Below are 245108 nucleotides of genomic sequence, written 5' to 3'. Positions count from 1 at the left end.
GGGTAGGTTCTGAAAATGGAACCTATCAAGGACATACAGACGCCTGGATATCAGTACTCTGGCCACCTCGGTCACCGAGAGGCGGGGACATGGTAATAACATTAATCCTCGCTCTCTGTCCCATGAGCCGCTAGTCTAGGGTTCCACAACTGCTAAGCCCTGCATCCGTGTTTGTCCTTGTGGGTCCCTGGATGTGTACCCGCTGCTGTGCCTTCCTGCCTTTCTTAGCTAGATAAGGCCAGCCACAGGCCGGTCTGACAACTCCAAGCCTGGATGTGCAAACAGATTTTAAAAATCATGATCATAATAGGCAAAGATGGGAATAGATGAAAGGGGAGCCAGGAGCTGACCTTCCTTTGCCCCCGTCCGACCCCCAGAAGCTCTGCAGAACTCACTGACGCCCCTGGAGCCGGTCCAACCCCCACATTGTACAAATGGGGAAACTGAGGCCCGGGCTGAGCAGCAGTTTCTCCTTGAGGGGTAACTTGGAGACATCTCCTCTGTTTGCTGCCTTTCTCATTGTTTTCCCCTGGGCTGGTGAATTTTGTCTGAAACATAAGCCAGCAGACCTAAGTCCCCCCCCCACACCACCCTGTAGCCACCAACCTGTCCCCCCCCGTGTCTTCCCTACAGTCCCCTTTACCTCTTCCCCCATTTGCAAAGGTTTTCAGCCCGCTTCTCCTCCCCTCCTCTTGCCTCTGTTCTGTCCTTCCAACCCTCCCTCCTGCTTCCTCCATGGGCACACAGCCTTTATTGACCTGGAGGTCCCTCATAGGTCTTCCTGATGCCCAGAAAGTTCTGGGCATGAAACGGAGGTCCAGCTAGTGGCTCCCAAGAAAACCTCGGTGCCAACATCCTGGCCAAATGTAGGAAAATTACACACAGAGGAAATAACCCCCACACCCCACCCAGGCTGAGTTCTTTCAAACTGAAGAGGCCACGTGGCCTGGGGATGAGGCGAAGAGGGACAGGTCCCTCCCCTGCAGGGACAAGGTTGCACAGGCTCCCAGCCCCCTCCCTCCCTTCCCTCCGTGTCTTCCAATGTTTCCTGTTCGTGGTTATCATTCTCATCGCTGAAATCACAGTGGTCCTGGCCTTCTTCCCCATTGTAAGTACAATGTTGCCTCTCCCACGGCACATTACAAATAAATCGAATCAGTAGAGGCACTGCCCCTCCCTCCCCCACTCAGTGATACCTGGCCCACGGGTCCCTGGGACGGGATACCGGGTCTCCACAAATGGGGTGAGGAGCCAGAAACCTCCGCTGTCCCCTCAAAGCCCTCAAGAGACTGGCCGAGTTAATTTCACCATCTCTGCTTCTCTCCTGCATTTGGTGGTAAGGTATCAGAAAGGAATGGGGGAAAAAATAAGACGAAAAATAAATTAAAAATAAAGGTAATGGGAAAAGCGGTAAAATTTGTTGGGGTTTTGAAACGTGTTAGAAACAGAGGGCTATTTAGCAAAATCCGTCAAGATGATGAAGCGTGGATGCTTTGACCCAACTGTCCCATCTCTAGGAATTATCCAAGGATTTGCTTGCTCAGGTGCAGAATGACATATAGCTCAGGGCGTGCAAAAGACTGCCACGGGCCTCGTAAGCCTCAGGAGGAGGGTGGCTAATTTATAATAATGCATACAAGGAAGTCCAATGCAGGGGGAAAGAAGGAAGTAGGAGGCTCCCCATGCACGAGGTGGCGCCTTCTCCGGGACAAGACGCTCTCCTCCATTGCATCAACCCCCCCAGAGGCAGACCCTGAGACGAGGTTCTGCAGGTTCATGGTTTATTAGAGAGGTGGTCCCAAGAAGCACCTGTAGGGGACAGGGGAAGTGAGGCAGGGCAGGGGACGCAGCCCTTAAAGGGTGACACTGCAGGGCTGCCGGGCTCATCGAATGTGTGCCCCCACAGGGGACAATATTGACGTACCTCCCATCAGGATTGCCTGAGGGCCGCCCCCAGGGTACCTGTGGGCTGAGAGGCCACAGAGAGCCAGCCCTGGGTTGCTGGCCGTGTGCGCAGAAATGACAAATGCCACGGGGATGTGAGCAGGGCACCGAGAGCAATTTCTACTCTTGTTAAGAACAGCCAGATGCCTAGGGCGCCTGGGTGGCTGGGTCGGTTAAGCAGCTGACTTCAGCTCAGGTCAGGATCTCACAGTTCGTGAGTTCGAGCCCTGTGTCAGGCTCTCTGCTGTCTGCTCGGAGCCCGCTTTGGATTCTGTGTCTCCTGCTCTCTGTGCCCCTCCCCGCTCTCTCTGTCTCTCAAAAACAAAGAAACATTAAAAAAAAAAAAGTTTAAAAAATAATAAAAAGAACAGCCAGATGCCGACCAGTGAGAATAGTTACAAAGCAAGGAGAGGAATGAGGAGAATATGCTTTGCTTTGACACACATTGAATACCTCTTTTGGGACACAGGAAACAGTAACAGTCACCGGCGGCCGAGTGGGAGGCACTTGTTGGCTGGGAGAAAAAGGTGGGAGGGAGACTTTTTCGCCGCGTCGCCTTCTGTGCTTTGTGGATATTGTGCCACGTGACTGTTCCACCTCGTCCAAAAAGCCTGTTTTATTTAGACCCTTATTTAAAAAAAAAAAAAAATAGAAAATTACATTCGCCCCTTTTGTGCGGAGACCGATTCCGCGGCTAAAGATGATCGCGGAGGCTTTAATGGAGTTACAGCCAAATCGGGGGTGTAGCAGGCCTGTGGGCGATTCAGAAGAGCAGACGATTCAGGTTTGTGATGGGTACAACCAGATGCACGAGCTCAAGACCCACGCTCTTCTCTGGGGGGGGGGGGGGGGGGGGTGGTGGTGATGGCAGCCAGGATTTATCCTCCTTCAGTGTAGACCCAGAGCTCAGGCAGGGCATGGGCTGTGAAGGGGGCAGAAGGAGGCAGAAGGGACACCCCCGCCTCGCCGCTCTGTCCCCGAGAAACCTCACCGAGCGGGGCACCTTGCGCTGCCGTGTGTCCGTCACTTCCCTGTTTCGTCTCTGAGGTTCAAGAAGTGGCCTTGGAGCACGTCTTCGCGACGCTGAGGAAGAATCTGTAATTACAGTGAGCCAGACGACTGTTCCGCGGAATGGAACTTGGTCACGGGGACGGTGAGGCTCACACCTTGTGTGTGTTATTGCGGCAAAAGACACGCCACATAAAGTTACCCGTCTCAACCGTTAGAAAAATAAAAAAAAATTTTTTTTTAAATGTTTATTCATTTTTTTGAGGGACAGAGCGCAAGCGGGGGAGGGGCGGAGAGAGAGGGAGACCCAGAATCCGAGGCAGGCTCCAGGCCCCGAGCTGCCAGCACAGAGCCCGACGCGGGGCTCGAACTCGCGAACCGCGCGCGAGATCAGGACCTGAGCCGAAGTCGGACGCTCAGCGTCTTGGTGTTTAAGGAACCGGACCGGCTGGCGTGTGGCGTCTAAGCTCTTGGGGCGGGTGGGTTAGCAGCGTCCCTGAAGCCAGGGAGGGTTTGGAAGGAGAGAGCATTCCCTGTCTCTAGGGGTGTGTCACATCCGGGGCTTGGGCCCGGGAACTGCTGTGGGGCCACGTTCAGGCTTGGGAGGGGGCCCCACCATGGGTAGGCGGCCTCCCGCATCCCAGTTTTGGCTCCCGAGGCTCAAGACGGGAGAGAACGTCTCTCATACATTCGTACGGCCCTTGCCCTGATACTTATTGAGCACCTACTGCGTGCTGGGCACTGTTCAGGGCTCTGGGGACACAGCAGGGCACAGAGCAAAATCCTTGCCCGGTGTTCCTGGCGCTTAAGTGGGGACACGGTCGAGAAATCAGTAAGTGAGCGTGGGTGTCCGAGGTGATACGTGCCGTGAAGAAGAACAAGGCAGGGAAAGGGCAGAGAGAGTAAGGGTCTTGTAGTCAAAGGTGCTGTGTGTCATCCATTGTCACCACACCGTGGGATGCCCTGTCCTGGCCCCTTTGTGGGGGTCCTGCCATGCATTCCGGCCAATGAGCCGTGGCCGGAAGTCTTGTGGGTCGCTTCTGGGCCAAATTATTTAATTGCCTGTGCAGGGCCCCCCCCCCCCCCCCGAAGAGCTCTCTTTCCTCCTGCCACAACCGTAGGACATCTGGACGGTGGCTGCTTCCTCAGCCTGAGTCCCTGAGTCATTCTGATAAAGCAGAGCCCCCCTGCCAAGCCGTGAGGGGCGTGTAGCATGCGTGGGAAGTGAACTGTGGAGATTGAGGGGCCATCTGTTACGCAGCATCACCTAACTCCGCCTGGCTGATACAAGGGCTGTGGCTAACTTGGAAAGAGGGTTCCCCGGGCGGGACGTTTGAATAGAGAGCTGAATGAAAATTGAGTGAGAGAGCCGAGCAGGTATTTGAGGGCATAGCGTTCCAGAAAGAGGGAACAGCCTGTATAAAGGCCCCGGGGCTGGAGCTGGCTAAGTGCGTTTGAGGAACCGTGAGGGGACCGGCGTGGCTGGTGCTGAGTGAGTAAGAGGGTGAGTGGAAGGATGGAGGGAGATGAGGGCCTGGGGGTGACTGGGCAGGTCGCGCAGGGGCTCGTGGGCCATGGTGAGGAGTTCAGCTTTTACCGCCCAGTAAGATGACTAGGCACCGAGGGCGCCTGGGTGACTCAGTCATTCCGCATCTTGACTTTGGCTCAGGCCAGGATCGCACGGTTCACAAGTTGGAGTCCCACACTGGGTGAGCTCGTACCCCGCTTCTCTCTCTCTCTCTGGCCCTCGCTCACTTGCACCCTCTCGCTCTCAAAAAAATAAAATAAAATAAAAAGATGAACACCCAGGGAGGGTTCTGAGCCTTGAACGGCTAGAGGGAGGGAGGCATTTAGCACGAGAGCCCCTGGCATAGGCCTGTGTTGCCGACTCTAGACCGTAGCCATGGTGACCATGCTTTCTATTGTGTTCATTATTTCCAGAGTTGATGAAATGACTGCTGGTCCCTCGGACCCCAGGGGCTGCAGCCCACAAGGGTGACACCATCCACCAGGGGGTCACTCAAGATTTTGTTGGACCTAGATAGACCTCCCCCCCCACCACACACACCTCTGCCCAGGGCTGGTGACTTTTATAAAAATTGCCTATTTGCAGGAAGCCCAGCAAAAAAGGTCAAGGGAGGAAGAACATAACTGGAGTTGGGTGTTCAGCTCATTCTGACCCCACAGCCTTGGGGGGGGGGGGGGCGGTCAAGGTTACCACGCCCGTTTTACAGACGGGGCAACCGAGGCTCGGGGAAGGGACGGCTCAAGGTCACGTGGCCTCGGCAGAGCTGGGTTGGAAGCTGGGTTCGGGGCTACACTGCCTGCCTTACAGAGGGCCTGAAATATAACGATAACGAGGAACAGAGATCACTGTAGGATAGTGACAGCGGCCACAGGACCAGGCACTCAGTTTGTGAGTTCAGTCCCCATCACATACCTTGAGGTGGGGACTGCTTTGCTCCCATTTTACAGAGGAGGAGACCGAAGCACAGAAAGTTTCCAAACAGCGAATCGGCACCTTGACAGTGTTATTGCTGTGTTTTTCACCTGTGTTCGCCACTCAAATGTTGGCTCGGCCGAGGCAGGGGTTACGTCTTGTTTCGTACATTGCTGGGCTCCCAGTGCTTGGCTCCCAGCAGGCACTCAATAAATGCCTATTAAGTGAAGGGGGACGGCCAAGAGCAAGGTCAAGGCAGCTCAGCCTTCCGGAAGCAAGAACTGCCAGGGGCCTAGAGAGCGGAGCTTCTCTGTGACTGTCCCCTCGCCTGCAGGTGGCTGTTCCGCCCACACACCGGGGCTTCCGCTCGTTGGCTCTATGACCGAGGTCAGGACCCCAGCCTCCCTCTCATTTGTAAGTTTGCGCTGGCCCATTGTTGAGTCGCTCGTGATGGGGAGGCCATCCGAGGCTTCGCACCATGTCCTACCCAACTGCAAAGCCATGAACTGATTCTGGGAAGTGACTGTCACCAACGCCAGGGAGGTCCTGCCCAAGGGAAGGGTCCCAGGGAGGCAGTGGTGGAAAGGGGATGACTTCTCCGTCATCTTCTTCTTTGAGGTGCTCTCCCTCTCTCTCTGCCCCTCCCCTGCTCGCGTGTACATACACACACTCTCTCAAAATAAATAAACTTTAAAAAGGAAGAAAATCTTTTGAAAAATAAACAATAAAAGCTTGAAAGAAACGAGGCATGCAAAGAAACAAGAAAGTGGGGAGAGAGAGACAGAGACAGACAGACAGACAGCGTGAGTGGGGGAGGGGCAGAGAGGGAGTGAGGGAGACACAGAATCCGGAGCAGGCTCCAGGCTCTGGGCTGTCAGTGCAGAGCCCGACGCGGGGGCTTGAGCCCGAGAACCCCTGATCTGTATTTTTTAAATAGGCATTTTTTTCATTGTACAAATTTATATTGCATCTATGTTTACAAAGGATACCACACCCTCTTCCCCAAAGAGGTCCCGATAGTCAGGATCCCAGCAGGGAACAGAATCGAGCCCCGAGGTGGTCCTTTTAAGAAATGTTCAAGGGCGGGGCACCTGGGTGGCTCAGTCAGTGAAGAGACCAACTTCAGCTCAGGTCATGATCTCACTGTTCATGAGTTCAAGCCCCGCATCAGGCTCTCTGCTTCAGCACAGAGCCCGCTTCGGATCCTCTGTCTCCCTCTTTCTCTGCTCCTCCCCAACTCATGCTCCATTTCTCTGTCTCTCAAAAATAGACATTTAAAAAAGAAAAAAAAGGAGTTTTCAGGGGCTTCCTTGCTGAGGTGCGGGCAAGAAAACGAGGGATGAGGCACCAAGAGTCTAGCAACATGGGGAGCTTTTACTTCTAAGCCTGAAGGGTAGGGGAAGAGGGGCCATCCGACCTACGGCTGCAGTCTTGGAGGGCTCAGGATGGGCAGAAGAAAGGAGGGAGTGGGGAGGAAGTACTCCAACTTTTCCTCCAGTCTCTCCCATCTCCTGAAGGTGTTTCCTATTGGCCAAAGCTAACAGGAAGTGGAAGGGCGGGAGATTCTGGGAAATGTAGTTTGCAGGACCCAGGGCAGCGCGGAAGAGAGCGAAGATACGTGGGAAACAAGGGGAAAACGACCAACGCTCATGATGAAGGGCCTCCACTTGATTGTGTAAACAGAGCAAAGTCGCTCCAGCCTGACCGTGAGGGACCTTCAGCTCTTTGTCAAACCCTGCCCTTTACTTTTCTGGAAGAAGATGCTTCCCTTCTCAGTGTCTCCAATTTGATTTGGGTTCCAGAGGTCCCTCAAGTTGGTTCAATATCTCTTTCTTTTTTTTTTTTAAGTTTATTTATTTATTTTGAGTGTGTGTGTGAGAGAGAGAGAGAGAGAGAGCAGGGGAGGGGCAAAGAGAGAGAGAGAATCCCAAGCCAGTGCAGAGCCCGACTCGGGGCTCGAACTCATGGACTGCGAGATCATGCCCTGAGCCGAAACTAAGAGTCTGACGCTCAACCGACGGACCCTCCCAGGTGCCCCTGGTTCAATATTTCTTTCTTCTCCCCTCCCAGCTGCCAGGAATTCTTGCCACTTTGCTTCTATTCATCAAACTAGGCTGACAGACCTGGGGACAGGCCATCTGGCCCACCGGGCTGCTGGAGATCTTGCCTCATTGTTTCTCTGTGGCACTCACTGCTTTTTGGAAGGGAGATTGGTAATAAAAGATTTGGGAAAGCACTGTTAGCCTGACCCCTTTTTCCTTCCATTTTTTTATGCCAACTGGCAGTGATTTTAGCCCCAAGGACCTGAAAGAGATAACATGGCCTCCTTCTCATGAAATTGTCTTGTTTTTTAAATTATTTTGTGGAAAGAAATCTGTTTTTTAACGTTTATTTATTTTTGAGAGAGTGCAAGCAGGGGTGGGGCAGAGAGAGGGGGACAGAGGATCCAAAGCCGGCTGCGTGCCAACAGCAGAGAGCCCGACTCGGGGCTCAAACTCACGAACCTTGAGATCATGACCTGAGCCCAAGTCGGATGGATGCTCAACCGACTGAGCCACCCAGGTCCCCAGTCTGTGAAAGAAAATCTTAAATATTCACAAAAAACAAAAGAACTTGTCCAAAAAAACTCTTATATACGCATCACCCGGATTCAACAATCACCAAGAGCCCGACAGGTTTGCTTCATGATTCCTTTTTCCCCTTGAGGGAGTATTTAAAAACGGATCCCAGACAATGTCATTTCCCCCTTCGTACTTCAGTACACATCTCTAAAAGTGCGTACATTTGTATCAACCCCAGTGCTCTCATCGCACCTGACTAAATGTGTCCCCCCAAATTCCCACGTTAACCAAATACCCATTTATTTTTGCGAGAGAAAGAGACAGACAGAGCGTGAGCAAGGGAGAGGCAGAGAGAGAGGGAGACACAGAATCGGAAGCAGGCTCCAGGCTCCGAGCTGTCAGCACAGAGCCCGACGCGGGGCTCGAACCCACGGACCGCGAGATCACGACCTGAGCCGAAGTCAGATGCCTAACCGACTGAGCCACCCAGGCGCCCCGTGAGAACTTTTGAGATGTGCTGTCTTAGTAACTTTCAAATATGAATTAGGGTATTATTAATTACAGCCCGCATGCTGTCCGTTACATCCCCAGGACTTACACATTTGGTTTCTTTGAATCGGATCCAAATAACGTGCACACATCATGTCTTCTTGTCATGTCTCCTAAATCCCTTTTACTCAAATTAGAGCGTGCCTTAAAATCCTCTGAATAGTCTGTTCAAGCCCAGAGGCCGGCGGCCCCGCCTCCAGGGCTTCTGACTCCAGATCCGGAGTGGGACCCACGGCTCTGAATTCCAAACAGGTTCCCAGCCGGTGCTCCAGAACATGCGCAGAAAACCGCTGTTCCGGGTTCTTCCTCCTGGTCTCCAGTCCCACCAACCTTCGATTTGTGGCAGAAAGAGCGGGGAATACTGGGGAATGCCATGCCTTCTGGATCGACTCCTCAGTGCTGTTGTGGTCCCTTTATCTTCTTCCTCCCTCCCCCATATTCCCTGTAAGTCACTTGTTGCCAGCCCTGGCTGTCCCTTAGAACCTCCTGGAAGCTTTCACAAAATACCCAAGCCTGCACCCCCTCTCCACCTTCTGGTTTGATTGGATTGGGCGGGGGCCTGGGACTCTGACTGAATTGGATTGGATTGGGCTGGGGACTCTTACATTTACCAGACGATTCTAAGGGGGTGGCTACGGTCATTGAGGAGAATCAGTAAGCGAAGGGCTTCATCCAATGACCTCAGCCACCTGGACCAGTTCTGTCACTGGGGATTCCAAAATGGCGGTTTCTCTCATCTCTCCATCCTTCCTTTGGGGGGATTTGGAGAAAGATAAAATGAGCACGTGTGGTGTTTGTTATTGCTGCAATCACTTCCCACTTCAGGAAAGGAGGCTCCTGCTTTCCTCTGGAGCCAGCCCACCTCTCCGATTTCCATCCCCTAAGCCTGTCGGGCAAGTGGTCTCCGTCAGCCAATCAGAATGTTCCAGCTTTCTGTCCCGTGTTCTGGTTCAGGCAAGGGACCCAAGCTGGTCAAGGATGCTCGGCTTGGGGACTTTGGATACGGTGCCCCGCTCCCATGAAGCTCACCTCGCCTCGTGGGGGCAAGGCTTCAGAGCAAAGGCACTGGGAGCGGCCGAGAACCCTGGGACGGTATGCAAGTCCCTGGACCCAGCTCACTCTTGAGCCCTGCAGTTCATACATTCACTCAACAAACATCTGTGGCGTGCTTGCTGTTAAGTCACAAATGAACCGTTTGTACTCACAACACTTCTGGCACCGCGCGCGCGCGCGCGCGCGCGCGCGCGCGTGTGTGTGTGTGTGTGCGCGCGCGCGCGCGCACATGCACGTGTTGGGGTTTCACAACAAACAATTCTCTCCAGGGACCAACTGGGTGTCCTAGAGTTCAATTCCGACACTACCCGGAGTTTGAGGCAGATACCAAAAATGTAAAGACTCAGTCCCACGAGACTGCCCCCACTTCAGACACCGGTTACAAGTATTGGGTCCCCAGGTGACCTGTACTGTCTGACTTGGCCCCCAACCCCAGGCAGAGGGTTCCGACGATCCCCCTTCCCTTCAGGCTTCACAATTAGAATGACTCACAGAACTCAAGTAAGTTTGTCAGTTACTATTGTTAATTAGGCGGTTTAAAAAAATTTTTTTTAATGTTTTCTTTATGTTTGAGAGAGAGAGAGAGTGCGAGCAGGGGAGGGGAAGAGAGAGAGAGGGAGACACAGAATCCGAAGCAGGCTCCGGGCTCTGAGCTGTCAGCACAGAGCCCGACGCGGGGCTCCAACTCACAACCCTGAGGGATCAAGACCCGAGCTGCGATCAAGAGTCAGAAGCTTAATGGACTGAGCCACCCAGGCGTCCCAAATGATGAAAGGGTGTAAATCAGGAACAGCCTAATGGAAAAGACGCACCGGGCAAGGTATGGAGAAGGGGCACGGGGCCTCTGTGTCCTCTCCAGGGGCGCCCCCCACCTCCCTAGCCCCTTAATTGGCCATTGGGGATGAACTCGATCTCCAGCTCGGGCCTGTCTTCCCTCCCCGGAGGTCAGGATCTGGGCTCAGAGTTTCCACCCTCTCGTCTTGGCTTGTTCTTTCTGGAGACCAGCCTCCATCCCAAAGCATACAAAACACACTCTTATCACTCCAGAGATCCCAAGGGCTTTAGGAGCTGTGTGCCAGGAACCCCAGGACAAAGATCTAATATTTCTTTTTTATTCTGTCAAACAGGAAATGAGCTGGGGGTGGTGGCGAAAAATTTTTAAAAATCCCTGCATTTGAGGAACTGTCATTGTATTGAAAGAGGCGCTTGTTTACGTTAAATAAGTAAATTGTATAGCAGTTTCCATTCTAGGGGCTATGTGGAGAGGGACACAGGGAAACGGACATTAGAAATGCTGCAGAGACCCTCTCTCTCTGCCCCTCCCCCGCTAGCACTCTGTCTCTGTCTCTCCAAAATAAGTAAACATTCAAAAAAAATTTTTTTAATGCTGCAGAGAGGTTACAGCACTAAACGCGGGGAGGGAGGGAAGAGGGAAAGGGGGTCAATGAGAAGGTGAGGTTTGCACAAAGAGGGCTTGAGTGAGAGGAGCCATTTGACTTCAGGCAGGGGGCATAGCCAGTGCAAAGGCCCTGGGGCAGGGGCCTGGTGTGTTCAAATAGCAGCAAGGCCAATGTGACTGCAGCATTGCAAATGTGGGGGGGGCAGGTGGGAAGAGCTGAGGGAAGGGAAGTGACAGGTCAGATCATGCAGGACCTTGTGAGCCGCAAGGAAGACTTAGGCATTTACTCTAAGTGGGAGCCATGGAGGGTTCTGAGGAGAGGAGCAATCTGCCTCGACCCGGGTATTCACGGGCTCCCTCTGGCTGCAGCGGGGAGGACAGATGTCTTACCTCGCCCCCCCCCGCCCCTCCCCACCACACAGCAAACTTTCCAGGGCCCAGGTGGTGGGCACGAACCTTGGCTAGAGGCAGCCCCAGACCCGAGCCTCCCTAGCCTGATTCAGGTTCTGCCGCAGAACGCACGGCCCTCGACCAAGCATCTACTTGGCTGATTCAACCCCTCTCTTCCTGGAAACCACGGTTCACTAATGGAAATACAAGAACAAGGGCATCTGGGCGTAACGGCTTTATTTTCTCTTGTGGATAAAAGTGCTCATCTTGCCGAGTGGACATCAAAGAATCGCTTACACAGGAGAACCACATCCAGTAATACAAATGACCGAGCCGAGAGCTCCCTCCGTCGTGTTTCCGGATGGAGGCGAGAAGCCGGTTCGTGGCCTCTCCCGACTCCACTCTCCCCGGAGAAGCGGCTTTCCCGCAGCTTTTGGCTTCGTTTTGGTTTGTAAAACTCAACAAATCTCCGTCCCCCTGCCCGTGATCTTCGAGGACATTGGTTGCGGTTCCCCAGAGACCATCGTGAGTTAAGCCTCCCACCTAAAATTATAAAATAACCACTTGCATTATTTTTAGAAGAAACAAGCCAAAAAAGAAAAAAAAAAATCCCTCTCCTACATAAACCTAGTCTTGAGAAAACCCAGAGGCAGCTCGCTGTCTCAGGGCTACTCAAAGCTGAACTGTTCAAAAATCTTGTATAAACACAAGGCTTAGCCCACGTCAGGTACGAGACACAGGTTGGTCCGCCCCTTTAAATAACAGCAGTCTGGTCCACTGTTTTGGTTTTTTTTTGTTTTGTTTTCTGGCAGCAGCCTGAGAAAGTGGGCTGGCCGACAGACTCTTGATAGACCATGATGCATCTTAACAGGCTTTTTCCTAGCTGCCTTAATTTCTCTTTTACGCTAGAGCAACTAACATTTTTGACTCCTGCCCCGAACGTTCCCCCAACTCTCTGTGCGTGTTTCCAGAAACTTGTCCGTCTCACCCCTGTTGTCTGATGTGTTGGCTTACAAAGCTACCCTCGCTTTGAAAGCTCTTAAGGGCAGCCCTCGGCAATGGGATGAACGGGGCCCTCTAGAAAGAAATTCAATCCACAGCTTCTACAAAGGGAAGAGCTAAGTTGAACTTCCAGCAGGAGGAGGCTGAGATCTTTAAGGCTCCAGGAAGTCATTTTGGTGTCAGGGGCTGGGAGTGGAACACGAACCATCTGTTCAGGCCATCCTCACAGGGCCTGTCAAGTTATGGGAGGCTAGTTGGTGTGCCGGGGCCCAAACAGGTGCCATGCCACCGGAGTTCGGACTTCAGGGGGTAGGAGGGACACTGAGTTGGGGTGGGGGATGGAGGTCCAGATGTAGATCCTCAAACTGCACATAACCTCCCAGCAGGAGCCTCCCTGCCGGCTGGGGACCCCAGTCAACCGGGGAGACTGATTTCCAGCCCGCCCCCATCAGCCTGCCCCTCCCGAGCCGTATCTACGAATCCCATGTGGCAGTAACCATTGCACAACGCTGCCTTCTTGCCTCTTCTGCCCAACCCTAAAGCCTCCCTTAGAGGGACGCCTCCATTGTAGGAAGCATCACATCACTGGGCCCCACCACTGATGTGACTCAGGAAATGGACTCTGGGTCCTCAAGGGTCCTCGATGGGGAAGAGCCCAAGTCCTTCCGTCGGCAAGCTGCCAGCAAGAGCAGGCTATAGGAACATTGCTCAATTTCCTTTTCTAGCAGGATGTAGGATGTGGAAAGACCTTGCTTAAAACATCGCCGGGCAAACGGGGTCTGGGAGAGGCAGGTATGGGCAGGAGGGCCGGGGCTCCTGGCTCTGAGGCTAACTCCTGGCAAAAAGTCCCAGGCAGGAACACCCAGGGTTGGGCCATTCTCTGCCCAGCCTGATGCGGCCCATAATTCTAGAATTCAATCCAGGGATCAGAGATCTAGCGAATAGAATAAAACAGTGGCAGGGTTGTGGGTGATGTGGAATACTGGGGAAGCTCAGAAGGCACTTCTGGGGTCCCTGAAGCCGGCGGGGGGGCAGGGGGGGTGCTGGGGGGTGGGGCTCTGATTTCCTGTCCCTTTACAATGGGAAAACCTGCTTTAATACTGTGTTCACAGGCAGCCGATCTGCAGGCCAGAAGGGAAGGGTCTGTGCGGGCCAGAATCACCTCCCCGCCTTGGAAGCTTGAGGTCTGAGGAGGTTCACAGGCAGGCTTGGGACCACCCCGGGGGACCCTGAGAAAGGAGTTGCCTTCCACATCTCCGAGGGTGAACTCTGAGGACTCACACCGCAGGAGGGAGAAGACGAACGAACCAGCTTGTGAATTCCAGGCAACGCCCAACACAGAATGGACGAGAACAGTTCTAACCCAGAAGGCACTGTGGATGCCCCTCCTCCAGACGGGGTGGGACAGGCCGCCCTTGCTGCCTCCATTAAAATGGCTGAAAAGCAGCAGGCTCGCGCACGTCAACATCCCCAGACCCCGCCTGCCGTGCAGAGTCCCCAGGGTCTGGAGCTCATGATAAGGCTGCTTTGGGCAAGTTGGCGGCCATGGCGAGAAGATGAGCCATGCGGGAGTCGGGGCGGCTGACAGCTGGGGGGAGGGAAGGGGGTGCCCTGAGCTTAGCAACAGCCCTTGTGGCTCATGCCTCAGTCACAGTCCCTGCCGAGGCAGGAAGGGGTGGACAGGGGTTGGGGGCCATCTCTAGCAGCTGCAACCGCTGGGCTCGGGGGGTGGGGTGTCCCCCAAGGCCGGGCCTTTCCCATTGCTGCCCGGGCCGGAGCCGGGTTCTAGGGACTCATTCATCTTCTCACAGATGACGTCCACCAGGCGCTCGAAGACCTGCTTCACGTTGATGTTCTCTTTGGCACTGGCCTCGAAGAACTCGAAACCTGGATGGACACAGGGTGGGAACACCAGTAAGCCCGGGCTGTGGCATCACCCAAACATGGCTTCCGAGCCCAGGTCTGCCCTTCGTGCAGCCGTGGGACCTTGGCTGAGCACCTCGATCTCTCGAAGCCTCAGTTTGCTCATCGGTAGGATGGGAACAACGCTGATGCTGATAAGACCTGTGGCGGCAGCCCCCCGTGGGGACTATTCTAAGAATCTCCTTGTCACAGAGCAGTGGCCGCAGGTGACGTTCTGGTGCCCAGCAGGCACGTAAGGAACGGCAGGTTTCCCAGGGGTGTACGTGATGCATACCGTTCTTGACCCACAGAACGGGCTAAAGATGGTAATAAGGATAATACTAAATAACAACAACAACAATAATAATAATAATAATAAGCAGTGCTGACGTCACCTTACTATGGCAAGCGCTTTTCTCAGCATTTTCTGCAAACTGACTCATTTCATGATGCTCTGAGGTTCGTGCTATTAGAGTCCATTTTACAAATGAGGAAACCAAGGCACAGAGAGGAAAAGCCACTCATCCAAAGGTATCACACGGCAGAGCTGGGATTCACACCCAGGCCGCCTGGCTTAAGTGACGATAGTTAATAAACACGAAATACATATTTTGGATCTAAATAAATAAATGATGATAAATATCCCTACGGTCCCACCTTGGGCCTCAGGAGGGAAGACACGCTGGTTGAGTCCTTCTGGGGAGGAGGACACGAGGGTCCTTTATATATGTTTTTTTAACACTTATTCATTTTAGAGGAACGGAGACACAGAGCATGAGTGGGCGAGGGGCAGAGAGAGAGGGAGACACAGAGCCCGACGCGGGGCTTGAATCCATGAACCGTGAGATCATGACCTGAGCTGAAGTCAGATGCTTAAGCGACTGAGCCACCCGGGCCCCCCAGGATTTTTTTTTTTAGCATTTTATTTTTAAAGTAATCTCGACACCTAACGTGGGTTCAAACTCACAAGTCTAAGATCAAGAGTCGTATGCTCTACCAACTGAGCCAGCCAAGTGTCCCTGAATATATTCTTAGCATCAGAGTGACCAGCATACCTGTCTCTCATTTTAAAAAAGCTTGTCCTGGGGCACCTGGGTGGCTCAGTCGGTTAAGCATCCGACTTTTGATTTTTGGCTCAGGTCATGATCTCACGGTTCGGGGGTTTGAGCCCCATGTCGGGCTCTGTGCTGACAGTGTGGAGCCTGCTTGGGATCCTCTCTCTCCTTCTCTCTCTGCCCCTCCCCTGTTCCCTCTCACTTTCTCTCAAAATAAATAAATAAACTTGAAAAACAAAAAACAAAACAAAACGAAACTTGTCCTCCCAAACGTGGAAGGTAGTAACTATACTTTGGGGACTTGCCTGTCGTCCCTCGGCTACAAAAAGCGGGCTGTCAACCTAAAAATAAGGGCGTACACGTACATGACAAGGCTTCCCGCACCCCGGAAGGCTGGCTCAGGCTCTGCCTAGGGGTCCCCGATATGTCCGCACCCACCACACCTGCCAAGTTGGGCCAGGGATTCAAACACCCACCATACTATGCACACAGCACCGGGCAGACAGGCCTCTCCCAGCACCTGTCATGCCGCACTATAAAAATGTAATTGTAATTAAGTAATTACGTGTGTGATTACCCATTTACTATCCGTCTCCGCTACTGGAATGCCAGCTCCAAGGTGGCAGGATTTCCGTCTGCCTCGTCTGGTGCCTGGCCCAGAGCAGGTGCTCAGAAACTACTTGCTGAATGAATGAATGAATGAATGGACGAACGAACGGATGACAGAGGCAGAGCATGAACTCAGATCTCTTACTCCAAGCCTCGTGATCATAAGTGTCACTCCACTGTCCTCCTAAGCAAGACTGGCATTTCCTTATCTGCGTGCAGCTCTGTCTCCAACAATCTTAGTTTTTTTTTTAATACTTTTTTTTGCTGATTATAAATATTCAGTGGAGAAATCCACGGAAGAAGTTAGAAACTCCTGAAAACTACCAAGACAGAAAAGCAACCTGTGATTTTATCATTGAGAAACACTTACTATTGGTGTCTTGATATTTAGCTTTCCGCTATATATTTTTTTAACATAAATACACAATCATTGGGGTTGGGTCTGCAGGGGGTATGTGTGCGCGTGTGTGCGTGCTTGCATGTGTGGTTTTTTTAATTTTTTTAAGTTTTGAGAGAGAGAGTGCAAGCAGGCGAGGGGCAGGGAGAAGAGAGAGGGAGAGAATCCCAAGCAGGGTCCGCGCTGTCAGCACAGAGCCGGACGCAGGGCTTGAACTCACGAACCGTGAGATCTTGACCTGAAGCGCAATCAAGAGTCGGACGCTTAACCGCTGAGCCATCCAGGTACCCCATGTGTGTATTCTTTTCCCTACAAAACTGGGGTCAAATTCTGCCTCCTGCTCTGTATGTCAATATTTGAAACTTAATGCCAGGTACAGACACCCACCCCCCCCCCCCCAGATGTTCTCTGCAAGGTGTGGGCAACATCCCCAAGTGTTCCAGCCCATGGCTGGGTCATAGCTGATTTTTCCCGGTTCCGGGCAAATTGGGGATCTAGTCCCCAGCAGCAAAAGCTGACTCCCCAGCATACCTGCAATTGAGAGCCAAAGCCAGAGCTCCCAGAAAACACAGGGAACAAAGGAGCAGGTTAAATGACACCGCGAGGGAGCAAAGAGGCAAATCTCAAATGGGAAATATTCCATAGAACAAAGACCCAGTTTGTCCAACAAACAGATGGTAAGAAGAAGAAAAAAAAAAGAGAGAGAGAGAGAGAGGGGCGCCCAGGTGGCTCAGTTGGTTAAGCATCTGACTTCAGCTCAGGTCATGATCTCACGGTTTGTGGGTTTGAGCCCCACATCGAGCTCTGTGCTGACAGTTCAGAGTCTGGAGCCTGCTTCGGATTCTGTCTCTCTGCCCCTCCCCTGCTTGTACTCTGTTTCTCTGTGTCTCTCAAAAATAAATAAACATTAAAAAAAAATTAAAAATGACAGAGCTATAATTAAAAAGAGAGAGAGAGAGAGAGAAAACCGTTCTAGTCCGGGGTCCCTGACCTTTCTCTGTAAAGGGCCAGGTAGTAACTACTTTAGGATTTGCAGGTTGTTATATGGTGCCTAGAGTTTTTTGTACAAAGCATCAATAATAGTTCACAATCATGCTAGCTGAGATTACGATACATTCTACGTGCGTGCCCGGCTGTGATACCTGCTTTGTAGGTCGTAACTCATTTAACCCCCGCGACAACTTGACGCGGTGAGGCTGTTACTAAATCCACTTCACACAAGAGGGAGTGCGGGCCCAGAGGGCTGAAGTCACCAACACAAGAGCACAAACCGATCGAGAAATAATACGAGTTAACGTTCAAACGGGGCCAGTGTTGGCTTATTTCATCTTTCTAACAGCGCTAGGAAGTAGGCACAGTTTTCACTCTGTTTCCCAGATGGAGAAATGGAAGCACAGAGAGGGGAGGCGATGTGTCCAAGGTCACACAGCTAGTGGGTTGCATAATGGGATTCTAGCTCCTGAGTCTGGGTCCTTAACCCACCTTCCCCTACAGTGGTCACACCGTCTCCTGCAACGGGAGTCCTAGGCAGGGCTTAGGATACTAGAATACTCCAGGCCAGATTCCCTTTGAGCTTAAATTTCCATTTACCTGATTCAAAAAGGTAGGCTGAAAAAGCCCTCCTTCCATCCTAGTACCCTGGCCCCCAGTTCTCGGACACACACAGATCATTGCTGTGACTAGATCCTTTGTATCCTCCTGGAGTTTCTTCAGGCAAACATAAATATATATTCTTATTCTTACCCTTTTTATACACTAATGCAGGGGTCAGAAAACTTTAAGTCACAGGCAAGATCTGGCCCATTGCCTATTTTTATAAACAAAGTTTTGATGACAGTCACACTCACTCATTCAGTTATTTTCTGTGGTAGCTTTCAAACAGAGCTGAGGGGCGACAGAGACCCTAAGGCTGAAAATATTTCCTATCTGGCCCTTTAAGAAAAGATTGGCTGATGGGGCACCTGGGTGGCTCAGGTGTCCAAGTCTAGATTTCGGCTCAGGTCATGATCTCTCAGGGTTGTGAGTCTAAGCCCTGTGCTGGGCTCCACGCTGGGCTTGAAGCCTACGTGAGGGGCGCCTGGGTGGCTCAGTCAGTTAAAGCATCAGACTCCGGCTCAGGTCACGATCTCACAGTTCGTGAGTTAGAGCCCTGGGTCGGGCTCTATGCTGACCGCTCAGAGTCTGGAGCCTGCTTGGGATTTTGTGTTTCCCTATCTCTCTCTCTCTCTCTCTCTCTGCCCCTCCCCTGCTCACGCTCTGTCTCCCTCTCTCTCTCAGAAATAAATAAAACATTAAAAAAATTAAAAACAGGGGCACCTGGGTGGCTCAGTCAAGCATCTGACTGCAGCTCTGGTCATGATCTCGCGGTTCGGGAGTTCAAGCCCCGTGATGGGCTCTGAGCTGACAGCTTGGAGCCTGGAGCCTGCTTCGGATTCTGTGTCTCCCTCTCTCTCTGCCCCTCCCCTGCTCACACTCTGTCTCTCTCTCTCTCTTTCAAGAATAAATAAACATTAAATAAAATGTAAAAAATAGATAAGTAAAGTTAAAAAATGACAACAACAACACTTGCTGAGCCACAGACTAAAGGAAGCAGCCAAGCCCATTTTTCCACAGTAAGCATATAGCCCAGAGATCTTGCCAGAGCAGAGCATAAGGAAAGTGCTCGCCCTTTTTCACAGCTGTGTAGTATTCCACAACGTGACTATACTTTATGTTTGGCTGCTTCCCCCACCGTGAGACATTTAAGAGGTTACCGAGGTTCCCCTCCTGCCAACAGCGCTGTGACTCGATATCCTTGCCACTTCCCACATGCATGGGATGTTTGTAGGATACATTTCCAGGAGTGTTTTGCAGCAGGGAGGTGGGGAATACCTGTAACTGAATTCTCTGAAATTAAATGCGGAAGGTGCCGCACATATGGGTATTTTTCCTAGCAGATCCTCAAAGGGCAAAGGGTTGCTGACTGCGGTTGGACCTGGAACCCAAGGGCGGGGACTGGGGTTTGGTCTGAGGGGTCCGGGGCCTGGGGCCCAGGCTGGGCACTAACCAAGGTCATCAGCGAGCCTCCGGCCGTCCTCGGTAGGCACAACACGCTCATCCTCCAGGTCGCACTTGTTCCCCACGAGGATGACCTGCGCGTTGTCCCAGGAGTAGGTCTTGATCTGAGTGGCCCTGTGGAGTGTGAGGGCCATTAGGCTAGAGATTGAGGGTCAGGGGGAGAGGGCGAAGGTCAGGGCGTCAGTGGTCAGCAAGCACTCACCAGTCCTGCACAGCGGTGAAGGACTCCTGGTTGGCAACATCATACATGAGCAGGAAGCCCATGGCGCCGCGGTAGTAGGCCGTGGTGATCGTGCGGTAGCGCTCCTGGCCCGCCGTGTCCTAGGAACACAGCAGGGTCAGGCGGCTAAGTGCTACTCTGCTACCCACCCCCCCCCGCAGGGTCCCAAGCGGGGCACCACCCCGTGCTCATAGCCCCCGTCTGCCGGAAGACGTGGCCCTGCCCCTGAGGAATTGCCAGTCTGAGGCGTCAGTGCCTCCCACAGACTTGTAAGCTCCCTCGACCTCGTCTCCAAGACCAACGTGGCGACCAGGGTCAGAGAGCGCGGTCTTGACGCAGACACCCCGGGGCTCAATACCATGACAATCATCACCAGCAGCCTCGCTGGGAGGGAGAGCATCTCCGAAGAGCGCAGAGGCTCAGCGGGGGGACCCTGGGCTCGCCCCTGCGATGGTACCCAAACCTCTGCCCCGCTGGTCACCAGGACATCTAACCTGCCTTGGATGGGCACTGTCTGCCCCTCAGACCCCACAGGGCAGGGCCTACCCCCCTCATCTTGATGAATTCATCTCATAGATACTATCCTCCTCCTCTTCACCTCTACCCCAAGCCCCCTCCCCAACTCTGGACCCTTCCCCACAGCCCCACACCCTATCATGGACATCCTCGGAGGAATCCCAGGCCCTCCCGGCCCGCAGACAGACTCCCGTCCTTTGCCACAGACCCACAACAGCTGCCCGGCCCACCCAGATCTGCAGCTTGATCCTCTTGTCATGGCGATAGACCGTCTTGACCTTGAAGTCAATGCCCACGGTGCTGACGAAGGCAGGTGTGAAGGAGTCGTCCGCGTAGCGGAACAGGAAGGACGTCTTGCCCACGCTGCTGTTGCCGATAAGTAGCAGCTTAAACATGTAGTCGAAGTTCTGGTCTGCTGCATCCCGTGGGCCTGTGGGGGGGTCTCCGGCCGATGCCATCTTGGCAGAGAGCCTGCTGGGGGCGGAAGGGCTGTCGCCCTGCAGAACAATAAAACACCAGGAATGGCTGCGGTGTATACACCAGACCTGGATTCAAATCCTCCCTCTGCCACTTGGAGGCTATGCGGCCTCCGACGCGTCACTTGCTGTCCGTAGGCCTCAGTGTCCTCGTCTGGAAAATGGGGACGTTTATCAAGTGCAAGGGCCCAGGTTGTAGGGGGCACATGGAGTGCCTCCTGTGGCCACTGAGGAACCAGACCCTGCAGAAGGCGCAGGTGTGGACTTTGCCCCACAGTGAGCAGCTGGCTGGGCCCAGGTGTGAGATGGGGGGGGAGGGGGGGCCTGCCAGCTGGTGGATAGAGCCCCCCCCCCCCGCCCCGCTCCTGGGCCTGGGTGTTGACTTTGGCAGGGACACCTGCCGTGACACCCCCTCCAAAGCTGGGTTTAACCCCCTCCCTGACCTCCACAGGGAGGGGGGATTTCAGTGGACACAGTCCAGGCTTAAAGCCCAGATCTACCCCCAAATGGGTACTGCCACCTTCTGTTTGTCAAAGGGGTGGGCCCGTCTCCCTCCGGGCAGGGCTGACTCACCCAGGCCCCAGCCCCAGCCTGCAGAGGCTGCAGTGACAGTCCCCAACTCCAAGGAAGCCACACAATAAGAACCCTACCACCACCCCTCCACCCCCGATCCTGCCTTTCCTGGCAATCTGTCCCCACAGCTGGGCTGCTTCAGCTGCGTCAGGGACCCTCCCTCAGCCCTCACTGCCTCCCTAGGCCTCAGTTTCCCCAGCTGTCTACGGCTACTCCCTGAGCTACACAAGGAGGCGATCCAGGAGGCCTGGTTGAAAGGAAGGCACCCGGGCGGAGGAACCCTTAGCAAAGCTATTTCTCAACTGCCTGTGGAGCTTTTTTCCATTTTAAAAGAGGACCGAACCTGTGCGCTTTCCTGCCCAGCCCTCGGGGCCCCACCCGGTGTTCCGGGAGAACGAGTTCGAGGAGGGGAAGACAAGTGGCAGGAAACCTTTCCCCATGCTGGGCAGGGCCGCCAGGCTGGGGCCCTTACCCCACCCCCCAGCCCCAGCCCACCTGTCAGCCTGTGCCACCTCTTCCTGACCATCTGCCCACCCTCGCTCACGCCCGGCACTAGATGGGGGTCCCCGGAGGGCCTGGCCTTGTCCCTCTGCTGGATTCGGGGCGCCCCCGCCGGTGCAGGGGGGCTCAGGAGGGCTCAGGAGCTTCCTCCCATCACCATATGGTCCCATCTCCGGTTCCCAGCTGGACTCTCCGCCCCGCCCGCGCCCCACTAGCGCTCCCCGGGGAGCCCAGCTGGGTGGGGGCGAGGGAAGAGGCGTTCCCCCTCCGCTCGCCTTTGTTCCCGGGGCCCCGGGCCCTCCCTCTAACCCCCGGCCCCCCAGACCTGCTGGGAAGCGGATGTACGGGGCAGGCTACGCTCCCTCCGAAGGGGTCACCTCGCGTGGCGGAGGCGCTCCCCGCGGGCGTTCGTCCTCCGAACTCGCTGCGGCCCGGCCCCCGCCCCGACGCCGACCCCTCAAGCCGCCGCCGCTGCCACCGCCGCTGCCCGCAGCCACCCGGATCCCGCGCCGGCTCCGCCCAGGCGGGGGAGGAGGGGCCGCTCCCCGGAGAGGGCGGGGCGGGGCCGAGTCCGGGGCGGGGCTTGTAAAAGCCCGGGCCGTGAGGCGGCGGGGAGGGGGTAGCAGAGGCTGGAAGTGGTCCTAGGCTTGGAGCAGTCTAGAGCGCTCCCGTCACCAATAAACTTCTCATTTTTCCTAACTATATGTAGAGCGCCTACTACGTGCACAGAAGTGAAGAGCGTGGATTCTGGAGTCGGGTTCGAATCCCCGCTCCATCAATGTCTAGTTCTGTTCCACTTTGGACGTGTTCCTTAACCCCGCGGGCCTGGTTCCCCAACCGTCCAGGGGTCCATAACAAGAGTCCCTACCGCACAGCGCTGTGTGAAGGCTCTGATCGGAGACAGTGCTTGTAAAGTGCAAACCCTGACCCTAAAGCCGGCTAGTCCCTGCAAAATACACTTCCGGGCCCTTAGAATTAAAACCTTTTACAGATAAGGAAATGGAGGTTCAGAGCCGGGCAGTCCCTTGCTGGACACACTTGGCATCCAGGCCCAGCTGAGGCCCCAGAGTTTTTCTCCAAGCCATGAGAGGATCTGCAGGCTTTGCTGGGATCCATACCCCAGTAACTGCACCTGAAGCCACTTCTCTGGGTCCCCTGTTGCTTCTAGGAACAGTAGTAGCTCTCTCTCAGGGCTATCACGAGAGGGCCGGGCATGCACGATTCAGGAAGGGCCGCGTGGGATCCATCAGTGACAAGCAGTCCCCGAATCTCCATGGCACTCAACATCCAAAGCGTGCTTCTCACTCACCCTGGTCATTGTGGTGAAGGGGAAAATGTGGCTAACCGTGCACGGGCTCCCACGCCCGTGACTCTTCACATTTCCGTGGCTTTGGCAAGTCCTGTGGCCGTCCCCGATGTCGGGGGGGGGGGGGGCGGGAAATACGATTGTTCCCTAGGGATCAGAACCAGCCATTGTTACAATAAGACACGGTTTGTGCAACGGTCAGCGCCGTGTCCGGCACACGGAGGAGCCCAGTCAATGGGCCCTGTTATGGGAAGAGCTTGGGGGCTGTGATGGTAACATCCTGAATCATCAGGCCATGTGAAGGAGGTAGCGGAGCTCTACCCTGGCCCCCGCCTCTGCCAGCTTTCCGGTTGGGAGAAAAATGACAGCAGCTGTTTCCAAAGAAATGTTTATTGACACCGGGGCCCTCAGCAGGGCCAGAGAGACAGCGGGTGCTACAGGCTACTGAGGCCCAGGGCGAGGCCTGCCAGACAGAGCCCGTTGCTCAGGACGCAGCCCAGGTTGCACATGGAGGACAGGCCGTGGTAGCGGAAAAAGATCTGGCGGAGGACACCGTACTTGGGGTCCTGTCCCCGCAGCTGGCGGTAGGGGTCGGGGCCCTGGTGGCTGCCGGGCACTTCCCCGCCCAGGCCCCGCTCCTTCTCCACCACGTGCAGGGCCCACATGGCGGCCGTGGTGCGGGGCTCTAGCCAGCGGGCGTTGATGGTGGACAGCGTGAGGCTCAGGAACAGCAGGAAGAGCTGGCGGGGTGGTGGAAGGGCAAGGTGAGTCATGCGCAGGAGGCAGGAGGGGTCCCCCTGCGTCCTTAGAAGCCCAGAGAGGGTGGAAGACAGCATTAGGTCAAAGCAAAGGCCTCCCTCTCCTTCCCCGAACCCAGTTTAGAGGCCCCAAACGGAGCTCTGGCTCTCAAACCCTTGAGGCCAGCAGCTCCTAAGGAAAGGCTCTATCACTGTCTCTGTTCCTCCCAACACCTTCTGAGCCTCTCCTCCTCCAATACCCAGACTGGAAGTTTCCACAACACAGCCTTGTCTCCTCCCTTCCTGTTCCCCCAAACTGGGGGCATCTCAGGGCAGAACCTCTCTTTCCCAAACAGAGACAAAACACCATAACCTTCCCCCCCCCCAAAGAGAGACGAAGACGGGGTCCATCTCCTTTGTGAACCCCGCCCAGACTTCAGAAGCCGAGACTGGGCCCACAGGGAGCGAAGAGAAAGTCCTGTAAATTCTAGTTACAGATAGTCCTACCCTGTCTCAGTGGGATTATTCTGGAAACCTTTGTCAGGCCTCACCTGCCTACAGCTGCGGAACATAATGGGGGGGCAGGGGGAGGGCAGGATAGAGAAATATGAGATGCAGAGATGGTTCCCTGCCTTGTGGCTGGGAAAAAGTGTGGATGGGAGTGGGGAACTGTAAATTCCCAGTCGGGCTGGTTTTTAAACAATGAGCTGGGGTCACTGCCCCAACCCAGCTGAGTCACCACAACTTGGCAACGGGCCTAGCCAGGGAAAAGAGAGGGAGCAGCAGCCAGCAGAGAGACGCTGGGGGATAGACAGGGCTACTAGTGATGGTTGTGCAGGCTGTGCACTGCTCAAGGGTATCCAGAGCCCAGCTTTGTACCCACCAGGAAGGTGCAGATGCTTGTTTTTTGTTTTTGTTTTTGTTTTTAGTTCTCACAAAGGTATAGCCATGGGTGCTCAGTGGGGTCTTGGGAACGAGTCTCCAGAGGGCAGTGGAGCCCAAGCCCGCATACCTGGCTGGCTTCCCAGAATGTGAGCTGAGCCCAGGCATGTTGTGGAGCCAAGATGCAGAGGTTGATGAAGGCACAGCCCATGGAGATGTGAAAGTAGAAAGGGAAGAGTTTGCTCTGCACGAGGCCGAAGGTATGTCGGGGAAGGCTTCGGAAAAGCAGGAAGCCTGTGGGGTACAAGGGACCACACACCTGTTAGGACGGTTCCAGGTCCACCCCCCCCCCCATTCCTGTCTCCACCCTGGGCACCCATGATGTCCAGATGGAGGGTGCCTACCTGAGACGAAGGTCACCCACATTTGCATGCCCCAGGCCCCTGACAAGACCAGTAGATGGACCATCTTAATCAGGCTTCCTGGATTCCCACTTTCCTCCATCCTGCAGGCCTGGGAAAGAGGCACCGGGTGGCTCAGAATTTTACCTTTGCCCCATGGCCTTCAGCCTGTGAGCCTGCTCAAGGCCAGGGTCACCGCCAACCCAGCAGAGATCAAGGGATACCAGCCCGGGGAATGGGAGTGGGGAGGACCCAGAACAGTCCTGTGACAACCTCCAACCCCATCTCTCCAAATGTCAGCCTTCAAGATCTCAGGCTCTCTGGACCCCAGCATCCACGCCGCCTCCGAAAGCTGAAAATTTCAGTTAGGCCCAGGAGTGCAAATTCACAGCCCTGGGTATTCAGAGGTCTTCCTAGTGATTCCCCCCAATCAGCTCAGGGACCTAATTCTGACAGTAAAGACCCCTGTTCTCATCTCAGGATCCCGGATATCACTACGAAGATCCCCACAGCACCCCCGGAGATCCCGTCGAATCCTGGGAAACCTCAAATCTCATCCCGAGGACACCGACCCTACCACTGCACCCAGACCTCAACCCGCAGCACCCAGGAGTCCGAGAACAGAGGCACCCAGGCCGTATCTCGTAGGGCAGGTGGCCTGGGCTTGCTACCTCACTCCCGCGCTCCTAGGTGGCCCGCAGACCTCGTCAGCCACCTCTCAAGAATTCATCCCGCCTCCCAGCGAAGTCCGAAGCCAATTGGATCTTAGATCTGCCGCCCCCCCCACCCCCCCCCGCACCACCTTAGATATTGACTAATCGATTAGCGGAAACCAGCCTGGAGTCCCGCCCCGTCGACTAGATTTTATCCAATTACACCGCGGCTCCTAAGATCGGCGGAAGCAGGAAGGCGCCAATGAGGCCTTTGGCTGCATCGGAGGGGGCGGAGCTAAAATGTCAGCCACACCCCTCTCTGTGACTCTACCTTTAGGCTTTGCGCGTTTTAATGCGATGGTGTCCCCACGGGATCAAATTTCAGCGTCACAGCTGGGGACTGGCTTTGCGGTCCCTGAGGGGAGAGCATGAGCAGGTGGTATGTGGTAGGTGGGGGTGGAAGGGGGTAGGGAGCCAGGAGGGCGCAGGATTCTCGGTCCGGAGGGCGGGGCTCAGGCTAATGACCCCGCCCCCTTCCCCCAAGAATTCTCCCCGGGACAGCGGGAGAAACAGATGATGTGGGAGGGGTAGGAGGAAGGTTATGGGGAAGGGAGGGGGGCTCGACTGGGGACCTGCCCGCAGTTGGGGCTCACAAATGCATCTTTCCTTTTCCCCTTCAAGCCTCCCAGGGCTCCTATGGTTTCCCAGGTTCTCAGCGTGACGTGGGAGGACAGTTGCCCACTACTGTATGTCAGGCACTGGCATAGATTAATTTACTTAATCACAATAACCCAGCAAGGTGGATAGTATGACATCCCATTTTTATAGCTGGGGACGCCGAGGCATGGAGAGAGGTTCAATAACTCTCCAACATCACACAGCCAGGAAGGGGCAGAGCTAGGATTCGAACCCAGGCCACCCAGCTGGAGAGTCTCCTCGCTTAATCACCATGCTCTACTGCCTCTGGAAGTGCGGGCCTCCCGAGACAGTGATTCTTGAAGGGGTAGCCTAGAACATTTCGGGCAGAAGAAAAGCTCCTATATCGCAAAATGGGTATAAAGACCCAGTGAGTGCTTATGGTGGTGCCCAGCACTCAGTGCGGTGCTCAGAAAATATGAGCTTAAAAAAAAAAAAAAAAAAAGACTAAGGAAGATTTTACAAAGCAAATGCTGAGTAGAGTTGTGAAGGGCATAGAGGAGTCTTTTAGGAGGACTGGGCCAGAGGAAGGGCACCAGCCAACCCAGCAAGGGCAGAAGGAAAAGCCCTGGAGTGTGGGCTTTTGGGCTGAATGTGACTCAGGACAGAATGCCTTTCACCTGGGAGTTTTTCCAGGCAGACCTGCCCCAGGTCTCCATCTGTACCAGACCTGACAACACTGGAATGTTGAACAGGGGGCATGAACACCAAGAGCTGTGTTTTTAAACTTCCCTGCTTGGCTTTCAGTGCCTTGCTTGAGCTGCCCTGCTAACCTCCCGCTTCCTCTTGGACCCTACCTTAGCCACCCTGAATTTACCAGCACAGAGCACGCGGTTCCACACCTCCATGCTTTTGCAACACGCTCTTCCCTGCCGGGAATGCCCTTCCTTTAGTGCCCAATGCCAAGATCCTTTTTTGCTTTTAGGCTCTTCTGAGGCCTCACTTTCTCCTGTGGGGGGTCTTCTGGATCCTTCTCACTACCCAGCCAGTGCCTGGGGCTGGAATCATCTTTCATCCAGCTTCTGCTCCTGCCATAACTGGGAGGCCTTGGGTTCAGGGCTGAGGCCTCTCTGGGGTATTAGGGGAGGTCTGGGGGTGTCAGGACATGGGGGCTGGTCTCAGGGCAGCCCCCTGTCCCCCGCCTTGTTGAAGCGACCCTCTCCTGGCTGGCCTACCCCAGGACCCTGACTACTCTCTGCCCTGCTCCTCATCTCCCTTGCCCTCCAACGTGTGTGTGCCTGCTAACGGGAAGTGTGACAAGTACTGGGGTTTGTTGAGGCACTTCCCTAGGGCTGGGGAGCTGGGAGGGGCTGGAGGGCTCTGGGTTGGCCCCAGAAAGCCCTCACCCCCTCATTCTCCCACCCCCACCCTCTGTTCAGACTCTTCCTCAGACAAGACCTTGGACTATACAATTCACTGGTCCAGGACCCCAGAGCCAGAGATCTTGGGGCCAGCTGCTTCTGAGAACACAGTGCGGAGTATAGACTGGAGGCCTGGGAGGGACTCAGGGCCTCAGTCGTGTGGGTCTCCTCTCATCCAGAGCCCAGACTCACAGGAGCAGTGTAATGACCAGGACCTGAAGAGGCATCAGAGCATCGCTAAGGTCACCCCCACCTGGGGAAACCCCTCCTGGCCACACCACAGTCTACTGCTCCGGGACTTAGGGAGGGAGCCATGGGGGAGGGGGACGGGTCCTCCTCAAGATGTGTGTCTTCAGCACCCAGAACAGCACCCGGTGCTCAAAAAAAATGTCTTTTTTTTTTTAATGTTTATTTATTTCTGAGACAGAGAGAGACAGAGGATGAGTGGGGGAGGGACAGAGAGAGCGGGAGACAATCTGAGGCAGGCTCCAGGCTCCGAGGTGTCAGCACAGAGCCCGACATGGGGCTCGAACTCACAGACCGCAAGATCATGACCCGAGCCAAAGTCGGACCCTCAACCGACTGAGCCACCCAGGCGCCCCAAAAATGTCTTAGATGAGTGGACGAAGGGATGAATGGAAGGGACGCACGATTGTTTCTCTGTGGGGCCTTGTGATTGTTTCTGGGTATGACTGCCTGTGTGTCTGTGGTGGTGGTTGTGGTCATGCGTCTGAGATGGAGGCGGGTGGATGCCCTGGGTGTTACCACCTGGCGGGCATGGCTGTGTCCGAGCTTGTGTGGCTGTAGCTGTGTTTCAATGATCGTGCGTGGTTGTGCTTTGGGGCTGCTGGAGTTCCCCACAGGCATGGCCTATGTCATTTGCCCCTAAGGAGGAGGGCCGTTGCCTGAGCCCAAGCCAGGGACGGGGCTCTGCAGGCGTGTGCTGTCATACAGGGGCAGCCCCCGGGCGTGCGCAAGTAGGGGACAAGCCACCCGAGTATACCTCTGACCGTGTGTGGGCCGGTCGGGGGGTGGGGGTGGGGTGGGCGGTGGTGCGCACAGGTGCATAGAGGCAGCTTTGCCTGCACGCAGGGTCCGGGACACCCAGCACTCAGCAGACCCAACTCATGCCCAGCCCCACACACAATGGGTTGGGGTGAGCAAGGAGAAACACAGAGATGAATTTCTACTGCCCTCATGTCCCTGTTTCCTAGAAGCCCTTGGAGGCCAGCTCTCCCAAAGCCAAAGGTAAGAAACCTCCCTCCCAACATGACCGTGTGTGGAAGATCTGCCAGGTCCTACCTCCACCCTCTGCCCTGGCCTGGGAGGAGCCACGCCATTGCTGCCCACTTATCCCTGCCCCAGCATCAGCTGGAGTTTTGCCCTTGACCTTGTCCCACACGCCTGCCTCTCTCCCTCCGCCTCCACAGACCCTAGCTCTTTACTTTGCCCCTGCCCCTCGCTCTCCCCTGAGTTTCTGCTGACCCCTGACCCCACCTTGCCCCCCGCCCCCACCCCCACCCCTCCTGGCCTCGGCTGACTCTTACCTCTGCTCGTAGTTAAGTCCACCGTGATGATTCCTGACTCCCAGAAGCACCTGCGATGCGAGCTGGAGTCACTCAAGAACCAGCTACAGGCCCAGACCAAGGTGTGAGCCACCTCTGTCCCGCCCCCAGCAACCTCTGGCCCTGTTCTCCCGCTCCCTGCCCCTGTCCCCAAGCCCGACCTCTTCCTCGCAGGCTTTCGAGTTCCTAAACCACTCCGTGACCATGTTGGAGAAGGAGAGCTGCCTGCAGCAAATCAAGATCCAACAGCTTGAAGGTGAGGACTGGCCAAGGGTCAAAGTCAGGCTGGGGGCTGGTCCTGTTGAGGTCAGCTGGGTTAGCCCAAGGTGAAAGAAGTTGGGCGAGTCTAGGGTCAGGGTCAGGGTCAGGGTCTGGCCAGGGATAGGGCAAGCTGGGTTCAAAGCTGGGCGCAGGCGTGGAGGGGGCTCAGTCAAGATCCCAGTCTCATCTGCAGAGGTGCTGAGCCCTGTGAGCCGCCAGGCAGAGAAGGAGCGACACAAGTGGGGCATGGAGCAGGGACGGCAGGAGCTGTATGGGGCCCTGGCTCAAGGCCTGCAAGGGCTACAGAGGACCCTGCGTGACAGTGAGGAGGTACAGAGGGCCCGCACCACTCGCTGTCTGCAGCTGCTGGCCCAGGAGATCCGGGACAGGTGGGCATCGTCAGGAGGGCAGGTGGGAGATGGCTGTGGGGGGGAGGCTCAGGGAGAAGGAACCGAAGGTGGGATGAGGCGGGTGGGAGAGGCCTGAGTAAGGGGGACTAGGACTCTGGAAGACTTGGGGGACAGATGAGGGGATGAGGAGGCAGTGAAGCAATGGGGGGGGAGGGGTGTGTGGGAAGCTGGAGGCCAGAAGGCAGGGAAGACAGGAAGCTGGAGATGGGATGGGGAGAGAGAGCAGGGGATCAGGAAACTGGAGGTGACCTGGGAAACCAGAGGGAGGAGAGGCTGAGGGTATGGGAGTAGAGTATGGGAGGCCAGAGGGGCAGAAGGCGGGAGACGGAGGCCAGGCAGCAAGAGGCTGAGGCAACGGGAGGCCGGAGGTCAGGAGGCGAGGGGAGGACGAGGGGGAAGGATTGGAGGTGGGGGAGTAGCCGTAGGAGGGGCAAAGTGGGCTGGCAGGTTGTGGGAAGGGGCAGACCCTGGGAGGGTGTGGGGGGGTGGTTGACCAGATGGGAACATGGGAGCTGGAGGCTTGAGGAGTCAGGCTGGCAAACGGGAGGGCAGAAGGTCAGGAAATAGGAGGCCGAAGGCTGAGCAGGGACTGTGGGTCTGGGCTGCACTGTCCCCTCAGCAAGAAGTTCCTGTGGGAGGAGCTGGAACTGGTGCGGGAGGAGGTGACCTTCATCTATCAGAAGCTCCGTGAGTGCCCGGAGCCCACAGCCAGGAGGGGGGGTCCTTCTGCAGCTCTGGCCCCCCTGAGTCCCCTCCCCCCTACAGAGGCTCAGGAGGACGAGATCACCGAGAACCTGATGAACATCCAGAAGGTGCAGAAGACACAGGTGAAGTGCCGAAAGGTGAGCGGAGAGGACGGGACCTTGTGGGAGTTGGGGGCGGGGGAATCTCTGTCGGCCTCCTCCATAGGACTGGGGCTGGAAGATCTGGGTTCAAATCTCAGCTCTGCCACTTACTGCTATGTGACTGTGGTCAAACCACTTCATCTCTCTGGGCCTCAGTTTCCCCATCCATATAATGGGCATAACAGTCCATCCCTACCTGAAGGAGTAGCTGCATGAACCGAATGTTAAACGCTTTGAGGGCAGCCTGACGTGTAATACACAGGGAGCGTTTTTCACCATGGCCATTGTTAGTACTATTGTACTAACATCCCCCGCCCCCCATCCCCACCTCGGCCCCAGGTCCTGACCAAGATGAAGCAGCAGGGGCATGAGACCTCCCACTGGCCGGAGACTGAGGAGATGCCACCAGGAGGCAGTGGCTCCTGGAGGGATGACCTCCAAAAGGAGCTGAGTGACATATGGTGACGCCCTGCTCCCACCTAACCTCTGACTCCTGACCCTCACCGCCCCCCCCCCTGCCCTCCCACCAGTCAGATCAAGCAGCGACCACCAGAACCCGGAATCCACCTGAGTCCAGACGTCCCTCTCCTCCCAGGACTCACCTCTACCCGTGTCCCCACCATGGCCCTCCTGCCCCAGCCCTGAGCAGCCTGGAGTCCGCCAGGGCCCCCACCTCCCCATCTCCCTGCAGGTCCGCCGTGCACTTGCTGGAGAACTCCTTTGATGGCTTCACCAGGTCCGCAGGGGGCTGCCCCAGGGCCTGGAACCTCAGGGGTGAGGGGGATGAGATGCCCTCTGGGGAGGGGGGAGGTGGGGGGGGTTCCTTCTCCAGTTTCACACATAGAGGTCACGTTCAGAGGCCGTGTTCAGGGGCCACATCTGTTGGATCTTGTTCTAGGGTCGTATTAAGGATTTCCATCCAGGGGTCACTCAGGGTCACTGGGATCTTTTTAAAAGATCAGTGGGGTAAAATTCAGGGGTCACTGAGGTCATACTTTGGTATCGTGTTGGGTCACATTCAAGTGGCATAATCAAGGGCCACTGGCCCCTGATCATGATGCCACTCAAGGGTCACATTCAGGGCTCATGGGTAAAAGGCCAGAATTGCACCTGTCCCTCCTGCAGGCTACAAGGGGCACCGATGCCTGAGCCCTCTGTTCCCCTCCTGGGACTCGGACTCAGACTCAGACCAGAACCCTTCCCAGCCACCGTTCAACAAGTGCCACTCCTTCCCACCTGGTGCGGATCCCCCCTTGCCTCAACCCACCCTTCCCCTCTTGGCCCGCCCTGGAATGGACCCTCCCAGCTCCCCACCGGGGCATCGGCTCCCTGACCTCCAGCTCTGAGGTCCTCTGGGCTAAGCCGGGCCCTGACTCTACTCTCTCTCCACAGCCTGAGCAGCCGGGACTGCTCTCCCTGAAGACCCCTCCAGAGAGAAAATAAACTAGCCAAGACCCTCTTCCACCTGTGGACTTGCTCCTGCTGCTTCCTATGCCTGAGAATGATCCTCAACACCCACCCCCCCCCCCCCGCCGCTTTCCCACCCTAGTTTACTTCCCAGGGTTGGGGGCGGTGTGGAGACCCCAGAGGCTGTTCAGGATATGTAGGCTTAGGGTCAGGGGACAGAGTGAGGCCAGATTTAGTATATAACAAAGTCAGGGGTCAGTCTGTCCAGATAAGAGTGTCCAGACAGGCTCGTTATACTAGCCACCAGAGTTCCTTTGGGGGGGGGGGGAGGGGCCCAGGCCATCCAGCCTGCTGCCTGTACTGCCCCAAAGGGGAAACTGAGGCACCGGGAGAGGGTCGAGGCCCAGGGTCACCCTCTCACACCCTGCCCTCCTCTTCCCCTCAGCGCCCCCACCACCTAGTTCTCCCTCCACCTGCAGCCCTCATTCCCTCCCGAATTTGTTCTAACGCTCTGGGTCCCCAAGAGCAACGGTGGTGGCCCCGCCCGACCATGCTGATAAGACGCCTCGAGTCCCCGCCTCACAGGGTTATGCAAATGAGGCGCCCGGAGGCCCCGCCCCTCGCCCCTTCGCTGAGTCTGCGCGGCTCGGCGGGGCCGACGGAGTCTCCCATCTCCGCGTCCGCCCGCCGGGCCTGCCGTCCGTCTGTTCGTCCTGCTGCCCGGGTGACTTCTAAGCGGAGCGGGGGCTCAGGCGGTGACAGCCTCGACCCGGTGAGGGAGAGGGGCTTGGGGCGCCCCCTGCTCCCCCCCCCCCACCCCTCGCGGGCTTCCGATCCTCGGTCAGTCTGTCTGGCCAAGGTTCAGTTCCTGCGGGTCGGGTCCCCTGTGGGTCCAGCCCAGGGAGGGGGAGGGGAGGCAGTGAGCTGGGGCTCGCGGACCGGGTTCGGGGAGGGGAGTGTGGAGAGGGGACCCTGGACCCGAGAAGCCAAGCGGCGGTGGTGAGGGTGACTGTGATCGTGTGGTTGTCATTCTGTATCAGTGTGTGGTTGTGTAACTGCAATTGTGTGGCTTTGGCGATGCCTGTGTGGCGCGCGTGTGACTGTCTCTTGGGGCTGTCGTTGTGTGGCTGTCGTCACGGGGTATCACTCTGAGGGTGTGTGTGGCTGTGTGGTTGTGTGCACATGACTGCCATTGTGTGTTCCTCCTGATGGTGTGGGGGGGCCCATTTCTATGTTTCATCGTGGCGGTGATCACGCGCCTCTCTTGTGTGGCTCGGCGTGCAAATCCGTGTCACGGTCCGTATATGTGCCCTTGTGTAGCCGTGTGGCTGAGCTGGTGGATGACATCGTCTCCTATGAGTGTCCGCGTGGATGAGAGATGGTTAATGTGCGTGGCTGTCATTGAGTGCCTGGCAATTGGGGGCGTGACGCTGTGCCCGGCCGATGACCCCCACTGTGTGTGGTGACTCTTTCGGATGTGGCTCCGAAGTGTGCTGCGAGTATGTTCCTGACGATGGGGGGCGGGGGTGAGCGCTTGTGTGGGGCTGTATGCGGGGCTGCGAAATGTGTGAAGGGCCTCCTCTGGTGTCCCTGAGTCTGTGTGTGTGTGGGGGGGGGATTGTTTGATCTGTGTGGGTGTCTGTGACAGGCCGTGTGCACACTGTGCCGTGTGTGTGAGTGTACCGTTGTGTGCGAGTGGGTGTTGGGCACCTGTCTGAATGAGCAGGCCCGTCTTGTTCACCACAAGCCAAATGCCTAAAACCCGGCAGGCCCTGGATCCCTGTTTGTGGGATGGACAAACGCTGTGCCATGTGTGTGGTGTTGGCCACGGAGGCTGTGGCTGAGTTGTGTACCCTAGGGATGCCAGCACGTGTGGTTGTGTCTCTGGAAGGGTGAGGGGCCGTGGCCAGGTGCGCATCTGAGATATCTGGTGACCCTTACCCCACATGTCACACTGCAGAGCAAGCTGCGTGGATGGGGCACTGGACCCAGAGTGCCTACCCTCACCTTCCTGGGCCTCAGTTTCCACCTCTGTGCAATGGGGTTGACCATCCCCGTCCTGCTGGCCGCCAGGAGCGGCTGTGAGTCTGTGGGTGTGGCGGAGGCCTGTGGGAAGCCATAGGGCCTTTTCACAGGTGAGGTCAGCCTGGGAGAATGGGTCGAGCAGGTGTGGCTGTGTTGGCCCCTCCGTGCTGGGGACTGAGGTTACATATTGGGGAGAGGGGGCTTGTTGGGAGAAGATAGCCCCCTCATGATCCAGAGAAGCAGACAGGCTGGGAAGAGGGGGAGAGGGAGAGGCAGCTGGGAGAGAAGGAGGGCCTGGCCATCAGCCCAAACTAGTTAGGCACAGCCCATGGGGACAGGAGAGAGAGGCTCCTATGGGCCATGGGGGAAGGCGTTTAGAGGAGGAGCCTGGGAGGGGCGGGGGCCACGGAGCATGGGGGTCCCTTATAAAGCACACGGAGAAAGAGGATGGGGTCCCCTAAAAACCAGTGGGGGCCTAGATCCCTTCTAAATGGATCCTTCTCTGTGGGGGAAGGGTCCCATTAAGCGGAAGAAGCCTCTTCCAGAGGCTGAGGGGAGGTGACCTACAGGGTAAGGAGGAAGACCCTCCTAAAACACATGGGGTCTGAATCTCCTCTGTGGGCTGTCGGGGGAGACCACTGGAGAACCTCTGGGATCCCTGGCAGAGGCTGACCGCTGGTTGGGTCAGAGGAGGCCGGAGCCTCCGATGGGCAGCGTCCTGGATGTCCAGAGTCCGGGCCAGGAGGCTCAGTGGGTGGAGCCGGGACTCCTTTGTGGTAGTGTTGGGGCCTAAGGGGCCCAGGCGACCAGAGCCTCCTCCTGGGCCCCTCCCTGGCCGTCCCATTCCCTCCCCACGTCCGCAGGCCCGGCCTTCACCATGGCAGGAGGGAGACCTCAGCTGAAGAGGAGTTTCTCCATCATTCCCTGCTTTGTCTTTGTGGAGGTGAGGAACCCGGGAACTCTCTGCCTGCGCCTGCGTGCCCCCCTGACTCGCTCCCAGACCCTCAGCGGGGAGGAGGTGCGTTCAGGAGCCACACTCCCAGAGTTCGAATCCCGCTCTGTCCATCCTTCCCACAGAACCCTGGGTACCTCGCATACCCTGCTCTCGAGCCTCAGTTTCCTTGTCTGTCAAATAGGCACATAGAGTCCCTTTCTCCCAGCGTGGTTATGAAGGTAAAATGTGTTATAATTCACGGATGAGGGTTAGTATGACAATAATGTATGGCAACTAATTACAATAGATAATTGTACTATTATCTTCTCCCCTGTTGGTCTGTCCTCCCCCCACCGACTGACCCTTCTCTCTGGTCTGAGCCCTGGCCCAGTCCTCACTCTCGCTCTCCCTAATCTCATCGCCTCTTTCCTTCCTATTCTACGAGTCCCTTCTCTTCCTCTTCTCCCTTCCCCTCCCCTCCTCTCCCACCTTCTGTTTCCATCTTTTTGTGTGTGCCAGGCCCTGACCATTCTCCACCTCCCTCTCGCTCTCTCTCACCCTTTTTATCTCTCTCAGTCTTGATCTCTCTGTCTCTCTCCCCCCCATCTCTGTCTCTCACCACGGCCCCAGCTTGGACCTGACCCTGTCTCTTCTCTATCTCTCTGCCATGACTGGGTGGCAGTCAGTGCTTCTGGGCATCGTGGTCCTGCTCGCTTACCGCCTGGAGTTCACGGACACCTTCCCCGTGCACACCCAGGGGTTCTTCTGCTATGACAGTACCTATGCGAAGCCTTACCCGGGGCCTGAGGCTGCCAGCCGAGTGCCTCCTGCTCTCATCTATGCCCTAGTCACTGCTGGGCCCACCCTCACGGTGAGACTGGGGGTAGCCTTGGGCAGGCCCAGGCAGCGGGAGGGCGAGGTGGAGGTGTTGGGGTGGGGGGAGGGTTGGATTTGAAGGCCAGGAAGACCCTGCCTTGATCCTGCCCACAGATCCTGCTGGGGGAGCTGGCGCGTGCCTTTGTCCCCGCGCCACCCTCCACCGTCCCCATCATCGGGGAGAGCACCATCGTGTCAGGGGCCTGCTGCCGCTTCAGTCCCCCACTGCGGAGGCTGGTCCGCTTCCTTGGTGAGTAACATGGCCGGCCGGTCGGCTGTGCAAAGGAAACATGGGCCAGATTCAGCCATAATAAGAAGTTTATAGGGCAGAGGGCCTAGAACTCTCATGACGGTGACTTCCTGGAGCAAAAGGGGACTTGGGCTGAGGCCAGGCATGATGGGGGTTCTAGGGACATGGGTGGGGCCTAAGCCAACCATGATGGCAACCGGGAGGGCTCCCAGATTGCTACAGGGAGAATCTCAAGGCAGAAAAGGGGGACACAGGCCCAGCCCAAATACCATCCCACCTTCCACCGCACCCTGAACAGGACGGTGAGATCCCACTGTGCTTTAAGGGCGATCCCAGCCACAAGTGGCGGAGAAATGTAAGAGAGGGGCAGAGCTCATCCCAAACGGTGGCGTCTGTGACAGAAGGCTACAGATACAGCTCTGGCTAATTGTTCGTCCGGGGAAAAAGTGATCGACTCAGTGAGTCCAGGACAGGTGCAGAAAGGCCCAGAAATGCCATCAGGATAGTCCTAGGAGGTTCCAGGCCCAATCCTGATGTAATGCTGTTGAGGGGTCCTGGGCCTGGATATATGGGGGTCCCAGGGGCGGACCCCCTCCTGATACAGCAGCAATCCAAGAGAGAGGCAAGATGCTCAGAGTGCCATCAAGGGAAGAGGACCTTGGCCCAGCTGTAATGTGCTATGGCTTTAGAGGGATTCTCAGCTGTGCTTTAATGACGGTCGCAGCAGCAAGGAGACAGGACGCCCAGATGAGCCATAGGGGCTCGCAGGAGGCGGGCCCCTGGCATCTCAGGGGCCCAGCATGAACCCTGTCTCCCACCCCACCCCCAGGGGTCTACTCCTTCGGCCTCTTCACCACAACCATCTTCGCCAACGCTGGGCAGGTGGTGACCGGAAACCCCACACCGCACTTCCTGTCCGTGTGTCGCCCCAACTACACAGCCCTGGGCTGCCCACCGCCTTCGCCCGACAGGCCGGGGCCCGACCGCTTCGTCACCGACCAGGGTGCCTGTGCCGGCAGCCCCAGCCTGGTGGCCGCTGCGCGCCGTGCCTTCCCCTGCAAGGATGCTGCCCTTTGCGCCTACGCGGTCACCTACACAGCGGTGAGCCCCAAAATAGGGGCACAAAAGTGGGGGGGGGGGCGGCCAGTGGGCAGGAGGCCACCCTGGCCTGGAGCCTCTGATTCCTTCCCAGGGTAAGGTCATGCCCCGGTGCTGTGACACGGTCCCTAGGGTGGCCCCACCCCTCTGGATGGCCGGTCCCAGAGTCTGAGCTTATTGCTGTGTTCGTGACTGCCCCTTTTGGGTCTGGCCACGCTGCCTGACCCAGGAACGCTGTACTCAAAGGAGGCTGTTGGCTCCGCCCTGCGGGACCAAAACGCTGTTCCTGGAACACTGGACTCCGTTTCCGGGAACCTAGCCATGTCCCCATGATGCTACAGGTGCTAGATACTGGCTGGGAGACTGGACAGAGGTGCTTTCAACTTGGTCCCCTGGAGCCTTTTTGTCCTTGCCCTTTGTTGATGTGGCCATGTCCCTGACTTGACCCACTGGGACTTCCTTTGTCCCCTGCTTTTCCCTGGTTCGCACCTCCTGTTGCTTTGACTCCTTTTTCTGGTGTTCATGACTAGCTTCTATTCTTGTCAGTGGTCCGGGGCTTTGGGGATTCCACTTCCTGGAGTTCTTGGACCTGCCCCCTGAGCCTTGACTACACCCTTTGGGCCTGAAGCTTTGTGTTAACCTAGCAAGCGTCTTCCCCTGTCTCTGACTGGTCCTGGGGAGACCTGGGCCCCAGACTCTGTCCTCTGCTCTTTGGTGCCCTGGCCACTCCCCCATCCCTCCAAGGGCCCACTGGGAGTTCACGACTCCATTCCCGAACTCCCGTTCCCCTGATTCTGTTCCCTGGAGCCCCTGGCCGCAGCCTCTTGCCCCAACGCCGGTCCTAGAGATTCTGGCCACGCCCCCAGCCCGGAATGCCGTATCCGGTTCGGCAAACTGCACTGTGTCCCCTGACTGGTTGGCTCCTGCAGATGTATGTGACGCTTGTGTTCCGAGTGAAGGGCTCCCGCCTGGTCAAACCCTCGCTCTGCCTGGCCCTGCTGTGCCCCGCCTTCCTGGTGGGCGTGGTCCGCGTGGCCGAGTACCGCAACCACTGGTCTGATGTGCTGGCCGGCTTCCTGACAGGCGCTGCCATCGCAACCTTTCTGGTGAGCCATCCATCCATCCCGATACGGGAGACCCTCTGTCAGCTCTGACCCAAGAAGCAGGACCACATGATAGTGAAGGGTGTGGCCTCTGTGTGACCTTGGGCAAGTCCCTTACCCTCACCCTGCCTAGATGTTCTTCTCATCTGTGAAATGGGATAACAGGACGAGGGTAAGTAGAGTGAGGTCCTCGCTATGAATGCAGAATTTAAGGGGGCACCAAAACACTCAGTAATCAAGGAAGATAATGTCTTAATGAAATATTTTTAAAAATCACAATGAGTGCAAAAACACATAATGTCCCAAGCATCGAAAACTTAAAGACAGGATCAGATCCTGTCTTTGCACAACTTAGCTTTATTTGTCTCGCCCTAGTCGTGGCCCTGTGGGATAAATAATAATAGTACCTACCTCTTAGTAAAGTAGAAAGAACAGGGCCTGGCACATAAATGTACTGCTAAAATGCTAACTGAGGTTAACTGAGCCTCAGTTTCCCGATCTGAAAACTGGGGATGGTATTTACACAATGCCTACATATTGGCTTCAGGCTTCGAATGCACCTCTCCCTCTGCCCCAGGTCACCTGCGTTGTACACAACTTCCAGAGCCGGCGGCCCTCTGGCCGAAGGTTCTCCCCCTGGGAAGACCTGGGCCAAGCCCCCACCGTGGACAGCCCCCTCGAAAAGTTAAGTGTGGCCCAGGTAAGGGGGGCCGGGGTCTGCTCCCGGCTGGAGAGGGTGGTGGGTGGAGGGGGACCAAGGAGGCAAGGAATTCGGGCAAGAGGTAGGGGTCTCTGGGCCACAGGGAGATAAAGGGATTGCTCGTCTTTGTGGACCTAGGTCCCGGGGGACAGTCACACAAAATAGAAGAATGTGTCATGGTTAATCTGGAAAACTCTAGTTGTCTTTTCCATTGGGCTCTCTGCCCAAAGAGCCCCTCATGGCTGTGGCCGGTGGGGCCCAGGGGGCCGCTAGCCCCTTCCCTCTGCCTCTTTGTCTCAGGAACCCGAGGCCTGCAGGCCGCATTCGACACCGGCACGGCTCACCCCATCCAGTGAGTGTCGAGGGGGTGGGGGGATAACCGGGGGGACTGCCAGGTCCCAGTCACTGCCACAGAGGTCTCGCCTATGCTCTCGTGGCCCCCTCCCAAGCTTTCTGATCCCCTGACCTCTGACCCTGACCCCCAGAGTCGCAGAACTGTGCCCGCCGTGGCCACCTGATCCCCAGCTGCGTGTCCTCCAGGGCTCCAGCCATGTGTTCGTCGCCCCGTGTGCCCCGCCCTCGATTGAGGTCTGAGCCGACGCCCCTGCCTCTGCCCCTGCCCCTGCCAGCACCAACCCCCAGCCAGGGCCCCTCACCCTCCTCCCCTGGGCCTGGGGGGCCGGGTGGGGGTGGTGGACGTGGTCGGAAGCTGCTTCTGCCCACACCCCTGCTTCGGGACCTGTACACCCTTAGTGGACTCTATCCCTCCCCCTTCCACCGGGACAACTTCAGCCCTTACCTGTTTGCCAGCCGTGACCACCTGTTGTGAGGCCCCACCACCCACCCAGAATCTTCCAGGTCCCCATTCCTTCCCTGCCACACGTGAGTGTGCGTGTGCCATGTGAGTGCCAAAGCCCCCTGTGCACAAACCAGCCAGGCCTAGATGTTAGAGGCTGGCTGGAAGGACATTTGGGGGGCCCCTGCCTCTCTTGCCCTCTGGAACATCCAAGTGGGCATAACTGGGAGGTGGGCCCTTGCCCCCAGGATGGCTCTTTTAGGGCTCAAACCTGACCCCATTGGCCATTGCTGAGCCAATGGGAGTCCCCAGTTCTAAAACTTCTACTCAAAAGGAGTTTACTCCAGCCAATGGAGCCTCCCCTCACGTCTTAGAATCCTCAGGCAAGAGGGTAACTCCAGTTTGTGTTCAGTGTCTGAACAACCAATAGGAGTCCTTGGTTTTCAGAACTTCTAGGATGGGTGGGTATGATTCCAGTCAATGGGGGACCGCCAATGTCTAAGCATGTGCAGAGGAGAGGAGGGAGATGGGGTCATCCTGTGTCATTGGGTCCTCTCTCAGAATCAGAGAGTCCAGCTGGAGAATGGGGGGCAGGCTCCCCCGTGGCAGGGTTCTTGGAGCACCCCTTCCTCTCTCAGCCCCTCCCCCATGTGCAACCTCTCACTCAGTCCCTCCTAACTCCCAACTTACACAGGGCTTGCCCCAGTTCAGAGGTTTTGGGGTTCAGGGTGCTGTCTCTCCCCTTGTCTGTGCCCAGGTCACCTCAAACCCCTCTGTTATTAGGGCTGTGGGAGGGACTTTTTTTGCCTTGGAGTCTGTCCCTGTTCTTTACACTGCCCCCCACCCCGGGCTCCAGCGTCATGCAGATGTGCCATCATGGGGGGCATGGGTGGAGCAGAGAGCGCTCCCCTGCCCCAGGCAGCCAAAGGCAGTGGGCAGAGGAGATACTGCCCCCCTTTCCTGCCCCCACCTTATCTTTAATAAAGACCTGTTTGTAACAGAAGTTTGGCCACCTGCCTTCCTCCTCCCCCAGGTGTTGGGGTGTGGAAGACTTTAATTGTGGGTCTGTAGGTGAGGTTGGGCGAGGGTTTATTGTCACAGCGTATCTGAGAGGGATGTGGAAAAGCAGTGTGGGGCCATTGAGCCAGCGGCTTGGGTTTAAATCCTGGCTCAGCATTTCCTGGTCGCGTGACTTCAAGAAAGTTAATTAACCTCTCCGTTCTCTTGTTTCCTCATCTGTCAAACGCAGACAGTGCCACATGTAAGGCACACAAACACATGGTGAGCAGCCTCACACGACCGCCTCCTCCAGGCAGTTGGCCTGCTTTTGACTATGGTCAGGTGCAGAGGACCTGGGGAATAGGGTGAGGGCACTAGGACCCCCATGCCAAAACCTGGCTTCATGGATGAGAGCAAGGGTTCTGACTGTGAGGTTGTGCTGAGACCCAACCCTTGAGGACCCAGTGGAAACCAGGAGGGTAGGAGGGGCATGGAGGTACAGACCTCCCCACAACCCACTGCAGGTCTGAGGGGCTTCAGACAGGCCATTCGGGCCATGGAGTTATTCCGGAGCCAGGAAAGGGTTATCTGCTTCCCTTCCCCCCTTATTTCATTCATTCATTCATTCATTCACTCACTCATTCACTCATTCATTCAACAAACACTATGGATCAGCTACTGTGTGCCAGGTTCTGTGTAGTTAGGCACAGAGGTTGTAGCAGTGAACAGAAGAGACACAAATTTCTGCCATCAGGAAGCTAATATTCTAATATGTGAGAGACAGACAACAAGATAAATACACTAGACCAGAGTCACAACTCCAAATTTCAAAAATGTCTGAAAACCAAACTTCTTTCATAGCTCATTTGTGGCAAAGCCTGACCTTTACTGACATACAGTTATTATAGCTTTTATTTACTGAACTTTATGTGAATATTCTTTTTAAAATAAAGTTTATTTATGTATTTTTAAGAGAGAGGGAGAGAGAGAATCCCAAGCAGGCTCCATGCTATCAGTGCAGAGCCCGATGCGGGGCTTGAACCCATGGACTGTGAGATCATGATCTGAGCCAAAATCGAGAACTGGAGGCTTAATCATTTGAGTCACCCAGGTGCCTTTTGATTTGAATATTCTCATGTTTCATTGCAGATAAAGGAAATTGTTTGATTTTGAGATGTTATCCCAGGCCCCACTAGGATGTTATGCAATACATAGTATTTATACCATAGTACCTTTCAAAAAAGATCTGAAGAATTCTGAATTCCAAATTCTAGGATCAAGGATTTAGGTCAGGGTTTGGGATCTCTGATACATTAGATATTGACAAGCGATAGGAGAAAATTCAAGCTAGAGAGGACAATGGACACCTTTGGGATGGGAACAGAGCTTGCAACTTAAAGAGGCATAAAGGGGAGCCTGAGTGGCTGAGTTGGATAAGTATCTGACTCTTGATCTCAGCTCAGGTCTTGATCTCAGGGTCATGAGTTCAGGTCCCATGTTGGTCTCTGCACTGAGCGTGAAGACTAGTTAAAAAATAAATAAAATATAGATAGGTAGGTAGATATAAAGAGTTCAGGCCCTGAGTTGGGCTCTATGCTGGGCGTGAAGCCTGCTTATAAACAAACAAAAGCATGAGGAGGGAGGGAGACAGCCATGTAAATACGCAGGGGGGAAGGAACGTTTGAGGCAGAGGGAACAGCAAGCACCAAAGCTCTGAGGTGGAAACCAACCCCCTGTGTTCAGGGACCAGTGAGGAGACCTGTGCAGCTGCAGCTGAACGAGGCAGGGGGCAGATAGGAGAGGAGGTGGGGTAGGTGGCAGGGCTGATTGTGGGCCATGGGGAATTATATGGGGGCATGAGAGGGCTTAAGGCAGAGGAGAGAGAGAATCACGGAGCCCTCTTCTTCACCGAACAGAGCTTCTATTTCCAGGGATCCCACCCCTGAGACCTTGGTTCCTTCTGTTACACAGCTACCTCCACACGGGCCAGGAAAGAAGCAAAACTTCAGCACAGCGGACAGCGTTTCAGCCAAACCGGCTAGCGCTGTCCGTGGTCCTGAAACCAAGTGCTGGCTAAGAAAGGGTAAAGTGAAGGCCGCCGGACACAAAGAAGTGTTTGGGCCTGCTAGAGGGGGTGGAGACGGCCGACCTTACCTTGTCCACACCCCATCCCAGGATGGATAATTTTAGGTAGAAAACCCAGACCAAGATATATGTACTTACTCAAAAGATTTGTTGACATGCCCTGTACGCTTCACAGAATCTCAAACTCAACTCAACCAAAACTGAATTCTGGTTTATCATGCAAGTCAGACCACAACCTACCTCTGCTCAAAACCTCTCATGGCTGGTTCCCATGCATCCTGGTAAAAGTCAAAGTGCTCCCAGTGTCTCAGGGCCTTTGCACTTGCAGGTGCCTCCACTTGGAATGCTCTCCCTCTGTGCTCTACATGGTTTACTCTCTCAGCTCCTTCAAGCCTCTTCTCAAACGTCACCTTCTCATTGAGACCTGCCTCCTCCACCACCCTCTTTAAAATGGCAAGAAACAAACAACTGGTCCTTTCAGCTTTTTTCCCCCCCTGGGCAAAATTTTTTGCGTACACTTATCCACTCATAGACTACTTAAACTCCTCTTTATGCTTAGTGGCCATTACCTTCCCCCTCACTAGGATGTCAGGTCCACGAGGACAGAGACTTCTTTGTCTTTTTACTGCTGAAGCCCCAGGGCCTAAAACAGGGTCCGACACACAGTAGGTCCTCAATAAAATTTTGTTAAATGAATTAATCACGTGATGCTGAAAAACAAGGGAGAAACACAGACTGACTGAGATGTCTACTCCCCAGTCTCCTCACCCTTTGGTCCTCCCTCCCAGGACCTTCTCTGTGGTAAAAATCCTTCCATTGGGATATGAAGACAGGCTTCTGAGAAAAGAAGTACTGTGTGTATAAGAAACATGCCAAACCTCTGCATCTCTGCCAATGTACTCAGTCTACACTTATGAGCACCTGCTGTGTGCTGAGTACTGTTCTAGGAGCTGGGGGCCCAGCAGTGAACAAAAGAAAGAACCTCCCTGGTGGAGCTGACATTCTAGTGAGGAGAGAGGCAAGAAGAACAAGACATTGGAAATGATAAGTTATTTGAAAACAAAGACGGTGAAGCCGTTAAAAAGTGTAGGGCATGCAATGTTACACAGGTGATCAGGGAAAGCCTCTGTAACGAGGTGATATTTGACCATGACCTGAATGGTGTGGGAAAATGAGCCACAGGGATATTTGGGAGCTGAGTTCCCTCAGCAAGGGAATAGTGAATGCAATGGGGCTGTGTTGGACATGCTCTTGTGTACATAACTACACGACGACGTGATATACGTGTCACTACTGGGTGTTTGTGCATTTGGAGTGTTGCGAAGTGAGGTGAATCATGGTTGTGCATCTGCTGCGGGGGGACTGAGGTGATGCCTCTGACAAGGAATGCAACACGGTGGGGTGTGTGTGTGTGTGTGTGTGTGTGTGTGTGTGTGTGAAGAGCTGCAGTCACATTAGCTAAGGAAATGTGTCTGGGTGTGTGCGTGTGCGTGTGTAATAGCAATGGTATGGTTGTATCAGGGTGTGTTCTTGTGTGTGTGCAAGGGAAGGAGTGTGGGGACATAAGAGTGAGAGAAAGTGTGTATGGGATGTTTTGTGTTAGGATAGGGCTGTGAGCATGTGGGTGATGGGGCTTTTGAAAGTGGAATATAGGCAGAGATGCGTGTGGGTGTGCGCGCGCACACGTGTGTAAGGGGGGGTGTGTGAGGTGCCCAGCTGTGTGGGTGGATGTATTGCGGGATGTGGCGGATCTGTTTTCTGGCCCCAGAGGGAGAGAGAAAGCCCAGGAAATATCAGTTCCACCCCGCCCCTGTGTCTCCTGGCAACAGCACCACTTTGAAGTTACCAGGAGAGAGTTGCCAGGGCAACAGGGGTGAGTGGCAGCTCTGGGGCGAGGTCTGGGTGAGGAGACCCAGCCAACCCTCACTTAACCACTCACCTTGTTTCTCCTCTCCCAGTTTCTCAAAAATCCTATCTTCCTTTCTTCACTCATTCATTTAACAAGCATATATTGAAAATCTGCAACCATCTAGTCACTGTTCTGGGCGCTGGAGACACCTAAGTGAACAAGACAAACAAGGTCCCCTGCCTTGGCTGTCCCTTAGTCTCCCACCCCCTGTCTTTTTGTCTCTCCTGGTGCTTCTTTGATCTGTGGTCATGCCCACCCCACTTATTCCAAGCAAAACCCAAGGAGCCCCCAGGCCAATAAGGAAACCGGTTGAGATTCCTCTTCTCACAGACCCTCAGAGACGGCTGCTGATGTTTTGCACGTGAATGTTCCTGAGCCTGCAAGCCTCCAACACAGCTTGTGCAGATACTAAGGTGCAGAGGGAGACAAGCACACAAGTGCCCCCCTCCCTCACTTCCTCAGTTGTCATTGGGTGACATCAGCAGAAACACACACAGACAACATTCCCATCACAATAGTCCTCTGAGATATCACGAGCTCCATTTTATAGGTGAGCAGACTGAGGCTAGGAGACTTTAAGTAATGTGTCGGTGATTCGGGCCTGCTTCCTTCAACTCTCAACCCTCGTATGTGTCTAATTAGCTGATTAATTCACAATAGTAATATTCGCGTTGCTTCCTTCAGCGGACTCGCACAAGGGAAGGGCAATCTCTCCTTCAAGCGCCTCTATACCTCCTCCCTCAGACTTTTATTTGCCCCTTCACCAGGGGAGGAGCCAGTAAAGGCCGATCTAACTTTGATGGCAGATCCATGGACCAATGGAGACGCTAAGTGCATTGTAACCAATGAGACCTCGGCTTGGGCGGGATTAAGGGCAGGAAAGGGCCGCTGACTGGACAGGAGTATCTTACGAATGGCGGAGACGCTGAGGCGGGTGCTAAACCTAGGCACCTCTGCAAGGTCCGGGGAGGAGGATACAGCTGAGGCTGGACCGCCTTTGCTGCTGCTCGGCGGCCCAGGGTCTGGAAAGACAGCGCTGCTATTCGCGGCGGCCCTGGAAGCGGCAGGAGAGGGCCGAGGCCCCGTCCTCTTTCTGACTCGAAGGCCTCTTCAAAGCCTGCCCCGCGGGACTGGCGCAGCCCTCGACCCCCTGCGGCTACAGGTAACCGAGGGGCGGGACCGGAGGCGGGCTAGTTAGTACTGGGCGAATTGAGGATTGAGTGACAGGTAGACAGACCAATGGAGGAGAAGAAGGAAGAGCGAGCCTTAGCGGCCATTGTGGGGCGGAGTCATGAATGCGCGGGGCGGAATAATAGGGGCGGGACCATAGGAAGCTTTGTTAAGATTGGGAAACCGTTTGGTGAGGGGGCGGAGTTAGCGAAGAAAGGCGGTGCCCAACGGGTGGGGTTAGTGGGGGGGGGGTGAGTAAGGGGTGGGGCTAAACCTGAGTCCAGTTTGAACGCCAGCTTTTCCTTTGGAGGCCATCAGAAGGTCCGACTAAGAACGCTATGGGCAGGTTTTCCGTGGAAAGATTGCCTTAGATACTTGGTAAGAAAAACATACCTTGTTCCTAGCTAACACCGGGCAGTGATAAATGCGGGATAAAAAACGGGGGTGGGCGCAGAGCATGTGACTCTTGAGCATGTTGAGTTCCAGCCCCACATTTGGCATAGATGACTTAAAAATAAAATCTTGTTATTAAAGAAAAGGGTGGTGAGTGGGTACGAATTGAAGAGCATGCGGCCATTCTGAACTGCTTCACTCGGAACCAGCTGTCTGGGGTCTGAGAGCCTAGTGCAGGGAAGTATATACAAGGAAGCAGGGCAGCTCTAGCTTGGAGCCTGCCTTCCTGAGCTGAATCTGGCCGTTTCCTTTTTTCCAACCTCTAGAAGATCCGCTTCCAGTACCCACCCTCAACCCATGAACTCCTTCAGCTTCTGTGCTCTGCCCATGAGGCCCGCGGTCCAGCCCCCTCCCTGCTGCTACTGGATGGCCTTGAGGAGTACCTAGTGGAAGACCAGGGACCCCAGGACGCCGCCTACCTGGCTGCGCTGCTTCTGGACACAGCTGCCCACTTCAGCCACCAGACTGGGCCTGGCCAGGGCTGTGGGCTCATTGTGGCCCTACAGACCCAAGAGGAGGGAGTCAGTGGGGATGCCCTGCAGGTGTCACTGCTCCAGCGGTATTTCCCTGCCCAGTGCTGGCTGCAGGCAGAGACACCAGGCCCAGGACAGCACCGCCTCCGAGCCTGCCTGGATCCAGGTGGGCTGGGGCCTAGGGCAGAGTGGTGCGTGGCTTTCCGACCAAATGGAGAGATGACAATCACCCCGTGGCCTACCCAGGCTGGTAACCTCAGCTTAGACAAAGGTTCAAGCTCTGGAGGCCAGCCTTGAGCTTTGGTGTGTGACAACCTCTCTATGCCTCAGTTTCCCATGCCTGGAATACTTACTTCAGGGACACATGCAGATTCAAAGACCTAAAGACTATAAAATGTTTTTTCTCATTTAAAAGTAGCATTATCAGGGAACCTGGGTGGCTCAGTTGGTTAAATGTTGGACTCTTGATTTTGGCTCAGGTCATGACCTCATGGTTCGTGGGATCGAGCCCCACGTCGAGCTCTGCACTGACATCATGGAGCCTACTTGGGATTCTCTCTCTCTCTCGGCCCTTCCCCCACTCCCTCTCTCTCAAAATAAATAAATAAACTTAAAAAAAATAAAAATAGCATTATCATGAACCTGTTATGCCCAATTAGCATTGTTGAATTTTGCTGTTTTGAACTTTATATAAAGTTTCATGATAAATGTAATCTTCTGAGACTTCCTTCTTTTCCCACTCAACATTATCATTTAAGATTAGGCCAGTTTTGGGGTGCCTGGGTGGCTTAGTTGGTTAAGTGGCCGACTTCGGCTCAGGCCATGATCTTGCGGTCCATGAGTTTGAGCCCCGCATCGGGCTCTGTGCTGACAGCTTGGAGCCTGGAGCCTGCTTCAAATTCTGTGTCTCCCTCTCTCTCTGCCCCTTCCTTATTCGCACTTTGTCTTTCAAAAATGAATAAATGTTAAAAATTTTTAAAAAGATTAGGCCACTTTTTAGTTCACTGCTTTCTCCCTACTTCATATGGTTCCATGGGTGACCATATCCCAATTTATTCATCAAAGGACATATCTGCTGCACACATGTCCTGGCTCACGCGTGTGAGAGTTTTTAGGGTATTTAGCTAGGGGTGGCTTTGGTAGAGCTTCTAGAAGGCCTGCATATGCCCATCTTTCCTAGGTCATGTCTAACTTAGTGATATCATTATTATTCGTGGCAGAAACTAGCCAGAGGCTCAGGCAACAGCTTTCCTTCCCCAGGGAGCACAGCCAAACTGCGTTTCCGCCCCCCGCCCCCCCAAAACGGTCCATGGATCAAGCTGGGGTCCTGGGACTGTTTCTAATCCCTAAAATGGCCCCCAGCATCTTCTGTTTTCTCTTTGCTGCTTGGTTAGCAAGATGCCGGGGGTCCATCTACAGACCAGCAGGGTCTGGGCTTCTGACTCATCCCAGAAATGGCTGCCTGCCTGCTTGCATTGAAATCTGAGAGAGAAACCATTTAATGTGTAAAGCCAGTCATATTTAGGAGGTTTTTTTTGTTTGTTTGTTATGGCAGCTAGTATAATATATACTGAGTCCTTCATTCTATTAGGATTATTATTCATATCGCCAGGTCCAGAATTTCAGACTGAGCTCGAGGCCTTTTCCCGTTGCCCCTATGGTCTGGGCCCAGGGAAAGATGGGGCCTACAAGGATCTTTGTAGAAGTCATGAAAGGGGGGAAAAATTACATACGCACACAAACACACATACACTCATACAACTCTATACATTTTAAAATACTCCAAGGTTGTACTGAGCAGGACGGATTGGGCAGAAAGCCGAGGTTAGCAATGCCCCTGGTCCTGAGGGAGCCCTCAGCAACCCTGCTCAATAAGTCTAGGGCCTGGGCTAGCACTTGAGGTCACGCTGGGTCCCCAAGCATCTGAGGGCTGGAGTCCTAGGAGCAGGCCACATAGCTGGGGGGTGAAGGCTCAGTGGCTGGGATGAGGCTGTTCTCATAAGGGTTCAAGTAGGGGCCAGTGGATGAGTCCCCCTGGGCTTTCTGGGAGCCCCCTGAGCTGTAGTCCGTTGAGATGCCAGAGTCAGACACCATGAGGTACAGGTACTTTATGTGGGGTGGGGTGGGGGGCAGCTCAGGGGGCAGTGCTCTTGGGCGCAAGAGCTGGGAGCTGGGATCCAGGATCGTGTACTCAAAGCTGGCACCCAAGGCCCCCTCTGGCCCAGGCTTCAGGGACAAGGCAGATGAGCAGGAGGAGGCTTCTGAGCCTTTATCCATGGCTACCATGTCCAAACTGCCATCAGGCCGCGGGAGATCCTCGCTGGGTGGGTTCCGGGGCAGCAACCACTTGTCCAGCACCAGGTAGGTGTCTTGGGTATGTTCACTGCCCAGCGGCTCCAGCAGGGGCCCCTCCTCTGCCCCCGGCTCCGCTGCCTGGGTAGCCCCCCAGCAACGCTCAGAGAGGACTTCCAGCGGGGAGGGTGGGTCCTCTGCAAAGGGAGTGCAGGGGCTCCACCAAAGACAGCCCTCATTCTGGTACAGCCACAGCTGGGGAAACAGCACCAGCCTGCTCAGAGACCTACGGTTCAGCCACAGGAGCAGGGAAACCCCAGGCCCCGAGGGGACAACCAGGCCACCTACCTGGAAGTTACCCTTGTGGGTGGTGAAGAGGCCCTCAAACTCACTCTCGGGGCTTGGGATACCAGGCCAGATCTTCTGCTTCAGAGTCCTGGTGAAGCCAACAAGAAACAATTACATGGGTATGTGTCACTGAATGCTCACCAATACCCCCCTAAAAAGCAGCCACAGGGGCACAGATAGTCCTAGTCCCTCATAATCACAAGGCAGAGGAGTGCATAGGGGCTGAGGAACAGAGGCTCTGGCTGAAGCATCTGCAAGGCCCTACAGATGGGTGACTGGAACAGGGTTTTGAAGGATGCATAGGAGTTTCACATACACTGCCTGGTGCTCTCCCTTAACCTGGCCCAGGCTTGTCTGGAGGTTCATTATGTTACTTCCCTTCTCACTCCTTTCCATAATTCCCCAAATGTACTCAGAATAAAATTTGGGGGCACCGGGGTGGCTCCGTCGGATGGTTGAACATCCGACTCCTGATTTTGGCCCAGGTCATGATCTCACGGTTTGTGAGTTCGAGCCCTGCATTGGGCTCTGCACTGACTGCAGAGCCTGCTTGGGATTCTCTCTCTCTCTTTCTCTCTCTCTCCCTTTCTCTCTGTCCCTCTTCATCTTATGTATGCTTTCTCTCTCTCCCTCTCAAAATAAATAAAGTTAAAAAATTAAAAAAAAAAAAAAAAGAATAACAATCTCTTCTCCACAGCCCTGCAGACAACCTTGCATGTTCTGACCCCTGTGACCTCCCTCACCTCATCATTCACCACTTCCTCATAATATATTCTGCTCTAGCCAGAGATACCCTCTTGGCAGCTGCTTCAGTGCTCCCAAGCTCATTCCCACCTCGGGGCCTTTGCACTTGCTGTTCCGTTTCAATTGTCTCGCGGCTGCCTTTGTCCAACCGTCAGGTTTCCACTCTGATATCATCTTCCAGAGGCCTTCCCTGACCATTCTGTCACGGCCCCACACCCCATTTGTTTCTGTGATAGCACTTACCACAATGGATAATCAAATATCTGTTGGTGGGGTGCCTGGGTGGCTCAGTCGGTTGAGCAGCCAACTCTTGATTTTGGCTCTGGTCATGATCTCATTGTTTGTGGGATCAAGCCCTGCGTCGGGCTCTACACTGACAGCATGGAGCCTGCTTGGGATTCTCTCTCTTTCCTCTCTGCTCCCGTATATGTTGGTACCCTTGTTTGCTATTCGACTCAGCTTTGAGATACACAAGGTCAGAGAGATGTTTGTTTTCCACTTTCTCCCCAGTGCCTAGCACAGAGTTGGCACTCAGTATGTATTTTCCAACCAAATAAATAAACAAGGCCCTTGAAGACAACAGAATACTGCTTGGCAGACAAGGCAGGAAAGGCATTGCAGGCAGAAGGAACAGCATGTGCCAAGGCTCGGGGGTATGAAACCACATAGTATGAGCTATGAATAACAAAAACCTCAGGATAGTATGAGCTATGAATAACAAAAACCTCAGGATGGCTGGTCCTACCATAAACAATCTAAGGAGCTTGATAACAGAGGCAGGAGGCACTCAGGATGTTAAATCTTTCCATGCGGCCCATCTGGGGATTTTACAAAAGTTGATGAAATTGGGAAAAGGAACAAGCAAAGGAATTAAAAAAGGAGCAACCGCTGAGGTTCAAGGAAAACCAGGTGAATGTTCCCAAGAATTTTAACTAAGATTCTGGATATGGTCTGGCTTGCATCCCAGCCCTGCCACGGACTCCTCACTGTGTGTCCCTGGGCAAAGTGCCTTTCCGTCTCTGAGCCTAGCTTTCCACAGCAAAAGGAGAACGTAAGTGCGTTGGAGTCTGGGCTAGGTGCCCGAATGGGGCGCTCACCGGCGGTGGGAAAGCAGGGCGAGCACGGCCAGCAGCAGCAGGATGAGCACGAGGATGAGTGAGAGCGTCAGGATGAGAGGGTCCAAGTCTACAAAGCAGGGAGGAAGTCAGGGCAGTAGGATTACCCCATGCTCCTCCCCAGGCCCTCCTAGCTCCTAGCTGGGGCCTCACCACTAGCTGTCAGCAGCGACGCAGGCTCGGACCAGGCGCTCCAGAAGCCACCGAAGCTCGGCTCAGCCATACGCGCGCGAACCATAAAAGTGTAGCGCGTTCGGCCGCGAAGGTTGCTCAGTGCGCACTCAGTGCGGCCATCCAGGATCTCCACCTGGGGGCGGGGCCTGGGTGAGAGGCGTGGTCAATAGGGGCGGGGCGAGCAGAGAAAAGCTTGTGGGGGCGGCACTGAGCCAATCAGAGAAAGGAAGGACAGCTTCGCAACACTGCGGTGAGGGGGAAGGGCAATGAAAGCAAGAGGCGGGTTCCAGGAAGGCTCGGGCCAATCAGGACGGAGGCCCGGGAGCAGGGGGCGGTCTCGGGCTATTTAGGGGCGTGGCCAGGGAGCCAAGGGTCGGGATGTTGAAGGGGTGTAGTATTTGGGACAAGGGGGTAAGTGGGCTTTGGGCTTGGGTCCAGGTGGACTGGGAGGCACTGGGAAGGAAGACATGTCAGTGGGAGTTGATGTGTTTTGGGCAAAGAGATGACGGGCGTCAGAGGTGGGCCTGGAGGGCGAGGCCAGGAGGCGGGGCCATGCTGGCCATCGGGGCGGGATTTAGAAGGGGAGGCGGGGCTGTCCACCACACAGCCTTTTGGACTGGCGGTCGGGGCGGCCTCACCTTCTGAGCGCCCCCTGCGACGTTGCCTGAGGAGATGTTCACTTCGTAGCGGATCAGACTTGCGACGGGGGCTCCAGGAGGCGGGAGCCAACGCAGTACCACGTGGCCGCCCTCGTCGGCCCGCCGCGCCAGCAGCCCCGCGGGGGGGTCCAGGAGCACTGCGAGAGGGGTTGATCAGGTGGGCGGTGACCGAGACTCCCTCACCCGACAATTTCCCCATTCCCTGCGCACGTACCCACTTCGTTGATGTGGATGATACGGTGATAGCGTGGAGCGCCCGAGGATACAGCTGTGACGCGCAGCTCTAAGGGCACAAAGCTCGACGCGTCGGCCGTAGGCAGCGAGCACCAGAAACGCACAGCGCCGCGAGCCGTGGGCGCCTGGTGCAGGCTGCATGGCTTCCACGGTTCGCCCCTGTGCGCCAAGGGGCCAGAGAGGGAAGGGAGCAAGTTAGGGGTGGGGGGTGCGAGAGAGTTTGTATTGCCTGGAGCTGGGGCCCGGTTTGGACACTACCACCAGGGGGCGTCCGGCCCCCGACTACGCGACGCCTTCGTCCTAGTTGGAGGGGTGCTGTCCCTGCCCATATGTTTGGGATCGCTCCGCAACAGAGATCGCGAGACTGTTCCGGCCCCAGCCACTAGGGGGCGCGTCGGCACTGACCCCGGGGCTTCCCACCAGTGACCGCCAGTGGCCTCCCGTCCCACCAGTGTCCTCCCGCTCCCGACGCCAGCAGATGTCCCAAAGTGTGAGCCCTTCCCCACCCGCCCCCTCCTCAGAGGGTGGGGGCGCTCCACCTGCCCCGTCGCACTCACTCGAGCTGGTAGAAGAAGCTGTAGTTGTCGGGGCCGACCCCGGCGCTTGCCGCCTCCTCCCAGAAGCACACCAGGTCCTCCAACCGTTCGGTGAAGCACAGAAGCTCTTCGGGCCCGCGGGCAGCCAGCAGGGCCGCTGCGGGGGGAGGGGGACACGGGGAGGGGGTCGGGAGAGCCCAGTCCTCGGGCCACAGCAGCCTCCCCCTCCCTCCCGCCGCCTGTGCGAACCGATAAGCAAAAAGCCCCGCCTCACTCGCTAGCCCAAGCGGGGGCCCTCGAAGGGTCCGCGGAGGTGGTGCCCCCCGCCCCGAACTCCGAAGCGCTGGTGGCTTGCCTTACTGTTCCCACACACGCCCCCGCCCACCCCACAACCCGCTGGACCGCGCGCGGCTTGGAGGGCCGCGGTCCCCCGCTGCCCGCCCCGCCCCGGCCCAGGACAGGCGAACCACTGGACGTGCGCGGAGAAGGCGGGGCCCCCTATCGGCCCCGGCAGGCTGCCGGCAGCCCGATAGCGCCAACCGTGAACCCCTCCCTCGCCTCTTCCCTCGACCCGGCAAGCCGAGGCTTCTGGCGCCCGCATACAAACCATGTTTACAGTCGCCTGAGGCCCGGCCCCTCGGCCTCGACGCGGGCTTTGTCCTCCCTCCCCCGGTGGAGGGTCGGCCAGATCCCCTCTCCTGGGGACTCTAGATTTCGAGGCCTAGACCCAGCACCAGCCCTGCCCCGTTAGGATTTATTATGTCCCAGGCTCCCTGAAAAGATAAAACGGGAAACTTATGCCCCCCACCCCCCCCCACCCCCGCCCACAACACAGTCTGGAGTCTTAGACCCCAGCATGCTACGCCAGGTGCCACTCTAAGGAGGTTCAGCCCCCAGCCCCCAGATCCTAGACTGTAGGGTCAGAACCCGGCGTGGCTCCCAGGACCCAGGCTGGAAGTTCAGGCCTCGGCATTGCCCTCCAGGAACCATTGCGGGGGTCTACACACAGATCCATCCTTACCTTTACTTTCGAACTTGGGGTCCAGGGGGTTGGGTGGGGGAGCCCAGGCGGCCCCAGCGAGCAAGAGACAGAGAGAGCCGACTCCAGGCCAGAGGGGAGCCCAGAGGTGATCCATGATGCAACCCCCGCCACGGGGGGCGCAGGGCCCCTGCTCCCCTTCCGCCCCTGGCACAATCCACAGCTGGGTCAGCAGCTGCCTCCGCCGGACACAGCTGACCAGGCCCTTCCCGGCCAGGCGCCTCCAAGTGGCAGCTCCCCCGAGGGGGCGGGACCACACGCAGCCTGGGCCGAGATAAGCGGGAGGCGGCCGCCCCGCCGCCCCGGCAGGAGGGGGCGGGGCCCTTAGAGACCCCGCGACTGCTTGGGGGTCAGGGACAGTGCCGGTTTCTGCACTTTCTTACTGTGTGACTCTGGACAGGTGGCTTATCTGAGCTTCAGCCTTCTCATCTATCAAATCCGGTTTGGCACATAGCAAATATTCCAAAAATGTAACATACTGGTATTATCGTGCTAATCAACATCTCTTCCCAGTCTGGGTAGGAATAAATAATCATAATAGCGACTGGCGGTTGAGTGCGCAGTGCTAGGCAGTGTGGCCAGACGATATATACCATACATATATTCTGGCATGTTGATAAAACAACATTCTGGATGTTGAAATTTGTGATTTTTAAAAAAGTTTTTATTTTTGACAGAGAGAGAGACAGAGAGAGAGAGAGAGAATCCGAAGCAGGAATTCCAGTACAAAGCGTGAAAGCTATTTGCTTGGGCTCAGCTTCTTAAACTAGGGTTAACACCAGAACAGAGGTAAGGGCTTGGGGGGAAGGGGTGGATACTTGCGCCTGCCCTGCCCCAGAGTAGCCAATCAGAACACTCCATTTTCTGGAGCACCGTGATTGGTCCAGCGTAGGCATGTGACCCAAAGGGATCCAATGAGCCTCCGCCCTGGGACTTTACTCAAAGTTACTGGGAAAAGGGTGACTGTTTCTATTGGGCCATGAGGGCGTATCCAGAGATATCTTCTCTACTAAGGAGGGGAGAAATTACCTGATGGTGAAGCTAACACAGGCTTTTACACCCTGTTACCTCTATCTGAAACTCTTCCTCTAAATATCCACGGGGCTCAGTCCTTTATTCAGGCCTCTGCCCAAATGTCACCTCCTCAGTGACATTTGCCCCCTGGGATGACCCCAATTAAAATAGCAACCATCTGGGGGTGCCTGGGTGGCTCAGTCGGTCGAGCTTCCGACTTCGGCTCGGGTCATGATCTTGTGGTTGACGAGTTCGAGCCCCATGTCCAGCTCTGTGCTGACAGCTCAGAGCCTGGAGCCTGCTTCAGATTCTGCATCTCCCTCTCTCTACAACCCCCCCCCCCCCAACTTTCTCTCAAAATAAATAAACTTAAAAAAAAATAGCGACCTTCTCATCCCACACCCCTGTTGCCCTTAAATGGATGATGGTGATGATTTTACATTCCCTGTTTATTATCACCTAATAAGCATTTGATGTGCTGTTACTGATTTGCCGCCCTCACTAGTTCGTTTTGTTCATTTGTGTATCCCTAGCACCTAGAACAGGGCCTGGCACACAGTAGGAGAAATAGTTGTGGAGGGGTACGTAGGTGGTTCAGTGGGTAAGCTTCCCACTCGATTTCGGCCCAGATCATGATCTCCGGGGTTGTGGGTTTGAGCCCCATGTCGGGTTCCTCGCTGACAGTGCAGAGCCTGCTTGGGATTCTGTCTCTCTGTCTCTGCCCCTCCCCTGTTCTCTCTCTCAAAATAAATAAATATATCTGTGGAGTAAAAGATTAGAGAAACACTAAGCCAGGAGATGTAAAGAAATGGGTGATACTGTGTCAGCCCCTGGATACAGCTGTGCCTGAGCGCCCCTGAACTTAAAAACAAAAAAAAAAGTCATAGTGATGCAGCAGTAATCCCTCCCTCAGGAAATTGGCCTTTGCACCATGCGTGAAAGAGCGTGAGAGGCAGAAAGTATAAGCTGTGGTTATGAGAGGAAAAGTAGCCCAGTGTGTTTTTTTATTATTATTATTAAAAAAAGTTTTTTTAACGTTTATTTATTTTTGAGACAGAGAGAGACAGAGCATGAACAGGCGAGGGGCAGAGAGAGAGGGAGACACAGAATCGGAAACAGGCTCCTGAGCTGTCAGCACAGAGCCCGACGCGGGGCTCGAACTCACGGACCGTGAGATCATGACCTGAGCCGAAGTCGGATGCTTAACCGACCGAGCCACACAGGCGCCCCAGTAACCCAGTGTTTAAGGGAGGGCATGTGTTCTGGCACATCACACATCATTCAGGTTTGAGCCCCAACCTTGCCACCTTGGATAAATTACTTAATCCTCACTAGGCTCAGTTCTTCATGTATAAAATAGACATATGGAATGTATGCTATTCCATAAAGCTAGTATCAGGATTTAGTGAGATCAATTAGGTAAAGTTCTTAGGACAGTACATAGTAAGCCCTCAGTAAAAATAAGTTATTTTATTGAAATATAACTGACATATTACATTACGTAGCAATTATTATTTGCTTAAGCTATTTCAAGAAGGATACTGTTACTTACGTCTGACTGGTCCTATGGTCTTAATATTCATAGCCACAACAACAAAAGCCTGCAAAATAGCATGTTCTGTTCTGTAATTGGTCTTTTCCCAGATGGTACGTGATGCTTAGGTTCTCCTTTTTGTTGTTGTTGTTGTTTATTTATTTTATTTTATTTTTGAGAGAGAGAGAGGGAAGGCGGGGCAGAGAGTGAAGGAGACAAAGCAGAGGATCCAAAGTGGGCTTGCCCCTGACAGCAGACAGCCCGACCCAGGGCTCGAACTCACGAACCATACATTCATGATCTGAGCCAAAATCAAGAGTCTGATGCTTAATCTACTGAGCCACCCTTCCCCTAGTAACAGTACTCAAATGTAATTTCCATGTATGCGCCCTTCCAGGCTCTAGTCTTTGTGATCTGAAGTTGCTCTTCTGGCTCAAAGCATGGGCACAGGACCCAGACCTGGACAATCTGCCTATTAACATTTCTCTGAGCACAGTGATTGGTGCAGGGGTGGCCACGTGACATGAGTTGGTCCAATGGGCATCTGTTCTGGGACTTTTGCTTGACCTGATGGAAGGGAGGGGCTCTCCTTGCATGGGAAGGTGTGAGCCTGCCTTGCAGTGGGGCTATATTAATTAGATGCTATTTTGGCTACTGTAACAGACCCAAATAATAGTGGCTTAAGTAAGATATACATCTATTTCTCTCTATGGAACAATCCAAGTAGCGGCACAATATGGCTGCACCCTGGTCTAAGAGGGCCAGGCACTTTCAAGTTTGTTGCTCAGTTATTCAAAGAACATGAACCCCCCTCAATCCAAGATGATCCACTCCACTGCTTCATTCTAACCAGTGCGGGGCGGGGGGGGGGGGGGGGGGGGGTTAGAAAAGAGGGAAGGGGAGGACACAGGCCTTAAACCCGGACTAAAATTTGCTCACATCCCATTGGTCAAGACTTAGTCACATGACCACACTTTGCTGCAAGGGAGACTGGAAATGTGTTTTCTACTCTGGGTGGCCAGCTAAAAATCAGTGGTTGCTCTATTCCCACAGATGGTGGCTAGATTTGGCGGGGGGGGGGGGGGGGGGGGAGGGTACAGTCCCCTCAGCAAATCAGAGCCCAAAGACCACAACAAAATCCTGATATGTTTGGAATCCCTGGATCCAACGGTGACTGACGCTGGACTCAACTGAACTTTTCGAATACACGAGCCATTCGTTTCCCGTTTTGCATGTCTGTTTGAATTGGGTTTCTGAACACTCGAAGCACAAAGAACCCTGATTAACAGTGAGATATATAAAGCCCCTAGTTGATGTACAGCATGGAGTAGAAGTTCCTACGTGAACACACTATTGCTAAGAATGCGGTTGTGGCGGGCACCTGGGTGGCTCAGTCGGTTAAGCGTCCAACTTCGGCTCCGGGACATGATCCTGCAGTTCATGAGTTCAAGCCCCGAGTCAGGTTCCGAGCCCCGCATCGCACTCAGCACAGAGCCTGCTTGGGATTCTCTCTCTCCCTCTCTCTCTCTCTCTCTCTCTGCCCGTCCCCACCACACACTCTCTAAATAAATAAATAAACTTACAAAAAAATGAATGTAGTTGTTTCTGTTGTTACGACTGTGTTGCAGGTGGCCTTATGGGTCCCTTTATCTCTACCTGTTCTGTTTCTTCTTCCTACCCCAGCACAGAGAGACAGGGTACCCCTCTCATCCTCACACCCCATTGACTTAAGGGTGATGATGTTGTTTGTCTCAGATGCCAGTGGAACTTGACTTCTTCAGTCTCCCACACCCATGGCGGAAAAGCAGCGTATCGCCCCCCTAAATGTTGGGGAGTCCCGCCCCCTGCGTGTGTGACAGCCCCTCCCCCTCCGGCATCCGATCATGTCTCGCCCAGACCCTTTCATGAGGCCGTTGGGGTTTTTTTCAGTTTTTGTTTTTTAATTTTGATCTTGATCAAGAGAGAACACGAGGCACAGAACAGACAAGACCCATCTCCTGTTTCATAACCTTGGGCACTGTTTTCATCCACTTCCGTCCCCCCCGGTTGTCCGATTTCTCTGGGGAAAGGTCTGACCCCCCTGCCCCCATCCGTGCCCCACCTGCCTTCTATGTTTATGGGATGAAACTCTTCATCCGGCCACTCATGGGCTGATGGCTTTGGAATAAGAATCAAGTACCAGGAGTGTCAGAGAGATGGCATTTGATGGAGTTGGGCATGGGGGGTGGGGGTCACACGGTACAGAGCACAATGGCTTTATTGGGGAATGGGACTTTTCTGGGAGAGGAGGCCTCTCCCCACATCCATGGTGGCAGGGACCAGGCCCCTAGAGGGAGAAAAGGGCCCCCTCAGGTCGAGGAGATGGTAGCTGTGTGCCGGGCCCCGTCCTTCCGCCGCAGCACAAAGTCTCTAGGGGCGGCTGGACTCATTGCATAGAAGACATTGGCGTTGTCAGGAATCGGCAGCTCTGGCCAGGGGTGGACATGATGGTAAAAGGCCTGCACCACCTCATATCCCACCACGAAAGACCGAAGTAACCTTCTGCCATTTACTCTGGCACGACAACCTTGGGTCCCTTCAGCCAGTGCTGAGCCGTCCTCTCGTGGGGAACCTGGACAACTTCCCACTCAAAGCCTGCACAACCTCAAGTCTCTCCCACCATGTCCACCACGGACCTGGACAACCTCCTGCTATTTCTCTCTGGAGTCTATGCAGCCTGTGCCGGAAGGCTGGACAAACTCGGGTCACCCATCCCAAACAACTTCCTTTTCACCCGGCCAGCTCCCAGCCAAGTTCCTGCCGCCCTCACCATGAACTTGGACACCTTCTGACTTCCTACATCCAGCCTGTATAGTCTGTGGCCCTTGCACTTGATAGTTGAACAATTTCCTATATGCCTTCTTAACGTCCCCCCAAACTCATGTCATGTCTTCTCCTTCTTGAGAACTGGGGAACCTTCGATCTGTGTCTGGATTGGGCATCATCATGTTCCCCCTACCCTGAATTTCAATACCACATGGCGTGCCACATTCAGAGACTTCAGGGTCCCCATGCTGACCTGGGACAAACCCATTTCTTCACAAACTCAAGCCCAGACCCCTCTTTAGACCCCCACCCTGCCAGGCTGAGCCTGAACAACCTCATGATCCTACAAATTTAAGCCAAGGCAACCTCCTTTCCTCCCTCTCCCATGTGACCCTGGACAATTTCATTTCCCCACAGATCCCAACAAGACACCTGTCATGTCCCCCTTTCTCTCACACAGCCAGGGCAACCTCATGACCCCACAAAATCAAGGCACGGATATTTTACTGCCTCTTACCCCCACCCTGCTTTATCTTACCCTTACTCTGTGTCCGACTGGAACCACCTCATGGCCGTGTTAAGGCCAGTCTTGACCCTCGTCAACCTGCTGCCCTCCTAGCTAATCCCCAGTCCAGCCTCCAAGCAGTCCCTACTCACCCCTGTCCCCCGGAAGGACTTGGAAAAGCTGGTAGTCACGGGCCCAGGGCTCGGCCACATTGTGCTTTTGCAGGGCTCGCTGCACCACGCTGGGGGCCTTGTCCTGACTGGTGAGCTGGGAAGAGAAGGTGGGTGGTGAGGTGTGACCGCCAAGTTCCAAGGGCAGGGCTGCCCCGGCAGGTTCCCAGCTCAACCCCTCACCAAGATGCTCCGATACAGGTTCCCGTGGTCATTGTCAATGCTGACGCGGATGACTCGAGCCTCTGATCCCTGCTGCCCCGGTAAGGAGATGTGAGAGCTGCTCAGAGGCAAAGACAAGGGCCGGGGGCCTGCCAGGTCTGGGCTCAGGGGCAGCTGTAGGCAGTGGGGGTGGGGGCTGAGTGGTGGGAGCCTTATACATCCCGCTACACAACTGGAGCCTGGGGACGGGCAATCAGGGTGCACTCACGAGCCCACATCTACACCATCCCATCACATACAGACCTTCGTGCCCTGTTACAAAGACAAACTTACACATGGCCAATAGACACATGAGAAATCCTATGTACACGGACAGCAGCAAATACACACATACGCTTATGATTGTTGTACATCCACAAGTCCATCAACAGCCCCGTTCACGGTCCCGTGGATACTGGGGATATTTATGCCCATGTTTCCACTCTAGGTATGCGGATTCCTGGGGACACACATATCCTTGCAAAGGTGTGATCACACCCAAAAGTGCCCTGTGGGCAAGCTGACTCATGGGTCCAGGTCCGAGCACAAGCCAGACTGAGGGATAATCCCTCAAACAGGGCCATGGAGATGCACGGGGTCTCCTGGACAGACACCCAGGGTGCTCAGCCAAGCACGTGTACAGTCTCTTATGTACATGCCTGGTCATGAAACCACACACGCACATGCGCGCACGCACACACACACACACGGTCCTGGGTGCCCACAGTCCTACACGCACACAGGCAGTCTCGGTACCTTGGTGGTGGGGCTCTGGGGCCCTGGAGAGGCCGGGGGACTGCCAGGAGGAGGGTCTCTGGTTCTAGGACTAGATGGTGGGGACCCTGGGGAAAGACTGAGGGAGATACAGAGCCTGAGGTCAAGCGGCTGCCCTGACCTCTGACCCTGCCATCTCCACTCCTTTCACTAACTGGAATACTCACCTGGAGGTGGGGGACGAGGGGTCCCCAGGACTCCCACCAGGGGATGAGCCCTTCTCTCGGGACAGCTTTCTAAAGATAGAGACGAGGGATGAGGAGGAGATCAGTCTCTGGCCCAGGAGCGCTCTCCCGTCTCTGCCCACCCCTGTCCCCATGCACACCCCGAGACTCACGCACTGAGGCGCTTGGTGAGGCTGAGGCGCCGTCGGATGCGTGGGGAGCTGGGGCAGGAGGCAGCTGGCGGCTCAATGACACGGGAGACATGGTAGCTGAGGAGTCAAGGTGCACATGGGGTGGGGTGGGGCCAGGAAGCAGCAGGGAATGAGCTGAAGCTTGGCTAGAATCAGTGAAGAGCCGCATTTTGGGGGCATGGGGGGGGTGCGGCAGGAGTTGGGCACCAAGTGTCAGTGTCAGGGTAGTAAATGGCGGGCTATTAGGCCACCGGGGTCTTATTAGTTATGAGAAGGGATGGCTTGGTTGGCAGGTCATGTGGGGATTGGCTGCGTGGGATTGAGGAGTAAAATTGGGTGAAAGATAGAGTTCCAGGTCGAGTGATCATTGGGGTCAATGACTGGGGCAATGGATTCAACAGAATGAAAAGAAACGGTTGGGAGAGTTGAGTTGGATGGTCAGATGCACATCAAAGTTGGAGTCAGTTATTCAGAACCGGGGGTCAATGACTGGGCTCAGAGATCCAGACTGGGGTTACAAATGGGGTCACAGGTCAGATAGGGTCAGAAGGTGGGGAGGCAAGCAGATGGGACAGGTGACTGGAATGGGCAGCTGTCCATTAAAGGCTGAAGTCAGAGAGTCAGATGGGGTCAAAATCTGAGGTGAACTGGGACCCTCGGTGGACTGGGGAAAATGCAAGGTCATAGGTTGGGGGTCGGGGCTCAGGAGGGTGTCTGAGGAGGTGGAGCGATACGTGTGTGCCATCGCGGGGGGATGGTGGCTGGACTGAGTCACCTCTGCTCCTCGCTGAGCTGGCGCTGGGCACGCAGGGCCACCAGGATGGGTGGGCGGGGACTCAGGCAGTAGTTCCGACAGCGCTTCTGCAGCTGCTGGATGTGGGCCAGGATCTCCCACTCCTGAGGGGGCGGGGCCTCTGAGAACCTGCCCTGGCCCTGCCCCCACCCCGTCCCCCCCATGCCCACCCAGTGCCACTCACCTTCCTCCTCTTCTCAAAGTTGATGAGATCCCCCTGGGGACAAACTTTGTCTGAACTGGAGCCTCCAGAATCGAGGACTGAGGGTCAAGGTCAGGGGCTGGGATGTCAGGAGCCCCACTGCGCTAAGGGGGCTGGGGTAGGGAGTGTGGGCAGGGTCAAGGGGAGGATGTCAGGAGGCCCACTGTGCTGAGGGGAAGTGGTGCTGGGGTCAGGAGTCAAGGGTCAGGGGTCAGACCTCCAGCATGTCCGGCAGGGCTGTGTCCAGCATAACCAGGTCCGTGAGAAAGGTGCCAAGGTAAGGGACAGGGCCTGGGGGCAGTTTCTGTGGCCCCAGAACTCCAGTCACTCTCAGCCGTCACTGACCCCATCACGTAGCACCCCATTCCGTGAAGATTCTGCTCGTCCCCCCATCCCAAACCACCTCACTCACTGGGGGCGGGCTTCCTGGGAGGGGGTCCTCCTCTTGGGGGCCCTCGGTGGCCTCCTCCTGGGGGAAGGGAAGAACTGAGCAGTCCTGGGGTCTCTCTGACCCTTTTTCTCAGGAAACATGCCTCAAGACCCACCGCCTACACCTGTTTGCCTTCAGCGGCCACCAGCCAGTTGTAAAAACCAAACCCAGGGAAAACCGAACAAGGGAAGCGAGCCGATTAGCAGCCTCCTCCAGGGCTGGCCTCAACCTGGGAGAGAAGGCTTGTCCCGGCCTGAATGGCACAGGCCTGCTATCCATACCCTGAACCTTGCCTTCACAGCATCGCTCTATCTGGTAATTCATTATATCATCGCTAGGCCGTTATTATTGCGTTGTGTGTCTCCCTATATAAGGCCTGATATCCCCCCCCCCCCCCCGCAGGGCAGGAACCTCGTCTGTCTGGCTCATGGTAGGAGTCCCCTGGCACAGTGCCCGCCACACGGTAGGCGCTGAATTCAGAGCTGCCTGCTCCTTGACCTCTTATCCTTATTCGAGACATGCATTCACTCACAGATATTTATTGAGCAGCTACTCTGGGCCAGGCTCTGTTCTGAGTGCTAGGGAGGGAGCGGTGAGCCAAAGAGACCAGAAAATCCTGGCTTCGCAGAGCAGACACTAGCCAGGGAGAGGCAGCAATAACCAAGCTGCACATGTACCAGGCAGAGATAAGGGCGATAAGGCAGCAAGCGAAGCGAGACCTGAAGAAGGTGAATGTGAAGAATGTTCTGGGCCGAAGGAACAGGCTTCGCATTCCATCTAGTCTGGATTCACCCTAAGAACCAGCACCCAGCTGCAGTTAAAATCTACATCTGGCCTACACCTCGTCTGCCTTGCGGGCACGTAAGTTTTAGTTTTGCTTATCAAAGTCAAGTCCTAGCACAATTTTATTTTTTTTACTCTTTGCTAGGACTCTGGCCCCAAGCGACCTTCTCCATGTAACGTCTGGTATTTGTTGAATGAATAAACAAGGCAGTCACTGCGTGTGAGCTGTAAGGAGGGCGGCCGAGGCAGTAAAGCCCTGGGGCTGTCCGCTAACACGGGGGGAAGGTCATTGCTGAGGTGTGTTGGAAGGACACTGAATGTTATGACAATGACAAGCCATGCCCTGCCCGGCCCCAGGTCCCTTTTTTGGGGGCCGGGGACCCTCGGGGTCCACACCCATCTTTACCTGGGAAAGAATTTCTCTACTGCTGAGGTGGTTGTTCTCATCGGAGAAAATCTGCGAGAGTTTTCTGAAAGTGGATAACCGTTCCCTGGGGCGGGGGCAAGAGAGGGGTCACGGATCAGCGCCTGGGAAGGTCAGAGCGACGCTGGGGAGGAGGAGGGCCCGCCCCAGCGTCACCAACCCTCCTTCCCTCCTTCTCCCGTCCTCACCGGCTAACGGCGCCCCAGCTCCGCTTGAGGCGGTAGATGGGGTTAGACTGCAGGGCTGACAGTATGGCGCGCAGGGAGGAGAAGTTCCTCAGTTCGCGGCAGCGCTGGACGGGCGGGGCGGGGGCGCTGGTCACACCCCAAGCCTGACCCCCAGCTACGATCCACCTTCGATCCGAGACTTCTGACCCCAGGCCAGACTCCTACAACTCGCCCCCCGTCCGACAGGCTACCAAGGGTCGGCCTCCTCCCTCGGGATCCTCCACTCTCCCCCACCCGCCCCTCCCCTCCTTACCTGGCACCTGTCCCCGTTCCTCGCCTCTCCCCGAGCCCTAGAGGTGCCCACAGTATCTCCCCAGGACCCAGACCTCCCCTCCCCGAAGCTGTGTCTCACCCCGCGTGGGTATCAACCGTTTACCCTCTTTCCCCCCTCCTCCCCCCCTCCCACTCTAGTGGGCCCCCAATTCGTTTCTCTTCTTCAGCCTTGAGGCTCTTGCCCCGCCCCTACCCTACCCAGTCCCCGTAGGGACCTCCGCCCCCTTCTCCGGGCTTCGGTCCTTCCTCCAATCCACGGCCTCCCCATTACCTTCTCCCACCCCATCCTCTTATCCCTAAACCCACAGTGTCCCTCTGCAGTCCTGGACCCTAGCCCTGGACCCCTTCCAGGCTTTCCCTTAGGTACCTCGCACCCCCAACCCTCCCCTCGTTGCCAGAGCCCTGTCTCGGGCCTTCCGCCTCCAGTCCCCGGCCTCTCACCAGGCCTGTTCCCCACCCCATGCCCCACCCCCGCCCCCCACCCCCCAACAAGCACCTGGGCGATGCGGATCCACTTCTCCAGCCGCTGCGCCCTCTGTGGGGCGGCCAGGCCCTGCGCTCCGAGCACGGAGCCCAGCACGCAACCGATCACCATGTTGAACTGGGTCACAGTGGCTCGCACAGTGGGGGCAGTACCTGCGGCCCCTGGACGGTCTCGCTGTGACCACACGGAGCCCAGGCACTCGCAGGGCCGCACCCGAGAAAAGAGCTCCTGGGCGAAGGGAGGCGGTGGGGGTGGGTGAATAGGCTCTGTGCTCCGCGGAACCCGCCCCATTACCGCGTCCCACCCGGGCCTCACCACATCCATCAGGGTCAGCTGCTCGGCCACTTCGTCTACACTGAAGTCTAGGAGCTCAGGGCCTTCCCGCGCCACTGCTTCCTCCTCTTCCCAGCAGCCTTCTGGGGAGTCTGGGCGTGGGGTCTGGGTAGCTCCAGGAGGTACTGAGGGAGTATAAGAAGGGGTTCGAATCCAGGACTGGCTTTGGGACCTTGGACGAGTGCCTTAGTGTCTCTGAGTCTCACTTTACTTATCTGCAAAATGGAAACCTCCCTGAGGATTTTTAAGGGTGTCAGAGCAACAGAAACGTTCATTTAGCGCCTTGGGTGGTAGTCCACACTAGGCGATTTAACACAGTAACCCAGTGAGGGAGGTATTATTATCTACCTTCCACAGATGGGGAAACTGAGGGAGGAAAAATTTGCCCTAAGTCGCACCTTCAGGGAATGGCAGGGCAGGGATTTGAAGCCAGGTGCTTACAGGTTACGGTAGAAAAGAGAGGTTTGTGGGGTTGTTTTTTTTGTTTTGTTTTGTTTTTGAACCTATATTAAAATAAGATCTGTCTACCCTATTGTGGCGAGAGGTGGTATAATTTTGTAGGTAAGGGAAGGCTATTGGCAGTCCCAAGTCCAAATCCAAATTTGTCCACCAGGCTTGCTATGTGAACTTTAACCTCCCTTGTGCCTTGATTTCTTTATCTGGATTTTTAAAAAAATCAAACAGGATCATACATACTTGACTGTCATAAAATAATCAATAGGAATGATTTTTGGGGCGCCTGGCTGGCTCAACCAGTACAGCATGAGACTCTTGATATCAGGGTGGTGAGTTCAAGTCCACGTTGGGCGTGGATTCTACTTAATTAAAAAAAAAAAAAAGATTTTTCCCATAGTGGGATTTGGTGGTGGCGCCCCCTAGGCGACATTTTGGAAATTGAAATCTGCCACCGGGGAGCTGACGGGCTCAGTGAATTTGTGCCACTCCACCTCCAAATGCCACTTCAGGACATTTGCGTCTTTGGAAAACCTGTTTACAATAATCCGCACCTGCAACCCAACTCTCTTGCTCATGACCACCCATTAGTTTGGCTCCAGGACTGTAAGAACTGTCAAAGTCTGGATCCTTTTTGTTTGGAAATTACGAGTGTTCGCCATTCTGGAAAGCAATGTCCCCAGTGTTTATGCTACTGCACCTGTGTGGTGCATTAGTTGGTGTTTGTGACTGTCACATTCACCATGACGCTATGAGAGACAAAGGCTCTGGACAACGTCATCACGTCCCCTAGTAAGACATGCCTAAGGGCTAACACAGCAACAAGCATAGTTTATTATTGTATGAACTGCTTTCACTTTGTTTCTCCTTCGTATTAGAGTTACAGCACCATAGTATTATTTTTTACTTACCTTTGTAAGTGCATTTAATTAGCTGTCTTTAATTTCAAATTAGGACAGATGGTGTTGCAAAATCCTAGTTTTAAAAAGTTGTCATTGGAAAAAAAATTGCACCTCAGTTAATCAAATCTGTAGGTCTTACAGCAAATATGGGGATAGAAGAACATGCTACATGTCACCATGAGACAACGAACAGGTAAGTGGAGAATGTGAGACCTTCCTCAGGACAAATGACTCATCCCTCCCCTCCCCCCCTCCCCTCCCCCCCCAATGACATAAACAAAAGGCAAAGGGAGAATGTGATAGAATAAAAGAGACCTAAGAAATGAAAGACCAAGTGCCCTGGGGTGCCCGGGTGGCTCAGTCAGTTAAGCGTTTGACTTTGGCTCAGGTCATGGTCTCACGGTTCATGGGTTCAAGCCCTGTGTCGGGCTCCATACTGACAGTGTGGATCCTGCTTGGGATTCTCTCTCTTGGTCCCTCCCTCATGTGCACTTTTTCTCTAAATAAATAAATTAATTAAAAAAAAAAAAAAAAGGAAGGAAGACCAAGTGCCTTAATGGATGTTTGGATTTCAAAGAAACAACTGTAAAAAAACAAAACAAAACAAAAAAAACATTTAGGGACAATGGGGGGATTTGATTCTGGACTAGGTATTTTTTGATATTAAGTAATCATTGCTGATTTTGTTGGAAAAGATTGTAGGCACAAGGTTATATTAAAAAAAAGCCCTTGTCGGGGTGCCTGGGTGGCGCAGTCGGTTAAGCGTCCGACTTCAGCCAGGTCACGATCTCGCGGTCCGTGAGTTCGAGCCCTGCGTCGGGCTCTGGGCTGATGGCTCAGAGCCTGGAGCCTGTTTCCGATTCTGTGTCTCCCTCTCTCTCTGCCCCTCCCCCGTTCATGCTCTGTCTCTCTCTGTCCCAAAAATAAATAAAAAACGTTGAAAAAAAAATTAAAAAAAAAAGTCCTTGTCAGGGGCGCCTGGGTGGCTCAGTCAGTTAAGCCTCAGACTTCGGCTCAGGTCATGATCTCATAGTCTGTGAGTTTGAGCCGGGCTCTGTGCTGACAGCTCAGACCCTGGAGCCTCCTCCAGATCCTGTGTCTCCCTCTCTCTCTGCCCCTCCCCTGCTCACACTCCGTCTCTGTCTTTTTCAAAAATAAATAAATATTTTTTAAAAAGTCCTTGGCAGTTAAGGTGCATACCTAAGTATTTACGAGTGAAGTGACATCAGCATGGGATCTGTTTTCAAGTTATCCTGAAAAGACATTTTTGTGTCAAATTCTTAATTGTTAAAAATGAGCAAGGGGTGTCTGAGGGCTCTTTATATCATTCTCTCTACTTTCCTGTGTGTCGGAAATTTTTCATACTAAAAAGTAATGTCCCCCAGAAAGATGTTAAAATGCAGTGTGTCCCAGAGCAGGGCCCACAGTAGGTGTCCAATAAGTGTTCATTTCTCCTCTGACTTCAAGAACTCACAGCTTAGGGCGGTTCTTTCAATAGAATTGTCTGCAGTGGTGGAGACATTTTGCTACCTGCGCTGTCTACTATGGCTATGAGCACTAGAAATGTGGCCAGTGTGACCAAATCGCTGACATTTTTATTTTAAGTTCAGTGTCTATAACCCCATGAGGCTGGTAGCTACCCCATTGGACCATTTAGCTCTAATGCCTTGAAATCAGCTGGCGAAATCCTGCAGGCAGAGGAAGAAAGACACTTAAAAAAACCAAGAGGGAAGACGGAGGGATAAAATATACATAAATAACCGAGACTTTGTCACCAGGGAGAGAAAAAAAAATAGCTGCTACTTTGTAAAGCAGAGAGGAATGTGGCCGCTTTAATCTGAGGATGAAAAGATGGGGGTTAGGGATTTAGATGCTTTTGTGATAGGGATCAGTTCGAACACAGATGGGTGAAAGACGATACTTTATAAGCAGGATGCAATTATTCAGTCAACAAATCTTGGTTGTTCCGGCCCCTGGGGACAGAGTCTGCGACAAGGCCAATGAGTGCTCTGCAGAAAAATAAGCCTGGCGAGGACGCAGAGTAGGGGGATATATTTGCTGGGAGACGATCAGAGAAAGCAGGTCTGAGGAAGTGAACGGAGACCTGAATGAAGTAGGTAGACAGTTTTCCCTCCCCCGCAAAGCTCTCTACAACACGGGTGGGCAAACTCGGTAAAGGACCAGATAGCTTGCTGATGCCTCTTCTACAAGAAACTAGCAATCGCACTATGACTTTTTATGTATTTTCGTTACAGGTGGTAGATTCCAATAAGCGAGAATCCGTGATAACAACAATAATGAAGATAATACTATTTGCCAAGCCCTCGCTGTTTACTTATATCCTTGTTTACTGTTGTCCTCCCTAGGGAACTGGGAGCTCTGTCCACTGTTATTTCCCAGAGCCAGTAGCTACGCATGTATTGAATGAATGAAGAGGTCAATCAGGCAAATACTATTATCACCCCCCTTTCACAGATGAGGAAACTGAGGCTCAGAGACTGAAGTGTCAAGGTCAGTCAGCAGATGGCAGAACTGGGATTTGAATCCGGCTCTCTGTGGCTCCTAGGGTAAGTAGCAATGGGAGGAGTTGTAGCTAGAAACAGGGTATCCTGACCCAATGGTAGAGTGTTTTTTGTGCTGAGGATTAGACAGATGCTAATATGTTAGACAAAAGGTCCATCTCACAGGTGGGGAAACTAAGGCTCAGACAGGGTTAAGAACTTTGCCCAAGATCTGTAGCAGCTCTGTGAGGGGAGAAGGCCCCTGGGGGACGGGTCGTGGAGGAAAAGTCCTGCTCCTGCTCAGGGCACTATCGTGCCCCATACTCCTCACCTGTCCACGCCTCAGGCTGCTCCTCGTCTTCCTGCTTTCGCTCGTCCTCTTCCAGGAAATCTCCCAGTAGCTTCTCTGCCTCCCAGGCCTCGGGCCCTGCTGGGGCCGCCCAGCCCAGAAAGGTGCAGACGCTGCCTAGGTCCGAGTGGGCAGGGGGAGCCCGGAAATCCTGAGGGTGATCCCGCAGCCAGGAGCCCAGCACGGACACCACAGCCCTGGCCAGAATGGAGGGCCTCAGAGCCCAGCCCAGAGCTCTGGATCTTGGGGGCCCCTACACCTCAGATCGACCTTGGACCTCTAGGACCCCCTACCCTCACCTATGGGAGACCAACCTTAAGTTCTTGTTGACGGGCAGACCTCCTGCCTCTGTCTCCTTGATCTCTGTCCTGGGAAAAGCAATCCTCCATCAGGAGAAGAAGGAGGCTAGGGGGAGCTTAGGGGGAAAGAATGCAGGAGCGAGCACCCAAAGGAGAGTCTGGGGGTGAGAACACGGAGGTTACCCGTTGGTACTGACCCTGGAGGCAGGGGTGGTGGCGGTGGTGGCAGGAGAAGGCCCAGCACACGGGCAGTGGATACAAAGGCCCTGTGGGTGGCCAGGAAGGCAGGCACGAAGCCCGGGTCCTGCTCGTGGTCTCCAGACACCAATTCCCCCACCAGCCGCTCCAGCCTCGCGGCCCTCAGCGCCCGCACCTTGCTCGTGCGGTAATGGAGGAAGGCGTCCACAGCGGGGCTGGAGGCCTGCGGAGCAAGGGGGGGGGGGGGGAGGCAAAGGGACACAGAGGAGTGGCCCGGAGCACCCCCTTTCCAATTAAGCCCAGCGCTAAGCAGCGCTCTTACGTCTGGTCCCTCCCATTGCTCGGAATCCGGCCTCCTGGATTCATTATTCTGCTCCAGGCCCAAATGACCCTCGCAACTCGCCCGGGACCAGGTCGTCCTCCGGGCCCCGCCCCGCGCCCTCACTCACTCGCCCCCACCCCTCCCCGCGCGGCTCCCAGCTCTCCAGACGCGCTTCGCTGGTCTTTCCCGCCCCAGCCCTCCACCCCGGTCCGCTCTCACCCGGCTGCCTCTAACGACGACCCCTCCCTCCAGCGCCGCCCACTAAGCCTGGCGGACCTAGGCCAGGCCTGGCGGACCTGCCGTCCAGTTTAGTCCCCAGGTCCCCGCTCCGGAAGCGCGCAGCCAACCGGCCCGCCGCGCGCCTCGACCCCATTCACCAGGCCGCCCCCCGGGGCGCCTTTCTACCGCGACCACGTCTGCCTCTAGGCCCCGCCCCTCCCTGGGGCTCAGCCCCGCCCCTCGGCTTCGCCCTCACCTTTTTTGCCTGCGGACTCCTCCACTCAGCCCCGCCCTCACCTGGTCGCCTCCGGCCCGGCTCCGCCCTCCGGCCCCTTCCTCACCTGGCTGCCCCCAGGCCCTTCCCTTGGGCTCGAGCGCTGACTGAGCTGCCGACGTAAGGACACGCTGAACACCGCTCCTTCCTCGGTCTCCTCGCCCCAGTCCTGCAGCGGCGCCTGGACGCGGAGGCGGGCTGAGGGCGCCGCGGGGGGAGGGGGCCCGGGACCTCGTCCCCCCTCTCCCGCGAGGACTTAAGTCCGGGGCGAGGACTCCCGGCACCACTCCCCCTTCCCGGTCAGACTCTGCGAAACTCGGGGCGGCGTCCCGGGCTAGGGAAGTCCCCTCGGCGCCGCGGGTACCCTCCTCCCTGGTCCTGAGAGGATGGAGTGGTATTCGGGGACGTCCTAGGGCCCAGGCTCACGGAGTCTGTCCCTGTCCCCTCTCCCCCCCCCCCCCCCAGATGAGCTCGGAGACGCCCCCATCCTTAAGAGGTTACCAGCCACTTCACTGGGTCAGGGACCGGGAGGCCGGGCTGGGAATCAAGTGTCCGATTTGAGAGGAGATAGGGTCTGGAAGGCGAGGACCTGGAGCTTCGGGACCTTGGGATCGCCAGGGATGTGGCGTCCGGGACCCCTGGTCCCCTTACCAGGGCGAGGTCCTTGCCCGCTGTCCGATCCATGGCCAGTGCCCGTCCGGCTCCACGGCGCGGCTGAGTGAGGCGGAAGGGCCGACGGGCGGCGGGCAGTGGCCGGGCGTTGGGGCCCGTGGGGCAGGGCGGGGCGACCTGGCCGTGCAGGGGCGGGGCAGGACCCACGGCTCTCGGATGCCCCCAGCTGGACCCCAGCGCCAGCCCAGGCCCAGGGAAGAGAGGTCCAGGCTTTCCCTATAGGGGTATATCAATCTGTGCTCAGGTGAAAGGACACCTCTCTCTCCCAGGGAAGGGTTCTTTTCTGTGTCTCCAGGTGTGGGTGAGCCAGTGTGTACAGCTAAGCAGGGGGGGGGGGGGAGGGGGTGGTCTGCGGCCCCAGGAGGAGAGTACCCTGTCCTCAAAGTGGACCACACCTGGTCCTCTCCAGGTGTGGAGGTATCTCCTATTTTCCTGTTGGTGGGGGTGCTCAATCTGTGTCCCCAGCTGATGGGAGTCCTCACTCCCCAGGTCAGAGAAGGTGGGGTCTACGGGCCCCGGATCTTAGGGGCGGCCGGTTTAGTTTGCAGCGGTGCAGGGTCAAGGAGAGGCAAATACCCAGGGGGCTGGTCGGTGACCTTTATTGCGCTATTCCGAGGCCAGCGCGGGCCCGCCTTGGAAGATTTACTGTGGGAACGTCCGGCGGCCCGGCCCCCTTTTCTACTCCCGGCGCCACTGGCCTTCTCCGCTCCCTCGTGCGGCCGCGTTTAGTCCTCCAAGGGGCCCGAGGGCCTGAGGCTGGACCCAGAACGGTTGGGAGCTCGCAAGGGCCCGGAAGCACCAGATGGGTGTGAGCGTGAGCCTAGGACTTCCTCGAACGACTGCGCTTCTTGCTGCGGGATTCAATTAATTTCTGGGAACGGATCTTCAGCGCCGCACGGGTGGCCACGATGCTCTCTTCATCCTCACTCTCCTCTTCATCTGCGGAGGGCAGTGAGGGGATCCGGGTTCCCATTCTTGGCTCAGATTTCTCTTCCCCGATTTTACCGCCCCCCCCCCCCACCTTGGCCCCAGGCCCGGCCTCGGACCACTTTTCGTTGCCCTGCTTGGGCCCCCAGCCCCGCCCCTTTTCCCTGACCGTACTGACCGAAGAACTTGTCCTTGTGACTGGCAAGGGGCAGAGCGATGCGGGTGTTGTACCGGGGCAGCTTTCCCTCCAGGATGGAGTAGAACTGGAGGGAGGGAGGGAGAGGGAGGGAGAAGAGAGAGTGGGCGGGGTAGAGGCTACAGGGAAGTTCTGTACCCCAACCCTTCCTCACCCCATTCCAAGATGTACCCTGATTCCACAGGACACCTCTGCCCACCCCTCCGGTTTAGTTTTTCTCGGGCCCAGCCGAATTATGCGTTCCGAGATACCCAACCCCGCCCCTGGTCCCTGGGGTCCCGCCCCTTGATCCCCAAACACGCAAGCCCCAGCCCTGCCCAGGGGCCTCCCGGTCCCTCAAACCTCACACGTTGCCCCTGAAACTCATTCCCGGCCCATAGGCCTCCTCCCTGGTCTCCCAAGGGGTGTCCCCGGCCCCCTGGTTTTCCGCCCCAGCCCCTGCATCCTCAGCCCCGCCCCCTGGCTGAACCCGCACCTCGCGGTTGGCGAGGTGGTGCACCATCGCGGCAACGTCCTGGCTCTCGAGTTGCGCCTGCAGCTTCAGCAGCTTTTCTTCCACGACGCCCAGCAGGGCTGGCAGATAGTCATCTGCCTTGGGATCCAGCACCTTTCCAGCGAACCTGCCGGCGTCCTGAGGCCGGGGGCGGAGCCGAGTCAGCCCGGGCGGGGGGGGGGGGGGGGGGAGGCTTTCCCCCAACAGAACCAGACTTTTGAAGGCGAGGGACCACCAAACAGGGGTGGTACTATCTCCCCTGTGCGGCAGGACCTCTGTTGTCAAGGGGCCAAGCAGGTGAAGGGAGAGCCTCTGAACTCCAGAGGGAAACAACTGGTGGAGCGAGGGGTTTTAGTGGGAGAAGGGAGTATTAAGTCGGGAGAAGCCAGAAGAAATGGGACTCTGCTTCCGGCAGGCTGGGGCTTCCCCTGTCTCAGGCCGCCCGAGCATTGCAGTGGGGTCTCTGGGGTTTGGGGTGTGGAGGCAAGGTGGGACTTTCCCGTGAAGCCGGGACAGGCTCTCTGTAGTCCTGAGCCTCTTGAGAAGTAAGGGGTTTCTCCGCAGGGACAGGGGTTGGGGACTCTGAGCAGTGGGGGAGGTCTCCCCCTGGAGGCAGGCCTCTGACATCCCGGACAGGGCATAGGGTGGGTCCCCTGGAGTAGGCTCCCCTGAGGAGGGGCGGGAACCCCAGCCTCTTGGGCTGTGGGAGGCTGTGGGCCCAGCTTCCTGCGGGTGAGGCCTACCACGGCGATGTGTTTCATTTTGCCCGCCAGGTGTTCAAGGCCTTCCCTGGTCATCTGCATGGACTGAATGGTGTGTTCCAGCTTATCCTGGGCCTCGGTGCGCCGCTGCTCTTCAGCCTCGAGGCGCTCCTGCAACTCAGCCTGCAGCTTCTGCTCGCTACAGGCGATGGGGAGGTCGCCGCTGGAGCGCCTTGGAGCCCCGGGGCCCCCGTTCTCTCCCTTGGGCACCGGGGCCTCACCTCACCAGCGTGGTCTCCCCCGAGTACTTGAGGTCTTCGAACTCTCGCTGCAACCGCTGCTTCTCTTGCTTCAGCGTCAGCAGCCTCTGCTTGTTCTTGCTCTTGAGCGCCTCCAAACGCGTGAAGGTGTCGCCCTGTGCCAGGAACCGCCTCACCACCGCCTGCAGGCCGCCCAGCCCTAGTCAGAGGCAGGGCTCCGGGCAGGCTTGGGTGCACCCCCTCCTCCTTTCCCCTGGGCACGCGGGACAGATGGCCTAAGCTGGTGGCTTCTGCGCAGCGATGCTTCTGGACTCTGTGAGCCAGACTCAGAGCTGCCTGGAGGGTGGGCAGTCCCCAACACACAATTTTTGTGGGGCCCTTGTCTCTATAATGAATTTGAATCAGGTAAAACCAGCGTGTGGTGCAGGGCAGCAGAGAACACAGTTGCTTTCCAAAATCAACCTGCCATCCGTGTTAGGCCTGTGAATCTCGCCCAACCCAGTGAGGAAGCATGGCCAATCTCTGGAGCTATCTGCCCATCAGGTCAATTTCTGGAAAGTTGCCTGGTCACAGTGCCCCAGATGACCCCATAGGTCGGGGTTGCCCTATGGGAGGAGTAGCGAGTGGGAGAGTGTCCAAAGGGGAGAGACTAAACTGGGGTCCAGTGGGACCAGTATCCACCGGCGGGAAACATAGGGTTTAGCAAATTTCAAGGAAAATGCTGCAAAGCATAGGCCCCAGGGCAGGGGCCCAGCTTGCCAAGGGTCTGAGAGTGGCACTGGGCAGTCAGTCTACCGTGCCCCGGACCATGTTACAGACACTGGAGACACAGGAGAGACCAAACTCACAGTTCTCACAGAGCTGACATGCCAAAGAAGTTAGTGCTAGCATGAGAGCAAACAGGAGGGGGAATGGTGGCGAGTGTAGACAGCTCGAGGGGGTTTTGCTTGTGAGGAGCGGCAGGAAAACGGGGCAGTAACTGGAGGAGGAAGGAGTGTCTTTTAAGTAGAGGGCAGGCTTGTGTGCTGAGGAACCGAGCCAGCAGAAAGGCGCGGCTGGGTGTGCTGGCTTCACTGGCCTGGGCTCAGTTTGAGCGTGACTGGAGGGCGGGGAGGGTTGCGGGCAGCGGGCAGCACTCACGTGGGTATCGGCCACGCCGGTGGCTTCCTTGACCTTGCCGAAAAGCACCTCCCTCTGGTACATGCTCCAGCGCCGCTTCAGCGTCTCCTCCTTGGCGCGCAGGCTTTCCTGGGTCAAATCTTCGGACTGCAGCAGCACGTGCTCGCGCTGGGTCTGCGCGCAGGTCGAGGTCAGGGCTGGGGCTAGCGCTCAGACAAGGATTTAGGGCCGAGGCCCAAGAGGAGTTTCGGGACAGGGGCCCGGGAGGGGGCGGGGCCAGGAGTGCGGGAAAGGGCGGGTCGGGGACCCGCAGCCTCAGAGGCAGGGCAAAGAGGCGGGGTCAGGAGCGGGGGCGGGGCCTGTGAGGAGGGGGCGGGCTAGCAGGCAGGCTCAGCTTTCGGAGAGGGGGGTATGCAGACGGGGAAGGATGGGGAAGACCCGCGAGTTAGGGGCGGTCCGGAGGTTCTCCAGACGAGGCGATGAGATGGAGGGAGGGCGAGGTCAGGGATGTGGGAGCGGCGCTGGCATCCAGTGGAGGTGGGGGCGGAGTCAGGACCCGTGTGGCGTAGGGCCGGGTCTAGGGTGTGGGCCAACAGTAGGGGTGTGGCTGGGACCGGGCGGGGCCACGTCGGCCCCGCCCCGCCCCCTGGACACGCCCACCTTGCGCTCCAAGCGTTGGTTCTGCAGCTTCCTCTCCTCCGCGCGCTTCTTGCACTCGGATAAGTGGCGCTCACGCTTCTTGCGCTCTCGGAACACGGACTCCTCCAAACACTGCAGCTGATTCTGGAGAAACGACAGGGGCACAGCAGGACAAGCTGCGACCTCCCAGGGACCCGGGAGGTAGGTGGGAGGGGCTCGAGGACAGCTGGCGTTCCGATTCTGCGCCCCAGGAGACCGTGGCGCCGGGGCAGGATCCCGGGGCCTGGCAGGCTGGCACCTTGGCCATGTCCCGGGCCTTGGACGCCTCCTGGTCCACCACCTGCAGTTCTTCCAGTTGACGTTTTGTCTTCACCACCTCGGCCTCCATGAATTTCAGCCGGTTTTCCAAGTGAAGGCTCTCCTCCTGGGGGGTGGGGGGGTGGGACAGGCCTGTGACCGCCGTCCCTGGGCAGGCTGGCCCTCCCGCTTGCCTCCACCCCACCCCCAGACGTCCTGGTCCCTACCTGGAGATGGGCCTTGAGCTGCAGGTATACCCTGGTGATGTGTTCGGCCTCTTCCGCCTTCATCCGGGCCTTCTCCAGGCGGTTTTCCAGGTTCCGCATGGTCTAGAGGGAAGCAAGGATGGGCTGAGTCCCCTCGCCTCTCCAGTTCGCCCCAGGTTCCCCCCCCGCCCCGCCCCCTGCATCTCAACAGCCTCACCTTGGCCACCTCCGTGTTGCCACTTTGCGCCTCTGCCCGCTCCAGCTCGCGTAGGCTGTACTGCAGCCAGAGCTCATCCAGCAACTTCCGCTGCAAACGCACCTGGTGCCGCAGGGCGTCCAGCTGCTTCACCTTCTCTCTCAGCTGGTGCTCCAGGTACTCCAGGGCCTGCTGGGGGGGTGGGGGAGGGAGGGGGGCCGAGAGCGGGAGCCTGAACCCTCCCACCTAACCCTCCCTCTCTTCTCCCAGATCTTGTTTCGCATCTCCCGGCCTCAGCCGCATCTGACCTGGTTGATCCCCTCTTCCCGCCCATTGTCTTCTTTGGTGGCTGCCAGGACCCCCGCTCCCCAGTGTGCCACACCGACTGTCTGTCGCTTCTGCATTTCCTTGGCCTTGGGAGAGACAGCCTCGCCTCTGTTCACACCCACCCCCTCGACGATCCTATCCAGTCTCAGGGTTTTATTTTGTATTTTAGAGACAGAGAGGGCGAGCTTGGCGCGGGGGGGGGGGGGGGGGGAGAGAGAGAGAGAGAGAGAGAGAGAGAGGACGAGTGGGGGAGGGCAGGGAGAGAGAGAGAGAGAGGGAAAGAATCCTAGGCAGGCTCCGTGCTGACAGATGTGGGGCTCGACCCCCTGAACCATGAGATCAGGGACCTGAGCCGCAATCAAGAGTTGGGACGCTCAACCCACTGAGCCACCCAGGCACCCCCCTGCTGACTCTCTTGACCTCATCTCCTACAGAGCCCCACTCCCTCCTTCCCATGCAGCCACACTAGCTGCCTTGTTTCGACCTCAGGGACTTTGTGCTTACTGTTCCCTCTGCCTGGAGCATTTTCCCCACATCATTCCCTGCCTGTCTCACTCTCTGGTCAAATATCACCTTCTTAGAGAGAGGGAGCTTTGCTGACTCCCACCCCCCAATCTAAAGTGCAAACCCCTGGCCCTATCCATCTCTAATAAGACACTCTGTTTTGTTTTATTCATTTCTTTTGTCACTACTGGAAGTCATTTTGCCTCTTTCTTTCCTTCCTTCCTTCCTTCCTTCCTTCCTTCCTTCCTTCCTTCCTTCCTTCTTTCTTTCTTCCTTCTTTCTTCCTTCTTTCTTTCTTCTTTCTTTCTTTCTTTCTTTCTTTCTTTCTTTCTTTCCTTCTTTCTTTCTTTCTTTCTTTCTTTCTTCTTTCTTTCTTCCCCACTACGATATGAAGTTTTGGGGAGTGGAGGTTTGGTCTGGTTTTTTTTGACTGCATAGTCCCCAGTACCTAATACCATGCCTAGCACATGGTCGGTGTGGGATAAAGATTAATTGAGCCAATAACTGAATGCCAGCCGGTGCAGAGAATGGATAGAAGAGGGTGAGACGGGAGGCAGGGAGTCCAGCGGGGAGGGAACACGAGCTGGAAATGAGGGCAGATGAGGGCAGATGGTCTGTGGAGTGGGGTGGGACAAACCTGGCCTGTCCTGTTCTTCAGGTATGGCTTCTCTGACTTCCACTCCCGAATCACTGCCTGGACCATTTTCTCATCTCCCTGCAAGAAGGGGAGCTCAGTCACCACACACCCAGCCCACCTGCCCCTCGGGGTGCCGCCCTGCCTCTTGGGACCCTCTCGTCCACTTCGGCAGCCTCACCTGGAGCAGGTCCGCCAAATGCAGGTGCAGAGTCCTGGTCTCCTCGTGGAGCTGGTTGATGGTCTTCTGATTTTTCTTGATGGTCCACTGGGTGCTCTCATAAAAGGCCTTCCGGTCACCCTCTGAGTCGTGTGAGGTACACAGTCAGTGTCACAGGGGGTGGAGGGCTTCCCAGAGGGAAGCCCTTCCTCTTCTTATGGACTTAATATTGTAACTAGACTTCAGTTGGAGCTCTTATTCTACGTTGGATGCCGGACAAAGAACTTTCCGAGTATCAAATACCATATGTCAATAGGTATGTATTCATATCCATATCATACCCATTTTAAAAAAGTTTTTATTTACTTAGAGAAAGAAAGAGAGGGAGAATGAGCGGGGCGGGGAGAGAGAGAGAGGGGGAGAATGAGAGAGAGGGGGAGAGAGAGAATCCCAGGCAGGCCCTGAACGGTCAGCACGGAGCCCGAAGCCGAACGGTGAGATCATGACCTGAGCTGAAACCAAGTGTCATGTGCCTGACTGACTGAGCCACCCAGGTGCCCCCATATCATACCCATTTACAGATGAGAAGAATGAGGCTCAGGCTTACTAGATTGTTCAAGGTTACAGAAAGTCGGATTCCAGAACCCATTCCTTCAACTACTGTGCAAGATAACCTTCTAATAATAACAAAACGATAATGCTAATGGTGTATGTCAGGATTCCCCGACCTTGGCACGACTGATAATTACTTGTTTTGAGCTGTCCCATGAACTGTCAGGTGTTGGGCAGTATCCCTAGCCTCTACCCACTAAATGCCAGTAGCACCCCCCTCCCAACAATGTGACAACCAAAAATGTCCCCAGACATTGCCAAATGTCCATTTGGGAGCAAAATAGCCCTCTTCCATTGAAAAACATTGGTTAACACTTTAGAGTGCTTTACTAATGTGCCAGGCACTGTCCTAAGCACGTTATACATTTCAACTATCTGGGGTGCTGTACTCTTACTATCCCCATTTTACGAACAGAGAAACTGAGACCTATTAGGTTACTCACAGTCCCCCAAGATCAAACAGCGTGCGCAGAGCCTAGATTTGAACCCAGAAAATCTGGCTCTAGAATCTATGTTCTTCACCACCCTGTGCGTGATGGGAGTTGAAATTACCCAAAAGTATGAACCACAGTCCAGCTGGTTCTGGGCCCAGGGAAGATTTTATAAGAGGGATGAGGAAAACCACGAACGAGTACGGATTTTTGCCTCCAGAAGCTGGTCACCTGGATGAAGGCCGGGGAAAGGCCCTTGTCACACCGTGCCTGGTCGAAGGGCTGGGTGGACACCGTTGACTCCTGATTCTTGGTGCCCTTTCGAGCCATCTTACCTAACACTTGTACCTTCCTTTGTAACTCTGCCACCTGCGCGTTCACAGTGGACGTCCCCCCGCCGGTGTGGAGGGGTCCCGCCTTGGAATGGAGTGGGAGCCAGGCGTGGGCAGCGCCCTTGCCTTGGGGGCGGCGGTGCTTGGCCCGAGTCGGACTGCTCTTGACATTGGAGGAGGTCGAAGCCTGGTCCTGAGCATGCAGGACGTTGGTTGACGCACCCCAGCACAGGGGAGACGTCATGACTAGGTTGGGGCCTAGAGCCCCTGGGTATTTTAAGGTGGCAACCAGCAATCGCCCCTGTCTGAGATCCGTCGTCGACGCGGGTTCCTCAGGCTCAGGGAGAATGCACTTTCTGACTGCTTGGCGCGGCCTCGCAGCATCTCCCGGTTGCTAGGTAACCTCCGTCCCCTCCTCCTTCCAGCGCTCCCATGGAAACCGCCCGCGTTCCATACCACCACTCTCATTGGCTAGCGCTGCGCAGAGGGGCGGCCCAATAGGGGGCTGGCAAAGCCGCGCCTCAGGATATTGGGGGGAGGGTACTTTGGGGTCACGTGCTTACTTTTTTTTTTTTTTAAGATTTGATTTGATTTTTAAGTAACCTGTATACCCAACGTGGGGCTCGTACCCACAGCTCTGATATCAAGAGTCGCAAGCTCCACAGACCGAGCCAGCCAAGTGTCCCCATGTTTTTGTTTTTTTCAATCCCCCTGTCCGCCACTCCGCGGGCATTGGAGAGCATTTTTCAGGAACCTTCTTTTCCGGCTGCAGAATCTGCCACTCCCAAGATGGAGGCATCTTGTGCCGCCATTAAGCGGGAATCGTCAGAACGATCGCCTCTAAGACTTCAGAGTCCTATTCAAGATGGCCGCCTGTGTTCCAGCCCATCCCCTCCTCCACTTGCCACTCCCAACATGGCACCCTCGAGTCGCCGTTCCGGGCCGCGCGGCCTGATGTCGGAAGTGACGAGTCCTACACATTTCCGCTTTCTTTTTTCGAGAGGAACAGTTGGCTGCAGAGCCGGGGGGCGCGGTGGATATTGACCTTTGCCCCGGCCTCGTGTAGGTGGTGAACTAGCGCGGGGGGGGGGGGGGCTCACCCCAATTTCTTACTGGGGGCAGCTGGAGGGTGTGCGTCGGTAGAGAGGGAGACTGTTAACCCTTTCGGCCTATTGGCGGGAATTGGAGAGCTCACCACCCCCCCCAACAGTGAGCGGAGTTTTTGAGCCACTACTGATAAAAGCAAAGTGAGACTCCCTCTGGCTCAGATTGGGGAGCCCCCACCCCCCTATCGGAAGCACATTGAGCCCCCATTGCCCGGAAGCGATGGAGGAATCCAATTGGCTGGAGGAAGAGGTAACTTCCTCTGGCTGGAAGTAGCCCTCTCCCACTGACCTGCCGTCCCTTTCTTGTCGCAGCGTGGGGAAACAGCACATCTCCCCGCAGCCGGCTTCCTCCGCCCCCCCCCGTCCACCCCGCCCCCCCCCCCCCCCCCCGCCGAACCAGTTTCCGGCCTGCGAGCTTCCGGCGAGATGTTACTGTTGCTGTTGCTGCTGCCCCTGTGCTGGGCCGTGGAGGTCAAGCGACCCCGGGGCGTCTCCCTCACCAGTGAGTCAGCCGCTGGAGGTGGCAGTAGGGTGTGGGAGGGCCCGACTTGAGCCTTCTGCCTCAGTTTCCTGGCCTCTGGGTAGGGAAGGTGGCAATGCTCAGTTGCCGGGTGGGGGGCAGAGGTGCCATTCGACTTGGCTTCTTCTGGCCCTGGGCTGAGCCCCTTACCCCCGTCCCCAGACCATCACTTCTACGACGAGTCCAAGCCTTTCACTTGCCTGGATGGCTCTGCCACCATCCCTTTTGATCAGGTCAACGATGACTACTGTGACTGCAAGGATGGCTCAGATGAGCCAGGTGAGTTTTTTTTTTTTCCTTCGTTCATTCGTTCATTCATTCATTCATTCATTCTTTCTTTCTTTCATTCATTCGCTCCTGTGTTGTTTGAGTGCCTGGGAAATACCAGGCCATGTGGTGGTGACCAAGATAGACCCAGCCCTGCCCTCACGTGGCTCCCTGTTGAGTGGGGGAAAGCAGGCACTTAGAACCAAGTGGTTTGTGGTTTGGCAAGGAGGGCCACCGCCCCCGTGGGAGCCCAGAGGGGCCCCCACCTAGCCCGAGGGTCAGAAAGTGAGGTCTCAACTGAATCCCCAAGTGTGCGGACAGTGGAGGTGCCAATATTCGGGGATGGGAGAGCAGGTGGGGTCCAGGGGCGGACAAAGAAGTGGAGGCAAGGGACGGCGGTTGGCATGGCCCTGTTCTGAGCGCCCCGCATGGAGAGGCGGGAGGGGGCATCAGGGGGGGGTTTATTTCAGGCCCTGAGTGTGGGGCTGCCCTTGCTTCCCTTCCTCCGCATGGGTCACGTTCTCACGTTTCACGTGCTGTCCACGTGCACGTGGGTCGGGGGGGCGGGGGTCTGCCTGCGGGTGGATGCGGCATGCTGGCCCTGAGCACGGCCGGAAAACTCTCCCTTCCTCCCACAGGCACCGCCGCCTGCCCCAATGGCAGTTTCCACTGCACGAACACTGGCTACAAGCCTCTGTACATCTCCTCCCGATGGGTCAACGATGGAGTTTGCGGTGAGTGAGATCACCTGGGGGCCGGGGGGGGGGAGAAGGAGCCACCGCCAGGTCTGATTGAGTCGTGTCCCCCCCCCCCCCCGCTTCTGCTCTCAGACTGCTGTGACGGTACAGATGAATACAACAGCGGGATCGTCTGTGAGAATACCTGCAAGTACGTGGGTGATGCCCCCTGCTCCCTGGACCTGGCCTCACCCCTGGCCAGGGAACCAAGCCCCTCTCTTTCCTGCTTTCGTGTATCTGTACCACGCGTCTCGTGAACGAACGCTACATTGCCACATGACCTCGGGCCCAGAAGCAGGTGCAGTTGTTTCCCTATTCAACAGATGAGGAGACTCCAGTGTAGAATGAAAAAAGTGACTTCCCCGGGTGTTCCTGTAGCTGGGAGATTTCCGAGCCAGGACTCGAACCCAGGCTCGGTCCAGTGCGGGACTCCGATCTTTCAATTGCTGCACTCTTGCGGCAGGACCTGAAACCTGAAATGCCCACAGGCAGGTGGCCTAAACCGCAGAAGCCAGCTGAGTATGAGGCCGTAGGGAGTGGCAGGCGTTATGGCTTCTGAAGGGACAGTTGCCCCTTGACTCCTGTCAGTTGAGGGCAGATGGCCAAGCTACATTCGTTTTTCAGAGAAGCTGGAAGTCCCAGTACTTCTGTAAACTCACCTGATGGACGATCTTTTAAGTATGGGCTGGGTCAGGTGCAACACGGTCAGTGATCTTTTTGTCTGGGAATCTGTGATTTCAGTGCTTTTCTTTCTCTTTTGGGAGCCGACTTCTAGCCCCACATCCCAGCATTCCCCAGCCCCTTCCCTAGATCCCTAGAGTGGCAGAGGCTCTGACCACTGTGTTCCCTCCCAAGGACAGGGGTAATGGGCTCTGAAGCCAAGAGAGCCTGGGGAAGGCGGGGAGGAGGGTTTGCCTTTTATGTTCCCAATGGGGAGGGGGGCCAGGGAGCTGCAGATAGGGGGCTGGGCCCTTTTGGAAGAGGCAGACCTGGTGAGCCCTAAGGGCGTCCTTAGTGGTGCCTGTGTGTCCCCTGCCCCGCAGAGAGAAGGGCCGTAAGGAGAGAGAGACTCTACAGCAGATGGCAGAGGTCACCCGAGAGGGGTTCCGCTTGAAGAAGATTCTTATTGAAGACTGGAAGAAGGCTCGGGAGGAGAAGCAGGTGAGGGACCCCTTGGGGCCGACCCAGGACCATCTGGGCCCTGAGGCCTGGAGCCATGGGCTGGCGAGGCTGGGTTGGATTGACTCCCGCCCCTGACTGGCGGAGTCCCGGGGCCAGTGACCGTCTGTCCGCTGGGTGTTTAGCCATCGGTGAAGCCATTCCCAAGTGCTGGTCAGTACAGGTGTCCACCAGGGCCTCGGGCGGCAGGCTGACGTGGGCTCAGAGGAGCGCCCCTCCTGCTTTTTAGAACAGGAGCGACGCCTCTCTGCATCCGGGTTCCGTGGTACCATCATCTGTAAGATGAGGCCGGTGACCATGTGACCTCCCGGTTCTGGGGGGAGGACTCAGGACATTGTCCGAGCAGCCGGGTTGGTTCAATAGGGTGAGTGCCGCGGGGACTGGAGGAAACTGTGTCCCCGGGCATGTGTCTCTTCCTCCCCTGCCTGCCACCCCCTTGGCTGTTGGATGGGTCAGAATCCTCCACCTGCTCCCGGACTCCTGCCAGACCGCACAAGGGCTTCAGCTGTATCTTGCTGCCCAGGGAAGGTTCCAGGTCTTTCTCGCCTCCGTGCCCTGGCCAGTGAGGTCCCTCCCGAGTTTGGGGTGGGGAGGGCAGCGGAGTCCTTTCTGAGTTCAGGGGCGAATGGGGGCGCCATGCAGTGAGGTTGGCTCCAAGTGACCTTTGCCCTCCTGGGTCGGTAGGAGGATCCTGGAAGCAGGCCCGGCTGAGGTGTTGGCCGAGGTCTGAGGAGGAAAATGATCCTGTGGGGGCTTGGGCTAAGACCCTTCAGCTTGGGGCCCCATCCACGCAGCACACTCGTTCCTTCTCAGAATGTCCACAGAGGCCCAGGATGTGCCGTGTACTGGGCACGAGATTGGAAGCAGACCTGGAACTCCCTCAAGGGCAGGTCGTCCAATGAGAGGAACAGACGACAAAGTGACACCCAGGGCCCCTGGAAAAAGGGACATTTGGGGCTAGGAGGCGTAGAGGAGACCCGTGCCCGACTCGTCTCCCTCCTCCCCCCGTTGTGAGGGCAGGAAGCAGGGAAGGCCCCTGGAGGAGGAGGAGGCGGCGGCCTCTATCTAAAGTGGAGTCCGTAGGGTCATACAGAGTTGGCCACGCAGAGTGCTCTGGACGGAGGGAAAGCACGTGTGAAGGATTGGAGGCAGAGAGCATTTGGGGCCGTCTCACGGTTGTTGGGGTAGCCGTGGGCAGATGCCGCAGAGGTGGGCCCGGTGATGCGGGACCTTGGGGGCTACGTTGGGGCGTTCGGGTCTCTCTCCGGTGAGCCGTGGGGAGCCACACGGAGGGGGAGATCCAGGGAGGTGTGTGTGGGGGCCAGGTCGCCTGTGGCCGCCCTGTGGTGTGGCAGTGGGGGGGGCGGCGCTCGGGAGGAGGAACGCAGCACGCAAGGAGAGGTGGAGCATCGTGTCTTTGGCCCACGCAGGAGAAGCTCGCCGAGCTGCAGGCCGGAAAGAAGTCCCTGGAGGACGAGGTGGAGGTGCTGCGAATGGCGAAGGAGGAGGCTGAGAAGCCAGAGAAGGAGGCCAAGGACCGGCACCAGAAGCGGTGGGAAGGTGCGTCATGGGGTTGGCCGCGGCTGGCCCGTGTATCCTGCCCAGGAAGAGCCTGGGCCCGGGGGACTCTTGCTCGTTATCGTCATCTGCTGTTTCTTGCGTCCACCAGCCTTTTTTTTTTTTTCATTTACTTATTTTGAGAGAGAGAGAGAGAGAGCGAGCGCGCGTGCGCGCCTGCACATACGTGAGCAGGGGAGGGGCAGAGAGGGAGAGAGAGAATCCCAAGCAGCTCCGTGCTGTCAGCGCAGAGCCCGATGCGGGGCTCAGCCCCACAAACCTGACCTGAGCCGAGATCGAGAGTCAGGGGCTCAACCGGCTGAGCCACGCAGGCGCCCCGTGTGTCTACCGACCTTTGATCGTGGTGCCTCTGCTCCCCACGCACCTCGTTGTCTTTGCCTATCAGTCGTCGGATTTGAAACTCGTTTGTAGGGATCCTTTGCAGCTCAGCAGAAGTGATTGTGTTCTGGGAGGAGAGGTTTTTCTTTCTGCCAGCCACGTGGGAACACTACCTTCGGTGTGGGGGGAGGGGGTCTCCCGAGTCCAGATCGAAGGCTGGAGATCCCTCTCGGGCAGAGTGAGCCGAGGTGTGAGCACAGGCTAGGTGATCTCTGGTCCAGGCTCTCCTTAAGGGGATGGCCCTGAGGGGTCACGGCTTAGTTACCCCTTAATGGGGCGGGGGCGGCTCTCCTCCCCACCTGGGGCTTTGATTTCTCTCTCCCTGTGTCCCGTGTTCTCATCCAGACAGACATCCCCATTTGCCAGGAGCTTCGTGCTTTTTTCCCTTCCTGAGTTGTTCTTCGTCCCGGCAATCTATGTCACCTTGGTTGCTTGGAGGTGGTTTTTTATGCTTTGTCCAGCACTTTCTCGCCTGTGGCGGGTTGTGCTGCCATTATGGGAAGTCAGAAGCCTCGGCCCCGGTTCTCACTGTCTGTCCAGTGGGGGTCACGCTGTGGCAGCAGATAGTGGGGGGGGGGCAGACAGGAGGCCACACCGGACCAGTTGAAGGACATAGCATTGCCGGAAGGACTTGGAAGCGTGGCCCTAGCTGCTCATAGGGCTGGTAACCAGGAGTCGAGCAGCCTGACTCTGAGTCCACACTGATGGTTCCCATCTCCCCGACTGCATTCTCTGTCCGTCTGTCTGCCCTGGCTGCTCATAGTCAGTAATCCGGGAGTTCCGCCAACCAGCATTGGTGGAGTGGCTGCTACGTGCCAGGCACACCGCAGGTGCCAGTAGTTCAGCACCGAACAAGGTGGAGAAAGCCGCTGCCTGCTGAGGGGAGGAGTGAGCCAGGCAGGGGGCACAGGTGCAAAGGTCCTGAGGCGGCATCGTGTCTGGTTTCTAAGGAGCAGCAAGGAGGCCCTGTGGCTGGAGGGAATGAATGAGAGTGTGGAGGGAGACCAGGGCAGGGCCTTGGGGACCATGGGGAGGGCTTTTACCCCAAGTGAGGTGGGAGCCATAGAGCATTCAGAGCAGCGGAGGAACAGAAGCCAGGAAACCAGGGAGGAGCTGATCGTGTTGGTGCAGGCGAGCGAAGAGGGGCTGGACCGGAGTGGGGGGCGCGGGGGTGGAGAGAAGTGGGCAGGTTCTGGATACGACCTTTACGCAGACTAGAGCTGTTGTGCCCCGCCTGGGGCAGGTGAACAGGGAGGCCTCCCGTCCAGAATCCTCGTGGCGTCTGCGGACTCCCTTTTTCCTCCCCTCAGCACGGGCTGTTTCTGCCCCCAGCCCCTGGCTTCCCCCGTCCGCTGCTCTTTGGAGACCCTGGGCTTTGTTATCTCCCCTCTTTCCCGGGCAGTCTCCAGCTAGAAGCACGCTCAGGCTCCGTTGGTCAAATGGCTGTCCCCAAGCCCTGCCTTCCTCTCCCTGCTGTGACGTCGGGGAGTCTCTTCCCCGCAATCTGATGGAAGCTGACCTTGCTGCACCTTTTTGCGTTTCTGCCCCTGGCTCTGCCCTTTGCCGGCCTGGTAACCGTGGGCAGGTCCCTTCGTCCAGCCTCCTGTGTGAGAGGGACACAGTGCCAGCCTGGTCTGCTGGGACACTGCGGGGTCTCCGGGGGGGACCCACAGCGTGGCCGAGGAGACGCCGCTTGCCCCGCTAGAGAGGGCTGGGTTGAGGCCTGGTATACAGTATGAGCTTAGTAATTGCAGCTGCGTTGTGGCCTCTCTCCCTCCCCCCGGCCTACATGGGGGTGAGGCAAGCAGGGGAGGCGCCGTCGGAGCAGAGGCACAGCTGTGGCCCCTTGTCCAGCGTCCACCGGCCGCAGCCCAGTTCCTGCTCTGGTGGGGCTGGCTTTCCCTTTTCCTGGGACGCTCCCTGCCACCCCCCCACCCCCATAAGCCTTCCTGGCTTGGCCACACCCCACCCTGGAGCCCAGCTGGAGCCCAGTGGGCCTGGTGGGGTGCTCAGGCTGCTTCTCGAGGGGGCCTCCCGGACACGGGAAGCCTACGCCTGGTCTCCCTCCTGCCCTTGTGCAGTCTGCCAGCCCCTTCTTGTCGGGGCAGGGCAGGTCTCGGGGTGGCGAGTGACAGAGCTGGTCCCTCCACAGAGCAGCAGGCTGCCTCCAAGGCCCAGCGAGAGCAGGAGCTGGCAGCCAGTGCCTTCCAGGAGCTGGACGACAATATGGATGGGTTGTGAGTCTGCCTGGCCTGTCCCGGATCCGGGGCTCCCTCTTCCCACCTCCCCCTACCCCACGCCCCAGCCCCACCTCCCCTTCGAGTCCTCAGCTAGTCCCAGATTATATCTGAACGAGCCTCTGCTCGCTCAGGTATAAAGTGGGTCCAGGAAAACCTGGAGGGTAGGAGGTGAAGGAAACTACTCCCTTGAGGAGCCAGGCGAGGTGACTGGGGGTCCCATTGCTTTTCTCAAGTCTATTCTGTGGCCTGGGACTCTTTGACGAAAGCCAGACCCCTTCCAGTCCCACTGTGCCCCTGAGCTTGCTGGCCGGCCCCAGGCTAATGGCTGAGTGGAGGGTGGGCTGCTGGGAAGAGGGAGTCTGTCTCTCCTGGGAGCCCCTGGAGGGTTGTGGGGTCCTCAGGATGGGGTAGGAGATGGGGGACTGGGCCCCACTCTGACCCCAAGGCCAGAGCTCACCCTCTCCCACCTCGTGCTGCCCTCCCCACCTTTGAGGTCCTAAAACAAGTTCTGGGGAGGGGTCCTGGTTGGGGGGTTAGCAGGTAGTTGGCCCGGAGCCAGTGGGCCTCACCCCTCCGTCGGCCTCTGCCTGCACCCCTGCAGGGTCTCAGTCGCTGAGCTGCAGACCCATCCAGAGCTGGACACGGATGGTGACGGGGCCCTGTCCGAAGGGGAGGCTCAGGTATCTCTTCCTCCTCCTTGTCCTGGGACTTCCGGAGGGCATTGCCCTAGGGTGACCTCAGGGCCGGGAGGCGGGGGGAAGGGGGGGGACAGGCTGGCTAAGGACTGTCCCCAGGGCCCCACCTGACCTTGCCTGCATGAGGCAAGAGGGTAGCAGCCCTGTTTTCCTCCCTGTCCTTTGGGACCTGGTGGCACCACACGGGGGCCACGGGGGCATCTGGTTAGGAAAGCGCCCCATGGTGCTTCCCCAAGTGTGTGTATGCACTCTGCCCCCCTGGCGTGCGGGTCGTGGCTCCCTGGCCTAGCCGGGTCTGGATCCCTGTTGCTGGGTCCTTCCCTGCCTTGCCTGGGGCTCTGCCTCTCCCTGAGGGCCCAGCGGCCTCGGGCACTTGTGTTCTGTAGCCCCCTCTCCCTCTCTGTCCCTTGGTTTCTCTCCCTGGCCTCTCCGGCCCTCACCCCCACCTGCCCCCCTCCTCTGGGTCCCCTCCTCTTTCCCTCGGGCCGGTGCTGCCCCCTTCAGCCTGTTCCACTACAGCCGGCCTGGCCCGGGCCTGGCCATGGGTGGTCAGGGCCCATCCGTGCCTGGCACCGTGGCCTGAGGCCCCCCTCGAGAGTGCCTGGGGCACAGGGGGGCACGCGGAAGCCCTGACGTTGACACCACCCCCGACACGCACACAGGCCCTTCTTGGGGGAGACATTCAAAGTGACGCTGCTGCCTTCTATGACCGCGTCTGGGCTGCCGTCAGGGACAAGTACCAGCCTGAGGTCAGTGGGGGTAGGAGAGGGGATGCGGCACCCCCTCCCTGCCCAGTCTCCCCCCTGCTCCACACCACCCCCACCAACCAGTGCCTCACAAAGGAACTGCCTCTGGTTCTGGCGCAGGGCCACCCTGGCCAGCTGGGTGACCCAAGCACCCTCCGTGGAGGCCCCCCCCACACAGCTAATCTGTCCCTCCCTCCAGGCCCCTTGGGAGGGGTGGAGTCACCGAGGCCGCCCATTGGGTGTTGGTGTGAGCTGGGACCCGAGCCACGGCCGAGTCCGTGGCACGACTACCTGCACCCCCACCAGGTACTGCCCACCAGCCCCCCGCCCGCACCTTCGGAGCCTGACCTGACAGAGCCCAAGGAGGAGCGGCCTCCGGTGCCCTCACCACCCATGGAAGAGGAGGAAGAGGAGGAGGAGGAGGAAGAGACAGAGGACGAAGAAGAGGATGAAGAGGAGGAAGAAGATTCCCAGGTGCAGGGGGAGCAGCCCAAGGTGTGTGTTTGGGGGAGAAGGGGGGTGACTGGGCGGGGGCCGGGTCACTTGCTGACTCTGCCCCTCCCCCAGGAGGCCCCGCCCCCACTGGTGCCCCCACAGCCTGCAGCCAGCCCCCCCGAAGAGGACAAAATGCCACCCTACGACGAGCAGACACAGGCCTTCATTGATGGTGAGGGCTGGGCAGGGGAGGGAGGGGACCGTGTCCAAGCCTGTGCCCCCACGACCTGTACCCGCAGGGGCCTGTGAAGCTGGCCTCACTTGGTTCCCAAGGTGGGCTCGCCTTGGCCCTGAGCAAGCCTGGCGGGGGGGCGGGTGGGGGGGTTGGGCCATCCTGGAGGGGGCATTTGGAACTGGAGAAACCATCGCCACCCCTATCAGCCCCAGGGGGCCCGGGCTGCGGCTTGTTTGTGTCGTCGGGTTGGCGGGTGAGGAGCCAGCTAGGCCCCGAGAGTGCTGGCCCCGCTCCCTCAGGGGTTGAGAGCCTGGGCAGCGGGGTGGGGTCTGCTGGCAGGAGCGTGTGTATCTGCGGCCCCCCCCCCCCCTTCTTCCCGGATGGGGCTTGGGGCACCTCTGACCTCCCCCCACACTGCCCTTCCCCTCCAGCCGCCCAGGAGGCCCGCAACAAGTTTGAGGACGCCGAGCGGTCCTTGAGGGACATGCAGGAGTCCATCAGGTAAGGCGGGCAGGGCCTGGCTACAGCAGGGCTGGGTTTCCAAGGCCGCCGAGCTCCCCAGAGGAGGTGTAATGGGAAGTTGCCCAGGCAACCTCTGCTGAGTAGTGGCTCCTGCAGGGAGGGTCCCCAGACGGTCCAGCCCCCGAGTGGCAGCGGGCTGCCGGAGTGGGCCTTCCCGTGCTGTCCTGAATGAGGCTGTGGCGCACCCGGCTGCCCCTTACCTGCTTGGCCTCCCCTTCCAGGAACTTGGAGCAGGAGATTTCCTTTGACTTTGGCCCCAACGGAGAGTTCGCCTACCTGTACAGCCAGTGCTACGAGCTCACCACCAACGAGTGCGCCCCCGCCCCCCCCCAGGCCAGCGGGGTGGGAGGCGGGGCCTGGGCCAGGACCCAGGGGAGTGGGGGCAGGGGCTGCCTTAAGGGCGGTCAGTGGACTTTGGGGCGTCCGTGTGGGCACGTTGAGGAGGCCGGGGCCCTGTGTCCCCTGCCCACCGCCCCCTTCCTGTGACAGGTACGTCTACAGGCTCTGCCCCTTCAAGCTCGTCTCCCAGAAACCCAAACTCGGCGGCTCCCCCACCAGCCTCGGGTGAGTGGGCTCAGACTGGGCTCCCTGTCCCCGGCCCCCCTCCCCCATACCCCCCCCCCCCCCCCCCCCACTGAGCCCGCCCCGCTCTCCCGCAGCACCTGGGGCTCGTGGGCTGGCCCCGACCACGACAAGTTCAGCGCCATGAAGTACGAGCAGGGGACGGGCTGCTGGCAGGGCCCCAACCGCTCCACCACTGTGAGTGCCCGAGGGGCTTTGGGGCGTGCCACGGGGGCCCCATCCCGTCCGATCCCACCCGAGCCCCTTCCTGCCCGCCCCAGGTGCGCCTGCTGTGTGGCAAGGAGACGGTGGTGACCAGCACCACGGAGCCCAGTCGCTGCGAGTACCTCATGGAGCTGATGACACCGGCCGCCTGCCCGGAGCCACCGCCCGAACAGCCCACCGAAGGCGACCACGACGAGCTCTAGCCCTCCTGGGCGCGGAGGTGCGCAGGGAGCGGGGGTGCAGCCGGGCGCCAGGAACACAGACCCGGGCGGCCACCGCTTCTCTCCCCGCCCACCCGTGCGCCTCCAGCCCCCTCTCTCTCACTTGATCTCTCTCTGGTTCCAGAACCTCAAGGCATGGAAATAGCCCCAGCGGCGCCGCCCACCCGCCTGCTCCTCAGTCACGGACCAGGGCCCGCCCCTCCGGTCTCCTCGTCCTCACGGTGGGGCCAGAAACCTCGCGGAGCTTTGTGCCCTGCTCTCGGGGGGGGGGGGGGCGGGCAGGGCACGGCCACATTCCCAGGCCCCGGCGGCCTCCAGGGGTGGAGTAGAGGAGTTCGCCCTCCGTGGGTGCCCCCCTACCCTGCCCAGGATGTCTGCCTCCCTCCTGGTGGGGACGAGTGGCTTGACCTGTGACCTCAAAACAATAAACGTGATCCCCCAACCAGGCCGCTTCTGTCTTGCTTTGCTCCGGTCTGGAACGGACCCCTGGGACGGGCAGAGGGCGGAAGGCAGGGCCGGCTCCGCAGTTAGGGTCTCACCAGCCCCCGATTCGTATCTGAGATGCCCCATCTCTGCGATGGCAGCGAAGCCCAGCACCACAGGACAGACGGACCCTGGGCCACGCCCATCTGGGTTTCTGCCTGCGCCAGTTTCCCACCCACCCCACCCGAGTCACGCGTGTCCTGGGGAGGCCCAGGGGCTCCAGATGAGAGCTGGGCCCAGAGAGGGACGGCAGCCTAGGAATGGCCACGCAGTCAGGGCACACGCTCCTAACGCTCCCCTCCCACCCACCCGCACACAGATGAGCCGAGGCCGTAAGATTCTGAACTTTTATTTTCTGGCATGAAAAGTACAAATAATTAAACAATTCCATGTAAAAGTCTGTTACCGCGGCCAGGCCTGTAATCCCGGTAATAAATAGTCTAAACGCAACGCAAAGTGTTCTTGTTGGGTTTTGGGTTTTTGTGATTTTTTTTGTCTTTTTTTTTTTTTTTTTGTCTTTTTTTTTTTTTGTTTTGTTTTTTTACAGTTCTTTATCACCTCCAACATGGACTCTGTCGTGATTTGAAACCTTCTGAATAAATAACAGGATGAAGGGAGGGCTGGAGGGGCTGAGCCCCCATCCCACGGGCCCTGCCCCTGACCCCCAGGGATGTGGAAGACCCCAGGTGCCCCCCCACCCCCAGCCCCTGGGGTGAGGGGCTGGCCTCTGGGGAGGGGGCCTGGCTGGGCTGAGTTCTGTGTTTTAGAAAAAGAAGTCCCCTCCCAGATTTGGGGGTGTCAGGGGCCTAGGCCTCAGTGGGGGTGGGGGGGGTGGGGAGGTGCCCCCTCCGCAGAGCCTGGCTGCCCCAGGGTAGGGGACAAACCCATCCCTTATTGCTCACAGACGCCTCCTGCACGCTGCCCACGTGTGCCCACGTGTCCCCGCGCTCGGAGGTCGGAGGGGAGAAAGCCCCAAGAAACAGCAGAGGGAGAGGGGTGGACCCGCTGGGGGTGCCCGCCCTGCTGGAGGGGAGCTGGGAGGTTGAGGACTTAAAAACCACAAGAATAAATAGGTTCGTGTATCAAGAACAAGCTAGGGTTTTCACCAGCTAAATAGGACTGAAAAAATTCTCAAGACGAGCAAAAAAGAATCCCATTGAGACCCCGGACGTCGCTGGCCGCGGGGACCGCCCCACAGAGCACACGCCCCCCCGGGCGCTGCTCGGCTACCATTACTGTTATTAATAATTATTATTACTTTAATGATTCCACTTCCCCTTTTATAAATAAATTAGGCATAACCACGTCTCAGCAAAACTTAAAGAAACAAAGAGAACATCGTGGTTCCTTTAAACTTGCAAACTGGATGAAGTAACAGAAATATACACAAATGTCCTTACAGGGCAACAAGGAGAATAAATAGTTAACATAGCAATAAGTTAAAACTACAAGAAGCTAAATTCGGCAAAAAAGTACAAGAAAGTTAACTGGTGCCAGTTTATGTCTTTTTTTTTTCTTTTTTTTTTTGTCTTTTTTTAATCTCTTCTGTGTGTTTATTTTTCTTCCTTTTTTTTGTCGCTTTTTTTTCTCTTCTGTTTGTGTTTTTTTGTCGCTTTTTTGATTTTTTTTTTTTTTTCTTTTTGTTCCTTGCAGCAGAAGCTCCACAGACGTTTAATAACAAACACCGGGAGGGGTGGGGGAGAGAGAGCTGGGCAGTCAGATGGGGCCATGGCCGGACACCAAACGCAGGGACACCGGAGGAAGGGGCAACTGAAGCTGAATTCGGGGTTTGCAATTCTCAGTTCTGACTGGGCCCACTGCGGGGGGGTGGGGGGCTGCGAGGGCTCCCAGGGGCTCCGGCCTCTGGCTTCTGTTGGAATTTTTTTTTTTTTTTTTGTCTTACAAAGAATGAAAACTAGGAGAATGGAAAATCCAGACAGAAGCCGGTGGGGGACCAGGGCTTGGGATGGGGGCTGCGTCCACCGCCCTCGGGAATTTGGAAAGACGGAAAAACCCAACAAACTGAAAGGGGGTGACAAGTGGGTGGGAAGGGAATTCGGGGGCTGGGGGGAGGGGGACTGGAGGGAACAGCGGGTACTTCCTGCTGGGGAGGCCCCTGGGGGAGGGGGAAGGCTCAGGGCCCAGCCTCCCCCCTCTGCCTCTGGGCCAGAGTCTCGGCCCAGGGAGGTTCAGCCCCGGGGACAGGGGGTCCTTTGGCCTCAAGTGTTGGGGGGGGGGCTGCCTCCAGCCCGCCATGACGCCAAAAGTGAAACGAGGTATCGTGTGTTTGGATGCATGGATGCTGTGTGTGCACGCCTGTGTTCGTGGGCCGCAGGGACCACCGATGAGCCAGGAGAGAGCTCTGCAGAGAACCTGGGGCGAGTGGGGCCACGTGTCCGGAGGAGGCCCGGCGGCCTAGCTGGAGGAAGCGGACTGGGCCAGGATCTGGGCTACGACCTCTCGCCTGGGCCTGAGGGAGGCTTTGTGCATGTCTGTGTCTCCTGGGTGTTGTGTCTGTTTCTCCGTGATGGCGTGTCTCGACTGGTGTGTCCGAATGTATCTGTCTCTACTTTCCCGTGTCCACGTGGAAATGTGTGTACCCCGCACCCACCTGTGGCTACATTTGCCCGCGGCCTCGTCTACATAGCCCCATACATACTTCGGTCTCCCGTGATTATCCATATGTCTGTCTGCGTGTCTGAATCTGGCCAGCGAGCTCCTGGAAGGTGTCCGGGGCGCGTCTCTGGGTCTGTCAGTGCTTCCGTGTGTCCCTGCAGGATGTGTGTGTGCGCGTGCCCCCGCATGTCTTTGCGTGGCTGTGTTTCTCTGTGCGGCCCCGTGGACCCCCGGGCCCCAAGCCCTGCTCCCTGCCCCTGCCCCAGTTGGTAAACATAACCTGCCAAAATATTTTCTTTTTTTTTTTTTTGTCTTTTTTTGTGTTTTTTTTTTTTCAAGTTCAAGAATCCCCAGTAAAAATTCTCCACGAGGTCTTTTTTTCCCTTTTTACAAAAATAGAGTTTTTCTTCCCCTCCCACCCCCCCCTTTTTTTTTCATTTTGTTTCTGTTTCCAGCCCCTCCCCCTGCTCCTCATACTCCAACCAGGGGGCTCTGGGCCAGGGATGCCCACACCCCTCCTCCGTTTCGCTTTTTTGGGGATTTTTAAACCTGTTCCCCCCCTCCCCTCAGGCTCATCTAGGTGTTGGGGAGGCCTGGGCAAGGGGGTCTGGGGGGCACCCCCAGCGCCCCTGCAAAGCCATCCCGTGGAGGGTGGTTGAAGGCGGGGTGGGGGCACATCTCTGCTTTCTTTTTAGCCGAAAAAAGAAACAAAAACCATCGCCATGAACAAAACCAAGACGAGAGAGTGAACAGCCCAGCCTGGGGTGGGGGCAGGAGGACGGGGAGGGGACCCCCAGGCACCCCCCCATCCCCTGCAGACTCTCCCACCCCGAGTGCTCACCCTGTGGCTTCCGCAGGGATGCGGGGCCCGTGTGCCGTCGGTGGTCTGCCTGCGCTGTCTCTCTCGGGGCCCCTCTCTCTCTCTTTCTCTCTCTCTCTGCTGCCCGGGGAGGGTGGGGAGGGCGGGCGGCGGTGGCTCAGGCCTTGTGCTGTTTGCTGGTCTTGAAGGACACCTGCAGCACGCGCTCGCCCAGGCGGTAGCCATTGAGGCTGGCGATGGCCATGGCCGCTTCGTCGTAGTTGGTCATAGTGACGAAGCCGAAGCCCTTGCACTTGTTGGTGGTGAAGTCGCGGATGACCTTGACGTTGGTGACGGCCCCGAAGGGCCCAAACAGCTGCCACAGCACACTCTCGTCTGCCTCCGGTGACAGGTTGTACACGAAGATACACCAGCCAGCGCCCGCCGCGCCCCCCGAAAGGCCCACACCCGCGAGGCCACTCATGCCGTCGATGGCGATGGGCGAGAACCTGGCGATGAGCGACAGGGGACTACTTTGGGGGTCACGCGGGCTCTGCCCTGACCCCCGGCACACCCCTGAGTCCCTGTGACCCCTGATGTGGTCATGACTGCTGGGCGTGCCACGATCTTGGGACCGTGTGATCCCTGCATCGTCCTGAGCCAGCCACGGCCTCGCGACCTCCACCTCTGACCCCACCCGAGACACCTTAAACTGCGGCCTGCTCTGAGACACTGGCCCCCAGTCTCCATCCTGACCTATAACTTGTGACCTTCCCTGCACATTACACCCTCACTCACACTCCTGCCTAGAGCCCCAGTCTGCACCCTGACCCCACAACCTTTGACTCTACTGGGTCCTTGGCCCTGTTGACCCTGACCCCTTCCCCACTCCTGACCACTACTCCTCCCTTGGCAGATTTTTCCCACCCCCCTTTTGCCCTCCCCCCACCAACCCCACCCTGCCCTCTGCAACGCTGTGCCCCCTTTGCCCCTGGTCACCCTGCTACCCCTACGTGGCCAGAAGGGCACCGCTCAAGGCCAGGCCATGACTGCAACCGGTGAAGCACTGCCCTGCGTTATCAGGTCCCAGGGCAGCGGCCTTGCTGCCCACCGCCTTCCTCTGCCCCTTGCCAGCCTTTTCCTGTTCAGATTGTATATTTAGGATCCACTCCACCTTCCCTGCGGTGCCTCAGCCCAGAACAGCTCCTTGAACAGCAGGGCCCCTGAGAGGGTTTGTTGACTGACCGACTGACGGACAGGATTGGCTCCGCCCACGTGCCTCGCTGCCTCCCTGCCCCCCAGGCCTCACTCAATTCAGGGGGAGCCCCAGGGTCTGCCCCATTCAGTGTGACCACTGGGGACTCACTGCTTGCTCCCTCCTTCCCGATTCTGCACAGGCCCTGGTACCTTGGGCGTGTCGGGGTGGGCGGGGGTCTCTGCTGGGTCCCCCTCACCTCTTCTCCTGCCCCCTTCCCAGCCCTGCTCGCTGCTCCCTCCCTGCTAGACTGAGGTAATTGACAACAGGAACAGTAATCGTCCGAGCGGCTACTTTTATTGAGCGCTCACTACGTGCCAAGCCCTGTGCTCAACAGCATTTCATCTCCACGAGGGATCACGTCTGGCCGGGCCACGTTGGGTCCCCAGCCCCGAGCCCAGCGCCCGGCACTCAGTGTGTGCTCAACAGCTCGCGATGCAATAAACACGGGGACCTTCACAGGGTTGGGGATGTGGACAAGGTCGTGCGGGCCTCAGGGCCCGTCCCCAGACTATGCGGGAAAAGAGGGTGGTATCCTGTGACCCCAGCCATCAAGAGAGGCAGGTGGAACTCAGACTTAACGTGGGAACCGGCGGGGGGGGGGGGGGGGGGCATGGCTGTGACCAGGCAACATGGCCGGCCTTTCCCTGGGCCGGAGGGGGCCACGGACAGGCCCTCCAGGACCCAAAGAGTAGTAGTAGCTCTTTCTAGGCATTCACTAGGTTCCAGAGCCCCTGATTCTCTTAATGGACACGCTATTCCCAGACAGGGCAGACCCAGCTAAGCTGGCAGTCCCGGTGGTGAGGCGGGGGAGGGGGCCCATCGGGGCAAGAGTCCAGGGAGGGACGGCGGGGAGCTGGGGGCAGCGGGGAGCACTGTTACCTCTTGACTCCGTAGGCCATGTTGAGCAAATTATCCAGCCTGTGGAAGCAAAAGGGGTGGTCACCGGTGGCCTCTGGGCACACCCCCAGCTGTGATGTCGGCCTGCCTGCCTGCCCTCCCCGCCCCCACCCAGCCAGCCGGCAGCCCAGCCCTGCCCCCACCCGCCGGCTCCCCGCCCGGCTGGACACCGCCTGGCACGGAACCGTGGTCACTCGGGCACTGCCTCTCGCCTGCCCTGCCGCTGCCTGGCCTGCACCCGTGTCCCGTCCTCCCCGGCCCGGCCCGCCCAGCCCCACTCGCCTGCCCCCACCCTGCGGGGCTCAGGACCCCAGAAGGGAAGGTTCGAGTCTCTTCTCGGCAGTGGCAGGTGGGTTGGGCGAGTGACAAAGCCTCTCTGTTCGTAAAATACAGACAATCTCCGTTCTCTTGAGGTATAGATACCTGGGGGCGCAGAGAGCTGGAGCCCCATGCCCGAGGGAGGGGAGGCCCCATCGGGAGACTCTAACACTCCTAACACCGAAAATGCCACTCAAAGTGCCCTGCATACATTGACTGCCTGCTGCATACGAGGGCCTGGCCTCAGCACCTGACAGACACACATTTCCCCTCTGCCGCCCTCAGTGGCCCCGGCCTGCGGGCACCCTCCCGGCGTCCCTCTGCCCTGCAGGGATGGGGTCCAGGGGTCTGTGGGGGGCGCCAGGGGGCTTACCGGAAGCGCTGCGTCTGATGGTGCAGGGGGCCTGCGTAGCGCCGGGCTGACGACTGGTAGAGGTGAGTGAGCAGGGCCTGTCCAGTCTTCTGACTCGGGTTGTTGGCGAACTTGACCGTAATGGGCTCCGCCGCGCCCAGCGGCTTCTGCCCGTTCAGTCCTTTGATGGCCTCCTCGGCCTCAATCCTCTTGTCGAAGCGGATGAACCCCACACCCCGAGAGACACCTGCCAGGGAGTGAGGGCGTCATGAGCACCGCTGCCCCCTCCTGTGTGGCCCTCTACCCCGCTCCTCCCCTGCCATTCCCGGTTTCTCCATTTTGGCCCCACCTCCGTGCCTTTGCCCAGTGCGTCATCCCCAGCAGCCTGACCTGTGACCTGGTCCACCAGGATTCGTGAAGTGATGATACGGCCATACTGGGAGAAAAGCTGTTCCATTTCTTTCTGGCTCATGGTCTTGGGGAGTCCGCTGACGTACAGGTTAGCATCTCGGATGGATGCAGAGCTGGGTCTGGCATAAGACACCTGGAGTGGGGGGGGGGGGGGCAGGTGGACAGAGGTGAGGGGAAGACCCGTTTCACGGATGGGGAGGGTGAGGCCACGTCCAGACCACCAGTGGGAGGCAGAAGTGCCTCGTCTGTTCGCTCGACAAGTATCTCTTGGGTAGTCACCATGGGCGGGGCTGGCCAAGGCTTGAGGGAGGGGACATGGCTGTGGCCGATGATGATGTGGGCTGGCCAGCATAAAGTGGTGGGGGGCGGCGCCTGGGTGGCTCAGTCGGTTGAGTGTCTCAATTTCGGCTCGGGTCCCGGTCTCGCAGTCTGTGAGATTGAGTCCCGAGCCGGGCTCTGCGCGGACAGCTCTGAGCCTGCTTGGGATTCTGTGTCTCCCTCTCTCTCTGCCCCTCCCCTGCTTGTGCTCTGTCTCTCAAAATAAATAAGTAGACGTTAAAAAAAAAAAAAAAATTAAAGTGGTGGGAGGAACATGTCGTTGCTGGGCCCTGGAGGTCAGATGTCCCCAGCTCCTGCTCTCACGAGGTACATTCCATCAACACAATGCTACCTACTCCTTTGGAAAGTGAGCCTGGGACGCTGGCCCTTTTCCCGTCCACGTTGGGACCCTCCAGGTTGCTCAGGTTCAATGCTGATGACCCCCAAATGTCCGTCCCCAGTGTGGGCCTGACCCCCAAACTGCACACCTGTGTGACACTTGCCTCCAGGCACCGCACGTGACACCCCACAGGGGATCACAAGCAGCGAGGCGGCATCCAGTCCCCAACTTGCCCCAGCTCAGTAATGGCAGCTTTGTCCTCCTGGGTGCTCAGGCCCCCATTGTCCTTGATGCTGGTCTTTTTCACACCCACATCCAATCCATCACAGATCCTGCCTCATTACTCAGCTCCCACAGACCTCCCTAACCTCCCCAGTCTGTTCCCTCCACAGCTGCCAGGGGGCGCCTGTGAGCAACTGAGGCAGGGCACATCCTCCCTTTGCTCAGAACCTTCTGTGGCTCCCACCTGCCCCACAGTTCAAGTCCTTCTCCCAGCCCACAAGGCCCTGCACAACCCCCCCCCTCACCCCATACCCTCACTCTCATCTCTGCCAATTTCTCCCTCGAGTGCCCTGTTTCAGCCACACCAGTCTCCTCCCGTGTTCCTCAAACACACCAGGCACATTTCGGCCTCAGGGCCTTTGCTCTGGCTGTTCCCCTCAGGCTGGAACGCCCTTCCTCTCCTTGCTTCTTCCAGCCTCATTCAAAAAGTAACCCCTGTCCTCTTCCCATCTGAATTTGGTCCTCCGCCTCAAACCCCCCTCCCCCCCCCCCCCACTCAAAGCACTTCTGTCAGTGGGGAATTAGACGCGTTTTGGTATGGGCATTTGATTTGTGTCATTAATTATGGTCCAGACCAACAATGAAACTCCCTGCAGCTGGTTAAAAAATGGTGGACGTGTATATTTATTTCCCAGAAACAGTGGTGAGTATTGTAAACTGGGGGAAAGAAAAGTCCATTTACAGAGAGGCGAGATGTGTGACCCCATCTCATTGTTGTGCTTATCAGTGTCCTGGAAACACGGTCTGCAGGGCCCGCCCCCAGATGCTGACAGGTGGGCCTAGAGCTGGCAGGGGGCAGCAGGGGACAGGAGCTGCCCTTTCCACTTATTTCTGCCAATGTCTATTTCCTGTATCTTCTAAATTAACCTCTGGGTAGATAAGGTCACGGTCAAGGGTCCAGCTTTTGTTTGTGGTGGTGAGTGGAGAGGGCACAGCCCTGCATTAGAAGTAACTAATTGAAAAAGCTAACAACATGAGTAAATTGGGCCAGGGGTGGGTCAGGGTGAAGGCACTCATGGGCTGGAGGTAGAGGGACTCTAACGAATGCAACTGTGAGCACCCGGGGTCTTCCGGGGAGACAAAAACCCCACAAACACATCAGCTGCTGGTTTTTTTCGATAATATTAATTAAAAATCACGGCCACATTTTTCATGGCTTCCGCTCTTGCCCGTGGGGCGGTGAGTTTTGAGGGGTGAGGACTTGATGAATCAGAGGGAGGGGTGAGGGGAAGAGAGGCCTGAGCTCCTGGGTGGGTGTTTGGGGTCAGGGGTCATTTGAGGCACTGAGTTGGTCTTCAGCGGTCTTTGCCAACCTTCCATGATGTGGGCTGACCCAGGCCCCTCACCTGGGTACGGGCTCCTCCGGCCCCCCTCACCAGGACAGGTCTTGGGCAAAATCTGCCAAAGCAGCCAATTGGGACCAACCTTACATAGTGCCACCCAGGCAGACACACACAGAGACGCGAGGCCACACTTTGTCACCCTCTGCACAGCCCTAGTGGCTACACCAGCCAAAGGGTGACTCGGGGCCACTGTGACATCCACAGCGGCTCCGGGGGTCTTGGATAATTACAGTAAGAGGCACAGAACCACACACCTGTCACCCCACCACACAAGCCCACATCACACACGTTGCACCCCGAGTAGGGCACAGCCGACACCCCCACGCAGCCCCACCAGGTCACAGCCAGAGTTGCAGTGTCACAAAGCACCTGTGAAATAAACACCACATCCCACAGACCCATCGTGACACGCCCAGAGTCTAGTAGCCAGACTCGTGTGTCCCACAAACACAATGGCTCCCAGCCCAGGTCTATCTCACACACACACACACACACACACACATACACACACGCACGCGCGCACTGCCATCACATGCATACAGTGGCCCTCTGGATTTGTCACTACCGTCCCCCTCATGCCCCAGGGCTTCTGGGTCTAGTTGGCCATGGAGGGACCCATTAGGTCACGACCTCATCCTCCCCCACAACGGGAAGAGGAAGAGATTCCTGCACCTCTGTTCTCAGAGAGAACGGGGGGCCAGATGGGCGCCCCCCCCCCTCAGCCTCCCCCAAGGTTCCAGAGCAGATTTGTGGGGCGGAGTCCAGACACCCCCAGGCGAACCGAGAGAGGGGGGTTTCCATGGCGATCCCCCCCCAGGGAACCTGGGCTAGCAGAGTCCCAGCTGCAGCTGCTGAGAGGGGAGGTTGTGGGGGGAGGGGCATTGCACAAAGATGGGGGAGGGGCTCACCCCTAATCCCGCCCTCCCAGACCCTAATTAGGCTCCAGATGGCAGATGGACCCCCACCCCTCTCCATTTCCATGACAAAGGCAAGGGGGGGGGGCGCCCACCAGACCCTGGTCACTCTCCTACTGCCAGTGGGATGGCTACCTCCCTGAGCCAGCAGAGAATGTAGAGCCGGTATTCTCACTGACTAATGACGAAACTGAGGTTCAGAGAGGCAGAGCCATCGGGCCCTGGGTGCCCAGCCAGGAATTCTTAGGGGAGAGTCTGAATCCCTCAGAGGATGAGACACGGGGTAGGAGGGGTGGCAGTGAGGAAGGTAGGTGACATGCGGGTTGAGTGGCAGTGAAGGGGATAGTCCAAGGGGAAGTAATGTGGGGGATTGGGGACAGTTGCAGGTGGGCAGTAAGGGGGGATGGGCCACAGAGGAAAATGAGGGCACTAACCTTGATGGTCTTCGTCTGCAGTTTGAGGCCGTTGAGGGTGTTGATGGCTTTGTCTGCATCGTTGGGATCAGAGTAGTTCACAAACCCATAACCGAGGCTCTGCCCTGTGGGCGGGACCAGGGTGACGACCTCCCCACACCTACCAGGGTCCTCCCAGACCCAGTCCTGAGAGGCTGACTGCCGTCACTCAAGGTTGACCGAAATCCCCCCCCTTAGTATTCTCCCACAGTACCACCCTGTCCCCAGGACACCTCAGATCCCCCAGAGTCCTGCCTGCCCCCATCACCCCCGGGATACCCTACCGGGGGTCATACCTGTCTCCCCATCGCACCTCCGATCCCCCAGGGTGCTACCTGCCCCCATCACACCCGTGCTCCCCAGACTACTATCTCTGTCTCCTCCCTCCCCACCTGCCAGCAGCCACACCTGTGATCTTATCCCGAACCAACTTGCAGGATTCGATGTCACCAATGCTGCCGAAGAGACTCTTGAACTCGTCCTGGGTCATGTTCTGGGGCAGGTAGTTGACAATGAGGTTGGTCTTGCTGTCATCAGTGGCTCCATTTGTACCAAGGAGTGGCCCGTTGGGCAGGGCCGGGCCGGCCGGGCCCCCCGCCACCTGAGACTCCATGGCCCCGAGTATCTGCTGGAGATAACAGGCCACACCCGCTCACGGCCCAGTCCCCACACCAGGGATCAGTGGTGATGCATCAGTCATGTCTGACATGGGCTTAAACATGGAGAGAGGACAACATATTATCCTATTAATCTCTTCCACTCCTCCAGCATCAGGCATAGCACCTTACGTGTGATTTTACTGTGAAAAATTCCATACATGTCTGGTGTCTACGTTTGCCTGTTTGCCTAAAATCAATCTGTGCATTTCCAGAAGAGTAAAATGAACACCTTTGTCTTCAGAATAAGAAATATATTTTTATTAGCTTTGAAGTCCTCATAAGCTCCTCCCTAGCCATGCACTGCCCTCATCCACATCCCAGATGTGTTAATATTTCTTTTGCTTCATGCATAATTTTCCCACTAGGCATTTACCCCCACGTTTTTCCCACTGAGCTCTTTTTCATTTTATTACTTATTGTTATTTATGATTTTTTAAGATTTTATTTTTAGGTAATCTCTACACCCAGTGTGGGGCTTGAACTCACAACTCCGAGGTCAAGAGTCGCATGCTCTCCTGACCGAGCCAGTCAGGCACCCCTGAGCTATTTAAATGTATCACATAATAACACCTGCAAATAAGGACAGTTTTAATTATCTCCAATCTAGACCTGTTCCTTATTTTTCTTGTCTTATTGCAGGGGCTACAGTGCGACAGTGGCTTCTTTATTCATGATGTTAAAGGAAATGCTTTAAACGTTTCACAGCTAAATTTGATTTTTGATATGGATTCTGTGTAGATGGCCTTTATCACATTAAGAATGTTTCATTTTATTCCTAGTATCCTAACAAGATTTCGTTTTTCAAGAATGGGTGTTGAATTTTATTTAACTTTTTTCCTACACCTATTTTTTAAATAGTTGACATAGAATATTAGTTTCAAGTGTACAACATGATTCAATATTTGTATATATTGAAAAGTACTGGGATGGATTGGTATTGTCTGTCATGGGCATGGGAAGGGAAAATACCCAGCATGTCCTTAGGTTTTTCTCCCAAGGCATGGTTGGCCGATGGATGGCCTTCACCTAAAAAAATCAAATCTATTGGTAGGGTGTTCCTAACGGGACAAATTAGGAAGGATTACAAACCACATTCAGTTTCCACGGGAAAGATCACTGTGATTGATTAGCAATGTCTGTGGCTACAGAATTAGAGTCAGCAGGTACACATCATCTCAGCCATCCCTAACCAAAAAATACAATACCATATTTGTTCCCAAATATTGGGCATACTGTGTGCCAGGTATAGTGCAAAGCTCTCTATGGGCAATGTTTTGTTTTTGTTTTTTTTCTTATTCACAACCACCCTGAAAAGAGGGCTTAATTTTCCCTGCTTAACAGATGCTATGAACGTAAAGCCTGTGTTCCCTCGACTTCATATGTTGAAATCTTGACCCCCAATGTGATGGTATTTGGAAGTGGAGCCTTTGGGAGGTAATTGGGTCATGAGGGCAGAACCCTCATGAATGAGATTCATGTCCTTAACAAAAAAGTGACAGGAGAGACATTCTCTCTCTCTCCACAATGTGAGGACACAGCAAGAAGACGTCCATCTGCAAAGGAGGGAGCAAGTCCTTACTAGCAACCGAATCAGCTGGCACCTTGATCTTGGACTTCCCAGAATCCAGAAGAAGATTTGTGATAAATAAATGTCTGTTGGTTAAGCTGCCCAGTTGACGGTATTTTGTTATAGCAGCCTGAGCTAAGACAACAGACGAGGAAAGGGAAGTTCGGCGATGTTTTAAAAATTACCAAAGATCGGGGCACCTGGGTGGCGCAGTCAGTTAAGCATCTGACTCTTGATTTCAGCTCAGGTCACGATCGCACAGTTGGTGAGTTTGAGCCCTGACGGCTGGTCGCTGACAGCATGGAGCCTGCTTGGGATTCTCTTTCTCTCTCCCTCTCTCTGTCCCTCCTCCACTTGTGTGCTCTCTCCTTCTCTCAAAATAAATACATAAACTTCAAAAAAAAAAAAAAATGACCAAAGATCACGCAGCTTATAAATAGTGAAGCGGGGGTTCGCACGCGAGATTTCCTCATCCAGAGTCTGTAATTCTAACTGCTCTAACGTTTCTCAGCCGTGTGTCCTCAGGTAGACTACATGACGCTTCTGGGCCTCTGCTCCACTTTGCTGCAAACTCCAAATTATTGGCGCGGTGACCCCCACCGAACGATCTGAAGCTACTCGCTCGGCTGGGAAGCATTCTGGGATCAGTTAGCCAGGTCTGCCATGAGCGCAATTACGAGAAGCAACTCGTCATGTCTGCCATCCCTGCCTCAAAATACGGCTGGTAATACTCATCCTGCCCCCACGGACATCTTCTGTGAGCCAGGCACCGGGTGAGGTGCTTACAGGCAACATTTCCCTTATTTCTCCCAATCAGCTTTAGAGCTGGCCACACAGTCTCCATTTTATAAGTGAGAGAGCTCAGAGACGCTGAGTGATATATACATGGGGCACTTGATTTCAAACCTGGATATGTTGGCGGACTTCAGAACTGTTTTTAATGACAGTGGCCAAGGCACGGGGGCGGGGGTGGGGGGCACCTTCTAGCTGTGTATCCTCGGGGGGGGGGGGGTGATCGTAGCTCTTCTTTGGGCCTCTGTTTCCTTTCCATTTATTCTTATTAAAAGGATGGCCCTGAAGGTCAACCCCCCTGCATCTCCAGTTGGCTGAGAGTGGCTGTCTGGGGGCTGGCTGGAGGGTTATTGTGAAGCCACATCCAGACGGAGCAGGATCATGCACTGGGTTGATGTGCAATGTCTGCCATGGGCGCCGGCAATAAGACAGTAACGCACATTACAGATCTGCGTCCAGTTTCATAAGATTAATACTTTCCTGATAGCGTGGCCATGTATTGAGGGTCTGCTCTCCCAACATTGAACATTATGGCACTCTTTTCTCCATTTGAGAGAAGAGGAAACAGAGTCTCCACGAAGGGGTAGGGATTTATACAAGGTTAGGGAGCTCGCAAATGGTGGGTCAAGAATTCAAACCCGGAGCTTGGACATCAGCCCATTTGACTAACAAAAAGGCCAACAATAGTGAAAATAACAGCAAAGTGAAGCTGTGTCCCCGCATTTAACCCCACTCTGCAGGCCAAGTCTACTCATTCAATTCAACAAATGCTTGCTGGGTACCATCAGGTGCCAGCTCCTGGCCCCACCCTCCTCACTGTGCATCTTCTGACACTCACATTGCCTCTCCGGGCCTCTGTCCCTCCACTAAAGATATGGCACAGAGGTTTCCCACGTACAAAGATGGGTTCTGTATTCCCTTCTGGCTCAACAGACTAGAGTTCTGTGATTGGTTGATGATGTCTGCGCCGGGAGTCCCCAAAATAATTAACAGTACAAAACCAGTTCCAGGTCTGGAGCCCCTACTATGTGGCCAGGCACTGAGCAGGTGCAAAGGTTTCACTGACTTCCCACAACCACACTGAAAGCTGGGGATCACCTCCGTTTCTCAGGTGGAGAAAGCGAGGGTCAGAGGGACCTGTGATTTGCCTGGGGATGACACGGAGCCGTGGGAGCGATGGAGTTTGACTACTGATCTGATTACTCCAGACAGAGCCCCCAGGGCCACCCCAAATGTCCTCAGCTTGGATGCGGTTAAAAGGTAATTGGGGTTCCTATCCAGGATCTTGAGACCCAGCCTACTAATCTGCCCACCACCCCATCTCTCTCCCAGCTGTGCCAGAGCTTAGCAGGATCAGTGTCGCGTTTCCTCTGCAGCTCAGCCGGCTGAGCCGATAATAGGGATCGGATTGGTGGAGACCACACCCGCTCTGCCCCAGCCCATGACAAATGCGTGGCCTGGGATGACTCCGGGATCACAGGGACCTTGGAGGGCTGTCCCAGGACAGGAGTGGAGGGGTGAAGTCAGAGGGGAGGAGGGCAGGTCAAAGATGGATAGGCAGAGATCAAGTGGGAGCAATAGAACCTTTCCTCCCAGTCTCTCCAGCTCTTCCTCTGGATCCGTACCTCTTTCTGTTTCTCTTTCCCTCCCCACCCCCCACCCCCGCCCCTGTTTCTCTCTTCTTCTCTCCCCTCTGAGCCTGTCTCTCTCCCCCTTTCTCTCTCAGCCACTCTTTTTCCAACTCTTTTGCACCATTGCACATACATGACATATGGATTTTGCAGCGAATACACCTGCAGTCACTCTCTATGTAGACCCTTCTGTGTCTGACCCCCTTGGCCCCTAGCTGGGCCCCCTGGCCCCAGCACAATGATAGATGCCTGGATACTGGCGACAATAGGGCATTGAGTGGCTATGCATGGTAAGGCTAGGCCACCACGTGGTGCTAACTAGGCCTCCCACTTCTGGGCCCTTCTCCATCCATGCAGGGCCCTCACTGTCTCAGTCTATCCCCTCACTTCCTCCCAGCCTGTTCTCATGGTGGACCTCTGCCCGAGTGTCCTCCAGTGGAGTAACCAGGCCTTCCAGGGCTTCAAGGCCCTTGTGTGACCTCTGACCACACCCTCGCCCTTTTGTGCATTAGTTTCCCTCTTTTAAATGAGGGAACAGATCAGAGGAATGGATGCTGGACTGTGGTGGGGGTTCTGAGGGTCCTCAGGAGGCTGCACTCACGTCTGGCACCTAAATTAGCAGCCTGAGGCCCAGAGAAGGGAGAGAGCCGACCTAAGGTCACACAGCAGGGAAGCAGGGCCTCTCAGGGCCTCCTTTCTCTGAGCCAGGTGGGCGGGTCCCAGAGTCCCAGACATGGAAGGAGTGCTGAGCATCCCCCCACCCACTGTGCTCGCCACGACTCCAAGAAGAGGCCCAGGGACACAGGGCACAGACACACACACACACAGATCAGAAAGACAGTAAGTACGGAAGAAGGAGGCCTGGGCGCTGGGACCAGACAAAGGACGCGCGGCGGCGCGGGGAGCGGAGTCGCGCGGCGGGGGCGGGGGTGGAGCCGGGGTGGGGCTAGAACTGGCCAGCCCCGCCCCCGGGATACGCCCGGGTAGCCGAGTGGAAATCCGAGGGCTCGGGCGAGGCCGGGCCCCGGGGGCCCCAGGGGGCGGGGTCCGGATGGGCGGGGCAGGGGCGTGGTTATACAGGGCGTGGCCGGGCGTGGCCGCGGGCTCGGGAGCTGACCAGCTCGGTGGCTGCTGAAAGCACCGGGAGTGGGGCGAGCGGCGCGGGCGTGCAGGCGGGCGCGCTCAAGGTCACCCCGAGGCCCAGAGCCCAGGAAGGGTGGGGCGCCTGGACCTGGCCTAGGGGACATCCTTGAGCTCCTTACCCCATCCCCCGTGGGGCGGGGGCCCAGGAGCCAGGAAGCCCCCCCCCGCGGGCCCTCCTCTCCCCTCCCCCTCCCCGAAGCCCGAGGCGCCCGCGCGAGGCTACGGCCCGCTAAGAAGCTCCGAGAAACAAAGGGACGCGGCGGCAGCGGCGGCGGGCCCGCGGGGCCTCCGGGCGCGCCCCCTCCTCTCCCCTCCCCGCTTGCCGCAAGGTCGACGGGCTCGAGGACGAGACGCCCGGCTCCCCGGGCGCGGCCGCGGCCCGGGGCGCGCGATCCGACGCCACCCGATTCCCCGGGGCTCTCGGGAACGGCTTGCCGCCTTGTCCTGGCCCAGCACCAGTGATAGGAGCCCTGCGTTTGCCTGGGCGGCCTGCGGGGTCCGGGCCTGGATGGAGAAGGCATCCTCCGCTGCTGCGGCCCCTCCCCCATCAGGCTTGCTGGAGGGGGGCAATCCCGCCCCCAGGACGCCGTAGGACGCCTCCCCAAATCAGAGTTCGGCTTCCTAAGGCCTCTCAGACCAGACTCTATGCGCCCCCAGCACTCTGGGTGCGGTCCTGCCCACTCTCAGGCCCCGAGGCTCGGTCCTACCCCCCCACCGGGGCCTAGCTTGGCCTGGTCCTACCCCCCCCCCCCCCGCCATCTCCGCGGAGGCTGTGCCTAACCCCTCCCCACCCAGGTTCTCTCTCAGCGACAAGGGAATACCTACAGTGACCATTCTTGTGTGCCCGGCGGGCGCGGTCCGTGTTGAGGGCGGCTCCGGGGGTCGTGCACTCCTTGGGGGGCGCTCGATGCTCACTCCGGGGTCCCGCCCGGGCGGCCTTTGGCGCGGCCGCTGCAGAGGTGTCGATGAAGGCGGCGGCTCCCTCGAGGGCCGGGGACGGGCCCGAGCCCGAGGACGCGCGCGCGGATAGCCGGGCCCCGGGGTGGCCTGCGGGCGGCAGGGGATGGAAAGAGGGAGCGGGCGCGGGATTGAGAACGCCCCCTGCGCGGCCCCGCGGGGCCCGGGGAGGTTGCGCTTCCTGACAGAGATCGCGGCGCTCTGCCTTTCGCCGCCGCCCCCCGGCCCGGCCTGTCCGGTCCTGGATGCTCAGTCCTCTCCCCTCGCCCGCCCTCCCTCCCACCCTCCAGCCCGCGCTGCGCGCTCCGCGCTCTGGGCCGCGCCGCCGCCGCCCCCAGCCCTTTATAGGAGCAGCTGCCAGAGCCGGCGTCGCTTATTGGCTGCGATAGCTGAGCCCCGCCTCCTCGCGGCGCCCGACGGCGCGGCAGGTGGAAGAGAGCGCGAGCTGGCTAAGACTCGGCACCCCCAGAAAGCACTCCGTGGGGGCTCTGGTTGCCATTTTCGGGCCCCTCTGCCCCCGTGGCCCCTGCTTTCTGCATTTCCGCCCCTTCTTGGGCGGGCTTTCTGCCCGGAAGACAGGGAAGGCTCCCCTCCTCTGTCCAACGACCTGAGCTGTTGGAGCAAAGAGGGAGATCGTGGACCGATTGTACGAACTTCCGGAGTTGCTGTCCATCAAGAAGACTGGAAAGGGACGAGGAACCAAGATTTCTATGAGCAGAGGCCCAGGTCCGCAGATTTTGGAGGCATCGGGTGTAGCCTCCCAAGACCAGTGGAGAAGGATGGGGGTGGCAGGGGCTCTCGTCTGCCTACAGAAGGAACTGTGACCCTGAGGCTTTTGAATGGGATAGGTTCAAAAGGTGGGTTCGAAAGGTGGGGACTGGCACTCCACAGCGCAAGGGCACTCGGTACTTCTCCAAAGCGGGTGAAAAAGTTTGGGGCTTAGGATTTCAGGCAAAACCCATTGGTGCCCTGTGTTTCCGGAAAACCACCGGGCCTTCTGAGACCCCATAAATTTTGGGTGGGCAGAGCTGTTGTGTAAATGTCCTGGCTTTTCGGGCTCGTGATTGGTCTGCCTGTGGAGTCACGCTTTCTTTCAGCTAGGGGGAACTGGCTTCTCTCTCAGGCGACAGAAGTTGGTGCAGCCTCTTTTGGTGAGCGGGCTCAAGGGCACATTTACGTTGGGACGGCTATCAGGCGGGAGGAAGAGTCCTCACTAAGGCAGGGTCGCCTTCGACTGAGACTTCAGCACCACAGACAGCGGCCCGACGTTCTCTCCGAGAGCGCCGTGGGCTGGGTAGCCAGAGACCCCTAATCCGAGAATCGCAGGCTCCACCCTAACCTCGTCCCTGCACGCCCTTTTAGGTTCCAGACTGTCGGAGAATGCCATCAAACTCAGCGAGAGAGCCTAATTTGACCAATCAAGGCCTGCCCTCGAGAGAACCAATTGCAGGAGGATGCCCTCGAGATTGAACCAATGAGAGAGCGCGCAGCAGAGAGCACTGCCACGCTGATGTAGAGAACAGGCCAATCATCGCGGCCCGCGCAATCTGGGCGGTGGCGTTGCAGGTCCCCGGGTGGCCCCTCTTGAGTTTGCCGGGGCGACCTGGCTGTCGAACCTAGGGTCCCCGAGCGGTGGCTGGTTCCCCGCCTGGTGTCCCTCCCGGCTCCTGTCGGATTGCAAATTGTGCCTGTGCCGTGAGCGGAGCTACTCCTGGGCGCAAAGACCCGGTTGCGGTTTCCATGGAAACTGCTGGCTCTGGCTGCGGCGAAGGGGACTGGGCCCTGGGGGACTTGGGGAGCTCGCGTGGGTGGCCCCAACGGCCGGACTTGCTCATCCTCGCCGATACCTCTGTCCCTGGTTAGAATAAACCCCGATCCAAAGTGTAAAATGAAGCCTAGCTGCGGCCCCGCCCCCACGAGCTGGTGAGGCGCCTAAGGGGCCAATCTGCGCGTGGCGCCACAGGGCTCCCTCGGGCACGTGCTTTGGCTCGCGGCTGCGGTCCCCGGGGTCACGTGGCTGCGGCCACCAGGGCCCACGCAGCTTGCGCGCCACCTGGCGGCCGCCGGCCTGGTATCGCTCCCGCCTCTTGCTGGCAGCCAGCAGGAGGAGGCGGCGACCTCAGGCATCCTCCTCCGGGAAATGGGGCCAGGGCAGCCTCCCCGCCGCTGCCAGCTCCCCTCCCCAACGAGGCTTCCTGTTCCAGGAACACGCCGAGCCGTTCTACCTCGGGGCTTTGGCACTGGCTGTTCCTTCGGCCTGGGATTTGCCTCCTCCAGCTCTCTTCAGGGATGGAACCTCTTTGTCATTCTGGACTATGCTCAAATGCCACCATCTCAGGGAGGTCCTCTCTGACCACCGACTTAAACAGCGCCTCCAGAAACTAACATATCACCCTATCTCCTGCACGGCACTTGTCAACAGCTGTAGATGTCTTACGTAGGTGTTTACTGAACATCTCCCCAACCGGTCCCTGAGCTCTCTGAGGGTGGGGAATTAGTATTCCATGAGGGATTAGGAGTGGGCATCAAGATCCTGAGTCCCAGGAGATGTCCGGTGGCCTCCCGTTTCCCAACCTCCCACCCTCTGACCCCGTGAGACGGAGTGTTCGGGGTTTCCAGGCCCAGATAGCCGAGGCAGTGCAGAGGCTGTCAGGAAAGGGGCATCACCGCCTGCCTTAGCCTCGCTCAGGAAGGGACCAGGTTGGAGACAGAGGGGCCCAGCTCCCCAAATCATCCAGGCCTAGGGGAAGGGCATCTCCTTTCTCGCTCTTTAATCTCGCTCTGCTCTCTTGACACAGTTCTGGCAGTGCAACCCCAGGCGCCACCTCCAGAGATAGGGCGGGGTTGGAGGGGGCCCAGCCCCAGGGCAGAGCAGGGGCGCCTCCTTCCGGCCCGCGGTCCGGGAGGCCCCCGCGGCTGTCTGGGCCCCAGCAAGCCCAGGCGTGGTGTCCGAGTGGACGAATAAATAGGGGCGGTCAGTGGTTGGATGGGTCAGGCTGGCTTGTGGTCCGGGTGGCTTTTGAGCGTGTGGAACTTGACGCTGTCCAGCTTCTCGAAGCGCTTCCCGCAGCGCTCGCACGTGAAGTTGTACTGCACCTCGGCCGTGTGCTTCTTCATGTGCCAGTTGAGCGACGCGCGCTGCCGGCACTGGTAGCCGCAGATCTCGCACCTGCCGAGGGGGGGCCGGGGCGAGCGACGCCGGGTCGGGGTCAGACTGGGGCGGAGCCGCCTTTGGAGGCGGGCCCCAAGTTACTAGGACCGAGCCGGCCCCAGAAAGGGGAGGCGCCATCCGGGATGCGAGCGCACGTGGAACTGAGCAAGGCAACCCGAGGGGTGGACCCGCCCTCTGCCGGCCCGGGCCCAGACCCCCTCCCTCCCAGCGCCCTCGCAGGAAGCCCGTCACTCACTGCAGGGGCGTCTCCCCGGTGTGGGTGCGCCGGTGCACCTCCAGGTGGTTCTTCCTCTTGAAGGACTTGCCGCAGGTTTCGCAGGTGAACTCACGGACACCTGGGGGAGAGGCGGGGCTGAGCGCGACGCCGTTGGGGGCGGGGGCTAAAGGGCGCCGCCCAAACCGGGTAGAGAGTGGTCTCCCGGACGTAGGGGCGCGAGCGACCCAAACCCCACAGCTTCTGAGAGCCAACGCTTGACTATAGAAACGAGGGCGGCTAATACGGAGGGCAGCTTACGGCCCAAGGTGATGCTTAGAACGTGCGGGGTAAGGCCACGGGCAGAGCTGGAAATGTGAACTCGACTCCCTGGGAGGCACCGTGTGCAAACTGCCAAGCCTAAGCGGGTCTGAACTTGACCCCAATATTTGAACTTTGGGGCGACTTCACATACAAATCCAAAGTTCCTGCCGCTCGAAAAATCTGAAGCCATGCCCTCCCACTGGACAGAGGCAACACAGCTCCCCAGTGATTCCGCAGCCCACACCCTGGGTGGTAGTCCTGTGCCTGGGGACTCCTGACCCCACCCTAAACCTGAGGCCCAGGACCCCATGCCCCGTGCTGCCAGCCCCACCCCGGGCCCGACCTGAATGGATGATCATGTGCCGCCGCAGGTGGTTGGATAAATAGAACTTCTTGCCGCAGCCGGGGTGCGGACACACTTTGGTCTTCCCTTTCCGATGCACAAGATTGACATGGTTCTGCAGGCAAGAGGGGTGGAGCGGGGCTGTGGGTGCCAGGGGCCACCTCCAGGGCTCCCCAGGGTGGGGACAGAGAAGGGGAGCTGGGAGGCAGGCTGGGGCCAGCCCCCCTGGAGGAAGATGGGTGCCCCTGCCCTTGGGAGGGACTCCCAGCTCCGAGCAGGGACCCCGGAGCACAACTGGAATCTGCTGCCACTTCACTGTGCACCTGCTGCAGCCAGGGCCTGGGCTGGGGCATCAGTCAGCCTTGTCATAACCCTGTGCTGGGGCCCCGCCCTTTGCCCACTTTGTGGATGGGGGATGAGGCTCCAGAGGCTTCCAGTTTGGCGTGTGTCTCACAGGTGGGCAGGGGAAGGGCTGGACTGGATTCCAGGGTGAACTTCCACAGTAGGCTTTGCCATGGAGCTACGCGGTCTCCACGGCCTGGAGCAGGCAGCCACCTCGCTCTCCCTGCCCCCCACCCCGAGTCATTCATTCCTTTGTTCTTTTATTCTTTAACTCACCCCTGCAGCACCCCTGCAGCTCCAAGTGCCCGGCACCGGGCCTGGCACCTGGTGGGTGCTCAATACATGCTTAATGAAAACAAAACTCGGCAAATGCAAAGGGCCACTGGTGCCGCCTCCTGCCACCAGTGGGAACGTGACGAGACCCTGGCTCTGCCCTTGGGGCGTCCCGTCCAGGCTCCAGAGGACAAACTACAGGTGTGTCCTGGTGGTGCGGTCATCCGGGGCTCAAAGGCCCCACCCGCCCTGGGGGACTAGGGTGGGCTTCCTGGGGGAGGGACATCCTGAGCCGAGAAGGTGGCCTGGGTAAAGGCAGGAGGAGTTGAGAGGCTGGTTGAGAAGGCAGGACAAGTCACTGGAGAGCAGGAGGGGAAGGCAGCGAGGTGACGCCTGGTGCCCTGTGGCTGAGGCAGGGTCGGTGAGAAGCTGCTGAGAGACAGCCGCGTGGGAGGCAGGCCAGTGGCACCTGGCGGGGCCAAGCGGCGCCCTCCACGAGCCACACTGCTGGACGCCAGCACACAGGCGGCGGGAAACAGAAGTGGGCCCCGCTCGGCCAGCTCGGGTGGCGGCCTCACCTGGAAACTGCTGAGGGCCACATAGACCTGGCTGCAGCCCTCGTAGGGGCAGTGGAACATCTCTAGCAGGCCGTCGGCATCCATCACCCGAGTGCGCTTGCTCCGCCGCCTCCTGGAGGGGAAGGGGCCCATGGCATCAGGGCTCCCACGCCAGGCAGGCTGTGGGCCCGTTGGCTGCTCCTCATCCCAGCCCCCAGCTGCCCGGGCACCCACTTCTCGGGCTCCTTGGGGATCTCATAGATGATGGCCGACATGTCACTGCCGTCCAGCTCCTCCCCGTCTGCCTCGGCTTCGGGCTCTGCGCTCTCAGGCACTGCCGCCGCCAGCTCTGGGGCCACAGGCTCCTCCTTCTCCTCCTTCTTGAGCACATACAGGTCCTCCTTCTCTACGGGGGGAGGTGGACACAGGGCGGGTGTCCGTGGAGGGCCTGCGTGGCGGAGGAGTGGGCTCCGGGGCCACTCCTCCCCACTCCCCCCACCTCCCAGAGACCGCGGCAGCCCCCCTGGACCTGCGCGGCCCCCAGACCTTTCTTGGTCTCGATGCCTGCCACGGCGGCAGGGTCCATGGTGCTGGGCTGGCTGCCCTCGGGCTCCGTCTGGGTGTAGGCTGCTACGCCCTCCATCACGGCACAGGGCACTTCGTCCCCCAGGCCCCCGCCGGGGGCACCGCTGCCTGCTGCCACGTTGAGGTGGATGCCCTCGGCCGTGAGGGCGTCGTAGCCGGGGCCTGCGATAATGATCACCTGCGAGCCGGGCACCATGCCTGGCACGGGACAGCCGGCCACCACCTCGCCCAGCGCCTCCTGGGGCACGTTCTCAAAGAGGGTGCCGGGGCCCGGGCCCACTTGCACGGGCACCGGCACACACACCACCGTCTCCAGGGCTTCGGGCCCACTGCCCGCCGGGTTGGGGCACAGCGGGGCGCCCTGCTCCGCCAGGCTCTCCACGTGGTGGACGTCGAAGGGGATGTGCACGCCCTCCTGAGTGATGAGCCCGCTGCTGCCCGCCGGGCTGGAGGGGGTCACCGCCGCCGCCGCCACGGCCGCTCCCTTGGCCGGCGGGCCCTCAGGGGGCTCCTCCGAGTCAGAACCGGAGCCGGAACTAGAAGGGTCGGAGCTGCTGGCCGCCAGGCCATTGCCCACTGTGGCGACAGAGGAAAGGAGACAGTTACGGTAGCAACAGTGGCAGCAGCAGAGGCGTATGCTGAGTGCTCACTACGGGCTGGGCACGGTCACCCCCTCAGTGCCACAAACATCGGTCACTTCTCAGTCCCCCCTCCCCCCCCCCCCACTCCCCCACCTCTGCTCCTCAGAGACACTCCCCTCCCTCGGCCTCCAGACCCGAATGCTGGCTTCCTGGCCCCTCCCTGGGGGTTCCTGCTCAGCCTCTTCAGCTCCCGCAGGCCTGGGAGGTTCCGCGCTTCGCTCACCCCAGGGTTTCAGCCAGCCTGATGGTGTTAAACTGCCCTCATCCTGACACCAACTCGTTTTGAGTTCTGACACTTATCTACCTGGAGAGAGTGTCGGATCGCACGGGCTAAGGGCTCAGGTCCCACAAGACTGCTCGCCCCCACTGCAGACGCCGGCTGCAGGCCGAAGGCCATTGTAATTCTGGCCATAAATGGCGGGTTTCTACGACAGCCTCTTCGGGTTCGATAATTTGCTAGAACAATTCATAGAACTCAGGCAAGTGCTTTACTTACTGACTACAGTTTTTTGGTTTTGGGGTTTGTTTTTTTTTTTTGAGAAAGAGAGTGTGTGCTTGAGCGGGGGAGGGGCAGAGGGCGAGGGAGAGAGAGAGAATCTTACTTCATGCTCAGTGCAGAACCCGATGCGGGGCTCCCTCTCACTACCGTGAGATCATGACCTGAGCCGAAATCAAGAGTCGGACGCTTAACCGACCGAGCCGCCCAAGCGCCCCAACTGACGACTACACTTTTATCATAAAAGATGCAACACAGCAAATAGTCAGATGGAAGAGAAGCGTAGGGTGAGGTGCAGGGGCTGCTGGGGTGGGAGCTATCATGCTCTCTCTGGACCCACCACCCTCCTAGAACCTCAAGGTGTTTACCAACCTGCAAACTCCCTGGATCTTGTTACTTAAGAGTTTTTGTAACCCAGTCTCCAGCCCCAGTCTGCTGCCTGGGAGTCAGGGGTGGGGCTGAGAGTCCCCTCTCTAATCATGTGTTTGGTCTTTCTGGTGACCAGTCCCCATCCTGAAGCTCTCTAGGGGACCCTGCCTGAGTCACCTCATTAGCATAGACTCAGCCGTGATCCAAAGGGGCTCCTTATGAAAAGGGCTCTTCACAAACAATGAAAAATATTCCCATCACTCAGACAATTCCAAGGGCTGTAGGAGTTCTATGCCAGGAACCGGGGACAAAGACCAAATACCTATTTTCATTATACTGCCGCCACCCATACCCCGATGCCTCCATGTGGACAGCTGCCGCCTGGACCTCCTGTGGGGGCTGGGGGCTCTTCCATCCCGCCGCCTCCTCTGCTGCCCCCCAGTGTAGGTCATGTATTTAGGGACCCTAGGCAGTCTCCTGCCTCAGGGCCTTTGCATTTGCTCTTTGCTCTGCCTGAACACTCTTCTCTCAGACACCTGCGTGGGCTCCCTCTCCCCCACCTCCATCAGACCCTTTAAGAAAATGGTATTTATTCAGGAAGGCCTCTGACCACCTTGTCTTAAATATCACTTTTTTCTCTCCTTTATTTTTCCCCAAAATATCACCTTCCACCGTACTCCAGATTTAATTTTTTTAATTAAAAAAAATTTTTTTTAACATCTATTTATTTTTGAGAGAGAAAGAGACAGTGCAAACGGGAGAGAAGCAGAGAGAGAGAGGGAGACACAGAATTGGAAGCAGACTCCAGGCTCCGAGCTGTCAGCACAGCGTCCAATGTGGGGCTCAAACCCACAAGCCGTGAGATCGTGACCTGAGCCGAAGTCGGATGCTTAACCAACTGAGCCACCCAGGAACCTCCACTGTACTCTAGATTTTAATGATCTATCTTGTTTACTGTCTGCTTCCCCTCTAGATCGTAAGCTCCATAACCACTGGGGTCCCTGTGCACAGGTCCCAGTGCCCAGAAGGCCGCCTAGCACACACTGAGCACATGTTTGTAGAAATGAATGAATCTCAAACCGACACCGTGATGAAGGCCAAGGCGACCGACATCTCACCCAGGTATTTTGTGCTAAAGCCCACACACAGGGAGACTGGGAACAGAAAAAGCCAATTGTTGGGACATCTGGGTGGCTCAGTCGGTTAGCGTCCAACTCTTGGTTTCGGCTCAGGTCATGATCTCACGGCTTCATGGGTCGAGTTCGAGAGTCACGGGTCACAGCTTCCAGAGTTCAAGTCCCACATCAGGCTCTGTGCTGGCAGCACGGAGCCTGCTTGGGATTCTCTCGATTTCCCTCTCTCACTGCCCCTCCCCAACTCATGCTGTCTCTGTCTCTCTCAAAATAAGTAGACTTAAAAAAAAAAAAAAAGAGAGAGAAAGAGTGAGAGAAAGAAAAAGTCAATAGCTGACCCTGACGTTCCACACTCCCGCAGAGTCGGGCACACTGTCCGGGGACCACATGTCCTACACTCCCAGGGGGTCAGATGGAGCACGCAGGCTCTGGAGCCAGACTTCGGGGGTCGGATCTTGGCGCCCACCCCTCCAGCTGTGTGGATGTGGGGGCCCTATGGAACCTGTGTGGGCCTGGGGATAACTCGGCACCTACTCCAGGGGCTGTTTGGGGTATTTAGTGAGTAAATATATGTAAAGGGCCTAGGACAGTACCAGGCTCAGAGTAAGCGCCCTATCAATGTTTCTATTATCATTCTTATCATAACGCCCCATCCCTGACTCACGGCCCTGGGATAGCAGGGGTGGGGTAGGGGGATTGGCCCCTCCTTGTAACACCCTGTAATCTACAGGGTGAGCTGAGCTCCCTGGCCCCACCCTAAAGCAAGGGGCAGTCACCTAGTTAGTTGGGGGCTCGGCCAGGGTGTGTGCCTGGATCCCCAACTGCAGTGTCCAGCTCTGAAGGCCAGACTGGACCTTTCCCCACTTGACCATGACCTTGGTCACAGATGTGGCTGTGCACCCCCTGGCTTCTCCAAGTCCTGCAGGAGGTCCTCTTACTGAGAAGTGGCAGGGCCACCCCAGGCAGGGAGCTGATAAGGGTGCTGCTGAGGGAACAGGGCTGGGACAGGGACACAGCCCCCCTCCCTTCACAGTGCCCCCCTCCCCCGCAGCCATGGCAGACCCGGCCAAGGATCCCCGCACTCATTCCTGAGAGCCAGATCCACCAGCCACCGGTGTCAGAGTTGGGTGGGGGCGCAAGGGGGCTCCTCTGGGTGCCATCTCCGTCCCGGCGGACCCATCACCAGGGAGGTCAGTCACATTAGTCCCAGGGCCTTGGTGTCCTCAACTGCCAAGTGGGGCTAACGAAGAGCTGTAGGGAGGACTGAGCGTGGTCGGGGGCGGGACCCCGAGTGGGGAGACGATGGCCGAGGGGCCGGCCGCGTGGTGGGGTCTGGCGGACGCACACGGGACAGCCATTGGCCAGGGTGCCCACCTGGAACACCTCTCGCCCACGGCTTCCCCTTGGCCAGCTGGGATGCCATCTGCTCCGAGATTCCTGCCAGCACAGGCTCAGCCCCGGTGACTGACCTCACCCTCCACCCTGGCAGGGCGCCTGGCGGTGAGCCCTGTGCTCCTGAGCCCGAGGCTGAAGCCGAGCTCGAGGCAGGCGGGCAGCTCCTCACCACCCACCAGGGCCAACTGGGCCTTCGTAACTGAGTCCCTCCCACTCCCACTGTCAGCTCAGGACGTGTGACCCACAGAGCATGGCAAGAGAGGGTCAGGGACAGTGAGAGACGCGCAGGGCAGTGGGGGGAGAAACAGATGGGGGGGAGGGAGTCGGGGAGACAGGGAGAGAGATGGGGGGGGGCAGGGAAAAGGCAGGAAACAGAAGGGAGAGGATGAAACAGAAAAGATGGGCAACAGAGGGAGGGGGAACAAGAGAGAGCTCAAGAGCCGAGAACGGGGAGGGAGGAGGAGAACGGGGCAGACAGGCGGCAAGAAGAGGAGGCTGGGAGAGACCGCCCAGGACCGAAAGAGAAAGGGCCACAGACAACAGAGGAGGAGGGAGAGGCCAGGCGAGCACCCAGGCCTGAGGCCCGGCACCCACCCCTCCCTCCAGCCGCTGAGCCAGGTGTCCCGCACCCCAGCCGGGCCCTGCCTGCCACCGGCCTTGAGCACAGGTGGGCCAAACCCTCGCAGGTGTCCCCTGGAAGACGGGGCCGCCTCTCTGCTCCAGAAGGACAGGAAGAGTGCAGACCAGCCTGCCGGGGCCGGACTCTGTCCCTGAAGCCGGCGCCCATGCCTTTCTCGTCACTGTGAGGCTTCTAGTGCTGGCCTGAGGCTGACAAGACCCACGAGAGGGCCGGGGGTCTGGGGTGACCCCCCCATAAGGAGCCGTGGAGCCCTCACACCCTGGAGGCCGGCGGCCCCCCCCCCCCCCCCCCCCCCGGCCCCAGACCCACCTTTGTCGCTGTCGGCGTCTGAATCACTGAGTGGCTTCAGGGGCGAGTGCAGGTCTTGGAAGTAGCGGTGGCCGGCCTCGCACTGCCACACGGCTGTGGTGTACAGGCCGAAGGTGGGGTCCAGCTCGGCCAGGTGCGGCTCGTACGGGCAGCGGTGCTTGTGGTCCTCGTACCAGATCACCACGTTCTTCAGGCAGTTCACGTTGCGTCGCCTCCCTGCGCAAGCGTGGCAGGGCCCCGGGGTCAGGGGTGGCGCTTGTCCCTCCGAGGGCCTCGGAACACCCCGGCCTTACGGCACCCGGTGGGGGCGGGGCTGAGACACCTTCCCGAGCCCTGTCCGGGCCCGTGCCCGGTTCACAGATGGAGAAAACGGGCTCCGGGAGGTGCCACACACCCTGCTGATAACAGAGGCGGGCCAGGCTGTCCTCACTGAATAAGCGAAATCACATAAACGATGGAGCCTGGCACGTAGTAGGTGCGCAGTAATTATTAGCTGCCTGTTGTTAGCAGAATCATCCTCATCAGCGTCTTTGGCCTGGCCCAGCAGAGCCCCTCTGCCCTGGTCTCCCTGCTCCCACATCTGTCTACTTCGCCCGCGGCGGACAGAAGGCCCCTGCTGCAAGCACTTGGAGTCAGGCCATGCCCCTCCTCTGCCCAGAACCCACCAGGGCTCCCCCTGGCTGGGGGTAAAAGCCAAAGTCCTCCCCCGACCCGCCAGGCCCCGAATGTTCTGCCCCATCGCCTCCCGGCCTTCCCCTTGATCACTTGATTCCAGCCTCATGGCCTCCTCCCTGTTCCTGAAATGAGCAGGGTACGGTCCTGCCTCAGGGCCTTTGCACAGACTGTGTCTTCTTCTTCCAGATAACTGCCTTGCCCTCCCCCTCTCAGGTCTTTCCCTCGGTCTGCCACCCCTTCCCCACTGTCCTTCCAGCTGACCTGACTTGCTGCCCTTTCTCTCCAGGTAGCACCTAGATACCGTCTGTGGTTATCTGTTTCCGTGTTTCTGTCTTCCCTAATAGAATGTCAGCTCCCCAAGGGCAGGGACGCTATCTGTGTTGTTCCTCCTGTATCCCCAATGCCTACGTAGGGCCTGGTACATAGTAGATGCTCAGCAAATGTTTGCTGGATGAGTAAATGCTTCAAGGAGGTGGGCCCCGTGAGAGCTAGACCGTGCGATTCAAATCCTGACTGCCACATCATAGCTAGGTGGCTCCAGGCAAGTGACTTGGCTTCTCTGACCCTCACCTCCCCTTTCTGGGTCAGGGAGAATAATGGTCCCCATTTCTCGAGGGCTGCCAGAGAGGAGGGAGTGAAGACGTCGGCAGGGCACAGAACAGGGCTGGACACACTTTGAATGCCCAAGAAACGGCACCTGTGATATGTGTAATGGTGCCTGTCCTGCAGCCGATGGGGAGGAAAGTGTCCTCCCCGTCTTCCAAGCTGGGACATGAGGAGGCGGCCCAGAAGGGTCCTTGGGCCTAGGGGGGTTGCCTGGGGCCTCCCACCCAGTGATGACCACGGGCAAATAGGGACACCACCAGCAGCAGCCTCTCCAGTCATCTCCCTTCCCACACTTTGGGATATGGAGGTCACACACTTAGCTTGGCCCATGCCTCTGACAACGGTAACCGCTTTCCAGTGGTGACTTAGCCTTTTGTGTGGGAGCTGGGGATGGCGGAGGCACCCCCACTGGGCACAGCACACGTTCCAGTCCCCTCTGGGACCTTTCCTGCCCCCACCCCTCCCCCCTCCGCAGGCCTGGCTGTGTCCCTGGGCCCGCAGTGCCCCTACCTCCCTGCCATGGCCCCACTGGGCCTGTCCCCTGCCTTCCCATGAGACCATGGGCTACGTGGGGGCACGGCTGGGTCTGTCCTGTCCGCACAGCCCCTGGCCCGTGGTGCCTGAGCATGAGTGAGGGAACGCACAACAAAGCCTCTTACTCCCAACACCCATCCCATCCCCCCCGCCCCGACTGAAGCCCCACTTACTTTTCTTCCGCTTTGGCTTTTTGGGGACCTGCTCCCAAGGCTTCCTGTAAGAGAGAGAGGCAGGGGGAGTAAGCACAGGGCCTGTTCTATTTCCCAGGGGTCTCCACTCTCTCCTCCATGGACACCAGCCCTTAAAGGTGGTCTAGCATCACCACGCATTTCACCACGTGGGAGAATGAGGCTCAGAGGAGTGAGGCTGCCTGCCCAGGGGGCCATGGCCGGGGAGCGAAGTCAGAAAAGGGGTACAGAAAGCGTGGCACGCGGAATTCTCAGCTGGCCCCAAGACTCCCATGCCCGGGGGCACACGCCCTGCAGAATCCTCTGCCCATGAGCGGGCGGCCTGAGTATATGATGGGATACCACCCCCTGGGGCGAGGTGACTTGGAATGAATCAGGAGGAAGCGTTCCAAGGTGGGCCTGACCTAATCAGGGGAACCTTTAAACGGGCCCCGCTGCAGTCAGAGACTGTAGGCCGAGAATATGGCAGGTCCAGGAGCGGCCAGGACCTGAGAACAGCCTCTGGGAGCTGAGAGCAGTCCCGGTCAACAGCCAGCAAGACCGTGGGGACCTCGGCTGTGCAACCCAGGAGGAAATTAAGTCAGCCAACGCTCTGAGGGTGTCTGCAAGCAGCTCTTTCCTTAGCTGAGCGTCTAGATGAAGACGCAGCTGGCTGAAACCCTGATTTCGGCCTTGTGAGACCCTGAGCAGAGGATCCAGCTAAAATTCGCTGGGCTCCTGACCCACAGAAATGTGACATCATTTGTGATTTTAAGCCACTAAGTCTGTGGTCGTTTGTCACACAGCAATAGAACATTTGCGGAGTCGGCCTCAGAACCTGCACTGCCCCATCTGGGCCCCTGCAGATCCTGCCCGCACCCCCCAACCCCAGGCAGGCTGAGAGCCCTGGGGAGACTGCCAGACCCAGCCAGGAGGGCTGGTATTGCTAGGGACCCTGCCCCCGACCCTCACTGCCCGCTGTATGTAGGCCCCAGCCCAAGGTGCTGCCCCCTCTATCAGTTCCGCCCCGGGGAGCCAGCTCAGGTCCAGACGCCCTGGCCATCACGCCCACCCACCTCTGGGGCCTTCCCCACTTTGGCCGGGGCCCAGCACCCTAACTGTGTGCCCCAGTGACCAAGGCGTCAGGGAGCCCTGGGCAAGGCCGGGCCCAAACCCACCCCCCCTGCCCCAAGGCCTCCCACACCAGGAAGGCCGCCAGAACCGCCAGGTGGGATCCTGACCCCCTATAGGCTGCTTGGCCGTGGCCCAGCACTGGGTCTACACGTGCTGAGGGCGGGTGCTTTGGAGTAATCTCCCCTGGACCCACTAGGGGCCTTCACCCGCCTTCCTGACACCACGCTTCTGGGTCTGCCCACGCACTCTGGCTACTTCCTCATCCTCCCTTCTCTACACTGCAGTGGGAGGCCCCGAGACCCTGCATGACCTTGCCTCCCCGTGCCTCAGTTTCCCCATCTGTAGCATGGGATCGTAACAGTACCTGCCTCGTGGGGCTGGCATGAGGTTACGCGCACTGGAAGAGCCTGGTGTAGCCCCTCGCACTGGGTAACCGCTCAGCATAGCGATGGTCTCACCGTGACCATCAGCGTTATCACAGCGTCTGGCCCTGGAGCGCCAGCCTCCCTGCCATGGCCCAGACCCTGCTCTCACCGCAAATGTCCTGACAGCCAGTCCAAAGTCTCTTGTCAGCTTCCCCACCCGCCCCATCTGACCCCCGTCCAGCCTGATGACAATTCTCAGTCCCCACACCCCACGTCTGGTCCGAGGACAGCTCCCCAGGCTTTGCCCTTGTCCCAGCCTCTGCACCCCCTGCCCCGCCCCATCCCAGATGCCCTCCACCCCCTCCCATGACTCTCCCCTCCCTTCCCCTCCCCTGCTCTCCAAGGGGGCAGGCCGGCCACCCAGATCCTCACCCAAACCCAAGTCCAAATGCCCACGGCCCCCTCCCCGCACTCACAGCCTCGCCATGACTGGGGTGCTGGGAACGCCACTTAGTGGTGGGGACAGGCTCGGGTGTCAGTCAGATCTGAGTCCAAGTCTCATCTCTGCTGTCGACTAGCTGTGTGACCGCGAGTGGGTCTCGAACCCTCTGAGCCTCAGTGTCCCCACCTGCGAAGTGGGGAAAACAGCGGTGCCTCTCACACAGAGCCGCTGTGGGGATTCAATGGGGCCAGACTATGTTCTTTCTCCCCCAAACTGCCGTCCCTCCCTTTGCCCGCTTCTCCGCGTTCTACCGCCTACGCGACGCCCTGTAGAGGCCACCTGCGCGTGAGGACAGTTGTGCCCAGTAGCTCTCCTCCGCTCTCCTCTGCCATTTGCTTTCACGCTTGATCCCTCATCCCCACCCGTGTCCAAACACACCACCAGTTCCACCCCGGACTTAAACAATCTTGAGCCCCTTCTCTGCCAACTTCTGCCCATTCCCCTGCCCCCGCTTGGGAGCCGTCTATGTGCGTGCAGTCTTCCTGTCTTCTCCCCCATCTCCCTTGAACCCCTCCGTTCAGGGTTTTCTCCCCCAAGCCACAAACTGCCCCGTTCCAGCCGCCTGCGGATCCTTCCAGGGGCCTCCAGGACGCTGCCCCGCTGGGTCTTCCACGCGCCTCCAGGCCTCTGCTCCTCCCTTGTGACCCTGACTTCTCTAAGCGCAGAGAGCGAAAGCGGGGCTCAGACCTGCGTGTCTCCCCACTCGCCCTTGGCAACCTCTGTCACCATGCCATCACGGCGCTGCGGGTCCCAAATCCGGATCTCCCACCGGGCCCTCTCCTGACCGCACCACCACCGCCAGCCCTCCCTGACACTACGTGCAGGGGTCCCCAGACATCTCACACGGGAGCCGTCCTTCGGTCCCGTGACATGCCCTTTCTCAGTTAACGGCACCTGCAACTTTCCAGGTGCTCGGGTCCAAACCTGGGGCATCTCGCGTCTCCGCACCTATCGGCAAACCCTGTTGGCCCTAATTCTAACCACTTCTCTCCACCACTGCATGGCCCCGCCTGGGCCCGGCCCCGTCAGGACTCACCTGGACCAAGGTAGTCGCCTCGACATAGGAACACAGCCTCAGCGTAGGCGTCAGCGGGATTCTTTTGATTGTCTTGTTAACAGTTTAAGATGTAAAAGGAAAAATTCACACACATACAAAGCTAGAGAGAAGAGTGAACCTCCTCGAGCCCCTCACCAGCCAAGGCCCGAGGACCTTCGACGGCGGCCAGTTCTCAGCCAACCTTGTTTCAACTCGCATTTCACCCAATCCTCCTGCCATACAGCCCCTAGGGAGTGCCTCTGTTAAACTATAAGCCAGGCATGTGACCTCTTTGTCCAAAATTCTGCACTTAACAAAAGCAAAAAATCCTATCAGGCCCCCTACTTCACTGAGAGGAAAAGCCAGAGTTCTCCATGCCGTCCACAAGGCTCTGTCAACTTCCTGTCCTCACTTTCCCCACTTTTCATCTTCTCATTGCACTGCAGCCACATGGGCCGGCTCACTGCCCCATGTACACACCAGGCCGGGTCCTGCCTCAGGGCCTTTGCACTGGCCAATCCTTTTTCCTCTTTCTTCCCCCAGATATCTGCATAGGTCTCCCTGGCTCCTTCATGAATGCCGTCCTCTCACTGTGGCCCAGCCTAACACCCTAGTTAAATCTCCAGCACACACACCCCCCCTCCCTATTTCACTTTTGTTTTTTCCATAGCCCCTATCGATCTCTCACAACCTCCACAATTTAGCAAATTATAGTAATAGAATTTAGTATTTATAGTATAGTAATGTAATTTAGAATAATAAATAATAGGAAACATGTAGTAAGTACAGTAGACAAGGCTTTGCACAGTGGACAAGTCTGCCCTCTGCCCTTTAAAATGGCAGCTCCAGGGGCGCCTTGGGTGGCTCAGTCAGTTAGGTGTCTGACTTTGGCTCAGGTCATGATCTCACGGCTCTTGAGTTTGAGCCCCGCGTCGGGCTCTGTGCTGACAGCTCGGAGCCTGGAGCCTGCTTCAGATTTTGGGCCTCCCCCTCTGCCCCTCCCCCGTGCATTCTCTCTCTCTCTCTCTCTCAAATAAACATTAAAAAAAAATGTTTAACTGGCAGTTCCATCAGGCAGTGATTTTTTTTGTGTTGTTCCTTTCTGCACCCTCCGCACCTCTGCAAGTGTCTGGCACATAGTAGATACTGAATAAACACCAGCGACTCCACGACTGACCATTGTTTCCCTTTTCCCACTGGTCACTAGGAAGCTCTGAGGCAAATTCATCACCTCTTCTCCATTCCCACTTCTTCATGTCTTTCGAACTCTGGTCAGGCTTTTAACTTAACATGCCACAAAAGTGCCCTCTGTCGTGTCCCCTGTGACTTAGGCCTCAATCCAATAGCACTGATCCTGGCCCCCCTGTATCCCTCTTTTTCCTTTCTCTTTTCATCCCAGTTCTCATTTCTGCCTTCTGGTCCATGTTTACAGAGTCTTGAACCGAAATCCTTCCAGGTAGAAGGCACTTACAAATAAGTGAGCAGACAAAGTAACGGGCCCCCTATCTCTGGCCATGTCCATTCCCCACAGGACACCCCTCACTCAGGTTATTGTATCTTCCCAACTATCCACGTGTCCCAGGGCCCGGTCTTTGTCATGCACTGCCTGGGCTGTCTCAGTGTCCAGGCCCCAGTCCTGCATGACTTACACAAACCAAGCTACTGCAAATAGCACTTTCAGCTTAGGGACCTTCAAGGGCTCCCTCTGGCCAGTGGTCCCCAGCTCCACCTGCACATGTCTCCCTGGAAGCTTTGCAGAAAAAAATACAAGGTCTGCAACCCCGCTCAGACTAACTGAATCAGAAACTCCAATAATGCAACATGAGCTTGAGTTTTTGAAATGCCCAGCATTTCCTGCTCCACTCTTGGGCATATAAACCAGTCTGCCACCCAGGGAGGGCGTGGATGCCATTCAGAAGGATCTGGTGGATTCTTGGCCATCAGAATCTTCCCCTAGGGAAACATGCCAATGTATGCAAACAAAAACCAGGGCACTGCAAGGATTCTGTCGCGGCACTGCTTGTGACAGGGAACAAGTATCATTATAACGACTAATACTTGAGGTGCTCACTATGTGCCAACCATGTTCTAAGCCTTTTGTTGTATTTTAACTCATTTAGTCGTCACACCGACCTATAAAGCAGGAAGGGAAAAATTCCATCCACACCGCTCCTTCTCAAGATGGAGATTCCGCAAAGACCTCTGCCCTCTACCTGAGCCGCTTACTTGGGGCTTCCTCTTCACCTGAGTCTCTATGGGTTAAGGTGCTCCCCAGGAGCCAAGACGTTTAGAGAATGAGATCTGGATCGTGAGGAGTCTTGCCATATCTGGGGTGGAAGGTTGTGGGAATGAGGCCACACACAGTCTCAGATGGAGTGCCAGAACCTTATACGGGACAGGGACACCCCCAGGGTGTCCAGTCACAGTCTCAGACTACAACCTAAGGGTTTTAGAGAATGAGGCTTGTGAGATCCCAAGGACCAGCAGGGAAGAAGGGGCATTAAGGCCTCAGGAGGCGGGGCCGCCCCTCCGCGGACTGGGCAGTTAGAACGCTTGGAGGTGGGGTCTGTACTAGGATTGGGCAGCCAGAAATCTAACGGGAGGGGCCAAGCGTCAGGAGGCGGGTCGAGAGGCTGGACGCATCCCAGGATTGGGCAGTCGGAAAGGCGGGAGGCGGGGCCACGAGCCAGGAGCGTCCCAGGACCGGCGGTAGGAGACCCCGGCCGGCAGCCCGGACACTGGGCGGGGCTCACAGGTGCCGTGGGCGGGGCCGTGGACAGAGGGGGCGGGACCACGCTCGGCGGGGAATAGGGGCGTCTCCTCCCTCGCTCGCTCCCTCCCTCCCTGGGGCCGGGCCCCCTCACCCGTGGCGGCCGCTACGCTGGCCGCGCTCCAGCGAGATGAGATAGGCTGCGAGCTTGGCGTCGCTCCAGCCGCTGCGGCGCCGCAGGTCCACCCAGGGCCCGTGCGCCTCGCCCAGGTACACACGCCTCACGTCGTACTTCTTCCGGGACTCGAGCCGCCGCCGGGCTCGGTCCGATTCCGTGAGCCGCGGCCGACCCCGCGCCTTGCGGCCCGCCGCGCCCTCCTCGGCCGCCGCCTCCCCGCCTGCGTCCGCCTCAGCCTCCGCCTCCGCCTCGGGCTCCGGCGCCCGCTCCGCCATCCCCCCCTCCCTGGTTACCAACCTCCCCCGTTGTTAGGAGCCCGGCCGGAAGTGGCGCGCATCTTCCGCGCCGACGGGAAATTTCTCATGGACTTTCACTGCCCCACGGCGCCAAAAGGAGAACGGGAGCAGAAACTGCGCATGCGCGCGACAAGCGAGGGCTAGGAACAGCCAGTTCTTTTATTCCTTTCCTCTGTTAAACTTTCTAACTTCTCAGAGACCGAGGGAAGGGCTGAGGTTTGAGTCCAGCTTCGGGAAGAAAGACCTAGATGGGCCCGTAGACCCTGGGAGGTAGGGGCTCCTCTCCCCACGACTTATTCCGAATGCATCCTGAGGGTGACAAGGGAAGGGTAGGAGCTGTCAGGTGAAGACAAAGGGAAAGCTTGGGGTCTGGTCTGTCAGTCCCGGGTGCCGCAGACCCCTTGAAAAACCAGGCCACCAAACATTAAAGGGGCAGAGACGCCACGCTGTCAGAGAAGAGAGAAGGCCGCCCGGAGCCGGAAAACTTTTATTTGCTGTGCATTCAAAGGGCACCTCATGCTATTACACTAGTCCACAGTTTGTGCTGGTGACCAATCAGCCTCAGCTCTGTCCCTGCTGCTGTCGCTGCTGATTGTTTTCCTCTTCTTCCTGGCCCTCTGGTGGGGGCGGGGGCGGCTCCTCCAGTCCTGAGGAGGTCGCCAGGAGCTCCCCGGTGGACCCCGCCAGGCGGAAGACCACGGGGATCTGGGCCAGGCCTGGGTTGGTCTCCTGCAAGCCCTGGATCCACCTGGCCAGCGTGGCCTGGTCGTGGGCACCCGCCACGCATATGGCGAAGACAGGGCCTTCCTCCACTGTTGGGAGAAACAGGCGCTCAGAGTTTGTGCCGTGGGGATTGGAGCAGCGCCCCCGTGCCTGCACCCCTTCCGGGCCACAGGCGGATGTTTCTTGCGCATTCAAGCCTTTGCACAAGATATCCCCTCTGTCTGGACTGCCAATCCCATGCTTCACCTAAGTGATGCCTTCTGGTTCTTTGACATTCCACCAGGAAGTCCTCCCCACACCCCACCTGAAGCTTGGTGCTCCTCCCCTTAGGCCCCAAGAATATAACTTGACTTGCCTGTTCCCCCACTGGCCAGAGCTGCCTAAGGGCAAGGACTGAGCCTGTCCTGGTCACACTCGGTAGCCAGCACAGAGGTGTTCCATGACCCACGGCTGACAGGCCTGGAGCCCCTGGGGAGCGAGGTGTGTGTGTGTGTGTGTGTGTGTGTGTGTGTGTACGTACTTGGGCATCTGCTGGGTCTGCATGTGGCGACTGGGCTAGGTCTCAGCCTGGGTGCCAGCTTTCCACCCCAGAGGCCTCACCTCACTGATGTTTGGTGCCCATCCCAGCTGTACCTTTATGGATGTCAAACTTGTAGTCATCCCAGCCGCTCCTCCCATAGTCCAGGTCCAGCTGCATCGGGTAGTAGAGATTCCATTCCTCTGGAATTTCCTCCGCTTCCTACCCGGGGAAGGGGGTGCAGGCAGTCAGAGGCCCAGGAACTCGCAGCCAGCTGAAGCCTATCCCCCCACACCAGGGGCTATCCCTCCCTTCCCCTTCCCCCCTGCACCTCTGAGATCTCACATGAGCCCTCAGGGTGGTGCCAGCCCACCCCCACCTCACACACACTCATGCCCCCCACTCAAGCTTTGGGCTCTCACCCTCTCCTCCGGGGGCAGCAAGTCAGCTCTGAGGATGTGATAATAGACACATTTGTCTCGGAGCCACAGGGAGAAGGGGCCCTCAACGAAGATAGGCCGGGCTGGGTTGTGGTGGGCCAGGGCAGCCTGCTGATCAGGGGTCTGGATGCCTGGTATGGAGACACACGTGCCCAGGGAGCCCTGGCTGAGGGGCTCTACCCGAAGGCCCACGGAGCCCACCCAGCAGGCCTGGGGAGAACCCAGCCACCCCAGGCCAGAGCCTTACCTACAATGTGGGACTCAGTGGCATCTGCCGCACCTGTGGAGTCTTTGGCAGAAGGCATCTGCAAGGAGGAGCAGGGGTGGAAGGAAGCTTGTGGGCCCCAGCCCCTACAGGGGAGCTGGGGAGAGAAATGGGGAGCGGGAGGTTCCGGCAAATTCAGGGCTCCTCTCAGCCTCCTGTCGACTCAAGCCCACCCCTTCTTCATTTCTATCCACTTTGGCAAGAGCTGCTGACATTGAAGATGGGCACACAGAGGGGACCCTGGCGCCCGCCTACCTGCGCTAAAATCCACTCTGCCACAGGCTGTGTGACTGTGGCTCAGCCAACATACCTGGATGCTTCCGTTTCTCCAGATGCAAAATGGGGATGACAGCACTTAATTCGGAAGGTCCCAAAATGCTGAGAACAGGGCCTGGCACGTACTAAGGGCTCTGTGCTTGTGACGGTTTAAAAAGAGAAACAATTTCACATGCACAGTGTGCTCCTGAGGAGACACAGGAAGCAAATCAGGGTTTGCCTCTGCAGAAAAGTGGGAGGAAAGGAAATCCCTTTTATATCTTTTTGATTTTACATACTGCCGTGATTCAAAAAACCAGATGAAATTTAATTAAAAAAAAACAACAAAACAACGCATCTTGGGGTGCCTGGGTAACTCAGTCCCACCGACCACCTGACTTGATTTCAGCTCAGGTCATGATTTCATGGTTCTTGAGTTTGAGCCCTGCTTTGGGCTCTTCCCTTCTCTCTCTGCCCCTCCCCCACTCACATGCACCCGGGCGCGTGCGCACATTCTCTCTCTCAAAAAGTAAACTTAAAAAAAAAAATGCATCTATTCTTTGATTGAAATGTCTGAGAGCTTACAACTATTGCAACACATATCATCCATCCTTTCAAATTAAAAAGAACAGAGGTGAATCAATAGGTATGGACATAGAACAAGCTCCCAGCCATATTCTTAAATAAAAACAGCAAAAGTCAAGGTGCAGAACACGGGTAGAATGCTGCTTCATTGGAGAAACGTTTTTTTTTTTTTTTAGGTTTGTTTATTTATTTTGGGAGAGACTGAGACAGCATGAGTTGGGAGGGGCAGAAAGAGAGGGAGAGAATTCCAAGCACGGCCAGCACAGATCCCTACGTGGGGCTTGAACTCACAACTGTGAGATCACGATCTAAGCCGAAACCAAGAGTCGGAGGCTTAACTGACTGAGCCACTCCAGTGCTCCAGAGAAACATTTTTAAAGAAGTTTTTGGGGGAGGAGCGGGGTGAAGGGGAGGGAGGGAGACACAGTATATGTTTTGCTCCTGAGCCTTTTTACTGAAAAAAATAATTAGTCTGATTTTTTAATATGGATTTTTCATTTTAAATTTCACACGTGTTTCTTCTTTCTTTAGCATTTTGATTGTATATTTTTCTTTGTCTCGCACACTAAAAATCTTGGTTCCTATCAACAGTAGCACCTTTACTTATCCATCAAAATACACAGTTTGGATATTACTGCTAACCATAACGCTGTGGGACTTAAGCTTGGGATTTCTCTAGAGATTTGTGTGTTCTTAGAATAGATGCCACAGAGGATGGGCAGTTGGATAACTGACTCAGAAGAACTTTTTGTCTCAGTGGTTTTGCCATCAAGGAGATGTTTCGTCCGATCCCTTTTGTTTCTGTTTGTTGCCAGTATGGTGGTTCCCCCTCCTCCCCATTTCTTTGATTTTGTTTTAAATACGCTAAAACACCGGGGTGCCTGGGTGGCTCAGTCAGTTAAGCGTCTGACTTCCCTTCAGGTCATGATCTCACGGTTCGTGGGTTCGGTCCCCGCATCGGGCTCTGGGCTGACGGCTCGGAGCCCGGAGCCTGCTTCGGATTCTGTGTCTCCCTCTCTCTCTGCCCTTCCCCCGCTCGTGCTTTGTGTCTCTCTCTCAAGAATAAATAAACGTTAAAAAAAAATACACTAAAACATTTACATAGTTGGAATGTCGATCCATTTTAAACAGATGTCTCTCTTCCACTCCTGTTCTCTCTACCCCATCTCCTCTACCTGCCCAGAGATAATGATTTCTACCCATTTCAGACTTATCTTGGCATTACTTATTTTTGTGAAAATAGGCAAATCAATGTATGAACTTTTATTTCCTCTCTCTTCTCATGCTGAAGGGAGTTAACTGGACCACTGAACATACTTCAACCTTTCACTTGTGTTTTGTTTTGTTTTTTTTACCAACCTGACTGAGGTGTTATGATCTATGTAGACAATTCCCTCTTGATGGAGCTTGGATCGTTCCCATTTGAGATCTAGGCAGTGTTGGTGATCATTTTACCATGTTTTCAACCTTTCTGTACGTGCTTTTCATAATTAGGGGGAGAAAAGAATAAATACAAAGGCTAGATCGGCTTGCAAATGCACAGAATCTCTTTGGAAGGAGACACAGATGTGGTCACCTCTGGGGAAGGAGAGTGGGGACTGGGGACCAGGCCGTGGGAGAACTCTTCATCCTGTGTTCTCGAGTACCACTTGGCTTCTAAAGCTTTACTTTTCAAAAGGAAGACGTGAGTTAAAGAATACCTTTCCTCTGGAATATGCTCCAGGCCAAGTCTCTGTCCTTTCTCACCCAGACACCCCATCACCCACTCTCCTATTAACTGGGTCCTCTGCCCACCCAGCCCCACCCAGCCCCCATTCAACACCCATGTGGCCAAGCACCAGAGGATGCTTTCGAAACAGAAACCCCTTCCAGAACAGAGCTCCCGCCCCATCCTTCCTCTTCTTAAAACTTCTATGTGGCTCCCTCTTCACCAACAGGTCCAAACCACGCTCTTTAACCTGGTGCCCTCCTGGTCTCTTCTCCCCAACCCCGACCTCCTGCACTGGCCAAAGGAAGCTCTTTCTACATCTCCAGCAATTCCAGCTGCCCTCTGAACCCCAGCCCAGGCTGCTCCCTCTGCTCAGAATGCTCTCCTTGTCTCTTCTGTCCTGCCTGAGTGCAGCTCACCCTCACGTCCTCCAGGAAGCCCTCCGTGCTCCTTGCCCTTTCTGGGCTCCCAGAGCCCCCAGTGCTTCTCCATCTCAGAACCAGCAGCTCTGAGAGAAACTATCTGCTACCTGGGGTCAGCCTTCAGGACCACAGGATCCCCCCATGTGGTCTGGCATGAGTGGGGCCCCTAGAACACTGGTGTGTGTGTGTGTGTCTGTGTGTGGACTATTTCATTCAGTCATTCGGCAAACATCTGCTGAGCTCAGCTTTGTGCCGGACCCTGTGCTGAGCCTTAAGAGACACAGGGGAAACTGAGTCGTGGTGAATGAGCAACCAAGCCAAGCACCCAGTGTGCCTCTGCTAGGGTGGTCAGGAAGGAGATCCTGAGGAAGGGACAGCAGAGCCGAGACCTGAAGAACATGAAGTCCTGGGGACAAGTGTCCCTGGTAGAAAGAAGGGTGAGCACAAAAGCCTGAGAAGAAAACTGGCAGAAAGGAAGCTAGATGCCCAGAATACAGACCGTAGGGGGAGAGGGGCGGGAGAAGAGGTCAGAGGTCAAGCCGCCGGGAGGAGTGAGGGCCACGGGAATCTAGCAAGGGCTCAGCCCGCGGCTGTGGCCAAGGGTGCGAACAGGGGTGGATACCTGGTAAATGGTGACCCTGGCGCTGAGGTCGGGCTCCATGTGCCGCAGGCCCAACTTGGCCAGGTCCACGGGGTCCTGGGGCAGGTCCCGGGGCAGTGGGAAGGGGTTGATATTCTTGAAGCGGGAGAACCACAGCTTCATGCGCACGAACTTGAGCATGGGGTAACTTTTACGTCCAAATATCTGAATCAGTAGGAACTCGGTCTCCTTGTTGGGCATCACCCCTGTGTCGGACAGAAGCAGGCAGGGCCTCAGGGAGGGGGCAGGAAGGAGAAGGGGAGACAGAGACATGGAAGACGGAGAGGGCCAGAAGAGCCGGGACCAAGAGGGAATCATGAGGAGGGCCAGATGGAAAGAACCAGAGACAGGAAGAATTTAGTCAGGGAATTGACGGTGAGGGAGAAAAGAATCAGAATTTAAAGGAAAGGTCAGAGGGAGAGATGAAAGAGGAAAGAGACCAGAGACAGAGGAGAGATTGAGGGAGGGGGGAGGGGGCGCGAGCCAGCAAAACAGACCGGGGAAAGGCAAGTTGGAGCCATGGAGCGACGGAGGGGCCCACGTCCCGGGGGGAGAGCCCGCTGCCTGCCCCTGGGCCTGCTGGCCTCACCATGGTTCTCCATCTGTTCCAGGACAGCAATCCCGCACTCCTGCTGCCGTGGGTAGTGGATGAAGATTCTCTGGAAGATGCTTCGAGGCCGGAAGACCTCCTTGGGAAAGACGTCGAGCAGCAGGTTGTAGACGGCCAGGTCCCGCTCGACGCCGTACTCCCGCATCTTGCGCAGGGCCAGGTAGATGAAGTCGACGTGGCCCCGCTTGTGCACGTTATGCTGCCCGAAGGTCTGCACGGCCCGCACAAAGTTCGCCTTGTCCTGCGCCCCATCTGGTGCCTGCCTAAACAGCTCCTCGTGGGGTGCCAGGGCCCTGGTGGGTCCCCTTGGGGGCTTAGGTGGGGGAGGGACCAGCCAGGAGTCAGAGCTGTGGGTGGCTGCGCTGCAGTGGAGACCCCGCGGGGCCTGGAGGGACACCTGGGGACAGAGAAACCGCTGCTGGAATGTGGCCCCTCCCAGGGCCCCTGGGGGACTGCCGGGCCGGCTCTTTCCTGGGAAAGGTGCCAGCGGGCATCCCTCGGGGCCTCTGAGGCCGTGTGGTGCTGTGGTAACAAGTCCAAGATCAGGCACCATTACGAAGTGTGAGAAAACAATGGTAAAACCCCCACGGAGGCAGCTCAGCAATATTCGCCAGGATAACAACACACACCCTCGGATACAGCAATCCTGCGTCTGGTTTTTAAATCCTACAGCTACCCACCAACCTGTGCCCAATGACTTTTGTCTGTCCACCGTAGCAGGGGAAAGTGGCCCCGCCGTGCATCAGCAAGGAAATGGTTAAGCAAATGGCCATGAACCTGGACGAGGGGCACCTGCGTCTGTCAGACACACTGAGGAGGGTCTTGTGTGACCCAGAACGAGCCCCAGAGTATATATTATGAAAGCAAAGCAAGCAATGTTTGAAGTGGTGCGTTCAGTAGGGTCCCATAGGTATAAAGAAGCCTCACCCACTGACACACAAGGGATCTTCATTAGTTGTGGATTCCGTATTTGGAAATTTGCCTACTTGCTACATTGATTTGCAATCCCAACGCCGATACTCTCAGCACTTTCCTTGTCATTCACAGACACACACTGTACAGTGAGAAATCTGAGTCACCCAAGCCCGTTCATTCCCAGCTGAGATGGAATAAGGTGACGCTCAGCCTTCTGGATTCAGCCCTTGTATTCTCGACAAGCGTCCTGTTAGAGATTTACTTAGTGCACACTTTCCACATCTTCTGGTCGGTGCTGTTGCGGTTGAAAATGGCCCCCACGCATAGTACTGACGGGCCGTCCAGCGTTCCTACAGGCAAGAAGGCTCTGCTGTTCCTTACAGAGAAAATACCGTGTGGTAGATAAGCTACATTCAGGCTTGAGTTATAGTTCTGTCGGCGGTGAGTTCAACGTTAATGAGCCAACAATATATATTAAATAAGATGTCTTTAAACAGAAACGCACATCCAACAAGATACTGACTCGCTGATGAAACTGTGAGCAGAGGCTCACAAGAACCGACCCCACATTTCCCTGGAGGCGACAGTTCAGTATTTACTAGTTCAGTGTATGCGGCCACTTTGTCAAACATAACCCCGGTGGATAATGAGAATCAACTGTATGTATTTAATTTTTTTGCTCCTGTGAAATATATCTGGAAGGGAATGCGTGAAGTGGGGAACATCTCTTGCCTCGTGAGAGAGGGGAGCTAAGTGGGGTCATGGTGTAGCCTTAGAACTTTTTTTTTTTAATTAAAAAAACCTTTTTTTAAAAAATGTTTATTTATTTATAACAAAGAGAGAGACAGAGCATGAGCGGGAGAGGGGCAGAGAGAGAGGGAGACACAGAATCCGAAGCAGGCTCTAGGCTCTGAGCCATCAGCACAGAGCCCGATGCGGGCCTTGAACTCACAGGCTGCAAGATCATGACCTCAGCTGAAGTCGGACGCTCAACTGACTGAACCACCCAGGCGCCCCGGAACCTTTTGAATGTTGAACCAAATTGCCCGCTGTAACTAGCCGTATTGTCTATTCAAAAGATAGCTTTCAAAAACTTAAAAGAGAAAAGGCGGATCTTGGAGTCGGCAGGAATCTTGTCTTGCCTGTCCTCTGCTAGGTTATGACCACATCCCGCTTTACTGCTCAGGCCTCGGCTTCCCCTTCTGTTATGATGGTGTTTCTCTTGGGTCAAGAAGATCTTGTTCTCCAGAGTGAAGAATGGAGGCTACTGGGGACAGGGGAGATCCCTCCGCAACGTGAGACAGCAAACTACAGCCTGTGGGGCCAATATGGCCAACTGCCTGCTTTCGTCACTAAAGGTGGATTAGAATACAGCCACGCACATTTATTAAGTCTAGTCTGGGGCTGTGTTTGTGCTACAGGGGCAGAGCCAGGTAGTTCTAACAGAGACCGTGTGGCTTGCAAGGCCAAAAATACTTACTGCCTCAGTACAAAAATGTTCGCTAACCCATGTGTGGATGGCAACACCACCAAATTTCTGACTTGAAACGGAATTGAATGTTTAAATTACAATGGTTATACATACGGCATCTTTAAAAATATATGGCGAGGGGCGCCTGAGGGGCTCAGTCGGTTAAGGGTCTGACTCTTGATTTCGGCTCAGGTCATGATCTCACGATTTGGGAGATCGAGCCCAGTGGCAGGCTCCTTGCTGACGGCATGGAGCCTGCTTGGGATACTCTCTCTCCCTCGCTCTCTGCCCCTCCCCCACTCATGCTCTGTCTCTCTCTGTCTCAAAAATAAATAAACACATTAAAAAAATTTTTTTTTAAAAATCAGAAAGGAAGCGGGGCACCTGGGTGGCTCAGTCGGTTAGGCATCTGACTTCAGCTTGGGTCACACGGTTGGTGGGTTCGAGCCCCGCGTCGGGCTCGGGGCTGACAGCTCAGAGCCTGGAGCCTGCTTCTGTTTCTGTGTCTCCCTCTCTCTCTGACCTTCCCTGGCTCATGCTCTATCCCTCTCTCTCAAAAATAAATAAACATTGAAAGGAACCTCTAGAATGGCCAAAAGAAGGGGAGACAGTACCAATGAGATAAAAGCATAACAAAAAGCATAGCACGCGGCCTGGCCCAGAGGAAGTGCTCGGTAAGGGAGGTACAGGCATAGCTTGGAGATATCGAGGGTTTAGTTCCAGACTACAGCAATCAAGCAAGCGTCACAATAATAGGAGTCAAATCAATTTTTTGGCTTCCCGGTGCGCACGAAAGTTATGTTTACACTACACCATCGCCTATAAAGTGTGCAATACCACTAAGTCTGAAAAAAATGCACGTACCTTAAATAAAAAATACTTTATTGCTAAAAAATGCTAACCAGCGCCTGAGCTTCCGGCAAGTCGCTATCACTGATCCCAGATCAAATAGGATAATGATGAGTAAGTCTGGAATACTACAAGAATTACCAAAACAGGACACCGAGAACAAAGTGAGCAAATGCTGCCGGACAACGGCACCAACAAGCTTGCTCGACACGGGGTCGCCACAAACCCTCAATTTGTAAAAACAAACAAACAAAACCCAAAACCTCATTGTTTGTGAAGCACAACAGAACAAGGTCGGCGGCCGCCATCGCTGTGGTAGCCATCTATGCCCATTGACTGGCTTGGGCCATCTGGTCACCCCGGGAAGGGATGGAAGTTCAAGTTTCTGCCCAAATCTCAACAAGTGGATACAGGGGTTACCCACAGTCACCACCCACATCTACTTAGCTCACAAATCCTTATTTCCAAATTCAACTCCCTTACCCGCATGGGCACCAGCCCTTCTTAAAGTGAATTAAGGCGGGGTCAACTGGCCCTCAGAGCAGATAGGCCGGCCGGGGTGAGCAGACGACTGTTCAGCTGGTGGTTACCTGAGAGAAGGGGGGTCCCGTGACGGTGGCCCCGCAGATGACTCCGCAGCCCCGAGAGAGGCCCCGGGCCAGCAGGATGGCTTGGGCCCAGCTCATTGCCTCCGCTTGTCAGACAACCACCTGGCCGAGACAGAAAAGACAGCATCAGCCAACTAATGGAGAGGAGACCCCTTCTGGGCTGTGGCCGTGTTCCAGACTGCATGGCCAACTCACCAGCCCCACTGGTTTCTTCATCCACCGCACGGACTTACAATGGCTGTTACGATCAAGCGTCCCGATTTTCTTGGGCTAAACCTTTCACTGCCTTGGAATCTGTTCCTGCCATGGCCTGCCTCCCTACTGGATCACTCTTTCTTTTTAACAGCTTTATTCACGTATCATGTAGTTCAGCCTTTTCAAGTGTAAAATTCAATGGTTTTTTTTTAGTACATTCAGAGTTGTACAATCACCACTGCAATCTAATTTTACACCATTCTTGTCACCCCAAAAAGAAAACCTATACCCAATCGGCAGTCTCTCTTATTTCCCCTCATTACTCAACCCCAGGCAAGCACTAACCTTACTGTTTCTATAATTTGCCTATTCCGGGTAGTTTGTATAATACGACGCGTGCTCTTTTGTGGCTGACTTCTTTCACTTAGCATGTGTTTAAGGCTAACCATGTCGTAGCATGTAACAGACTTCATTTGTTTTGTCAAAAAATTCCATTATACAGATATAGCCATGTTTTATTTATCTATTCCTCAGTTGGTGGATAGTTGGGGTTGTTTTGACTTTTTGACTATTAGGACTAATGCTGCTATGAACACTTGGGTGGAAGTTTTGTGTGAAAAAGTGTTTACACGTCTCTTGGGTAGATACACAGAAGTCAAATTGCTGAGACATATGGTTAATTCTAACATTTTGAGGAACTACCAAACTGTTTTATTTTTTCATTTTAATTCTTTAAACTGGTTCCACACCCAATGTGGGACTTGAACTCACAACCCCACATCAAGAGGTGCATGCTCTACCAACTGACAGCCAGGCACACCCGCCAAACGATTTTCTAAAGTGGCTGCATCATTTTACATTCTTATGAGCAATATGTAAGAGTTCCAATTTCTCCACATCCCTGCCAATTCTTGTTGTCTTTTTGATTACAGACACACTAGTGAATGTGAAGTGATATCTCATGGTTGGATTTGCACTTCCTTAAAAAGCGATGTTGAACATTCTCTCATGCCCTTGTTGGCCGATGCGTATCTTCTTTGGAGAAATGTCTATTTAGATCCTTTGTACATTTAAAAAATTGGGTTACTTATCTTTTTATTATTGAGTTGTAAGAGTTCTTTATATATTCTGAATACTAGACCCTTGTGTTTTACAAATACTTTCTCCCATTCATTAGACTATTTTTCACTTTCTTGATGTTACTGTTTGCAGGACAAGTTTTTATTCCAATGATGTCCAATTTATGTTTTTCTTTTATAGCTGTGATCTTGATGTTATATCTAAAAAAAACCACTAAATTAAGGAGTGCCTGGGGGGGTTCAGTCGGTTGAGCGTCCGACTTCAGCCCAGGTCATAATCTCGCAGTTCTTGAGTTTGAGTCCCACGTTGGGCTCTGTGCTGACAGCTCAGAGCCTGGAGCTGCTTCAGATTCTGTGTCTCCCTCTCTCTGCCCCTTCCCTGCTCATTCTCTGTCTCTCAAAAATGAATAAACGTTAAAAAAAAAAAACCACTAAATTAAAACAAAAAACAAACAAAAAAAAACCCACTGCCTAGCCCAAGGTCATGAAGATTTACTCCCATGTTTTCTCTAAGAGTTTAATAGTTTTAGCTCTTACATTTAGTCCTGGGATCCACCTTGAATTAATTTTTCTGTATGGTGTGAAAAAGGGGTTCATTTCATGTGGATATCCAGTTGCCCTAGTACTATTTGTTGAAGAGACTATTCTATCTGTATTTCTGGGTCTTGGCATTCTTTTACTTTTTTAAATTAAGTTCTAAAATTTTAAGTCCAGTATAGTTAACATACAGTGTTATATTCATTTCAGCTGTACAATATAGTGATTGTACAATTCTATACATTACTCAATGCTCATCGTGGTAAGTGTACTTTTTGTCTTGGCATTCTTGCTGAAAATCAATTGACCATAAATGTAAGGGTTTAATTCTGGGCTCCCAATTCTATTGATCTATATTGAGTCTTAAGCCAGCACTACACTATTTTATTATAGTTTGTAAGTTTTAAAATCAGAAAGTGTAAGTCCTTCAACTTTGTACTTTTTTTTTTTTTTTACAAAGTTGTTTTGGCTATTCTGGGTCCCTTGCAATTACATATACATTTTAGAATCAGCTGTCAATGACTGCAAAAAGTCAGAGGGATTCTGATAGGAATTGTATTGAGTCTACAGATCAGTTTAGGGAATACTGGTATCTTAATAATATTAAGTCTTCTGATCCATGAACATGGGATACCTCTCCACTTATTTAGATCATCTTTAATTTCTTTCAACAGTGTTTTATAGTTTTCACTGTACGTGTCTTTTATTTATTTTGTTAAATTTATTCATATTTCATTCTTTATGAAGCTATTACACATGGGATTATTTTCTTAATTTCATTTCCACACTATTCAGTGCCAGTATGGCACTATATGTATGTCTATATTGGCATACTATTTTTATATGTTGATCTATCCTACAACCTTGCTGAACTCACTTATTAGTCCCAATAGCTTTTTATTGGATTCTTTTCTATATACAAGATCACATCATCAGCAAGTATAGTTTTATCTCTTCCTTTCCAAACTGGGTATCTTTTACTTCTTTTCCTTTCTCAAGTGCCCTTGCTGGAACCTCCAGTACAATGTTGAATGGAAGTGGCAAGAGTGGACATCCTTTTCTTATTCTTGATCTCAGGGGAAAAGTGTCCAGTCTTTTATCATTAAGTATGATGTGAGCTGTCTGTTTTTCATACATGGCCTTTATAAGGTTGAAGAAATTCCCTTCTATACCCAGATGTTGAATGCTTCTATCAGAAAGGATACTGGATTGGGGCGCCTGGGTGGCTCAGTCGGTTGAGCGTCTGACTTCAGCCCAGGTCATGATCTCGCGGTCCGTGGGTTCGAGCCCCGCATCGGGCTCTGTGCTGACAGCTCAGAGCCCGGAGCCTGTTTCAGATTCTGTGTCTCCCTCTCTCTCTGACCCTCCCCTGTTCATGCTCTGTCTCTCTCTGTCTCAAAAATAAATAAACATTAAAAAAAAATTAAAAAAAAAAAAAAAGAAAGGATACTGGATTTTGTGAAGTATGTTTTGTTGTGTCTACTGAAATAATCATGTAGTTTTTATCTTTTATTTTATTAATATGGTATATTTCATTAACTGATTTTCAGATTTTAAACTAATCTTGCTTTTATGGGATAAATTCCACTTGATCATGGTATATAATACTTTTTATATGTTGCTAAAATTTGGTTTGCTTGTTATTTTGTTGAGGATTTTTACATCCATATTCGTAAGAGATAGTGGTCTGTAGTTTTTAGTGTCTGTTTGATTTGGTATCAGGATAATGCTGACCTCATAAAATGAGATGGGAAATGTCTGGATCATTCTTATCACCATTTAAACTCTCTCTAACATCTCCCATTTTGACCTGAAGACTCCCTCCAGCCTCTGCTCCATATGTCTGCTCCCTTTACAGTAAAGTTTCTCCCCAGAGGTGTATACACATTATGCTTCCTCACTCTCTCCAACTTGGCTGCTGCCCCAACCACTCCACTAATACCATTTGTAAAGGCCCCTTTTGCATTTTGCACTTATGAAAGCCAATGATTATTTTTAAGGCTTCATTTTGCTCAATTTCTCAGAAACATACATCATGGGTGAGGCCCTCCTCCCACCTTTTTGACATGACCCACTTCCTTCTTTAAAGCTACAATGTCTGCAAACTTGAATGTGTAGATGAATCACTTAGGATCTTGTTAAAATGCAGATTTGGATTCAGCAAGTCTGGCGTAGAGCTAAAGATCCTATACATCCAACAAGCTTCCAAATGATGCTGATGTTGCTGGTGTGGGGACCACACTTTGAGTACTAAGACTGCAAAGAGTCCCACATTCTGAATTTGTCTGTCTGCTACCCTGAAGTGTCTTTCAACTTGTTCCCCTCTTCTCTGTATTCTTATAGGCAGCTTTAATGGTTCTCAAACTTTGTTCATATTAGAATCATCTTGGGGGCTTTTAAAAATTCCCATGCCCAGGCCATACACCAGATATAATAAATCAAAGTATCTAAAGGTAGGCATCAGCATTTTAAAGTACAGCAATGGGGACGCCTGGGTGGCTCAGTGGGTTGAGCACCCAGCTCTTGACTTCAGCTCAGGTCATGATCCCAGGGTCATAGATCAGCCGAGCTGGGCTCCACGCTGAGCACTCAGCATGGAGCCTGTCTGGGGTTCTCTCTCTCTCTCTCTCTCTCTCTCTCTCTCTCCCTCTCCCTCTCCCTCTATCCCCAACCCGCTCACGCTCTCTCTCTCTAAAATAAAAAATAAAATAAATAAAACACTCCGGTGACTCTAATATGCTGCTAAGATTGAGACCTTAATCTGAATCTTCACTACTCAAAGTGTGTTCCAGGGATCAGCTATATCAATATCATCATTTGGGAGCTCATTAGAAAAGCAAAATCTCGGGGCGCCTGGGTGGCTCAGTCGGTTGGACGTCCGACTTCGGCTCAGGTCATGATCTCATGGTCTGTGAGTTCGAGCCCCGCGTTGGGCTCTGTGCTGACAGCTCAGAGCCTGGAGCCTGTTTCGGATGCTGTGTCTCCCTCTCTCTCTGACCTTCCCCCGTTCATGCTCTGTCTCTCTCTGTCTCAAAAATGAATAAATGTTAAAAAAAAAAAAAAAGAAAAGCAAAATCTCAGCCCTAACCCAGATCTCCTGAGTCAGAATCCACATTTTAATAAGAGTCCAGGTTTCTCCTATGTGCGTTAAAGTCTGAAAAATGACAATCTATGTTCTGATGGATTCCAAACAGTTATTGCCAGTCCTGACCTCCAACCCCCATACCTAACTGCCATTCTGGCATGTACCCAACCATCTCCAACTTAATCTGCTCCAACGTGATATCCCTGCTTAAACGTGTTCCTCTCCACCCTAGCGAATGACACCACCATTCCTAGTCATTCGGGCCACACACCTAGAAGTCATTTCTGCATCCGCTATGTCCCTCATTGCCCCATTCAGTCCACCAAGTAGTTCTGATGAGTACGTCCAAGTCCGTCCCAAATACATCCATTTCTCTGCATCGGCAAGCCACCACCCCAATCCCATGATCTCTGTCCTTAAGGCCTACCCAACTTCCCCTCCAGTCATTTCTCCCCGCCATGGCCAGAGGGAGCTTTTTTTAAATGTAAACTAAATTCAGTGTTCTCTGCCTAAAAATCACTAGTGTTATATTACACAGATATTCAGATCTGTAAGTCTGAACCCCGTGGTGGGGTGTAGACAGGGTCTACCTCTCCAAACTCAACTCTTATCGCTCTAGCTCTCGCAGCTCTAGCTACGCTGTTTGTTAAACAAGCTAAGTTTATTCCAGTCTCAGAGCCTTTGCACTTGCTATTCCCCCTGTTTGGAAATTTCTTCTCCTAGATTCGTCCATAGCTGTCTCTGGTCGTGCCTGTCTATGTTCAAATGAGAGGGCTTCCTGGACCACAGCCCCACTCCCAATCCAAGCACCCATCACCCTGATGAATGCACTGTTAACAATTATTAGCATCTGAAATCACCTGTTCCCTGCATTTCTGACGTGTTTAATGTCTGGCTACCCCAGGAGATAGGGGATTTTTGTCTGTCTTCCTCATTGCTGTGTTTCCAGCACCTGGACAGTGCCTGGTACAAAGCAGGTGCCTAACAAGTATCAGTTGAATGGGGAGAAGAGCTAAATTGCTACAAAACATCTATGATCTGTAAATCTGAACGCCGTGGCGGGGTGTACCTACAGCAGCTCTGAGGCTGGCTGCCAGGATTCTGGGATCCTTGGGATAAACAGACGCGGGTCCGAATTCCAGCCTAGCTGCCAACTTCCGGCGTGACTTCGGGAGAGGCCCTTAACCTCTCTGAGCCTCGGCTGTCTCATCTGCAAAATAGGAGATTAGGGACGTGGGGAGGGTAGTATACAGAGATCGGCTTTTTCCAGCACGTCCCCGCCCCGCACCTCCAAAGGTCACGGTGCCCTGGCCCTGAAGCTGGGTCGCTCTGGGCTGTGCTCCCGTCCTGCCGGCCCAGAACCGGCCACCCCAGGACCCAGCAGTTTGCTCTCGCCTCCCCACGGGCGATCTACATACTCACGCGGCAAGCCGCGGACTCCAAGCCGGCTCGGTCGTGACTCTGGGCGCCGCCATTTTACCCAGAGAGCTTCCAGGTCAGGGGTCACCGGGGAGACAGCAAATCGAGAACACAGGTTTAGAGAGGTCCCGCCCAAAATGGAGGAGCACCAATAGGAAGACAGAAAGAACTTGGTCCCTCCTCACACCGAGCCAGACCCCACCCCTAACAGGGCAAGCCGCACCCCCATTAAGGCAGGGAAAGGAATGATTGGACCGATCCGGGCTGGGAGGCTGGACTTAGGCGGCCTGTGACTCCAGGTGGAGGCCCAGTTTTCCCACCTGAAATGTAGAGATAAAATATTGATGGTAGAAGTGATGTGGAGTCCTTCGTTTGTTCGCCTAACCTTTATTGAGCGCTTACCGTGTGCTAGGCGCAGTTTTAGTCGCTGAGGATACTGGGCTGATACATAGCAGTGAAGGAGACAAGTTTTGCTAATTAGCTCCCTGACTCTGGGCTACTGCTTAACTCATCTGTGCCTGGGTCATCTCACCCTGAAATGGGCCAGTTATAATAACCTCATGGGATTTCATATATATATATATATATATGAATTGTATATTCATATATATATATGAATTATATATATATGAATTATATATATGAATTATATATATTTATGAATTTTATATTTATGAATTTTATATTTATGAATTTTATATTTATGAATTTTATATTAATGAATTAGAGAGAGAGAGAGAGAGCGAGAGAGCGAGCTGCTGGGCATAGGCGGTACCTGGGGCGGAGACTTGGCCACAGGGCAATGACCACCCCAGCCCATTCCTATGGCGCCCCCTCCAGTGCAGCCTTCTGACTTGGTCTCGCACCAAAGGAGCTCCTGGGTGCTCAGCCAGCGCGTGCTCGTCAGCCTCGGGCTGTGATTTGGACTCAAGCAAATGCCTCCAGTGGGACTTCCGGTCGTGCGGGGACGGAGCCAGAAGGGAGGGGCGGGGCCAGGAGGGCGGGCACCTAACTTGCCCCTGTCTCCTCTCCCTCGCCATCAGCGCTCTCAGCAGGTACAACCTGCTTTCCCCGGAGACAGTCAACATCAACTGCACTCTGTAACAGAGTCAGCAGGCCCAGAGGGACGTTCTCCATTTCACTCTCACCCCACTCTACACTCCTGCGAGTGTGGGGAACTGGCAGCACAGGGGAGTGGGGTGGACACTGCTGTGGGTGACCAGGTGAGGAAGAGACCTCTTCCGGAAGGTTCTCAGATTGAGGTTGGCCCAGCTAAGGGGGTTCATTGTCCAGCCCGCTGTCTCTCTCTGCCCCAGCCCCGGGAAGAGGTTGACCCAGGGCCTTGACCGCTCCACACCAGACCCCCAGCCGCCCTGTCCACGGCTGTCCAGGGTTCAGTGGGCCCCCTGCTCACCTCACCCCACAGACTGTGGCTGAGGGCTCTGGTTACCCGCCCTAAGATAGATAGGATCCAGCTGGGTGGGACCCCAGGGTCACATTCACACAATCCTTGGCACACTTCTGACCCCTGCTCTCTCCAGACCTGGTGGGGATTCTCCGCGAACCGGGATCAGATGTGCCCGTGTTACCATGCAGTTTCTCTCTTTGGCTTCTGCTGCTTCATGTAAAGAGCCCTGGACACATCTCTCCTCTCCTCCTTGCCTGCATGGATTGAACATCTGTGGGCTCGGTTACTATAAGCTCCATGAGGACAGGGGGAATTTGTTTGTGACGTGTAGTGTCCCCAGCTGTAGGGACAGGACCTGGAACATGGTAGGTGCTCAACAGATGTTAGTTACCACAATGGATAGATTAATGGATAAATGTGCCTAATGCTCACCCCAATCTTTAGACCACCAGTCCCTTTGTGACAGCCCCCTGTAGCTCACCTTCCACATGCCTGACTAATTACCCTGCCCCTGCCTTTCGGCATCTTTCCCCAGCCCCAGGGCAGTCTGCCTTACTGAGTTACTTCTCTGCTCAAAGCCCTTTGCTAATTTTGGATGCCTGGGTTTGGGGACACGAGGGGACCTTCGCAGTCTTCTGCATTCCCCTCCCCTTCCCTCAACCTCCGATCCTCTAACCCACCTGTCCACAGTTGGTTCCTGAGTACAGTCGGCTGCCCCTGAAACTCACGAGTGGCCTCACTGAATGGTGTGGCTTTGGGCTATGTAGCTGGCATCATTGTGATGCCATTCTAAAATTTGAGGGGTGTTGACCTTGGCTATGCTGGTCCTGGGCATCCTCAACATGCTATGGATGTACCACTTCACCCTATCCAAGGGATGAGGCAGGGGAGCCCCTCATGACCCAGAGCCGACAGTGGGAAGCAATTGAAGAGATCTCAAAGATCTTCCCTCAACACTGCTGGAGACTTGGACCCTGGGCCAGATTGGGGGAGGTTGTGCACAGGAGGCTGAGGCTTTTCCCACTCCACCATGAGAAGGCTCAGATTGACTCAACAGGAATCTGTTGAGGGCTTGCCTTTATAACAGGCACTGTTCTAAGCACTGAGGAAGAGCAGTGAACACACAAAAATTCCTGGCCTTGGAGAGCTGGCATTCTAACTGGGGACACGGACAAAGATCCTGGTTCCATTGAAGCCTTTTCCAACCACTGGCAGCTTGAAAAAGATTAAGTATAACGTCAGAACTGTTTAGGACATAGTTGTGGCTGCCATCTTGTTAATGTTAATCTATTTTGAACTTGGAACGTTGACCCCATGTAATTAGCCCAAAAGTTTAGCCCCATCTTGCTTGTGTGCTTGCTTGCTTGTGCCCCAATAAAGACATTTTAAAAAGAAATATTTTATGGCTTGAGCTATGTAACGACTACATGAGTATATATGTGAAAATTCATTGAGCTTTCCGTTAAGATCCATACATTTTACTTTATGTAATAGCTCAGTTTAAACGTTTTAAAATATGGGGGCACCTGGGTGGCTCGGTGGGTTAAGCATCCAACTTTGGATCAGGTCATGATCTCACAGTTTGTGAGTTCAAGCCCCATATTGGGCTGTCGGCTGTCAGCACAAAGCCCACTTTATTAAAAAAAAATTTTTTTTTAAACATTTATTCATTTTTTGAGAGTGAGAGAGACAGAGCATGAGCGGGGAAGGGGCTGAGAGCGAGGGAGACACAGAATCCGAAGCAGGCTCCAGGCTCTGAGCTGTCAGCACAGAGCCCTATGCAGGGCTTGAACTCTCCGACTGCGAGATCATGACCTGGGCTGAAGTCAGACGCTCAGCCGACTGAGCCACCCAGGCGCCCCAGCACAGAGCCCACTTTAGATCCTCTGTTCCCCCCCGCCCCTCCCCCATGCTCTCTCATTCCCTTTCTAATGAACATTTAAAAAATATATATAAAATAATAAAAATTAAGTAAATTCTGATACATGATACAATATGGATGAACCTTGAGGATATTGTGCTAAATGAAAGGAACCAGTCAGAAAAGGACAAATACTATATTATTCCATTTATAGCGGGTCCCTAGAACAGGCAAATTCGAGAGACAGAAAGTAGAATGGTGTTCGCCAGGAGCTGAAGGGAATAGAGAATGGGCAGTTAGCGTTAAACGGCAACAGTTTCCATTTTGGAAGACTGAAAAAAGTTCTGGTGATGGATGGTGGTGACGATTGCATAACAATATGAATGTACTTAATAACACAGAAGTGTACACTTAAAAATGGTAAATTTTATGTTGTACATATTAAAAAACATTTTTAAAGTCGACTTAAAAAAAGACAAAATGGGGCGCCTGGGTGGCTCAGTCGGTTGGGCCTCCGACTTCGGCTCAGGTCATGATCTCACGGTCCGTGGGTTCGAGTTCCGCGTCGGGCTCTGTACCGACAGCTCGGAGCCTGGAGCCTGCTTCGGATTCTGTGTCTCCCTTTCTCTCTGCCCCTCCCCCGCTCAAGCTCTGTCTCTCTCAAAAATAGATAAACATTAAAAATAATAATAATAAAAAAAAAGAAGTGATACGAGATGAGGTCAGATTGGAGTAGGGCGCTTCCAGGCCCCCCTGGAAAGCCCCAGTTGAAGGCTATTAACCGAAGAGGATTAGCACATAAAACGGGGGGGGCTGGCAGTAACAGAGTTATCCACCCCGCAAGGCCAGGCAAGGGCAGTTATCCAACCCGCAAAAGCCATATCTGCAGTCCCTTGGCCTCCATAAGGCAAGGCACTGCCATGCGGGGACAGGATACGCGCGCGCGCCACCCTCAGGCTGCCTGAAAGCCTGCGCAGCCGCGGCATCAAGACTCCTGTGATTGGCCAGGCTGAGAGGAGCGCCAGCCAATCAACTGCCGGTACAGGGGGCTTGTGCACGCCCCCTCCCCAGCACGTTGACAGCCACGTGGGCACTGCTGGGAGAGCGCCGGAGCCCAGCTCTGCGCAGGCGCAGTGTGCTCTGCTCCGCTCGGACGTGGGCGAGGGCGTGCGTGAGTGGCGGTCGTGTCGGCGACCTGGCCGCCGTCTTCGGGGCTCCCAGTGTCCCTTCTCCTCTTGAAGCAGTTATGGCTCTTATTTTCTTGTTGATCCTTACAGAAGGAGTGGATTCAAGCACAGGCGTTTTACATAGTTGTGTCTTTTGTGTTTTTGTGTTTGTTTTTACTAACGCAGCGGAACAGTATGTGTGGAGCCCCGACACAGGCCCTTTTACGCGCGGTCCACACGACAACCCTGGGAAAGATAGAAGCTTCACAGTGTCGGATCCTGGCAGACAGCACCTTAACCAAGGGATGGAAGTTAAAGTCACCAGCAGTGAGTCACGGTGACATCATAAGCCCCCGATATGCGAAGGGAACATCACCTCTCTGGTATCCTTCCCAGTAATGTGAAAACCTCAATCCAATCAAGATAAACCAAGTGGAGAGAGTCTACACAGTTGCCGACCGGTTCTCTTGAGGAGTGCCAAGGGCATGAACGACAAGGGGCTGTCACTGACTGGAGGAGTCTAAGGAGACATGACAATTAAATGCCATGAGAGATCTTGGATTGGGTCCTGGAACAGAAAAAGGAGGAGTAGAAAACCTGGAGAAATCCAAATCAAGGCTGTAGTTTATTAATAGTATTATACCAAGGTTAAGTTCTTAGTTTTAATAAGTGTACTTGGTTACATAAGATGTTAACAGTAGGGGCAGCAAGGTGAAGGGTAAATGGGAACACTCTATGCTATTTTTGAACTTTTCTGTAAGTCTAAAATTATCTAAAAGTTAAAAGTTAAGAAAGAAATCTAGGAAGCAGGTACTATCAATATGCCCATTTCCCAGAGGAGGAAACGGAATCACAGAGAAGTTAAGATATCTCGCCAAGGTCACACAGTCAGGAAGCAACAGGGCATGTTCCAAACCCATGGAATATGGATCCAGAACCCCCTTCTCTCTATTCTTCTTCTTTTTTTTTTAAGTGGGCTCCACACCCAGCGTGGTTCCCAGACATGAGGCTTGAACTCACAATCCTGAGATCAAGACCTGAGCTGAGACTGAGACCTGAACTGAGATCAAGAGTGGAACGCTTAAAGACTGAGCCACCCAGATGCCCCCAGGGTAACTTGTTGTCAAGAAGATACTGCAATAAATGTTCTTTTCACACCTCCACTTATACTTCTTAGGTATATTCTAAAAGTGATTTTCTGGATCAGAAGATGTGTTAAATAGGATTCTCCAGAGAAACAGAACCAGTTAGAATAGAGAGAAACAAAGAGAACGAGAGAGAGAGAGAGGAGGGGGTGTTATTACAAGGAAATGACTCACATGATTATGGAGGCTAATAAGTCCAATATCGCAGTTGGCAAGCTGGAGACCCAGGAGAGCAGACGATGTAGTTCTAGTCCAAGTCTGAAGCTCTGAGAACCCAGAGGGCCAATGAATGTAAGTTCCGGTGTGAGAGCTGGCAAATTTGAGATCCAAGAAGTTCCAGTCTGGAGGGAGAAAAAAGACGGATGTCAGACATTAGGCGTTTTCTTCTTACTGGACAGAAGGTCAGTATTTTTGTTCTGTTCAGGCTTCCGCCTGGTTGAATGAGGCCCCTCCATATTGGGGAGGGCAGTCTGTTTTCCCGTTTATAATTCAAATATGAATCCCACCCAAACACACCCTCACAGACACACCCAGAAGAACATTTGACCAACCATCTGGGTACCCCATGGCTCAGTCGACTTGATATATAAAATTATAACCACCAGAAAAGGAAAGGACACTTGTCATTTTGAAACCTCTCAACAAACTGCCCACATCCACCCACAACGTTCTTGCGGCCTCCCCGGCACTTGGTGTTGTCGGGTGTCCTGAATTTTGCCCATCTGGTAGTCACCGGTCCCCTTTTGAAAAAAGTCTCCATTGTTCAACCAGATGTTTTTCCTACAAAACATCTTGCAGAGCTCATGCCTGGACCAGGGAGTGGGCAACCGGAGAATGGCCTACATAACTCCCACCATGGCCCGAGGCCCAACCCCCTAACCACCCCCAAGCTGGTCTTCTGGGGAAAGTTAGGATGGAAACACAAAGGAGATCCCCAGCTCAACTATCCTTAGTCCAGGAATTTCCTGGAAATTATGCCCTTCCTTTGTGCATGCTTAAACACCAACATTGCAGACAAATGTCTGAGTCCTGGCTCATCAACTTTAATTCCTTTTACCCAGCGAGCCTTTTTTGAGTGCCTGCTGTATGCAGGCAATGTATGGGCACTGGAGACAGAGCGGTGAACAAAGCAAGCAAAGCCCTGCCCGTGGAGTTTTTATGCTCACAGGATGAGATACAAGTTGAGAAAACAGGAGATGATAAGAAAAAGAAAGCGAGGAAAGGAGATAGCGTGGTAGGCCTTTAATTTTTTCATTAAAATATAATTGACATACAGTGTTATATTAGCATCAGATATAAGTGGGGGCTTTTAAAATGACTTTGCAAAAAGTTTATTTATTTTGAGAGAGAGAGTGCAAGCAGGGGAGGGGCAGAGAGAGAGAGAGGGAGAGGGAGAATCCCAAGCAGGCTCCCACTGTCAGTGCAGAGCCCAATGCGGGGCTTGATCCCACTAACCGTGAGATCATAATCTGAGCCGAAATCAAGAGTCAGACGCTTAACTGACTGAGCCACCGAGGCACCCCTAAAAATGACTTTTTAAAGTGAAAGTTTTTATGGAGGCAGACACAGCAACTGTCAGGTGCAAACACATGTGAACAATTCCCTCGTGCTCACCCTCTCAAAGTCAGTCTGGGTGATGCTGTTATTTTAGAGCAGGTGGTCAGGGAGGGCCTCTCCAAAGTGGTGACATTTGAGCAGAAGAAGTGAAGGCATCACCATGCAGGCATCTTTTGGAAATGTGACTGCTGGAAGGGACCGCTGGTGCAAGGGTCCTGAGGTGGGAGTGTGTTTGGGTGCTCAACAAATACTGGTTGAGTGTCTGACTCTTGATTTCGGTTGGGGGTCATGATCTCACAGTTCGTGGGTTTGAGCCCTGAGTCGGGCTCTGTGCTGGCAGCACGGAGCCTGCTTGGGATTCTTTGTCTCTCTCCCTCTGCTCCCCCTCCGCCCCCGCCCCCCCCCCATGCTCTCTTTCTCTCTCAAAATAAATAAATAAGAAATACATGTGGAAGGATCTAGGAGCAGGGGGAGCAGCGTAATCCTAGGAGAGTGGCTTGGTCTCTCTGAACCTTGAGTTTCCTTATCTATAAAATGGGTCTACACATTTCCACCCCAAGAGGGTGGCAGTGAGGACTAAATGGGATTGTGTTTGGCACAGTGCCTAGCATGGAGTGACCCCTCGAGAAACAGAAGACATTATGAACAACAGCTTCTGCCTGTTTTCAGGAAGGAGAAGCTAGATACGAGGGGGCTAGCATAGTGGGGGCTGCCCAGATAGGCGGGTGCAGGGGGAAGGGGGCAGTGGCTCTTTCCCGGAGACACACAAGTACAGAGTTGTGTGTTCTGATTTTTAGATGGCCGTGAGAGTCAGGACGGTTCTAGGGGACTCCCTAGATTAAGGAAAGGCAGAGTTTTTCTTTCATAACCGTGGCGAGCCCTTCGGGGCGACTCCGTTTCTTACAAGATCCCACCCTTCATTTAGATGGGAAACTGAGGCACAGAGGGGCTGGGACCCGAGAACTCCAGACAGGAGTTGAGAAGGGGTCTACACACTGGACAGCCAGTGATGGGGGAGTCCACTGGGGCGGGGGCCTCCGAACAGGATCAGCCCCCTCCCTCCACCTCAACCCCTTCAAGCAGACAAGAGACTCAGGGAAGGACAGAAACGACAGAGACATGGAGTGAGAGAAACAGTGACCTAGAAAGGTGAAACAGAGACCCAGAGATGGAGGGACAGGGGAACAGACAGAGAGAGACAGTGAGGCTGGCAGATTCGGAGACAAAGACATAAAAAGACTGGGCGAGGTAGAGAGGGACCTAGAGACAGAGAAAGAGACACCGACACGGACTAGAATCAGAGGGACGCGGCAGAGCCAGAGAGGGTCGCCCCCTAGGGAGACCCCGGGCTGCCCCGTCTGGGGACGCGCCAAGAGCTCCCCCACTCCGCCCCCGTCGTGCCTGGGCAGTGACTTCAGAGGCCCCGCGGATTCTATAAATGGCCAAACGGCCGAGGGCCGGGGCGGGGCGGAGCCGAGTGAGTCAGCGCTTCGCGTCACCGCCGGCCGGATCCCGCCGGGCCCCGCTCCCGCCCTCGCCCCTCCCGGGCCGCCAGGGGGCGCCAGCCGCCTGCTCCGCCGAGGCGCGCGTTCCCCGCCTTGCGCCGCAGATACCCGGGCCCGCCCCGGGCCGCTCAGCGTGGGCAGGATCCCGGAATCTGCGCGTTCGAATCCTGGCTGCGTCGCCCTCGTGCTGTGTAAGGCCAGGCGGGCGGCGTCACCTCTCTGTGCCGCGTACAGACCCCACGTCGGAAGGCTGTTGTGAGGCATGAGTGAACAGACCCAGTGCATTTAGGATTATACCAGGAGCTAATTGTGGGCTCGTTTTATGTATTTTAGCCTATTGGTTTAGACCAGTGGTTCTCAAACAGGAAAGATCTGCCTTCCCTCTCCCGTCTCCCTGCTGGGACATTTGGCAATGTCCGGAGACGTTGCTGTTTGTCAAGACTAAGGGGGTGCTACTGGCATCTGGTAGGTAGAGGCCGGAGATGCCGCCTCAATTACGGTAAGGCCCAGGAGAGACTCTGGCCGGGAAGAATTATCCGGCCCTGTTGTCCACAGTGCCGGGGTTGAGGAACCTTGACTTAGCGCGATGGCATTAGGGGCAGGGGCCTGGGGTCAAATTCTGCTCTGCCACTGACACTGTGTGACACTCGGAAAGGGATTCCATACCCCATGCCTCAGTTTCCCCATCTGTAAAGTGTGTATAATAACAGCATCTGGGGGCGACTGGGTGGCTCAGTCGGTTGAGTGTCTGACTCTGGATTTTGGCTCAGGTCATGATCTGACTGTTGATGAGATAAAGCCCCGCATGGGGTTCTGCACTGACGGCGGGGACCTACTTGGAATTCTCTCTCCTTCGCTCTCTGCCCCTCCTCCACTCGTGCACGGGCGAGCGCTCTCCCTCTCTCTCTCTCTCTCTCAAAATAAATAAGGGCGCCTGGGTGGCTCAGTCAGTTAGCACCCGACTTCGGCTCAGGTCATGATCTCACAGTTTGTGAGTTCAAGCCCCATGTCTGGCTCTGTGCTGACAGCTCAGAGCCTGGAGCCTGCTTCGGATTCTGTCTCCCTCTCTCTCTGCCCCTCCCCTGCTCACGCCCTGTCTATCTCTCTCTCAAAAATAAATAAACATTAAAAAAAATTTTTTAAATAAAATAAATAAATTCACTTAAAAAAAGTAACAGCATCCCTTTCTAAGGGCGTTGTGAGGCACGAGTTGGTACATGTACAGTCCTTGTAACAGGGCCTGACATAAGAGCCGCTGTCATATCAGCATATCACAGCCGTGCCCTTAGCATGTGGCCAGCAAATTGCACGTCCCATCAGTATATGGCAGATATTGCTGACATCATCCAAGTGTCACTAACGTGGCCTTGCCATAAGTGGCATGATGTGGTCAATGTCATCCTCCTCTGTGGTCCCCGGGGGTGAGATCTGGCCAGATGGGGCTGTTTACGCGGGATCCCTCCAGGCCGGCCTGGCTGGGACAAGGAAACCTGCTAACACAGACACCCCACGGCCAAGGCAACCCGCAGGTAGATGGGGAGGGTAAAATCCAGGATCTCTGCTCCCCCAGGTCCTTCCGAGGGACCGGAGGGGATGGAAGTGGGGTGCCAGGCGCTCAGGGGAAATACTGGCCTTATCCTGAGTCCTTTCCTGTGCCAGGCACTCCACACCGGGCAAGGACTGTCCATTGGTCCATTTCACAGATGTGGCAACAGAGGCTCAGCTACAGACCGTTGGCGTCTGGAGCTAAACCCAGGGTGGTGCTCACTAAGCTACTGTGGGCTGCGGTCTTGCCTCAAGACCGGAGACAGACAAGGAGAGGTGACCTCAGTGACAGACACGGAGAGACTAGGTGACCCTCCCAGAGGTCCAAAGAACAGTGGAGGGTAGGGAAGGATGGGGAAAGCTTGATCTCTTATGAACAAGCCCCCCCCCCCCCCCCCGCCCCCAATAATAACCCAGGCCGCCCCCCTAGGTGGAAACAATGACACAATCGGCTCCCAATACCAAGGCCCTGACATCACGTGGGGGGGAGAGGGGGGTGGCCGAGGTGGGGGGTGCCCCGCCCCTTGGCAGGCCCCTGCGGCCAATGGGATGGCCTTGGAAGAGGCCCGGGCCGCCTCCGGAGCTTCAAAAACGTGTGAGGAGGGAAGAAGGGGCTGCAGACGGAGCCTTAAGCTGCTGCCTCAGTCCTCAGTGCCTCTGCCCACCACCAGCCAGCATGTCTTCTGCTCACTTCAACCGGGGCCCCGCCTATGGGTTGTCGGCTGAGGTCAAGAACAAGGTAGGCCCCCCCCAACCCCGGCCCATACACCCCGGCAGGCCAACGGCCCCATGGGGTTCTGGTCTATCCCATGTGATTTGGGACCAGAGGGGACAAAAGGACAAATATGGGGTACGGCCCGCCTTCCTCCCCATCCTGAGCATCCCAGAGCCCTCAGCGACTGTTGGGGTGGGGCGTGTAAAATGGGGGGCATGCAGGCAACCATATAGGTAAACTGAGGAGGTCAGTCCCTGGTGAAGACCCCGCTTGATCAGAGCCTCCTGTTAACCTGTCCCCTGTTCCTTTTATGTTGGGGGGCGGGGGGCTGGGAAAGGACTTGATCTTCCTTGCACCCACCATCTCAAAAAGGAACTGGGGAGTGGTTGAGAGCTGGGATGGTGGGGAAGGGAGGCCCAGAAAGTGTGGGAGATCCTGAAGGGGGGGGGCGGAGACAGCTGGGGAGGTCAGAGAGGGAGCATTAGGGACACGACGGACATGTCCTCGTTTTGGGCTGGGAGAACATGCACACACCACCTTCATGCTATGGATGGGTAAACTGAGGTTCAGAGAGGAGGGGTAAGTAGCTAGGGTTCTAAATAAGGGAGCTGCAGAGCTAGGATCCTGGCCTCCCCCCCCACACACACACCCCCGAATGGGGGTTCAGCTTCTGCAGGGCAGTGAACTTGAAGTCCCCAACTCACTGGAATGCTCCCGTGAGCGTTGCCAGGGGAGAAGTCCCAGCCCCATTTGACAGAGGGGAACACTGAGGCTCGGGGTGGCTTGTCCCAGTGTACAGCGAGGACGCGGAGAGCTGGAATAGGATCCAGGGTCGGGGGATCCTGGCTGCTGGAGGAGGGGGCTGGTGGGGGGGGCGGGTGCGCGGGCCGGGAGCGATCCCAGCGCCGCCCCCCTCCCCCCCAGCGCCGGCCCCAGAGCCGCGAGAAGCCGCCGCGCCTTATAAGGCGGCCTCGGGGAGCCCGGCCCGCGGGGCCGCGCTATATAAGGGCCGGTTTGCTTTATAAAGCCGGGCTGGTGGGGAGGGGGGCGGCAGGGCCGGGGCCAGGTGAGGGGCCGCCCCCTCCCACCTCCTCCTCCCCCAGGAGAAGGGCCAGCTCCGTCCCCCAGAGTCCTGGAGCCTGTCGGGGCTGGGGCTGAGGGTTCTGGAGAAACGGAGGGGGGGCAACGTGGGGAGGGGGGCAGAGGGCGAGGGACGGAGAGGGACGGAGATTCTGGGAGCCCAGAGACTTGAGAGGGACGGATGGGGAGGGTGAGCCACGAGCGCGAGATAAGACCGAGACAGGGATGGGGAGGCCGAGAGAGGAGCCGGACGAGCCCCACCCCCACCAGAGGCAGGGAACCTGGAGTCGGAGACCAGCCTCGAGGCAGAGATGGCCCCACCAGGAGCCCCACCCCCAGCCAGACGTGGAGGGATGGGGACAGGAAGACTGGGCCAAGGAAAGACAGGGTTGGAGAGAGAGAGAGAGGTCACGGGGATGGGGAGAGGGAGAAATACCGCCACACGCACAGGGCCAGGAGTAAGACAGAGACAAGCTCCCGGCCACTCCACCCGGAGCTGGAGCCCAGGAGATGAGGGCCTGAAGAGACACTGAGGCAGGCGTGCAAGACAGGACAGTCCCCTGCAAGGCAGTACTCAGGGCACCTCCTTAGGGCTCCTCCTCCCCTGCCTGGGGGCCCAGGCTTCCAGCAGAGGGGGACGGGCAGGGCCCCCCTAGGCACTGGGGATAAGCTAAGCCCCAAGTTTGGCCTGGAGGGGGAACCAAGAGGCCAGGCACCGCCCCGCCCCCAGCTCTGAGTACCCCCCACTCTCCGCCCCCCGCCTTGTCCGCATTCTCTGGTGCCAAACCTCAGAATGTCCGGAATGGCCCCCTGGGCAGGTGCCACCTCAGCCCTGGCCCTCAGCCCACTTCAACCCCCACCCCTACCCCCCCCCCCCCCCCCATGGACGCTGGGGCAGAATTGCCTTAGTTGGGAAGGGGACGAAGATGATCAGGCCCAGGGAATATCAGATGGGGTCCGAGGACTGAGTCTGCTCCACGCTGCGTCCTCACCACTTTCTCTGCACCCCCCACCCCCAGCTGGCCCAGAAGTACGACCACCAGCGGGAGCAGGAGCTTCGAGAATGGATCGAGGGGGTGACAGGGCGCCGCATCGGCAACAACTTCATGGACGGCCTCAAAGATGGCATCATTCTTTGCGAGTGAGTGGAGCAGACTCTGCCTTGGGCTGCCCTCAACCTGGGCGTTCATCCCCGCCTCTCAGCCCCTCAACCAACTAGGGGCTCCAAGCCGGGTCAGGCACTTTATATCCGAGACCTGGGAACAGTGGTGGCAAATAATCATTGTGCCCATTTAACAGGAAAGAAAACTGAGGCTCAGGTAAAACACATGGCCCCAAGTCCCATACTGTTCCAACAGAAGTGACTCCAGAATCTAGGAAGGCAGGGCGGGCCCATTTATGGCCTCCAAGAGTTCCAAGTTCCAAGAAAGGGAGATTGTGGCCAGAGGGCAACAGGCAATGATGGCTGTCCATCACTGGCTTGACACGAGAGATATACCACAGTCATTTAAGTAGGTCCCCATCTTCTACTCTTCTCAGAACTTAAATCATCGAGAGAAATGAAAGCCCACGCAGCTCCCAAGCTTTGATTCCAGATTCCACGGCAACGTTAATGCTGGCTAGGGCCCTGAGCCCAGTGGGGGTCCTGTCTGCATCTCTGAGTCTGACCCAGGGCAGGGTGACCATGGTGGCCAGAGAATGCCCTTGAGAAGCTTCCCGAAGGTGCAGGCTTACCAAGATCTAGGTGCTGGAAAGGTGGCAGGGTGGGGGGATCCTGTTCTGTGGTATCCACTCGGGACAAGGAATAGGGGGACACCTTGGTGTCCCAGCTCGGACAGGGTTGCTTGGACATTAAAGAGTGCCGAGCCCACCCCCCCACCCCTCCCCCCATTCAGTCCTTCATGCCGTGAGAATTTATGGAGCACCTGCTGCGTGCCAGGTCTAGGCACTGGGGATAATGAACAAAACAGACTTGACTTTGAGTTCACGTAGAGCTTTCGTCCTAGTGAGGGCAGATCGATCAAATAATCAATGAGATAATCACATAACATACTTGCCGAGGGTGGGAAGTGCCGGGGAGAGAAGTCTGGTGGGGAATGACGGGGGGCCGGGGTGGGGAAAAGGGTGGCTGCTTTGTACAGAATGGCCTGGAAGGTCTTTCTGAAGAGGTAACATTTGAGAGGAATCTTGGATGAAGTGAGGGAGGGACCTGGGAGGGCGTCTGAGGGGAGAGTGGGTCAGGCAGGGGGGCAGCCGTGCAAAGGCCCTGAGGTGGGAGTGAGCGAGTGTAGTGTGTTCAAGGAACAACCAGGAGAGATAGGAGGTGGAGGGAGTTAGCTGGGTGGAGCGGGGCGGGGTGGGGGGGCACACTTTCAGTCATGCTAAGTATTAGGATCTTTATTCTGAAGGGAAACCATGGGACAGCTTTGAATTGGGAAGTAACTAGAATTGTTGTTGAAAAGACCATTCGAGCTACAAGATGAAGGGTCGGGAGGAGACATGGTGGAAGCTGGGAGCCCCAGGGAGGCCCCTGCAAAGAGCCCAGGAGAGAGATGTGGGCGGCTTGGAGCAGGGTGGGAGTGGCAAGGAGCTGTGGGCTTCTAGATGTCTTTGGAAGGCAGAGCCAAAGGACTTGCTGAGTGCTTGGGTGTGTGGATGGGAGAAAAGGATAGGAGAGTCAAAGGCAAGTCTGAGGGCTTTGCCCAAGCACCTGGAAGGCTGTGTTTACTGAGCCTGGGAAGATGGAAGGGGCTGAGCTGGGGGAAGCGGGTGTCAGGAGGCAGGGGTGGGTGCACTGGATTTGAGATAGCATGTAGGGAGCTGGATTGGGGAGTGAGGGGCCCGGCTGCACGGAGACACTGGGGAGCTGTTGGCGTATCGGTGGCATTTGCGGTCAAGAGACTGGAGGAGATCAAGGGGGTGAGTGTGGCCAGGAAGGGAAGTCCAAGGCCCAGGCAGCAGGCTTTCCACAGTGCAGATGCCTGGAGAGGACTAGCAGCCCGAAAGGTGGTTGCCAGGGAGACAAGGTCACAGCAGGGGACTCCTGCAAGCCTGGGATACGGGGACTTTCTGCTAGAGAGCCCAGCCCAGCTCCCGATTTCCCATCTCAGTCCTGCCCGGGTGTGCGGGGTGGATCAGTGGGGCCGCAGCTGAGCTGGTTGCCGTGGGAACCCGCAACATCGCCCACTGGCTGTCACCCTGACCCCTTGTCCCGCGGGGCTGGGCGTACCTTCCTCGCTGCCTTCCCCGGCTCCTTGTAGGTTCATCAATAAACTCCAGCCGGGCTCCGTGAAGAAGGTCAACGAGTCGACCCAAAACTGGCACCAGGTGAGCCCAGCCTCTTTTCTGTACTCTTTCAACCCCTGGCCCACACCGCCCCTCGGCCCTCCCCCCCCCAACCCTGCCTCCCTCCACTGACTGGCGCCTGCTCCCCTCCAGCTGGAAAACATCGGCAACTTCATCAAGGCCATCACCAAGTATGGGGTGAAGCCCCATGACATTTTCGAGGCCAACGACCTGTTTGAGAACACCAACCACACCCAGGTGCAGTCTACCCTCCTGGCCCTGGCCAGCATGGTGAGTGAGGCTGAAGGGTGGGCGTGGGGCGGGTGGGCTGTGGAGGGTGTGGGCTGGGATTCGAGTGGGGGCCACTCGTGCCCCCGGGGCCCAGCATGGGTGGGAGGGGGGAGCAGGTGCTAACTGGGGACGGTGCCTGGAGGCTCCCTTGTCAGTCCCTGCTCCCTTGGCCCTCCCCAGGCCAAGACGAAAGGGAATAAAGTGAACGTAGGGGTGAAGTACGCGGAGAAGCAGGAACGGAGATTTGAGCCAGAGAAGCTACGAGAAGGGAGGAACATCATTGGGCTTCAGGTACTGCCCCTTCTTCACCGGGGGTCTTGCTGCTGAGCTGGGCGGGGAGGTCAAGGAGGCCAGGAGGGCACCCCGGTCCCGGCAGGCTTTGGGGCACAGGCTGTTTGGCCCTACCTCGGATGTATGCCGGGCACTGTGCTTGGCGTCCAGCGGCTCTGAGCGGTGGGTGCTATTGTTACACCCTTTATCCAGATGAGGAAACTGGGGCCTGGAGAAGCCGGCTCACTTACCGCGATTGCCCGCGTGATACGTGGCCGCGCTGGGGCTCGAACCCTGGAAGCCAGGCCCCGGGGCTCGGAGCCACCTACAGGCCACGTGACCTGCCTTTTCTGGGCCTCAGTGTCCAGTCCGGAGCCTGACAATGGAAGCAGGTGTCTCGGCAGAGGGCGAGCCAGGGTCCGCCGACGCGCTCTGTCTCGTGGCCCCGGGTGAGGCTCTGTGACCTTCGGGCTGATTCTCCTTCCTAGATGGGCACGAACAAGTTTGCCAGCCAGCAGGGCATGACGGCCTACGGCACCCGGCGCCACCTGTACGACCCCAAGCTGGGCACGGACCAGCCCCTGGACCAGGCTACCATCAGCCTGCAGATGGGCAGCAACAAGGGGGCCAGCCAGGTGCGTGGGGGGGGGGGGGAGGGGGCCGCGGGCTGGGCCGCTGGGGTGGCCCCTGCCCTGCTGGGTGCCCGCGGTCTGACGGGCTGCGCCCTCTGCAGGCCGGGATGACCGCACCCGGGACCAAGCGACAGATCTTCGAGCCGGGGCTGGGCATGGAGCATTGCGACACGCTCAACGTCAGCCTGCAGATGGGCAGCAACAAGGGGGCCTCGCAGCGGGGCATGACGGTGTACGGGCTGCCGCGCCAGGTCTATGACCCCAAGTACTGCCTGACGCCCGAGTACCCGGAGCTGGGCGAGCCTGCCCACAACCACCACCCGCACAACTACTACAACTCGGCCTAGGGCCCTGGGGCCCCCCACCCCCCCGCCCCGCCTTCCCCCCAGGGAGGCTGCCTGCTGCTCTCGGCAGGGGCCGCGCCGCCCCCGTCGACCCCTCCCCCTGCATGGCGTCCCCCCGCCCCCGCCGCCGGCACCTGCCCACAGGGTTAGCATTTGGTGGGGGAGGGGGGCAAACTGGGGGGCTTGCGGGGGAGGGGAGGGGGCCCTCCTCCCTGGAGCGCCGCGGGACCCAACACCGAGCCGGGTGTTCCCAACAGCACCCAGAGGACGCACTGAGCAAGGCTACCCCAGCTGTCATTCCCTCCCCCCTCACAAGTGGGTCCCCCCAGGACAAGAAGTCCCCCCCCTCCAAGCAAAACCCCCAGAGCCCAGGCTCGGCCTGCCCCCACCCCATTCCCACAGTGGGAGCAAACTGCATGCCCAGAGACCCAGCGGACACACGCGGTTTGGTTTGCAGCGACAGGCATACGTGGATGTGACAGCGGCGTTTGTAACGCGAGCACTTTCTTTTTCTATTTCACTGGAGCACAATAAACGGCTGTAAAATCATGGACTCGGGGCTGCTCTTTGCTGGAGCCCGCGTGTCTCTTGCACCCGTGCAAACAGCCTTGCTCGGATCGGCTCCGCGTCCCGCATACGCGTCTGCAGGGGCACAACGCTCACACCGTCAGATGCGCACACGGAGCACGCGGCCACTTGGCGGGCCCCGGGACAGGCACTCACACGCAGAATCCGTGCCCTACTTTGTGTGTGTGGAGCACACACACTCCCCTTGCACAGATGCACACGTGCGGCACACACTCCCACTCAGGACACGTAAACGCACACCCTCACACATAATATCCACGCGCACGTGCTCGGCCCCTGTATGCCTTTCTGGGAAGTCTGGGGGAGGGGATGGGGGTGTAAAAGTGCCCAAGCGCCGGGACAGGCTAGATGGGGTGTGAATCACACAGTTCTGCTTCTCACACGCTGACTGACTTGGGGCAAGTCACTTGCCCTCCCTAGGCCTGTTTTCCCAACACGAAAATGAGGTCAGAGAGCCTCCTGGGGACATGGGGAAGCTGAAATGACACCCCCGGACGGGGGAAGGCATTTGGTACTGACCAATGAACGTGGTCCAGCCAGGTTCCGGAGGTCCCCCCGTGGGCAGGCGGGACCCTTCAGCCCCGGATTGTGGGGAGGTGGGAGGGGACAAGGCAGTGGGGCAGGATGGGCACTTTGGGGGCGCGGGGCAAGGGCCCTTTGTAGACTGGCACGGGGCAGGGGAGTAGCCGTCTGCCAGGCGCGGCCGCCCTGTGCGCCCAGCTCGCTCTCTGCCCTCTTCTGAGGGCTGACTCCCGAGCCTGGCCTGCCAGCCCAGGGCCCTCGGAGTCTGTGGACAGCCCCCACCTCTCCACGTTTCAGAGGGGCCCCTGTCCTCCCAGTGATGTGAGTGCCCCCGGTCCTGCCTGGAAGGCACCACCTGTCAGAGTTCCAAGGGGAGGGTGCGGCCGTGTGGGGGTGGGGGTGGCAGGTGGTTACAGAACAACGGTGGTGTCCCCTTCCTTACGCACAGCAGGGGATGAAGCTGGAACACGGGGACCTGCGGAGACACACCAGAAGACCCGTGTGCACGGACGCACACAGCCCCTGGGGCCTCGTAAAAGGGATTCCAGGCGCTCTTGGCCTGGCTAGTATGAGTCCTGCTCCCCCAGGGCCAGCACAGGGGGAGCTATGCTGAGGAGGATCCATGCCTGGCCCAGGGCCCTGCCTCCTCGAGAAAACAGCACCATATTAGCACTTGGCCTGTGTGACTGGGGTGGGCGGGCCCTGGAAGCCAGAGGAATGAGCCCCCTTTCTGCTGGACCCCAGAGGGCACCCCCCGCCCAGGCACCTGTCCACCGCTCCGCCGGTGCCCACTGGCTCCTGCCTGGGACCTTGGAGGGGGGAGGCGAGAGCACCACAGGAAGGGCAGGGCAGGGTGGGCTTCCAGGTGGGAGTGGGGGAACATGCCAGACCCAGTGGCCGGGCCTGGTGGCTAGCTCAGCATCCCCCCTCGGCTGTCCCACACCCCTTACTGCCCTGAGTGGGTCCCAGAGTCACTTAAACCGTGCCATGCACTGTGCTAGGCCCCTCCAGTCTCAGCATGGCCTTGGAACGTTCTAGCGTCCTTTCTGCTGTACCAACGAGGAATGCAAAGCACAGGCCACCTGCTGCCCAGGCTCAAAGCCGGGTGCAGGTGCTGATGGGCCCCAGGCTGCCAGAGCGTCAGGACCTCCACACCTGTAAGACCATCTGAGGGCACCATCCATCAGCAAGGTTCAGATGCATTTTTTCCAAAACCAAGCAATTCACTCAATTCTGACACGACCTGGAGACAGCATTGGATCTCCCAGGATAAGGGTTCAGTCTTAGGAGGCTGTCCCTCCCCTTTAGGGCCAATTCCAAGTCCAGATTATGACCTGTGCTTCTGACCGACCAGTAATAATCAGGGATTCCCATGACTACCTCTTCCGATTTCGTTAATTTACTAGAGTGGCTCACAGAACTCAGAGAAGCATTGCGTTTTACGAGATTACCGGTTTATTAGAAAAGAATATAAATCAGGAGGCGCTCGATGGAGCCAGTGTACGGGCCCAAGTCGGAAGAAGGGGCACCCCACTCCCCCAGCACTTCTGTGGGTTCACCGACCCCCCAAGCTTGTCAGATCTTGTGGAAGTTGTTACACAGCTTAATCTGTAGCCCCCCTTTCCCTTCCTCAGAGGTTGTGGGTGTTACTGAGGGTCCCACTCAGTAATCACGGACCTTCCGGTGACCAGCCCCATCCTGAGGCTGATCTGGGGCCCCACAGCGATCGGCATGAACGTAGGTGTGATCAAAACGGGCTCTGTTGACAAAAGATGCTGCCATTCAGGAAATTCAGGGGTTGAGGAGCTGTGCCAGGAACTAGAGATAGGGACCAAGATGTATTACACCGCACCAGCATCGGCCCCACCTCGTCTTCAGAGGCCCCTCACCACCCTCGGAAAAAGGTCCCTTTCCCGGACCCTTACTCCTCCACAATGCTGTCACCCCTGCAGCCCTGGAAGCAGAGAGCTGTTCTCTCAGCCTGGACCCTGGACTCTTAGGCAGTCAGACCCCGGGGCTGTGACGCCAGGCCTCCCAGGTTCAAGGCCCAACTCTGCAGCTTTCCGGCTGTGGGACGTTAGGCCGGTGACTTGCCATCTCTGGCCCAATTCCTCACCTGTGAGCCTGGGGCACCTACCTCACAGGCACCTTTCGGGGGGTGGGGTGGGGGGGGGCAGGGCAGGCAAGCCTGAGAGCAGCTTCTGGCACAGGGTGGCCCTTGAGTATCACTTCTTCTTTCGGACCGCCCCCCAGGAAGCCTTCTCTGGTCACCCCGGGCTCCATTGGCCCCACTTTCTGTTGTGCCTGTAAATGCCTGGCCAGGTGTCTGTGGGTTCATCCGTGTGCCTCGGGCCCAGCACTGCCATGGTTTCACCCCGAATGCCTGTTGCATGGACAAAATGGACAGTTTGAAGGACTGACCAAACCCCATTTCCAATGGCCCGCCAGGCCACCTCTGAGTGCTTCAGTCTCCCCCTCTCCCTCACTGAACCCCTGGGCCTGACCCAGAACCCAGGAAATCACAAAGAAGCAGGAGTTTGCATCAGCTGCTTTATTTAGGGGCTCGTGACCGACGGCGATCCCCAGCCCAGCCCCTTCCTCCTCTACAAAAGCAACTAAACAGGAAAAGGGGCTGTTCTGCCAGGTCCCAGCCACGGGGCCTGTGGGACTGTGGCTTTGAATCCCAGGCCACAGGCCTTGGGAGGCAGGGGAGGGGCGGGGGGCAGTCCAGTTCACACGGTGCTGGTGAGATGGGTGAGGAGGCTGGAGAGTCCCTTGGCAGCCTCTGCGGGGCTTGTCCTTGCCCAGAACGTCAGGACGCGGGCCCCGAGGAGGAGCAAGCAAGTTAAAGGCTTTCAGAGCCAAGGGAAGCACTTCAGGCCCCCGGGGAGGCCCAACAACCCCGCCTCAACTCCAGTCCGTGCCCACAGGCACGCTGCCACGGCCACACTCACACCCACACCCACTCCATACACGCAGAGGGCTGTGAAGGCCCTGGACCCACACCGCGGACCCTGGAATGTCTCTGGATTGGCACCCAACGGGGCAGTTCCACGGCAGGCAGGGTTGCCACGGGAGTGGGTCCTCTGCATCGCTACTGGTTGGCTGCCTCGCAAGCATCTATCCAATCGCTGTACACGTCCACCGGTTCTGACAGATCTGGGCCGCTGAGGTCAAGGGCAACCGGTGGCATCGGGCCCCTTCCCTGTACGCACCCCTCTCACTGGTGTCAGCCAGATCGCCGCCGCGAACCCTACACAAGTCAGCAGGTGGCGCCTTGTCCCCGCCCCGGGGAGGTCATGGCCCACAAAAGCGTAAGCAGGAAGGCCAGAGGAGCAAAGACTGGATCCAGTCCCCTCGCCCCTGGCCAGGTGCCCTAGAGCAGCCCACCCGGGGCAGGGGAGCCCTGACTGCCCCCACCCCTCCCCACCCACCCCACTTCCCCGCAAGAGCCTGGTTTCCCAAGGATACATGTGATGGGCGTCTGGAACTCCTCTAGGCACACGGTACACGAGATGACTCCGGTGTTGCGGGCCCGGTCCCTGGAACAGGAGGAGGAGGGGCTGGTGAGTAAAGGAGGCCGCGTCTATGGGTGACGATCGCCCTGAGTGGGAGGGCCTGGGGCAGAAAGGATGGTGGGAGCAGGGAAGCTGCCTCCCGACTCTGGGAGGAGAGGGGAGGCCCCGTTCCCCACTCACATTTTCACGTCACAAGACTTCTCGTGGTTGCAGAAGGGGCAGGTGAACTGGGTCTCTAAGGTGCCTGTCATCTTCTTCTTGGGGGGTGGCTTCCGTTTGGACTTTCTGCGCCCCATGTCTGTAGGAGGGCAAACCTGCGGTGGCGGTGGGGGATAGGAGTCAGCAACCCAGGGGACCCACAGAGCCCTCCAGCTCGATGCTCTAGGGGGCAGGCTGGGAAGAAGGCTCCGCCTCTGAGGGATGAGGCTCCCAGTCCCCAGGTAGGCGGCGGATCCAGGCACACTCTGGGCGGGGGATGGGAGCAGACTCTGGCAACAGGTGGCCCGAGTTCTAATCGTGGCCCTCCACTTGCTGGGTGGCCCCGGGCAGGTGACTTAGGCTCTCTGTGCCTCAGTGTTCTGTCAGTAAAACAGAGATGAGGCTGCTACCCACACAGGGGTCTGTGCGGCTGCCATGACAAACGGTACACGGAGTGCTGAGCACGGGACCCGGCCCACCCATCCTCGGCACCCAGGCAGGACGCCACTGTTCCTGGTGAGGATGACGCAAGAGGCTCTGACGGACCAGCTGCGCGGGGATGGGCACAGCCTAAGTGCCCAGAAGCCGGCACTTTTAGGAGCAGCTACTCCTCTCGTCAAAGGGACACACAAGGGACACCTAGGAGGAATGACACTCAAGGGATAGGACAGATCCTCCAGAGAAGCCCCCTGGGCTAACTCTCCACACACAAGGGGCTGGTGGGCAGAGACGGGGGGACAAGCATTTCCGGTCCTTGCCACATACCACGACCGAAGACAGGTGTCTGAGGGCCCCGGCCAGCGTTGGGGGACCACATGGGGCAGGGGGTGGTGAGGGACAGGCTAAACAGGGAGTGGGGGCAGGGGGGAAGGGTCTGGATGGATCCTGGGTGGGAGGGTGGGCAGTGGGGAGACAAAGGATGAAATCACTGCCTTTCTAGGGCATCGAGGAGTACAGGTCAGAGGTGTGGATACAGATGAACGCCAGGGCTGTTCAGGGTGGAGGGATGGCGGGGGGTGAGAGAGTCTCAGAGTGTGGCCAGAGAAGGAGGGACCGGGATGACTCCTAAGGTGGTGGGGGATGGACAGGGTGGGTAGGGGGAGAAGGTGGCATCATCCTCTGATGCCTAACGCACAGGAAGAACAAGATGCTGGGGGAAGATGATGGGCTCAAGCAGCAGAGGCACATCTAGGGACAGGTGTCTTGGAGACAGGGGCCTCCCACGCCAGGCACTGAGCTCAGGGTTCTAGGATCACCGTCCCCAGGCACTCTCCCCTCTCCCCGTCCCCCCTACACCCCACCTGTGTGGCTCTTCCTCCGTGACACAGGAATAAAGACCAGAATTCTAGAAGAGCTGCCTGCATTCCCGGTCTTCATTTCCTCCCATTCTCCCTCTACCCGCCCCCCCACCCCCCACCATACTGCTCCCCCCAGGGGGCAGTTCCCCGCCTCCTCAGGGCACTGGACGCACTGGTCCGTCCTCCCATCCTTCCCACGCGGCTCTCAGGACCCTGCACTCTGCCCCGGCCTCACTGATGGGGCCTTGCAGTTTCTGCTGATGCTTTCCCCCGGTCCCGGCCTGGACTTCCGTGATGATACACGAGCCCACGAGCTCAGTCTTTGGGCTCCTCTCCATTTGCTCTCACCTCCGTGGAGACCTCGCCCAGCCTCAGGGCTTCAAATGCCTCCTCTACACTGAGGCTTCCCGATCTGCCACCCTCAACGTTTCCTCTCGGCTGCAGACTGGCTCGTCTACCTGCCTCGGCTACACCCTCACCGGATGCTAACCCACTTTTTCAACATAACCCGTCCAAAACCCAAGCTGCTGACACCTCAACAGGCCCCTTCCGTCTTCCCCAGCTCAGCAGATAGCAAACCCATCTTTGCACAAACCTTGGACTCCCCCTTGATTCCTTCCACTCCCTCTCACATCCCTTATCGGATCCTGATCCTGCGGCTTTACCTCTAAAAGACATCCAGAACCTGCCCGCTTCTCTTCTCGCCAGAGCCAAAACCGTAGTCCGAGTCCCCAGTCCTGGTCATTTTCAAAACAGCCTCCCTATGGCTCTCCCTGCACCTCCTACCCTGTCCACCTTCCTCCAAATGTACATTCCACGACGGCAGGGACTTGTGTCTTTTCTTTGTATCCCCAGAGCCTACAACTGCTGGTGGCAAGAGCTGGCGCTCGACCAATGTTTACTCAATGAGCGAATGAACCAATGCCAGGCCCTCCGCTAACCACGGCAATGCTGCACTCAAGGCAGGCAAAGTGTCTGCTTTTGTGGAACTGCTGGTAGCCGACGGCAGACCCTTAACAACCTAATAAGGGAGATCATTTCCGTTACCAGTAAGTGCTATGAGATGAATCAATCAGGGCTAAGGGAATACTTCCGGAATGGGGCAACTTCACCTAGAAGCGGGGTGGGAAGGACCCTCTGGGTAAAAGTCATTTAAACTGAGGCCTGAATGATGAGAGAAGGCGACAGTGCCAAACAGTCCAGACTGATGGAACAGCAACTGCAAAGGCTCAGAGGCAGAAGCAGCTCCCCCCCCTCCCACCCCCCGACAGAGCAAGAAGATTGGTACAGCGGAAGCTCAGGGAGCAATGGGGAGAAAGGGTCTGAGATGGGCCCGCAGGGGAAAGCAGCCAGAAGCCCCCCCCCCCCCCCCCCCCCCCCGCAAATGTAGCCAGTTCTATAGCCCCTGCCTCACCTGCTCCGGGGAGTGTTCTGTTTTCCCAAAGCCTGGCCCTGGGTACCACCTGTTAACAGAATCACTTGAGGGATGCTCAAAAATGCAGATTTCTGAACCTCATTTCAGATCTGCCCCTAGTGGAATGCAGTGGTGGGGCGGGGTGGGGGGGGACACGATTTACCCACTGCTGAATCCCCATACCAGGCACGGTGCCTGGTATGCATTAAGCGCTCAGTAACTACTTGTTGAACGAACAGATAAGGCTCCCGAACCAGAATCTTGTTTTATCCGGCGTCTACGGCACCCCCAATCGCACACCAGAAAGGGGGTCTAGCCTGTACACAAAGCTCCAGGGGCCCTGCCTGCCCTATGGCGACCTAAGTCCAAGCGCGCCAAAGGGGCCTGGAAAAGGGATCGGCTCCCAACCTTCAAAAGGCGGAGGGTCGGCGGTCCCTCCAAGCTCACCGAGGCTTCGGCGTCGCCTCCCGCCCTCCGCCTGCGGGAGCCAGGCCTCCGAGCGGCCGCGCTTAGAGCGCTGGGGTCCGGGGGAGTCAAGCTCCCCGGCCGGCCACCCCCCCAACCCCGGGGTCCTCGACGCCTCCTCCAGGATCCCGTGAGCGCCCCCCCCCCAGTAGAAGATCGCCTAACCCGGCCTGGCCCCAAAGCCCGCCCCTGCGAACAGTCACCTACACTCGCCTCCCCTCGTTGCGACGGCCTCGTTCACCCGGGAGACAGTAGCTTCCGGCCCCAGCCGGAAGCGGAACCCCCTCTCCTCCTCTAACCTGCGGCCGGGAACGCCCCGCGGGGAGGCCCCGCCTTCTCCCTCATCTTTTCGGTGCACATGCGTACTCGCACACCCTACCGGGCGGCGGGGTCGCAGTGCGCCTGCGCGAGGGCGCTGGCGCCGTGGCCTGAGGCGGTGCGCGCTGCCGCTTCTGAGAAATTGTCGCGGTGCCGGCGGTTCAGCGACGGTGGGCTGGGCCGGACCGGCGTTGGAAAGGCATCCTCGCTCTAGGCCGCGGCGTCTGCACGTGTCGTGTCTCCCAGTTCAAGCCTCAGCCCCTCGCAGCCCGCCCGGATCTCCCCAGCTGCGGACACTTTCAAAAGATTTCCGTGCTAAGGAATTGCAAATAGCAGTACGGCTGAATCGTGGTGAAGGGGGAGATTGTAGGACGCTCTTCTCAAACGTTAATAAGAGCCTGCGGATCTGATTAAAATTCAGGTCTGATCCATTAGGTCAGGGGTGTGGTCTCAAAGGCTGCATTTCTAACTAGCTCCCCGGTGACGTCCGTGCCGCTGGTCCGCGGACCGCGCTGAGCGCCGAAGTTACAATAGAAGAGATTGCACAGGCAAACAAGGGCCAGATCACGTGGTCTCGTGGGCACCTTAAGGACTCTGTTGGAGTCGGGCGAGGAGAGAATAAGGCTTTACAATTCCCACAGTTTAGGGGAGAGGCTGGACATAAACATAAAAGGCTCAATTACTACACCCTTCAGCTCAGCAGAGGAGAACGTATGGATCTCAGAGCATATGATGATGGAGGGGGCTGCCAAGCTAGTCTGAGGGGTTAGCGAAGGCTTCTCCGGGAGGCTGCCGCTCAGGTTGAAATCGAAGGCTGAGCGGGAGTTACACAGAAATTGCACCTGCAGAACTTCTGATGGAGGGAAGGAGAGAACGGAACAGACACTAACCTGTCTTGGAGCCCCTGGGGGCTCCCTCTCACTCAGATGAGGAAGGTGCAGGGAGAAGTCCAGGGTTGTGTTCTAGCCGTGATTTTGGAGACGAGCAAAAGGAGGGATGGAACAGGCCCGTGGAAGAGGAGTCTGGAGGTCAGGTGAAGGATCTGGAAGTGATTTTGAGAGTCATTCACCTAGGGAGGTTATTTGAAGCCTTGGGGCCAGAGGAAGTCACCTGGTTTCAGGGTGAGGGGCAAAGTATAGCAAAAGAAGAGGGCTAAGAAGGAGACCAGGGGCACCCCAACCTTAGATGCTAGGAGGAGGAGTCAGCAAGCGACTGGGTAGGCCAGTGAGGTAGGGGGAGAGAGAGGTGGGTGATCTTTCCCAGAGCCTTGAGAAGGTATTTCGAGACAGGGTGGTCAGCTGTGTCACCTGTGGTTGAGAGTTTGACTAAGACGTGGAAAGAGAATTGACTGTTGACCTTGCAAGTGTTTGGTCCCTGGTGACCTTGATAAGAGCCGTTTCCTGACAGTGGTCAGGAAAGTAATTTGGAAGATGGATTTTAGGTCGAGCTATCTTCAGGGTGTCCCCTAGGGGGCAGTGTTACCCTTGGAACTGACTCTACCGGACTCTTTTTCTCTTTTTTTTTTTTTTTTTTTTCATTGCTCCTACAAACTTGTGCACACAGGAGGGATCGATTTGCTATTTACACTTAATAGTCAAAACACGTACAGGTAACTTTGGTTTTAGTAGTTACACAATTCGTAGTGCAACTCGGCCATAGTATTTATGGACTATCCCATATCTGCTCATGATTGTGGGGTTTGTTTCTTTCTCATTCTCTTTGTTCCTATTTCTCTCTCACTCTCTCCCACTGTCTTTCCTTCCCAGCTCTATTGAGATATGATTGGCAGACAATAAATCGCATGTAAACTATGTAATTTCATGTTTTGACATACGTGTACACGCATGAAACCATCACCACAATTAAGATAGAGAATGTTTTGGGGTGCTTGGGTGGCTCAGTCGGTTAAGCGTTCGCCTTCGGCTCAGGTCATGATCTTGCAGGTTCGTGAGTTCAACCCCGGCTTCCGGCTCTGTGCTGACAGCTCAGAGCCTGGAGCCTGCTTCCGATTCTGAGTCCCCCTCTCTCACTTCCCCTTCCCCGCTCATGCTCGGTTTCTCTATCTCTCTCTCTCAAAAGTAAATAAACATTAAAAAAAAAAAGATAACGGATGTTTCCATCACCCCCCAAAACTTTCTTCGTGTCTCTCTGTAGTCCATTCCTTCCCCTGTGCCCAGCCCCTGGCATCAACTGACCTGCTTTCAGTTCCTTTATGTAATTTTCAGAAAGTCATATGAACAGAATCGTACATTCTGTAGTCTTTTGAGTTTCGCTTGCTTTTGCTCAGCTGACTCAGCTGGAGACTTGTCCATGTCATGTCTATCAGTAGTCTGTCCCATTTTATCACTGAGTCATAGCCCATCGTGTGGATGGACCACAGTTTGTTTCTCCTTGCACCTATGGATGGACGTGGGGGTTGTTGCCACTCCGGGGCAATCATGAACAGAGCTACCCTGAGCCATCTTATTCAGATGTGGATGTTCGCGTTCGACTCCTGTGGTGTTTTATTTCTGTATTCAAGCATGTGGTCCCTCTGGGTTTTATTTTTGTGTGTGTGGTCTGAAGGAGGATCAGGGCTCTGTCCTCTGGGGAAATTGACAAGGCAAATAACACCTTCCCTGTGAAACTGCAGCACCATCTTCCACCTGCCTCGCGGTCTCGTGTGTTCTCGAACTTGTTTCTGGATTTCCTGCGGACGTTTGCTCCGAGCTGGCGTCACGTTGCTCTGATGACCGTGCATTTTCGCAAGGCAGGTCTCTCACCTTCTTATTTGTGGTTCTTGGCCTTCGAGGGTGTTGAGGGGGTGGCCTGACCTCCAGGACGAGCTGCTGGCTGCAGGAGGATGCGACTGCCGGTCCCGGCACCTGGGGTGAGGAGTGGAGTGGGGGAGATGATAACACCCATGATGGGCGAGTCACAGCCGGTTGCTTGGGAAGAGTGAGAGGATATGAAAGCCTGTGGCTGGCCTTGAGAATCTCTGGCACCCAGTTTTTTGAAGTTTAGAAGGCATCTTTCTAACAATGGCTGCGTGCTAGCTGGCCTCGTCCCCCGGGCTGGATGGAACCCCTCTGAGCCCGAGTGTCCTCCCTGCTTTCTTCTTTTTGCTGTTCCTTGGGTCCCCAGCTGCCTGGTGCTTGTGCTTGGTACATGGCAACAGCACTTGGTCGTTGTGGAGAAGGGGGCCTAGGTGACAAGCCCGCTCCCTGCCACTCGTTCCCTGTGTCAGCTTGGGTGGGTCACTTCTTCTTTCCACGTGCTGGGCCCTGTGAACAGGGACATTGGGCTAATTCCACGCTCCAGGCCCTGTGAACAGGGACGCTGGGCTGACTTCTGATTCAGATCCCTGCCCTGCCTGGAGCCTCTGAGTCAGTGGGAACAGGCAGGGTGGCTGCGAACCGCCTTGACTCTTGTGGTTCAGATCAAGGGTCTGCCACTTCCTGGGCATAACCTTGGGCACGTTACTTACTCTGTCGAGTTTCTGTAATGTCCTCAGAGAATCGAGGATGATTCTGGCCCTTGCCTCATGGGTGAGGATTAGAAGCGATGGTGTTTTGGGGAGTAGAGCTCGGCTGGTAGTAGTAATCCCAGGAAGGAACTCAGGGCTGGCATTTTGGTAAAATAGCTTTGCTTAATTTTAACAGTTAACACATGCTCCCCGGGGTTGTATCTGTAACAGATTCAACAACATCAGCTTCTATAAAGTAGCGAATGGAAGGTGTCACACTCCCTGAGTTCCTCTCCCTAAAACTAACCTCAGTTACATTTTATCCAGGTTGCAATTTCATTTCACTCAGCTCAGGCTGACAGTTGGAGCCAAACAAGTGGGTCCCTGCCCTGTAGCGGCTGAAGTGACAGTTGAGGGAGGGGCCAAGGGAGCACTGGGACCTGCCCTGCGCTGGGTGGCCCTGGCTGGCTGTGGGTGGGTGTTACTCAACTCCCTCCCAGAGGGGAACTGGGCTTGTCTGCAGCTTTCAGCATCCACTGGAAGAAACAGGCCCTCATGCAGCTCTGCTTCTGGAAGTTTTCTTGCGTACATACTTGCACAGATGTACAAAAAGCATGGGGCCAGGGGCACCCACTGCAGTTGGTTGGTAAGAGGGAAAGACTGGAATGGATTTCAGCAGGCCCGGCAAGGAGCCAGTGACATCAGGTGGGAGCTCCATGGCTGTCATATAGAGGGACTCCTGGGGCACCTGGGGGGCTCAGTCAGTAGAGCATGTGACTCTTTATCTCAGGGTTATAAGTTCAAGCCCCATGTTAGATGTAGAGATTATTTAAAAATAAAACCTCGGGGCACCTGCGTGGCTCGGTCAGTTAAGCGTCCAACCTCGGCTCAGGTCATGATCTCGCGGTTCGTGAGTTTGAGCCCCGCGTCGGGCTCTGTGCTGACAGCTCGGAGCCTGGAGGCTGCTTCGGATTCTGTGTCTCCCTCGCTCTCTGCCCCTTCCCCACTCGTGCTCTATCTCTCAAAAATTAAAAACATTAAAAAAAATTTTTTTTAAAAAGAAGGGCAGTCTTTGGGGAATATATCTGATGTATCCTACCAATCTGTCTGTACACATAGGAAATGAATGCATAGGGTCATTTATTGCAGCGGTGTTTGAGGATAGCAAAATTATTGGAAGCAATTCAGGTGGCCCTCGGTCGACGGCTGGTTCGGAGACAGTGGGTAGGCATATGGCAGGACCTCTGTAGCTGTGGAAAGAGCCAGAAGTTCCCCTGAGATCTGATGGGCAGATCTCCAGATATAACAGACAGAAATAGCAGTGCGAAGTGAACCCATGGGCTATGTGAAATGCTTCAGTCTCGATTGTGGGGGTGGGTTTGTGGCTATGTGCCTTTGTCCACAGTTGACAGATTGCACACTCGCAATGTGTCAATCACACGTCCATAGAGCTGGTTTGAAAACAACAAAAAAAGCCGGGTGCAGATCAGTGGGCAAGGGGAGAACAAAACTTCACGTTTGCTTTTTATTTGAGTAGAGGAATCCTGGAAGGCAACAAAGCATTTATAAGAAAGTTGTTTCCTTCTGGAGAGGGGGACCGAAGTACAGGGAGGGAGGGAGATGTTTCACTTTTCCATAAACTTTAGATTTTTGATGTATGTGACTGACTGCATTACCAGTTCCATATCAGAGTGAACAAAAAGGAATCTTTTGTCACGAACAGCCGAGTTGTGGTTAGCAGAAAGAGCGTGCGCAGAACTGTGTGTGTATCGTGTTGTTTTGTGTAAAAGAAAAAGGTGGGGGGATGTTTTTATTACAGAGGCATCCATTTGGGCAGGAAAGAAACAGTGATGGGGGGCCGCCTGGGGAGGTGGGCACAGAGGAGGAAGCCTTGATTCGTCTGGTAACCCTTTTGGTTTGGTCTGTTTGTTTATTTATTTACTTATTTGGAGAGAGAGAGAGAGTGAGCAAGCAGGCGAAGGGAAAGAGAATTCTAAGCAGGTTCCGCGCTGCCAGTGCTGAGCCTGATGCGGGGCTTGAACCCACGACCCGTGAGATGGTGACCTGAGCCGAAATCAAGAGTCTGGATGCTCAACCGACTGAGCCACCGGGGCGCCCCCTTTCCGTTCGGTCTGTACTTCAAATTGCCTCCACGCGTGAGGCCCGCTGAGCGACGAAGGGGCAGCAGGGCCCGGCAGCACCCACGGGTGATGTAACACGCCAGCGAGGGGAGGAGAGAGACGCCGTGGCACACGTGCAGCCTCTGCAACTATTTTTTTTATTGAATATTCGGCAGTGACAGGTGCTTGGTTCAGGAGAAAGCTTTCCCTCCCTGCCCCCCCACCGCCTGGAGCTCAGGTTGGACAAGCTCGGCCACGGGGCACGGCACGCCGGCTGGTCCACGTGCCCACGTTGCTTTCACAGACGCGGGCATCCTTGCCACAAGGGCCACCTGGCGCCACCGCTCCTCGTCTGTGGTTCTCCTTCTGCTCCGCTGCAGCTCCACAGGCCCGTGAGGAAGCCTGCCCACGGGCACGCGGCCCAGCGGGGCCCAGCCACCCGCCGGCAGGGAGGCCCCCCCGCCTCAGGCCCTAGAGTGGCGCACGCGTGGGTGCTCGGGCCTGGCTCGCCTCGGCAGTCTGGTCTTGAAGAGGGACTTGCCCGAGGCTTCGATGTAAGTGACGCTCATCTCTTTGGGGCTGATCTCCACGTAGGCAAAGCCCCCCAGCGAGTCCTCGGCCCCGTAGTGGAAGCGCAGGTAGCCGTTGGGGACCTTGCGCATATGCTTCCTCGAGGGGTCCATGAAGTTTCCGGCCCCGCTCAGCACGTAGCCCACGCCGTTCTCGTCCTGGAGGTACTGTGCACGGAGGGCGCAGGGTCAGGGTCAGCGGCCGCAGCCCCTCGATGAGGCTGACCGCGGGCTTTGTGCCCCCCCTGTCTCGAATCCAAGGTCGGGTCTGTCCCCGACCACAGCGTCACCTCGGGCGAGGAGCAGAAACCCTCTGGGCCTCAGTTTCCTCCCCTGTAGCAATGGACTGATCCTGCTTCACAGCTAGAGAAGCGAATGAGCAACTAGCAGCTGGTATGACGGATTTCGGGAAACTTTGGGCTCTTTTCCTGGTTAGACACCATACAGCTTGAGGGACATTCGGGAGACCGCCAGGCGGCAGGCTGATCCCGGTGTGCCGTGTGGCACGCCGGCTGGGCTGGGGGCCCTTTCCTCACCTCCCCCGCAGACCCCTCACCTGCAGGTTGTGGTCATGGCCGCACAGGTAGGCGGTGACCTTGTATGTGGCCAGCAGCGGCATCAGCTGCTTGACCAGGCAGCGGGTGGGCCCGTGCTCGGCGATGGACCACACGGGGTAGTGGCCGGCCACCAGCACATAGTCCTCCTTGGCCGCCGCCAGCTGCTTCTTGAGCCAGGACAGCTGCGTGCGGGCCAGCGCCACGTCACGGGGCCTCTCAGGCTGCTGGCTGAGGAAGTCGTCTGAGTTGCCACACAGCGTCACCGTGTCTAGCATGAAGATGGCCACAGACACATTGGACCGTGGGACTTTGAAGCGCAGACGGTAGTAAGGGCTGGGGAAGTTCCTGCGGAGGAGACAGAGGCACAGGGCGCCACCTCTTGAGCAGACGAGGCCCGAGGCCCGGGTTCGAGCCCTGGCTTCGGCTCTCGGCTCTCGGTCCCCCTGGGCGAGGCGGGGGCGGGGGGGGGGGGGGGTGCGGCATGGCTGGGGGCCGGCTCACCAGCGCTGAGAGATCCTGGAGTAGGCGATCTGTGCGGAGACGTTCCCCAGGTGGTCGTGGTTGCCAGCCAGCACGTACCAGGGCACGTTGCGGAGGGAGGAGGCAGAGAACACATCCTCGAAGGTCTCCTGTGGCACACAGAAGGGACGCCCCACCCCCACCCCCAGGGTCAAGCAGCTACCCCGAGGCTCCCACCAAGTGAGGGGCCGAGGCCAAGGGAGACACGGAGCGCCCCAGGTGCGCGCAAGCGTCAGCTTCCCTCTGCCCTCCCCAGAGTCCCAAAGGTCGAGCGGCTTTTCCACGTATGACCCCCCACCCCCACTCCGGGGTCACACACCCGAAACCTCTTGTCGTTGGCGTCCTGCACGCCAGTGAAGTAGAAATTGTCCCCCAGGGACAGGATGAAGTCTGTGCCTAGGATCTGCACGGTCCTGGCAATCTCCTTGGCATTGGCCATTTCCCGGGCTGTGTAGAACGGGGCATTGGGGACTCCTCCCCAGTCACCCACAGCCACAAAGCGCAGGACTGGGTTGGCCCCGTCAGCCAGGGGGAGCACCAGTGAGGCTTGCAAGATGAGCAGTATAGTCTGTGTGTCCATCTGGGAGGGGAGAGACGGAGCCTGAGGGCCGGGGGCTGAGGCCTGGGCAGCAGGCCCGGGAGACCCCTGCAGGGCTGGCCCCGGGGAAAGCCTTGGGTGGGGCCCTAGTTCCCAGGACCTCAGGGCAGCAGGGCTGGGAGGGTCAGAGGGTAGGCGGGGCCGGCCTGGGCTGGGGAAGGGGAAGGGTGGCCGTGCGGGCCCATTCCGGCCTCCCTCGTCCCACACCCCGCACTCACCCTGGGGGAGGCACAAGCCAGTCAGCCGGGGGCTCAGAGAGGCAGGTGAGCTCCTGGGCAGAACTGGCGGTCACTGAGCCTTTATTCCCTGGGGCGGACGGAAATGGATCATTAGTGAGGATGATGCAGTTTCTCCGCAGACTGTTCCAGAAGCCCTCCCCTTGGGTCATGTGAGCTTTGGAGTTCCCCAGTGCTGGACACGGGATTCGGGGTCGGGGGCTGGCCCACGTGCAGCCGCGCCTGCCCTCACGGCCTCTAAACGTGCCCACACGAGCTTGCTTGTGTCGTGGGCCCCGGGGCACCCGGTGAGGTGCGTGAGCTGGGTCTGGGGCTGAATGTGTGCACCCCAGCCCGACACCTCCTGTGCGTCCATGTGCTCCGGGGACGCGCTTGCTGCCTGTGCACGGGTGTGTCTGAGCTGTTTCCTGTGTGTAGCCAAGCGTGCCTGCCTGGGTCACATGTCTGCTGTGTGCCTGGGAGTCCTTTGTCCCTGTAGATGTGCGCACTGAGCCTGCAAGGCCCGGGTGGCGTGTCTGTGACATTCGCTTGGGCTCTAAAGTGGAACTTCGTGGGACGCCCATCTGTGTCCCCGTTCTGGGCCTGAGTCAGGTTGTGTGTGTTTGGGTTGAGTGTCTCACGTGAGTTGTGTGCCTGGTGGGTGATGTGTGTTTGACAACCTATGGGTTTGAGTCCCAGGGTCACCTCCCTCCCCCAAACGCCAGGGTCTCCCTTTTCCAGGAAGTCCTGCCCACACCTTCCCCTCCTCCCCACCCCCATTCCCCACAGGAGGAACCCAGGCGGGGAGGCAGCTGGTGACACACCTTGTGACCACTGATTTTTGACCCTCACACCCTCAGCGGCTGCCCGCAGCGCCCCCCCCCCCCCCCACCGTGGCCGCTGCCCCTGAGAGTAGGCAGGCACTTGGCCAGTGGGACCCCTGCCCTTGGGGCCCGTCTGACCTGCCCCTCACCTCCCTGCCTTCCTCCACCCGCCCTGATTCGTCCCCTGCGCACTCACGGCGGGTCCCTCCAGTCAGTTGCGAGGGCGCACGGGGGGGGGGGGGGGGGGGGGACTCATCCAGCGCGGAGGTCACCTGCTCAGCGAGGTGAGGTGACCTGCCCCCGGTCACCCAGTGCGGGCTAGCCGGTTGTGCCTCCCGCCCCCGCAGTTCGGACAAACAGGAAGTGGGTCACCGGGGCAGGCGGAGCCCCCTCCCGCGGGGCCGTGGCGGAGGTCACGGCCGGTCTCACCTGCCGGCAGCGGGGCAGGCGGCGTCGCGGGGCCCGGACGGCTGGAGTGCGGGGCGCTCGCGGGCTGCCGGGCTTTGAGGAGGCGGCGGCCCTCTCCGCCCGGCCCGCGGGCCCCGGGCCGGCCCAGGTGATCCCCGGCGGGGAGGGCGGGCGCCTCGGCCTCCTGGGCTCGGGTGTCCTCCCGGGCCTGGCCCGCCGCCCCCGGAATCCTGCTGGGCCACCGAGCGCCGCCACGCCTCCTCCGGGGTGCAGGCAGCACGTCTGTAAAATGGGTTAGAGCACCCCGGGGGACGGCCCAGGCCCGCCGATTGGGCTGCAGCCCGGGCCGGTGCCGGGGCCGGGGCCGGGGCTCAGAGACCGAAGTTCCTCCCTCTGCCTCCCCGCCGCGCGGGTCGAGCCGCCCCCTTCCTCCCCACCTGGGGCGCCCACGGCCCTCGATCACTGGGTCGGGCCTCACCCTGGGCTGGGCCACCCTCTAGTGAGGAAGTTTGTCGTCTTCAGCCTCAGCTTCCTGGTCTTTAAAATGGGCGCGAGGAGGGCAGGGGCCCCAGGGTGGCTCACTGGGTTAAGCATCCCGCTCTTGATTTCCGCCCAGGTCAGGATCCCAGGGTCCTTCCGTGGAGCCCCGCTTGGGCTCCACGCTGAGCGTGGGGGGCCTGCTTAAGATGCCCTCTCTCTCCCTCTCTCTCTCTCTCTCTGCCCCCCTCCCCCGCTCTCTTTTTCAAAATAAATAAAGTGGGCGTGAGGGCGGTAAAGTCAAATCTTCCCTTAAAGATTAATTCCAAATAGGGTAAGTTGAAATGCTCGGTCCCGCAGCTAGAACTCAACCCTTCCCGCCTCCTTTTCCATGTGGGTTGTACTCAGAAGAGGTAGTGACTTTCCTTCAAAGAATAAAGTGTGGCAAAGCAAAAGACAGGAACCTTACCGCGGAGACACCTGACAGACACCATCTTAACCAAATGGTCCAGGCTCACATAAAAAAGTGTGCTTTGAAAATGGGCATGATCAGGGGCGCCTGGGTGGCTCAGTCGGGTAAGCGTCTGACATGATCGCAATGTTTGTGAGTTGGAGCCCTGCATCAGGTTCTGTGCTGATGCCTCAGAGTCCGGAGCCTGCTTCGGATTCTGTGTCTCCCTCCCTCTCTGCCCCTCCCCTCCTTGCGCTCTCTCTCTCAAAAATAAACATTAAAAACATTTTTTTTTGATCTCACCGACCATGAGTTCGAGCCCCGCGTCGGGCTTTGGGCTGATGGCTCAGAGCCTGGAGCCTGCTTCCGGTTCTGTGTCTCCCTCTCTCTCTGCCCCTCCCCCGTTCATGCTCTGTCTCTCTCTGTCTCAAAAATAAGTAAACGTTAAAAAAAATTTTAAAAAAAACCACATTTTTTAAAAAAATGAAAATGGGCATAATCCAAGGAAGGTAAAGTTTGATTGAACGGGCATTGAACACCCACTGTAATGCCCAGGACTGGCTGACTCAGCAGCAGTGAACAGGACAGACCGGAATTCCTGCCCTGTTGGGGCTGACATGCTAGGGAAATTCATACTCTAGCTGTTAATTGCTTTCCTTTCTTTGGGGGTGGGGTGGGGTGTTCTCTTTTCATTTTATATTCCGTGTGCTGTTTGGATTTTTGTTTGAAAAGTCTTGTTAATAGGAGCACCAAGGTGGCTCGGTCAGTTAAGCATCCAACTTCGGCTCAGGTCATGATCTCGTGGTTTGTGAGTTCAAGCCCCCCATTGGGCTCTGTGCTGACAGCTCAGAGCCTGGAGCCTGGGACCTGCTTTGGATTCTGTGTCTCCCTCTCTCTCTGCTCCTCCCCTGCTCTCAAAAGTAAATAAACATTAAAAATTAAAAAAAAAAAAAGTAAATTCAGGAAACAAAGACCTCACTCCAGATTCAGGGCAATGGGTGTTTTCTGGGGAGACCACGAGACAATGCAGTTGGGGCTGGGGACGAGGGGGATTGGGGAGGTAGGTTCTATTTTATCCCTACTGTTTTCTTTTACCGAAAAAGGGGGGGAAATTACCCAAAGCATTTAGGACTAAGTGTTAACATTTGCTTTTTTTTTTTTTTTAAGTTGATTTATTTATTTTGAGAGAGAGGGAGAGACAGATCCCAAGCAGGCTCTGTTCTGTCAGTGCAGAGCCCGACTCAGGATTCGAACTCACGAACTGTGAGATCATGACATGAACCGAAACCAAGAGTCTGTCACTTAACCAACTGAGCCACCCAGGTGCCCCAACATTTGTTTCTTTATGTGGAGGGCACAGGGGTTTTAGGAGCTATCTTCTCTGCTTTCTGTGTGTGTGTATTTTTTTTTAATTTATTTATTTTGAGAGAGAGAGAGAGAAAAATGAGTGCAGTGGGGGAGGGGCAGAGATAGAGGGAGAGAGAATCTGAAGCAGGCTCTGCATTGTCAACACAGAGCCGGATGTGGGGCTTGAACTCAGGCACCGGGAGATCATGACCTGAGCCAAAGTAGGATGCTTAACTGACTGAGCCACCCCGGCGCCTCTGTTTATGTATTTAGCGTGAGATCACACAAAATTATCGTTATTATCTTTTTGTAACACGTGGTCTTTATAAAAAAAGTAACAAAATACTGAACAATAGAAAGAAAATATGACACTCGCCAGTGACACTCTTGCCCAGAGAGTTACTACCCATTAATTTTTTTTCTGTCAATTTTTCTATGCCCACGTTTGTCTTCAGAAAAATGAGATACTAGTGAGACTTACCATTCTATAGCTTTTTCAAGTGTTAACATTTCCCATATTTTTTTTAAATGAGAAAAATGCAAAAGCTTGGGCACACGATGAACTAAACCAGACTCAGGGGCGCCTGGGTGGCTCAGTCAGTTAAGCGTCCAACTCTTGGTTTCAGCTCAGGTCCTGATCTCACAGTTGGTGAGATCGTTCGCGAGATCGAGCCCTGCATCGGGGTCTGCGCTGACAGCGTGGAGGCTGCTTGGGATTCTCTCCCCCGCCCCTGCCCCTCCCCCACTCGCATGCACACGCTCCCGCTCTCTCTCTCTCTCTCAAAAATAAGTCAGTTGGGGCGCCTGGGTGGCTCAGTCGGTTGAGCGTCCGACCTCGGATCAGGTCATGGTCTCGCTGTTCGTGGGTTCAAGCCCCGCGTCGGGGCTCGTTGCTGACAGCTCAGAGCCCGATGCCTGCTTCGGATTCTGTGTCTCCCTCTCTCTCTGCCCCTCCCCTGCTCACGCCCTCTCTCTCTCTCTCTCTCTCTCTCTCTCAGGAATAAATAAAGATAAAAAAAAGTTTAAAATAAATAATGAATGAATAAACTTAAAAAAATTACACAAAATAAACCAGGCTTTGTGCTGAGCATGTAACGAGACCTCACGCATTCCTGGCTTTATGTCTCTGGTCACCTCCTGCGCTCTCAATGAGCTCTTATCCTTCCACCAGCCCTGCGGAGCCCTGTTCTGCAGATTTCCTGTGGCGGTGGATGGGGACTTGGCTCACTCCCGCCTTGCTTCCCAACACCAACGTCAATCCCATGGTTGAGTTCCTCCTTTGACTTCTGGAAGCCCTGCCCCCCCCCCCCCCTTCCCCTTCCCCTCTCTCCTTGCAGCCACACTCCTGCGGCCTCTCACCCTTCCTGGAACAGAAGCTCACTCCGACCTCAAGGCCTTGGCTCTGGCCATTCCTCCTGCTACAAGGCTCTTCCTTCCCCAGATATGCCGGGTGGGGACTCCCCCTCCCCCCGCCCCCCCATCGTGTTCAAGTTCCGGTAACTTCACTAAAATGCACCCCGCCCCCACCTGACTCCTCTCACCCTCCGCACCCTCCCTCCCTAGCCCTTATCACTCTGCCTGCCTGACACACCACACACCTGTTTATCTTGTTTTCTGTCTGTCTCCCTCCCAGAACGAGCTCTTTGGGGACAAGAACTTCCTTGGTCTTGATCACGGCTACGTCTCTGGCATCTAGAATCTGGAACACACAAGGGCTGTTTCCGGGGAATTATTTGGGGAATGGTGGAATGAAGGAATGCCCTTTTCAGACACACCCTTCCCTCCTGTCTGCACGCAGCCTCCCCCCCTGCTCTCCTGGCCTCATCTCTCCAGTGGGTTCCACCAGATCTCTTACAGCTGGCTTCAGGTCTAACCTTGTTGTTGTTTATAATCCACCCGGGACACAACTCTTGGAGATATTTCATTGACCCCGATTACATTCTGCGTCCCGCTCCTGTCTAGGTAGTGTTCAAGTCACTCTAAGGACAACTAATTCCCACCACAGGGCCTTTGCACTTGCCTTTCCCTCCACCGGGCCACTCTCCCTCATCTTGTTATTGAGCACTTGGCTCAAATGCCACCTCCTCAGACTATCCTGACCTCTTGGCTCGGTTAGCAGCCCCATCACCCACTCCCCTAATCTCTACTGTTGCCAACCACCCCTCCCCACCTCCCCACTGGGCGTTCCCATGAAAGCAGATCTGAATGGACAATGGGACATTCGGTGGGGGCGGATGGGGGCACAGTGTTAGCATTCCTTCTGACAAGAGCAGGTCAGCGAAGGGAGGTGTGCACCAGACCGCCATGGGTAAAGGGGACACAGGAACGAGATCCTGGAGCCATGGAGTGTGGACCTGCTCTGGAGGTGACAGGTTTGGAGGATGGGTCCTGAGCTGCGTTTTTACAAGATCAGTCTGGAAACAAGCAAGACAAAGACAGATCTGTGTGTGTATGATCTATTTGTTTATATCGATTCATGTCTAATTTAGCAGTCTATGCATCCATTTGTCTATTTCTCTATCTCGACTTTATCTATCTACCCATCCATCTGTCACACTATATCATGAATCAGAACTACAAGTGCTGGTGGCTGTACCCCAAGAAGAGATTCTGATGCCAACAGGAACCCAATTAAAAATGGCACCCCGACGTCCGACTTCGGCTCAGGTCACGATCTCGCGGTCCGTGAGTTCGAGCCCCGCCTCGGGCTCTGGGCTGATGGCTCAGAGCCTGGTGCCTGCTTCCGATTCTGTGTCTCCCTCTCTCTCTGCCCCTCCCCCGTTCATGCTCTGTCTCTCTCTGTCTCAGAAATAAATAAAACATTAAAAATTAAAAAAAAAAAGTACGGCACCCCGGGATGCCCGGGTGGCTCAGTCGGTTGAGCGTCTGACTTCAGCTCAGGTCATTATCTCATGGTTCGTGAGTCTGAGCTCCACATTGGGCTCTCTGCTATTGGCTCAGAGCCCGCTTCGGATCCTCTGTCCCCTCCAACCCGCCCCCTCTTCTGCTCAGTCTCTCTCTCAAAATAAATAAGTAAGCTTAAAAAAAAAAAAGGTATCCCTAGAGGGGATTGCTTCGGGAAATTATTACTTTCTACTTTATTCGTTTCTGTATTGAGTTTGTCTTTACAAACTGTAAGCTGGTGACGTGTCTGTGGTCAGGAAAACCATGGTCACCTGAATAATCATTCTGATGAGAGCACAGGTGGTTGTTGATCGAGGGTGAGCCCAGAGCGAGGGGGCTGGCATCTTGGCATCGGTGCTCCAGGATGGCTGTTCAAAGGTGGTCGAGCCCGGGGGCTCTGTGGCCATCTGCCCGGGTTCAGATGCCAGCACGTCGGCTGCTATTTAGCTGTGTGACTGGGGGCTAGAGACTTTACCTCTCTGTGTCTTATTTCTTCATCTTTAACACAGATGGTGTTACAGTTGTTCAACACAGGGTGTTGTGTCGATCAAAAGACCCGCAGCGGATGGAATGTGCGGGACGGTACCTTGTACCTAACGAGGACTAGCTACAAGCAGTTACCAGAGTTTATTGTCATCGCTATTATGTGTGTTATTGGCATAGACTAGGGCAGTGGCAATTTGGATAAACTGAACGTGTTCAAGAGGCAGAAATGATCAGTTGGGGGACCAACCTCTCATCTCAGTTTGGCTGGGACTTCCCTGACTTTAGCCCCAAAGGCCCCACCGCCCGAGAACCCTCAGTCTTGGGTGAGAACGGGAGGACAGTTGGTCACCCTAAGCTAAATCTTGGGTCCCAGTGGTGAGGAGGAGAAATCTCTGGCAACTCCTTAGCTCTTGAGCCCGGGGAGTGAGAAGCACCCCGAGGAAGAGACAGACTGAGCGTCAGGATCGGTGTTTGAGGAAGTAGGCAAATCCCAGTGTGCACGGACTGAGTCTGAGGGGGCCTCTTGCCCGTCTGGGTGAGAGAAGAGATGTTTTCCTGTGGGCGCTCAGGACAGAGGTCCCCGCATTTTGTTCTGAAATATTTCCAACGTACAGCCCAGTTCAAAGGATTGTGCAATCGCATGGCGAATGCCCTCACGCTCCTAGATACGGTAATTAACATTTGAATGTATTTGCTCTGATCCCTGCCCGTCCGGCCATCTTACGTTTTACTCATTTTAATACGTCACGGACACCGGCACTCTTCCCTCCCCAAGCTTCAGTGCTTCTTCTATGAACTGGAGTTCAATGTTTGTTGACCGTTCTTTTCTTCGATGTGAAATTTACATACAATGATGTGGACAAATCCCAAGTGTACCTTGCCCCGCGTGTCTCGTAAACCTCGGCTAGAGCCATTAAAGGAATAGCTTATTCACCCCCAGTGAGAGTCAAAGCAAACACTTTAGAATAACCAGAGGCAGCTAGGGCTTCGCCGCTTGCCGAGCCTTTGTCTGTGACGTGGAGCAAGTGACTTAACCTTTCTGGGCCTCGGCTTCTCGTCTCTGAAATGGGACTAGGAAGGGTACCCACCTGAGGTCAGATGTCATTGTTGCGGATATGAAACGAATTATCTATGTAGAAACATCGGGGAGGGCCTGGGCCCCAGGAGGTGCCGTGGAAACACTCACTTTTAACATTACCCAGCTGCAACAAAGGAAACAGAGTTTGGGGAAAAGAAATAACAGAGTAAACATGTTCCTGAAAAATTTCAAAGATGGCCAGCGCCTGTCGATGTGGGATCTGCATGGGTGTGGGGAGACAGGTGGAGAGAGAAGGAGGCTGTGAGCCAAATCCTGGTCCACTGCCTTAGAAAATCAGCAGGTGGGGGCTCCATTCACCTATGGGTGGATAGAGGGAGCCTTCCCGTTCAGAATGGTCGGTGGAAATGACCAGAGAGAGAAAGCGAGGATTCCGCAGGTGTTTGCCATTCATTACATGCTCTGCAAAAGGGCTCATCTGTTTTAATCATGTGCACTTGCTTTTGTATTTTTTTAAGTGTTTATTTTTGAGAGACAGCGCGTGCATGAGTGCGGGGAGGGGCAGAGAGAAAGGGAGAGGAAGAACCCCAAGCAGGTTCGGAGCCGACAGCACAGAGCCGGAAGCGGGGCTCAAACCCCTTAAACCGAGATCATGACCCAAGCCGAGACCAAAGAGTCGGATGCCCAACGGACTGAGCCATGTTTTTGCATTTGTAATTTAAATTTAATTTGAAAAACACAGACACGATTCCTGCACCTGCTACAACACGGATGAACCCTGAGGACATTATGCTGAGTGAAATAAGCCAGTTACAAAAGGTCTGTATGATTCCACTTATAGGAGGTTCCTAGGGTGGCCAAATCTGTACAGAGCTAAAGTAGAAGGGTGGGTGCCTGGGGCTGGGGGAGGGGGATGGGGAGTTAATGTTTCATAGGGACAGAGTCTCAGTTCTGCAAGATGAAAAAAGTCCCGAAGGACAGAGGTGGTGATGTTGGCACGGCAACGTGAAATGTACTTAATGCCACTGAACTGTGCACTTAATAAGGTAAAGATGGGGGCACCTGGGTGGCTCAGTTAAGCGTCCGACTCTTGGTTTCGGCTCAGGTCGTGATCTCACGGTTCATGAGAGTCTGGCTCTGCGCTAACAGCAAGGACCCTCCTGGGGTTTCTCCCTCTCTCTCTGCCCCTCCCCTGCTTGCGTGTGCGCCTCTCTCTCTCAAAATAAAATAAAAAAAAAATGGTAAAGATGGCAAATTTTATGTTACTTGTATTTTTACTAAAATTAAAAGCTGACACGCAGAAAAGCACAGAAGGTCACCCCCCACACACCCCTGTACCTCCACATGAAGAAGCAAAGTCAACATCTGGTCGTAATTGCTTCCGATACACATTTTCCTTTTATGAAAGAAAAAAACAGGGATGAAGTTGAACCGTTCCCCCCAACTCCCATAATTTCGATTCAGAAAGTCCCTAAATAGTTGCACCCCCATGTTGATAGCAGCGCTGTCGACAATAGCCAAAGTATGGCAAGAGCCCAAATGGCCATCGGTGGATGAAAGGATAAAGAAGATGTGGTTTATATGTATATACAATGGAGTATTACTCGGCAATCAAAAAGAATGAAGTCTTGCCATTCGCAACTACATGGATGGAACTGGAGGGTATTATGCTAAGTGAAATTAGTCAGAGAAAGACAAATATCATATGACTTCACTCATGAGGACTTTAAGATACAAAACAGACAAACATAAGGGAAGGGAAGCAAAAACAATATAAAAACAGGGAGGGGGACAAAACATAAGAGACTTTAAAAAAAATTTTTTTTAATATTTATTTATTGAGAGACAGAGACAGAGCATGAGCAGGGGAGGGGCAGAGAGAGAGGGAGACACAGAATCCGAAGCAGGCCCCAGGCCCCCAGCTGTCAGCCCAGAGCCCGACGCGGGACTCGAACCCACGAACTGTGAGATCATGACCTGAGCCGAAGTCAGACACTTAACTGACTGAGACACCCAGGCGCCCCTGCCATCTATAATATTTAAGCGATTTCAACCTACTACCCCCCCCCCTTTTTTTTTTTAAGAGAGATCAGGGAGGAGCAGAGGGAGAGGGAGAAAGATTCTTAAGCAGACTCCATGTTCAGCGGAGTCTGACACGGGACTCGATCCCACAACCCTGGGATCTTAATAAAATTAAGAGTCGGATACTCAGTCAATTGAGCCACCCAGGTACCTGAACCCATCATATTTCAAAACGGATCCAAAGGCCTATCCAGTGGCCTCTTTGCAAGTGGTGGTCCACTTACCCAGGTGTATAAGTAACATAATCGCTGTAATTTGAACCAAAGGCTTCAGGGAAACTGTTTCTAAAAGCATAATTTAAATGGACTACGGGGCTCGTGGGTGGCTCAGTCAGTTAAGTAAGTATCTGACTTCGGCTCAGGTCATGATCTTGCGGTGGGTGAGTTCGAGCCTGCGTGGGGCTCTGTGCTGACAGCTCAGAGCCTGGAGCCTGTTTCGGATTCTGGGCCTCCCTCTCCCTCTCTCTCTCCCCCTCCCCCGCTCATGCTGTCTCTTGCTCTCTCAAAAATAAATAAACATCAAAGAAAGAAAGAAAGAAAGAAAGAAAGAAAGAAAGAAAGAAAGAAAGAAAGAAAGAAAGAAAGAAAGAAAGAAACTATAGATTTACAAAGTAATCACAATGATGGTTTTTTCTAGGCACCAAAGCTGTCCCAAACCCAGACACTGCCCTGAATTTGTTTGCTTTGAGGAACCGGTAAGTCAGTGTGGCTGGAGCAGAGCGAGTGAGGGGTTAAGTGGGGCTGATCTAATTTAGGTTTTGCATAATTTCTACTAGCTTGGATTTGGGGTACGGCTACAGGGTGGGATAAACTGGGTCGTAGGGGTTTCCCCTTTACCCATTAAAAAAAAACAAAAGGTGTGGGTGTGTGTGTGTGTGTGTGTGTGTGCGCGCGCGCGCGCGCGGAGGTTTCGGCCCGGGGAGCTCAGGGGACACCGGGCAGGGACCTGAACGCCGAGGTGCCTTTCTCAGACCCTTGATCTGTGTGCTGCTGCCCCCGCGTGGTCACAGCCTGAACTGCAGCCTCGTCCTGCCGACAGTGTTTCCGTTTTGGTGAGCAAAGGCTTCATCCCGCCCCCCACCCCTGCCCCCCTGTGCCCCGCCTGGAGCGTCCTGCGATGGATCCGTCCTAGGACTGCTGCAGAGAAACTCCGAATGAGATACCCGGGGTTTCAGATGCTTTCAGAATAACCTGAGGGGCTGTAGGCTTCTTGGGAAATTGCACAGTTATCTGCTCCGGAGAGACTCTCAGACGAGGTGCCTATGGCAGTATCTTCAAGAACCAAGGGGAGTTTTCAGGAAGGCACAAGAAGCAAGGACATCCTAGGCAGAGGGAAGGGCATGTGCAAAGCAAGGTCAAAGCTGAACTCCTGAAACATTCCCCGCTCTCACTTGCCTTAACTGCTCCTCTCAGCCTGGGTCATGGGGTCACCATTGGAACCCACACCTAATACCTGTCCTAACTCCCCTCTTGCTCTCACCCTGACACCCTCCATGGCTACCACCCAGGGCCAGGCACCCATCACTTGGGTGGCTGTCCCGGCCTGTAATTCCTGATCATCTACTGCTGTCCTGAAGAGGGAGCATTAGGCAAGCTGACCCCCCAACCCCCACCCACCCCACCCCCCCACCCCAGGTGGGATTTGTGTGACATTCCTCAGGCACTCCTGGCTGCCCAAGAGCAAAGGAAAGGAGAAAATACATGGTTAACTGATAGAGATCACAGTCATGCAGGACAGGAGTCTCCATTAGTTTACAAACGTCTCGGTAAATTACAAGAAAAAGATAATCCTATCAATAGCCTAATCTCCAGAAACCTATGGGCTCAGTTTCCTGGAGCCCCAACGTCACCCTCCCCTCCACAGCGATGTGGGGAACAAAGGCAAGAAGAAACTGGCAGGTGAAATTAAATTTCTTTATAACCCGCAGCCCATTGACAAATACTTGAGGCAAATACAGAGTATAATGGTTCTCCAGCAACTTCCTACTGTGTTGTTTTTTTTTTTTTTTTTTGAGAGAGAGAGTATAGGCAGGGGACGATATAGGTATAGGACGATACTGAGGCCTCCAGTATTTTAGGAGTCCTCTTTAGCACATGAAAGTCCTTCAGGAGGCCCCCATTTTGCCTTTACCCACCCCCCCCCCAACTCCACAATCCCAGGGCAGCTCTTTCTGCCCATGAGTCCTGTCCCCGTGCTTTAATAGAGCCACCATTTTGCACCGAAGACATCTCGAGAATTCTTGGCCATTGGCTTTGAAGCCCAACACTTCAAACCACACTAGTAATAACAGCAGCTACCTGGGGCGCCTGGGTGGCTCAGTCCGTTGAGCGTCCGGCTTCGGCTCAGGTCATGATCTCGCGGTTGGTGGGTTCGAGCCCCGCGTCGGGCTCTGTGCTGACGGCTCGGAGCCTGGAGCCTGCTTCCGATTCTGTGTCTCCCTCTCTCTCTGCCCCTCCCCGCTCATGCTCGCTCTCTCTCTCTCTCTCTCAGAAATAAATAAACATTAAAAAAAAATAACAGCAGCTACCTCTATTTACATAATATCAAAGCATGTCTCATGCAGTTTAAAGGTGGCTTCAGAATGGCTTCATCACCTCCACTTTGCCAAAGGGCATGCTGAGGTTCAGAGAGCTCAGGGGACTTGTCTGAGGTCACCAGCCTGGGTAAGAAGGCAATTCTTCCCGACTCCAAACCTCAGGCTTAACCCCAACACTCTATGCCCTCCGTGACCCATCTCTGGTGTGAGGGGTTAACTTCTTTGCTATTCCTCTGGCTTAGTCACTCAGCCTGCGATAACAGAACACCGTAAGCTGGGTGGCCTCAACAGCAGGCATTTATGTCTCACCACTTCGGAGGCTGGGAAGTCCAAGATCAAGGTGTCAGCCGATTCAATTCTGGATGAGGGCGTTCTTCCTGACTTGCAAATGGTCACCTTCTTTCTGGGTCCTCACAGGGTAGAGGTGAACAGAGAAAGAGAGAGAGAGAGAGAGAGAGAGAGAGAGAGAGAGAGAGAGAGAGAGAGAGGGCTCCCTGGTATCTCTTTATCTCTCTCTTTTTTTTTTTTAGTGAGACATCCACCATGATCTCCACTGTGATCATGTGATGCATGATTTTAGATATGATTCTTTTTTTTAAGTTTATTTATTTATTTTGAGGGGAGGGAGGGGCAGAGAGAGAGGGAGGGAGAAAGAATCCCAAGCAGGCTCCACACTGTCAGGACAGAGCCCTACATGGGGCTCAAGCTCAGGAACTGTGAGATCATGACTGGGGCCGAAATCGAGTCTGACGCTTAATCAGATGGAGCCACCCAGATGCCCACCTCATTTTTTGAAGGGCAGTGTCACTGGATATAGAATTCTCAATTGGCAGTCTTTTAAAAAAAAAAAAATTCCCTTTCAGTTTAAATAGAACAGCCCACTACCTTCTGGCCTCCAAGATTTCTAGTGAGAAATCTGCAGGTGATCTTACTGTGACCCCTTGTATGTGACAGTCACTTTCCCTTTGCTGCTTTCCAGATTCTCTCCTTGTCTTTTGACAATTTCAATATAATGTGCTTTGCTGTGGGCCTCTGAGTTTATCCTACTTGGGGTTAGCTGAGCTTCCTGGATTCAGAAAGCCATTTATTTGATCAAATTTGGGAAGTTTTCAGGTATTATTTCTTCAAAGATTCTTTCTGCCCTTTCTCTCTCTTTTCTCCTGGGACTCCCAGGTATGTGTGTAGGTCTACTTAGCGTTGCCCAACAGATCCCTTAGGCTCTGTTCACTTTTCTTCATTCTATTTGCTTTCTACTGGGGAGAGGCAGAGAGAGAGGGAGGCACAGAATCCAAAGCAGGCTCCAGGCTCTGTGCTGACAGCTGGAACCCATGAACTGCGAGATCATGACCTGAGCCAAGGTCAGACGCTTAACTGACTGAGCCACCCAGGCACCCCTATAATCCTTTGTTTAATCAAACAGCGAGTACAAGGAGGAAGGGGCAGAGGGAGAGGGAGAGAGAGAATCAGAAGCACGCTCCATGCACTGTCCACATGGAACCTGATGTGGGGCTCGATCTCATGAACTGAGATCATGACCTGAGCTGAAAGCAAGAGTCTGCCGCTTCACCGACTCAGCCACTCAGGCGCCTCTGTCATTTCTCTTTATTGATATTCTCATTTTGTTTATACATCATTTCCCCATCTTTGCCCATGTTTTCCTTTTATTCTGTGGGCATATTTAAGATAGTTGTTTTATAGTGTTTCTCTAGTAAGTACAACATGTGAGTTTCCTCAGGAACGGTTTTTGCTCACTTTGTTTCTACGAATGGACCATAGTGTCCTGTTTCTTTGTCTGCCTTGTATTTTGTTGAAACCTGAAAATGGCACCTTATAATGTGGTAACTCTGGGAATTTGATTCTCACCAGGGCTTGTGCTTTTTTTTTTTTTTTAAAGTTGCTGTAGGGTCTCTGTTCTGTAGATCAGCCTGAGGTGGAAACTTTAGAACTTCACAGTCTTTCCCGAACCCGTGCTTTTTCCTTGAGCATTGTGCATTGGCTTTCTGAAGTCCCCCACGTATTTGGTTGCTTACGAGTATCATAATCCTCCAAAAGGAGAAAAGGAGGGGAAGAAACCCCAACAAATGCTATTCCCTGAGATCTCCTGGAATCCTCTTTCGCTGATGGCGACTGAAACAACGGCAGTCAGCCTCGGTGTCTATACTTCAGTGATCAAAAGCAGGAAGCAGCAATCAGAACACAGAACCCACATAATTAGAAGACAAGGTCCTTTGGTTCCCCCTTGATTCCCCCAAGACACGCCTGGAATATAGGCCACTTTCTCCAAAGCTGTCTGCCAGGGGGGTGGTGGTGAGCAATGGGTAGTCACTCTCCTGCTGCACTAGAGGCTGAAATTGACTGCAATTAACTGCAATCTACCAGCCACAAGTTCAAAGCCTGGAAAGTTAAAAAAAAAAAAATCTGGAACTGGAAGCCACAAGTTCAAAATGACTCCATCGTTTCAAAATAGTTAACTGTAGACAATGTGTGTCAGGATAATTGTCCAGGTGGAAAAAATAAAAGAAAAAATATTTCTGCCTCCTTTGACTCCGCCGTCTTCTCTGACATCACTTTCCACACAGCTGCTTTTAGATGTCCTAAAAATCTCAAAGAATCTCACTCTGGTCTCTCCTCCAGAATTTAGGCAGTCTATGGTATGTCTTAATCTCCTCATCGCCTGCCCCCGGTATTTGTGGGTCTTTAGAGTGCCAGGCAGCTTTTGGGAACAGTGCCTGCTGCCTTTGCCACTTGAAATTTGAGTTAGAGACGTGAGCGCCTGGCACCAGTCTTTCTCGCATCAGCCAAACAGGTTAGGACAGTCCCGCGCACGAATTCGTGAATAAGGTCTGCTCTGTTCCTGCAGTTCAAGGCCAGGCTCCCCAAATTGGGACACGAGCTACTGATGCCGCCCAAAGGGAAGAGAGGCAGAGTATAAGAGCCAGGAGAGGCAGACGCTACAATAGAGAGGGAAGGGGCTTCTGAGAGACAGTCTTGGCCAACACGAAGGATCAAAGTCGCCTGTCATGAGGTTGGCTTGGTAAAGGCAGGGTCTGTCTACTGAGCTCAAACCCCCCGGCACCTGGGGCTGCTAAGGAAGGCATAAACTTTAGTGAGTTGGAGGCGAGATGATATAAAGACCATCCGCACTCCAGTCAGAAGTTACAGTAATGAGAGCTGAGTATAAAAATCATTGACCTGTTACTGAAGAACTGAAATACAGAAAGAAAACCCAAAGGTAGAGAGGAAGTAGCAACTCCAGGAATCATTTGCTCCTCTCTTGGGCTGGGGGATCAAGTGGAAGAAGATGAGGAAGGCTTATAAACTTGGAAGGGGTGTCCCGTGGGGCTGGAACCTAGCGTCCTGAGACAGCCGTGTGGGTGGACTTCTGCTACTCTAAGTGCCTGCCTGGGAGCCTCTGAGAAACGGAAACAGGGGTTGCTGGGGCCCCGTTCCATCAACACACCAAACGGCCTAGAAGGATGGGACCAAAGCTGAGAGACAGTAGTTCAGTGAGTAACATGGTCGCCCACCCTCCTTGAAGGATACAGTCCCCTGCCTTGGTGGCAGAGCACGGATTAGGTGCTGGTGAAAGTTTGTGTTACAAAGAAATTGTTCAGGGGAGGGTATTATGCTGAGTGAAGTAAGTCAGGCAGAGAAAGGCAGTTACCGTAGGTTTCCGCTCATATGTGGATCCTGAGAAACTTAACAGAAGACCAGGGGGGAGGGGAAGAGAAAAAAAAAGTAACAGAGAGGGAGGGAGGCAAACCATAAGAGACTTAAATACTGAGAACAAACTGAGGGGGGGTGGGGGGTGGGGGAGAGGGGAAACTGGGTGATGGGCATTGAGGAGGGCGCCTGTTGGGATGAGCACTGGGTGTTGTGTGGAAACCAACCTGACAATAAATTATATTTAATATTAAAAAAAGCCCAAGGCCCCCAAAACAAATAAATCGTTCAGTAAAAGCTCACATGTGTGTTGTCTTTTATGAGAAGAACATTCATCTGATTTTTCTAGCCCCTTTTATTCCCCTGGTTAAAAGGTCCCTTCTCCTAAACCCGCAGGGCTACCCCCCAACTTAGCCCCAGGATACCCCATGAGAGACGAGAGAAGGAGGTAGGAGTTGAGGCAAAGGGCTCAGAAATGTTTGTGAGTCCTGTGCCCCTGGGGCCAGTGCTTGCCATGTTCATCCCAGGTGGACACTCTGAAGACATGAGTCGCACCCTCACAGACCTAGACGGAGCCAAACCCAGGGCAGAGATCTGCCCAAGGATGGAGACCAGCTCAGGAAGCTCAGGAGGTAAAGGGGTCATGGGAATGAGAGTGAAGAGGTATAATGTTGGAGCAGAGAGTGGGTTTCCAGAGAGAGGAAGAACGGAGATCCAGAAGGAGAAATAGCAAGATCCTGAGGTATGGGGGAAGAGGAGACCAGAGTGGGAGGAATTATGGAGGACGGAAGAGCAGGATCCCAGCTGGGGAGAGTAGTAGAGGTGAGGAGAGTCACTGGGTTTCAGAGATAAACAGGATCTGGAATAGGAAGAAGGTAACTGGAGGACATTTCAAAACATACTATAAAGCTATAGTAGGGCATCTGGGTGGATTAGTCGGTTGGGTGTCTGACTTTGGCTCAGGTCATGATCTCACAGTTTGTGAGTTTGAGCCCCACATCAGGCTCCATGCTGACAGTGTGGAGCCTGCTTGGAATTCTCTCTCTTTCCTTCTCTCTCTGCCCCTCCCACCTCTCTCTCTCTCTCTCTCTAAAAATAAATACATAATTTTTTTAAAAAAGCTACAGTAGCCAAGACAGTGTGGGACTGGCACAAGATTAGACATGGATCAGTGAGGAAGAATTGAGAGTCCCTACATTTTTGGTTAATTGATTTTACACCTATGGCCCAAGACAATTCAATGGGAAAGTCTACTCAACATGGTACTTACATATCTTCCTGCAAAAAGATGAACTGAGACACCCCTACCTCACATCATATAGTAAAATTAACTCACACTGAGATGGTGAAAAGTAAAAATATAAAGTTAGCAGATGCTGAAGAATGTTTTTGAGGCTGAGCAGTAGGAAGATTTTGTTTTTGTTTTGTTTTGTTTTTAAAGGAAGACTAACAGGAAACCTCCTAATCCAAAAAGCACATGGTGATATGTGTTTTCCAGTCCCCAAACTCCCCACCAAAATGTGGTCTCTCTCAGGACTCCCCTCTAGTTCTCACCTACAAGTGTCCTGGATTTGTTATATAGTTTTTCATAAGAATAATTATTCCTGACTTTTTCCCCCATGATGGTAACAGGAAAGTTTATTTTTCCTGAAAGCTTCCATAAATATTTAAATCAAATGTTAATCAATTATTTAATTGCAGAAATCTTTAAAAACATACAAAAGCCATAAATAAACACCTCCTACCACTTAGCTGGATACACTGCCCTTTCTCTAAATTCCTCTCTGGGAACAAGTATACATGACATTATCCCCGGGCAATTTATGTGAGGAGTGAGGGGAGGAGCATCTCATAGCATGGTATTTTATCCTTCAGGGATACAGTGTCTTCTGATATTAGATTGTGTGTGTGTGTGTGTGTGTGTGTGTGTGTGTGTGTGTGTAATTTTCTAAGGGAATAGGATCATTTATTCATTCATTATATAAAGTCATCTTGTCTTACCTTCCAAACATGCCCATCTGACTTGGCAGAAAATGCTACAGCTATTACACATGGATTAAAGATGTTATTTTAACTAATGACCATGTGATGTTTTGACTCCTTTATTTTCCCCATGGATCCCAGCATCTAATTCATAATACTTTTATGTCTGGTACTTAATGATTCATAAAAATATGGGGAAACCCTAATCCAATCTCTGTCTTTTGGTTAAAGTATTTAACCCATTTACATGTAAAATAAATACTCATGAGGGACTTCTGTCAGTTTGCTATTTGTTTTCTATATGCCTTATATCTTTTTTTCTCATTCACTTTTGAAGATAGTTTTGCTGGATATAGGATTCTTGGTTGGCAGTTTTGTCTTATCATTTTGAATGTATCAGCCCACCTCCTGGCCTCCAAAGTTTCTGATGAGATATCTGCTAATAAATTTTTTAAAGATCCTTTGATTCACTTCTTTCTTGCTACTTTCAAAATTCTTTGTGTCATTGACTTTGACAGTTTGATTATAATGTGTCATGGTGCGAGTCTCTTTGAGTTCATCTAACTTGGAGTCCGTTAAGCTTCTTGTATGTTTTTTATACTCATGTCTTTCATCAAATTTGGGAAGATTTTGGCCATTATTTCTTCAAACATTCTTTCTTCCCCTTTTCTCTCTCTTTCTTCTTTTGGGCCTCCCACAATGCATATGTTGGTCCATTTGATGGTGCCCACAATTCCCTTAGGTTCTTCACTTTTTTCAATCTTATTTCTTTCTGTCCCTCAGAATCAATAATTTCCTTTTTCTTATCTTCAAGTTTGCTGATTTTTTCTTCTGTCTGCTCAAATGGGCCTTTGAATCCTTCTAGTGAAATTTCATTTCAGTTATTGTACTTTCCAGAATATCCATTCCCCATTAGGTTTATTTTTTCCCATTTTTATTGACATATAATGGACAAATACACTTTGAAACCAGACTTTTTTTTTAATGTTTTCTATTTCTTATTGACATATTCACTTGGTTCATACATTTTCTTTATCTATATCTTCCTTCAGTTCTCTGAGGGAGAACAATTTAAACAAAACAATTGTTTTAAAGTCTTTGTGTAGTAGATCTGCCCTAGGAGCAGTTTTTGTTGGTTTGTTTTTCCCTTTTAAATGACCATACTTTCTTATTTCTTTGTATGACTTGTGACGTCTTTGTTGAAATATGGACAATTGAATCTAAAAGTGTAACTCTGAAAATCAGATTCTCCCCCTTCTCCAGGGTTTGCTTTTAAAAATATTTCTGTAATTGTAGGGGTGTCCAGATGGCTCAGTTGGTAGAGCACGCAAATCTTGATCTTGGAGTCATGAGTTCAAGCCCCACATTGGGCATTGAGCTTACTTAATAAAAAAAATAAAATTTTTCTGTTATTTTTGGGCACCAGTTGGTTAAGTGTCCAACTTTGGCTCAGGTCATGATATCATGGCTTGTGGGTTTGAGCCCTGCATTGGGCTCCGTGCTGACAGCTCAGAGCCTGGAGCCTGCTTTGGATCCTGTGTCTCCCTCTCTCTCTGCCCCTCCCCTGCTCATGCTCTGCCTCTCTCTCAAAAATAAATAAACATTAAAAATTAAAAGAAATTTTTTGGGTTATTTTATTATTGTAGGCTGTCCCTGTGCCAAGACATGTAAGCTTAAGATATTTTCTGAGCGTGTCCCTTTCCTCGGGCATGCACAGTGACTTTCTAATCTTCCCTGTATACATGGTTGATTTTTAATATTCTAGTCTGGTTTCCAAAAGAAGGAAAAAATGAAGGGGGACAAAAAGGCACCAACCTAGTTTAAATGGAAATGATTTCACACGTAGAGGGAAGGGCTTACACAAAGGCAAGGAATTAGAACAACAGTGGCCACTATCTCTGTGTCTGTACCTCTGTTATCAGAAGCAGCAATCAGCCATCAGAGCACAGATCCCTGATACTTGGGGAACAAGGTCCTTTTTGGCCACCCTTTCTCCCACAAGTTGTGTGTAAGCTGTTCTGGGAACCCATGCACAAACTACCGGCACCAGGCTATGGGGCAGGGGGGAGGGGGGAGGGATGGGTGGCTGCTACTGTACTAAGAGCTGAAATTAGCTGTAGTTTACCTCAATTTACCTTCCAACCTTCCTCTGGAAGTTGCAAGCCTTCTATAGACTCCGGAGTTCAAATACTTTTATAAGACAGATTTTGCCAGTGCAATTGTTGTCTAGGTAGGGAGACAGATTCCTGGTGCTTCCTAGTCTACCGTCTTCCCAGCATCCTCTGCTTTTTTGTATACTCATCAATTATACTAGGTCTCTTCCCTAATGTGAACTCCTCTGAGAGTGGCCTTCCTCCCACCTCAGTTCCTCCTACTGCTTTCCAAGTGTGGATTTTTTTTCATCACACTTTTTAGAATCAGGGAAATCAAGGTTCACAGAGTTTATTGCTTTGTTTGTTTGTTATATATATATATATATATTTTTTTTTTCTTTTGAGTAATCTCGTGGGATTCAAACTTACAACCCTGAGATCAAGAGTCACATGCTCTATCAACTGAGCCAGCCAGGCACCCCAGGGTTATTGCTGTTTTTTAAGAAACCTCTTTTATTTTAATTTTTAAATGTTTATTTTTGAGAGAGAGACAGAGACAGAGACAGAGAGACAGAGCACGAGCAGGGGAAGGGCTGAAAGAGAGGGAGACACAGAATCCGAAGCAGGCTCCAGGCTCTGAGCCATCAGCACAGAGCCCGATGTGGGGCTTGAACTCACCGACCGCGAGATCATGACCTGAGCCGAAGTCGGACGCTTAACCAACTGAGCCACCCAGATGCCCCTATTGCTTTTTAAAGAACTTATGAAAAGTTAAATCGTGTAGATGAAACTAAGTTGAGCAGTGTTACTTTTACTTCTATTGACTGTATGCCCTCTATAAAAGTCCTCCAGGAAACTGCTTAAACTATCTTCCAGAAATGGAAAGGCAGTGATGCTCCCTCTTGTGATGAGGGCAGCATTAATATCCACACACTCTTATAGCAGATGATGGTCAGTTTACAATATTCTCCGCGTGCCCTCAATGAGCAGGTGGTATTATAGGTTAGGGAAAACAGAAACAAATAAAATGGATGTGGTACTTACCCAAGATATCACAGTTTATCTGGGAAGACGATTTCAAGTTAATCATTTAAATTGAGGGAGGGGTGCTTGGCTGGCTCAAATTGGTAAAGCATGCGACTCTTGATCTCAGGGTCATGAGTTCAAGCCCCATATTGGGTGTATAGCTTACTTAAAAAAAATGAAATGAAATGAAATGAAATGAAATGAAATGAAATGAAATGAAATAAAAGGAGGGAAATTAAAGAACCACACTGGATTTAATCTGGAGCCAGTTAGATTGCTTGAAAGAGAAAGCTAATTATGCAATGCTTAGGATTTAGCTACAGAAATGATTGGATTTATTAGTGGGGGTGAGAGTCGAGTTTAGAGAGATTTTCAAATTGGACATGCGCTTCCTCAAGCACAGAACCTGGTGACCACCATGAACTGATGGAGGTCAGAGAGCTCTGAAGCAGAGGGAAAAGTTCAAACTCAATTAGTTGTTTTGTATAGCGAGTTGCTAATGTGAAAAGGATAGTTTATGGACACCTTTGTGGTCTCAAGGAAATAACTATTTGCCAGTGTTTTTATCCATCAGCAGTACCTTAGAATTTTCCTTCTCTACCACGTGCAAAAATATAGGAGGCAAAGAGCGACTCTGCTGGTTTCTTACCAAACAGTGAGATTGAGGGCTCTTGTCCCACTGAAATGATCAGTTGGTATGAGGCAGTGAATGACTCCAGCAGGCTGTAACTGTGGTTGCCTTGGGGTCATTTTCTGGATAGTGTTTTGGTTTGGGCATGCGTAGAATTGCTGGAGTCAGACTGTGATTTGTATAGATTAAGAAATGATGGGGGGGGGGGGGTTGCACCTGGGTGGCTCAATCGGTTAAGCATCTGACTTTGGCTCAGGTCATGATCTCACGGTTCGTGGGTTCAGGCCCCGCATCGGGCTCTGTGCTGATGGCTCAGAGCCTGGAGCCTGCTTTGGATTCTGTGTCTCCCTCTCTCTCTGCCCCTCCCCGGCTCATGCTCTGTCTCTCTCTTTCTCTCAAAAATAAACATAACAACAACAAAAAGAAATGATAGGGGCCCGTGAGTGGCTCAGTCGGTTACGCGACCGACTACTCTTGATTTCCACTCAGGCCATGATCTCCCCGTCCGTGAAATAAAGCCCCAGGTCAAGTTCTGTGCTGACAGAGTGGAGCCAGCTTGGGATTATCTCTCTCCTCCCTCTCTCTGCCCCTTCCCTGCTCGCACTCTGTTTCTCTCTTGCTCTCAAATAAGTACGTAAAGTTAAAAAAATTCTATGGGTGGCTCAGTTGCTTGGGCATCTGACTCTTGATTTTGGCTCAGGCTGTGGTCCCAGGGTCGTGAGAATCAAGCCCTGCATCGGGCTCCGCAGTGAGAGTTGAGCCTGCTTAAGTGTCTCTCTTTCTCTCTCTCTCTCTCTCTCCTCCTCCTCCTCCTCCCCTGCTCACATACGCTTGCACATGTGTGCACACTGTCTCTCAAATAAAAAAAAAAAATAGGGTGCCTGGGTGGCTCTGACTTCAGAGGCATCTGACTTCAGCTCAGGTCATGATCTCATGGTTTGTGGGTTCGAGCCCCGCGTCGGGCTCTGTGCTGACAGCTCAGAGCCTGGAGCCTGCTTCAGATTTTGTGTCTCCCTCTCTCTCTGCCTCTCCCTCACACTCTGTTTCTCTCTCTCTCTCTCTCAAGAATAAATAAACATTTAAAAAAACTTAAAAAAATTCTGTTAAGGTGAGACTGAGAGAAAGACTGGTTTGGATTATTCTGCCCCTCCCCTGCTTGCACTCTGTCTCGCTCTCTCTCAAAAATGAATAAACATTAAAAAAAAAAGAAAAGAAAAAAGAAAGCCCTGCGTAACCAAGATAACTGATGGCTGGAATGATCCCTTCCCACGGCCTCATTCCCACTCTTATATTTTTAATTCTCCAAAAAGGAGTGAGCCCGAGAAATCCTCACCTCCCTACCCTCAACACCGACCAAAGCAGAACCCCAGATCTGTTCTCGCTCTGTCTCTGAAACTTCCCCGCACGGCCGTTGGCATGCTGTATATCCTCTAGCACTTGTCAGGAATAATAAGGCTTGTTTTTTCAAAAGTCTCTGACGGTTGCATTTTGTGATCGTCCTAAGAACCTCATGGGCTGGTAGTTTGGGAAATGGCGGCTGCTCCGGGGGTGGGGTGGGGTTCCTGCCAGGGGTACAGGCCCGGGTGAGGGCCGCGTCCATAGGCCCAGGCTGACCCGCTCCGGGACTACATTTCAGCAGTCTCACTCCCAAGCTTGGCAACGCGTTTCACCTTCTGAATGTGCCTTTTCCTTGCGCGCTGTGGGCCAAGCAGGGCGCGTATCTGAGCCAGTTCAGATGTTTGCTTTTCTGCCCTTTTGATTCCTTCAGAGAATATTGCTGCCGACCAGGACTCTTTCTTCCCCCTACTTCCACTGAGGTGCAAATGAGAAACGAAATGGTATATATTTAAGGCGTACAACAGGTTTTCATATAGGTACACGTTGTAAAAGGGTGACCACCATCAAGCTAATTAACATACACATCACCTTACCTGGTTACCTGTGGGTGTGTGTGATGAGAACCCTTGAGATCTTCTCGCTTTGCAAATTTTAAGTATACAACACGGTATTATTTTCTTTTATGTATTTTGAGGGTGGGGGGCAGAAAGAGGGAGAGACAGAATCCCAAGCAGGCTCCACGCTGTCAGCGCAGAGCCCAGCTCAGGGCTCGATCTCACGAACCCGTGAGATCATGACCTGAGCCAAGATCAAGACTCGGTCGCTGAACCGACTGAGCCACCCAGGCGCCCCTATGATTAAAAATAGTAACTGTATCCTGTCTATATATCCTATTTCCTCCATTCAGACTTCGGCTCAGGTCATGATCTCACAGTCTGTGGGTTCGAGCCCCACATCGGGCTCTGTGCTGGCAGCTCAGAGCCTGGAGCCTGCTTCCGATTCTGTGTCTCCCTCTCTCTCTGCCCCTCTCCTGCTCATGGTCTGTCTCTCTCTGTCGCAAAAATAAATAAAAACATTAAAAAAAATTGAGAGACAGAGAGAGACAGAGCACAAGTGGAGGAGGGGCAGAGAGAGAGGGAAACACAGAATCCGAAGCAGGCTCCAGGCTCCGAGCTATCAGCACAGAGCCCGATGCGGGGCTCGAACTCACGAACCGTGAGATCATGACCTGAGCCGAAGTCCGACGCTCAACCGACTGAGTCACCCAGGTGCCCCTATCCTTTTTATTTTTGAAGACTCATTATAATATCTCCTCTCTCTGGTTTTATTTGAGTCTTCTTTTTCTCTTAGCCTAGTTAAGGGTTTGTCAATTGTACTTTGCCAAAAATCCAACTCTTAGATTTGTTGACTTTTTCTACTCTTTCTCTGTGCTCTATTTCATTTGTTTCTCCTCTAATCTTTATTATTATTTTCTCCCTTTTGATAACTTTGGACATAGTTTGTGCATTTTGTAGTTTCTTGAGGTGTAAGGTTAAATTATTTGAGATCTTTCTTTTTTGGTGTTGATTTTATTGCTATAATTTTCTCTCTTACTGCTGCTTCTGCTGCATCACAGAAGTTTTGTTAGGCTGTATTTCTGTTTTCATATGTCTTGATATATTTAGAAAATCACTTTTTGATTTCCTCTTTGACCCAATGGTTGTCCAAGAGTGTGGTGTCTAGTTTCTACATATTTATGAATTCTTTTGCTGTTAATTCATTTCTAGTTTTGGGGCGCCTGGGTGGCTCAGTCGGTTAAGCATCCGACTTAGGCTCAGGTCATGATCTCGCGGTCTGTGAGTTCAAGCCCCATGTCGGGCTCTGTGCTGACTGCTCAGAGCCTGGAGCCTGTTTCTGATTCTGTGTCTCCCTCTCTCTCTGACCCTCCCTCATTCATGTTCTGTCTCTCTCTGTCTCAAAAAAAAATAATAAACATTAAAAAAATTTTTTTTAATTCATTTCTAGTTTCATCACATCTCATACTGTGTGAAAGGATACTTGGGTGGTTTTTACCTTCTTGTTTTGTGACCTAACCTGTGATCTGTCCTGGAGAACGTTCTGTGCACGTTTGAGATGAATGTGTATTTTTCTGCTTTGGATGGAAAGTTCTGTGTGTGTGTGTGTGTGTGTATTTGTGTGTGTGAGTGTATTTGTGTGTGTGTAATCTGTTAGTTCCGTTTGATTTCTAGTATTGTTGAAGTTAGCTCTTTCTTTTTTATTTACTTTATTTTATTTATTTATTGTTTGAGAGAGAGAGAGAGAAAGTGATCGTGAGTGGGGAGAGGGGCAGAGGGAGAGACAGAGAATCCCAAGTAGGCTCCACACTCAGTGCAGAGCCTGATGTGGGGCTCGATCCCACAACCCTGGGATCATGACCTGAGCTGAAATCAAAAGTTGGATGCTTAACCAACTGAGCCACCCAGACTCCCCGGATTTGGGGATGTTAAACCAACCTTATATACCTGGAATAAAACCTACCTGGTCATGTTGTATAATTCTCTGTATACGTCTCTGAATTCAGTTTGCTTGTACTTTGTTGAGGACTTTGACACCCATATTTATAAGAAATTGATGTGTGTGTGTGTGTGTGTGTGTGTGTGTGTGTGATGTCTTAGAATGATTTGGTGTGTTACTGACCTTGTAGAGTCAGTTGAGAAATGTTCACTGTTCTATCTTTTGTAAGAGTTTGTGAAGAATTGGTATTAACTCTTTAAGTGTTTGGTAGAACTCAGCAATGAACTGTCTGGGCCTGGGTTTTTGTTTTGCTTTTAACAAGTTTTATTTTTTAGGGTAGTTTTAGGTTCACAGCAAAACTGAACAGGAAGTACAAAGTTCTCATATGCCCCTGTCTCCATACTTACACAGCCTCCCCCAACATCAACATCCTGCACCCGAGTGGTACATTTGTCACCCTCAATGGACCTACACTGACACATTACTATCATACCAAATCTATGGTTTACATTAGAGTTTACTTTTGTACGTGCTATGGGTTTTGACGAACGTGTTAACAACATTGTATCCACCATTAAGGTATCATATCGATTGTTTCCAATGACCTGAGAATCCCCTGTGCTCTTCCTATTCACCCCTCTTTTCTCCCTACAACTGTTAACCACTGACCTTTTACTGTCCCAAATCTCTGCCTTTTTCAGAATGTCACGTAGTTGGCATCATACAGTATATAGTATTCAGACTGGTTTCTTTCACTTAGTGATATGCATTTAAGTTTCCTCCATGCTTTTTTTTTTTTTAACATTTATTCATTTTTGAGAGAGACAGACAGACAGACAGGACACAAGGAGGGGAGGGGGAGAGAGAGAGGGAGACACAGAATCCGAAGCAGGCTCCAGGCTCCGAGCTGTCAGCACAGAGCCCGACGCGAGGCTCGAACTCGAGAGTCGTGAGATCATGACCTGAGCCAAAGTCGGATGCTTAACTGACTGAGCCGCCCAGGTGCCCCCTCCTCTGTGCTTTTTAATGGCTTGATAGCTCAGTTGTTTTAAACACTACATAATATTTCATTATCTGGATGTAGGAGTGTGTTTGTTCACCCCCTCATCTACCGAAGGACATCTCAATTGCTCCCAACTTTTGGCAATTATAAATAAAGCCGTGATAAACATTCATGTGTAGGTTTTTGTGTAGACCTAAATTTTCAACTCACTTGGGTGAACCCATCTTTGGGTATTGGTTTGAGGGTCAGAAGACTACCCTCTGCCACATGGGATCAGGATAAGACCAATTTACCATGTGAAGATCAAGGCAAAGTGAGTCTGTGAAGAGGTCTGTGTAAAATCCCAGTACAGAACAACTGAATACCCACGTGCAAAAGAAATAAGTTGACCCTTGGGGCGCCTGGGTGGCTCAGTCGGTTGAGCGTCCGACTTCGGCTCAGGTCATGATCTCGCCTTCTGTGGGTTCGAGCCCCGTGTTGGGCTCTGTGCTGACAGCTCAGAGCCTGGAGCCTGCTTCGGATTCTGTGTCTCCCTCTCTCTCTGCCCCTTCCCCCACTTGCAGTCTGCCTCTCTCTCTCTCTCTCTCAAAAATAAGCATAAAAAAAAAAAAGAATAGAATTTCCATATGGTCTATCAATTTCACTCCCAGGCATATACCCCCGTGTAATAAAAACACATATCCAAACAAAAACTTGTATATGAGTGGTTACAGCGATAGCACTCATAATATTCAAAAGGTAGGAACAAACCAAATGTCCATTAATGGATGAAATGCAAAGCACGCTCTATCCTGTGAAAATTAATAAAACAGTACCTCATTTAAAATAGATTCAAGAGGCCAGCAGGGGGAGCTCTCAGGCCTGACCACTCCCGATCATTAGCAAACCCCAACAACAGGCGTGCCTTGCCTGTTTCAACATCTTTAGCTACTTTACTACCCCAGCGGGAGGAAGGAAGTTTTTTCTCCTTCCCTGAGAATAGCCAATGAGAAACTGTCACAACTCGGCCAATGAAAAGCCACTATACTTTGAACTCTCAGTTTATTGCAATAGAATTTTTGTTTATAAAAGCCCTCCCACTCCCCCCCCCTTTCTTCCAGAAAAGAGCCTTTCACTCCTTTATTCGCCAGCCTCGCCTATAGTTTTGCTGTAGCCTGCTTGTTCCAGATTGCAATTCTCTGTTACTCTTGAACAATCCCATTTTTGCCGGTGAAATAACTGAAGGTTTTATTTTTAAGGTTAAGAATCCACACAATGGAATATTGCTCAGCTGCAAACATAATGGAAGTGTCGATACATGCTACAACGTGGAGATACTTTGGGATGCCTGGGTTAAACGTGGGGCTCAGGTCATGATCTCGCGGTTGGTGAAATCGAGCCCCACGTGGGGCTCTGCGCTGACAGCATGGACCCTGCTTGGGATTCTCTCGCATTCTCTCTGCCCCTCCCCCGCCCTCTCCCTCCCAAAATAAATAAATATTTTTAAAATGGATATAAAAAAATGAGGCTAATGTAAATGAATGCAACTGAGAAAATGACATGAACTGCAAAGATCATGTATGGTATTAACTTCATTCATAAGAAAGTTAATGAATATTAAAATCTGTAGAAATAGAAAGTAGTTGAGTGGTTGCCTAGGGCTGGGCGCTGGAGGAGGGAATGGTAATAGCTTAAGGATTAGAGGGTTTTCTTTTTGAAATGATGAAAATGTTCTAAAACTGGGATTATTGCACGTACTGTGAATACACGGTACCGAAAACCATCGCATTGTACACCCACAAGGGGTCGGCCCATCTAGAAACTGAGTCCTGAAATCCCCCGGCACACGTGTGTCGCACGGGGGCGCGGCTAAAGGCAAGTATCCTCTGAGCGGCCACGTACGGGCCCAAGAGCGGAAGCAGGTGCTGCTTGGCCACGTAACCTCCAGCTGTGCCGACTCTGTCCAATCAGGGCCGCGGCAGGGGCGGGTGGGTGTGGCGACGCTCGGCAGCCGCGTGCGCGCTCTTGGCCTTGCCCGCGATCGCTTCTCACCTACGCTTAACGGCCTCGGGTGGCTCTGCAGCCGCGTGGATCGTGCAGTGACCTGCCCCGGCCGCGGGAGCCGTAGCGTCGACGCCCGGGGACCCGAGAAGCCGGGAGATGGTGAGTGTGCGGGGCCGGGTGTGCCAGGACGGGACGGAGGGGCTGATCGGAACCGGCCGTGGCGGGAGCTTCCGAGTCTGCGGACCCGAGTCCCGGGTGGCGCCTCTCGGACCTCAGTCCCCTCGGGAGCGCGGCCGGGCTGGCAGGCGGGACCCCGGCGTCCGGGACCGTCACTGCGCGTGGCCGCGTCTCCCCAGGTCCGTTTGGTGACCATGGGGAGGGTCGTCAGGGCACAGTCGTGATTCCGTCCCCGGGATTCGTACGCGGGAGGAGGTATGGTCTGTGGGGTCCCCAGTCCCTCCTGTCTCCCCAGGACCATCCATTTTCTCCTGAATGTTCCAGATGTTTGGGGAGCAGAGTCTCAAATCCAGGACCCTTTCCCCCAGCCTAGTTCTTCCTTAGGGCTCGCAATAAATCCCTGACTTTCCAGATTCTACCCCGCCTCCCCAAAGGCCACCTTCCCCTCTCCAGTTCACAGCATTATCAACTTTTTGTCTTCCTTGGTGTTTTTCAAACTGAGGCAGTGTTGTAATTGTTTCCCACAGTGTTTTAATCAGTTTCCCACAGTCAGTAGCTACCTGTTCTTAAAAAGCTACCCATTTTTAAAAGGTTTATTTTTGTTTGTTTGTGGATATCTTACATGAGAGGAAGCAGAGATTTCACCACCTGGAGCTACGTTGTATGAAATCCTGTGCCCCTCCTCCCCAGGATCTTTCCTGGGCACAAACATTCAAAGGCAAGTCTTTCTGGTGGAGGTAACTCTTTGGAAGCTTTTCTGGATGATCTGCCCTGTCCTCACTGCCCCTGCCTAGGCTTGTCACCTTGAAAAGATTTATTTCAGTGTCTCAATAAATTTAAAAATCAATAAATCTTGAAAGTGTAAAATATTTCCAAAGAGGCAAGAAAGAACTAAATTTCACAACTAAAAAATGAAATGACAGATTGCAGTATTATTTACATTGTTAAAAATTCTTGTATCCCCCCCCCCTTTTTTTTTAAATTCCCCTGGGAGTGGTTAGTAGTATTCTGAGGTCCTTTTCGTTTGGGTGATTTTTAAAATTACTATAATTTTAACGTTTATTTTTGAGAGAGACAGAGACAGAACCCGAGTCGGGGACAGACAGAGAGGGAGGGAGACCCAGAATCCGAAGCAGGCTCCAGGCTCCGAGCTGACAGCACAGAGCCCAACGTGGGGCTCGAACCCACGAACCTTGAGATCATGACCTGGGCTGAAATCAAGAGTGGGCCACTTAACTGAACCTCCCAGCCTCCCTCGTTTGGGTGATTTTAAATGGAATATTGGGTCTTAGACTTGCAACCCTACAAGGGCTCACATGTAATTGTTTTCCAAGCAGTTTCTTGCCATGGGAATAACAATTAATTGACATCTTTATTTTCTGAAAGGAATAGATATTTGTGAGTTTTCTGGTTGAACTAGAAAAGTGCCTTACAATTTTCTTCCTTACTTTTACATGGAAACACTTTTTTTTTTTTAAAACAAATTTTTGCTTATTTCGAGAAAGGGGTTGCACCCATGGCAACGTGAGCCTCGGAGGGGCAGAGCCTAGCACGGGGCTCGGTCTCACTAACCACGACATCATGACCTGAACCGAAATCAAGAGTGGGAAGCTTCACCGGCTGGGTGGCGATCCTGGAAACACTGAGTTTGAGTCATTTTACTGGATTCTTCAAACACCAGGGTTTTCACTTTTAAAATATCAGACGTAGGGGGCGCCTGGGTGGCTCGGTCGGTTAAGCCTCTGATTCTTGACTTTGGCCTGGGTCATGATCTCACAGGTCAGGGGTTTGAGCCCTCCATCGGGCTCTGCGCTGACCGTGCGGAGCCTGCTTGGGATTCTTGCTCCCTCTCTCTCTCGAAATAAATAAATAAACTTAAAAAAAATTACCAGCAGTGGTCCAAAGCATCTTGACTGGGGGCAGAGGCCGAGGTTAGTGTCTCTAAGCTAAGCACCCCCTCCCCATGAGATGGGGAAAAGAAGTACCACTTGGTTCTTCCTGGGATGGCGCCACCCCCACCCCCGTTGATGTCCTACCTGCTCACCTCTGTATGAGGAACCCTTTCTACCGAGGGAAGCGATCTACAGACCCCTGGAAAGCTGGGCGCGCGCGTACCATGGTGGATGGGGTGATGAGTCGGTGATGGCTTTCTGCGGTTGTAACCGTGGTTCCTACAGACCTGTTTCTAGACCTGTAGTGTGGGTGCACTCAGAGTGTAGACTGTGTACATTGACTAAGTCTGTGGAGGTCAGGAGTCCTGTCTTCTGACAAAGGGTCTGTGACTACAGTAGTTCTTTGGCTCAGAATCTCAAATTGAATCCTGCTGAGAGCTTCCGCACCTGGGAGAACGGACTCTGGAGGGAGGGAGCATTCCATTAGGCCCTGGGGAGGGGGTTGCGGGGAAGGTCATTCCTGTGGTTGCTCAGGTGTCCCTCCCCGCCCTCCCCAGGGACTAACCCCCTCCGGAGCTTCTGCCTCCACCTGGAGAGTCTGGGTCCAAAGCTTGGGAAGGTGCTCAGCCTTCAGAATACGGCTTTTCCCTTTCAATTATAGGGAAGCAGGCCGCTCATCTCCGCCGATTGAAATACTTGCATTTTCTGTTGAACGTGGGGGCCCCAGTGGAACTCTGATTTTCCTTAACATTTTGTCATTTTATTTCCTATGTGTAAGATTTTTGATTTGGGGGCATTTGAAAATGTAAGTTGATTGAGAGCTACGGTGTGAGTTAGGCAAGAATATTCTGGAGCCAGAGTATTTGTTCCATTTAGGAGAGAGAACCTCCAGAGGTGAGATGTGTGAATTTAAGTTCTCAGATGCATTTTCAATTAAAAAGAAATTTAAGGGGCACCTGGGTGGCTCAGTTGGTTAAGCATCTGACTCTTGATTTCGGCTCAGGTCATGATCTCACAGTTCGAGAGTTTCAGCCTTGAGTCGGGCTCTGTGCTGACAGTGCTGAGCCTGCTTGGGATTCTCTCTCTCTCCCTCTCTCTGCCCTTCCCTTGCTCATGTGCTGGCCCACGCTCTCTCTCTTTCTCAAAATAAATGTGCGGAACCCGATGCAGGGCTCGAACCACGCAATCATGACCTGAGCTGAGACCAAGAGTCTGACACTTAACCGACTGAGCCACCCAGGCACCACCCCCCCCCCCACTCACTCTTTATTTTAAATCATGCATGTGAATGTTAAGAAAAAATGTAAGGTAAGAAAGTCAAACTTAAGAAGACTCCTTGCTGGCGTATCCTTTTCCTCTCCAATGTCCTTGTTCCTGCACCCCCAGTGCCACCTGCCCAAGGTGACCATTCTTTGAACCTTCTGTTACTGTTAATTTTCTTCTTTTTTTTTAAACTGAAGCATAGTCGACATACAATAGCATTAGTTTCATAGCAGTTTGATATTTGTATACGTTACAAAACAGTCACAGTACGTCTAGTTGCCATCTGTCACCGTACACGGTTACTACGATTTTATTACATTCCCTATGCTGTATATTACATTCCTGTGACTTATTTATTTTATAACTGGAAGTTTGTACCTCTTAATCCCCTTCCCCTGTTTCACCCATCCCTCCCAGTGTCGAATCTCTGGTATCCAAAGATCTTTTTGTGATCTCCTAGTTTTGTCTTTTCCAAAATGTCCTACCCTCGGAATCCTACCATACGTACATAGCCTTGTCAAATTGGCTTCTTCACTTAGCAATATGGTTTAAAGGTTCTTCTTGCCTTTTCCTGGCTTCATACCTCATTGCTTCTTATCACTGAATAATATTCCATTATATGGATGTTTTGGCCGCTAATTGTTTAGCCATTTGCTTATTGAAGGATACTGTAGTTACCTCTGAGCCTTGGCAAAGGCAAAGCCCCTGTAAACGTTCGTGTGCAGGCTTCTGTGAGAACCTAAGTTTTTAGCTTCTTCGGGTAAATACCAAGGAGTGTGATTACTGGATTGTATATTCGGGGTCTATTAAGTTTTGAAAGAGACTGCCTGTCTTCCATTGTACGCATACCGTTTTCCATTCTTGGCATTCTCCCAGTCTGTGACTCTCATTTCCTTCTTTTTTTTAGCACTGCCTTTCACAGAGCAGTTTTTAATTTCAGTGAAGGTAGACTTACCATTTTTCTCTCTTATGGAGCCTTTTGTGTTGGAAATGAAAGTTCATCGCCAAACCCAAGGTCATTGAGGTTTTCTCCTAGGTTATCCTTTTGGCATTTCATCGTTTTGTATTTCATGTTTAGATCTCTTGTCCATTTTGAATTCGTTTTTGTGAAAGATGTAAGGCCTAGGCCTAGATTTTTTTTGCATGTAGTTATCCAGTGTTCCAGTACCATTTGCTGAAAAGACTGTTTTCTCTGTTGAATTGCCATCGATTCCTGCGCCAAAGATCGGTAGACTCCATTTGTCTGGGTCTATAGGAAAGCAATTGACATTTGTGTATTAACCTTCTACCCTTCAAACTTGGTATGTGTGTGTTTTTATTGGTTCCAGGAATTTTTTTTGTTATGGTGGATTGATATTTTTTGCATACATGGTATATACAGCAAAAAGTTTTATATCTTCCTTCTCAATCTGTATACCTTTTATTTCCTTTTCTTGTCATATTGCATTAGTTAGGATTTCCAGTACAATGTCGGCTAGAAGTGGTGAAAGGATATTTTTGTTCCTGATCTTCTTGGGGGGCGGGCATCGGGTTTCTTGCCATTAAATATGATGTTAGCTGCAGGTTTATCGTAGATGCTCTTTTTCAAGAAGAGAAAGTTCCCCTCTGTTCCTAGTTTGTTGTCATAAGTGGATGTTGGATTTTGTTAAATGCTCTTTTATTTTCCTTGCTTTCATTCCTTTTTCTTTTCTTTTCTTTTCTTTTCTTTTCTTTTCTTTTATTTTCTTTTTGAAGTGGGGGGTGGCTCAGGCGAGGGAGGGGCAGAGAGAGAGAGAGAAGGACAGAATCCCCAGCAGGCTCTGTGCTCAGCATGGAGCCCAACATGGGGCTCGATCTCACGACTGTGAGATCATGACCTGAGCTGAAATCAAAAGTCAGATGCTCAACAGATTGAGCCACCCAAGTGCCCCATCACTGCTTTCATTCTTGAAATTAATTTGTCTTTCCTCTTTTATTGCCTTTTTGAAAGAACCAGCTTTTCATTTTCTTGATTATTCTTTATTGTCCACAATTTTATCTTTAATTTTTATTGTGCTTCTTCTGGGGTTAATTTGTTTTTTTAGTTTTCTAAAGTAGAGGCTTAGATTGTTGCTTCTGGCTGTTCCTTTTTAGTGTATGCATTCAATGCTAAACATTGCCTTGTGGATACTGTTTTGCTGCATCACTCAAATTTTGATGTTTTATTTTCATTTTCCTTTAATATAATTTTTAATTGTTCTTGAGACTTCTTCTTTTATCCACGTGTAGTATATTGTTTATTCTCCAAGTACGGGCTGGGGGTGGTTTCAAAGTACCTATTACTTGTTTCTAGATTAATGCTGGACTCAGGCGATACTTTATCTGATTTCTAGCCTTTCAAAAATTTCACGGTGTGTCTTATGTCCCAGACCGTGACCTGTGTTGGTAAGTATTCCATGCGAGCTTGGAGAATGTTTATTTTGCTGTTGTTGGGTGAAGAATTAAATACAGTTCAGTCAAATCCAGTTGACTGATGGTGGTGTTCAGTTCAACTCTGCCCATCCTGAGCTTCTGCCTGCTGGAACTCCTACTTACTGATAGAAGGCTGCTGAACTCTCCAGTGGATTCATTTACTTCTCTTTGCAATTCTGCCAATTTTTGCCTAACATGTTTTGCCCCTCTGTTGTTATGCATGTACATACAGAGGGTTGCTGTGTCTTTTTTTTTTTTTTTAAAGAGAGAGCGTGTGGGCACACAAGTGGAAGAGAAGGGCAGAGGGGGAGAGAGAATCTTTAAGCAGGCTCCATGCTTGGAGCTGAGCCCAACACCCCCAGGATCCCACAACGCTGGGATCATGACCTGAGCCAAAATCAAGAGCCAGACGGTCAACTGACCGAGCCACCCAAGTGCTCTAACTGTGGGTTGTTTGTATAGGGCCTTTATTATGTTGAGACAGGTTCCCTCTAAACCTCCTTTGTTGAGGGTTTTTTTTGTTTTTATCATGAATGGTTGTTGTACTTTGTCAAATGGTTTTTATGCATCTGTTGAAATGATCATATGGTTCTTATCCTTTCTTTTATTTTAATTTTTTTAAAAATTATTTTTTGAGAGAGAGCATGAGCAGGGGAGAGGCAGAGAGAAAGGGACTGAGAGAATCCCAAGCAGGCACCACACTTTCAGTGCAGAGCCCAACAAGGGGCCTGATCCCATGAAGTGTGAGATCGTGACCTGAGCCAAAACAAGAGTTGGATGTTTAACTGAGACACCGAGGCACCCCTCTTTTCTTTTTAGAAAGTGTTTGTTTATTTATTTTGAGAGAGAGAGAGGAGGAAGGGCAGAGAGGGAGGGAGAGAGAATCCCAAGCAGCAGCCACACTGTCAGCCCAGAGCCTGATGTGGGGCTCGATCCCACAAACTGTGAGATCATGACCTGAGCTGAAATCAAGAGTCAGATGCTTAACCAACTGAGCCACCCAGTCGCCCTTCTTTCCTTTCTTTTATTAATGTGGTGTATCATGTAGATTGATTTGCAAATACTGAACCACCTTGCAACCCAGGAGTAAATCCCACTTGATCATGTTGAATGATTCTTTTTATAATTTTTTTTTAAATCACTAATCTCTATACCTAACCCAGGGCTTGTGCTTACAACCCTGAGGTCAAGAGTCACATGCTCTACCAACTGAGCCAGCTGGGTGCCCCATGAATGATTCTTTTATTATTGTTGGATTTTTGTTTGCCACTATTTTATTGAGAATTTGTGCATCCATGTTCATCAGGGATGTTCACCTGTAGTTCTCTTTTTTAGTGGAGCCTTTATCTGATTTTGGTATCAGGGTAATGTTGGCCTCACAGAATGAATTTGGAAGTTTTTCTTCCTTTTCTATTTTTTTGGAATAGCTTGAGAAGAATAGGTATTAACTCTTCTTTAAATGTTTGGTAGAATTTGCCTGCGAAGCCATCTGGCACTGGACTTCTATTGGGAGTTTTGTGATTACTGATTCAGTTTCTTTGCTAGTTATTGGTCTGTTCAAGTTTTCTAGTTCGCCGTGTTTCAGTTTAGGTAGTTTCCATGTTTCTAGGAATTTATCCGTTTCTTCCAGGTTGTCCAGTTCGCTGGCATATAATTTTTTATGGTCTCTTATAATTGCATTTCTGTGGTGTTGGTTGTTTGGTTGTCATTTCTCTTCTCTCATTTGTGGTTTTATTTATTTGTGTCCTTTCTCTTTTCTTTTTTATTAAATTTTTTTAACGTTTATTTATTTTTGATACAGAGAGAGACAGAGCATGAACAGGGGAGGGACAGAGAGAGAGGGAGACACAGAATCGGAAGCAGGCTCCAGGCTCTGAGCCATCAGCCTAGAGCCCGACGTGGGGCTCAAACTCACGGACCGTGAGATCGTGACCTGAGCTGAAGTCAGACGCTTAACCGACTGAGCCACCCAGGCGCCCCTCTCTTTTCTTTTTGATAAGTCTGGCTAGAGGTTTATTAATTCTATTGATTTTTTTCAAAGAACCAGCCTTTGGTTTCATGGATGTGTTCTATTGTTTTTTTGGTTTTGTTTTTGTTTTGTTTTTAGTTTCCGTATCCTTTATTTCTGCTCTAGCTTTTATTGTTTCCTTCCTTCTGCTGGCATTAGGCTTCATTTGTTCTTTTTCTAGCTCTTTTGGTGTAAAGTTAGGTTATTTGAGATTTTTCTTGCTTCTTAAGGTAGGCCTGTATTGCTATATATTTCCCTCTTAGGACTGCTTTTGCTGCATCCCAAAGGTTTTGGAACCTTGTGGTTTCATGTATTTTTTTTTTTTTTCTTCTTTGATTTCCTGGTTGACCCATTCATTGTTTAGTAGCATGTTGTTTAACCTCCATGTATTTGTGCTCTTTCCAGATTTTATCTTGTGGTTGATTTCTAGTTTCATAGCATGGTCAGAAAAGGTGTGTGGTATGATTTCAGTCTTCTTGTATTTGTTGAGGCCTGATTTGTCACCTAATAATGTGGTGTATTCTGGGGAATGTCCCATGTGCACTTGAGGAGAATGTGTATTCTGCTGTTTTAGGATGGAATGTTCTCAATATGTCTGCTAAGACCATCTGGTCCAGTGTGTCATTCAAAGCCATCGTTACCTTGTTTACTTTCTGTTTAGGTAATCAGTCCATTGATATGAGTGGGGTGTTAAAGTCCCCTAGTATTTTTATAATCAGTTGGTTCCTTTCTGTTATTAATTGTTTCATATATTTGGGTGCTTTCATGTTGGGTGCATTGATATTTACAGTTGCTGTATCTTCTTGTGGATTGTCCCCTCTATTATGATTCAATGCCCTTCTTTATCTCTAGTTACAGTCTTTGTTTTAAAGTCTAGTTTGTTTGGGGCTCCTGGGTGGCTCAGTTGGTTAAGCGTCTGACTCTTGATTTTGGCTCAAGTCAGGGTCTTACAGTTGTGAGATTGAGCCCTGCATCGGGCATGGAGCCTGCTTAAGATTCTTTCTCTCTCTCTACACCCCCCCCTCAAAAAAAGTCTAGTTTGTTTGATATAAGTATTGCTCTTCCAGCTTGCCTCTGACACCCATTTACACGTAGCAATAAATTCAGCGTGAACCAACTTTAGGCTCCTTCCACCGTTATCCTCCATATTTGATATCCATGCCCACACATATACTCTAGATTTGTTTCTCTGTAAGTTAGAAAAAACAAGTAGTTCTTTTGGTGTACTCTGCACCTCTTCATGGGTCATACTTTGTGCCTTGCCTCAGGGGCCTGTTATCTCTAAATATAATCGTATTAGCCAATTCCAGAGACTCCAGAATCAGTTGAGAAAACTCATCTTTGAGATTTTATTCCTTTGTTTAATTTTATTTTAACGTTTTATTTATTTTTAAGAGAGACGGAGACAGAGCGCGAGCAGGGGAGGGGCAGAGAGAGAGGGAGACACAGAATCCGAAATAGGCTCCAGGCTCCGAGCTGTCAGCACAGAGCCCGATGTGGGGCTCGAACTCACAAACCATGAGATCATGACCTGAGCCGAAGTCGGATGCTTAACTGACAGAGCCACCCAGGTGCCCCTAGTTTAATTTTATTTCAGAGAGAGAGAGAGAGAGAGAGGGAGCGCATGTGAGCAGGGGAGAGGGGGTAGAGGGAGAGACAGAATCTTTTACAATTTTGTTAACGTTTATTCATTTTTGAGAGACAGAGTGTGAGTTGGGGAGGAGCAGAGAGAGGGGGAGACACAGAATCCGAAGCAGGCTCCAGGCTCTGAGCCATCAGCACAGAGCCCGACGTGGGGCTTGAACTCACCCCGAAATCATGACCTGAGCCAAAGTTGGATGCTCAACGACTGAGCCACCCAGGCACCCCGGGAGAGATAGAATCTTAAGCAGGCTCCACACTCAGCATGGAGCCTGATGTAGGGCTTGATCTCATGACCCAGGACCATAACCTGAGCCAAAATCAATAATCAGACCCTCAACTGACTGAGCCACCCAGGTGTCCTAAGATTTTATTCCTTTAAAAACACTCTTGGTACCAGTATGTTCTTTTTTTTTTTTTTTTAATGTTGATTTATTTATTTTGAGAGAATGAGAGAGTGAGCAGGGGAGGGGCAGAGAGAGAGAGAGAGAGAGAGAGAGAGAAACCCAAGCAGGCTCTGCTTTCTCAATGCAGAGCCCAACACAGGGCTCGATCTCACAACTGATCATGGCCCAAGCCAAAATCAAGAGTCAGATGTTTAACTGACTGAGCCAGCCAGGCACCCCTATTAGCCCATGTTCTTTAGAGAAACGAAATCAATCGCAGGCGTATGTGTATGAGGAGGCCAGAGAGAGAGAGAGAGAGAGAAATTGAGATTGAGATTAATTTATTAATCTTAAGGAATAAGATCACATGACTCTCAAGTGTTAAAGTCCAGAACCTGCAGGGCGGGCTGGCGGGCAGGAGACCCATTGGAAGATCTGTACTTCAGCTGCAAAGGCTGCCTGCTGCTGGGACTCCTTCCCGCTCGGGATGTGTCCCTCTTTTTCTTACTATTGGTGCCTTCACCTTACTGGATGAGGTGCATCCACTCTGTGGAGGGTAATCTGCTTTATTCCAGGTCACCCGATTTAAATGTTAATCTCAAAACAAGTTGATCTCCTTCAAGAAGCACCTTTATAGAGATACACTCACAACGTTTGGACCAAACACCTGAGCACCATGGCCCAGCTAACTTTACTTGTAAAATTAAACATCCTGTATGGTTAATGCCAATTTTTATTTATTTATTTATTTATTTATTTATTTATTTTTCTTCTTTTTTTTTTCGTTTTTTATTATTTATTTTTGGGACAGAGAGAGACAGAGCATGAATGGGGGAGGGGCAGAGAGAGAGGGAGACACAGAATCGGAAACAGGCTCCAGGCTCTGAGCCATCAGCCCAGAGCCTGACGCGGGGCTCGAACCCACGGACCGCGAGATCGTGACCTGGCTGAAGTCGGACGCTTAACCGACTGCGCCACCCAGGCGCCCCATATTTATTTATTTTTCAAGTTTACATCCAAGTTAGCACAACAACGATTTCAGGAGTAGTTTCCTTAGTGCCCCTTCCCCATTTAGCCCATCCCCCTTCCCACACCTGCTCCAGCAACCCTCAGTTTGTTCTCTATATTTGAGTCTCTTATGTTTTGTCCCCCTCCCTGTTTTTATATTGTTTTTGCTTCCCTTCCCCTATGTTCATCTGTTTTGTATCTTAAATTCCTCATAAGAGTGAAGTCCTATGATATTTGTCTTTCTCTGACTAATTTCGCCTAGCATAATACCCTCCAGTTCCATCCACATAGTTGCAAATGGCAAGATTTCATTCTTTTTGATGGCCGAGTAATATTCCATTGTACATATACCACATCTTCTTTATCCATTCATCCATCGATGGACATTTGGGCTCTTTCCATACTTTGGCTATTGTCAACAGTGCTGCTATAAACATGGGGGTGCATGTGCCCCTTCAAAACAGCACGCCTGTATTCTGTGGATAAATGCCTAGTAGTGCAATGGCTGGGTCGTAGGGTAGTTCTAGTTTTAATTTTTTGAGGAACCTCCATGCTGTTTTCCAAGAGTGGCTGCACCAGTTTGCATTCCCATCAGCAGGGCAAAAGAGATACTCTTTCTCTGCATCCTCGTCAACATCTGTTGTTGCTGGAGTTGTTAATGTTAGCTATTCTGACAGGTGTGAGGTGGTATCTCATTGTGGTTTTGATTTGTATCTCCCTGATGGTGAGTGACGTTGAGCATTTTTTCACGTGTCGGTTGGCCATCTGGATGTCTTCTTTGAAAAGTGTTCATGTGTTTTGGCCATTTCTTCACTGGATTATTTGTGTTTTGGGTGTTGAGTTTGAGAAGTTCTTTATAGATTTTGGATACTAACCTTTTATCCGATATGTCGTCTGCAAATATCTTCTCCCATTCTGTCAGTTGCCTTTTAGTTTTGCTGATTGTTTCCTGCACTGTGCAGAAGCTTTTTATTTTGATGAGGTCCCAGTAGTTCATTTTTGCTTTTGTTTCCCTTGCCTCCAGAGATGTGTTGAGTAAGAAATTGCTGCGGGCAAGATCAAAGAGGTTTTTGGCTGCTTTCTCCTCGAGGATTTTGATGGCTTCCTGTCTTACATTGAGGTCTTTCATTCATTTTGAATTTGTTTTTGTGTCTGGTGTAAGAAAGTGGTCCAGGTTCATTCTTCTGCATGTCGCTGTCCAGTTTTCCCAGCACCGTTCACTGGAGAGACTGTCTTTATTCCTTTGGATATTCTTTCCTGCTTTGTCAAAGATTAGTTGGCCGTACGTTTGTGGGTCCATTTCTGGGTTCTCTATTCTGTTCCATTGATCTGAGTGTTCTTGTGCCAGTACCATACTGTCTTGATGGTTATAGCTTTGTAATACAGCTTGAAGTCCAAATACAAATTTTTGTTCATTATGAGTTAACATTGAATGTCAAGTTTCAGACAGGCTGATATTTAAGTCTACCTGAAGACTTGCTCTTAGCATGTCAACTCAGTTTTATTTCTTTGCCCCAAAGTACCTAGATGATTTATTAGTTTCTTGTATAAAAAATCATCAACAGGGGCACCTAGGTGGCTCAGTTGGTTAAGCATTGACTTTAGCTCAGGTCATGATCTCGTGGTTTGTGAGTTCGAGCCTTGCATTGGGCTCTGTGCTGACAGCTCGGAGCCTGGAGCCTGCTTCGGATTCTGTGTCTCCCCCTCTCTCTGCCCCTCTCCCACTTTCGCTCTCTCTCAAAGATAAATAATAGTCAACAGTGAAAAAAAATGGTCAACAGTGAAGCAGTGTTTTAAACAAGACTTGACATAAGTGTGAACCGAGGATTATACATGCTTTCTTGTAAATGTCAAGGCTGCATAAAACAGTCTGCAGTACGTCAGGACATAGGATGTTCAGCACCATCGACTAGAGGATGAATATCATCCAACCAAGTGACAGTCAACAGTTGGGAAACTACGGCCAAAGGAATGATGGCGAGCACTTGAAGTATGTAAATATACATAGAAGACTGAGGCAGGAATGGGGATCAGGGTGGGAGACAAGTGTCCACGCGAATGGCGCACATGCCGACAAGGTAGAAATAACACAACTTATAAATGAGAGGAAATGAAATAAGCTCACTGAGGTATGGGCAATTGGAGGGCATGAGAAGACCTAAAAATAAACCCCATAATGAACCAGGTAGTGACCTGTTGGATGAGGAGACAGAGAGGTACCAGAAAGGGATAAGTACAGAGATAACAACTAGAACAAATACGTGAGCCTGAAGTTCTAAAAATAACGCAGAATACATATCTCATGAGAACACAGCCTACAAAACAATCTGTGTAATCGTAAAACCTTATGATGCCTAGAAAAAAAGGATCTCATAGGAGAAAAAGTATCCTAGTATCCACACGTTGGTTTCTAAGACTCTGATTTAATAAAAATCGCCAAGGTTTCTTGGAGAGATGACTGATTTTAGGGCGCTGGAAGGGGGAGGGGGAATCTAGGCACACCTCCTCCTGTTACACTTCATTTGATCGTGCTTTGCACACGCTGCACGCATTGTAAACTCGGGCCTTGTGGCAACCCAGCACCAAGCAAGTCCTTTGACACCATTTTTCCAACAGCATTTGCTCGCCTCATGTCTCTGTGTCATACTTGGGCAATTCTCATATTTCAAACTTCATTTTTAAAAATTTTATTTTAACGTTTGTTTTTGAGAGAGAGAGCGCGAGACAGAGCATGAGCAGTGGAGGGGCGGGGGGGGGGGAGGGGGAGACACAGAATCTGAAGTAGGCTCCAGACTCTGAGCTCTCAGCCCAGAACCCAATGCGGGGCTCGAACCCATGAACTGCGAGATCGTGACCTGAGTTGAAGTCTGACGCTTAACCAACTGAGCCGTCTGGTCACCCCTAAAATTTTATTTTAGAAAGAGCACATGAGTAGGGGAGAGTGGCAGAGGGCATTTGCTTTTTAATTCATTAAAATTTATTATTTATTTTTTTGAGAGAGAGAGAACGTGAGCAGGGGAGGGGCAGCGAGAGAGAGAGAGAGAGAGGGAGACATGGAATCTGAAGCAGGCTCCAGGCTCCGAGCCGTCAGGACAGAGGCCTACCTGGGGCTCGAACTCATGAACGGTGAGATCATGACCTGAGCCAAAGTCAGATGCCTAACTGACTGAGCCACCCAGGCGCCCCCAAAGGAAATGTTTTTGAAGGAAATTAAAAGTGTTAACTCCAGTGAACAGATGAATGATAGGAAGCGAAACAGCCTGTTGGTGATTCGGGAGAAAGTTTGGTCTGGATAGAAGATCAAACCAGCCACAGCATTAGCTTAAGCCTAAGCCCAACCCAGACAAGGCCCTCACCCTTTTCAGTTCCAGGAAGGCTCAGAGAGGCGAGGGAGCTGCAGAAGACGAGTTCGATGCTAGCACAGGTTAGTGCATGAGGTTACATCTCCAGCCCATCACAGTGGAAGTTGAAGCAGGTGCTGATGTAGAAGCTGCAGAAAGTCATCCAGAGAGATCTAGCGAAGCTGATCAATGAAGGTGGCAACACCAAACAACACATTTTCAGTGTAGACAAAGCAGCCTTCCATTGGAAGATGCCATGTAGGACTTCCATAGCTAGAGAGGAGAAGTCAACGCCTGGCTTCAAAGCTCCAAAGGACAAGCTGACTTGTTAGGGACTAACACAGCTGCTGACTTGCATTTGAGGCTGATGCTCATTTACCATTCTGAAAATCCAAGGGCCCTTAAGAATTACGCTAAATCTGTTCCATCCGTGCTCTGTAAATGGAACAACCAAGCCTTGTTGACGGCACGTGTGTTTCCAGTACAGCTTACTGACTATTTTAAGCCCACTGTTGAGACCCACTGGTCAGAAAAAGAAAGGTTCCTGGTCACCTGAGACAGAGATGCGCGGTGAGGTTAATGTTCTTTTCGTGACCGTTAACACCACATCCATTCCGTAGCCGATGGATCAAGAAATAATTTCAACTTTCGAGTCTCGTCAATTACGAAATGCATTTCATTAAGGCTGCCGGAGATCGATTCCTCTGATGGATCTGGGCGAAGCAAATTGAGAATCCCTCAGAAAGGATTCGCCATGTAGGTGCCGTTACATTTGTGATTCGTGGGAAGAGGTCAAAATATCAACATGAACAGGAATTTGGAAGAAGTGATTCCAAACTTTGTGGATGGTTTTTGAGGGGTTCAAGACTGGGATGGAGGACGTTAACTGCAGGTGTGGTGGGAACAGCAAGAGAACTCGAATCAGAAGTGGAGCCTGAACGTGGGACTGAATTGCTGGGATCTCATGATAAAACTCTGAAGGATGAGCAGCTGCCTCTTCTGGGTGAGCAAAGAACATGGTTTCCTTAGATGGAACCCACCTTTGGTGAGGAGGCTGTGAAGACCTGGAGACCACTGAAACGACAACAGGGGATTTCGAATGTGACATAGACTTCAAACGTGGTTGATAAAGCTGCGGCAGGATCCGGGAACACGGACTCCAGTTTTGGGAGAAGTAGTTCTGCTGTGGGTAAAATGCTGCCGAACAGCATCGGCACGAAAGGAAGAGTCAGTCGATGGCAGGAAACTTCACTGTTGTCTTACTTCGAGAAAGTTCCACAGCCCCCTTCAACAAACACCACCCTGACGAGTCCGCAGCCGTCCACACACCAAGGCAAGGCCCCGCACCAGCGAAGAGATGACAGCTCGTCGAAAGCTCAGACGGTGGTTAGCATTTTTTAGCCATTCATTTTTTTCAGTAGTTTTAAACTAAGGTACGTATGTTGTTATCGATCCTCACTTTACCGAATCTGTCTGAGGTATGCCTGTATAACCGATGTTCCCTGGGGGCATCTTCGGATGCCAGCACGTGCTTTAAGGACAGTATGATGGAGGGACACGGAGCCAACTTAAAGAGCTCCCCGTGGCCAGCGCTGGATCAGGTTGAGCAACAGAGTGAACAGCGTAATACCGGATGTAACCCAAAGTACAAAATACGTGTCCGTGATCCATAGGGTTGTAAATGCATCATTCGATAAATAAGTAGACGTAAATAAATGCATGCAGGAGAAAAGTAAATCTCCCATGTAGAAGAATTCCAAATGGAATATTACTCGGCAACCGAAAAGAATGAAATCTTGCCATTTGCAACTACGTGGATGAAACTGGAGGGGATTATGCCAAGCGAAATTAGAGAAAGACAAGTAGCATATTTGTCACTCCTATGTGGAATTTAAGAGACAAAACAGATGAACCTAAGGGAAGGGAAGCAAAAATAATATAAAAACAGGGAGGGGGACAAAACAGAAGAGACTCAGAAACATGGAGAACAAACTGAGGGTTGCGGGAGGGGTTGTGGGAGGGGGGATGGGCCAAATGGGGAAGGGGCACTGAGGAATCTCCTCCTGAAATCATTGCTGCACCATGTGCTAACTAACTTGGGTATAAATTAGAAAATTTAATTAAATTCATTCACAGGGGGTGAGGCGTAAGTGCCACTCCTTACGTGTAACAAAGAAGACTTGGCAAAGAGTATAGTATGAAGGGGGGAGGTGAGAATAACTTTATAACCTAGCTAGAAGGACGACCTGTGTCTGGTGACCAAGGTCAACACGGCCGGTGAGAAGTCATGTCGAGAGAACATACCCTTGGCACGACGTGATGAAAACGGCACTTGGCCTGTGCGGTCTCCCCCCACCCCCCCACGGCCACCTCCCCAAACCCACGATTCTAGTCTAATGATGAGAAAGCACTTCAGAGACATCCCCGTGGGGCACTTTGCAAAATCCCCGAGCAGTACTCGTCAAAACTCTCCAGTTAGGCCACAAGGACACCCGCACAGCGAGGAACCTGAGCAGATGGAGGCCGAAAGTAATGTGACATCCTGAATATGCTCCTGGGACAGACGAGCGGCCCCACGGAAAAACTAAGGGCAATGGAATAAGGTGTGGACGTTGTTCGTAACTATCAGTACCGGTCCATTAAGTGTAACGAATTCCTCATACTAATTAATGTAAGATGGGCTCACATATAGAGGGGCCTGGGTGGCTCAATCCGTTAAGCGTTCAACTTCGGCTCAGGTCATGATCTCGTGGCTTGTGGGTTCGAGCCCCGTGTCGGGCTCAGTGCTGACAGCTCAGAGCCTGGAGCCTGCTTCGGATTCTGTGTCTCCCTCTCGCTCTCTGCCCTTCCCCCGCTCGTGCTCTGTCTCTCTCTCTCTCTCTCAAAAGTAAACATTAAAAAAAAAAAGAAAAAAAGATGGGTACACGTATGTGACCATTCCCTGTACTATCTTTGAAAATTTTCTCTAAATCAAAAATAATTAGAAAAGTAAGTGAATAAAATCATTAGAAAACAGCAAGTTTTGGGACACCTGGGTGGCTCAGTCAGCTAAGTGTCTGACTCTTGATTTCGGCTCAGGTCATGATCTCACGGTTCGTGGGATCAAACCCTGCCTCAGGCTCTGTGCTGACAGCGACAGTGTGGAGCCTGCTTGGGATTGTCTCCCTCCCTCTGTCTCTCTCTCTCTGCCCCTCTCCTGCTTACGCCTACACACTCTCTCCAAAAAAAAGAAAGAAAGAAAGAAAGAAAGAAAGAAAATAGCAAGTTTTATGAAAATTATGACAGGGTTAAGACCAAACATGCCATTTGTATGTGAATGGGTTTAACAAACCTATGAAAAGAAAGATAGTTTTAATTTGGTTCACAAAACAATATCCAAATACATACTGTATACAGCAGACATGTCTACAATTAGAAGTTAGTAAGGCAAAAAATAAGGGACTGCACAAAGTATACCAGGGAAATATTTTTAAAAAGGGCAGGGATAGTGTTTCTGATATAAGACAAAGTAGAAGTGGAGCCTAAGGCATTTTATTGTGATAATGATGGACACTCTTTTTTGTTTCTAAATTTTTTCTTAATGTTTGTTTATTTCTGAGAGCGAGACAGAGAATGTGAGCAGAGGGAGGGGCAGAGAGAGAGGGAGACACAGAATCCGAAGCGAGCTCCAGGCTCCTAGCCGTTAGCCCAGGGCCCGATGCGGGGCTTGAACTCATGGACTGCGAGATCGTGGCCTGAGCTGGGGCCGGCCGCTTAACCAACTGAGCCACCCAGGCGCCCTCCGCCCCACCTGGAAGTGTTTAAAATTACCGTTCAACAGCCTTGGGTGCAAGAGGGAAATCTACATGCAAATGACAAGTACCCAACCGAGGACTGGCAGGAGAGCAGAGATGTGGGCTAAGGGAGAGGATGCTTGGATACTACAGGCTCAGGTAGAAAGGGAGGCTGAGCCATTTAATGAAAAGCCTCAGCTCCTCGAGACAGAGTAGGACGGTGGTTACCAGGGGGGCAGAGGCATTAGGGGGCTGTAGCTTAAGGGTACAGACTTGGAGCTGGAAGGCGAATGTTCTGGCGGTCCGCCACACAGCACAGTGATTATGACCTGTATTCCAGACCTCAAAATTGAGAGGCTAGACCTTACGTGTCCTTACCACAAAAAAGGAATGATGGCTGTGTGACGTAAAAAGGAATGACGGCTGTGTGACGTCGCAGTGTTAACAAATGCTGAGGTGAAAGTTCTGCATGTTAATAAACGTATCAGATCAACGTGTCGTACCCCTTCAACTTACAAAATGTTGTGTGTCAGATCTCAATTTTTTTTAAAAAAAAAGTTCTTGTGTTCTGCAACCTACCCAGGCCATATCCTATATATACATTTCCCATTTTCCAATGTAATGCTGCTGGTTTTTTTTTTTTAATGTTTATTTTTGAGAGGGGGGTGAGGCAGAGAGAGGGGGAGACAGAATCCAAAGCAGGCTCCAGGCTCTGAGCTGTCGGCACAGAGCCCCAGGCGGGGGGCTCGAACTCACGGACTGCGAGATCGTGACCTGAGCTGAAGTCGGACGCTCTGAGCCACCCAGGCGCCCCAGAATCCTGCTGCTGTTACACAGTTTTATGGCTCAGTGGTATAGATAACAGTGATGGGCATTAAGGGTCATTACTACACGGTGTCTTCTGGTCAGAAATTTAGTCTCTACCAGGGTTCGGTAGGAAGCCAAGGTCATTTTTCAAATGGAAGAAAGTTCAGAAGTGAGTTTTGTGAAATTTTAGGGGTCTGCCCTGGGATTCTCCTCTTTGGGGTTTCCCTAAGCTCCATACGGCATACTCTGGTACATCAGCAGACCTGTGTAATAAGACCCGAATGGAAGGGCATTGCCCTGCAACGTGGACACAATGGAGAACTTTTTCTCTTCTGGTTCACACACAAAACTGGCATTCTTCTGTGTCTCCCAGTGAACAAGTCTGAGTGGCAGGCTCAGATATTTCTTTTTTTTTTTTTTTTTAACGTTTGAGAGAGAAAGAACGAGCAGGGGAGGGGCAGAGAGAGAGAAAGAGAATTCCACGTGGGCTCCGTGCCTGGCACAGAGCCCGATGCGGGGCTTGATCCCACGACTGTGAGATCGTGACCCGAGCCATTATCAAGAGTTGGACGCTCAACTGACTGAGCCACCCAGGCGACCCCAGGATCAGATGTTGGAGGGCAGTGCAGAGTGCAGCAACTTGTCCCCCATGCTGCAAGTGGTACATCATCCTGTTCTCAACTGAGACTGTAGAAAATCCACAAACGTGCACGACCCGTACACGCAGCATTTACACCCCAACATCTGATATGCGTGTGTCTGCGCTCTGTTTTGACGTAGATAACGTCTTATGATCTAGCCCTAAGACAGGACGGTAAATGGACGTTGTTGTGACTTCCAAGTAAAGGAAAATGGGTTCCGATGAACTCTCCTGGCAGAGATGAGCAAAGAGCAGGTGCCATACCAAATGCCAGGGGCCGCCTTCATACGCCCCAGTAACGACACCACATTTGGAAACCAGCGGTTATTAACATCCCAAACTATTTAAGTGTGTGATGTTCCAAGCTCTTTACATAGTTTTGTTAACAAGCAAACATGTGAATTGAACAAGGAAGTGGTAAGGGGCGCCTGGGTGGCTCAGTGGGTTAAGTGTCTGACTCTCGCGATCAGCTCAGGTCACGATCTCATGGTTTGTGGGATGGAACATTGCTCTCGGATGTGCGCTGGGTGTGGAGCCTGCTTGAGATGCTCTCTCACCCTCTTCCTCCGCCCCTCTCCTCACGTGTGTGCGTGCTCTCTCTCTCAAAATAAATAAATAATTTAAAAAAATGGTTTAAAAAAACCCTGTATCAGGTAGGTCTCTGATAGAACTTATCCCTGTTCATTCCTCCCTGGATGCAGTTACCTCTGGGTTATTATCTTGGTTGGGCAAACAGATCAAGAAGCATCCGTTTAGCCTTTCCCACCGGAATGTGCCTCAACAAGTGTGTTAGGAAACCAGCGTAGGTATTTTGCTAGTTAATAAGTACATCTGTATTTTATTTATTTATTTATTTATTTATTTGTTTGTTTGTTTGTTTGTTTTAATTATTTACTTGAAAAAATTTTAATGTTTATTTTTGAGAGAGAAAGAGAGCGCACGCGCACGAGTGGGGCAGGGGCAGCGAAAGACACACACACACACAGACACACCCAGAATCCGAAGCAGGCTCCGGGCTCCGAGCTGTCAGCACAGAGCCCAACGTGGGGCTTGAACTCACAGACCACGAGACCATGACCTGAGCTGAATGAAGTCGGCCACTCAACTGACTGAGCCACCCAGGCGTCCCAAGAAACATGCCCAGATACAGGCACAGAAGCTTTACTCACATACACCAGAAACTGGAAGCAAGTGGGAGGCCCCTCAGAAGGTGAATGGATAAACAACTTGTGATACATTCAAATAACGGACTATTATTCAGTGATGAAATGAAATGAGCTCTCAGAGAAGATATGGGAGGGGAGCCTGGGTGGCCCAGTTGGTTAAGCGTCCGACTCCGGCTGGGGTTCATGGGTTCGAGCCCTGCGTCGGGTTCTTTGCTGTCATCGCAGAGCCTGCTCTGCATCCTCTGTCTCCCTCTCCTTCTCTCTGCTCCTCCCCTGCTCGCCCCCTCTTTCTCTGTCTCAAAAATAAACATTAAAAAAAAAAAAAAAAAACCAGACACAGGGAACCTTAAAAACAAACTAAGTGAAAAAAAAAAAAATCCCATCCCAAAAGGCTACATTCTGTATAATTCCAACTGTTTTGTATTCTGGAGCAGGGAAAACTATGCCACAGATTTGAAAAACGGGAGTAGGGGATTGGTGGGTAAGTAGGTGGAACAGAGATTTTTTGGACAGTGAATGGTATTTAGAAAATGTGGTGATTGTGTATATATGACACCATGCATTTGTGCAGATTCACGGAAATATACAGCACAAAGAATGAACTATAACGGAAACTCGAGACTTCAGTTCATAATGACGTACCAGTATCGGTTCATGAATTAGAACAAATGCACCGCACTAATGCAAAATGTTAAAAATGGAGGAAACTGTGCGGAGGGGAAGGGAGAAGGGGTAGGTTTCCTCTTCTTGTCCATGATATTCAGTGTGATGTTCATTATCAAGTTGAGGAATTTCCGTTCTATTTCTAGAATGTCAGTAGTTTTTAAAATTTTTTAAATGTTTGAGAGAGAGAGAGAGCGTGAGTTGGGGAGAGGGACAGAGAGGGCGAGAGAGAGAGAGAGAGAGGAAATCTTAAGCAGACTCCATGCTCAGAACAGAGCCAGATGTGGGGCTTGATCCCACAACCCTAGGATCATGACTTGAGCTGAAATCAAGAGTTGGGACACTCAACCAACTGAGCCACCCAGGTGCCCCAGTAGTTTTTTTTTTTTTTTTTAATCAGCAGTGGAGGGTTGGATTTGTCAAATGCTTTTTCTGCATCTGTTGATATGATCCTATGCTTTTTTTCTTCTTTAGCCTGTGGGTGTGAATTACTTTGATTTTCATATGTTGATCTACCCTTGCATACCCTGAATAAACTGCATTTGGTCATGGTGTATGGTTCTTTTTATACATTGTTAGATTCAACTTGCTAATATATTATTTTTTTATTTTTTTGAAATAATTTTTTAACATTTATTCATTTTTGAGAGACAGCGTGAGCAGGAGAGGAGCAGAGAGAGAGAGAGAGGGGGAGACACAGAATCCGAAGCAGGCTCCAGGCTCCCAACTGTCAGCACAGAGCCTGATGCAGAGCTCGAACCCACAAATTGTGAGATCATGACCTGAGCCGAAGTCACGCAACCAATTAAGCCACCCAGGCACCCTAAATTATTTTATTTTAGAGCAAACATGCACTGGGGGGGGGGGGGGCGGTGGAGAGGGAGAGAGAGAGAGAGATGGAGGGAGGAGAGACAACCTTAAGCAGGCTTCATGTTCAGTGTGGAGCCCTACATGGTGCTCAACCCCATGACCCTGGGATGGCCCAAAATCAAGAGTTGGACGCTCAATTGACTAAGCCACAATTTGCTAATATATTACTATTTTTGCATTTATGTTCATGAGAATATTAATCTGAATTTCTCCTTTCTTAAAATGTCTTTATCTGGTTTTGGTATTAAAGTAATTGTGGCCTCTCTAAGGGAGTGTTCCCTCTGTTTCTAGTTTGTGGAAAAGAATGAAGAGAATTGAGATAATTCTTCCTTGAGTGTTTATTAGGATTCACCAGTGAATTCACCTGGGCATGGTGCTTTCTTTTTTTGGAAAGTAATTATTGATTCAATTACTTTAATAGCTACAGGTCTGTTCAGACCTGTGTGTGTGTGTGTGTGTGTGTGTGTGTGTGTGTGTGTGTGTGTCGTTTGGGTCAAATGTGTTTTTCAAGAACTTGGTCCAATTGATTTAGGTTACCAGATTTGTGGTCATGGAGTTATTCATAATGTTCCTTTGTCATCCTTTTAATTCTCATGAAATGAGCTGTGGTGGCCTCTCCTTCATTTATGATATTAACAGTTTGTTTTCTCTTTTTTTATTGACTATCCTGCTTAGAGCTTTTCAATTTCATTGATTTTTTTTTTTTTCAAATAAACATCTTTGATGAGGTGCCTGGGTGGCTCAGGTGGTTAAGCATCCGACTTCGGCTCAGGTCATGATTTCATGGTTTGTGGGTTCAAGCCCTGCATCAGGCTCTGGGCAGCCTGGATCCTGCTTCAGATTCTGTGTCTCCCTCCGTCTCTGACCCTCCTTTGCTTGTGCTCTCGCTCTCTCTAAACAAAACAAAACCATTAAAAAAATCTGTTTTACTGATTTTTTTCTACTGATTTCCTGTTTTTAATTACACTGGTTTGGGTTTTATTTTTTCTGACTCCTCTTTCTCTAGTTTCCAAAAGTTGAGGATTATTTTCTTTTCTAATGTGTGCATTCAAGTGCTATCAGTTTCTCCCCAAGCACTGCTATTAAGTGCATCCCACACATAAGTGTGGGATAGATTTCCATTTCCATCAGCTGCAATTTTTTAAAGTTTTTTTTAATTTCTGCACCCAACACGGGGCTCAAATGACCCTGAGATCAACGTCACATTCTCTTCCAACTGAGCTAGCCAGGTGCCCCAGATGAAATATTTAAAACTTTCTCTTAAGAAGTGTGTGGCTCAAGGGTGCCTGGGTGGCTCGGTCGGTTGAGCGCCCGACTTCGGCTCAGGCCATGATCTCGCATTTTAGGAATTCAAGCCCCGTGTCGGGCTCTGTACTGACAGCTCAGGGCCTGAGACCTGCTGCAGATTCTGTGTCTGCCCTTCTCTCTGCCCCTCCCTTGTTCATGCTCTGTTTGTCAGTAATAAATAAACGTTTAAAAAATATTAAAAAGAAGCGTGTGGCTCAGTCTTCAACATTTGGTGGTTTTCCAGCTATCTTTTCTGCTACTGATTTCTAGTTTAAATCTGTCGTGTTCTGACAGCATCCTTTGTAGGGCTTCTGGTCTTAATTTTTTTACAGGTGTGTTTTAGGGCCCAGAATGTAGCTGGTACTTGTTCCATTGTTAGTTTGAGATGAATGTCTATCCTGCTGCTATTGGATGAAATCATCTATCAATATCACATAAGACCAGTTGATTGATGGTCCTTCTCTCTTCAACAATGTATTTACCAATTTTCTGCCCGCTGGATCTGCCAATTACTGACAGAGTGAGGTTATAGTTGTGGATTTGTCTGTCTTACTGTGCAGTTCTGTGTATTTTGCATCAGTTACTTTGACAATGTTGTTTGGCATATGACATATTAAGGTTTATTGGGTCTCCCTGGAGAATTAGCAGATTCCCTAGTATGTAATGCCCTTCTTTCTCCCAGATAATCTTCCTTGTTCTGAAGTTGGCTTTGTGTGAAACTAACAGTTTTTTAAAATTCATAGCCCGGTCATTCAGAGTCTCTCCTGTACCGGAGTCTTGTTTTGATGACTGTTTTGTCTCTTCAGAAAGTGTTGTCTCTTCCCTTTCAGTATGCCTTCCAACTTTTGCTTGAAAGCCAGACATCATGTATCAGTTAATAAGATTTGGGGAAAATTGGCCTTTAATGGGAGGTTTTATGTGTTGTTGAACAGGAGCTAGACTATGTTGAATGTTCACTGTTAACTGTAGGTATCTGGGGCTACAGTACCTTCCGGGGTCCTTGTATTTTTCTCCCCAGGGGGTTTGGGTATCCCAGCAACTCAATCTTAAGTAGAGTCCGTGTCTTGCAGCTTTCTGTGTTAATCACACTGGGGCCCTGCTGATGCGATGGTAAGGTATTTGGGAGGGAAAATGTTCTGTTCTGTTATGATGATGAAGCCTGTGATGTTTTGATGGCACAGAATCCCTGGACTATGAAAATTTCCTCCCCATTAGTCAAAGAGGAAAGGTGCAGAGGGCTCGAGTTGTCTGGTTGTTCTTTCCCCAATCAGATAATGCGTTGGCAAATTCGTTTTCTTTGAAGGGCAGTTTAAGTTACAGAAAACAGACTGCATTGTGTACGTATCAAAACATTTCTTCCTATTTCCTGCACAAAACACGAGGCAATTAAAAAAAAAAATTTTTTTTAATATTTATTTTTGAGAGAGAGAGAGACAGCACAAGTGGGAGAAGGGCAGAGAGAGAGAGACACACAGAATCCAAAGCAGGCTCCAGGCTCTGAGCTGTCAGCACAGAGCCTGACACGGGACTCGAACTCATGAACTGTGAGATCATGACCTGAGTGCAAGTCAGACGCCCAGCCGAGTGAGCCACCCAGGCGCCCTGAGGCATTTTTTTCTGATCTTCATGGTGAGAAACCAGTTTGGCTCCTGCAGGAAGAATTTATGAATTGTGGGGAGCCCTCCAAGACCGGGCTCCCCAAACCATTTAATTCTCAAGGTAGGCTATACTCAAGCAACTCCTCTCTTGGAGTTTGTGTTCCTACAGGTTAGTGGCTGAAGTGATTTCTGCTCCCAGTTTATCACTCAGGCACTTGGGAAAGCAGGGCAAGTGTAAGTGGGTTCAGGTGGCTGGAGTAAAGGGGGAAAAGCAGGTAGAGCCTTTAATGTGTCAAGGAGTTGGGGCTGTGGGTTTTCAAGGCTTGACCCTCCTACCATGGGCCCAGAGAGAAAAGGGGCATATGTGAGCCGTCTTAGTTTCGTTACGTATTATGGGATAGGCAGGGTGAGGGGGCACCTAAAGCCAATAGTCAGACATCAAAAACATAGTGTCTGTAGTAAAGTTCACTCCCTGGTGGCTGTTCACTGAATTGTGCCACATCACATTTACGCAAAGTTGAATTTGAACATGAATTTTAAAAGCCATGTGACAAACACAAGCAACATGTTCTAATGAAGATGAGGAAACCTTGGGGCACCTGGGTGGCTCAGTCGGTTAGGCGTCCGACTCTTGGTTCTGGCTCAGGTCATGATCTCCCGGTTCATGAAATCAAGCCCTGCTCTAGGCTCTGTGCTGACAGCTCTCGCTCTCTCTCTCTCTACCCCCCTCCCCTGCTTGCGCTCTCTCCCTCTGAAAACATTAAAAAAAAAAAGCGCCTAGGCGGCTCAGTTGGTTAAGCGTCCAACTTCGGCCCAGGTCATGATCCTGGGCTTTGTGGGTTTGAGCCCCCCATCGTCGGACTCTGTGCTGATAGCTCAGAGCCTGGAGCCTGCTTCAGAGTCCGTGTCTCCCTCTCTCTCTGCCCCTCCCCTGCTTCCAGTCTGTCTCCCCCAAATAAACATTTAAAAAAATAATAAAAAAAAAAGATGAGGGATCTTTGAAAAAGCATTGGAATCTAGTCATCCCAAGGTTTTGGGAGAGATTCGGGTATATCAATAGGCTTCTGGAGCTCTGGTTATTTTAGTAGTGTTGTTGGTTATCGTCATCTGTTGTCTCCTTTGTTGTTATTGGTGGCACTTTGCCAGTGTTGTGTACCCACGTGCAGCAAGCAGCCCCTTCAAGGGAACAGAACTCTCCCTGCCTGGCCAGTAAACCGCCCAAAGCCAAGTAGTCGGCTGCCACAGCTACCAGTTTTCCTCCACCCAAAGCCTCTAAAGCATTAGCTGTCCGCGGTAGGTGCTTAGAGCGTTTGGACACTTTTTCATTGGGACCCGTGATGAGCTTCTGTTGAATGACACCATACGTGCCCCGGACATGGACAGTGACTCCCCTGACAATGACTGCACGAGTGCCGTTGGTATGAAGACATCCCGTCTGTGTTGCGGTGGCCCTGAGGTCGTTGTGGAAAAGGGAGCCCAAAATGCTGACACGCGGGGTACAGAGTGCGGGTGATGCTAGGAGGAAGGTCCTGGGGTGGGATGTGAGAGTGGGCGCTATTGTAACTGCACGGGCCCGTGAAAATGACCATTTTCACATGAAGGTCATGTACCGAAAGGCCTCTAGTCACAAGGTGCCGGCACACGAGGACAAAAACGAGGTCATGGGCCCCAAAACCGAGGGTGGAGTCTAAGGCCTTGAGCAGCAGGAAGACCCATTTAGAAGACAGCAAGGTTTGTCTAAATGAGCCTTTCTGGCTTCCGTGAGGGCTGTGGCCTGAGCTTATAGGAGGCAAGCCCCACACCTGATGGCTGGAGGGGAGGTGGGCAGGGGGATGGGCAAATAAATAAATAGGCAAGCACCAATGAATGCCTTTTGCAAGGATCCGGTGGTCCGGGGTTTTTTCCTTCCTCCCCTTTTTTTTGAGAAAGGAGTTGATCACATCAGTGCCTGGAGTGAATGAGTCCTTGCGTTTTGGTGTCATCAGTGGCATGTGTGTTAGGGTGAGTGAGTCATGTCTCAGTACCTAACACGGTCTGGTCATAGGAAGCAGCCCTGCATAGGAGATAAGGGGCCGCATACAGTCTATTTTCCACTGGCTAAACAGCCTCCTTGGCCTGGGAATTCCGTCCACTGTTTATATTACCAGTGGTGTGATTTTTTTCACAACAGGTGCTCTGGTCGGTCACTGTTTTAGCCCTGTCAGAGGAAGTCCTGTGCCTTCTGCCTAGAGCTTTAGGGTAGAGGGGGTCTCCGTGGCTTCATATTTCATGGGCACACAGGGCCAAGTTTAATATTAGTATGTCTGAGATGTCAGCAGGAGTCTCAGAAACTGGAGTTCATTTATTGCCCTGAGTATCGAAAAAGCCTCTGTAGTTTGAAGTTTATGTATGTACAGAGTTAGCAGGGACCCTGACTTGTACTTGCATCGTTGTGATTCAGGATATTCCTAGCGTTCTTTATCCCAAAGGGGGCAACCTTGGATAAGGAGTGGTTTCTGGTGGTGGGACCAGACAGAAGGTCACTGGCGATGGTCAAAGGATGTATAAAAACGGGCGGGTGAGTTGCGCTCCTGGCCAGCGCGTCCTGTAGCGCTAGCGTGACCGCCTGGAATCGATCTGCGCAGTCTTTGATCAGGGACGGCCTCTCTGATCTGGGGACAAAGTATTTCTGCAGTTGACTTCCTTCATCAGGTGTGATGGCGGCACAAGGTCCATCAAGTACACAGACTCTCCCGGTCATTCACGTGGTCCCAGGGGCCTCCCCAAATGGCCAGTGAGTCTAGAAAAGGGGTGGCCTCCTCGAGAACGATTACATCATTTGGAGCACAGGGGAACACACCTTCTCCCGGAGGTGGGATATGCGAGAAGGCCCATTTCTTCCTGTCCCGTAGGTACCGAGATCTTTTCAACGAGGAGGTCTCTGTGGGAAAGCAGGCCTGGACTCGGGCCCCAAGGCAAAATGAAAGCCTGGCTGCGTGGGACCATCAGCTCAGGGCCTGCGAGAGCCTCCGTGTCCAGGAAGACTGTGTACTGCCCGCAGGGGCTGTTCTATTCTGTTAGCATACAGACTGTATTAAAACAGTTAATAACACGTTTTCAGAAACATTTTGACAGATGCACTGCTTTTAATCACATACGCCCGAACATACTCGAAACCATACCGAGGAATTACGCACAGCTGCGAGCAAAGGGAACCCTCCTCCATAACCTGCCTGACGGGAGGAAGGCGCCAGTCCTCCAGGGAAGGGCAGGGTCAGGGCAGGTGCAGGAGCAGCGTCACCTGTGGTTCTATGGACTGCATCACCGTAGTGGAGTCAGGAATACATGGTCACTCGTGGTATTAGCAGAACAAGGTGTTCACTATGCAAATAAGAGCTTGTATGACTATAATCTGGAGAGGAGAGGAGAGTCTGAGCATCAGAGAATACTCCCAACCACGAAAGTTCAAATTAGTTGCCTGGTGGGCACATCCCCACAGTCCCCTAGACTGTGACGGACCTTTTATGTGGAGCGTGGGGAGGTATCTGTGGAAACCTATACCTCTGGGAAGATGAAGTCAAGCAGTGAACTGGCTCTGAGGGCACTCTTGATTGGCAGGGCAGGGAATCGGGAACACAGGCTGCAAGCGGGTATCCTCAAAGCTCCTGCGCATCCATCCGTCTCTCTGTATGGTGGCTCTGAAACCTGATGCCTCCTGTACCACCTTCCAGATCCCCTACAAGTGAGGCGACAGGTGAATTCTGACATGGAATCACAGAGGACACAGATTGTAGAAAATGTCTCATTCCCTAGGTGACAGAACGTGAGAGAGCCATCTCCCAATTCTGCATTCTATTATCCAGTGATAGGTCTGTCTTAATGCAAAGTGGATTATTCAGATTCCAGCCAGAAGGAATGACAAAGGGAACACACATCAGGCTACAAGATAAACTCTGCATATTTGCAAACTTATGCCGTCTTTTTACTAACAGGGAAAACAGGATAAGGCTCTTTTGGCCAAAACAAGAATTGGTTTTCTCGTAAGAATGATGGAATACATGATGGGTAAGGGATATCTGGCGGCTGACACAGGTGGCCAGCAGGAAAATCCCAACAAATGCCTCAATGTCATTGATCCATGATTCAATTGAAACATCGTATAACAATTAAACCTGTTTAGAAACCACTTCACTTCACCCTTGGATCAAACAAGCTCAAGAATGGAAAGAGGTAAGTGTTACCGATTTATGGAGAAAACAATCATCTATTGCTTAAAGAAAAGAGTATTTGCAGAATTCTCTCACCTCAGTGTTCATTGCTGGAAGCAAGCAGTAAATACCCGGAGTCCAGAGGTCTGCCGTAAGAATGAGGCACTGATCAAGACAATATATTTATAGCTTTTATAATGATTCTTTCACGTTACAGTTTTCTGGAACACTATACACGGACTGATTTGTGTCAGGCCTTCTTAGATTTATCGTGTTTCTTTCCAGCGGGGGTTTTCACACGTAAGGATGAAGAGCAAACGTTTCTCCCCACACGGCTTACCTTCAGGAGGTTTCTACTCGGTGTGAGATCTTTCATGCCTTCGAAAGGAATTGGGACGACTGAAGGCTTTCCCGCATTCTTTACATTTGTAGGGTTTCTCTCCCGTGTGCATTCTCATGTGTCCTCGAAAGGTAGTGCGATAAATGAAGGCTTTCCCGCATTCCTTACACTCATAGGGTTTCTCTCCAGTGTGAGTTTTTTCATGTGTCCGGAAGGACGTGTAACAACTGAAGGCTCTTCCACACTGTTTACACTCGTAGGGCTTCTCTCCCGTGTGAGTCCTTTCATGGATGCGAAAGGAACTGGGGAAATTGAAGGCTTTCCCGCACTCCTTACACTTATAAGGCCCATCTCCCGTGTGCATGATCATGTGCGTTCGAACGCTCGAGGGAGAAATGAAGGCTTTCCCACACTCTTTACACTTATAGGGTTTCTCTCCAGTGTGCTTTCTCACGTGTCCCTGAAAGGTGGTGCGATAAATGAAGGTTTTCCCGCACTCCTTACACGCGTAGGGTTTCTCCCCTGTGTGAGTCCTCTCGTGGATTCGGAAGGAACTGGGCCAACTGAAGGTTTTCCCACACTGTTTACACTCATAGGGCTTCTCTCCGGTGTGTGTCCTTTCGTGGGAGCGAAAGGAACTGGGGCAAATGAAGGCCTTCCCGCATTCCTTGCATTTGTAAGGCCCGTCGCCGGTGTGCGTGATCATGTGCGTTCGAATGCTTGACAGAGAGACGAAGGCTTTCCCGCATTCCTTACATTCATACGGTTTCTCCCCGGTGTGAATTCTTTCATGTATTCGCAAACCCAGAGGGGAACTGAAGGTTTTCTCACACTGCTTACATTCGTACTGTTTCTCGGCGGTGTGAGTCCTTTCGTGTCTTCGAAAGGAGCTGGGGCAACTGAGGGCTTTTCCGCACTGCTGACACTCATAGGGCTTCTCCCCGCTGTGATTCCTTTCGTGTATTCGCAAACCTAGCGGGGACCTGAGGGATTTCCCACACTGTTTACACTGATAGGGTTTCTCTCCAGTGTGCGTCCTTTCATGTGTCCGCAATGACGTGGAGCAACTGAAAGCCTTCCCGCAGTCTTTACACTTAAAAGGTCCATCTCCCGTGTGAGTTATCATGTGTCTTCGAAAAGTTGTGAGCCACGTGAAAGCCTTCCCACATTCCTGACACCCGTAGGGTTTCTCTCCAGTGTGAGTCCTTTCGTGTCTGTGAACAGATTTGCGGTAACTGAAGGCTTTCCCACATTCCTTGCACTTATATGGCTTCTCTTCGTACTCATGGTACTCATATGGCCTGTGTCCACTGTGCGATCTGACGTGCCTAGTAAGGGATGAATGAGTCACAAAGACTTTTCCACACACGCCACAGTCACAGGGTTTTACTCCAGAAGGAGTTTTCGTGCTCAGATTAAGATCTGGAGTCTGGCCGGTGGTTTCTCCACACTGACGACCTTCAGGTGCTTTTACCCCAGACGGAGTTTTCTTGTTCAGATTAACATCTGGAATCTGGCTGGTGGTTTCTTCCCACTGACGACCCTCTTTGCTTTCACAAGGTTTTCCTACTGTAGGACTTCTGCAAAAATCGAGAAGCATATTATTAATGATGTCTTTGTTAATAACTCAGTAGGGTATTGGAATTATTTTTAAAAAACGTTTATTTCTGAGTGGGAGCGGGAGCAGGGGAGGGGTAAGGAGATGGGGCGACAGGGGTTCTGAAGTAGGCTCTGTGCTGACAGCAGAGAGCCTGACGTGGGGCTCGAACTCACGAACTGTAAGATCATGACCTGAGCTGAAGTCAGACACTTAACCAACTGAGCCACCCAGGTGTCCCTATCGGAATTACATTTTTATAATTTACAGCAAAATGAAGGTTTCCTGCCCTTTCTGAATAGACTGAGAAGTTGATATACTGAATGCTTTGTAAAGAGGACTTGACCACAGCTATTATGTAAACAGTGATTATTAACATACAGGGATTCTTTATGCTGTTTCCAAGTGTACCATTCTGCAAACACTGAACCCCTATGTCACATTTAAGTAAATGTTTTCAGTGAAAAAAATTTAAGGATAAATCTGAAGCTGAATAATTTGGTTTTTAAAAAACCATGACAGGGGCGCCTGAGTGGCTCAGTAGGTTAAGCATATGACTTTGGCTCAGGTCATGGTCTCGCGGTTCATGAGTTCGAGCCCCACGTCGGGCTGTGTGCTAATAGCTCGGAGCCTGGAATCTGCTTTGGATACTGTGTCTCCCTCTCTATCTTCCCCTCCTCCGCTCATACTCTGTCTCTGTCTCAAACTAAACAAACATTAAAAAAAAATCATGACATAGTAGGATTCTCATGTGGGACACTGCTGTCTATTGTGCGACTCACCCTGTTTTTCTCCCCTGGGTTTTACACCTGTATTCAGTGTCATGATCCTTCCATTTTTTCTCTAAAATGCAGACAGAAAAAAAAAATCCAAATTATTAGAAATTATATAAAAATTACCAGATTTTATATCTATGGTGAGCTTAGCCTGACCAATGTACTCTTTTTCCACATGTCAGAACAAGATTGATGAGCAAGAAATACTTGTTCTCTAATGCCAAAGTTAAGTAAGAAAAAATATCATCAGGGTGCCTGGGTGGCTCAGTCGGTTGAGCGTCCGACTTCGGCTCAGGTCATGATCTCATGGTCTGTGAGTTCAAGCCCCGCTTCAGGCTCTGTGCTGACAGCTCAGAGCCTGGAGCCTACTTCAAATTCTGTGTCTCCCTTTCTCTCTGCCCCTCCCCCACTCATGCTCTGTCTCCCTCTCTCTCTGTCAAAAATAAATAAACATTAAAAAAAAGAAAAAAATATCATCATCTTTACCTACTGAGGCCACGTTTCTGAAGGTTTCCCGCATCACATCTCTATAAAGTTTCTTCTGTGAAGAATCCAGTAAAGCCCACTCTTCCAGGGTGAAGTTCACAGCCACATCCTCAAAGGTCACTGAGTCCTAAAACGTCACAAATGTGTTTACAGCAGTATGCATGGAGTCTGACAGTACTGGGGATTTATACTCAATTTACAGGAAGGTTATGTACGATTCTGCGATCTCCAAACATTTATGTCCTGCTCATGAGACACTTATTCTCTGTTCACACTTCCTCAGGAATTTAACAGCATCATGAACACATGCAAATTAGTTATGCATTTTTACTGTGATCACTTTATTTTTCTTTTTAATTTTTTTTAACCTTTATTTATTTTTTTGAGACAGAGAGAGACAGAGCATGAACGGGGGAGGGTCAGAGAGAGAGGGAGACACAGAATCCAAAACAGGCTCCAGGCTCTGAGCTGTCGGCACAGAGCCCGACGCGGGGCTTGAACTCACAGACCCTGAGATCATGACCTGAGCCAAAGTCGGACGCTCAACCGACTGAGCCACCCAGGTGCCCCTACTGTGATCACTTTAAATGTTACTGTTCTCTAATGGCAGGGTCTAGAAGCACCTTGGAGAAATGAGAGAAAGGCTATACACATGAAACAAGTATTATTTTAAGCACACCAACTCCTTTTGAGAAAAACTCCTCTCCTTCCTTATTACCTACCATTTAACTCAGCACTCCATGATGCACGGGGTCAGATCTGCAGGAGGTTTTAATGAATAAAACACAGTGAAGAACCGGAAGCTGTTTCTTCTAGTCCCATCACCAAACCTGACAGTCCAGGAGGCCTGTGGAAATCCAACGTGTAACAAGGATCAGTTTGTCGCATCGGCCTGAGGCACTCCAGGCCATCAGAAGGAGCCAGAGGTAGCTGGATAAATGAACATATTCTCATCAAGAAGCAGCACTTTTAACTTGTGTAATATTTATTACACTCGGTTTTTCCATTCTCTCCCTGACCCATTTCCTGGAGCCAGTAAGTTACTCAGAAGTTAGGGGCTAGATAACCCAGCACGACAGGACATGCTCAAAAGGCATGACAATTTAGATCTCCCCGAAGACCCTATACACATGAGCCTCAGGGCTGCTTCTCAATTTTTAGGACACATCCTGAGATGAGAAGGTGCCAGAAGAGCTCTTTCTGGCCAAACTGTAACCGTGTACTCTGGCCCACGCTGACCTCGAGGAACAGGCTAAGAACTACAGGTCGCGAGGGAGTCCATGGGCGTCCACGATGGTTTGACTGTGAATCTGTTGATAATTATCAAGTAGGTAAAGGATTCTGCGGTGCTTTCCTCCAAAAGAACATAAAATCTCCATTGTCCAACTTCGGGAGGAAGTTTCCCGACAGGCCACACGAGAGGCAGCGCCCGCGGCTTCTCTCATTTATGCGCTCCAGTGTGATGCGCAGAGGCGGAACAGCCCGGACCCAAGCATAGGAGTCCCTACGCTGATGGCAGTACATCCTGCCTATAGGGTATGAAAGAGTCGATTTCATAATTGGCGTCTGTGGGGAGGAAGGCAGGCCTCTCAAGCAGGATGAAGTGGCTTGAGGGCGCAAGGAAAGCACGTGGACTTTTTTTTTTCTTAATCAGGTTACGGGGGGACTAAAAGTTCACACACAAGGGTAGGGGCTCCTGTGGACTGAATCTCTTGCCATTGCCAAAGCAGGAAGCACTAAGGCTTTCTTACTGCCTTGGATAGATGTGGATCACAAGAGGAAGAAGGAGGGATGAGCTTCCAAGTTGGGAGCAAGCATCAAAAACTGGAGTCAGAATGCAGAAAAATGAACCTGGAACACTTCCTTACACCAGACACAAAAATAAAATAGACGAAAGATCTAAACGTAAGACAGGAAGCCATCAAAATCCTCGAGGAGAAAGCAAGCCAAAACCTCTTTGACCTCGGCCACAGCAACTTTTTACTCAACACGTCTCTCGGAGGCAAGGGAAACAAAAGCAAAAATGAACTACTGGGACCTCATCAAAATAAAAATCTGCACGGCAAAGGAAACAATCAGCAAAACTAAAAGGCAACCGATGGAATGGGAGAAGATATCTGCAAATGACACATCAGATAAAGGATTAGTATCCAAAATCTATAAAGAAGTTCTCAGACTCGGCACCGCCCAAAAAACAAATAACCTAGTGAAGAAATGGGCAAATGACATGAATAGACACTTTTCCAAAGAAGACATCCAGATGGCTAACAGACACATGAAAAACTGTTCAACATCACTATCAGGGAAATACAAATCAAAAGCACAATGAGATACCACCTCATGCCTGTGAGAATGGCTAACGTTAACAACTCAGGCCACAACAGATGTTGGCAAAGATGCAGAGAAAGAGGCTCTCTTTTGCACTGCTGGTGGGAATGCAAGCTGGTGCAGCCACTCTGGAAAACAGCATGGAGGTTCCTCAAAAAGTTAAAAAAAGTTCCTCGACCCAGCAATTGCACTTCTAGGTATTTATCCAAGGGGATACAGTTGTGCTGTTTTGAAGGGGCACATGCACCCCAGTGTTTAGTAGCAGCACTATCGACAACAGCCAAAGTATGGAAAGAGTCCAAATGTCCAGCAACAGGTGAATGGATTAAGAAAATGTGGTGTGGGGCGCCTTGGTGGCTCAGTCGGTTAAGCGGCCGACTTCGGCTCAGGTCATGATCTCACGGTCTGTGGGTTTGAGCCCCGCGTCAGGCTCTGTGCTGACAGCTCAGAGCCTGGAGCCTGTTTCGGATTCTGTGTCTCCCTCTCTCTCTGACCCTCCCCTGTTCATGCTCTGTCTCTCCCTGTCTCAAAAATAAATAAAACGTTAAAAAAATTTTTTAAAAAGAGGATGTGGTGTATATATATACAATGGAGTATTACTCGGCAATCAAAAAGAATGAAATCTTGCCATTTGCAACTATGTGGATGGAACTAGAAGGTGTTATGCTAAAGGAAATTAGAGGAAGACAAATACATGACTTCACACATATGAGGACTTTAAGACACAGAACAGATGAACATAAGGGAAGGGAAGCAAAAATAATACAAAAACAGGGAGGGGGACAAAAACATAAGAGACTCTTAAACATGGAGAACAAACAGAGGGTTGCTGGAGGGGTTGTGGGTAGGGGGATGGGCTAAATGAAATGGGGAAGGGGTATTAAGGAAGACACTTGTTGTGATGAGCACTGGGTGTTATACATAGAGGATGAATCACTGGAATCTACTCCTGAAATCATTATTGCATTATGTGCTAACTAACTTGGATGTAAATTTAAAAATTTTTTAAAAATTGGAGTCATGGGACGCCTGGGTGGCTCAGTCGGTTAAGCGTCTGACTTCGGCTCAGGTCACGATCTCATGGTCCATGAGTTCGAGCCCCGCATCGGGCTCTGTTCTGACAGCTCGGAGCCTGGAGCCTGTTTCGGATTCTGTGTCTCCCTCTCTCTCTGACCCTCCCCCATTCATGCTCTGTCTCTCTCTGTCTCAAAAATAAATAAACATTAAAAAATATTTTTAAAAAATTGGAGTCAGGCTTTTTTTTCATTTTTGGTCATATCTGACGAACTAAGAAGCAGTAACTCCCTCACAAGGAAAAAGCAAAAAACCTAAAATGAACAACTCTTCTTAAATCCGTTACAGAACTGAGGACACAGGGCAAACCACTGTCTTCAAAACTGGAGACAGAAGAGAAGCTATTTTCAGATATGCCTGGGATATTCTATCTTTTTTTTTAAGTTTATTTATTTACTTCGAGAGCGAGCGAGTCCGATGCGGTGCTCAAACTTCCGAACCGCGAGACCACGACCTGAGCCGAAATCAAGGGTTGGAGGCTTAACTGACTGAGCCACCCAGGTGCTCCCAGAATATTCTTAATAAGGCCTGTCCTCAAAAGAATCTGTTTCACTGGGGCAGAAAAAACAACAGAGAAAAATAACACAACATCCCAGAACTTTGGGACGACAGGTGTAAAACACACAGAATGGAAATAACTGACAGAAAAGAAAGGCAGAAAGGAACAGAAGAAAATCAGTGAAGCGAGAATCACCGGATCTTCCTAACATCCGTGACAGCAAACTGCACACCCAGGAAGCTAAGAGAGCACGAGACATCGGGGTTGGGGGGGAGGGGGAACCCCACAACAAAAATGCACGTTCAAGCATCCTATCCAAACTGGAGAAAAATCAAAGAGAATAGTGAAAGAAGCCAGAGGGAAAAACAAATCAGTTACACTGGAAAAGGGTTAAGAATTAAACTGGACTTCTTTCCAAAACTATTTAAGCAAGAGACGAGTGACAAACACGCCACTGTCCGACAAATGCCGTGTTAGACAAAATTCTTCTTCAAAAACGAGGGAGACATAAAGACTCTGAGATAAAAATGGAGGAATCTGACAGGAGTACACCTGTTCGGCAAGAAACGTCACAAGAAATTCATCTAGGGGGTGCTTGGGTGGCTCGATCGGGTGCCTGACTTCGGCTCAGGTCACGATCTCCCAGTCCATGAGTTCGAGCCCCGCATCAGGCTCTGTGCTGACAGTTCGGAGCCTGGAGCTGCTTCAGATCCTCTATCCCCCTCTCCCTGCCCCTCCCCCGCTTGCACATACTCTCTCTCTCTCAAAAATAAACATTAAAAAAATTATTTAAAGAAAAAGGGAGGGGCGCCTGGGTGGCTCAGTCAGTTAAGCGTTCGACTTCCGCTCAGGCCATGATCTCACAGTCCGTGAGTTCGAGCCCCGCGTCGGGCTCTGGGCTGATGGCTCAGAGCCTGGAGCCTGCTTCCGATTCTGTGTCTCCCTCTCTCTCTGCTCCTCCCCCGTTCATGCTCTGTCTCTGTCTCAAAAATAAATAAAAACGTTAAAAAAAAAATTAAAAAAAAAAAAAAGAAATAGGTGGATATTTTTAGAAAAGAAAGACCATTCTCTATGATACAGAAAATGATGGACACAGGTCATCATACCTTTAATTGTATAATTAAATTGTATAATTGTATAACCCATTAATTGTATACCATTAACTGTATAACACAAAATATCTATGTTCATATAAAGAATGGACTTCAGTGCCTCACTATTGGTCTATCAATTGTAACAAATATATCACAATAATCAGAGACGTTAAAAATAGTGCAGACTGTGGATGTAGAAGGGTCAAGTGGGAACCCTGTACTTCGTGATCAATTTTTCTGTAAACATAAAATGCTCTAAAAAAAAACAAACAAACCCTGAACTCTCATCATTTTATCTGAAATTTTTTTTTCTGGGGGCACCTGGGTAGCTCAGTTGGTTATGAGTCTCACTCTTGGTTTTGGCTCAGGTCATGATCTCACAGTTCATGAGATCGAGCCCCATGTCAGGCTCTGTGCTGACAGCTAAACAAACCTAATTTTTTTTCTGAAGTCTACTAGTTTATGAATTTTTATCCTTAGCATGCAATTAATATAAAATAAACTTTTATACACTATATCTCACTACATAGTAGTGTTTTTAACTTTTGCTACTTTAATTTTAAATTAATTTAAACTTTTCTACATAGGAAATCATTTTAAGATTTTTTTTTTTTTTTAGGTTTATTTATTCTGAGAGAGAGAGCGAGCAAGCGAGCAAGAGTGAGTGCACAAGCTGGGGAGGGGCAGAGAGGAGTAGAGACAGGATCCCAAGCAGGCACCACACCATCAGCGCAGAGCCCGATGTGGGGCTCAAACTCACAAACCGTGAGATCCGGACCTGAGCCAAGATCAAGAGTCCGGCGCTTAACGGACCGTGCCACCCAGGCACCCCAAGATTTAACTCTTTAACCACTAATGGATATAAAACCACAACCCATAAAAAGTGGAAAATTTCATATCTCTAACTAAAAGGGAAAGGGATATCAGAGTTTGTCCCTCCACTATATTTCACACTGGGGATACTGTCAGGAATGAGTTATGCATGTTGCACTGCATTAGGGGTTGCATTTAATCCCTGAAAACTAAAAACTTTTTAAAAGATTTACACAAGATGAGGGGCGCGTGGATGGCTCAGTCGGTTAAGCACCTGACTTCAGCTTAGGTCGTGATCTCGAGTTCGTGAGTTCGAGCCCCGCGTCAGGCTCTGTGCTGAAAGCTCGGAGCCTGCTTCCGGTTTTGTGTCTCCCCCTCTCTCTGCCCCTTCTTGGCTCGCACTCTGTGTCGCTCTCTTTCTCAAAAACAAATACACGTTAAAAAAAAATTTTAAGATTTACATAAGATTAGGTAGTTTTTCTCACCTCAATTAAAATAGAAATTCATCTGCCTTAATATAGACTTTTAAACGTCAAAGTTCTCTGGGGACATGCACATGCAAACACTGATCTAAAAATGAAAAATGGGGAACGCCTGGATGGCTCAGTGGGTTAACTGTCTGACTCTTGACTTTGGCTCAGATTATGATCTTACGGTCTGGGAGATCAGGCCCGCATTTGGGCTCTGCACTGGCAGCGAGGAGCCCGCCTGGGATTCTCTCTCTCCCTCTCTTGCCACCCCCCCCCACTCACATTTGCTCTCTCAATATAAATTAAAAATAAAAATGAAAACATGAGGGTGCCTGGGTGGCTCAGTCGGTTAAGCACCCGACTCTTGATCTCAAGGTCTGGAGTTC

General features: G+C 53.6%; 16 protein-coding genes and 1 long non-coding RNA gene across 58 annotated transcripts; 6 read left to right on the top strand and 11 right to left on the bottom strand.

The window, feature by feature from the left end:
* Window positions 1-11564: 11564 nt before the first annotated feature.
* Window positions 11565-22166, bottom strand: RAB3D (RAB3D, member RAS oncogene family). 2 transcript variants are annotated; one of them, XM_027050107.2, is made up of 5 exons: window positions 21978-22166; window positions 20333-20599; window positions 19569-19687; window positions 19356-19480; window positions 11565-14233 (listed from the first exon to the last, which is right to left on the bottom strand). In XM_027050107.2, the coding sequence occupies exons 2-5, from the start codon at window positions 20558-20560 to the stop codon at window positions 14046-14048; spliced, it is 660 nt and encodes a 219-aa protein (XP_026905908.1). In that variant the 5' UTR covers window positions 20561-20599; window positions 21978-22166; the 3' UTR covers window positions 11565-14045. The 2 variants fall into 2 exon arrangements, with proteins under 2 accessions (XP_026905908.1, XP_053075854.1); XM_053219879.1 differs by having other exon boundaries at window positions 22030-22156.
* Window positions 22167-23332: 1166 nt separating this feature from the next.
* Window positions 23333-25811, bottom strand: TMEM205 (transmembrane protein 205). 6 transcript variants are annotated; one of them, XM_053219877.1, is made up of 4 exons: window positions 25682-25811; window positions 24982-25090; window positions 24708-24871; window positions 23333-23698 (listed from the first exon to the last, which is right to left on the bottom strand). In XM_053219877.1, exons 2-4 carry the CDS (start codon window positions 25079-25081, stop codon window positions 23393-23395), a joined length of 570 nt encoding a protein of 189 aa, XP_053075852.1. In that variant the 5' UTR covers window positions 25082-25090; window positions 25682-25811; the 3' UTR covers window positions 23333-23392. The 6 variants fall into 6 exon arrangements, with proteins under 6 accessions (XP_053075852.1, XP_014937621.1, XP_014937622.1 ...); XM_015082135.3 differs by having other exon boundaries at window positions 25650-25769; XM_015082136.3 differs by having other exon boundaries at window positions 25570-25699.
* Window positions 25812-25850: 39 nt separating this feature from the next.
* On the top strand, window positions 25851-32231 carry CCDC159 (coiled-coil domain containing 159). 9 transcript variants are annotated; one of them, XM_053219871.1, is made up of 13 exons: window positions 25851-26070; window positions 27508-27595; window positions 27707-27930; window positions 28906-28936; window positions 29248-29336; window positions 29428-29509; window positions 29696-29904; window positions 30527-30611; window positions 30690-30766; window positions 31109-31230; window positions 31461-31543; window positions 31895-32008; window positions 32162-32231. In XM_053219871.1, the coding sequence occupies exons 1-13, from the start codon at window positions 25984-25986 to the stop codon at window positions 32164-32166; spliced, it is 1296 nt and encodes a 431-aa protein (XP_053075846.1). In that variant the 5' UTR covers window positions 25851-25983; the 3' UTR covers window positions 32167-32231. The 9 variants fall into 9 exon arrangements, with proteins under 9 accessions (XP_053075846.1, XP_026905871.1, XP_053075847.1 ...); XM_027050070.2 differs by having other exon boundaries at window positions 28903-28936; window positions 29708-29903; window positions 30544-30611; XM_053219872.1 differs by having other exon boundaries at window positions 28903-28936; window positions 29708-29904.
* On the top strand, window positions 32205-40961 carry PLPPR2 (phospholipid phosphatase related 2). 7 transcript variants are annotated; one of them, XM_027050066.2, is made up of 10 exons: window positions 32205-32948; window positions 34137-34257; window positions 35065-35144; window positions 35818-36006; window positions 36126-36261; window positions 37091-37362; window positions 38289-38465; window positions 39040-39146; window positions 39463-39514; window positions 39648-39917. In XM_027050066.2, the coding sequence occupies exons 1-10, from the start codon at window positions 32727-32729 to the stop codon at window positions 39678-39680; spliced, it is 1389 nt and encodes a 462-aa protein (XP_026905867.2). In that variant the 5' UTR covers window positions 32205-32726; the 3' UTR covers window positions 39681-39917. The 7 variants fall into 7 exon arrangements, with proteins under 7 accessions (XP_026905867.2, XP_026905865.2, XP_026905866.2 ...); XM_027050064.2 differs by having other exon boundaries at window positions 32210-32948; window positions 39040-39162; window positions 39648-40961; XM_027050065.2 differs by having other exon boundaries at window positions 32808-32948; window positions 35822-36006; window positions 39040-39162; window positions 39648-40961.
* A 741-nt stretch (window positions 40962-41702) lies between these two features.
* Window positions 41703-54732, bottom strand: EPOR (erythropoietin receptor). Of its 5 annotated transcripts, none has more exons than XR_003417335.2 (9): window positions 54171-54732; window positions 53171-53306; window positions 52594-52772; window positions 52359-52516; window positions 51700-51853; window positions 51529-51616; window positions 49688-49775; window positions 44982-45100; window positions 41716-43879 (listed from the first exon to the last, which is right to left on the bottom strand). XR_003417335.2 is itself a non-coding variant. In XM_027050162.2 (9 exons), the coding sequence occupies exons 2-9, from the start codon at window positions 53757-53759 to the stop codon at window positions 48986-48988; spliced, it is 1305 nt and encodes a 434-aa protein (XP_026905963.1). In that variant the 5' UTR covers window positions 53760-53922; window positions 54171-54297; the 3' UTR covers window positions 48798-48985. The 5 variants fall into 5 exon arrangements, 4 of the variants coding, with proteins under 4 accessions (XP_026905964.1, XP_026905963.1, XP_026905961.1 ...); XM_027050162.2 differs by lacking the exons at window positions 41716-43879; window positions 44982-45100 and adding exons at window positions 48798-49594; window positions 53757-53922 and having other exon boundaries at window positions 52594-52662; window positions 54171-54297; XM_027050163.2 differs by having other exon boundaries at window positions 41703-45100.
* Window positions 45822-47760, top strand: SWSAP1 (SWIM-type zinc finger 7 associated protein 1). Of its 2 annotated transcripts, XM_027050171.2 has the most exons (3): window positions 45822-46113; window positions 46440-46499; window positions 46841-47760. In XM_027050171.2, the coding sequence occupies exons 1-3, from the start codon at window positions 45865-45867 to the stop codon at window positions 47342-47344; spliced, it is 813 nt and encodes a 270-aa protein (XP_026905972.1). In that variant the 5' UTR covers window positions 45822-45864; the 3' UTR covers window positions 47345-47760. The 2 variants fall into 2 exon arrangements, with proteins under 2 accessions (XP_026905972.1, XP_014937612.1); XM_015082126.3 differs by lacking the exon at window positions 46440-46499 and having other exon boundaries at window positions 45826-46113.
* A 1489-nt stretch (window positions 54733-56221) lies between the features above and the next one.
* On the bottom strand, window positions 56222-71846 carry RGL3 (ral guanine nucleotide dissociation stimulator like 3). Its single transcript, XM_053219852.1, has 19 exons — window positions 71664-71846; window positions 71080-71193; window positions 70197-70420; window positions 70015-70068; window positions 69683-69897; window positions 65478-65620; window positions 65175-65390; window positions 64367-64470; window positions 64161-64245; window positions 62954-63010; window positions 62759-62845; window positions 62524-62556; window positions 62322-62443; window positions 61529-61624; window positions 61359-61427; window positions 61174-61270; window positions 60400-60552; window positions 60199-60313; window positions 56222-59203 (listed from the first exon to the last, which is right to left on the bottom strand). Exons 1-19 carry the CDS (start codon window positions 71694-71696, stop codon window positions 59085-59087), a joined length of 2136 nt encoding a protein of 711 aa, XP_053075827.1. The 5' UTR covers window positions 71697-71846; the 3' UTR covers window positions 56222-59084.
* Window positions 70011-77761, top strand: LOC113596559 (uncharacterized). The gene is made up of 4 exons (XR_008297264.1): window positions 70011-71928; window positions 72306-76220; window positions 76785-76895; window positions 76989-77761. It is a non-coding gene; the product is annotated as an uncharacterized LOC113596559 (long non-coding RNA).
* Window positions 72484-80459, bottom strand: ODAD3 (outer dynein arm docking complex subunit 3). Of its 4 annotated transcripts, none has more exons than XM_027050156.2 (13): window positions 79722-80459; window positions 78365-78486; window positions 78187-78264; window positions 76740-76910; window positions 76544-76645; window positions 76318-76443; window positions 76041-76163; window positions 75402-75554; window positions 74283-74443; window positions 74044-74200; window positions 73283-73438; window positions 72790-72874; window positions 72484-72623 (listed from the first exon to the last, which is right to left on the bottom strand). In XM_027050156.2, the coding sequence occupies exons 1-13, from the start codon at window positions 79960-79962 to the stop codon at window positions 72505-72507; spliced, it is 1794 nt and encodes a 597-aa protein (XP_026905957.1). In that variant the 5' UTR covers window positions 79963-80459; the 3' UTR covers window positions 72484-72504. The 4 variants fall into 4 exon arrangements, with proteins under 4 accessions (XP_026905957.1, XP_053075830.1, XP_053075828.1 ...); XM_053219855.1 differs by having other exon boundaries at window positions 76740-76907; XM_053219853.1 differs by lacking the exons at window positions 72484-72623; window positions 72790-72874; window positions 73283-73438 and having other exon boundaries at window positions 73582-74200.
* Window positions 80460-80640: 181 nt separating this feature from the next.
* On the top strand, window positions 80641-91805 carry PRKCSH (protein kinase C substrate 80K-H). Of its 2 annotated transcripts, none has more exons than XM_053219868.1 (18): window positions 80641-80780; window positions 81137-81326; window positions 81507-81623; window positions 82250-82345; window positions 82442-82499; window positions 83392-83509; window positions 84958-85087; window positions 87636-87720; window positions 88325-88403; window positions 89081-89167; window positions 89471-89659; window positions 89732-89831; window positions 90266-90335; window positions 90578-90667; window positions 90846-90920; window positions 91016-91115; window positions 91199-91362; window positions 91488-91805. In XM_053219868.1, the coding sequence occupies exons 2-17, from the start codon at window positions 81251-81253 to the stop codon at window positions 91343-91345; spliced, it is 1617 nt and encodes a 538-aa protein (XP_053075843.1). In that variant the 5' UTR covers window positions 80641-80780; window positions 81137-81250; the 3' UTR covers window positions 91346-91362; window positions 91488-91805. The 2 variants fall into 2 exon arrangements, with proteins under 2 accessions (XP_053075843.1, XP_053075844.1); XM_053219869.1 differs by having other exon boundaries at window positions 80642-80780; window positions 89471-89638.
* A 1546-nt stretch (window positions 91806-93351) lies between these two features.
* ELAVL3 (ELAV like RNA binding protein 3) lies at window positions 93352-109162 on the bottom strand. 4 transcript variants are annotated; one of them, XM_027050169.2, is made up of 7 exons: window positions 108764-109162; window positions 102555-102858; window positions 102129-102232; window positions 98477-98630; window positions 98108-98333; window positions 97399-97437; window positions 93352-95791 (listed from the first exon to the last, which is right to left on the bottom strand). In XM_027050169.2, the coding sequence occupies exons 2-7, from the start codon at window positions 102757-102759 to the stop codon at window positions 95440-95442; spliced, it is 1080 nt and encodes a 359-aa protein (XP_026905970.1). In that variant the 5' UTR covers window positions 102760-102858; window positions 108764-109162; the 3' UTR covers window positions 93352-95439. The 4 variants fall into 4 exon arrangements, with proteins under 4 accessions (XP_026905970.1, XP_026905966.1, XP_026905969.1 ...); XM_027050165.2 differs by having other exon boundaries at window positions 102555-102774; XM_027050168.2 differs by having other exon boundaries at window positions 93352-95770; window positions 102555-102774.
* Window positions 109163-111649: 2487 nt separating this feature from the next.
* On the bottom strand, window positions 111650-127868 carry ZNF653 (zinc finger protein 653). Of its 2 annotated transcripts, XM_027050153.2 has the most exons (9): window positions 127554-127868; window positions 121656-121699; window positions 119668-119883; window positions 114646-115260; window positions 114334-114505; window positions 114121-114232; window positions 112928-113042; window positions 112303-112402; window positions 111650-112064 (listed from the first exon to the last, which is right to left on the bottom strand). In XM_027050153.2, the coding sequence occupies exons 1-9, from the start codon at window positions 127850-127852 to the stop codon at window positions 111887-111889; spliced, it is 1851 nt and encodes a 616-aa protein (XP_026905954.1). In that variant the 5' UTR covers window positions 127853-127868; the 3' UTR covers window positions 111650-111886. The 2 variants fall into 2 exon arrangements, 1 of the variants encoding a protein (XP_026905954.1); XR_008297261.1 differs by lacking the exon at window positions 111650-112064 and having other exon boundaries at window positions 112368-112402; window positions 112928-113971.
* Window positions 127869-128343: 475 nt separating this feature from the next.
* Window positions 128344-144357, bottom strand: ECSIT (ECSIT signaling integrator). Of its 4 annotated transcripts, none has more exons than XM_015082112.3 (9): window positions 144200-144357; window positions 143847-143987; window positions 137864-137983; window positions 134018-134435; window positions 133411-133634; window positions 129801-129858; window positions 129536-129684; window positions 129230-129335; window positions 128344-128685 (listed from the first exon to the last, which is right to left on the bottom strand). In XM_015082112.3, exons 3-9 carry the CDS (start codon window positions 137957-137959, stop codon window positions 128435-128437), a joined length of 1302 nt encoding a protein of 433 aa, XP_014937598.3. In that variant the 5' UTR covers window positions 137960-137983; window positions 143847-143987; window positions 144200-144357; the 3' UTR covers window positions 128344-128434. The 4 variants fall into 4 exon arrangements, with proteins under 4 accessions (XP_014937598.3, XP_014937596.3, XP_014937597.3 ...); XM_015082110.3 differs by having other exon boundaries at window positions 143851-143987; XM_015082111.3 differs by having other exon boundaries at window positions 143851-143987; window positions 144196-144287.
* A 10605-nt stretch (window positions 144358-154962) lies between these two features.
* On the top strand, window positions 154963-161551 carry CNN1 (calponin 1). Its single transcript, XM_027050170.2, has 7 exons — window positions 154963-155122; window positions 157198-157319; window positions 159439-159505; window positions 159617-159754; window positions 159935-160045; window positions 160513-160659; window positions 160758-161551. The coding sequence occupies exons 1-7, from the start codon at window positions 155060-155062 to the stop codon at window positions 161001-161003; spliced, it is 894 nt and encodes a 297-aa protein (XP_026905971.1). The 5' UTR covers window positions 154963-155059; the 3' UTR covers window positions 161004-161551.
* A 3095-nt stretch (window positions 161552-164646) lies between these two features.
* On the bottom strand, window positions 164647-169343 carry ELOF1 (elongation factor 1). 4 transcript variants are annotated; one of them, XM_053219878.1, is made up of 5 exons: window positions 169211-169312; window positions 168539-168587; window positions 165809-165942; window positions 165582-165652; window positions 164647-165274 (listed from the first exon to the last, which is right to left on the bottom strand). In XM_053219878.1, the coding sequence occupies exons 3-5, from the start codon at window positions 165922-165924 to the stop codon at window positions 165231-165233; spliced, it is 231 nt and encodes a 76-aa protein (XP_053075853.1). In that variant the 5' UTR covers window positions 165925-165942; window positions 168539-168587; window positions 169211-169312; the 3' UTR covers window positions 164647-165230. The 4 variants fall into 4 exon arrangements, with proteins under 4 accessions (XP_053075853.1, XP_026905991.1, XP_026905987.1 ...); XM_027050190.2 differs by having other exon boundaries at window positions 164647-165269; window positions 169211-169305; XM_027050186.2 differs by lacking the exon at window positions 168539-168587 and having other exon boundaries at window positions 164647-165269; window positions 169211-169343.
* A 5747-nt stretch (window positions 169344-175090) lies between these two features.
* ACP5 (acid phosphatase 5, tartrate resistant) lies at window positions 175091-179044 on the bottom strand. Of its 2 annotated transcripts, none has more exons than XM_027050239.2 (6): window positions 178598-179044; window positions 177348-177435; window positions 176851-177111; window positions 176514-176641; window positions 176012-176357; window positions 175091-175623 (listed from the first exon to the last, which is right to left on the bottom strand). In XM_027050239.2, exons 3-6 carry the CDS (start codon window positions 177109-177111, stop codon window positions 175351-175353), a joined length of 1008 nt encoding a protein of 335 aa, XP_026906040.1. In that variant the 5' UTR covers window positions 177348-177435; window positions 178598-179044; the 3' UTR covers window positions 175091-175350. The 2 variants fall into 2 exon arrangements, with proteins under 2 accessions (XP_026906040.1, XP_026906041.1); XM_027050240.2 differs by lacking the exon at window positions 178598-179044 and adding an exon at window positions 178365-178519.
* A 55005-nt stretch (window positions 179045-234049) lies between these two features.
* On the bottom strand, window positions 234050-240318 carry LOC106983950 (zinc finger protein 709-like). Of its 2 annotated transcripts, XM_015082138.3 has the most exons (5): window positions 239167-240318; window positions 238445-238571; window positions 237965-238025; window positions 235586-237165; window positions 234057-234773 (listed from the first exon to the last, which is right to left on the bottom strand). In XM_015082138.3, exons 1-4 carry the CDS (start codon window positions 239167-239169, stop codon window positions 235599-235601), a joined length of 1758 nt encoding a protein of 585 aa, XP_014937624.2. In that variant the 5' UTR covers window positions 239170-240318; the 3' UTR covers window positions 234057-234773; window positions 235586-235598. The 2 variants fall into 2 exon arrangements, with proteins under 2 accessions (XP_053075838.1, XP_014937624.2); XM_053219863.1 differs by having other exon boundaries at window positions 234050-237165.
* Window positions 240319-245108: the final 4790 nt, after the last annotated feature.

The sequence above is a fragment of the Acinonyx jubatus genome, chromosome A2 (genome assembly GCF_027475565.1).
Source record: "Acinonyx jubatus isolate Ajub_Pintada_27869175 chromosome A2, VMU_Ajub_asm_v1.0, whole genome shotgun sequence".
Classification (NCBI taxonomy): domain Eukaryota; kingdom Metazoa; phylum Chordata; class Mammalia; order Carnivora; family Felidae; genus Acinonyx; species Acinonyx jubatus.
Note: the sequence above shows the minus strand (reverse complement) of the source record. Positions and strands in the feature narration are given on the sequence as shown.

Excerpts from the sequence above, each read along its gene's own strand:
- PLPPR2 (XM_027050064.2), top strand. The coding sequence starts at position 32,727 with ATGCTGATAAGACGCCTCGAGTCCCCGCCTCACAGGGTTATGCAAATG. Across the intron at positions 32,949-34,136 it reads GCGGTGACAGCCTCGACCCG|AGCAAGCTGCGTGGATGGGG; the intron begins GTGAGGGAGAGG and ends GTCACACTGCAG. Across the intron at positions 37,363-38,288 it reads ACGCGGTCACCTACACAGCG|ATGTATGTGACGCTTGTGTT; the intron begins GTGAGCCCCAAA and ends TGGCTCCTGCAG.
- ELOF1 (XM_027050186.2), bottom strand. The coding sequence starts at position 165,924 with ATGGGGCGCAGAAAGTCCAAACGGAAGCCACCCCCCAAGAAGAAGATG. Across the intron at positions 165,653-165,808 it reads AAGTCTTGTGACGTGAAAAT|GGACCGGGCCCGCAACACCG; the intron begins GTGAGTGGGGAA and ends CTCCTGTTCCAG. Across the intron at positions 165,270-165,581 it reads GTTCCAGACGCCCATCACAT|ATCTGTCAGAACCGGTGGAC; the intron begins GTATCCTTGGGA and ends TCAGCGGCCCAG.
- SWSAP1 (XM_027050171.2), top strand. The coding sequence starts at position 45,865 with ATGGCGGAGACGCTGAGGCGGGTGCTAAACCTAGGCACCTCTGCAAGG. Across the intron at positions 46,114-46,439 it reads TCGACCCCCTGCGGCTACAG|AAGGTCCGACTAAGAACGCT; the intron begins GTAACCGAGGGG and ends GGAGGCCATCAG. Across the intron at positions 46,500-46,840 it reads AAGATTGCCTTAGATACTTG|AAGATCCGCTTCCAGTACCC; the intron begins GTAAGAAAAACA and ends TCCAACCTCTAG.
- ZNF653 (XM_027050153.2), bottom strand. The coding sequence starts at position 127,852 with ATGGCGGAGCGGGCGCCGGAGCCCGAGGCGGAGGCGGAGGCTGAGGCG. Across the intron at positions 121,700-127,553 it reads CAGCGTAGCGGCCGCCACGG|GAAGCCTTGGGAGCAGGTCC; the intron begins GTGAGGGGGCCC and ends TCTCTCTTACAG. Across the intron at positions 119,884-121,655 it reads AAAGCCAAAGCGGAAGAAAA|GGAGGCGACGCAACGTGAAC; the intron begins GTAAGTGGGGCT and ends ACGCTTGCGCAG.
- LOC106983950 (XM_053219863.1), bottom strand. Across the intron at positions 238,026-238,444 it reads CAGAAACGTGGCCTCAGTAG|AGAAAAAATGGAAGGATCAT; the intron begins GTAAAGATGATG and ends TCTGCATTTTAG. Across the intron at positions 237,166-237,964 it reads ACCCAGGGGAGAAAAACAGG|AAGTCCTACAGTAGGAAAAC; the intron begins GTGAGTCGCACA and ends CGATTTTTGCAG.
- RAB3D (XM_027050107.2), bottom strand. The coding sequence starts at position 20,560 with ATGGCATCGGCCGGAGACCCCCCCACAGGCCCACGGGATGCAGCAGAC. Across the intron at positions 19,688-20,332 it reads GGATCAAGCTGCAGATCTGG|GACACGGCGGGCCAGGAGCG; the intron begins GTGGGCCGGGCA and ends CTGTGTTCCTAG. Across the intron at positions 14,234-19,355 it reads GAGGCTCGCTGATGACCTTG|GTTTCGAGTTCTTCGAGGCC; the intron begins GTTAGTGCCCAG and ends GTGTCCATCCAG.
- ELAVL3 (XM_027050165.2), bottom strand. Across the intron at positions 98,631-102,128 it reads TGCAGACGAAGACCATCAAG|GTGTCTTATGCCAGACCCAG; the intron begins GTTAGTGCCCTC and ends CCCCCACTCCAG. Across the intron at positions 98,334-98,476 it reads CCTGGTGGACCAGGTCACAG|GTGTCTCTCGGGGTGTGGGG; the intron begins GTCAGGCTGCTG and ends ACTCCCTGGCAG.
- ACP5 (XM_027050239.2), bottom strand. The coding sequence starts at position 177,111 with ATGGACACACAGACTATACTGCTCATCTTGCAAGCCTCACTGGTGCTC. Across the intron at positions 176,642-176,850 it reads CCAACGACAAGAGGTTTCGG|GAGACCTTCGAGGATGTGTT; the intron begins GTGTGTGACCCC and ends TGTGTGCCACAG. Across the intron at positions 176,358-176,513 it reads TCCAGGATCTCTCAGCGCTG|GAACTTCCCCAGCCCTTACT; the intron begins GTGAGCCGGCCC and ends TCTCCTCCGCAG.
- CCDC159 (XM_053219870.1), top strand. The coding sequence starts at position 25,984 with ATGCGATGGTGTCCCCACGGGATCAAATTTCAGCGTCACAGCTGGGGA. Across the intron at positions 30,767-31,108 it reads CACAGGTGAAGTGCCGAAAG|GTCCTGACCAAGATGAAGCA; the intron begins GTGAGCGGAGAG and ends CCTCGGCCCCAG. Across the intron at positions 31,231-31,460 it reads AAGGAGCTGAGTGACATATG|GTCCGCCGTGCACTTGCTGG; the intron begins GTGACGCCCTGC and ends ATCTCCCTGCAG.
- RGL3 (XM_053219852.1), bottom strand. The coding sequence starts at position 71,696 with ATGGATCGGACAGCGGGCAAGGACCTCGCCCTG. Across the intron at positions 70,421-71,079 it reads AAGGGCCTGGGGGCAGCCAG|GCCTCCAGCCCCGCTGTGGA; the intron begins GTGAGGAAGGGG and ends CTTGCTCCGCAG. Across the intron at positions 70,069-70,196 it reads CCACCACCCCTGCCTCCAGG|GACAGAGATCAAGGAGACAG; the intron begins GTCAGTACCAAC and ends TGCTTTTCCCAG.
- PRKCSH (XM_053219868.1), top strand. The coding sequence starts at position 81,251 with ATGTTACTGTTGCTGTTGCTGCTGCCCCTGTGCTGGGCCGTGGAGGTC. Across the intron at positions 81,624-82,249 it reads GGATGGCTCAGATGAGCCAG|GCACCGCCGCCTGCCCCAAT; the intron begins GTGAGTTTTTTT and ends TTCCTCCCACAG. Across the intron at positions 83,510-84,957 it reads AGGCTCGGGAGGAGAAGCAG|GAGAAGCTCGCCGAGCTGCA; the intron begins GTGAGGGACCCC and ends TGGCCCACGCAG.
- CNN1 (XM_027050170.2), top strand. The coding sequence starts at position 155,060 with ATGTCTTCTGCTCACTTCAACCGGGGCCCCGCCTATGGGTTGTCGGCT. Across the intron at positions 159,506-159,616 it reads CGACCCAAAACTGGCACCAG|CTGGAAAACATCGGCAACTT; the intron begins GTGAGCCCAGCC and ends GCTCCCCTCCAG. Across the intron at positions 160,046-160,512 it reads GGAACATCATTGGGCTTCAG|ATGGGCACGAACAAGTTTGC; the intron begins GTACTGCCCCTT and ends TCTCCTTCCTAG.
- ODAD3 (XM_053219853.1), bottom strand. The coding sequence starts at position 79,962 with ATGACGTCTCCCCTGTGCTGGGGTGCGTCAACCAACGTCCTGCATGCT. Across the intron at positions 76,646-76,739 it reads GCAACACGGAGGTGGCCAAG|ACCATGCGGAACCTGGAAAA; the intron begins GTGAGGCTGTTG and ends GCTTCCCTCTAG. Across the intron at positions 76,444-76,543 it reads AGCTCAAGGCCCATCTCCAG|GAGGAGAGCCTTCACTTGGA; the intron begins GTAGGGACCAGG and ends CCCACCCCCCAG.
- ECSIT (XM_015082112.3), bottom strand. The coding sequence starts at position 137,959 with ATGAGCTGGGCCCAAGCCATCCTGCTGGCCCGGGGCCTCTCTCGGGGC. Across the intron at positions 129,859-133,410 it reads CCAGGGTCACCATTTACCAG|ATGCCTTCTGCCAAAGACTC; the intron begins GTATCCACCCCT and ends TCCTCCTTGCAG. Across the intron at positions 129,336-129,535 it reads TGCTGCCCCCGGAGGAGAGG|GAAGCGGAGGAAATTCCAGA; the intron begins GTGAGAGCCCAA and ends TTCCCCGGGTAG.
- TMEM205 (XM_015082133.3), bottom strand. The coding sequence starts at position 25,453 with ATGAGAACAGGGGTCTTTACT. Across the intron at positions 25,091-25,432 it reads TGAGAACAGGGGTCTTTACT|GCCTGCAGGATGGAGGAAAG; the intron begins GTCAGAATTAGG and ends CCTCTTTCCCAG. Across the intron at positions 24,872-24,981 it reads GTGGGTGACCTTCGTCTCAG|GCTTCCTGCTTTTCCGAAGC; the intron begins GTAGGCACCCTC and ends TGTACCCCACAG.
- EPOR (XM_053219867.1), bottom strand. The coding sequence starts at position 54,285 with ATGGATCACCTCTGGGCTCCCCTCTGGCCTGGAGTCGGCTCTCTCTGT. Across the intron at positions 53,307-54,170 it reads CCCCAAGTTCGAAAGTAAAG|CGGCCCTGCTGGCTGCCCGC; the intron begins GTAAGGATGGAT and ends CTCCCCCCGCAG. Across the intron at positions 51,617-51,699 it reads GTCGCTGCTGACAGCTAGTG|ACTTGGACCCTCTCATCCTG; the intron begins GTGAGGCCCCAG and ends CCTGCTTTGTAG.